Source organism: Arachis hypogaea, chromosome 12 (genome assembly GCF_003086295.3).
Source record: "Arachis hypogaea cultivar Tifrunner chromosome 12, arahy.Tifrunner.gnm2.J5K5, whole genome shotgun sequence".
NCBI lineage: Eukaryota > Viridiplantae > Streptophyta > Magnoliopsida > Fabales > Fabaceae > Arachis > Arachis hypogaea.
Genome location: NC_092047.1, coordinates 111,372,425 through 111,660,782, shown reverse-complemented (window position 1 = coordinate 111,660,782; position 288,358 = coordinate 111,372,425). Strand labels below are relative to the sequence as shown.

Below are 288,358 nucleotides of genomic sequence, written 5' to 3'. Positions count from 1 at the left end.
TAATTTTTTAAAATATTATTTATATTAATTAATTATTTTTTATAAAAAATTAAAGATTAAATAATTAATTTGTAAAAATGGTATATATTATTTTATATCTTTTATAAAATTAATATATACCTTCTACTAATAATTAAGTCTTAAATATTGACTAAAAATTAATTTTTAAATTAAAAAAATTTAATTGTTGAACATAAATAAAAATAGTAAAAATTTAAAAATAAATACAAATATAAAAAGTAAAAATTATAATTCTAACCCTCATTTCACTCTTCATTTTGTTGTTCGCCGCTCTCGTCTATTCTCACTGCCTCCACGGCTCTACCTCTCACACTCAAGGTCACCGTCTCATTGCAAAAGACAGAACCGTCATCGCTGCCTCACTGAGTTACCCTCTTTCTCTTATTTAAAATAAATTTATAACAAATATTATTTTTTGTTTTATTATCGCTCTAAAAATTAACATATTTTTATACTTAAACAAATTTTTAAAAAACTCTCACAAGAATAAAATATAGAGCTCTGATTTTTTCCCTCCCTCTACTAGACTATTAGTCCTAAACCCACCATAACCCAACACTCATCATTAAGCCTGTAAGACCCCCGATTGTTAGAAAATAAATAATAAACTATTTATGATTTATTATAGTTATTCATAGTTTTATTTTTAAAAAATTATTTACCAAAAAACAATTAAATCAAAGTCATGAGATTTTGAGTTTAAAATTAATTAGAATTCATATAATTTTCATAAATATTTGGATATCTTTTATTTAAAATTTTAGTAATTTAATTACTCCTAGTTTTATTAAAAATACCTACTCTATACCCTAATTTTATTAAAATTCCCAAATAGAAACCTAATTTACACACACTTTTCAAACCATAACCCTTACCTTTTTTTCCAACTGCCCCCACACACAACCCCTCACCAAATACATACACATGGAAAGAAAAGAAAAAGAGAGAGAGAAGGGGGCGGGGGGCTCAAGGGGGAAGAAGGAGATGGAAGGAGAGGGGGAAAAGGGGAGACGGTGCCGGTGGATGCACTACAAAAAAAAAGTGTTTAAAATGGCATTTATATTATGGGGGTTTTAAAAAACTGCCATAATATTAAGATATTATGGCATTTTATGATGCTGCCATAATTAAGTTTTAAAATTGCAGTTTTTTTTTGGGGATTTCGGCGGTTTTCAACCGCCATTATCCAAGCCATTACTTAAAAAATAAAAAGGCCCAAACCCAAGAAAAACCTTAACACTGATCTGGTGAAAGTGAAACCCTACAAAAGTGAAGCTGCTCCAGTGATCTTCTTAGCAGCGCTCTCCAGCGACTGAAACCCGAAACGACGATCTTCTCCAGTGCTGCTCTGGTGACGATCTTCTCCAGCGCTGCTCCAGTGACGATCTTCTCAGCGCCGTTCTCCGACGAATCGATACTTTCAGTTTTCACTTTCTTCTTGCTGTTCCTTGAGCTATCTTTTTAGTTCATTTTTTCTGTTTTTGACTTTTCTTTTTCTTCACTCTTGGTGAAATTGAAGTTTTGGTTGTTGATCTGTGATGAACAGAAATGGTGATTCTGGATCGAGGAGTTAGGGTTTTGATTGAGAACGATGGAGAGAGGGAAGATCGCGATAAGGAGGATCGATGATTCCACGAGCAGGCAAGTGACGTTCTAGAAGTGAAGGAATGGTTTGTTGAAGAAGACGAAGGAGCTTGCGATTTTGTGCGATGCTGAGGTTGGAGTTATGATCTTTTCCAGCACTAACTCTATGATTTCTCCGGTACCAGGTACTCGCGATCCTCGCTCTAATAAGCTCTTATATTAGATAGATCTTTTCTTTTTTGTGACTTCTCCGTCGATCTTTTCGTTTTTTTCTCGCTTTCTCTTTAACGTTGATTGCTCTATACGTTTGTTTCTCTTTCACAATGACTGCATTGCTGATTTGTTGCTTATGAGAATGGCAGTTTTGAATATGAAGATTGACATATATAATGCTAAGTCAACTAACTGTCTAACTGTAATTATTTAGATTTTCTTTATTTAAAAAATAAATGTATTCTCGTTGCTGTGTGAATGAATGCTTTTGTTGTGTTTGATAAAATGACAGGGTTCAATTATAGCTATTACTATGATTGTTATTATACTGAGCCAGAACCTTTTTTCAATTTATATCATAATTTCATGCTAGTTTGAGGGATTGTAGTTTACTCAGCTGCCAGCTCAGTCAGTTAGAATTAGAAGTAGTTAGAAGTTGTTTAGTTAGTTAGTTATACTAGATGAATAGTTAGACTTAGCTAAGTATGTTCCAGGAATAAGCTTGGTCTGCAAACCAGCTTCAGCCTCCTTTCTGTGTACACAAGAGTAGAGAATTTTAGTTCAGATTGTAATCATACTTTATCCTTCTCTGTTCCATATAATACTTATTCTATTATTTGTTTTTCATCATTGACAATATAGCTTGTTATATTACCGATACAGAGATGGCGAGAGTACGCATCAAGAGGACTATCGGGGTAAACATCATTTGGTTGCAACCAACGAAATAAAATTCTGCTTGGATGCTTCCCCAAAACAAAAGCTTATTTCTAAGGAGTTCAAGAGAGGTACATTTTCTCCTTGCAGATGGGATGCAAATCAGGTATGCTTTACTCCATATTTCACATACAAGATTTGCATGTGGCCCTTAATCTCTAGAAATAAGTATAGAAGCCTGCATTGGCCCAATTTGTATTTTGTTGATTGATATATATAGATTCTATTGAAAGTTGGATACCACCTTTATAAGTCTTTACAGTGCCTCTTTGTTATTCATAATCCAAATTGGTCGTTCATGCAGATGGTATTAGTCCTGGTGGGATTCGCTCTTGGATTAAGAGGTGAATTGCCAACCAACACTTTAGATGAATCTCAATAATCAATATATCATTCAAGCATTTAATAGAGTCTTAATTCCTTACTTTATATACGTGTTTAGGTGAACTGTATGTTGTTTTCTTTAATTTAAGTGAACAAAAGACAGTGATAAGTACAAAGACATCGTCTCTGGCTGAAGTATCTTTTTCTGATAAATTGAACCAATTCAGAACTTGATTTGCAGAGAGCAAAGCAAGGATTTACTAGAAGATTATGGGATTGATGAAGAGTGAGGGTCTGTTGGCCAGAATTGGTCTATCACGTAAGTTTTCCAATTTCCCACTAAGTTTATTGGGTTGTAACTATTAGAAGAAGACTTATTTTTATTGATTTTATCACATAACCACATCCTCCATTGCATATACACAACTACTTGTTTAAATTAAAGTAATTGAGCCTCGATCACTAATTTAATTTCTTATTTTGAGACACCGAGGATAGCAAAGATGTAAGTGAACTCTTGTTTCAATATACTAGTTGCTAATTTTTAGAAAGCATGTTAGTATGTTAGTGATAGTAATTTACTCTATACTAATGAAATTGCCAAAAATATTGTTTCTAGTTTATCAGTTGACTAACATTATTCCTGTTTCCTGGTGCAGACATCAGACTTGCAATTTGAGTTTCTCACTAGCTACCTCGCAGAGCTCAGTTTGTTGGATTATAATTGTGTAAAATTCTTGCCTTCTTTGGTGGCAGCATCTGTTGTATTTCTAGCAAGATTTATGCCAAGTCCAAAGACACATCCTTGGGTAATGTTTCATTCTTCTAAATCACAGATTCAATATCCAAGTTGGATTCAATTACTAAATTAAACGTTTTGTTTACAGAATGCAGCACTTTATCAACTCACTAGATATAAACCTGCCGAATTGAAGGAATGTGCTCAAAATATACATGATCTGTACCTCAGCAGGAGAGGTGGCTCTTTGCAAGCTGTGAGGGAGAAATACAAACAACATAAGGTAGTTGTTTTCCACTAATTAGGAACCTGAATTTATATCGCCACATGAATAGATCTGTTTGAATTGTACTTGACACTGTTAGTTTGTGAAAATATCCTTAGTTATTTATTTCTGGTAACTTCAATAGATGGTTATAGTACATTTTTTTTTATCTGTGTATGAGTTATGACCGTGATGCATCTCCATCAGGTTTATGATTATCTGATTGATACTGCTGCTCGTGATCAAACAAGAGAGCGCACCAATGAGTTCTTGGAAAGTGTTAAAAGCCATGACCTAGCAAAAGCTGAGATTCTCAACATAATAAACATCAGGCCCACCAACATAGTCGAAATTCCATCACTAGAAGAGTTAGAAGAGTTAGGAAGTAGGTCTTCTGGAGCGAGCAACAAAGAAGCATGATCTTGCATGATAAATATTTTATGTATTAAGGATATATATATAGATAGTAAGACGAATTATTGAAAAATGTTATCTTTGATACTTTGTTTTTGGATTATGACTCTTGATTTTCGGAGATTATGTATGAATTAAAAATCTTGTTATAATGTTTGATTTAAGGTTGTGCCTTTTGATTATTAATAGATTTTAAAGTTTGAATTCCAAAAATGTCACTTCAAATAGGTAGTTTCAATTTCATTTTAAAGAGTATAAAATTGCCATCAAACTTAGGTAAAAACAATGATTAAAAATCGCCATTTTAAACGAAAACGGTGCCATTATATTCTGGTAAAAATGACGGTTATAAACTGCCATTTTAAACGAAAAGGATGCCATTAAACCCAGGTAAAAACAGCGGTTAGAAACTGCCATTTTAAACTAGGAGGATGCCATTAAACACAGGTAAAAACGGTGGTTAGAAACCTCCATTTTAAACGAGAAGAATGCCATTAAATCCTGGTAAAAATGGCGGTTACAAACCGCCATTTTAAACAATAACAAAACCGCCGTTTTATTTTGTTAAAACGGCGGTTAAAACCGCCATTTTAACCATCAAAAAACTGCCGTATTATCCATTGGTTATTACGGCGGTTTTCAGAAAACCGCCGTAATAACCAGAATGGCGCCCAGAATACTGGCGTTTCTTGGAGGCGCCGTTTTTGGTAATAATGGCGGTTGTAACCGCCGTAATTTCCATAAAAAACCGCCATTTTAACCCTTTTTTTGTAGTGATATGTCAGTGCCACTATCGTGTCGCCATTGGGTGGGAGAGAGAGAGAGAGAGAGAGAAGCACTGCTGTAACAGGAGGGGAGCCTGGCTGCCCTCATCATTGCCAGCTCCGTCGATGTCATCATCATTAGAGCTGCGCGAAGCCGTCTTCACCATTGATGTTTCTCCTCGTTGTTTGTGGGTTGTCACCTCTTCTACTTCTGCTATCACACCGTCATCTGTCCCTCTGGATATCGCTGCTTTTAAATCATGCCCTATCACTTGTTCTCTGCCTCCTCGTTGTGGCCCAACCTCTAATTAGATAACTCAAGTGTCTCTTGTTCTATGATTTTAATTGATTTGATTTTTGTTTTGATTTGAATATTGATTTGATATATTGCTGCCTGTTTTGGTCTCTAGTTCTCTGGTTGAAAGTGAATGTTCTATTTTGATCACTGGTTCAATTCTCTTGATGGAAATTAATTTTCTATTTTGATTACTGCTTTGTTTTGGTCATTGATTCAAAATAGAAAAATATTAATTCTATTTTGGTTGAAGCTATTCAATGCAAATAAAATTAATTTTGTTGTTAACTTTTGAATGTCATAGACCAAAAAATTTTTTTGATTCACTAAGTATATAATTGTTACTTTTTTGATGAGCTTGTTAAGGTTACCATCTCTTTAAAACCAAAGTATTGCAATCAAATAGTCTCAAAATTAAAAGATTGATAGCAGAAAATATTTGTATATATCCTTTAATTTGTATGATATATACATAAAATGACTAATAATAAGATAAAGACTTATAATGCGCCGTAACTAAAAGAAATTGGAATCGAATATTTGAAGTTAATGGTTATGGTTCGAGGATATATGGTAGTGGGTAGTTGAATATTTAAAATATTAATTTTTGAATATTTGAAGGATTTAGTTATGTTTAAATCTTTTTTTGTTTTCTATGAAGGTTGAGGCGAATTTGCATAAGATTTTTTATGATTAATAGTGTTAGTTTTCCATAATTTATATTCACATGATAAAATGATTGTTCATAAGATTATTATTTTTTACTGTTTAGGCCATGACAAATCAAATGAACAGATAGGGTTGACTATAGAAAATCATCAGAAAGTTAATTTTCTTAAAAAACCAATAGTTATATCTACAGATGTTATTGTTCCCTGTGTGTTCTTATTTCGCTTGATATTTTTTTATGTTTGGACCAGCAATATGATGATTTGAATTGTAGATACATTAAGCAAGTTTGACAATGCTCTTATTTGAGCAAGTTTTGTCTTTATCTTATTATGCAGAAAGTTGAGACGGTGGTTAAAACAATTGTGTGATAAAAAATTCTCTAACTCATCAAGCTTGTATATTGCGAGTTGATTTGGAGAAAGTTCTTCAGGATAATGCTTCATTGTTTTTTAAAATTAGTAGGCATTTATTTTTTCCAATGCTCTTATTGACAAAGAATCCAAGTTGTACTGTTAATAATTTGTACACATTTGATATTGTAGGTAGAGAAGATAAGCTGAACTTGGATAACAAGGCGGTGGTGAACAATTTTTAAGTAGAACTTATCCAGCAGGTTGGTTATCTTTATAATACTATTTTAGTATTTGTCATTTGTTGTGCCATAAAATGATTGTTCTATTGAAAAAGTGAAAAAATGTTTGTATATATATATATATAATGTATATAGAGTGTGTACTTATTGAATTCCAAAAGTAATTACTAAAGGAAGTATCTTTTTTCCTTTTGGAAAAAGAAAATTAAAGTATTATAAATTCTTCTTTTATTATGCAGGTTGATGTAACTGTTTAATTTTAGTCTCTCTTATTTTATCTTTTTTTTTGTGTTTTTTAATGGAACTTGTTATTTAAGTTATATAATGATTGAGAAATAAGTGACGAAATGGTTGTTTTTTATGGAATCGTAGACGGTAAAAATATCAAAGTTTTAGGAAAGATTTTGTCAAAAATTTGAATAAAAGTGAATGGAAAAAATTATAATTAGTGTTATATCTTGTTTCTAATTTTTGTTTTGTTTTTTTTTTTATTTATAGGAGTGCTAAAATGGTGACAACATACTACCTAATAAATGACTCAAAAATATTTTAATTCATAGAGACACTAATCTATATATTAAACTTTTAACTTTTGGTTGAACTTGTGAAAAAAATATAACTCGTAGAATTAATCAATGTAGACACTAATGTTATTTTGTTTTAAAACAATTTTAACTAAATGAAGTATGTTCGAATTATTTATGTTATTATATATATTATATAAATATTGGCTTGTCCAGTAAATTAGTTAATATACCAATTAATTAAAAAATTTGTTACAAAATAAATATTGTCCTTTTGTAACTAAAAAAAAGTTTACAATTATTAATCAAAATGCATAAGACAAAACAATTAATGCAAATTAAAATAAAATCTGTTAGAATATATTATGATCAATTAGCATTTATTACAATTATTTAGCATATTTAAATATTTATTATAAGATATTTATAATATTCTATAATAAATATTCAGATATGCTAAATAATTCTTAAGAATGCTAATTAATCATAATATATTCTAACAAAATCAATTTATTTATTCCAATTAAATCAAATACTTAATATAACTTATAATATGGTGATAGTAAAAGATTGCGACAAAAGACAATCGCACTGAAACATTAGACGAAAAGAATAAGTTGGAGTAAGATAATATAATAGAATGAGTATATAAAAAAAATACTGTAAAAAATTATAAATTCTATCTTAAAATGATCAACTTTGATGAAAAACGAAGAATACATCCTTATTCTATGAAGTAGTCAAGGAAGAATAATAAATTAAAAAATAAGTTGACTCTCAGATCTAGACTCGCAAATCACAAAAAAACACTATATATAGCATTTATTAGAACAAAAATAATTATACAAATTAGTTATTATTAATTAAGTTAATTTTTTATTATTTACGTTATACATCATATATTTGCCGTAATTGAATAAGCCATTATCATATCATATACATTTTTATCATGATTAGAATCATAGATTTCTATTTTTATTTTTTAAGGTAGATATCAATATCAATTTGTCAAAAATTATGATTAATTTAAAATTATATTACAATAATTGAAAATTAAAATGACTGACAATTAAAATAATCATGTATTAAATGCTATTGATGTATAATTATAAAAAAATTATTAACAATTAAAATAATTATGTATTAAATGCTAATTTAACGTATAATAATTGATAATTAATATAATTATGTAGAATTTATTCTATAAAATAATCAAGAAAAAATAATAAATTAAAAAAATGAGTTGAATCTCAGATCTACACTCACGAACCACAAAAAACACTATATATAACATTTATTAGAACAAAAATAATTATATAAATTAATTATTATTAATTAAGTTAATTTTTTATTATTTACGTTATACATCATATATTTGTCGTAATTGAATAAGTCATTATCATATCATATACATTTTTATCATAATTAGAATTATAGATTTTTGTTTTTATTTTTTAAGGTAGATATCAATATCAACTTGTTGAAAATTACAATTAATTTAAAATTATATTACAATGATTGAAAATTAAATTGATTGACAATTAAAATAATTATGTATTAAATACCGTTGATGTATAATTATAAAAAAATTATTAATAATTAATATAATTATGTATTAAATATTAATTTAACGTATAATAATTGACAATTAATATAATTATGTAGAAAATAAAATATAGCAACTAATTTGTTAACTAATTAATTGAAGTTAGGTAGACAATGCTTGGCAAATATTTTAGCATTTAATTATTGATATCTGTTATTATTATTATTATTATTATTATTATTATTATTATTATTATTATTATTATTATTATTAATAATTGATATCAATATAAATGGGTCATTATTAACGCAACAATTTCTCATTAATAAAATAATTGCATGATGAATGAGAATTAAAATTATATCAATATAATTAAAATGATTAAAAATATTTTCGATTGATAATTAGTTTATAATGCATTAAATATTTATTTTATATAATTATAATAAAGATATTTTTCTAAATTAGTATAATCATACAGTATTTATTAAATACTAATTGTAATATAATTATAATATTATAATATAATTATAATAAAGATATTTTTCTAAAATAAATTTAGAAGAGAGAATAGTGCTTTCATTTTGGAGGAAAAATAAATTCATAAAGAATTGACACCTCACTCTCATTAATTGATAATGCATTAAATATTAATTTTATATAATTATAATAAAAATATTTTTCTAAATTAGTATATGTATTATTCATTAAATACTAATTGTAATATAATTATAATAATGATATTTTTCTAAAATAAATTTAGAAAAAAAATAGTGCTTTCATTTTAGAGAAAAAATAAATTTATGAAAAATTGACATCTCGCTTTCAGTAGTCGAAAAAAACTCCAATTTTAGTATACTAAATAAAAGTAGACTTCTTTTAAGAAAAAAAAAATGACTAGTCACATCCGAATTAATTATTTTCCCTACCAGTTGGCAGATGACACTATAAATAAGAATGAGTTTGGTTATTAATCTTTCAAGAAAACAAAAAAGAAAAAAAATTCATATAATGCCTTCCAATGCTTTTCTAAAAGCTCTCTTCTACATCCTTTTCGTGACAGTGCTCTTGGCTTCAGGTAATAGAAGATATTATAAAAATTATACCATACAATAATTTTTTTATATTAATATAATTTATTTTTCTTACAAAAGGCTCTCCGAGAAGGAAGCTAAATACCTTTTGTTAAAAATTTAATATTATTTATTCAAAAAAATTATATATTATTTATTTCCAAAATTTAAAAAATATTGTTACGGATGATAAATTGATAATAAGCCGCCGTTGAATTCTTGAATATTAATTTGTTACCAATATATTTTTTACTGAAAAAAAAAATGAAACAAACATGCACTATAAAAGCGAAAGTAAACTTCTTCTTGATATTAATTTAGTTTAACAAATTTACAAAAATTGAATTAAATTTTCTCAAGTAAAATAGATATTATTTTTGCACATACAAATCCTAATGACAAGAAGATATTATTATTGCAGAAGGAACAATGAACACAGTGGCAATACAAATACATACAGTGTGCTTTGTTGATGGAGTCAAGTATTGTCCAAATAATATAATCCGTTGCCGAGTTTTCTGTCACACTAAGGGTTTTGAATTGGGAGGCCATTGTACAACAAAAGGTTGTTGCTGTGATATGATCCCTCCTGCATCCAAGCCTCCACTTACATAGTTACATACACTATATTTATATGTTTTTTTTTTTTATTTTTTTTGATACATAAATATAAATAAAGAGGATGTACTCAAAGTCCAAAATAATAATTGCAGAAGATCTTAGTCTAGTGGGAACTATCTTTGTCTTATAATAAATGTATCCGAATTCAAAACTTGGTTTAGGTTGGGGCTGTATTATTATTATTATTATTATTATTATTATTATTATTATTATTATTATTATTATTATTATTATTATTATTATTATTATTATTATTTTTTTAATTGAGTTCTTATATTATTTTAAATTTTGTAATTAAGTCTTTTTTGTATCAAAAGTATTAAAATTAACAAAATATTCATCTCAAATAATATTTGTTCAAAGATTTAATTAAGTTCTTAATTATAGGTATTTTTTAATTTGTAGATAAATATTTTATTAATTTTAATATTTTTTGTACTGATAAGGACTTAATTATAAAATTAAAAGCAGTGTAAAGACCTAATAAAAAAAATATAAAAATTTAATTATAAATTTAGTAAAATTAATTCTGTTAGTTAGATAACTATTAGGAATCTAACCAACAACAAACTAACGAGCCTTTTTAAACTACACTCCATTCTAAAAAATTAATAATATATTGGATCTCAATTTTGGTATTATCGCACTCAAATTTTTAACATATATTCAGCCAAAAATACTACAAGTTAGTAGAGTCTTCTAATCATAAGTTAAACACCGTGTTTAAAAGAACTACTTGTTTCTTTTTGAAAATCTATCGCAATTGGTAAAAATTTAACACACTTCCTGAAAATCTGAAATAATATTGTCTAAATTTTGTCTGAAATAAAATGCGAGTTTATAATTTGGTCGAAATATATTTTTATTTTGTCGGAAAATCTATTTGAAATAGACTAGTTTTTTTTATAGTGACATCAATGTCCAACTTTTTGGCGAATAACTCCTCTCAACCTAACCCTTCGATTTTTCTAAGTTTATGCAAAACTATATACAGAAATCAAGTTATAATTTCTTTTAAAAAATGAAATATCCTTTTTGAAAGAAAAAAATAATTTACAGGATAAAAATACAGATATATACATTTCTAGATTAATAAAAAAGAAAAAAATAGGGGGAAAATTTAAAGTTGTTCAAATTAAAGCATACATGAGTATTAAATGTTCAGGTTACTTATTGGCTAGGATTACGAAAAGAATTTAATTTTGATGTTAGTATAAATACAAGTGTATAATTATATCCATCTTTTTAGATAATTATTTAAGCAGTTAAAATAAAAAATAATTATTTTTATTAATATAATATTATATAATTAGATGCATATATAAACTATTTTAAAGTGATAATGTATCAAAATTAAATTTGTATAAAAATGTGATCGTTATGAATTTGAAGAAATACATCTTTCAACAATAAATGCAGGATGATATAAGAGTTAATTAATTGACTCATTTATTATAAAAAATATTAGATGGTCTAGGAGTGTATATGGTTCTAGTAAAACTAAGTTTGTTTTAACTCATTTATTTTTTAGATTCTAATTCAATTCTAAATTCAAATAAGGTTTAATTATTCTGTTGGTCCCTATAGTTTCGTGAAATTTTCAATTAGGTCCCTATACTTTTTTTTCCTTTTAATTGGGTCATTGCACCTATTTTTTTTCAATTAAATCCCTACCGTGACCAAACAGTTAGATTTAACGGAATATTCCGTTCCTAAATTAAAGATTCTCTAACTTTTTATGAAATCCCTAATTCTCTTTCACTCATATTTTCTAAAATACAAATTTACCCTCCCACACTTAGAAGGAAACTGTTCATTCTCTTCTCCAAAACTTAGAGAAAAAACTCATTCACATTCGTTGGTTGCCCACTCCCTCAGCTGCACAAATCAACTCCACTAGAATATTGCTGGAGGGTTTCACGTCTCCGGTATCACTACCGTCGTCGTAGGCGTTGGTGCTGCCTTTAGGTAAGACAACGCTCAACCTTTCAGTCGTTGAAGGGTTTTTCTTTTTTTCTCCTGGAAAAATTTGTCACATTGTTTATTAGAGCTTCCTTTTGTTTCTGAAAATGTTTGAAGAGGGATTTATAGTTTTTTTTGTTATGCAGTTATGGGTGATTCGGATTTCACTATCGAAATCCACCATGGTGGCAAATTTGTTGACAGTGGACAACGATTAGAGTATTTAGGAGGAATGGTTGTGGAGGATTTACATTTTGAGATTGATGAATGGTCATTGCAAGAGATTGTCAGTCAGCTAAAGTAACTAGGGTATAAGGGTTTCGCCAGGGTATGGTACAAGGAACTTGGGATGGATTTGAAGTCAAGTCTTAGAAAGATGAAGTCCGATGGAGATGCAATGAGAATAGCTAGGTCACTGGTGTCAAGTTCCTGCAAACATTGCGAGGTATATGTTGTCGATGGAGCCAGAGAAAGTAACGGGATTGAAATCACTTCAAGTGATGCTGATTATGTGCCAGAGGAAGGTGAAGACAGTGGTTCTGGGTTGATAGAGGTTGAAGTGGATGCTGAGTCAGAGCCTTCTACTGAAGAAGAGGTATTTGATGATAGTGCTGATGATGGTGACCATGAGGATCACTTTGAGTTTGAGGTGGAGGATAATGATCCACAATCAAATACATTTGGGGGATTTACTGGCCCACTAAATAATGAGGGACTGCAGTAGCTGGAAGAGCTGAAGGTGATGAAGGTTTAAGGGAGGGTGATGAGCAAGTTGGGGACATATTTGATGGATATGAGACTGATGACATAGACAGTTATGAGGGAGACTCTGATGATATGATAAAAAAGAGGAGGTTTCCTAAATACAATGAGGCAGAGATGAACAGAGAGTATGAATTTCAGGTGGGTTTGGAATTTAAATCACTTAGTCAATTCAAAGAGGCTGTTAAGGAGCATGTCCTATTGAATGGTAGGGACATTAGGCTTCGAAAAAATGATAAGGTGAGGTGTAGAGTTGTTTGCAAAGGAAGAAAGGAAAAGTGCAAGTGGGTTTGTTTTGCGAGCAAGGTTGGGGGTTCTGACTGTTTCAGGATCAAGACTTTGAATGGAAAGCATACATGTGGAAGGAACTATAGCGGAAGACTTGCATCAAGTAGTTGGATCTCAAAGAAGATTGCCAACAACATCAGTAGAGGGGAGGAGATGAAGCTTACGACAGTTATTCAGACTATCCAAGACAAATACATGGCCAATATCAGTGTTGGTAAGGCTTACTGGGCAAGGAGGAAGGCAAGAGAAGAGGTACATGGGCGGGCAATCCAACAGTATGCTGAGCTAAGGGATTACTGTGCAGAGATACTTAGGGCAAATCCAGGATCTAGTCTGAGCATATTGGTTGATAGGCCTTCTCTTACGCACCAACCCCGATTTATGAGAATGTACATGTGCGTTGATACAGTCAAGAAAGGCTTTTTGGCGGGTTGTAGACCTATTATTGGCGTGGATGGTTGTCACTTGAAGGGCGACCATGGACAGCAGCTGTTACATGGGTATATTATCTACTGCACTGAAACTATAAATCAGGGGCTAATGCAAGTCTTTCAAGAGGCATTGCCAACACTGGAGCATAGGCTTTGTTTGAGGCATTTATATGCCAACTGTAAAAAAGCATAGGGGGGTGGTACTGTACTAAGGGACCTCATTCTATCTATTGCCAAAGCTACCTATGTGGAAGAATGGAAAAGAAGGATGAATCAACTAAAGGAGATCAACAGAGACTGTTATGAGAAGTTGTTTGCTTTGGATCCAAAAATGTGGACAAAGAGTCACTTCACATTTCTGGCCAAGAGTGACATGCTGATGAACAACATCTCGGAGGCATTCAATGGAAGAATCCTAGAGGCAAGAGACAAGCCAATTCTGACTATGTTTGAATGGATTAGGTGCTACTTGATGACAAGGTTTGCAGAGAAAAAGAGAAGGCAGATAGGTATGAGGGCTCTGTTTTGCCAAAACCCAAGAAACGGCTAGATATCATCGCGGTTAGAGCTATGGAATGGCAAGCTAAATGGGCAGGAGACCTGAAGTTTGAAGTCCACCATAAGAACAGGATGATCATGGAAAGGTTTGTGGTCGATTTGATGGCTGGAAAGTGTAGTTGTAGGTTCTGGGGCTTGTGTGCTATGCCCTGTCCACATGCTTGCTGTGCTATCTTTGAGAAGGGTGACAACTGTAAGGCCCACATCGGTTGGAGAGGGGAACGAAGCATGCCTTATAAGGGTGTGGATACCTCTCCCTAGCATGACGCGTTTTGATGAGTGAGTGTGGGGGGCTTCGGCTAGCATCCCTATCGTCAAAGGCAAAACCGTGAGGCCTTGTGTGCCAAAGCGGACAATATCGTGCTAGCGGGTGGTCTGGGCTGTTACAGATGGTATCAGAGCCAGAACCCGGATCGATGTGCCAGCGAGGGCGCTGGACTCCCTTAGGGGGGTGGATTGTAAGGCCCACATCGGTTGGAGAGGGGAACGAAGCATGCCTTATAAGGGTGTGGATACCTCTCCCTAGCATGACGCGTTTTGACGAGTGAGTGTGGGGGGCTTCGGCTAGCATCCCTATCGTCAAATGCAAAACCGTGAGGCCTTGTGTGCCAAAGCGGACAATATCGTGCTAGCGGGTGGTCTGGGCTGTTACAACAACCTAGAAGATTATTGTAGTAACTATTACAGCAAGGCAGCATACCTTGCTACATATGGGCAGTCAATATCACCAATCAATGGAAAAAATATGTGGCCAAAGATACAATGTGATACCATCATCCCTCCAATTTTAGAGTTAAACCAGGAAAGCCAAGGATGGTTAGGATAAGAGAACCCGATAAAAATAGAACACAAACCAAATATAGAAGAACTGGAACTTCTGTTACCTACAGTAATTGTGGCCAATACAGACACAATAGGAGACTCTGTCCAAACCCTATAGTGGCAGGTATTGGTTGCCAAGTTATTTTGTTCATATGTTGAGGAACTATTATCAACTGCTATTTCATTTTGTAGCTTCTGAAGGCACACAAGGATCTGATGCTGCAACTAGAACTGGAGGAGTTGATGCTGCTACTGCTAATGAACCTGGTGCTGCTGTTGAAGCAAATGGATCTGCAGCTGCTCCTACTGCTAGATCCAGGATGTCTAGAGGGAGAGGCAGAGAAAGAGCAGCAGTAGGGATGGGCAGAGGAAGGGATAGAGGGAGGGCTACATCCATGACTGCACCAGCATCAAAGCCTTCAAACACCCCTGCACCACCATCACAACCTCCACACACCCCTGTACTACCATCACAGCCTTTACAAACCCCTGCACCACCATCACAGCCTCCACACACACCCCTGCACCATCATCACAGCCGGCCACCTTACCTACACCAGCATCACTGCCCACCACCTTGTCTACACCAGCATCACTGCCCACTACACCAGCATCTCAACCTTTACCCAAGACCAAAATCTTTGGTGTAAGAAGAAGTGGAAGACTCAAGATTGGAGTTAGGAAGACAACAAATCAGCCACCTGAACATGTTGACCTCACACTTGATTGAGGCTGAAGAGAGTTTAGGGTTTTTTTTATATCTATTGTGTTATGTAGGATATTTAGTGCTCACCTGTGACTCTGCTTTCTTTATGGTTCGGACCACTGTTATTATGTGTTGTAGACCACTTTTGTTATGTGGGTGAAAAACTGTTATGAGTGGGTGTCACATTTATTTTGTAGCTATCTAGGTATCCTACATTATATAATGTAAAAAATAATAGTATCTATTATAATTCAATGCATCTTTTGTTTTACCTACTTTGTTCTCAGTATCATACTTCTATGCATATTAAATAGCAAAGGAACAACTTTCATATAGAGAAATTAAACAACATTTCATATATCTTCATTGCACTCAATATAAACAGTACACTATTGTCTTATATAGACTATTACATTATCATAACAGCCATGCTTTCTACATCTTTACATATAACACTGCAACAATCAAAACACCTAATATGAAAACCAGCATAATTAGCATCTTGTATTGCTTTTGCATACTATCTTCCATTTTAGCAAATTGCTCTTCCACTGAACTCAGCTCAGCACATAACCTTTCTACACAGGCATCTATTTCTCTAACTTCTGCAATTAATCTCTCTAGATCCACACTTAATCTGTCTATCTTCCTTTCTTGTGCCTCCAATTCTCTAACCCTTCCAAGTACTTGTTGTGAACTGTTTACTCCATCTTCTCCAGATAACTTTTCTTTCCCATCAACCCACTCAAAAAATTTGCATCTTCTATTAGGACAAGAAATGAATCTTCTGTTTGAATTTTTTGATGTACTTGAACTACAAAGAATCAGAATGTTTCCACAAAAGCAACGAACCCTCCTTTCCTTTTGCTTCAACCATCCACTCTTCTCATCTTCTTCATCATCAATCCACTCGAAGAACTTGCATTTTGGCATTCTCCCACAACCAACATACCTTCTTCCATGGCTTGCTACTGCCGAAGAAGACATCACAGCAACTGGCTCACCACAAAAACAAAGATGTCTCTTCTTGACGAGGGTTCTAAAACTACAGACTCCTGAAGATAACTGACTCTGATCCATGAGTATTGACATAGTGAGGGTAAGGGAGGCAAACGGAGGAAGAGAAGTTTGAGGAAGAGGCGAAGAAAGAAGAGAGTTAGAACTCAGAACCCTATTGAGTCTCGTTGATTTGTTAGGGGTAGACGAGGGTTATAATGGTCAAATTATCCATTCTTAACGTTTTTTGTAACGTTTATTGTCAATAGGGACCTAATTGAAAAAAAATAGGTGCAGAACCCAATTAAAAGGAAAAAAGTATATGGACCTAATTGAAAATTTCGCAAAACTATAGGGACCAATAGAGTAATTAAACCTTCAAATAAAAAAGAAAAAAATAAAAACAAAATTTTTAAGTTGTTCAAATTAAAGCATACATGAGTATTAAATGTTCAAGTTACTTATTGGCTAGGATTACGAAAAAATTTAATTTTGATGCTAGTATAAATATAGGTATATAATTACATCTGTTCTTTTAGATAATTATTTATGCAGTTAAAATAAAAAATAATTATTTTTATTAATATAATATTACGTAATTAGATGCATGTATAAAACTATTTTAAAATGATAATGTATCAAAATTTAATTCTTATGAAAATGTGATTGTTCTCGATTTGAAGAAATACATCTTTCAACAATAAATGCAGGATGATATAAGAGTTAATTAATTGACTCATTTATTATAAAAAAAAATATTAGGTGGTCTAGGGGTGTATATGGTCGGGTAAAATTAGGTTTGTCTTAACTCATTTATTTTTTAGATTCTAATTCGTCTCTAAATTCAAAGAAATCTAAATATTTTCGGGCCACAATTATATCGAGTCTAAATTGAGTGAAAATCGGACTTTTAAAGCTTTAACAATAATTAATAAAAAAATTTATTTATGATGTACTTATTTATAAAGAAACAACTTGTTATCGAAAAGTTGATTCCATATTTGAATTTGAATTTGTCCATAAATTCAAATTTGATGCTTTTTTGATCTATTTTCTAACTCAACAAGTATAATTAAAAATGAAATAATAAACTTATAATTAATATAACATAATATTAAAATTAATTTAAAATATATATACATTTTTTAGTTTTCTTAAGGTGCACATATGTTAGGTGAAGTTGGATTCGTCTTAATCCAAACTCGACTCTAAATAACGATAAAATTTATTTTTAAGATCCTTATCTAATCTTAGACTCAATAAAATCACATTAAATTAATCCTTAAAATATTTGAATTTGGATCGGATCTTTGGATGAACCCGCTATATACATTCCTAAAGTGGCCAACAAATTTTTAAATTAAGTCTGATCAAATTACACTTACCATATATATGTGTTCTTTATTTTTTATGAAATCTTTATTTACACTTTTTTTACGGTTTCCGATATTTTTTCCACCAATCTCCTTCTTTTGCCAAATCTTCCCTTTTTCATTTCTTTTCTTTTCATTATTATCTTTTTCTCTCTCCCTAAAAAAGAACAATAATAAAAAAAAGAAAAATAAAATTAATAATATAGCAATATTTAAATTTTTATCGTGAACAAAGTATTTAATTAAATAAAAGATAGATATGTAAACTAATATATTATATATATATATATATATATATATATATATTATGTCATAGATAAAAATTTTATGTGTTACAGTTAAAAAATTTTGATGTTATTTTTATTTTTGATAATTTTTAATTAGTTAAGTAATATTATTTAATTTATTTTAGTTAAATTAAATAATTAATATAATTAATTAGTTATAGTTAATATGGTCAATTGGAATATTAAATAATTTGATATTTATATCAATTAAATCAAATAACTGATTAATTATGACGCACTTAAAAATTATTAATCAAAATACATAAGACAAAATAATTAATGCAAATTAAAATAAAATCTGTTAGAATATATTATGATTAATTAGTATTCTCATTAGAATTATTTAGTATATCTGAATATTTATTATAAGATATTATGTCTTTATTTTTTAACAAAGATGTAATATTCAATAATAAATATTTAAATATACTAAATAATTCTAATAATTGATCATAATATATTCTAACAAAATCAATTCATTTATTCTAGTTAAATTAAATATTTAATATGATTTATTAGTTATAATTAATATAGTCAAATAAAATATTAAATAATTTTATATTTATCTCAATCAAATTAAATAAATAATTATTTAATTAACACATTTAAATTAATCAAATAAATAAATTAAAAAATATTTTTAAAAATATGTCACATCAGCTATGTTTTAAATAAATCTAATCTAATTTTAATAATATATAATAGATTAAAAAGAGAAATCCGTATATCTTGTCCAATGAAATTTATTTATTTTTTTAAATGTGAGAATTTTTTAACTTCAATTTAATTACCAAAGAGAAAGGTCAAAAGAATACTAAAAAAATAAATAAATAAACAAATTTGTTGAAAATTTAAGGGTAAATGTTTGAATTACTAGTTGGCTATTATGAAAACCATGACCCTCCGATTTTTAAAATACAATTCTTCGTTGTTTCTTTTACTTGTTTTTATTTCTTATAGTATTTTCTAACTCCACAAGTTAAAGGTTAATTTATCGTAAGTTTATGTCTTATTTAAAAATTTATTATTGACTAATAGATTGATATATATATAAAATAGAATTCAAACTTCTAATAATACTTACTTAAACAATAAATAAATTAACCATTTGACCAACCTAAATTAATTATTTCTTTTATCAACAATAGAAAATGTTGAAAAGCCTAATCCAGTAATAAGTTTCTAATTAAAAAAAAAAAGATCTAATTCGAATTTTTTTATATAAAAGTTTTGATATCATAAATTGAATTAGCTAGTTTTCCTAAAAATTTTAATTATTAGTTAGGTATAAATGATTACATATATATCACAATTAACTATTTAATAGTTGAATCTTTATGTTGGTCAATTTAGTTTCCAAAATATTATTTAATCATTTAATAAGTAAATTAGAGGGACCAATAATTGAAGACCATACCAAGGCCAAATCTTTTGTCATTACAATTATAATATTACATTAGATTAAATTAGTTTTACAAGACACTATAAATAATCTAAGTATTGTGGTTGATTATTCAAATACACACACATTGAAGAAAACAAGAGAACATACATATAGGAATGGGGCGGGTAGAGGCGGGTTTTTGCTCTACCCGACCCCATTCTGTCCTACAAAAAACTCGCATGAAATCCGTCCCGTTCTACTTGCGGGTAGTAAAATGTTAAACCCTAACTCGCTCCTGTGGGTACCCGCCCCGCTCCTACCCGCCCCTATAATTATTAAATCCAACAAATAAAATAAAATTTTAAAAATTATATAACTACCATTTACATACATAACATAAATTAAAGTAAAAATTTATATATGATATAATATTATTAATTATTTTACTAATTATTTTATATATATTACATATTATATATATATATATATATACCGGGGCGGGTAGGGGCGGGTTTAACCTAAACCCGTCCCGCCTAAGAACCCGCCCCGTTAAAACCCGCCCCGGTGCGGAGGCGAGTAATTACCCGCCCCGAGCGGGTAGAGGTGGGGTGGGTACCCGCGGGTTCGGGTAGTGTTGCCACCCCTACATACATAACGTGATTATTATAGATTGACTATCAACACATTTTCAAAGCTGTTCTTCTGCATTCTTTTCATGAATGTGCTTTTGACTTCAGGTAACTTCAAAATTGTTTCATAGCTTAAACAAATTATGTAAATTCTGGTTAAATTAGTAGATAATTAATTAATAAATTAGTTTTTAATAAAAAATAGAAATGCGAATATTATATCAAATTAGGAAAGAACTTATCGAAACGAGAATTTTGACTCTAATTTAAAAAAAAATCGGTCTAAAATTGGACCGAACGGACCGAACTGGTTGAATCAGACCCGAACCGGATTGTCGGTCCAACCGGACCAACACATTAAATGAGCCCGAAAGCACTTTCTTCCTCATTTTCACCTATGAACAGCGTGAAAACTCCAGGGAGAACGAAAGCTCCCGAAACCCTTACGGTAACTTTCTAACTCCCAAAACTTCTCCGTCCGAGCTCCGATCGCCGTACCGTTTACAGTCACGCGTCCACCACGTCGAGCTCTACGTTTCTACCAGAACAATTTCATAGGTAACTTGTTATTTTACCTCAGCCTCTTCTTTCCCCCAATTTTCGAAATTTGAGAAGGAATGTTAAATTTCTTTGATTTTTGATGTTTTAGGATCCAATTAGCTTGAGGAAAATGTTCACTCTTGCTTATGTGAAGCTTGGGTAAGGTGAGGATATGATAATTCTATTTTAATTTTATTAGATTTGAGCTTTGAGTATTAAATTGGATATATATGTGTTATAAATGTGTATTAGGTTGAAAATAAATAATTGGAGTTTGGAATTGTGAATATTGGAACTTGGAGAAAGCTGAGCTGAGAGTTTGTTGAGTTTTGAGAGGCTGCCTTGGTTTTAAATAATTTGCTTTGGTCGTTACGTGGAAATCGGTCAAAGTATGGTTTAGGTTTCTTGCATTTAATATATAATGTTCTATGAAAACTTAGGCTAGATGACCATAGGATAAGTTGGATTGCATGTGTATATTTAATACTTAGTATCCTGTTGATCAACATGGTTGGTTTTGTGCTTGTTGATTAATTGGTGATTTGGTGAATTATTGATTTGAGGTATAACTATTGTGGAGGTTGTTGTGATAATGAGGTATTTTGTGTTAAGAGCCTAGGATTTGTGAACTATGATTCTTAGTTGAATTTTGGTTATTAGATTTGAATATTGCATGAGTACAATTGTTGATCTGAGGTAGATTTATTGTGGTGATTGTTATGATGATGAGGAAGGGTATGTTGAATTGAAAAGAATGCAGGTTTGGACCCGAAAAGGGTGGCAAAGTCCGAGTTTTAGAGGAGATGCTGCCGAAATTTTATAAAAATTAGAGATTTTATTTAGATGATTATTTAAAAAGATTTAGATTTAAAGGTTATATGGTTTGATTTTGAGTTATCAAGAAGATGAGTATGTTTTAAGTTTGATTCATTTAGAAAAGAATGAATTATGTTTTGAATTGGAACTATTGATGAATGGAATGGGAGGTGTGATAATAAAGGATAATGATTGAGTATGATTGATGTATGATGATGAATGAGATGCGATTGAGAATGATGTGGATTTTGATGAATTATAATTGAATTATTTATATGGCTTATGAATTTGAATGATTTGAGATACGAGATTCCCTGGATAAAGTGCCGTGGCTTGCCACCACGTGTACCAGGTTGGAAACTCGATACTCTGTTGACCCTACGACGTAAGTGTGACCAGGCACTATATAAATTCCTGGGAATGTAACCCCATTGAGTAATATTGATTATTTGAGAAAAAGCTATGCATAGACTCTTGGAGATGCACGTCGGGGGACAGTCTAAGTATTTTCAGACTTGTCGGATTGGCTGGATAACCGACAGATGAGCCTCATCAGCCGTAGGACAGGCATGCATCATCTGCATATTACTTGAATTACTTGCTTGTGCATTAGTTGGGTGTGCGTAACCGTATTTGCCATGTTAAATGTGTAATTGTTACCTGCTGTATTTGTAACCTTCTTGTGCTTGCTTATATCTGTTTAACTGTCTGTGAAATACTGAAGAAAGTGGAGGTATGGAGGAATGACAATATGGGGTTTAGATTTAAGGTTAAGTTAAGTCAAGTTTAGGTACTCTTAGAGAACCACCTTTTATGGCTTCTGTTTAATACTTTAATCTCTGTAATCTGAGTGTCGGCGTTCTAGGATTGCCTCTGGCATTCCTAGGACCTTATATCTTATGTGTGTGGTACCTTTACCATACTGAGAACCTCCGGTTCTCATTCCATACTATGTTGTTGTTTTTCAGATGCAGGTCGAGAGGCATCTCGTTAGGCGTCTGGACTCTTAAAGCGAAGTGGTTACTGGGTTATTTTGCTGTACAGTGATGTATATATATACTTAGCTTTCTCTCCGCATAACTCATTCTTTTGATCCTTTTAGAGGTTTATGGAGAGACAGAGTTTTGTTTATGTACATTTGGGATTTGGATATGTATATATGTATATATATGTGTATATTCTCCGACCAGTCTTGACTACGCAGGCTGAGTCAGGGGCTCGTTATTTGTATCTTTGACTTTCCGTTCCTGTTTTGGGTTACCTTACACTTAACGGCTATAGTCTTTCTTAGCACGCAAGTTAACTCGTTTCTTAAGCGTTGCGCTTTTATTTCGCGATTTTTTTATTTTATTTCCTCTATTCTTCAAGGCTTCTCACATATTATAATTCTTCTGCTATTATATGTACACATTTTATTTTAGAGGTCGTAATACCACACCACCTCTGTTTTACGACTTAAGCGTAAAGTTTAGTGAGGTAGGGTGTTACAAATTACTCTTTCAACAAAACATGGTAACAAAAATGATCTCTTATTAATTTTATTTGCCTATTTCTTATGTGTAGATAGTATTATAAACTATTAAATAGTTTGACATATTTATTTAAATATATTCAACTGAACAATCTAACAATTTGCAATACTATCTTCACAAAAAACATCTTCGTAAAAATATCTATTATTTTTTTTTATCATTTTATAGTAATTAAAATTATAGACCTAAAAATAGTTTTTTTTCTCCAATAAATAAATAAGGGTTAAGTACTGAAATCGTCCCTAAGGTTGGGGGCGAAAATCAAATTCGTCCCCGACCTTTTTTTGTTATTAAAATCATCCATAACGTTACAAAACGTTATAAAATCATCCTTTTTTATCTCAATTTTATTTTTTGACCAAATTACCCTTAACTATTAATAAAAGAATAAAAAATAAAAACAAAAACAAAAACAAAAAACTCCTCCCCCACCCCCACCCCATCTCCGATGTTTCTTCCCAATGAGAAAACCTAGCTTCTTCCTCTTCTTGTTCAACTTCAACACCGCCACCCTCCTCCGCCTTCCCCTTGCGCTCTTTCTCCTCTACTCCTCCGCCACCAGCAACTCCATTCTTGACCCCTTAACGCCTCTCACTTCTTCCACCCCTTCCTCCGCCACACTCACTGGCCTTGGATCTTGATATCCCATTCCTTCTGCTCTTTGCAAACTTTCCCTTCCTTCCCCTCTCCCACCCAAAAAATCCCAAGTCTTCTTCTCTCCTTCAACAACAACAACAACTAAATCTAGCAACAACAATTCTTTTTCTCTTCTTCACCAGCAACGACAACAAATCCAGCAAATTGAACAATAACAAATTCAGCAAAATAAATCACTAACAAATTTAAATTTGACAACAGTTCAACAATCATCAATTGCACTTCAAATCCAAAATCAACAACCACAGAAATTAAAAAGAATTAAAAAATGATGTTCATGTTCTTAAACCTCAGCATGTCGAACACCGAAGCCGAGCACCGCAAAGGGGAGGAGGCTCCTGCCGGTGAGAACGAGGACACCGGAGCTCAGGTAGTTCCGATCGTCAGACTCGAAGAGGTCGCCGTCTCCAGTGGAGAATAGCATCTTCGTTTTCTTCGCTAATGAAAAAAGTTCAAGCAGAAGCAGAAGGAGAAGCAGAGGCAGTCAATCACAGAAGAAGAAGCAGCGCCGGCTTCCCTTCCCTCCCCCAAGATCCGCCGCAAAACTGCCACCGTTATCGAGTCCGAAATGGAGAGGAGAGAGCGTAAGTGAGAGGAGGAGCTGTTCACTATTGCGTCTGTTGCTGCAAGGGATTCGTCGTCGTCGTTGTTGGACCATCGCCAAACTGCTGCCGCCGTTGAGTGCGTCGTGGCCGTGGTGGTCGCTGGAGGAAGAGAGAGCCAGAGGAGAAAGAGAGCAAGCGAGATCTGAGGAGAGAGAGAGAACTCGGGAGCAGAGGAGAGAGAGGGGAAACCCGTGCTCAGCCACCGCCGCGCCTCTGCCACCGAAAAACGCCGCCGAGAGGGTGAGTGAGGAAGTGGGGTGAGGGAGTGAGGGAGGGGTGAGGGTTGAGGGGTGGGGGTGAAGGAGTGGGTCGAGGGGGTTACGGGAGGGTGAGTGAGGGAGGGGGTGAGAGAGTTACGGAGGGGTGAGGGTGGGTGGGGGGGGGGTTGTTTTAATTTTTTAATATTTTTTTTAATTATTTTTATTAATAGTGAAGGGTAATATGATAAAAAAATAAAATTGAAGTGAAAAAAAGACGATTTTATAACGTTTTGTAACGTTGAGGATGATTTTAATAACAAAAAAAGGTCAGAGACGATTTTGATTTTCATCCCATACCTTAGGAATGATTTCATACTTAACCCAATAAATAAATAGAGTACTCTAGCTAGTTACCAGATGGTATGCATGGTGATATATATAAGGACAGTATAGACATTAATTTATTTGTTTAAACTAAATAATTCTGTTTTTATTTCAAATTTTATTTCATAAACAAATAATTTATTAATATAGTATTCTTCAAATTTTAACTTGAAATAAAATTTACGTATATATTATATTATAATAATATAATATTATTTTTGTGGAGACTAACGCCGTATAATTTGTTCGTTCGTCGGTAAATAACTAACTAGAAGTTTTTTGTCGAAATGAGTTATACTTCGGTAGCAGGAGAGTAAGGTAGTGAGTATTTGTAAGAGATACTTCGACGCTCAAGTTAGTAAATAAATAATAAACTTTGTAAATTATAATATATCAAGATGATTTTTTTACTTTTTTTTATATCTATAATAAAAGTTAACGGTTGAATCTCTGAGTATTTTTACTTTAAATTGAGAGTAAAAACACATTTAAGCGTTTTAATATTTACTTTGATATTTTATAAAAATAACACCAACGTATAAAAGAAAATAATACGAACAATTTTATCAAATTAAATTTTTTTTATTGGAGTTACGTTTCTCCTCGCCCTCGGTCTCTCTATCTTTCCTTTCCTTCCTTCCTTATGATTCGGTGATAAAAGAAAAGGAATAAAAGATAATGATGATGATTAAGGATAAGGCATGTGAAGGTGTCAAGGTTATATGTATACCTATGTGTACTAAAGCCACGTTTCCATTTTTTTTCCTTTTGTTTCCTTAGCTTGATGGCTTCGGCCTTTCTTCCTTTGTTTCCAAGTGAATGATAATAAAATATAGTAATATAATATAATATAATAATGATAATAATAGAATGAAACTAAATAATAATAATAATAATAATAATAATAATAATAATAATAATAATATAATTTTTTTTATTTTTTATTTTTTAAATATCTCATTATTTAATTTTTAAAAAAATTCGGGATATTACACATAATACGGTTCTAAAGTAAATGTTTAAATTAGACTATAATATCATTGCACAACATAAATTAAAAATAATTTTACACTATAATATATCACACAAACAGGTAAATAACTTAAGTTTAAATACAAATTTTTTTATTTATGCATACATGATAACACCATGGTTTATAAATGCCTCATGGATAATGTTACGGCCTGGCCCAAACTCGCGCGGGTTGACCCGACCCGAGTTCTCGCCGGCCATATAATCCGCCTTCCGCCCGACCCGGACACGCGTCCCGTACGGCTTGCACACGGCCGAAGGACAGCGCTCTTGAGGGTATGGACCTGGCCATTGAAGGGGCCCACTACTGACATGTATATAAGGGGGAGACTGGCTCTCCCCCCAAGGTACGTCACACTCACACATCATTCCCTCTCCGCCTGCACATATTCTGACAAGGGCGTCGGAGTGTCTTTGCAGGTGGCACCCCCCTCCTCCATCAGAAGTGCTCGGGACCTTGCTCATCCGGAACCAAGAATCCACGACCAGACGAGCTCCTCCACCATCCGAGGCGTTGACCTCAGGATCCTAACCCAAACCGTCCGGTACCCGACCTACCGAACATTGGCGCCGTCTGTGGGGACGGACGTTCATGGATTTCGTATTGGTCCAGACTGGGACTGGTTCCGAGGTAGCGCCTCCCATACTCGGGGGAGGCGCCGTCGCGACGGAATCCCGGCAGCAACAACGGTCGCCCACGAGGGATGCGACGCAGACTCACGAGAGACGCCCCTTCGGGGGGACGGGTGACAACCACGCCAGGATAATGCAAGAACTACGCCACAGAATGCAAGACTTAGAGCGCAGACTAGCAGAAAGAGAGCGCGACCAACGCTCCCCAGAGCGGAGCCCCACCCGTTCCCGTTCAAGAAGCCGCTCGAGGCGCACGCCGAGCCCCCAATGCGAGTCGGAGAGCACTGAGGAACGGATACGCCCCAGAAGAAGAAGTCGCGACCCCATTATCTACGCCCGACACGAAAGGCGGCGCGCGTCGAACAGAGGCAACGAGGAACGTCACCGCGAGAACAATGAGTCGAGAAGAACTGCCCGAGGACCCGTCATAATAGGAGCGACCCCTTTCCACCGCTCTGTACTCGAGGTCCGATTACCAAAACATTTCGACAAACCGACAGACATGAAGTATGACGGAACACAAGACCCCCTGGAACACTTGACGGCCTTCGAGGCCAGGATGAACCTAGAAGGGGTGGGAGACGAGGTCAGATGTCGCGCTTTCCCGGTCACCTTAGCGGGCCCGGCAATACGGTGGTTTAACAACCTCCCGCAAGGCTCGGTGACCCAATTTACCGACATCAGCCGCGCCTTCTTGGCTCAGTTCACAACTAGGATTGTCAAAGCCAAACACCCAATCAATTTGCTGGGGGTGACACAGAGAACCGGAGAGCCGACCAGGAAGTACCTGGACCGTTTTAATGACGAGTGCTTGGAAATTGACGGTCTGACGGACTCAGTGGCAAGTTTGTGCTTAACGAACGGGCTGTCGAATGAGGATTTCAGGAAACACCTCACCACGAAGCCCGTCTGGACGATGCAAGAGATCCAGTGCGTGGCCAAAGAATACATTAATGACGAGGAAGTCAGCCGGGTCGTGGCTGCCAATAAACGGCAGCCCGCCTACAACCAATCCCGGCACTTCAAAGCCAGAGAAAGACCAAAGGAACACGCCAAGGACGGCGGTCCGAGCAAACCATCCAAACCGTTCCCCCGAGTTGGGAGGTTCACCAACTACACCCCCTTACGGCATCAATCACTGAAGTTTACCAACAGATAGCAGAAAAGGGGATACTGTCGAAGCCCCGACCACTGAAGGACAGGACGGGAGGAAACAAGAACCTCTACTGCGAGTACCACAAGGGTTACGGGCACAAGACCCAAGACTGCTTTGACCTAAAGCATGCCCTCGAGCAAGCTATCAGGGACGGAAAACTCGCCGACTTCTCCCACCTTATAAGGGAACCAAGGAGACGCAACCGGGACAACGACAACGAGGACAGATCCCGACCAACAAGACGACGACAGGAGCCAGAGGGTGACGACCACGGTCTCACGGTGGTAAACGTGGTGACGGCCAGGAATACCGCCCCGAGGTCGAAATCGGCGCAGAAGAAAGATGCCAAGGTCTTAGCGATCTCCACCCCACCTGGTAGAGGTCTTAAGGGTCTCCCACCTATCTCTTTCGGCCCGGAGGACCAATGGTTCGACGAAGCGCCGGAAAGTCCGCCCATGGTCATCACGGCTAGGGTCGGAACTGGCCTCGTCAAACGAATCCTGGTAGACACGGGGGCAGACTCAAACATCATGTTCCGAAACGTTTTCGATGCCCTGGGATTGAGAGATTCCGACCTGACGACCCACCAGCACGGTGTGGTAGGGTTAGGAGACCACTTCATAAAGCCAGACGGAATCATCACACTCCCGACCTCTGTGGGACAAGGGCAAAGACGAAGGACAATCATGGCAGACTTTGTAATATTACGAGATTCAACGGCCTATAACATCATCCTGGGGAGAAAGACCATTAACGACCTGGGGGCAGCTATCAGTACGAAACTACTGGTGATGAAGTTCATCGCCGATGACGGATCCGTGGGATCCCTCCGAGGCGACTTGGAAACGGCAGTCGCTTGCGACCACGCCAGCCTCTCTCTCAGGAAAAAATCAAAGGAGGCGTCAGGGGTTTTCCTGGCCGACCTGGACGCCAGGGTAGACGACAAACCCAGACCAGAGCCAGAAGGAGACTTGGAAAAGTTCAGAGTCGGCGAGGAGCACGATAAGTTCACATTCATAAACAGGAACCTCCCGCACGAAATAAAGGAGCCCTTGATGGAGATGATCAGGGCTAACGCCGACCTCTTTGCCTGGACGCCTGCCGACATGCCAGGGATAGACCCCCAGCTCATGTCGCATCACCTGGCCGTAAAGTCAGGAGCCAAACCAGTGGCACAGAGAAGGAGGAAAATGTCGCAGGAAAGGGCAGACGAAGTAGCCAAGCAAACGGCCAGCCTCTTAGAAGCGGGATTCATCCGGGAATTGGATTACTCGACTTGGTTGTCGAATGTGGTTCTGGTTAAAAAACACAACGGGAGGTGGAGAATGTGCGTAGACTATTCTGACCTCAACAAGGCTTGTCCCAAGGACTGCTACCCCTTACCTAATATTGATACGCTCGTCGACGCAGCGGCAGGGTACAGATATCTGAGTTTCATGGACGCCTATTCAGGATACAATCAGATACCGATGCACCGACCCGATGAGGAAAAAACGGCGTTCATAACGCCAGGGGGCATCTATTGCTACAAAGTAATGCCATTTGGCCTAAAAAACGCAGGAGCCACATACCAAAGGTTGATGAATAAGATATTCAGTGAACTCCTGGGCAAAACAGTGGAAGTCTATGTAGATGACATACTCGCAAAGACCGCCCGACCTGACGATCTCCTGAGTGACCTTAACGATGTTTTCTCGTCCCTACGACAACACGGCATGAGGCTTAATCCACTCAAATGCGCGTTCGCAATGGAGGCGGGAAAGTTCCTAGGCTTCATGATCACTCAAAGAGGAGTGGAAGCCAATCCCGAAAAATGCCAAGCCATCCTTCAAATGAAGAGTCCGGGTTGCATCAAAGACGTCCAGAGACTTGCTGGGAGATTGACAGCTTTGTCCCGTTTCCTCGGCGCATCGGCGGCAAGGGCCATACCTTTCTTCAACTTAATGAGAAAGGGAATGGCGTTCGAATGGACACCAGCGTGCGAAGAGGCGTTCAACCACTTCAAGCAAATCTTGGCGGCACCACCAGTCCTCGGAAAACCCAGAGCCGGAGAACCGCTCTACCTCTATCTATCAGTAACCGAGGAAGCGCTTGCCGCGGTCCTCGTTACAGAAGAAGCGAGGACACAACAGCCCGTCTACTTCGTGAGCAGGGCACTCCAGGGACCAGAGCTGAGGTACAGCAAACTGGAAAGACTAGCGCTGGCGCTCCTAGTATCCTCCCGAAGGTTAAGACAATACTTCCAGAGTCACCGTATAGTTGTGAGGACAGATCAGGCGATTCGGCAAATACTGCAAAAACCTGATTTGGCTGGAAGGATGATGACCTGGGCCATCGAGCTCTCGCAATATGACCTACAGTATCAGCCTCGACACGCGATCAAGGCCCAGGCAATGGCTGACTTCTTGGTGGAGGTAACGGGCGATCCTCCCGAAGAAACGGGCACACGGTGGAGGCTTCATGTGGACGGAGCCTCCAACCAAACGTCCGGAGGAGCAGGGGTCATCTTGGAAAGCCCAGCAGGGGTCATCTATGAGCAATCTACCAAGTTCGAGTTCCCAGTATCGAACAACCAAGCAGAATATGAGGCTCTCCTAGGCGGACTAATGCTGGCTCGGGAAGTCGGTGCGACGAGGGTCGAAGTATGCAGCGACTCCCAAGTCGTCACCTCGCAGGTAAACGGAAGCTACCAAGCCCGAGACCCCCTCCTCCAAAAGTACTTGGAAAAGGTTAAGCAAGTGACAAGCCAGTTCCAGGAGGTCATTATCCAGCACGTCCCAAGAGAAAAGAACACACGAGCAGACCTTTTGTCAAAGCTAGCGAGCACAAAGCCAGGATCGGGTAACCGGTCGCTCATCCAGGGCATGGTGAAGGAACCAACGGTTGCCCTCCACCTGACGGAGGCGAGCCCCTCATGGCTGGACCCCATTACCAACTTCCTGGAACTCGGCAAGTTACCTGAAGATGAGAAGGCGGCCAAAGCTTTAAGAAGGGAGGCGGCCAGATACGCAATCATACAGGGACAACTATTCAAAAAGGGACTCAGCCAGCCCCTATTGAAGTGTTTGCACCCCGATCAAACGGACTACGTGCTTAGAGAAGTCCACGAAGGGTGTTGCGGACATCACATCGGGGGCAAAGCCCTAGCAAGGAAGCTTATCCGTGCAGGATACTACTGGCCAACAATGATGAAGGACTCGAAGGAATTTGTCACAAAATGCACAAAGTGTCAACAAAACGCCAACTTCCACAAGGCACCAGCCTCCGAGCTAAGCTCGCTAACGACTACACGTCCTTTCTCACAATGGGGAGTCGATCTCCTGGGACCCTTCCCGGTCGGCCCAGGACAAGTCAAATACCTCATTGTAGCCATTGACTACTACATCAAATGGGTAGAGGCTGATCCACTAGCCACCATATCGTCCTCCAACTGCCGGAAGTTCATGTGGAGGCAGGTGATAACCCATTTCGGCATCCCAGAGGTCGTTATCTCGGACAATGGAACCCAGTTCACCGACAAGAAGTTCGTGGAATTCCTCTCTGGCCTGGGGATAAAGCAAAAGTTCTCCTCAGTAGAACATCCCCAAACAAACGGGCAGGTAGAGGCCGCAAACAAAGTCATCCTTCTTGGTCTAAAGAAGCGCCTAGACAACAAGAAGGGAAACTGGGCCGACGAACTCCCCTCCGTCTTATGGTCCTATCGGACAACCGAGCAAAGCGCCACGGGGGAAACCCCCTTTCGCCTAACCTATGGGGTCGACGCGGTAATACCAGTTGAAATCGGCGAACCAAGCCCCCGACTACTCCTCGCGGGCATGAGCGAAGCGGTGGAGAAAGACTTGATCGAAGAAACAAGGGAGATGGCTCACCTAACAGAAACGGCGCTGAAACAAAGAATAGCCCTGCGTTACAACGCAAAAGTCCTCAAACGAGACTTCGAAGAAGGGGACCTCGTCCTGCGACGCAACGACATCGGCGTCCCGACCCCAGGAGAAGGCAAGCTGGCGGTAAATTGGGAAGGCCCCTACAGGGTAAGGGAGGTACTCGGCAAGGGCGCTTACAAACTCGAAAAACTGGACGGCAAGGAAATACCCAGAACATGGAACGCAAGCAACCTAAAGAGGTTCTACTCCTGACCCGCCGGCTCAACGACCAGAGAGCCTAGCCAGAGAGTTAGTATTCGCCCCATCCACATGTTAATTCAACTTGTTTACTTACCTTGTCAAATACTTACCCAACTGTCGAGTAATTTTTACTTGTTCAAATTTTTTATTTTTCGTTAAAACTCTCTTACTTGATATCTGTCCCTCGTGACCAAATCTAAAACGGCACCCCGGGACCGATCACCCCGGGAGCCAGACGGCTCATAGGCCTCAACCAATTCGACGACTACGCGACCGAATCGGTCCGAACCGCTACCAAATATGAAAAGGGCAAGACGGGCACAAGACATAAGCCCGCCCAGAATAAACGGTAACACGAAAACGACAACACGACAAAATAATGAAACAAGCAAAAAATCATAGCAACCAAACGACGATAACTTACAAAGCGTCAAAATACGCAACGGACAAGTAAAATTGTTCAAGGCAAACAAAACGACAAAGCACCAACAAGTTGTTCAACAAATACATTACAAAATATCCTAAGTTACGAGACTTCACTTCCTCGGCATATCAACAATTTTCCCGTCTTGGATAGTTTTGAAAACACCAATTGACGACGTCTCGAAATCAGGAGCAGCAATCTTCAGCTGAGCTTTCAGGGCATCCTCGGTCATCAAGATGGCATTCTTCCCTTGTTCCTTGGCCACCTTAAGCTTCTTCTTAAGCTCAACGGCCTCTGCCTTGGCGGCCTTCGCCTCTGAGATAGCCTGCTCCCGTTCCCTCTCCAACGCTACAACCCGACCCTGAGCGGCGTTCAGTTGACCCTCCAATGTCATCTCGCGCTCAAGAAGCCGGGCCACGGTCTCGTCGGACGCCTTCAACCTCTCCGCAACAAACGAGGACTTCTCCTCAGCAGCATTAAGCTTCCCCCCCATCTCGGACAGCTGACCCTGGAGGAGTTCAACTTGAGCCTTAAAATCATTGTTCGCCTTAACAGAAGACTCAAGCTTCCTCCGAAGCGCCTCCATACCGGATAACTCAAACTCGGCCTTCCGAGCTATCACGGCCCCGCGAAGCAAGGTGCGATACATCCACCTCGCCTGCCCGGACAGCTCGGTTGCATGAAAGTGCTCTTCTGTCCCCGGTATCAGTTGGGAATCAATGAACTTAGAAGCATCAAAATTCCTCTCCATTACGGTAAGGACCCCTTCCGGGCTAGAAGACATCTTTCGCTTCCTAGGAGTGTGGATAAGCTCCACGTCGCTATCTGGCTGAGGGGTGTGAGTCGCCTGCCCGTCAGCAGGTCCCTCCTCATGAAAAGGGGAAGCCTGACCCCCCAAGCCCTGCTTTCCCGACGCTTCGGTATCATGAGCAGGGGAAGCTTGGCCCGTCTTTTCCCCTGATGGGCCCTCCGACTTGCCGGCATCCTTCTCTCCGGCATTCTCATCATCACTAGCGTCAAAAAAGGTCTTCATCAGGTTCTCAAGACCAGTCACGGTAGCAGACATTTCCACTGCAATAAACAACAAGAACGTTAGCCGTCAAACCGACAAACATAAGAAGCAAGAAACATATACAAACGAGGAAAAGAACTCACGAATATAGCTCCGGCCGGCCTCCCGTTCACCCATGAGAAGGTGGGGGTTCACGGGATTCTTTTCAAAGATAGCAAGAAGAACGTCCGCTATCTGTTTATCTACAGCCGACAACCTCTTGTACGACACTTTCACAAAAGGATTCGACCCCGCGCCAAAGCTCCAGTAAGTCTGGATAAGGCGCTCTCCCTCTAACGACAACCAGAAGGGATGGCGACCCTTGACAGGGCGAACCTTGAAATACTTATCTTTGAAACCATGGTAGGAATCCTCAGAAAGGCTAAAAATCTTCCTACCCTGGGCAGCACGGAAAGAAAGAAACCCTTTTCTTGCTTTCCCCTGCTTGGAGGGGTTGGTAAGGTTGAAATAAAAGAGAAAAACGTCCACCGACGCCGGTAGCTCCAAGTACTCGCAGACCATCTCGAAGCAGCGGATCGAAGCCCAGCTGTTCGGATGAAGTTGAGACGGACAGACGGATATCCGGTTCAGCAGCGCCATTTGAAAATCGGAGAACGGTATCCGAACACCGACTTGTGTGAACATGGACTTGTAAAACCAAATCCAATCGGGGACGCGAGGAGAATGAAAGTTGAGCTCATAAATACGCTCACAAGGAAGCGGGACAATGGCCTCGTAGTTGGCCTCCTCGTCAGTACCCCCACACAGGTAACCGGCTTGCCGGAACTCCGTTAATTCCTCCAAGTCCATCTGGTTGGGTGAACTCCTTATATCGTCTGTCACCCAAGCATACGGGTCGTAAGCCGCAGCGGATCCGGAAGACCGGGAGACAACACGAGGCATACCTACAGCGGGGTACCACTCCGTTAGTCTATGAGGTCGGGAACCCGGAAAAACTCAGAAACTATGCCTTTTCAACTCAATCATGACCAGATACGGCTAAAAACTGCGCCTACCTCACAAACCACCCAAAAAAGCCTATCCTGGAATGGTACCCCTCTCCTAACCCACCTATCCCAACACTGGAAAAATCTCTTAACAAAAATAAAACCAGCCATGCAGTAGATGCAAACAACAAATCACACAATAACAGAGCATAACACAGACACCAGAAGGGAGAAATCAGAAGATTACCTGGAACGATGAAAGAAATCTGGGCTGGAAGTTGAAGCAGGAAGGAGTTCGCGCAGGAAGCTTTGGATGTTAGGGAGAGAAGAAGTTGGAAATGATAAGAGTGGGGAGTAGATAGGGAGAAAACTGTTTAAAAACCACCCCCAAAAGCGCGAAAGGAAGCAAGGGCAAAATAGTCTTTGCGCGCGGGTTTTTTCAAATCATTATGAGCATTAAATGCCCAGCGCGGAGAACGAAACGGCAAACAGATGCCACAGCAGATCAAGAGACGCGCGCAAGAGACGCGTCCCTCCCACGATCAGCCGACCCGACGACAACGCACGAGTGTGAACATCACGCGCCACCAATGGCCCCCACGGCCATCGCTGACGCGTCGGGGGCACTGTTACGGCCTGGCCCAAACTCGCGCGGGTCGACCCGACCCGAGTTCTCGCCGGCCATATAATCCGCCTTCCGCCCGACCCGGACACGCGTCCCGTACGGCTTGCACACGGCCGAAGGACAGCGCTCTTGAGGGTATGGGCCTGGCCATTGAAGGGGCCCACTACTGACATGTATATAAGGGGGAGACTGGCTCTCCCCCCAAGGTACGTCACACTCACACATCATTCCCTCTCCGCCTGCACATATTCTGACAAGGGCGTCGGAGTGTCTTTGCAGGTGGCACCCCCCTCCTCCATCAGAAGTGCTCGGGACCTCGCTCATCCGGAACCAAGAATCCACGACCAGACGAGCTCCTCCACCATCCGAGGCGTTGACCTCAGGATCCTAACCCAAACCGTCCGGTACCCGACCTACCGAACAGATAACATATCATATATTGCTCTGAATGATGAGCACGGAAATTGGAGAGTGTGTGGTAGTTTGTGTCCACGATAGTTGCCTTCTTGCGACGACGCCTCATAGGAAGTAAAAGAATTGTTATAAAAGCTACCCAATGAAAGAGTAATTGGTCTAGCATATATGGTCTTTTATAGTGGTAAAATAAAAATAGAAGGAATAAAAATTTGTATTTTTATATTAAAAATAGAATTTGATATTTATCCTAATAAAATTAAATAACTAATTAGTTATAATTCATGTATTTAAATAAATAAAATAAAAATATTTTCAAGAATTAATCAAATCAATTAGTTAGTAAAAACAATTAGTATAATTAATTTTATTTTATTTATTGAATTCTGTAAGGTCCCACATCGGTTGGGGAGGGGAACGAAGCATGCCTTATAAGGGTTTGGATACCTCTCCCTAGCATGACGCGTTTTGACGAGTGAGTGTGGAGGATTTTATATGCCAAAGCGGACAATATCGTGCTAGCGGGTGGTCTGGGTTATAACAAATTCAAAAAAATAAATTAAAAAATAATTAATTGAATTAATAATAATACACGGGTAATTGAAATGGTTTATATACGAGTTTTTTAAGTTATTATTATTATTTTTTTACCAAAGATAGGAAACAAACGCTCTAAAATATTATTATTATTATTATTATTATTATTATTGGATAATGAATAAGAATTAGAATTATATCATTGATTTGATATAATTATAATGAAGATATGTTTTTAAATCAGTATAATTATGTATTATTTATTAAATATTAATTATAATATAATTATAATAAAGATATTTTTTATAAAATAATTTAGAATAGAAAAAAATGCATTCACTTTGGAAAAAAAACATAATTACGAGAAATTGACACCTCACTTTTATTAGTGGGGAAAAATTTAATTTTAGTATATTAAGTAGATGTGTGATGTTCAAAATATCGAATTTTATTATTGTCCATAAAACATAATCATTTTTCTTCCCATACGATAACATGCTCAAATGCTTTAAGAAACCGAAATAAAATATTGCATTGGCTAATTTTATTCAAACTACCCCTTTTTTTTATCTAAAATTATGGAAGGGTTGTTGCAAGAAGATGTGATGAAAAGGGTAAAATTTAATTTGGAAGAGGCGGCCGATTCACCAATCCACAACCATAGTGGCATAGTGCCAATTATGTGGGAGAATTGGTCATATATGTTATCTGAAATTTCTATTTTCGATATGACTTCCAATTTCAAAATTCTTCCATGATTCGGGTGTCTCTCTCCATCATGTTCCCTTCGAGTTTAGGGTCATATTTTGTATAACTTATGACAAAATATACTCATAATTTTTTAAATGAAAACATGCATAATGATTTTTGTCAAAAAAAAATTTAACAAAGTTAGTTAACTATTTTTAATATTGGTGAAATCAGTGAGTAATAATGTTACTTGTCTTCAAAACATAACAATTATCCATTAATAGTAATATATATTTGCGATTAAATTAAAATATTTATACTAGAATTCTATTTTTTTAAATTTTTTTTAAATAATATTAGTAGTTGAATTTATAGACATTTTTTCATGATTTATAAGTAAAATTTTTAAATTCTTTTACTTTTATGTTAAAAACGATTTGAATAAGTATAATCTATTATAAAACAAAATTTATTTTTGAATTATTTTTTTTAAAATAAAATATATTTTTTATTTTTAATATTTTTAAATTTTTTTAAAAATATCTCTAATATTTAATTTATCTTAATTTTATCCTTAATGTTTGAGATAAGTTTTACTTTCACCTTTAGTGTTAATTTATTAACAATTAACTGTTAGTCAACATTTTATTTTTCAATATTGACCCTAAATCTACTCTCTTCTTTTTTCTCCCCCAACCCTCCCCTACCCTGTGTGTCTCAAGTCTCTCCCATAACCAGAAGCGGCAGAGCAAGACCACCATTGTCATCTCCTCATTTACCCGCCATGGCCGCCTTTGTTGCCTCCACATGCCATTGCCACACCTCCGTCGTCTCCCCTCTAGGTCCTCTTCTGGATCTGCCTTTAAGCCGCCACCTCCACCGCCACTTGTGTGTCCCTTCCCGAATTTTCCTTGCAGCGCCGCCTTCACCTTTGCGTCGTCGGTTCGCCTTCTAGATTTGTCTCGTCGCACCGCCTCATCCTGTGTCATCAGTTCACCTTTCAGATCTACCTTGCCGTACCGCTTCTGCCTTTGCGTCGCCTTCCAGTTCTGCCTCGTCGTTCTGCCTTTGCTTCTGAGTCGCCGGTTCGCCTCTGTGTTCGTCTCCCCTTCCTCTTTCGCTCTGTGCGCCTCGACCATTCCTTCCTCCTCCTCCACCATGGCATCATAACCATCAACATTGTCACCTTTAAGCTGACGATTTTGCCTCCTCCTCCATCGTTTTTGTTTCTTTGTCTGCGTTTTTTCTCTTTTCTTAAAAAAATATAAAAGCTTAAAATTGAATGTTTGTGCTTTATTATTGTTGAACAATAAAATGTTGGTGACAGAGGAAGCTAAGGTTGTGGGGCTACAGTGGTATGTTAGAAGGTGTTGGTTGGTGGTGTTCGCAGCATTGATGTGAGGAAAGGTTTGTTTTAGGGACTGACAATGATGATGATGTGGTGGGGAGCAGTGTAATACCGCGTTGGAGTTGGGAGGGGCTCCAATGTGGTGAGGTTTTGTGGAATTTTTATAGCGGTGTAGAAAAAGTGAGGGTGATGGTGAAGGTGATGGCCAGTTGTGGTTTCTGAGATGGTTGAGAGAGAGGGAAGAGTAGTGCATAATGGTGGTGGGGAAAGGGGTTGAAAGAAGGGTAAAATTGAAAAAAAAAAGTGTTGACTATGTTAACGGTAAAAAATTTGACGTTGAAAATAGGATTGAAATTTATCAAAAACATTAGTGTTGACTATATGTTGACGGTAAAAAATTTGACGTTGAAAATAGGATTGTAATTGATCAAGATGAGGAGTGTTAGGGGCAAACAGATTTTGTAAGTTGTAGTCATCATAGCCTTTAATAGTATATTTAATGGTGTAAAATTTTATCTAATGGTGGAGAATCACTCATTTTCCTTTTGCTGGTGGCCAAATTTTAATAAATTTGTTGACCCCTTAGACTTTCCCTATCAAAAATATTAGGGACAAAATTGAAACAGACATTAAATTAGGATATTTTTGAAACTTGTCGAAAACATTAAGAAGTAAGAATGAAAAGTATATTTTATCTTTTTTTTTATTATCATAGCAAAAAAAATTATTATGAAGAATTATCTTTGTTAAAATTTATCTGTAACTATTTTATATTCTATTATCATATTCATTTTTAAAATAAAAGTAATATAACTAACGTTATTACTTGTTGAAATTTACTAACATATTTTTCTATTCTTGAGTTGAAGTAGCTGTATTGATATCTAGAAACGGTTTCATATTTTTGTTAGTTTAAACACTTACTAAAGATAAGATAAATGTAGATTACCAAAAATAATGAGGAGAGAGACGAGTCCCCAAGAAGGAAAGATCCTGATGGATCTCGCTTCATGGTATTGCATGAGGAAACTTCGAAGGAAGCCCAGAGAAGCGTAAATCATGGCGAAAATGGACTAAAGGAACTAGAAGCTGATGGGCCGCAACACTCCCAAGCCCAAACTGATGTGGCCAAAACACCGGTCCAAAAAAGAGTGCTGAGAAATGGGGCTGGGAAAAACCCACAAAGCCACAAGAAAGCCACACCCCTCTCCAAAGGTCTATCCGATTCGGGTGGAAAATTAAATCACGCAAGAAAAAAGGAAAGTAACCCGGTAACTGACTCTCCCGACCCTAAAGGGCTGGAACCACAACCAAAAGCTACCAAAGGGAAAGAATCTGACCCTGGCCTCGAAAGCATGGAGCTGGTGGTTAGAGATTATATGAAGAAGATGGAGCAAGAGAAATGGGAAGCCTTCAATTCCTCAAAGAGTGCCCGTATGAGTCTGGACCATCACGTCGTCCGAGAAAATGTGCTGTACAAATCTGAGACTAACCACTACTTAGCCGGTGATCGCTCTGAGAGTGGTGAGCCCAGAAGGAATCATGTGAAGCAACCAGATGTGTTGATGATAGAAGCGGGTAGTAGAGCAAGTAAGGAGGAATCGTGCTCCAAGGGCCGTAGTGGTCCGGAATCAAGGGCGTCTGCCCGTAAGTAAGTCTGGGTTGTGATGGCCCCTTCCCCTTTACATCTCTGATTATGAATATCATCAGCTGGAATTGTAGGGGTGCTGGTAGTAAAGCCTTCCCGTCAATCATTCGGGACCTGCGGCAGGAATATGATGCAAATTTCTTCATTTTGTTGGAAACACATGTTAGTGGACCACGAGGTAAACAAATTCGAGATAAGATGGGGTTTGACAAATCCTTTGTTGTGGATGCTATGGGTCACTCTGGAGGTATATGGTGTCTTTGGGATTCTGCTGTTTGGAACGTTGATGTGGTGGATCAGGATAGGCAATACATCCACCTTAAAGTCTCTGGTAAGAACTTAAACCCCTGGCTCCTCACTGCTGTGTATGGTAGCCCACAAAGGGTGACCAGAAAAGCCCTGTGGAATTCTATTGAAACATATGCCAGGAATGTGAATCTACCTTGGTGCCTATTGGGGGATTTTAATGCTATGTTACATAACTATGAAAAACGTGGTGGGGCGACCAACAATAATCAAAGTGCTTGTAGGGAGTTTCAAGAATGTGTTTCAAATTGTGGCCTAGTCGATTTGGGCTACTCAGGTTGGCCTTTCACTTGGAAGAGAGGTAACCTTGCGGAGAGATTGGACAGGGGGCTGAGTAACCTGGAGTGGCAACTTTCCTTCCCTGAGGCGTATGTTAAACACCTTCCTATGCTCAAATCAGATCATTCACCTATTTGTTTACAACTTTCCAATGCTACTACACAGAATAAAGGGAGAAGGCCTTTTCGATTTCTTGCTGCCTGGATTACTCATCCAGACTTTGGAAACTTTGTTGAAGCCAATTGGAATGTCAAGAACTCTTGGGGCCAGGGAATCGCTGAGTTCAAGAACCAAATTAAGGAGTGGAATAGCTCAGTCTTTGGTGATATCTTCAAACGGAAAAACAGAATCCTCCGCAGGCTCCAAGGTATTGCCAATAGGTTAGGATATTCTCAAAACTACTACTTAGAGAAATTACAAAAAGAGTTGTGGTTGGAATACGAAAACATTCTCATCCAGGAGGAAATCTTATGGTTCCAAAAAGCTAGAACCAAATGGATCGAGTTTGGGGATCGGAATACCAAATTCTTCCATGGCTCCACAATGATTAGAAGACGAAAAAATAAGATTACCTCATTGCAAAATAACAACGGGGACTGGATAACAGATAGGACTGCTCTGGAGGATATGGCAACCACCTTCTTCTGCAATCTTTACTCCGATGATTCTACCTTCACTCCTTTCATTCTGAAGAATAACTTTCCTGCTCTAAATAGCTCTGACTATAATCTTCTGGCCCAAAATGTGACCAACGAGGAAGTAAGAGATGCTGTTTTTGGTATGGGAAGTTGGAAGGCTCCTGGCAGAGACAGGCTTCAAGCTATCTTTTATCAAAGTCAGTGGAACAAAGTCGGCAATGATGTGTGTGATTTGACCAAGAGCTTTTTCGAAGAACCGAGCAAGATCAAAGAGATAAATGAGACATTAATCACTCTGATCCCGAAAGTGGAACCTGTATCAAATTTAAAACAACTGAGACCCATAAGCCTCTGCAATGTTTCCTACAAGGTGATTACTAAAATTCTCGCAAACAGATTAAGGAAAGTGATGGACAAGTTAGTGATGCCTAACCAGTGCAGCTTTGTCCCCGGTAGACAAAGCTCTGACAACATCATCATTACCCAAGAGGTCATCCATTCTATGAGGCAAAAGAAAGGAAAAAAATGATGGATGGCTATCAAGATTGACTTGGAGAAGGCGTATGACAGACTAAAGTGGTGCTTTGTTGAGGAGACCCTGGCAGATATTGGGCTTCCCCAGAATCTTGTGAACCTTATTCTCTCCTGTATCTCAACTCCCAAGATGAGGATCCTGTGGAATGGGGAGGAATTGGAAGAATTCACACCTTCCAGAGGTATTAGACAGGGGGACCCCATCTCCCCTTACATTTTTGTGTTGTGCATTGAGAGGCTTTCCCAACTCATTAACGCTGCAGTGGATCATGGTTTTTGGAAACCAATTCGACTCAAGAAGGACGGTCCCCCAATTTCACACCTATGCTTTGCAGACGACATTATTCTGTTTGCAGAAGCTAATATTGATCAAGCAAATGTCATCAATAAGTGTCTTGAGGCTTTCTGTGGTAGCTCGGGTCAAAGCATTAGTAGAGAGAAAACTAGGGTCTTCTTCTCCAAAAATGTGGGACATACAGTGAGAGCAGAACTGAGTAATGTTTTGCAATTTGCCAGAACGGATGACTTGGGCAAATACCTAGGCGTTCCTATCCTGCATTCAAAAGTCTCCAAACACACCTTTGAAGGCATCATCAACAAGCTTCAAGCAAGGCTCAATGCTTGGAAAGCTTCCTCCCTCTCCCTTGCGGGAAGAGTAACCCTGGTGAAATCTGTCCTCTCCTCTATGCCTTTATATAATATGCAATCTGCTGTTTTACCGTCCTATACTTGTAATATGATTGACCGTATTTGCAGGAACTTCCTCTGGGGGAATACAGAGCAAACAAAGAAAATCCATCTCATTAGTTGGAAGAATGTTTGTGAACCAAAAAGTGGTGGGGGACTGGGTATTAGACATGCAAGCCAAGTGAATCAAGCTTTCATGATGAAGGCCGGATGGGGTCTGATTGCACAAAAGGAGGCTCTTTGGGCTAGAGTTCTAAGATCAAAGTATGGAAGTGGTTCAGATATCATACCAAAAGTGGAAAGGAGGCGAAACAGTTCCAACCTTTGGAAGGGCATCTGCTCCTCCTGGGAAAATGTTCAAGCAAATTGCATTTGGAGAGTGGGAGATGGTTCCCTTATTCGCTTCTGGGATCACTACTGGATCCCGGATGTAGGAAACCTAAGTGCGACTGTAAACCAGGTTAGTAACATTACTAACTCTTCCGATATGCTAACAGATTTCCTTGATGTTTCAGGGCAGTGGGATATCAGAAAGCTCCAAGAAGTTTTACCGGAGGACGTTGTCAAAAGGATCGCAACCATCTCCCCACCATCCCCTTGGAAGGAAGCTGATCACATAGCGTGGGGGCTATCCTCAGATGGTCAATTCAGCATCAAAACAGCTTATCAGAATCTTAGGGACACTCAAGCTACTCCCAACAAGATATTTCAGTTAGTTTGGACTTGGAAGGGCCCTGAGCGTGTGAGAACTTTTCTCTGGCTTGTAATACACAATGCAATCCTCACCAATGTAGAAAGAAGCCGCAGGCATTTAACCACGGACAATGCTTGCCCCAGATGCAGACAGCATGAAGAATCAATTCTCCATCTCCTTAGGGACTGCTCCTATGCTAGAAGAGTGTGGCAACGACTTATACCGGCAAATGGCATCCACTCTTTCTTCAACACCAGCCTCCATGATTGGCTTATTCTGAACCTGACTGCGAATAGCTATTGGTCTTGCCTCTTTGGAGTTGCAATCTCATCTTTATGGTTTTTCAGGAACAAACTAGTCTTCAAGGGAGAGATTGTCGATGCTGCTAGTGGTAGTTACCAAATCCAAGCGCGAACCAAAGAATTTTTGAAGGTGGCGACTAGCAACCTGAAACCAAAAAATAATCAAGATACCAGCGGGAGTATTATTAGATGGGTGAGACCGAATGGAGAGTATATCAAATTAAATGTGGACGGGTCCTGGTTTGCTCATAGAAGTAATGCTGCTTGTGGAGGAGTTTTCAGAGACTCTGCTGGAAGATATCTAATAGGCTTCGCAGGAAATCTAGGAAATTGCTCGATTATGCACGCGGAGCTATGGGCGATTGTTCATGGGCTGACCATTGCCATCACTCATGGATACCAAAACCTGATGGTTGAATCCGACTCAGTTGCTGCTATCAATTTCATCAAGAACGGAAGCTCCTCGGGCCACCATTGTGCTCCTCTGATCCAGGACGTCCGAGTTCTAACTGAACGCCTTAAAAAAGTCTCTTGGATACATGTCTTTCGTGAAGCAAACACGGTGGCTGATCAATTAGCTAAGAAGGGGCATGATCTCCCCCTTGGTCTGCACATCTTTGACAGCTCCCCTCCGGATATCAGTTATGCTTTGCTATGCGACTGCATAGGAACCGTTAGGCTTAGGGGATCTTAAGTCTTTTCTTTTGTTTCTGTTTGTTCTCTTTCCTTTGCTGGGGTTTAATCCCCCCCATACCACCAAAAAAAAGATAAGATAAATGTACAATATCTTATAATAATGATGACTCGAACTTATTAGTCCAAAATAATTTATAATATTTTTTTCTATTGCAAGATGGATGATAAATATTTTACTAAGAGAAGATATGATACAATTTATACATAGGTTTTATGTATAAGCACCATTGTATATAATTAGTTAATTATTCATGATCCCTACAAAAAGGGAGAGGCAAGCCAAAAAGAAGAAAAAAACGCAAAACAACTATATCGATGTTATTTCATCACTCAATCTTCTAAATTAGAAATGAAATTAAGCACATAAGGAATATAATTTAAATATTGAAAAAATTCAACATCTAAGAGTTATGATAAATTAACTTGTATTGCATAAAAATGATAAAATTATAATAAAAAATTATAAATACATAAATAAGAATAAAATAAAAAAATAGAAAATATAGATTACAATACCAAATAATAATGTTTTATAGTTTATAAAAAATATCAAAGAGTAAAAATAATACATTATAAGAGGAAAAAAATATTACAGAGTACAAAAATAATTGGTATAAAAAAATTTCTCTTCTAATATATATGACTTTTTACCGTAAATAAATTATGAAATACTAAAATAGATAAAATAAAAAAAATAAATTGTATTTTTTTGATAAATTAAAGAAATATTCACGACCATATAATTTATGGTGCATGTATAACTATTAGATAATAAATGGCAAAAAACTATTAATAGAAATATTAAATTTGATATTAAAATAAGAAAAAAAATAATGATTAATAATATAAAATTTAAAATAAAAATATTTAATATGAAGGAAGGAAATGAAGAAAAAATTTTGGTAAATTAAGACCAACATTAATATGACAATAAATTGATAACATATATTTGAATTAATTAAATTAAATAATTAATATAATAAATTAATTGTAATTATTTGGCTCAATAAAATATATTAAATAAATAAAAAATATTTTATAAATATGCCATGTAAAAGTTATAATACTTTTAAAAATTATAATTACAATATATAACTATAAGGTGAAAAATTAATACAAATTAAAACAAAAATTAATTTATTTATTCGAGTCAAATCAAATAATTAATATAATTTATTACTCATAGTTAACGTGACAAAAAATTATTAAATTTATATTAATCAAATTAAATAAATGTAAACCCCGTTAAATTAGTAGATAATTAGTCAATAAATTAGTTTTTAATAAAGAAAATAAAAAATGCGAATATAATATTAAATTAGGATAGAGCTCATCGAAACGAGAATTTTGACACCAATTTCAAAGAAATTGGCCTAAGATTAGACCGAACGGATCGAACCGATTGAACCGGACCTAAACCAAACCTGTGGGCCCAACCGGACCAACCCATTAAATGAGCTTAAAGCCCATTTCTTTCTTCAAACACAACAGAAGCAGCAACGCAACAGGGGAAGGAGAAGAGAAGCGTACTGAAACCTTTACGGTAACTCCGAACGCCGTAACTCCTCCGTCCGAGTTCCGATCGCCACACCATTTACGGCCACGTGATCACCGCGTCGAGCTCTACACTTCTACTAGAACAATTTCATTGGTAAGTCATTAATCTCTCCCAGTCACTCCTTTTCCCCAATTTTTCGAAAATTAGAAGAGATGTTGAATTTCTTTGATTTTTGATGTTTTAGGATCCAATTAGCTTGAGAAAAACGTTCACTCTTGCTTATGTGAAGCTCGGGTAAGGTGAGGATACCATAATTCTATTTTAATTTCACTAAATTTGAGCTTTGAGTATTAAATTGGGTATATATGTGTTATGAATGTGTATTAGGTTGTGAATAAATAATTGGAGCTTGAAATTGTGAATACCAGAACTTAGAGGAAGCTATTTAGTTGAGGTTTTGGGGCTGTGATTGGTTTTGATAAATTGCCTTGGTCACTACGTGGAAATCGGCCAAGATATGGTTTAGGTTTCTTGTATTTAATATGTAAGATTATGTGAAAACTTAGGCTTGATCATAGGATAAACTGGAATGCAGATGTATATCTAATGTTTATAATTTGATTGATGAATATGTTTGATTTGGTTTGGTGATTTGCTTATGAGGTGGAGTTTGTTACTAAATGAATTTTTGAAGTAATATACGGTTGAATTATTAATTATATGATTATAAGTAAATTGTAGGAAAGGATGATGGATTTGTTGGAATATGAAATTGTGTAATATTATTGATTGGTGATTAATGAAGTGATATAGAGCTTGTTGAGTATTGTTGTTGGCATTTGGAGTTGGTGTTGATAGGTTTGAAAATGAATGGAATGGAAGAAAAATGAGGTTTTGAAGAATTTGCTAAAGTTGATTTTTGGTCAAACTTCAGCGGTTTATAACTTGACTTCCGGAACCCCAAATTGATTTCAACTTAAATTAAATGAAAATTGGGTTCCTGAAGTTTATGCCATTCAAAAAATGGAAGAAAAATTATTTAAAATGACTGAGTTATGCCCATCGAAAATTTTGGTGTAGGATATGTTAATGTGCAGGTGGTATTCATCTGATTCTACAGCGCTCTGGTTGATCCCCTTTGTTTTTTTTGAAGAACGTACATCCACGTGTACACGTGACCCACGTGTACGCGTGGCATGGAATTTGGTGAAGCGTACGCGATTGGTCCCATACGCACGCGTAAGGGGTTTGCAATCATGTCCACGCGTACGCATGACAAAGGAATGCGCGCGCGAACTGCAGTTTCATATTTCCACACGTACGCGTGGCCCCTATTCCAGCAAACATGATTTTTGAGTTTTAAAACCTTATTTCAAATTTCTAAACCTCTATTTTTATTCCTTTAGTCATAAATAATGGTGTTAAGCCTGACAGTCAGACGAAACTAGGAAATGGGGATAACTTGGAGGTGGAGCAAAGCCAAAAAGAAAATGATGAATTGATTATGAAATGCTACGGATGATTATGATTGATACTTGGCTTGATAATTAAATGAATGATCATGTATGATACTTGGCTTGAATGATTAAATGATATGAGATACGAGATTCCCTTGATAAAGTGCCGTGGCTTGCCACCATGTGTATCAGGTTGAAAACTCGATACTCTGTTGACCCTACGACGTAAGGGTGACCGAAAACTTATAAATTTCCGGGAATGTTAATCCCATTGAGCAATGTTGATTATTTGAGAAAAAGCTATGCATAGACTCTTGGGGATGTACGTCGGGGGACAGTCTAAGGTTTTCGGACTAGTCGGGTTGGCTGGATAACCGACAGATGAGTCTCATCAGCCATAGGACAGGCATGCATCATATGCTTACTACTTGAATTACTTGTTTGTGCATTAACTGGGTGTGCCTAAGTGTACTTGCCATGTTAAATGTATATCTGTTACCTGCAGTATTTGTAACCTTCTTATGATTGTCTTTGTCTGTTTATTTGTCTGTGAAATGCTGACGGAGATGGAGGTATGGATGAATGGCAGTATGAGACTTAGATTTAAGGTTAAGTTAAGTTAGGCTTAGATACTCTTAGAAAACCACCTTTTATGGCTTCTGTTTTATACTCTAAGCTTTGAATGTTGGCGTTCTAGAATTGCCTCTGACATTCCCAAGACCTTATATCTTATGTGTGTGGCACATTTACCATATTGAGAACTTCCGGTTCTCATTCCATACTATGTTGTTGTTTTTTAGATGTAGGTCGAGAGGCGTCTCTTTAGGCGTCTGGGCTCCTGAAGCGAAGTGATTACTGGGTTATTTTGTTATACAGTGATGTATATATATGTACTTAGCTCTCTCTCCGCATAACTTGTTCTTTTGATCCTCTTAGAGCTTTATGGAGAGACAGGATTTTGTTTATGTACATTTGGGTTTTGAATATGTAAATATAAGTGTGTAAATATTTTCCGGCCAGCCTAGACTTCGCGGGCTAGGTTAATTAGAAGCTTGTTATTTTGTATCTTTGACTCTCTATTCCTACTTTTATTATCTTATGTTGATAGTTATAGTTTTCTTCATACGTAAGTCATTCCGTTTGCAGAGCGTTGCGTTTTTTATTTCGCAATTTTGTTTTACCCATTTTTCAAGACTCCTAGTTTATTATATTCTTTTTTTTTTATCAAAGATAGGAGACTCGAACCCGCAACCTCTTAATTGAGTATGGGGAGACTATGCCATTTGAGCTATTACTCATTGGCCTAGTTTATTATATTCTTTCTACTATTATATGTACACATTTTATTTTAGAAGTCGTAGCACCTCGCCACCACTGTTTTACATCCTAGGTGTAAAGCTCTATGTGGTAGAGTGTTACAATAAATATTTCATTGTAACACTTTATAAATTAGGAATCAAAATATATAAGTAAAAAATAATATAAATAAAAAAATTAATTCATTTATTCCAGTCAAATTAAATAAATTATTAATATAATTGAATGATTATAATTAATGTAGTCAAATAAATAATTAGTTAATTAACATGTTTAAATGAATTAAATAAATAAATAAAAACACTTTCAAATCATATCAAATCAACTATACTATTAATGGAAGAAATTTAATTTTAATAATATATAGTACATTAAAAGGAGAAATCCGTATATCTCATCCAATAAAATTTTTTTTTTTTCAAATGTGAGAATTATTTAACTTCAATTTACTTACTAAAGATAAAAGTCACGAAAACAATTACTAAAAAGAAAATAAATAAATAAATTTGTTGAAAATTTAACGGTAAATGTTTGAATTACTTGTTGGCTCTTATGAAAATCTTCACCCTCCTTTCGATTTTTTTTTTATAAATGTAGTAAAAAAAATTTAATATAAGAAAAAACAAATTGCAACTCTTTGAAATTCTTTAATATAAGGAGAAAAATCGTAACGAATCACACCCTTATTTAGTCAATTTTTCAAAGGAAAAAAAATCGTGAAAAATCACACCGTATTTAATGCCAAAAGACTTTTTTTAAAGAAAGATTTTATTTTTTTATCAATTACTTTTCTACTGCGTAAAAGGGACCAATAATGTGAAGACCATATCAAGGCCAAATTTTTTTATCATTATTATAATTGTAATATTATTAGATTAAACTAAATTAGTTTCACATACAAGACACTATAAATAATCCTAGTATTGTGGTTGATTATTCAAACACACACGTTGAAGAAAGCAAGAGAATATACATAACGTGATTATTATAGAATGGCTATCAACACATTCTCAAAGCTGTTCTTCTGCATTCTTTTCGTGAATGTGCTTTTGATGACTTCAGGTAACTATAAAATTGTTTCATAGCTTAATCAAATTACTCTTTATTTGAACAAAAGACATTACAAAAATGCTTTTATTAATTTTATTTAATGGTTACTTCCATAAAAGTATGTCTATATAAAAATAGTATTACGAAACGTTACATAATTTGACATATTTAATTTAATATATTCTTTTGAATAATTTAACTATTTATGATATTATCTTTACATACATGAAGACGTCTTCGTGAAAGTAACCACCATTTTTTTTTTATCATTTTTAAGTAACTAAAATTATATCTTCGAAAATAGTTTTTTTTTTCTGCAATAAATAAATAATAGAGTATTCTAGCTAGTTATTTGATGGTATGATAAGTTGATGAGGATTGTATAGGCATTAATTTATTTTTCTAAACTAAATAATCATGCTTTTGTTTCAAATTTTTGTTTTATAAAAAAACAAATTTTTATTACAATAATACAATCGAGTGTTCTTGGTTTTCAACTTTATTTTGTAAGAAATAATTATTCCTAATTTTATACACTATTTCATACTTGAATTGTTTGTTAAGAATCTATTTAAAACCTTTTTTTTTTAAATCTAAATAAATCAGTACTTAAGAAAAAAAAAAAAATTTGACTTTTCAATTATATAAAAGTATCATGAACAAACTGCATACAAATAAAACAAGTTAAGCAACGTAAATATATAAAAAAAAAAATTATATATGTTATTTTTTAGTCCAAAAAGAGTTATTAGTTTGCAAGCAAATAAATAAATAAATAAATAAAAATCCCAACCAACCGAAGTTCTGAATTTGCACACACAAATTCTAATGACATTGTGTTTAATTATTATCATTGCAGAAGCAAGAAGTGGCAATAAACAAGTGTGGTGCGAAATTAACAAAAATTGTAATCAAGCAGCATGTGCTAATTACTGTGCTACTCAGAATTTCCAACAAGGCCAGTGTGCTACCTCTTCACCCCAGCTGCCCAATAAGCCTCAGTGTTGCTGCACTTATTACCCTCCTTTCAATAATTAAGTTAAAGGATAATAATACGTTAATAAAATTATTATTATTGCTTTTATTTTATTCATGTTGATGTGTTTGTTCAAATATACAAACACACCCTTAATTGTTTTATCCTTGCTAAATTAGCAAGTAATGGAATGAATGAAATAAATTTCATCAAGTTTTAATAATTTATTGATATAGTATTGTTCAAATTTTTAATTTTAGATATAATTTTCGGAAATATTATCTAATAATAATGTTTTGTTCAAGATTTTCAGATCAGAATTCTCTTTTTTACGGAAAAAGTATGAAAAAGTCATATTTATGTATATGCATCTTCACCCTTCATTAACGTATCACTTTAAAATAAAAAGTAAAGAATCAATATAAAAAAAATAAGAAAGCGGATCCTAATAAATAAAGATTATATATCAGGATTATATGTGATGTTCAGAATATCAAATTTTATTATTGTTCATAAAATATAATTATTTCGCTTCGTATATGATAACATGCTCGAATGTTTTAAGAAACCGGAATAAAATATTGCATATTTGCATTGGCTAATTTGTTCAAATTTACCTTTTTTTAGTTCAAATTAATACGTATTTTAAATGTTTGTAATAGAAAAAAATTAAATATTATTTAAAAATTATTAATTTATACTTTTTAAATATTTAATTTAATTTAATATATTTTTATTTTTATTTTTATTTATTTAATTATTTAATTAGACTTTATATTAATAAATTTGAAATTTTTATTATTTTAATTTAGTAAAAAAATTATAAATACTTCATAACCTATTGAGGAGAAGACGTGGAAAGGGTTAAGGATTTGGAAGAATTATAAATACTTCATATAAATATTTTAGTGCCAATTACGTGGAAGAATCGGTGATGTATGTTATCTGAAATTTCTATTTTCGACAAGACTTCCAATTTCAGAATTCTTCTAGTGGTTCTGGGTCTCTCCATCATAGGTTCCCTTCGAGTTTAGGGTCATGTTTAAGTTTGTATAACATATGACAAAATATACTCATAATTTTTTAAATGAAAACATGCATAATGATTTTTGTTATACAAATTTAACAAAGTTAATTAACTATTTTTAATATTGATGAAATAACTGAGTGATGATTATTTTACTTGTCTTCAAAGCATAACATATTACCCATTAACAGGAATATATAGTTTGTGATTAAATTAAAATATTTAGATTAGAATTTTATTTTTTTAAAGATTTTTTAAAAATAATATTAATAATTAAATTTATAAATATCTTTTTATGATTCATAAATAAAATTTTTAAATTTTTTTATTTTTATGTTAAAATTAATTTGAGAACAATATAATATGGGATAAAATTTATTCTTAAATTATCTTTTTTATTTACAAAAAAAAAATTTGTTAACATTTATCTAGAATTATTTTATATTATTCTACTATTATATTTATTTTTGAAATAAAAATTAAAACAGTTTCATATTTTTTATTAGTTTAAATACCTATTAAAACTGCTAAAAATAAGATGAATACATAATATCTTAATCATAATGATAATAGGTATATTGATTCAATGTAATTTATAATATTTTTTTCTATTGCAAGATATATAATAAATATTTTAATAAAAAAAGATAGGATATAATTTATACTTATGCTTTATATATAAGTACCATCGTATAAAATTAGTTAATTATTCATGATTCCTATAAGGAGACAGGCTACAAAGACGAAGAAGAAGCCACACAATGATCTTAATCGAAGTTATTTTATCACTTAATCCTGCAAATTAAAAATACAATTAAGCACGTAAGAAATATAATTTAAACATTGAGAAGACTCAACATGTAGAGAGTTATGATAAATTAATTTGTATTGGATAAAATGATAAAATTATAATAAAAAAATATAAATACTTAAATAAATAGAAATAAAATAAAAGAAATAGAAAAGATATATTACAATAATGAATAATAATATTTTATAGTTTATAAAAAATATCAAAAAGTAAAAATAATACATCATAGGAAAAAAAAAGTATTATCAAGTAGAAGAGTAATTAGTAAAAAAATAAAACTCTCTTCTAGCATATATGACTTTTTACAGTGAATAAATTATGAAATACAAAAATAAAAAATAAAAAAATAAAAAATAAAATTGTATCTTTTTTAATAAATTAAAAAATATTCACAATTATATAATTGATAGTGCCCATATAACTATTAGATAATAAATTACAAACAATTATTAATAAAAATATTAAACTTGATATTAAAACAAAAAAGAAATATAAACAATGGCTAAAAATATAAAAATTTAAAATCAAAATATTTAAGATGAAAGAAAGAAATGAAAAAGAATTTTTGGTAAATAACGACTCAAACATTAATGTGACAATCAATTAAATTAAATAATATATATTTGAATTAATTAAATTAAATAATTAATATAATAAATTAATTATAATTGTTTAGTTTAATAAAGTAAGTTAAATAAATGAAAATATTTTATAAATATACTATGTAAAAGTTATAACATTTTTAAAAGTTATGATTAAAATATATAAGACAAAAAAATTAATGCAAATTAAAATAAAAATTAATTTATTTATTACATAATTTAATATTTAGGGCAAATCACTTATTTAAGCTAGGGGATCAAAAAATTATACAAATAAGCCAAATTAAAAATTTTTTTATGAATCAACTAGTTCATATTTTTATATAGTTCGAATCAGCCTAATTCGAATTACGTACACATGCACACACCCACTAATTCGAATCAACCTGATTCGAATTACACACACTAATTCGAATTAGGGTGATTTGAATTACACACTAATTCGAATCAGGGTGATTTGAATTACACACAGCACGTGCACATAGTAATTCGAATTAGACAGATTCGAATTACTCAATTTAAAATTTTTTTTAAAAAATTAAAAATATACATTTCTCGAGTAATAACTTAAAAAATTTATTAAAAATTTATTTAAAAAAAATTAATAATTTAAAAATTAAAAAATATATATTTTATTTCATACATTAAAAAAAAGCTAACAAAATATTTAATTATGAGACTTCTTTAAAATATTAATGAACTATCAATTCGAATTCCATACAATACAATACTTTGTTGCCCATTTTTAATAGCTCATAAATATTTTTTAATAATTTTTTTTAATAAATTTATTTCAATTATATGGTGAGATATTACATGATTCGAATTACGCATGGAGAAGTTCGAATCACTCTGATTCGAATTATATGGTGAGCAATTCGAATTCTATACAATACTCTTCTGTTCATTCTTGATAGCTCACGAATATTTTTTAATAAATTTATTTAAATTTATTTAATATTTTTCTATACAATACATCTTTTAAGCCATTTTTAAAATTATTTTGTATGAAATAACATATATTTTTAATTATTTTGTATGGAATAAAATATATTTTTATTATTTTGTATGGAATAAAATATTTTCTTTAATTTCTAAATTATTATTGACTATATAGAGTATTTTATTTAAAATTTGAGTACATGTATGTATTTACCTAAGTCATTAGAATATTACAAATTTTTATAGTACTCCTAACATTTTTTAAGCCATTTTTTTAAAATTATTTTGCATAGCATAAAATATTTTTTGTAGTGTAATTGAAATAAATTTATTAAAACAATTTATTAAAAAATATTCATGAGCTATTAAAAATGGGCAACAGAGTATTGTATTGTATGGAATTCGAATTGATAGCTTCTTAATATTTTAAAGAAGTCTCGTAATTAAATATTTTGTTAGCTTTTTTTTAATGTATGAAATAAAATATATATTTTTTTATTTTTAAATTATTAATTTTTTAATAAATTTTTTTAAGTTATTACTAGAGAAATATATATATTTTTAAATTTTTTTAAAAATTTTTTTAAATTGAGTAATTCGAATCTGCCCAATTCGAATTACTATATGCACGTGTCTGTGTGTAATTCGAATCACTCTGATTCGAATTAATGGGTGTGTGCGTGTGTACGTAATTCGAATCGAATCAGTATGATTTGAATTACATGTAGATAAAGTTCGAATTAAGCTAATTTGAACTATATATAAAATGGTTTATTCATGAAAAAATTTTTAATTTGACTTATTCGTGTAATTTTTTGATCCCTTGGTTCATTTTAGTGATTTACCCTAATATTTATATCAATCAAATTAGATAAATATTTAATTATAATACTTAAAATCATTAATCAAAAGATAAACAAAATAAATATAAATTAAAAAAATTAATTCATTTATTTTAGTCAAATCAAATATATAATTAATGTAATTGATTGGTTATATTTAATGTGGTCAAACAAAATATTAAATAATTTATTATTTATTTTAATCAAATCAAATAAATGATTAGTTAATTAACATATTTAAATAAATCAAATAAATAATTCAAAAAACACCTTCAAAAGTCAAAACATATCAAATTAGCTATATTATTAATTGAAGAAATTCAATTTTAATAATATATAATACATAAAAACGAGAAATCCGTATATCTCATCCAATAAAATTTATTTATTTATTTCAAATGTGAGAACTATTTAACTTCAATTTACTTATTAAAGAAAAAGTCACCAAAACTATTACTAAAAAGAAAATAAATAAATTTGTTGAAAATTTAAGGGTGAATGTTTGAATTACTTGTTGGCTCTTATGAAAATCTTGACCCTTTCGATTTTTTTTTTTATAAATGTAGTAAAAAAAACTTTTAATATAAGAAAAAACAAATTGCAACTTGTTGAAATTCTTTTGAGAAAAATAGTGACGAATCAATATTTTAGAGGAAAAAAATCGTGAAAAATTACAACGTAGTATTTAATGCCAAAAGACTTTTTTAAAAGAAAGATTTTTATTTTTTTATCGATTACTCTTTCACTTCGTAAACATTAAATTAAAGGGACGACCAATAATGTGAAGACCATATCAAGGCCAGTTTTTTTAATCATTATTATAATTGTAATTATAATATTGCATTAGATTAAATTAAATTAGTTTCACATACAAGACACTATAAATAATCTAAGTATTGTGGTTGATTATTCAAAGACATACGTTGAAGAAAGCAAGAGAATATACATAACGTGATTATTATAGAATGGCTATCAACACATTTTCAAAGTTGTTCTTCTGCATTCTTTTCGTGAATGTGCTTTTGATGACTTCAGGTAACTATAAAATTGTTTCCTAGCTTAATCAAATTACTCTTTGAACAAAAGATAGTTACAAAAATGATCTTTTATTAATTTCATTTGGTGACTACTCCTATAAAAATATGTTTATGCAAAAATATATAATATTATAAATCATTAGTTAATTTGACATATTTAATTTAATATGTTCTATCGAATAATTTAACGATTTATGATACCATTTTCATATAAAGATGGCTTCGTGACTAAAGCAGCTACCATCTTTTTTTTTTTTTTTTTTTTATCATTTTGAAGTAACTAAAATTGTTTCCCCAAAAATAGTTTTTCTCCTCCAATAAATAAATAGAGTACTCTTCTAGTTAGTTCTCGGTTGGTACGATAAGTTGATAAGGATAGTATAGGCATTAATTTATTTGTTTAAACTAAATAATTCTGCTTTTGTTTCAAATTTTATTTCATAAAAAATATTTTTGAAAAAAAAGGAATTTTTATTACAATAATACAATCGAGTGTGCTTGGTTTTCAACTTTATTTTGGAAGAAATAATTATTCATAATTTTATATAAATTTAATTTTATACACTAATTCATAATTGAATTATTTTTTAAGAATCTATTTAATATCTTTTTTTAATAAAGATATAAAATGAATCAGTATTTAAGAAAAAAAAATATTTAACTTTTCCATTTATATGAAAATATCATGAACAAACTGCATCCAAATTAAAACAAGTTAAGCAATATATAAATATATAAAAATTATATATATATTATTTTTAGCCAAAAAAAAGTTAGTAGTTTACAAATAAATAAATGAATAAATTACCATTTGTATCCATGAAAGATACAAACGCTGACAAATATATCGATATAAGAATAAAATGACAATTATATCTACGGAAGATAGTTTCTATGTGCCAAGAATACCCTAACGGACTAATTGTGTAACCAACGTCTGGGTACTATTGGCATACGGAAGCCATCTTTCGTAATTATAATTATCGTTTTATTTTTATATAGATACATTTATCAGCATCTGTATTTTTTATGGGTACAAATGGTAATTTATTCTAAATAAATAAATAAAAATCCCATCCAACCGCAAATTCTAATGACATTGTGTTTAATTGTTATCATTGCAGAAGCAATTAGAAGTGGCACAACGGCACGGCCTGATCAAATAGTGATTTGCACGTTTCAAGCAAAATGTGATGAACAAACATGCACTAATGACTGTGTTAGTAAGAATTTCCAACGTGGCCAGTGTGATAACTCTTCAGCCAAGCCTCAGTGTTGCTGCATTAATTCCCGTCTCAATTAAGTCAAAGGTTAATAATATGTTAACAACATTATGGCTGCTTTTATTTTCTTAATATTGTGTTTGTTCAAATATATATATATTTCGAACAAACGTCATTAATGTTATATCCATGCTACATATAATAAGCAAGTAGTGGAATGAAATAAACTTTGTTCAAGTTTTAATAATTTATTGATATAGTATTATTCAACCATATAGTGCCAATTATGTGGAGAATTGGTCACGTATATTATATATCCAGAATTGCTTTTTCTATTATGACTTCCAATTTTAGAATCATTCCGGTGGTCGGGTATCTCTCCATCATACAGGTTCCTTTGAGTTTAGGGTCATGTTTTGTATAACCTATGACAAAATAGACTCATTATTAAATATAAATTAAATATACCTATGGATTGTTTAAAAAAAAATTGGACACAGTTAATAAATTTCTTACATGTATCTTTTTACAAAATGAATTCAAATAAATTATATATCTGAGTAATAAATCAATCTTAGTAAATAATGTTTGTCTTAATAAAAATAAAATTAATATAGGGCAAAATGAAACAAATTATGGAGTCAAGTATATAACAATACAAAAAAATGTTGGTTATTATGGTAGTTTTTTGAGGTATTTATGGCAGTTTTAATTGTCATTATTTTCGAAAACGGAGTTTTTAGAAGCATTATTCTAATTATTACGATGATTTTAAAAAAATCGTCACAATTTTTAGAATTAAAATAGAAATTTTTAATAAGTTAAAATGTCGGTTTCAATTGTCATTATATAAATAATTTAATATTTATATCAATCAAATTAAATAAATATTTAATTATAATATTTTAAAAATTATTAATCAAAATATATAAGATAAAAAAATAAATGTAAATTAAAAAATTAATTCATTTATTCTAGTCAAATCAAATATATAATTAATGTAATTAATTGATTATAGTTAATGTAGTCAAACAAAATATTAAATAATTTATTATTTATCTTAATCAAATCAAATAAATGATTAGTTAATTAACATATTTAAATATATCAAATAAATAATTTAAAAAACACCTTTTTTTTTTAATAAAGATATGGAGACTTGAACCCGCAACCTCTTATGTTAATATGGCGAGATTATGTCATTTGACCTATAAGTCATTAGCTAAAAAATACCTTCAAAACATATCAAATCAGCTATACTATTAATGGAAGAAATTTAATTTTAATAATATATAATGCATTAAAAGGAGAAATCCGTATATCTCATCCAATAAAATTTATTTATTTTTTTTCAAATATGAGAACTATTTAACTTCAATTTACTTACTAAAAAAAAGTCACCAAAACAATTACTAATAAATAAATAAATAAATTTGTTGAAAATTTAAGGGTAAATGTTTGAATTACTTGTTGGCTCTTATGAAAATCTTGACCCTTTCGATTTTTTTTTTTTTTTTATAAATTTAGTAAAAAAACTTTAATATAAGAAAAAACAAATTGCAACTTGTTGAAATTCTTTTAAGGAGAAAAATAGTGACGAATCACAGTCACACCCTTAATTAGTCAATACAAGTGTAATAATCCGTGTCATGTACGTGATAAAACTAAAATTATAATTTTAAATTATTCTATTAAAATTAATTTGAATTGTAATAATTTAATTAATAAATAAATAATATGATGTGCATTGTTCGTATTTTTTTAAATATAATATTAAATGTATTAATTCGAATGTAGCTATTAAGTGTATAAAAATTATGTTTGAATTATGAATTCTCTAAATGAAATTATCCCGTTTAAAATATTTAAATTATGATTTCAATCATAAATTACAATTATGATTTAAAAAATTTTTTGATATAATATTACATTTTTTTTTCATTTTTACTATTAATATGTTGATATTACAAGTCTAAATTACAGTATTTTACTTAATCTTGACTGAAAAAAAAATAGTTACGTATTTCTATCATTTAATTTATTTAATACACAATGTGCTAACACTAACGATATTTTAAAAAAATATATATATTGATAAAAATAGATATAATATAATTACAAATATAACATAAATAAATAAAATATATAAATAAATGCGAAACTAATATGTTTACCAATGTCTTTGTTAAATTTTATAAATTAGAAAATAAATTATGTATTCAGTTGCTTGGTGATCACATAGATGATCAAGTAATTGGATTGTAAATTGATCTCATAGTGTACATCTTATTTTTTTTCATTTTTGAATGAAAGCGAGAATTAAGGGAGTAAGTAGTAATATATAAAGAAAAAAAAATTTGCACCACAACACATCATTATAACCTAAATAAATATTCATATTAAAATTTTACATACTGTAAATCATGAAGATCAATTACAATGTACTGGTCACTTCTCTCTATTTTTGACCATGATATGAGTTTTTCTTTTCTAATCAAGAATCTAATAACATCTAATTGAACAAAAAAATTGAATTAAAAGTACCAAATTAAGGACAAATGAGTGAATAATATAAGAAATTATAACTTCGAACGTGTATAAAATAAAAAGAATTTAGTGATTTATTTTATATTAAATGATAAAACTAACAATAATATATTAATAAAAGGATATACCTTTAAAAAAAGTCACAATACAATTTCAAATATTTTCATAAATAAACTGTTAAAATTTTTGTTATCGATAAAATGATGCTATTATACAATTTTTTGGCAAAACTTAAAATCAAAAGGAAAATAATTTTATGTGGGTTAATATAAATTAATTACGTACCAAATAAGTAGAATCATTCATTTGTTTGTTTCAATATATCAGCATGAGCAAGCAAATTAAAATGATTATCCAGAATTTTACGATCATCGACCAAATGTACTATACCTGACTCCATCTTAAAAGATATTTTGCACGTATGTACAGTTAGAAGATATATTCCGCTTGATTTCTCGATCTCAAAATTTGAGAAACCATAGACTTTTCTTTCTACCAATTCATTCTCAAATATTTTTGTCAAATAATTCTTGATTGAACAATGAATTTTATCGTATTGCAAAACAAATTAAATATAAAAGCTATTAGCATTTACAAAGCTATTAAAAAGAATTGTCTTTGACTTGATTGAACAATGAATTTTATTGTATTGTAAAATAAATTAAATATAAAAGTTATTAGCATTTACAAAGCTATTAAAAAAAATTGTCTTTGACTTGTGAAATTGTGTACTTATAAAATTAACTTAAAATATGAACTACAAATATTTATAAGAATTTAATTTTGATACACTGACAGTGTAAAGTAGTTTTACACGTGTATCCAATTACGTAATGACACATCAATAAAAATAAATACATTTTACATGACCGCGTGAATGGTCATCCAAAAGAACGGATGTGATTGCACGACTATGTAAAACGCTTTACACTGTCAGTGCATCAAAATTAAACTCTATTTATAAATTGAACTTAGCATTACTTGAAAAAATTTAGTAAATGAATCAATTAATCTTATCATCTATTAGAACTATTTCTATGTAAACCGTCTTACTCTTATCAAACTTGAATGGAACTTTTTATAACCTTATAATTCTTGTCTTTATTTTTTATACTTTCTCTTCGTATAATCTATTATAGGTGATACTATTAATAGAATTGTAATCAATAGTCATTAGGTATGAAAAAAAAATAGAATAAAGACTATGTGAAAATTATAACTTTTTTAAATAATAAACATGAAAGAAAATTTACTGCTTATTATATATACTAATAATATGTCAATAATTTTAAAAATTTACTAATAATACTAATAGTTTAAAGATAATTTTACTATAGCTATAATAAATTTAGTTATTACTCTAAATAAATAAAATAAATAATATATTTAAAAACTAAAGAAAAAAAATTAGCGGTAATCATGTTTAGAATGTTTCCATGTTTTTTTTTCATTTTTTTTGCTTGCTATTCTTTCACTGCAATGTTGGATCAAAGAAACTCTAAATTTAAAATATAATAATAAATATGTCATGTAATGAAAAAATAAGAAACTAAATATATATATATATATATATATATATATATATATATATATATATATATATTATTGCTATATAGAGAGTCAATGCACAAAGATGTTATCGTAATAAAATATCACACTATAAATAATTATATTTGTCAAGTAAATTTATTTATACTCTATATCTATTGTATTATTTTATGTAAAATTAAAATCTACTCTTCTATATATATATATATATATTTGCTTCTTACATTGTTTAAAATTAAATTAGAATTATGTCTAAAGGCTTAACATGGTAAACAGAAAATAATTAATATCTAATATTTTAATAATTAAAAACCTAAAATAAGTTAATAGATAATAATAATTAATACCTAAAATATCATATATATATATATATATATATATATATATATATATATATATATATATATATAATATTGTCCAAAATTAAATTAAAATTATGTTCAAAGTTTTAATACCGTAATTGAGGTATAATTAATACCTAAATTATTGAAAAGGAATTTTTAATAAATGTGAGGAATAAAAATAAAAAAAATTAATAAATAATATTAATGTTTAAATGAAAGAGTTGATAAAGAATAATAATTATAAGTAAAAATAGTATTTTTATTTTGGAAAAAAAAACACATGAAAAATTGTTTAATAATCCGTGTCATGTACATGATAATAAATTGTTCAATAATTCGTACTATGCACGTGATAAGTTTGAAATTATAATTTTAAATTATTTTATTAAAATTAATTTAAATTGTAGTAATTGCGTTTATTTTTTCTTAATCTAGGGTTATGTGTATCAACTCTAATATAGTTATTAATCGTTTTTGTTAATCAACTTTTTTTCTCTAACTTTATGATTTAAAATAATAATTATAATATTAATAATTAAAAAAATTATTATATTATAATTATTTACGTTTTATTCCCAAAATTAAAAACATACTATTTTTTTATTTAATGGTTTTTATTTATACTACCAGTATATATTAATCGATTAGTCAATGATTTTTTTATTCGTAGGATATATTTATTTATTTTGTTTAAATAATTTTAAATATTTTCTTATTTAAGTACACATATATTAAGTTACATATATTAATTATTTTTTATTTTTTTAGCCTACAATAATTATGCTGATTTTGTTATTCCATTAATACCATCATATACGTAATAATATTCATAAATCATACTAATTTTCGTGTATATATATATATATATATATATATATATATATATATATATATATATATATATATATATATTTTGATTGTATGTAAATATATTTAAATTGTATATATTAATTATTTTTTATCATAATTAATTTTTTTAAGTCTATAATCATTCAATAATTTTTTATTCTTTATTATTAATGTCATCGTATGTGTAATTTTTATAAATTATAATAATTTCTTTATTTATCTATACATATATATTAATTTTGTTAAATAATTTTAAATATTTGTTTATATATATATATTAATTGTACATAAAAAAATTTAAGTCATATATGCAAATTATTTTTTTGTTATGATTATTTTTTTATATATATATGATTATTTTTTATTCTACAATCGAGTAATAATTTTTTTTATATCCATGTATATTCCCCAATCCCTTTTCATATGTATGATTAACAATTTTTTTTAAATGGTAATATTTTAATTTTTTTCTTTCACATATTTTTATATATTAGCAAGAAAGCAAAATCACGTATTGTGACTCTTTTTCTTTTTTCACGCCTTAATCTTAATTAATCAATCTTGTGTCCAAAACAGATGTTAGTTAATCTTAATTAAACTTTTAATCATTCTAATTTATTGATGAATTACATTTCTCTTAATAATTGCATTACTAATCTGAAATACGTACAAAAAAAAGGTGATACATATATCAAAAAAGAAAAAAACTTAAAAAAAAATCATATTAAAAAGTTTAAAAATAACATATCCATAAAGAATAGTCATAATATATAAATTGAGACAACAATTTAAATTTCTCTAAAACTAATTTAATCAACTACCAATATTAGAACTAAATTATTTAAATAATATTTAATCTATTTTAATCCTTAGATACGTATAGATCAGAGTCATTCTCGTAACAACCAACCGAAATAATATCATAAGATTAAATACTTAGAATCAGTACAAATTCAGACTATCTTCTTATTAAAATTGTCAAATTAAATTGACTTTTATTCTCTTCAATGGCATTGCATTAATGCACCAAAAGACCGGTAGTTTTTGAAAAAAATACAATATGTTATAAAATTATTTTTAATACAAAAAGCTTAAGAGAAAAAAATTTAAATATAGTGCCAATCTTTGAATTGCATCTTCAAGGTTGGCACGAATTTTTCAAAATTGAACCTAAATTGAGGAAATTCGATCTCATTATATGCTCCACTTCGAATATTTTTGGACAAACATAGAGGGGATGTGACTTGAACTTGACCTACAAAGCTCTTTAGAAACAATTGCCCAATCAAAAAAGAATAACACATTAAAAAAATGCTTTAATTCTTAGATTTAGACTCACTAACCACAAAGAAACACTATATATAGCCTTTAGTAGTACAAAAATAATTATAGAAATTAATTATTGCAATATCAATTTACCACTATGAACGTTAGTATCATATTTATAGCAATTAGAATTATAAATTTATGTTTAACTTTTTATATAATTATAATTAAGATATTTTTAAGTCAGTATAATTATGCATTATTCATTAAATGTTAATTATAATATAATTCTAGTAAAGATATTTTTTAAAATAAATTTATAAGAGAGAATAGTGCCTTTATTTTGAAAAGAAAATAAATTCATGAAAAATTGACACCTTACTTTCATTAGTTGGGGAAAAATTCAATTTTAGTATATTAAGTAGATTATTTTATATAATTATAATAAAGATATTTTTCTAAATTGGTATAATCATGCATTATTTATTAAATGCTAATTGTAATATAATTATAATAAAGATATTTTTCTAAAAATAATTTTAGAAGAGAGAAGAGTGCTTTCATTACATGAGAATAGTACTTTTTAAAAATAAAGATATTTTTTTAAATTGGTATAATCATGCATTATTCATTAAATGCTAATTGTAATATAATTATAATAAAGATATTTTTCTAAAAATAATTTTAGAAGAGAGAATAGTGCTTTTATTACATGAGAATAGTACTTTCTAAAAATAAAGATATGTTCCTAAATTAGTATAATTATGTATTATTTATTAAATATTAATTATAATATAATTATAATAAATATATTTTTTATAAAATAATTTAGAATAGAGAATAGGAAAGTTCATTTTAGAGGGAAAACGGAATTATGAGAGATCGACATGTCACCTTCATTAATTGCGAGAAAATCTAATTTTAATATATTAAGTAGATTTTAAAAAAAATTGTGAAAAATTACACCGTATTTAATGCCAAAGCACTTTTTTTAAAAGAACGATTTTATTTATTTTTTATCAATTTCTCTTCCACTTCGTAATCATTAAATTAAAGGGACCAATAATAATATGAAGATCATATCCCCAAATTTTTTTATCATTTTATCATTATTATAAGAGAAAATTTCAATTTTTTTTAGAGATACTAAAATAATACTCTTCTCTCTTCTATTTATAAAATGTACATTTTTTTTTATAATTTTTAAAAAAATTTTTCTTTAATCCATTTTAAATTTTTTGTGTTAACTAATATGAATTTTATCCATTTTCAAGAAAAATAAATTATTTTTTACAAAAATATCCTTTATAAAAAATTTTATTTTTTATCATTAAATTTTGCTTATCAAAATATCCTTCAATAAATTATTTTTTTATTGATTAAATTATATTTTTATCAAAATATTTTTTAAAAAATAAATAATTAAATTATTTTTTTCTAAGATAACCTTCAATAATTTTTAATTATTAAATTGTGATTTTACCAAAATTTTTGTTAACAATTATTTTTATATTTTACTATTAATTTTTCGATATCAATATATATTATTTTAACATTAAATAAAAAAATTAGTAAGATTATTTTTCGATATCAGTATATATTAATTTTTATACATATTAACAGTGGTAAGATTTTTTTTTATTTAAAATAGATAAAGTTAACATTAGTTAACACAAAAAATTTAAAATAGATTAAAGAGAAATTTTTTAAAAATTATAAAAAAAAAAATGTACATTTTACAAATAAAAGAGAAGAGACTGTCATTTTCGTATTTTTGGAGAAAAGGATCGAAATTCTCTCTTATTATAATTATTATAATTATAATATTACATTAGATTAAATTAAATTAGTTTCACATACAAGACACTATAAATAATCTAAGTATTGTGGTTGATTATTCAAAGACACACGTTGAAGAAAGCAAGAGAATATACATAACGTGATTATTATAGAATGGCTATCAACACATTTTCAAAGTTTTTCTTCTGCATTCTTTTCGTGAATATGCTTTTGATGACTTCAGGTAACTATAAAATTGTTTCATAGCTTAATCAAGTTACTCTTTGAACAAAAGATAGTTACAAAAATTATCTTTTATTAATTTTATTTGGTGCCTACTCTTATAAAAGTATGCCTATATAAAAATAGTATTATGAATTATTAAATAATCTAACAATTCATGATATCATTTTCACATGAAAATATCTTGGATTCGTGTAAACAACCACCATTTTTTTAATCATTTTAATTAAAGTAACTAAAATTACATTCCCAAAATTAGTTTTTCTCCTCTAATAAATAAATAAATAGAAATCCCATCGAACCGCAGCTCTAAATTCCACACACAAATTCTAATGACATTATGTTTAATTGTTATCACTGCAGAAGCAATTAGAAGTGGCACAACGGCAGGGCCTGATCAAATATCGATTTGCATGTTTCGACTAAAATGTGATAAACAAAGGTGCAATAATGACTGTGTTCGTAAGAATTTCCAACGTGGCGTGTGTGATGACACAGAAATCGCTCAGTGTTGCTGCATTAAAGGATTTTAAATATGTTAATAACATTATGGCTGCTTTTATTTTCTTAATATTGTGTTTGTTCAAATAAGCAAGTAGTGGAATGAAATAAATTAAACTTTGTTCAAGTTTTAATTTTAAATAGAATGTACATAAATATTATCTTAGAGTGATGCTATAATAATAATATTTGTTCAGAATTTTCGGATCAGAATTTTTTCTTTTACAAAAAGAGTATGAGAGTCATATTCACGTATACATATCTTCATCCTTCGTTAATTTATCACTTTAAAATGAGAAGGAAAAAATTAATATAAAAATAAAGGAAGAAGATCCTAAACGAGGACTATAGACTATAGAGCTTTTCAGCTCATCCTTAAATGCTCTTTGTTAAGTATGGAGTGCTACACACTTTGTTAATTTGTTAAATTTGAACTCTTTATTTATTATATTTTATTTGAATGGTCTGAATTTAAAAAAATAACCTGTTAATCAGGTTAACTATTTTTTTTTATAAATTTTAAATTTTTTTATAAGTTTCAGATATTGGGCTAAAATCCAAAATAAAAAAATAGTATATAAATATTAAAAGCAACATATTTATACAACAAAAAAGTTACTGGACTTTAGAATTAAAATAAATAATACATGAAAAATAAGTTAAAAATTCATGTACTAAATTCAGAAAAAAAAGATATATTAGAATTTAAAAAAAAAATAAAAATATATATTATGTATATAATATTAAAATTTAAATAAATTTTATTTTGTGTAAAACAAAATTATAATATTAAATATAAATACAATAATAAAAAATATTGTGTTATATAAATTTAATTAATACATATACATATAATTTTATTTTGTGTGAAATAAAATTATAACATTAAATATGAAGTGAATGATAAAAGATTTTGTATTATATAAATTTAATTTAAAAAATATATATACAATGTAAGAAGCAAACAAAAATATAATAATTTTATTTTGTGTGAAACAAAAATTCATATAAAAAATATTTATATAATTTTTTTATTAACAATTTTTTTATTGAAATATGTTACTTTACTATATTTAAAATATATTATTTGAAATAATTATATTATTTTAGTTAATATATATTATTTAAAAGAATATTTAAAATTTATTATTTTGTATTAAAAATATTATTAAAAATATATTATTAGTTTTTCTTAAAATAACATTTTTTTTTGGTTCAAATACTATGAAAAAATTTTACGAGACTATTCAATAAATATTATATAAGTTAATAAAAGAAAGAAATACTCTTTTTTTTTTATACCAAAAATAGGAAGACTTAAATCCACAATCTCTTAGATGAGTATGAAAAGAGTATGTCATTTGAATTATACTTCGTTGGTAAAAAAAGAAATACTCTTAATTATATATTAAATAGAATAATTATTTATTAGGCTCATTCTTATACAAATAAAAATTTCTCTTAGTTTTATATCTGTAATATTTTATACCAATTAGTTTAAAGTTTAATTATTTTTGAATAAATTAATAAAAAAGTAATACAAATAATTGTTTAAATATAATTGTATTTTAATTTTTCATTCTATTACGTTCACGTTCACGTTGAGGATAATTTGAAATAAAAGATAATGTATTTTGTGCTTTGACTGCATCGTCATCTGAGAATTTGGAGACCGGGGGTTCTTCTGGGTTCTTCTATAGAATCGGTTTTGTGTTTGGAGTTAGCCAACCAGCAGCGGCGACAGATAGGCTTCTTCCTCTTCTATAGCAGCGATTTTTTGGGTTTTGAAAGTTATTCATGGCAGAAGTAGAAGGGAGTGGTTCAAGAGCGTCAAAATCTGTGACTAGACAGAACGATAGTGGAAGCACCGCCAGCAAACGAAATAATGAAGATGCTTGAAGGCATCGCATCGACAATAACATTATTTCGATCAAGTTTTCCTAAGTACTTTTGTGGTGTAAAGTGGTCCTGTGTTAAAAGAGGGAATTAGTTTTTTTTGTTAGTGTCAATTTGTTTATTCAGCCCATAAAAAAAATAATAAATAAATTTAATTTACCAAATAACTTTTGATAATAGATTAATTTTTAAAGAGTATTGTACTCTCTATTTTACCTGAAATGCACTAATTTTTGCCGAATTTTTCTATTGACTTCCAATTTTAGAATTCATCCGCCGGTGTGGTCGGGTATCAGAGTTTTGTATAACCTATGACAAAGTGTACTCATTATTAAATATCACCTATGAATTGTTTAAAAAAAATTTGCATACTTAGTTAATAAATTTTTTACAGGTATCTTTTTACAAAATAAATTCAAATAAATTATATCTCTGAGTAATAAATCAATCTTAGTAAATAATGTTTGTCTTAATAAAAATAAAATTAATATGGGGCAAAATGAAACAAATTATGGAGTCAAGTATATAACAATACAAAAAAATTTTGATTATTATGGTAGCTTTTTGAGGCATTTATGGGGTTTAAATCGTCATTATTTTTTAAAAACGGAGTTTTTAAAAACGCTATTCTAATTATTACGATGATTTTTAAAAAATCGCCACAATTTTTAAAATTAAAACGGCCATTATATTTAGATAAAATAGCATTTATTTAGTTAGTTAAAAGAACGGTTAATACTGTCGTGTTTTTTATGGAAATAAAATGACATTTTTTATTATTTAAAAAGACGGTTATCAATTGTCATTTTTTTTATAAGAGTGATATTTTTATTATTTATAAATGACAATTTAAAACCGTCATTTTTCTTAATTAAAAGAACGTCTTTTATTGTTTTTTTTTTTTTAGTTAAAATGATGACGTTTTTAGTTGTTTAAAAATAGCAGCGACAAACTTCCGTTTTTTTAAGTTAGAGTAATATTTTTTATCGTTTAAAAGGGTATTTTAATTTTTATCCGTCATTTTAACGTCGTTAAAATGATAATTTTTGCTCATTTAAAATGACAATTAAAATTATCATTTTGACCACATTAAATCATAACTCATAAATAGGGGTGGCAATATATACCCTACCTTCGGGTACCCAATCCGACCCCACCCGGTCGGGTAGGGTTGCCAATCCGATCCGCAGCGGGTAGGGTAGGGTGCGGGTAGGGTTTTCGTGCGGGTCGGGTAGGGTGCGGGTTGAGCCAACCCTACCCGACCAACCCGCACCCTATATATGTATATGTTATATACTTATATAAAAATATATTTTAAGTAGATGTTGAACTAAAGACTTCTCACTAAATACAAAATATCCTTAGTCATTAAAAGAAGATCATTAATTGATAATTTAATAAACTTTTTTTACATAAAAGTCAGTTCTATTTTAAATTGTCATCAAGTTATATAATAACGTTGCATTTTTTTGTAACCCGCGGGTAGGGTCGGGTACCTGCGGGTTAAGAGCGGGTAGGGTTAGGGTTGAGATATTCTCAACCCGCGAGTAGGATAGGGTTGAGTTTATATAAAAATCTCAACCCGCGGATAGGGTTAGGGTTGACTCCAAACCCTACCCTACCCTACCCATTGCCACCCCCTACTCATAAACAAAACATCAAAGATAATATATAATTTTTTAATATTAGAAATAAAAAATTATAATCCCTATACAAAATATCAAATATAACGTGATTGTTTAATTATAAATATCTTAATATATAGTTAAGTTCTTAATACATAAAATTTTAACATATATAAAAAGATCACAATATTTTTTGTTGCTTGCTTCAGCAAATCTACTTCTTAATTCTTTTGGTGACTGATTTTTACTTTTTTAATCTAATTCTTACAAAAAAAAAATATAATTTAAAAATATAATAAAAAGTTAAAAAATAACAAAAATATAGATACATATCCAGAATCAAGTGGAAAATAAATATTTTTATCATTTTCTATTCCAATTTTACTACTAATTAACGAATTTAGATTATCCCTGGCCTGCATGCACTCTGCTACTCATTAGAGGTGGAAATGCATGCGCCCATGCATGATGCTTATGAAGAGTGCATGTAGTCAAATATTTAAATGGGAACAACTCTTCATTACAATAAAAATGAAAATATTGTTGATCAAATTGCTGTGCATTGACTTTAAAAAAGAATGAAATCATTCGATCGGACTTACATATGCAGACTTGACCCTTTTACTAACGGCCATAAACCTACCATGCACCTTCAATTAGGTCAGTTGGAATAAATAATTTAATTAAATTTTTTTAAAAAAAAATATATTAAATAATAAATATTTATATTAAAAATAGTTTATAGATAAATTATTTTATGTTTAGTTTTTTAGTTCTAAAAATATTTATTTTAAAAGAATTATGATAAAAAAAATTTATTATGAAAGAAGTCATTTTTTTTAATTTTTCTATGAACATTTAAATAACTTATTAAAAAATTATAATTTAATTTTAAAAATTACACCAAATATTAATACTACTATTTTTAAAAATTCAAAAAAAATAACTTTTAAAACTTTTCAAATGGACTCTGCTATCAATACTATCTCATTTTAGCCACGTAACTAACCAACCTCTTCCATTTATACATTTTATTTTTCCTTCACAAAACCAAATTTTTTCCCCTTTTTTTTATGCATGCAGTTCACAAAAAATTGTAAAAATAAATCAATGTGTAAATTTTAACCCTTTTTTTACCTTGACACCAAAGAAGAGTTCGATCTAATACTTTATTTCTATCCTAGTTGATCCCGATTCGACATTAGAGAGCAAGGAGGGATTCGAAACCCCAACACCGTGGTTCGTAGCTACGTGTTCTAATCCTCTGAGCTACAGGCCCCATCCCGTCTCCACTGAATGACTAAAAAAAAGATTCGCAGGTTAGGTCAAATTGAAAAGTTTGTTATTTTTATTTTTTATAAAAGCAAGCTAAACAACATTTCAATCTTTTTCTTTATCGCCACCACCCAAGAGATTCTTTCCAGATGTCCTCAGCGCCGAGGAACCTGTACTAGGGTGTATGTACGACTCGTTCAGATCATAGACTAAGACAAAAAAGGAAAAAAGATTTTCCAGTATCGATATTATTTCTTTTTCTGCTTTTGTGTTAAGCTTTTTATTTTTCTTAATAGATGATTGGCTACAAAAAGATTTTTTTTTAGTGAACGTGTCATAGTGAATTCCTCTTATTTTTTGTGAATTTGTTTTGTTATCAAGCATTTTTTTGAATTTGATTTCAAAAATCTTCTAATCTAACTAAAACTGAAAAAAGGATATATTAAAATATGAGAATAAATCTTACCAGTATTTTGCATTTCATATTACCAAAAAAATTAAAATTAAAAATTCATAGCAACTAAAATTAGAATAATGATATCCGTTGGTATTTAAGATATTGCAGATTGATGAATTAATGGAGAGAGGGATTTTTATTTGTACAAATAGTACTTCGAATTTAAAACGAGCATAAAAAAATTAACGATACTTCTTTATTTTTTGAGTTGTTCTACCGGATCGGTCGTTCAAGACCTTTGGTCTCTACCACAGACCCAAGAAATAATCCAAAATGTAAAATGAAAAGAAATAAAGTAATAAAGATTGTGTTTTTATATGTGAAGCTTATTATTAAGGAACACCACAGCTAATTGTAGGAGACTAGTGCTTTAATCCAAGTATTTAGTTTTTACGCTTAGATAATAATTGTGTAATGTATCAAAGTAAAATTAAAAAAAAAAAAACTTTTAATAGAAAGAAGGGTAAGAAATAAAGAAAGAACAAACAAAAAATTTCTCATCAAAAATTTTTTTTAAAAGAATATTTATTTTCAAAAACCTAAATTATCTTGTTTATATTTTTGGGTTTGATATTTTTTAGGTTAACGTTGAAAATAATATTTTTTCAAAAATCATGATAAATTAATTTAATCCTTTAAATAATATATAAATATAAAATTATGTTTATTTTTCTATTATCCCTTCTAATGTCATGAATTTATATAATTAACACCTATCCAACGCATTAAAAAAATAAGAAACTTAAAATACACCGTTTCACTTTTCTCTGATAATAACGAATTAAAAATACCTTAAAAACCAGCACCAAATAAATAACAACAAAAATTACAAAGAGTTCATATCCATGTATTTGCACACTCTCAAGTTTCAATCAAATTGAAAAGTTAAACATTTAAATTAATTATCATTTTCAAATATCAGAATATCAAAAAGTAGTGAACTGACCTTTCGATTTAGAACGAAAGGAAGACATTGAAAAGTTTGGCGAAGAAGATACAGAAAATGGCAAGGAAGAGATCGACATTAGAAGAGACATTGCCAAAGAAGATCGTCATTGGAAGAGATCACTGCTAGAGAAGATGTCGCCAAAAAAGTCATCGTTGGAGGAGATCGTAGTGGCAGCATAGTGTTTCAACCTTACTCTCAGATAGACAGTGCAGCGTTTCTGAAATTAGAGTTGAGTCATAATTATCAATTTAAATATAGATGATAATGGCATTAAAACCCATCACAATTATCAAAACCAGCCACAAAATACAATAAATAATTATGACAGCAATAAAAAATGTCGTAATATCTAAATATTATGGGGATTCTACAAAATTGTTATAATATAAATGTCATTTTAAACCATTTTTATGTAGTATGTATAATTTTTTATATATTTTGTAATAAGAATAAAGTGACAAATTAAATAAACTTTTGAGAATCTATATTTTGGATAAATTATTCTATAAATAAATATTAATAAAATTTTTAAGATAATAAACATAAACAAAATAATTTAAATTAAAATATGTTTTTATTAATATTTTTTTAAAGACTAACCTATTTAAAGTGTAAATTTTCAGAATTTTATTTGTTATTTTATCCTTTATAATAATAAATTCTAAAATATCAATAGAGGCATAATCCCCCCACCGTATACAAGTAAATCCGTCTCTAACTCTATTGATCTCTACCACACATATACAGTATTGCACCATTTGAATATCCGACCCAGCCATATAAGCTTTATATTATCATTCATGGTACTTAAGTTAACTCAAAATGAACTGCAATAAGCCTTTTTATAATTTCCAAACTCTTCAGTCTGCGCAACGCCACAACTCCCTTACTCATATGGTAATATATATATGGTTAACAAAACTTCCATGTATATATGTTGTCAAGTCTGTAAACTCCGGTTAAATTAGTAGATAATTAGTTAATAAATTAGTTTTTAATAAGGAGAATTAGAAATGTGAATATTATATTAAATTAGGGTAGAGCTCATCGAAACGAGAATTTTGACACTAATTTCGAAGAAAACGGTCCAAAATTGGACTGAAAGAACCGAACCGATTAAACAGGACCCAAACTGGACTGTCGGTCCAACCGGACCAGCCCTTTTAAGTGAACCCAAGCACTTCGTCCCTTTCATTCCAACAGAAACGAAGCTTTCAGCTTCCAGGGGAGGGAAGAACGAAAACTTCACCGAAACCCTAACGTTACTTTCCAAATCCCATAACTTCTCCGTCCGAGCTCCAATTGCCGCACCGTTTGCGGTCACGCGTACACCGCGTCGAGCTCTACATTTCTACCGGAACAATTTCACTGGTAACTTGTTTAATCACTCTCAGCCCTTTTTTCTCCCAATTTTTGAATTTTTTTAATGGGAAGGTTGAATTTCTTTGATTTCTGATGTTTTAGGATCCAATTAGCTTGAGAAAAATGTTTACTCTTACTTATGTGAAGCTTGGGTAAGGTGAGGATATGATAATTCTATTTTATTTTTATTGAATTTGAGCTTTGAGTATTAAATTGGATATATATGTGTTATGAATGTGTATTAGGTTGTGAATAAATAATTGGAGCTTGAAATTGTGAATACTGGAACTTGGAAGAAGCGGATTAGTTGAGTTTTGAGGGGCTACCTTGGTTTGAATAAATAGCTTTGGTCGTTACGTGGAAATCGGCCAAGGTATGGTTTAGGTTTCTTGCATTTAATATATAATGTTCTGTGAAAATTTAGGCTAGATGACCATAGGATAAGTTGGAATGCAGGTGTATGTTTAATGTTTAGTAATTTGTCGATGAATATATTTGGTTGAAGTTTATTGGATAATTAGTTATTAATTTTGGATGGTGAATGTTGTTATGTTAATTTGGAGAGAATTATGGTTGAATATTAGTGTTGATGAACATGGTTGGTTTGGTGCTTGTTGATTAACTAATGATTTGGTGAATTATTGATTTGAGGTATAACTATTGTGGAGGTTGTTGTGATAATGAGGTATTTTGTGTTAGAAGCCTAGAATTAGTGAATTATGATCCTTAGTTGAATTTTGGTTATTGGATTTGAATATTGTATGAGTATAATTTGTTGTTCTAAGGTAGATTTATTGTGGTGACTGTTATGATGATGAGAAAGGGTAGGTTGAGTTGAAAAGAAAGCATGTTTGGATCCGAAAAGGGTGGTAAAGTCCAAGTTTTAGAGAAGATGCTGCCGAAATTTTATAAAAATTAGAGATTTTATTTATATGATTATTTAAAAAGATTTAGATTCAAAGGTTATATGGTTTGATTTAGAGTTATTAAGAAAATGAACATGTTTTAAGTTTGATTCATTTAGAAAAGAATGAATTATGTTTTGAATTGGAACTATTGATGGACGGAATGGGAGGTATGATAATGAAGGATAAGGATTGAATATGATTGACGTATAATGATGAATGAGATGCGATTGAGAATGATGTGGATGTTGATGAATTATAATTGAATTATTTATATGGCTTATGAATTTAAATAATCTGAGATACGAGATTCCCTGGATCAAGTGCCGTGGCTTGCCACCACGTGTACCAGGTTGAAAACTCGATACTCTGTTGACCCTACGACGTAAGTGTGACCGGGCACTATATAAATTCGCGGGAATGTTACCCCCATTGAGCAATATTGATTATTTGAGAAAACGTTATGCATAGACTCTTAGGGATGCACGTTGGGGGACAGTCTAAGGACAATTCAGACTTGTCGAGTTGGATGGATAACCGACAGATGAGTCTCATCAGCCATAGGACAGGCATGCATCATATGCATATTACTTGAATTACTTTCTTATGCTTTAATTGGGTGTGCCTATCTGTATTTGCCATGCTAAATGTGTATTTGTTACATGCAGTAGTTGTAACCTTCTTGTGTTTGCCTTTATCTGTCTATTTGTCTATGAAAATGCATGATGGTGTTGGAGGTATGGAGGAATAGCAGTATAGGACTTAGATTTAAGGTTAAGTTAAGTTAGGTTTAAATATTCTTAGAAAATCACCTTTTATGACTTCTGTTTAATACTTTAAGCTCTATAATCTGAGTTTCGGCATTCTAGGATTGCCTCTGGCATTCCCAGGACCTTATATATTATGTGTGTGGCACATTTACCATACTGAGAACCTCCGGTTCTCATTCCATACTATGTTATTGTTTTTCAGATGTAGGTCGAGAGGCATCTCGTTAGGCGTCTGGACTCTTGAAGCGGAGTGGTTACAGGGTTATTTTGTTATGCTATGATGTATATATATATGTACTTAGTTTTCTCTCCGCATAACTTGTTCTTTTGATCCTCTTAGAGGTTTATGGAGAGGTAGGATTGTGTATATGTATTTTTGGGTTTTAGATATGTATGTATATATATGTAAATATTCTCCAGCCAGTCTTGACTTCGCAGGCTGAGTTAGGAGCTTGTTATTTTATATCTTTGGCACTCTATTCCTACTTCTGTCGTCTTATGTTTAGTAGTTATGGTTTTCTTAGCACGCAAATCAACTCGTTCCTTGAGCATTGCGCTTTTATTTTGCGATTTTTATTCCCTCTATTCTTCAAGGCTCCTAGCATATTATAATTCTTCTGCTATTATATGTACTCATTTTATTTTAGAGGTCGTAATACCATATTACCTCTGTTTTATGACTTAAGCATAAAGCTTTGTGTGGTAGGGTGTTACATTATGGTATTAGAGCAGTTCGTTCCTATAGAGCCTGAAAGACGGACTGATTGTACTTCTGTGTATTCTCTGTATATGTGTTTATGTGCTATTAGGATATCTGATTGATATATATGGCATAAACGTTTGTGAGCATGCATTTGGAACTTAAAGCATTAGACCTGCGATATTGAGACTGATCAACTTAATATCACTTGTTTGGTGTGTATAGGGACCAGATGTCGACTCGCGGACACGGTCGCGGGCGAGGTAGAGGTAGGACAGGCACCGTTACTCCTGCTCCCATAGGGACTAATCCAGTAGAATTTATGGCTACCCTGGGAAATATGGCTGCAGCTATGCAGGCAACAGCCGAGGCATTGGGTAATCAAATAAATCAGGGTAATCATGGGAACAATAATGATGAGGATGGTCCAATGACACTTGCTATATTTCTGAATGTTCACCCTTCGACCTTTAGGGGAACCTCAAATCCCACTAATGCAGATAATTGGATTCAGGCTATTGAAAGGGCGTTACAGGCACAACAGGTTCCTGAAGAGCAATGAGTTGAATTTGGGACTTATCAGTTGCAAGGTGAAGCTCAGTATTGGTGGCAGGGAACACGACGTATCCTGCAGCCTGATGGTGCTGCAATTCCTTGGGAGGTTTTCCGGACAGAGTTCTATAAGAAGTACTTTCCTAATTCAGCCAGAAATGCCAAGGAACTTCAATTAATGCAGTTAAAGCAGGGACAGATGACTGTTGCTGAGTATACTAGCAAATTTGAGGAGTTATGTCGCTTTTTTTGTATCTGTCAAGGTGTGCCTGAAGATTTTACTGAATGGAAATGTATTAAGTATGAAGGAGGTCTCCGGAGCGATATTCTGAGCTTCATTGCCCCAATGGAGATCAGGGTGTTTTCTGAATTGGTGAATTAGAGTAGGGTGGCTGAGGATTGTGTGAGGAAGGCGGCAACAGAGAAAGGGAGTTTGAGGGTGCCTTTTCAGAGGCCTTCAAGGAGGAATTTTGCTCCGAGAGGTAGAAATTTCAAGCGTGGAGGTTTTGTTCCGCAGCAGACTCAGGGTCAAGGTAATTACAGAAGGCCGAATACTAATGCTAGTCAAGGAAAAAGGTTTGGGAAGCAGCCACAGCAAGATCTGAATTGTCAGAAGTGCGGAAAGTATCATCCTGGAGTTCCGTGCAGACTAGGACTTGGAGTATGCTATTCCTGTGGATAGCCCGGGCATATAGCCAGTAATTGCCCAGAGAAGAAGAAGTATGAGACTGGTAGGGTGTAGCAGCCGAGGAGAGTATACACCACTTCTATCATAGGTGCTGAGGGATCTGAGACACTGATTAGAGGTAATTGTGAAATGGCTGGTAAAATCTTAAATGCTTTATTTGATTCAGGAGCAAGTCATTCATTTATTGCATTTGAAAAGGCCCATGAATTAGGATTGAGAATGGTGGTTTTAGGTTACGATCTGAAAGTATATAATGCTACTCATGAAACTATGGTGACTAGGATAGGATGTCCACAAGTTCCCTTTCGAGTACAACAGCGTGAATTTGTGCATGATTTGATTTATTTACCTATGACTGGTCTTGATCTCATTTTGGGATTGGATTGGTTATCCAAGAATCATGTTTTGCTTGATTGTTCTGAGAAGTCAGTACAGTTTATGCCGGAAGGGTCAGAAGCACCGGTTGTGGTGAATAGTTACTATTTGAATTCTATGATAGTAAACTGTTCTGGAACTGAATGTCAGGGTATTATTTTATTAACTGCGGGAGTATCAGGTGATGATCAGAGTTTAGAGCAGATTCCGGTTGTATGTGAATTTTCAGATATGTTTCCGGATGATATTAATGAATTTCCACTTAACCGGGAAGTGGAATTCGTAATTGAGTTGGTGCCTAGAGCCGGTCCAATTTCGATTACTCTTTACAGGATGTCACCTTTAGAAATGAATGAACTGAAAGCTCAGCTGGAAGATCTGTTGGGTAAGCATTTTATCTGACCAAGTGTTTCTCCGTGGGGAGCGTCAGTGTTACTGGTAAAAAAGAAGGATGTGAGTATGCGGTTGTGTGTCGATTATCGATAATTGAATAAGATCACTGTGAAGAATAAATATTCGTTGCCTATAATTGATGATCTAATGGATCAATTACAGGGTGCCAGTGTGTTTTCTAAGATTGATTTGCAATCCGGGTATCATCAGATAAGGGTTAGAGACGAGGATATTCCAAAAACTGTTTTCAGGACGCGTTATGGTCATTATGAGTATACAGTGATGTCTTTCGGGTTAACTAATGCCCCGGAAGTATTTATGGATTATATGAACAAGATTTTTCGACCGTATCTGGACAAGTTTGTTATTGTCTTCATTGATGATATTCTTGTTTATTCTAAGTCTGAAGAGGAACATGCTGATCACTTGCAAACTGTGCTGCAAATTCTGAGAGACAGGAAGTTATATGCTAAGTTATCTAAATGTGAGTTCTGGAAGAGTGAAGTGAAGTTTCTCGGCTACGTGGTGAGTAAGCAGGGTATAGCTGTAGATCATGCTAAGGTGGAAGCAGTGATGAATTGGGAGCGACCAACTTCAGTGACAGAGATAAGGAGTTTCCTAGGTTTGGCGGGGTATTATCGCAGATTCATTAAGGGATTTTCACAGGTCGCCTGACCTTTAACTAAATTGACTAGGAAGGATACACCTTTTGTCTGGACTCCGGAATGTGAAGAGAGTTTCCAAGCATTGAAGCACAGGTTGACTACTGCACCTGTATTGGTATTACCTGAACTAAGTGAACCGTTTAAAGTGTACTGTGATGCATCTCTGAAAGGGTTGGGGTACGTTCTGATGCAGTACCAGAATGTTGTAGCATACGCCTCACGGCAATTAAGACCGCATGAAATGAACTATCCAACACATAATTTGGAACTTGCTGCTGTTGTGTTTGCTTTAAAGATTTGGAGGCACTACCTCTATGGTGTTAAGTTTCATGTTTTCTCAGACCATAAGAGATTGAAGTATCTTTTTGAGCAGAAAGAGTTGAATATGCATCAGAGGAGGTGGATGGAGCTTCTGAAAGATTATGATTTTGAATTGAATTATCATCCAGGAAAAGCAAACGTTGTGGTGGATGCCTTAAGTCGGAAATCTTTATATGCAGCTTGGATGACGCTACGGGAAGAAGAATTACTAAAGGCATTTCAAGGTTTGAATTTGGGAATTAAAGAAGAATCTAGAATCCTGTGTTTGAGTCAGTTGCAGATTTCAAGTGATTTTAAATCAGAACTTCTAAAGGCTCATCGAGACAGTGAAGCGTTACGTAAGGTATTACCAGCAGTCGAACAGGGGAAACAGTGGAGAGTGTCAGAAGGACAGGATGGTTTGTGGAGGTTCAAGAACCAGATTATTGTGCCAGATATCGGAGACCTGCGACAGAGTATTTTGAAGGAAGCTCATAAGAGTGGATTCTCAATTCACCCGGGGAGTACTAAAATGTATCAGGATCTGAAAGCGATGTTCTGGTGGCCAGGTATAAAGAATGATGTGGCATTGTATGTATCTAAATGTTTAACATGTTAGAAGGTTAAGATTGAGCATCAGAGACCATCAGGGACCCTTCAGCCTTTAGAGATTCCACAATAGAAATGGGAGAGTATTGCAATAGACTTTGTGATAGGTTTGCCTAGGACCCGGTTTGGTTGTGACGCTATTTGGGTAGTTGTGGATTGACTGACAAAATCAGCTCACTTTCTTCCTATCCGAATAAGTTGTACAATGGAAGAATTAGCTCGAATGTATATTAAAGAGATTGTAAGGTTGCATGGCGTGCCTTCTACCATTATATCTGATAGGGATCCTCGCTTCACATCAAGATTCTGGGGAGTTTTTTACGTGCATTTGGGACTCAGTTAAGCTTGAGTATTGCGTATCACCCTCAGACAGATGGTCAGTCAGAGAGAACTATTCAGACCTTGGAAGATATGCTAAGGTTTTGGACCAGCCGACGAGTTGGAATCAGTATATGCCATTAGTAGAGTTTGCTTATAATAATAGCTATCATGCGAGCATCGGAATGGCTCCATATGAGACTCTGTATGGCAGAAAATGTCAATCTCCGTTGTGTTGGTATGAAACTGGAGAAAGGAGTTTATTAGGGCCTGAGGTGATAGCTGAAACTACTGAACAGATAAAGAAGATTCGTAGTCGAATGCTTATAGCCCAGAGCTGCCAGAAAAGTTATGCTGATCAGAGGCGAAAGCCTTTGGAATTTGAGGAAGGGGAGCATGTTTTTCTGAAAGTTACACTAACCACAGGAGTGGGAAGAGCTATTAAGACTAAGAAACTAAATTCCCGTTATATTGGACCGTTTGAGATCCTAAAGAAAATTGGGCCAGTGGCTTATAGAATTGTCTTACTGCCGTATCTTTCGAATTTGCACGATGTGTTTTATGTATCGCAGCTTCGGAAGTATACTCCTGACGCAAGTCATGTTCTAAAACCGAAACCAATTCAAGTAAGAGAAGATCTAACACTCCCAGTAATTCCGGTGAGAATTGATGACATCAGTGTTAAACGATTACGCGGGAAGGAAGTATCATTGGTAAAAGTAGCTTGGAGTCGAGATGGTATCGAGGAACATACCTGGGAGCTCGAATCAGATATGCGAAAGGACTATCCACATCTCTTTTCAGGTAACTAGTGATGTGTATTTTCGGAAAACGAAAAACGAATTCCAAACACACAAATCTAACCGGCAAGTGTACCGGGTCGTATCAAGTAATAATAACTCACGTGAGTGAGGTCGATCCCACAGGGATTGAAGGATTGAGCAATTTTAGTTTGGTGGCTGATTTAGTCAAGCGAATCAAGAGTTGATTTGAGTGGTTTGTGTTTGACAGAAGCTAAATTGCATGAAATTAAAAGGGAGAGGGACAATTGGCACGAATTTAAAGTGCAGAGAAATTAAAGAGGCTGAATCTTAAAATGCAAGTAATATAAATTGCAGAAACTTAGATTGCAAGAAATGTAAATTGCAGAATCTTAAAGTGCAAGAAATATAAATGGCTTGAATTGTAAAGGGAGTTGGGAATGAGATTTGCAGAAATCAAACAAGGAGAAGTAAATTGCATTAATCAGACAAGTAGAAGGTAACTCGAATTGAACCGGATCTAAAACGGAAATATAAATGAACTTGAAAAGCTTTAAACAGAGAATTTAAAATGCAAACTCCAGATCTCAGGACCCAAGAGACTAGATAACCGAGTCTAGATCTCAATGCCTTCCTAGATCCAAATGGAGAATTCAATTGTAAGAAATAGAGAAAAGTAAATAGCAGAATGAGTAAAAGAAGAGACAATGAACAGAAATTGAAATTCAATTATGCAGTAAAGAAAGCAGAGAGATCTCAAGATGAGATTGAAACAGAATTTCTTCAATTCTCCAACCCAAGATCCAAGACAAATGTAAAAAGTGCTCAAACAAGAACAAGGAAGAAGAGAGATCAATTCTCCTCCCTAATTCTCTTGAATTCTAAAAACAACAATGCAAAAATGTAAAGGTGCTCTCTACTGTAAGTGTTCTGAAAATTCTCCAAGGAAAAAGCTCTCCTTTAAAACTTAAATCCTAATCTATTTATACACTTTCTTCAAATGGTCTTCAAGCCTTAAATTGGGCCTTTGCTCTTGATGGAATTGGGTTGATAAGATCCTCTGTTGATTGCTCTTGGAGTTGGAGAGAAACCCATTGTGAACCGGGTCAAGAATCATAAAAGTTTGAGTAAAAGTTTGAGGTAAACTTTTACTTAAACTTTTTATACCAGCTAGCTTCACTTGCTGCTACCAACGTTTGGGCTAAAGTTTGAGGTCAAACTTTAGCTCAAACGTTGGTCCCCTTGTGTATATGTGTGGCGCCAACGTTTGCCAAAAAGATTGAGGCAAACGTTGGCGCAAGCTTTTCTCCTCCAGGGTGTGCAAGTGTGGCGCCAACGTTTGCCAAAAAGTTTGAGGCAAACATTGGCGCAAGCTTTTCTCCTCCAGGGTGTAGGTTTTGTGATGCCAACGTTTGCCAAAAAGTTTGAGGCAAACGTTGGCTCAAGCTTTTTTTTCCTCTGGGGTGTTTTCAATTCTTCCAAAAGTTTGAGCTAAAGTTTGAGGCAAACTTTGGCTCAAGCATTTTGTTCTCTCTTGCTCCTAGCCATTCCTTCTTTCTTCAACCTTCTTCAAAACTCTTTTCACCTATCATCAATCAATCAAAACAATCAAAGCTATGCCCCAAATCATGAGATTGTGTTTCTTTCATAATATATAACAATTATAGCATAAAATCTCATGAAAGTGCATGAATTCATCCATGGTTGATTGAATCAAAGGAAACATGGAAATCTACCCAATTGGCTTGCTTATGGCTTAAGAAAGTGCATAAAATCAATTGAAAACAAAAGAAAAAGACTAGTGAAACTAGGCTAAGATGACTTGTCATCAACTAGATTTGAATTTTGAGGACAAAATTCTTTATTAGGTGGGTAGGATGTAAATCCTGGTTAAATTAGTAGATAATTAGTCAATAAATTAGTTTTTAATAAGGAGGATTAGAAATGTGAATATTATATTAAATTAGGGTAGAGCTCATCGAAACAAGAATTTTGACACTAATTTCGAAGAAAACAGTCCAAAATTGGACCGAAAGGACCAAACCGGTTGAATTGGATCCAAACTGGGCTGTAGGTCCAACCGGACCAGCCCTTTTAAGTGAACCCAAGCCCTTCGTCCCCTTCATTCCAACAGAAAACGAAGCTTTCAGCTTCCAGGGAAGGGAAGAACGAAAACTTCACCGAAACCCTAACGTTACTTTCCAAATCCCATAACTTCTCCATTCGAGCTCCGATTGCCGCACCGTTTGCGGCCACGCGTCCACTGCAGCGAGCTCTACATTTCTATTGGAACAATTTCACTGGTAATTTGTTTAATCACTCTCAGCCCTCTTTTCCCCCAATTTTCAAATTTTTTTAATGGGAAGGTTGAATTTCTTTGATTTCTGATGTTTTAGGATCCAATTGACTTGAGGAAAACGTTCACTCTTGCTTATGTGAAGCTTGGGTAAGATGAGGATATGATAATTCTATTTTATTTTCATTGAATTTGAGCTTTGAGTATTAAATTTGATATATATGTGTTATGAATGTGTATTAGGTTGTGAATAAATAATTGGAGCTTGAAATTGTGAATACTGGAACTTGGAGGAAGAGAATTAGTTGAGTTTTGAGGGGCTGCCTTGGTTTTGAATAAATAGCTTTGGCCGTTACGTGGAAATCGGCCAAGGTATGGTTTAGGTTTCTTGCATTTAATATATAATGTTCTGTGAAAACTTAGGCTAGATGACCATAGGATAAGTTGGAATGCAGGTGTATGTTTAATGTTTAGTAATTTGTCGATGAATATATTTGGTTGAAGTTTATTGGATAGTTAGTTATTAATTTTGGATGGTGAATGTTGTTATGTTAATTTGGAGAGAATTATGGTTGAATGTTATTGTTGATGAACATGGTTGGTTTGGTGCTTGTTGATTAACTAATGATTTGGTGAATTATTGATTTGAGGTATAACTATTGTGGAGGTTGTTGTGATAATGAGGTATTTTGTGTTAGAAGCCTAGGATTAGTGAACTATGATCCTTAGTTGAATTTTGGTTGTTGGATTTGAATATTGTATGAGTATAATTGTTGATCTAAGGTAGATTTATTGTGGTGACTGTTATGATGATGAAAAAGGGTAGGTTGAATTGAAAAGAAAGCAGGTTTGGACCCAAAAAGGGTGGCAAAGTCCTAGTTTTAGAGGAGATGCTGCCGAAATTTTATAAAAATTAGAGATTTTATTTATATGATTATTTAAAAAGATTTAGATTCAAAGGTTATATGGTTTGATTTAGAGTTATTAAGAAAATGAACATGTTTTAAGTTTGATTCATTTAGAAAAGAATGAATTATGTTTTGAATTGGAACTATTGATGGATGGAATGGGAGGTGTGATAATGAAGGATAAGGATTGAATTTGATTGAATATAATGATGAATGAGATGCGATTGAGAATGATGTGGATGTTGATGAATTATAATTGAATTATTTATATGGCTTATGAATTTGAATAATCTGAGATACGAGATTCCCTAGATCAAGTGCCGTGGCTTGCCACCATGTGTACTATGTTGAAAACTCGATACTCTGTTGACCTTACGACGTAAGTGTGACCGGGCACTATATAAATTCTCGGGAATATTACCCCATTGAGCAATATTGATTATTTGTGAAAAAACTATGCATAGACTCTTGGGGATGCACGTTGGGGGACAGTCTAAGGACAATTCAGACTTGTTGGGTTGGCTGGATAATCGACAGATGAGCCTCATCAGCCATAGGACAGGCATGCATCATATGCATATTACTTGAATTACTTGCTTGTGCTTTAATTGGGTGTGCCTATCTGTATTTGCCATGCTAAATGTGTATTTGTTACCTGCAGTAGTTGTAACCTTCTTGTGTTTGCCTTTATCTGTCTATTTGTCTGTGAAAATGCATGATGGTGTTGGAGGTACGGAGGAATGGCAGTATAGGACTTAAATTTAAGGTTAAGTTAAGTTAGGTTTAAATATTCTTAGAAAACCACCTTTTATGGCTTCTGTTTAATACTTTAAGCTCTATAATCTGAGTGTCGGCGTTCTAGGATTGCCTCTGGTATTCCCATGACCTTATATATTATGTGTGTGGCACCTTTACCATCCTGAGAACCTCCGGTTCTCATTCCATACTATGTTGTTGTTTTTCATATGCAAGTCGAGAGGCATCTCGTTAGGCGTCTGGACTCTTGAAGCAGAGTGGTTATAGGGTTATTTTGTTATGCTATGATGAATATATATGTACTTGGTTTTCTCTCCGCATAACTTGTTCTTTTGATCCTCTTAGAGGTTTATGGAGAGGTAGGATTGTGTATATGTATTTTTGGATTTTGGATATGTATGTATATATATGTAAATATTCTCCGGCCAGTCTTGACTTTGCAGGCTGAGTTAGGAGCTTGTTATTTTGTATCTTTGGCACTCTATTCCTACTTATGTCGTCTTATGTTTAGTAGTTATGGTTTTCTTAGCACGCAAGTCAACTCGTTCCTTGAGCGTTGCGCTTTTATTTTGCGATTTTTATTCCCTCTATTCTTCAAGACTCCTAGCATATTATAATTCTTCTGCTATTATATGTACTCATTTTATTTTAGAGGTCGTAATACCACATCACCTCTGTTTTATGATTTAAGCATAAAGCTTTGTGTGGTAGGGTGTTACAAAGTCAACTGATCTAATAGTAGTCTGATAGATAATTTAATTAAAAAATATTTTTTTTCTAGAAGTAATATATTGTAATTAAAAGGATTAAAAGAAAAAAATGTATAAATCCAAATAAATGTTTAATATATTTGAATTTACTTTATATTGCCCACATGAAATAGCAACACCTATAACCCCATATTTATGATGGCAAGACCCAATTAATTTTATCATAATTAAAATATCATATAAGGTTAACTTATTTTTGCATGGCCGCCCCTATAAATAAACTGGACAATAAGGTTATTATTCATATTCTTTTAAGAAAATTAAAAAAAAAAATCTTTAAGTGATTTTGTTAGAATGGCTAATGTTGCTCCAAAACTTTTGTTGTGCATTCTTCTCATGACTTTGCTCTTCACTTCAGGTAACAAAATTTATCTTAAAGCTTAATTAATAAATTCTGGTTTCAAACATATGACAAATGTAATAAGTAAGAACCTTTTATGGGAGTTTTTTTTTTTTAAACACTAAGATTATATATCAAGAATCAAAACTCCAGAATTTTTGTATAGAAACTTTGAAATCATATTATGAAATTACTTATATATACTATCAGTTCAAAATATTAGGTGATATATATAACATCATCTATTGAATCCTTAGGCATTAATACATTATATTACAAATTAAATTCCGTTGCTTTATTTTGTTTCAAATTTCATTTTATAACTTAAAATGCGCTTGTTTCAACTTTTTTCTTAAAAAAAATATGAATATTTAATTTCATAACTCAAAAAGAAAAATTATAAAATAATAAAACATTTTTTTTTTTTGGTTTCCAAATAATAAAACATTTAACCTAACTTTTAACGTTTTCGAATTACATAAAAGAAAATTGAAGTTGTAAAATTATTTTTAAAAATTAGAAAAACAAATACATCCTAAAATGAGAGACTCATAGAATTCCCACTCAGAGATTTCAATTATTATTTTACAAAATTCATACTATATTATTGTGTTAGACTACTGTTAGTTTCATTTTACATCCAAACGCACATTTCGATACACAAGCAAATTTCTAATGGAATTGTTGTATTTATTATTATTGCAGACGCAAGAAGTGGCACAATGTATGGAACTAATGATGCACCAAAGTTTTGTTTGACAATCCGAAACTGTAAAGATCGAAATTGCGATACATATTGTATACTTAAGAAATACCAATATGGCCTTTGTACGAACTCAAGTAAATGTTGCTGCTATTAATGCTAGACGTCAACTTAAATGCTTTTCTCGTTGTGTTTGTTTACATCACAATTTTCTGTATTTCGTGGTTACTGACTAATGCTAAGTCGTCAAAATATTATAAACCATAAATAAAAATATAATTAATAATATTTATATTAATAAGTGAGTATAAATCATTTTTTTAACTTAATTGATATAATTAATTTTTTTTATAATTATCTTTTTTTATTTATTTACATCAAAAATTAATTCCAAATTTAATGTGAATTAAATCTAAAAAAATTTTCTTTCATTATTACTTTCATAATTTTATAATTTTTTCTCAAATAAAAATTTTAAATTTTGATATTTTTAATCCTAAAAATCCCAAATCGTCTCGACACATTTTATAAAAAATAAAGACATCTTAAATTTGATTAGTCTCTATTTATTTAAAATAAACAACTTTTAAAATTATTAGTTTTGACCAGCAAAATAAAATAATAAATAATAAATTAGCACCAATTCATTGATTATAGATATTATGTGTTTAAAATTATAGATGTTATAGTGTTATACATATAAAATTATGGATGTTAAATTAAAAAATTCTAACAACTTCTACTATTCAACTCGTATTTTATATATAGACTATTAAAAAATAAAAAATAAAAAATAAACAATGATTAAAAAAATAAATTTTTAAAAATAATTATTAACTCATCATATTAAAATCAATAAATAAGCATACATATGAATATTAAATAAAAAATATTAAAATAATTAAAATTATGATTTATTAGTGCAACAAACAACAACAACAACAAATTAAAGCCTTGTCCCACTAGGTGGAGTCGGCTACATGGATCAAATAACGCCATTGAGATCTATCATGTGTATCATGTCTACAAAGAGACCGTTTACATGTAGATCTCATTTGATCACCTCATGGATGATCTTTCTAGGTCTTCCTCTGCCTTTTGCCCCTTATCCATCTTCCATCTCATTCACCTTTCTAACTGGGTGCATGCTCTGTCGGTCTTCTTCTCACACGTCCAAACCACCTGAGACGCGATTCTACAATCTTTTCCACAGTAGGTACTACTCCAACTCTCTCACTTATATCCTCGTTCCTTATTCTATCCAACCGCGTATGACCACTCATCCATCTCAACATCTTCATCTCTGCTACACTTAACTTATGTTCGTACTCCCCTTTGGCCACCCAACACTTTGTACAATAAAGCATAGCCGGTCTAATAGCAGTACGATAGAATTTACCTTTAAGTTTTAAAGGCACTTTTTTGTCACATATAAAACTAGGCGCACTCCACCATTTTGACTAACCTGCTTGGATCTTATGATTTACATCTGGTTCAATCTCTCCATTATCCTGTAATGCACCCAAAACACTTAAAACTTTTAACTTTTCATAGGATTTTTTCTCCAATCATTACCTCTATATTAGAATTTTCCCTTCGGCGGCCGAACTTACAATCCATATATTCTGTCTTGCTATGACTTATGCGCATACCATACACTTCTAGAGCTTCTTTCCATAAATCTAACTTTTTATTTAGGTCTTCCCTTGACGCTCCCATAAGAACGATATCACTGGCAAAAAGCATGCACCATGGCACAGGCTCTTGGATATGCTCTGTGAGTACTTCCAAGACTAATGTAAAAAGATATGAATTTAAGAATGCTCTAATTAGATTCTTAATTATGGATAGTTTTAATTTACAAAAAAATATCATGTTAACTCTAACATTTTTTATACTGACAAAAACCTAATTACAAAATTAAAAATATTGTAGGGATCCAATTAAAAGAAAAAAAAGTATAGAAACTTAATTGTAAATTTGATTAAACTATAGAAACCAATAGGGTAATCTATTTTATCTATATAAAAATTGGATTTTTACACTTAACGATGAAGTTGACGTGACATACTTTTGAGAGTGTTTTATGATTTATTTCTTTTAACCGATTATATTTAATTCATTATAATAAGTTAATTATATCAACTAATTAATTTGGTTAGATATTTAAGTATCTCACAATTTATTATAATTTCTATCAATCAATTAATAGTAATTCAAACTTAGTGATTAATTTGTTAGAAAATTATTACTTATTAATTTATTTATAGGCAATATATATTAATTACAATCATAAATTAAGCTATTTTACATTAAATAATTTATATAATGGTGATCTCATTTATTATTATAAATGCTGAATTAATTAAATAAATCATTGTTATTTTTGATTTGGAATTAAATGTGAATAAAATTAGAGATACTATTTTATTTGAATTTTAGAGTTAGTTTAATGGGTGCCACACTCAAATATAAACAGTGATTTTAAAGTTTTGGTCCCCAACACGTCAAAGCCGCCTCCATGCCTTGTTTTGCTATCAGAAAAATTGCGATAGGTTCAATCCTATCAGAGATATAGAAGGCTTTAATTAAAAAAGATTAAAAAACTAAAACTCTCTCAATTATACTCACGAATTTAGATACGTTTTCACGCTCTCATAAGCTATCTTTCTTAATAATTTAATATGAATGGCCTAAGGGTTAAGAAATCCTGGAATATTCAACATATTTAACTATACCCTTTTTCTTCTTAAATAAATTTAAACTTTCACTATTTTTTTATGAAATAGTTCTTATATGCATCATGCGAGAATGAAAAAATGTGCACAAAATATATAATGTGATAGCAAATCACTATTCAAATAGTGCATAAAGGCCTGCAGTTATGCATGTATGCAAGAATGGTTATATCATAATACTCGGAGCTTAATAAAACAAGTTGCCATTACTTTTTATATATGGCCAAAATGGGATGAAAAATACCATTAAATACCAAAGTGGGATGAAATGTGTCTAGAATGAAGAACATATAAGATGAGGAGTGTACATCATACTACACAGAGTCTTATGCTTAAGTCATAAAACTGAGATAGTGAGGTATTACGACCTCTAAAAGTAAAATTATATATAATATAGATGAAAAAGGTTTTATCTAGGAGACTTTAAAGAAAAGTTATTGAACGAAATACAAGTAGAACAACGCAACACTCACGATCAGATTAAAGTAGAAAGGTGGATCAGATTGAACGAAAAAGATAACATAAATATATAATATCAGAGTTTCAAAAATGCAATTAACAAGCTCTAGGCTCGCTTATGAAGTAAAGACTGACCAGAGTATACATATACATATATACACACACCAAATTACCCCAAAACAGAAAACTGACAACCTGTTTCTTCGAGTCAACCTCTAAGAAAGACAAATATAAGGTGGAAAATCTATATACATATACATATACATATATAAATATAAATAAATACAACTCTGAATTCCAAGAGTTATTCGCTTCCTTAAAGTCTCCAGAATACACAGTGAGGTGCTTCTCAACCTGCATCTAAAAAACAACAACACATATGGAATGAGAACTGGAGGTTCTCAGCATGGTAGTGGTGTCACATACATAAAATATAAGGTCCCGGGAAAGCCAGAGGCAATCCTAGTAATCCGACACTTAGATTATAAAACTTAAAGAATGAAAACAGAAACCATAAACAGGGTTTTCTAAGGTCCTTAAACTTAACCAAATTCTCACTAAAACCCTCAACTATTGCCTTCCTCCACCATCCTCCAAAATACCGGTAGAACCACACAGACAAATCAAGCAAACAAAGTAGACACAAGTAGAATACAGATACAGCAAACAAAATATATAGCAGTTAAGCATGAAATAACAAGTAGGCAATCCCAAGAAAGCAAACCAAAGCAAACAGACAAATGCATATGATACATGTCTTTCCTACTGGCTGTGAGCTCACGTGTTGGTTAAATCGCCAAAGCTCGACACATCTGGTAGCTAATCCAGATATGGCCTCTAGGTTGCGCATCTCCAGGAGGCATAAAATCGGGGGATTGGTGCCCTACCACCTTCTCTTAGAGGCATACACCAGGAGAAATAAATTGGGGGATTAGTGCCCTACCACCTTCCCCTAGTGAGGCCGTGCCATACAGATCGAGAGATTAGTGCCCTACCACCTTGTAGATAGAGAGAGAAAGAGAGAGAGAGAGAGAGAGAGAGAATGTGAGGGAAACACATTGGGGGATTAGTGTCCTACCACCTTCCTCACATCCAACACATCAATACCGTCATTACATCCATTTATTGTCAAATTCATCATCATTATTCATTTACATTCACTCATTATCAATTTGTCATAATTCATAATGTCACCATCATCTCTGCACTCCTAAATCATGGTTCATACTTTCATCATCTCATCATTTTAAATACCCCTTTCTTTGATCACAAATTACCTTTTACAAACATTCTTTCATTTCCAAGTTAATTATATCCCTAGGTTTAGTACCTTCAATATGATTTAAAACTAGGTTTTATGGACTAAAAGAGTAAAAATAGAGGTTTATAGGTTCAAAATTACATTTTAAAACACAAAACTCACTTTGCTGATATCAGGAGTCACGCGTACGCACGTGGGCATATTTTTCTTGCTCGCATACATCTTGCTCCCATACGCGAGTTTCCCAACCCGGAAGGGTTGGTCGCGTCGCGTGCAGGTGGTTGCGTACGCAAGATATATAGAGTGGCACAAATATTGAATGCTACAGAAATTTAGTTTTGTACTTTAAACTTTCAACGTACATAACTTTTTCGTTTTAAAATATTTTTCATCTGTTCTTCAAACGGCATAAACTTCACGGATCCAATTTTTATATGAAATAATAATTTGAGGGTCCGGAAGCCGAGTTATGGCTCGCTGAAGTTCGGCCAAAAATTAGATTTTTACAAAATCTTCCAAACCTCTATTTTCACAAAACATAACTCATTAACCATATTCACACAGCCATATCCTGCACTAAAACATACTATATCACAACCACACATCCCCACACTCTTTCATATCCAATCATATCTCAATTTTGAATAGTTTCATTCACAACATTTTGCATTCATACTTAATATAATCATCAACATTCAATGTTATTACATATCACCATCAACATCATCAATACATAAGCATTCTCAACCCACCACAAATAATCATTACCCATATCAAATATTATCATCAAGCATTCAACATAAAATCCAACCACTCAACTCAACAACACTAACAACAGGTACTCATATGTTCACTATCAACAACCACCGACTTCAATCCAAGCTTAACCTATGGTCATCTAGCCTAAGTTTTCACAAAACATTATATATTAAATACGAGAAACCAAAACCATACCTTGGCTGATTCCTCGTTAAAGAACGGAACACCTCACAATACAACATTTTCCTAGCTTCCAAGACTCCAAAATCTCACCCAACAGCCCTATAGCCTCCAAAGCTCAACCCAAGCTCCACATGCTCAAACTTGACTCCACCAATAATAATTTTCAATCTATTATCATAATTACCACAATAATCAAAACAGAGCTCACTAATTCAATATATATACCAAGGAGTTAAGGGTGCTTACCTTGTCCATAACTCAAACGTGCTAACCCGACAAAATCCACAAGCTAATTCGAATCTAAACACCAAGATCATACAAAATTCAACATGCATTCACATTGAATTTTGAAATTGGAGAGAAGGAAACTGAAACTGAGAAGTGAGTTTCATACCTAATCAAAAACTTGACTTTGTAGAGCTCGTCGCGCTGGTCGCTTGGCTGCAAACAGTACAACAATTGGAGCTCCGGATCAAAATTTATTTGGATTTAAATCAAATTAAGGGTTTGTGTTTCTTTGGGAATGTTCTTCCCTTTGCATGTGTGTTTCAACGTGTGTATGTGTGTGTGTGAAATGGGAAGGAGAGAGCTGAAGCTCTCTTATTTCATTAAGTTGGATTGGGCCTTGGTCCTAATACGGGCCCAGTTCGGCCCGTTCGGCCCAATCTTGGGCCAAACTCTTTAAAATTAGTGTCAAAATTCATATTTTAATTAGTTCTACCTCAATAAACCATAAAATTCTTTCTTCTAATTTATTTGAGTAATAATAAATTTATTAGCTAATTATTCACTAATTTCGCGGGTTTTACATCCTACCCCCTAACAGAAATTTCCGTCCTCGAAAATTCTCTCTCAAATCTTCATATACGCTCTCTCATATTCAACCGACCTCTATTCATTTTGCCATTCTCTAATATTAATATAATATCCTATTCCCAATTCAAGCCTAAGCTAAACCCGTTCGTCTCACTCTTAGCTTCGTCTAACTCTCTTAACGAGTACAAACTTTCTTATCCTTCAAGGGTTCTCTCTAAATGAAAATAATCTTAATTCTTTCTCAGCTGTCTCAATCACTAAACAATTCCTCAATCTCTTATTCTGAGTCAATCTATAATAACCTAATCTACACATTCTCACTTTCCATTCCTCGATCCTATGTTAATCCTCAAATCATTCTCATATCCCAATACTTCTTCCTCCCATTACTACAACTCTAGAGTCACCAAAAATCATCGCGCTTTCGCAGCGTCACTCTGATTCTAAACCATTAAAGACTTAATCACTCGTTTACTCTGTCAGAATACTCCTTGAATCTCTTTATCTCTCTAAATAAACATCATCGACCTTTACCCCATCTGCATGAGTTCTAATCCTTGGCATTCTCCACCACCTAATCTATTACCGCCTCCCTCACAATTCCTAAGTTACCCGTTCCATCCTTTTCAACAGTAGCTCGCACAGAAGCAACCATAAAATCAGCCGTATCATCTCGCTCGCGTCCACGAGATGCCCCTTGGGTCTTGTCCACACCGAACAATTGATATTAAGGTGATCAATCTTAATATCTCAAATCTAGTGCTTCGAATATCCAAAAGTATGCTCATGAACATTTATGCTATATATGTCAAGTAGACATCCTAAATAGCATGTACACATACCTAGAATATGCTCAGAAGCATAGTTAGTCCATTCCCCAGGCTCTACGCGAACGAACTACTCTGACACCATAATGTAACACCTTACCACACAGAGTCTTATGCTTAAGTCATAAAACTGAGGTGGCGAGATATTACGACCTCTAAAAGTAAAATTATACATATAATATAAATGTAAAAAGTTTTACCTAGGATCCTTTGAAGAAAAGTTATTGAATAAAATACAAGTAGAATAATGCAACACTTACGATCGGATAAAAGTAGAAAGGTGGATCAGATTGAACGGAAAAGATAATATAAATATATAATATCAGAGTTCCAAAAATGTAATTAACAAGCTCTAGGCTCAGTCTGCGAAGTAAAGACCGACCAGAGTATACATATACATATATATACACACCAAATTAAACCCCAAAACAGAAAACCGACAAGCAACTTGTTTCTCCGAGTCAACCTCTAAGAGGGACAAATATAAAATACAAGGTGGAGAATCTATATACATATACATATATAAATATAAATAAATACAACTCTAAATCCCAAGAGTTTTTTGCTTCCTCAAAGTCTCCAGAATACACAGTGTGGTGCTTCTCAACCTGCATTTAAAAAACAACAACACGTATGGAATGAGAACCAGAGGTTCTCAGCAAGGTATTGGTGCCACATACATAAGATATAAGGTCCAGGAAAGTTAGAGGCAATCCTAAAACTCCGACACTTAGAATATAAAACTTAAAGAATGAAAACAAAAACCATAAATAGGGGTGGTTTTCTAAGGTCCTTAAACTTAACCAAATTCTCACTAAAACCCTCAACTATTCCCTTCCTCCACCATCCTCCAAAATACCGGTAGAACCACACAGACAAATTAAGCAGACAAAGTAGACACAAGTAGAATACAGATACAGCAAACAAAACATATAGCAGTTAAGCATGAAATAACAAGTAGGCAATCCCAAGAAAGCAAACCAAAGCAAATAGACAGATGCATATGATGCATGCCTTTCCTACTGACCGTGAGCTCACATGTTGGTTAAATTGCCAGAACCCGACACATCCGGTAGCTAACCCAGATATGGTCTCTAGGTTGCGCATATCCAGGAGGCATAAAATCGGAGGATTAGTGCCCTACCACCTTCTCTTGGAGGCATATACTAGGGGAAAATAAATCGGAAGATTAGTGCCCTACCACCTTCCCCTAGTGAGGTCGTGCCATACCGATCGAGGGATTTGTGCCCTACCACCTTACAGACAGACAAAGAGAGAGAGAGAGAGAGAGAGAGAGAGAGAGAGAGAATGTGAGGGAAACACATCGGGGGATTAGTGCCCAACCACCTTCCTCACACCCCATAAGACACATTCACAAGGAATGCGGGAGAATGAATCAAGGGATTAGCGCCCTGCCGCCTTCTCTTCATCCAACACATCAATACCATCATTACGTCCATTTATTCTCAAATTTATCATCATTATTCATTTACACTCACTCATTATCAATCATTAGTTATCAATTCGTCATAATTCATAATGTCACCAGCCATTATCTCAGCACTCCTAAATCATGGTTCATACTTTCATCATCTCATCATTTCAAATACCCCTTTCTTTTATCACAAATCACCTTTTACAAACCTTCCTTCATTTTCAAGTTACCTACGTCCCTAGGTTTAGTACCTTCAATATGATTTAAAACTAGGTTTTAGGGACTAAAAGAGTAAAAATAGAGGTTTAGAGGTTCAAAATTATATTTTAAAACACAAAACTCACTTTGCTGATTTCAGGAGTCACGCGTACGCACGTGGGCATGTTTTTCTTGCTCGCGTACGCGAGTTTCTTAAACATGAAAGGTTGGTCGCGTCACGTGCAGGTGGTCGCGTACGCAAGATATGCAGAGTGGCAAAAATATTGAATGCTGCAGAATTTTAGTTTTGTACTTTGAACTTTCGATGCATATAATTTTTTCGTTTTAAAATATTTTTCATCCGTTCTTCAAACGGCATAAATTTCACGGACCCAATTTTCATATGAAATAAGTTTGAAATAATTTGAGGATTCGGAAGCTGAGTTATGGCTCGTTGAAGTTCGGCCAAAAATCATATTTTTACAAAATCTTCCAATCCTCTATTTTCACAAAACATAACTCATTAACCATATTCACACAGCCATATCCTGCACTAAAACATACTATATCACAACCACACACCCCCGTACTCTTCCATATCCAATCATATCTCAATTTTGAATAGTTTCATTCACAACATTTTGCATTCATATTTAATACAATCATCAACATCAATGTTATTACATATCACCATCAATGTCATCAATACATAAGCATTCTCAACCCACCACAAATAATCATTACTTCTATCAAATATTATCATCAAGCATTCGATATACAATCCAACCACTCAACTCAACAACACTAAAGACAAGTACTCATATGTTCACTAATCAACAACCACCGACTTCAATCCAAGCTTACCCTATGGTCATCTAACCTAAGTTTTCACAAGACATTATATATTAAATACGAGAAACCAAAATTATACCTTGGCTGATTTCTTGTTAAAGTCCAAAACACCTCATAATATAACATTTTCCAAGCTTCCAAGACTCCGAAATCTCACCCAACAACCCTATAGCCTCCAAAGCTCAACCCAAGCTCCACATTCTCAAACTTGACTCCACCAATAATAATTTTCAATCTATTATCATAATTACCACTATAATCAAAACAGAGCTCACTAATTCAACATATATACGAAGGAGTTGAGGATGCTTACCTTGCCCATAACTCAAACGTGCTAACCCGACAAAACGCACAAGCTAATTCGAATCTAAACACTAAAATCATACAAAATTCAACATGCATTCAAATTGAATTTCGAAATTGGGGAGAAAGAAACTGAAACTGAGAAGTGAGTTTCATACCTAATCATAGTTGTAAGAACCGAACCGGTGATCAAACCGCTCAGACTACTGGTTCACTGATTTATTGGTTCAACCGATAAATCACTGGTTGAACTGGTAAAATCGGTCCTATGTAAATAAAAAAATATAAAATAGACAACTAATACAAAGATAGATATAAAATTAGTTAGTACTATTACACTAGTATCTTAATTTGATATAATAAGAATAACAATCCATAATATTAGTAAATTTCAATACTAGTATCAAATAAGATAACTTTAATCATAACATTAATATTGAAATAGATAAAGTAAATTAATAAATTTTTAGTAAAGTTTATATTTCTATTAATAATAGTACATAATTAAAAATATAATTAATTCAAAATATAGAGAATATAAAATTAAAATTAAATTAGATATTTATAACATTATTTAATTCAAGATTTACTATATAATTAATCTTTGTTGTTTAAAATCTTAAGAACCACAATAGCAAAGTGGCAAAAGGAAGCAGCATAACCAATAGGTCCCTTATACAAACTCTGGCGCTAACATTTTGGAATTCTCCAAACTAACACATACTAATAGGTTGAAAAATAGCGCGCTCGCAATTCTCCAAACTAACACATGCTAATAGGTTGACAAATAGCGCGTTGAGGACTCGCAGTGGATCACAGGTGAAGATGTGCTGCTATGGAGAACCATAGAGTGGCAACCCCTAAAACATGAAAATCATCAAGGAATTGAGTTCCTCAAATCCTAAACCCGCAAATGGCTCGTCAATTAGAGCTTCGAATCAAAAGTTATGATGATTTGAATGTTGACCAAGGGTTTGCTCTCTCCTTCCTCCATCCTTCAATGTTTCCCAACGTGTTTTGCTTATGGGAAGGGGAAGAAGAGTTGAGCTCTTTGTGTTTAATGAGTTTGGGTTGGGCCAAGGGCCCAATACGGGTCCAGTTTGTCCGATTCGGTCCAATCTTGAGCCAAATTCTTTAAAATTAGTGTCGAAATTCTTGTTTTAATTTTTTCTATTACATTAAACCATAAAATTTCATTTTATAAATTTCTAGAATAAATTCTAATTTATAGATTAATTATATATTAATTAACTAGAATTTTACATATATTTTCATTTAACAACACTTGTATAGTCAGCGAAACTACCATAGCATAGTCATATTAAAATCCACGTATATATATTCTTTTAGTCACCAAATACTATTAAAAAAAATCACTTTTAGCGACTCTTTATTTTACTTTTAGTTACAATAAAATATCAATTAATATATTTACTGACAATTAGATATTTGCCATCTTATGATTTTCGCTAAAAATATTTAGCGATAATTATATAATTACTGGTAATTAAAAACTTTTTAAGTATATATATATTTATCATTATAACATATATTAATAATAATAAATATATAATTATTACAAAAATATAAATTAAATAAAATATATAATATCTATTATATTATTTTCACTAAAATTTTTTTATTAAAAATATATTTTTTTGTAGTGAAAACATCCATGTATATATTTTTTATCAATTGATTTGATTGTTTAATAGATAATTTGATGCCACAAAATTATTGTATTCATTTGGTCAACAAAATATTCATATATATATGCTCAAATCATCAATTGAATTATTAAGCAGTTTCTAGAAGTAATCTATTTTAATTAAAAGGAATGAAACTAAATATTTAAATCAAAAGAAAAAGTATTTAAAAAATTGCAAAGATAAGGACCATTTATTAACCCTTTTTTATCATTGTGTAGGTAAACGGCCAATAATGTGAGATAGCTGCATTTATTTGTAACTAAATATTTACCATATCAAGACCCAAGTTGTTATTTGAATCATAATTAAAATATCATATTAGATATAAGTTTGATTTGGTAAAAATTTTTAAAAAAATGTTTATCTTTTTTAAAAGTATAAATACCTCGTTTTGTATTTAGTAAAAAAAAAAATCATATACTTTTGTTGGCATTTTTTAAAAATTAGAGGTGGTGCTTTTGAAAGCAATTAAGGGAAGAGCTTTATAAAATTGATTTATACTACTTATCAAAATTAAAAAGTCTAATATAACTTTAGCTTAGTTTGGTAAAGTTTTTTGAAAATATGCTTGTACTTTTTAGAAGTATAAGCTCCTCATTTTGTGTTTGGTAAATTATAAAGATTATGTGTTTGTGCTTGCAACTTTAATTTTAAAAGATTAGGGTACTTTTGAAAGTAACTAAAGTGAAGTTTTTTAAAGTTGGTTTGTCCTTTTCAGAATTTAAAAGTTTAATATAATCTCATATATTAACTAATTCTCAAATTTAATGCTTAAATTTATGTCTTTTATAGTATTTTTAATTTTAAAAATTATTTTACCAAACGTAATTGTTGTTGCTTGTGTTTATTAAAAGTCATTTTTAATTTGATACACTTTTTAAAAAGTAATAGTTTTACTAAACTAAGTTAAATACATTAATTAATATTTAAATTTAATTCCTATATTAATGTCTATTATAATATTTTAAATTTTAAAAGTTAATTTATTAAATGTATTTATTGTTACTTGTATTTATTAAAAACTATTTTTTTAATTTAATTTATCAAATACAAATGTTATAACTTTTAAAAAGTAAAAATTTTGCTACACTAAGTCTTAGTGTTTGTTTGGACGCCATTAAATCGATAAAAAATATATTTTTCAATGAAAAAATATCTTTTTCTATTTTTTAGTGTGTTTAACAAATTTTTAATAGTAAAAGTAAAAGTAAAAGTACTAAAAAAATAAAAAATATCTTTTTTGAGAAGTTACAATTTATATCTTTTTTAAAAGATCTTTTTCTTAAAAAAAGATATTTTTCACATAATAAATAAACAAAAAAATATTTTTATTTTATTTTATTCAAATATAATTGATAAATAAAAAAAATTTTATATGAGATATTTAAATATAAAATTATTTTTATTTTTGTAAAAGATATTTTAAAAAAATATTATTTAAAATATTTTTTTTTAAAAATGACACACAAACAAGCCCTTAATATATTTTGTAGGAGTCTATAAATAAACTGACTAATAGGGTTCACTATTCATATTCTTTCAAAGAAGCAAGAGAACACAAAGTGATTTTGGTAGAATGACTACTACTAATGCTGCTCCAAAGTTTCTTTTGTGCATTCTTCTCGTGGCTGCGCTTTTTACTTCAGGTAGCAAAATTTGTTTTAAAGCTTTTTTTGTTCAAATTTCATTTTATATAATAACGAGTGGGTTTATTTCAAAATTTTTCGTTAAAAATAATAAAAATATGTAAATTATCTATTTCAAACTATTTTTAAAATAAATTAAATAAAAATCAACTCTTAACCTTTTTACTTACATAAAAAAGAAGAATTTATTTTCTAAAAAAATAAAAAAATCCTAAAATGAGAGAAATAATGGATTTAATTTCTTATTCTGAAATATCAATTATTTATAAAAAAATAATATATATTACAAGAAAACCCACGCTTGGATGCACACATAAATTCTCTAATGGGCTATTGACATTGTTGTTAGAATATGTGATGAAATCATCTATCTTAAAAATTTAAATTATTAGATAAAGATGTATGAATAATTATATCTAATACACACACTCTTTCAAACAAGAATTTTTTATTGACTTAATATATAAATTTTGCGTGGATTTTTTTTATTACCTTAAGCAGAACTTTTTTTTTAACAATAATTGAACTTACATTTTTTATTATAAAAAAATTAATACTATACATCAAATTTATTTATTTAAAAAATTTAGAGAATTAATAAATACATAAATGATTATACTTAACTAAATGAATATAAAATATATTTAAATACTATATTAATATTGCAGGTGCAAAAAGTGACACAACGGATAGGACTGCAATAATGGATTGCGATGAGAATACAAAACACTGTGATATTCAAGATTGCAGCAATTTCTGTACCGTAACTAAACATTTTCAAGCTGGTCAGTGTAATCCTAAAAGAGGGTGTTGCTGCTATAGTAACAATAGGTTAACTTAAGTGCACTTTTCATCATGTTTGTTTGTTCATATGTATTTTGAACAAACACATGTTTTGTTTTTATGTATTCCGTGATAAAAATAAACAAGTGGATAATTAATGAAATAAAAAGTTACTACAAAATTAAATTTTTATTACTCTTCTAATCCAAAATAAATTTTCATTTTTTAAATTCAATTTTATCTAAAATAATTAGTTCACTTTTTTATTAGTGATTTTAGGGTGCGTTTAAAACAAGCACAATAATTTTTTGCGTATTAGATGCATCACTTTTTATGACACATTAGATTTTACTAATGAAAAATTAAAGAATATTATAAAAGAAGAGTATTGATAGACTTTATAAATATAGAATATATTAGTACATACACGAATAAATACATTTTAATATATAATATTTTAAAATAGAAAATATAATCTTTTTTTTAAAAAATAAATAAATATAAAGCATATAAATATATGTAAAAATATTTTTTATTTATTAAGATTAATTACAATTCAATATTATTTTTAACTACAAAATATAAAATAATTAAATTATTTTATATTACTTGAAGATAATAAATTATTGGCTAAAAAATTTAAAACACTGTAATAATTAATTTTGTTAAAAATATGTATATAGTATTTTAAAAATGACAAGTGTAACCTTTTGCTTTTAAATAAATAAACATTAAAACATAAAACATATATATACATACAAAGATATTTTTTATTTATTAAGAATGCATTAAATTATTTTTAATATTAAAAAGTTATATTACAAATGTAATTAAAAATTCATTTCATTCCATCATCGCTTATGTCATATAAATGTAATTATAAGCAAAAAAAGAGTATATATATATATATATATATATATATAATATTTAAAAATAATAAGTGTAATATTTTGTTTTAAATAAAATAAATACAAAAATATTTTTATTTATTAAGAGTAATTATTATGTAATATTATTTTTAATTACAAAATATAAATAATAATAAGTTATTTTATATTACTTGAAAACAATTATTTAGATTATTCGTTAAAAAAATTAAATACATTGTAATAGTTAATTTTGTTAAAAGCATATTATTGTATAATACAAATTTTTATCTAAATATTTGTAAACATGCATTTTACTCGAAAAATTACATATGATACTATTTCAACAGAATTAACTATTATATAATAATATAATATATTTTATAATGTGCACAAAATATTCTTTGATATTACTATATGTTTTAATATTATATATAATCTATGAATTATGGACATTTCATCAAGTTGTCATGTCTGTATATCAGATATATTTTGAACACAATATTTATAAATAATTGTTTGACACGCATATTTTTTATATCCAACTGTGTCTTAATAAAAGAAAATTATTTTCAGCCTTATTCTTAATATATATTTTTAAGATAAATTTAAAAATAGTATATATTATTATTTATTAAAAAAATTATTTTTAATATTTTATATAATTAAAAATTACATTAAATATAACCTTCTTATATTTGTTTTATATCATGACGAAGAAAATTCGGATTCATATTTTGAATATTAAAGTAATAATTATTTGATTTTACTAAATGATAGCATCTCATCACATTTAAAAATTAAAATTTGTAATAACAATATATCATTAATTTAAAACTTCAAAAAGTTTTATTTCATTAATTTTCCACTTATTAGTAATAACAAGGAAAACACAAAAGCTGGGTTTATTATTTGGTGAATACTATGGTGCTTTTGAGATTGTACTTAACTTATTAAAAAAGGTAAATAGATAATATTTAATAAATTTTAAATATTTTACTTTTTATTTTAAATATTTTATTTTTTACCTTTAAAAGTAAGTTAAACAATTTAGGCACCATAATAAAAGACACCATAAAACTCACCTTATTATTAATAGGGATATTATTATAATAATAAAAATCTTAAACACTAATCTCTAGTCATGACTGAAACAGCAACAATTGAAGCCCTCACAATGGCCATCGACGTAATTCCTTTCTACACAGTCTTCAAAGCAAGCGGCATTGTTATCTGGACATTTTCCTTTACTCTTGGCGCACACCTTCCTTTCGCCTTCAACCATTATTGTGCCACTTGTTGCTTCTGCAATAATTGGTAAAAATTAATTAAACCCAATGTCATTAGAATTTCTTTGTACATAGAAATAATTAAGGGGCTCTTTAACAATAAAAACAAATAACTTTATGAAAAATAATTTATTTTCTCATGTTGAAATTAAAGGATATTTATTTGATTAAGCTTTGAAATAAGTTTTATTACCTGAAGCCAATAGCACAGCTACAAAAAGAATGCACAAGAAGATTTTTGGAGCCATTCTACGAAAATCACCTTGTATTCTATTGTATTCTTCGAATAAAAGATTATGAATACAATGTCATCTATTTTTTAGATTATTTATAGTGTCACGGAAACTAATTCTTATTTGTTAGAATATATTAAAATTAATTAGTATTTATTATCACATAACTAATTTTACTATTAATTGCTATTAGTTATTAATTACACATTTATAATTAATTCTAAATATAACAAACATGATATTGTTAGAGAGTAAATTTATAATTATAGAATTACAGTTGTAATTAGTTATTTATGATAGAGTTTGTTAGAACTTAGAAGTAGGAACAAAAACAATTGTACATTGTACAAATAGGTGCTGTAGTTTGTAAATTCTTTTGTCATTCAATAAAATTACCATGACCAAATTCCTTCTTCTGTCGTTCATCTCTCTCTCAGTTTTATGAGGATACACGAAGAAACACCTCTCTAAGCTCACTTTTAACATTTATCATTAAGACTATTTGATATATGTAAATATTTGTTATAAGATATAACAATTTTATTATTTCAATTCTTTTACTATTTATAAATATCTTTTTATACATTGTACTATTTTACATAACTAGAATAGACATAAATTTTTTTCTATTTCTCTCTTATTTTTCTAACACTACTAACATAATATCTTTTGCTTTAATTAATGAGATAAGATTCTATTTAATTACTCAGTTAACTTTTATTCAATATTAGGTTTAATTTATTTTTTCATCATAATTAAAATATCATATTAGGTAAGTTTATTTTTACAGGAGTCTATAAATAACCTAACCAATATGAATGATAAGTCATACTTTTTCAAGAAAGCAAGAGAACACAAAGTAATTTTGGCAGAATGGCAACTAATGCTGCTCCAAAGCTTTTTTTGTGTATTCTTTTTGTGTCTTTTCTTTTCACTTCAGGTAGAAAATTGTGTCTTAAATTTTTAGTGATACTATATCATAAAATTATTTATGATAATAGTTTAAACATTTAAATACAAATACATAAATGATTATATATTTAACTTAATGAATATAAAATATATGGTTAAATACAATTTTGGTCTTTAAAGTATAGGTCGAAAATTTTTTTGGTCCTCAACCTTTTTTTGCATGTATACAAAATCGTTCTTAAGGTTTAACTTGATTTTAAAATCGTCCTTATCGTAGGGACTAAAATCGTATCGAGATAGTGGCAAAAGCAGAGGCAGAGGTGGATCGTGAACAACTTTTTCTTCTTTCCTTTCCCATTCTTCTTCTTCCCTTCTCCATTTGCAAGAGCAGAAATACTTTCTTTTTCTTATATTTTTATTTTATAATTTTTTTGTTATAGATAATTTGGTCTAAATTTTTAAGATTTAAGTAAGAAAGACAATTTTAAAACTTGATTTTAAAACCTTAGGAACAATTTTGTATGCAAAAAAAGATTCGAGACGAAAAAAATTTCGGCATATACCTTAACGACCAAAATCGTACTTATTAACTCTAAAATATATTTAAGTATTATACTTATCTATCAGTTGTGTTGAACCGTTGATTATTGCAGACGCAAGAAGTGGCACAGTGCATAGGACTTCAATAATGTCTTGTGACGACAAAAAAGAACAAAATTGTAACAATAATGAATGCAAGAAAGTGTGTGTCGAAATTAAACACTTCCAAGTTGGTCACTGTACTCCCACAAGAGGTTGTTGCTGCTACAGTGATAATAGGTTAATTTGAGTGCTCTTCTCATTATGTTTGTTCACATGCATATGTATTTTGAACAAACATATTTTTTATGTATTTCGTCATAAAAATAAATTTGTGGAGAATTATTGAATAAAAAGTTATTGAAGTCCTTTTTACTTTAATATGATATATATGCTTGTTTATTATAAAATTAATAATAAATAATAAATAGTTAGTTGCGGTTGTTGGGGTATGACTTATGATTTATGAATTATGATGCACAGACACTGATACGGATACGGAAAACGATACGACACGAGACATATCGATATACAAATTTTAAAATTTTATAAGACACGGGGACACGCATACATATAAAATATAAAGTATTTTTTAGATAATTGTAATGATATTTTGATATTTTATTGATATTAAAACAAAGTTTAATTTTTTAATTATTTTAATATCTTATTTTAATTATATAAAGTATTTAAAATATTTTTTTGTTTTAATAAATAATAATATATACTATTTCTAAATTTATTTTAAGAATACATGTTAAGAATAAGATTGGACACGCTGATACGTGATTTATATTTAGGTGTGTCCAAACGTATTTGAATGATACTTTTTTATTTTTTATTAAGACATAGTTGGACGCAACAGATACATGTGTTGAACGAGTGTCTGTAAATGTTATGTCTAAAATATATTTGACATGTAGATACGACAATTTACAGAATGTCCGTGCTTCATAACTAATTGTGGTTGTTGGTACTATTGTGGTGGTATTGCACATAATTAATACGGTGATAACAGAGAATTATGAAAATTTGATATTTAAAAGAAAAGTAATGATAGTGGTGTCAGAGATAATGAAAATAAATATTAGAAATAATTTGGAACTTTTGATTAAATTTTTAAAAAAATTAACAAAAATTTTAGAATTAATTTTTTTATCATAAAAATTTATTTTATGGATATAAATTTAATTTTGATTTTATTTTTTTGTGAATAATTTTATTAATATTCTAAATATTTATGGATAGAAATAGTTATTTTTTTTAAAAATATATATATTCTTCTAGTCACCAAAACATCCATGTATATATATATTAAATTAATTTGATTTAATTATTTGATAGATAATTTAATTTCAAAAAGTTATGATATCATATAGTAGTTAACGTAGGGTTAGCCTGCAAAAAATTTAAAAATATAGTAAAAATAGCTATATATATTCTAAAAAAAATTTAGAAATTATATTTTAATGTAAATTTTTTGTAAAAGTTATTAGAAGAAAAGATATTTTTATCATTAAAATTTGATATTTTTATATCAAGTGAGCTTTTTAAAAGTATTTTTTTTATTATAAATGACCAAGTTCTTTTAAAAAATAAAAACTTTTAGATATCAAAATTTTATCTATTTTTTATGTGCATTTTTTAAATAATTAGTCAAATTTTTTCATATAAAAATTAGATCAAATAGATAAATCAATTTATCTAAATAAAATAACTATACTCTAATATTATCCATTTACTAAGTTTCTAAAATCTCTAGCATTTTACTATTATACAAATAAATTATAGAATCCAACAAACACAGTTTACAAACAAAAAGAAAACAATATAAACTATTTGAGTTTTTTTTTGTTAAGTGACTAATTACTCCGAAATCAAAATTTTTTAAAAATTATTTATTATTTTACTAAAAAAATGAAAAATAAAAATCATAGGATGTTTCCACAGTTTATGCACAATATTCCGCCTTTTCTTTTGATTTTTCTCTCTCTACTTTTATTATTGTTTTTCGTTTTACCTCCATTAATCCACAATTTATGTATAATACTCTACTTTTTCTTTTGATTTTTCTCTCTCTACTTTTATTACGCTTTTCATTTCAACCTCATTAATCCACTATTTATGCATAATATTATGTCTTTTCTTTTAATTTTTCTTTCTCTACTTTTATTATTGCTATTTATATCACCCCATATTAATCCATTGTTTATGCATAATACTTTGTCTTTTCTTTTGATTTTTCTCTCTCTACTTTTATTATTATTGCTTTTTGTTTTACTTCTATTAATCCACAATTTATATACAATACTCTGCCTTTTGTTATTTTTCTCTCTCTACTTTTATTATTACTTTTTATTTCAACCTCATTAATCCATTATGTATGTACAATATTCTGCCTTTTCTTTTAATTTTCTCTCTCTACTTTTATTACTACTCTTCATATCATCCCACGCATTAATTCTATAATAATCAAGATTATAGCAATTTCTGTATCGTAATTAAACACTTTTCAAGTTGGTCATAGTAAAAGAGGGAGTTGCTGCTTTAGTATACAATAGGTTAACTTAAGTGTTCTTCTCATCATATTTTTTTTTTTTTGGTGACTACTTCTCATCATATTTGTTTGTTCATATGTATTTTGAACAAATAGATGCTTTTGTTTTTATGTATTCCGTGATAAAAATAAACAAATAGAAAATTAATGAAATAAAAAGTTACTACAAAATTAAAACTTTATTACTCTTTCTAATCCAAAATAAATGTTCATTTTAAAATTTAATTTTGTCTAAAATAATTAATTTACTTTTTTATTAATAATTTTATTAAATAAAAAGGAAGAGAGTAATTGGCACGAAGAAGTATTAGAATAAAGCAAGTGAGATAAGATTCTATTTGGTTACTGAGGTAATTTTTATTCAATATTAGGTTTAATTTATTTTTGTCATCATAATTAAAATATCATATTAAGTTTAATTTATTTTTACAGGAGTCTATAAATAACGTAACCAATATGAATAATAAGTCATATTCTTTCAAAAAAGCGAGAGAACACAAAGTAATTTTAGCAGAATGGCTACTAATGTTGCTCATCTAAAGCTTTTATGCTGTATTCTTTTTGTGGCTTTTCTTTTCACTTCAGGTAGCAAAATTTGTCTTAAACTTTTTAATAATACTATATTATGAAATTATTTATCGTCAAAATTTAAACATTTAAATAGAAATACATAAATGATTATCTTTAACTTAATGAATATAAAATATATTTAAATATTATACTAATATATCAATTGTGTTGATTATTGCAGACGCAAGAAGTGGCACAATACATAGCCTTTCAATAATAACTTGCGACAGCAAAACAGAACAAAATTGTAACAGCTTTGAATGCAAGAAATCCTGTGTCGAAATTAAACACTATCTAGTTGGTCGGTGTATTCCCGCAAGAGGTTGTTGCTGCTATAATAATGATAGATTAACTTAAGTGCTCTTCTCATTATGTTTGTTCACATGTATTTTGAACAAACACATCTTTTTATGTATTCCGTGATAAAAATAAACAAGTGGAGAATTAATGAAATAAATGGTTATTGAAGTTTTTTTTTTTTTTTGCTTTAATATAATATATGTTTATTTATTATAAAATTAATAATTAGGGGGTGGATTTAGGCTTGGTGAGGAATAGGGACGGACCTAGAGGGGGGCGAGTAGTGGCCTCGGCCCTCCAAAAATTTTAGAAACTATATTTATATATGAGATATGTATTTAAAAAAATAAAAAATATTATATAATTTAGTATTTTTATATGTATTATTTTTCATTAAGTGATAGATTTATATCTTAATTATTTAATTCACTAATATTTTTCACTTAACTGATTTAATATCATACCCTTAAGTCTTTGTAACTTTCAAATTAGTTTTTATATAATAATTTTTATATTTATTTTAAAAAAATCATTTATTTATTTTATATTAACATATTTAAAATTCATATTATTATATTAATAATAACTTACGTAGTTATATTTTGGTAATCAATGTACTTTAGATATTTTTTTCTTATAAAAAATATTTATTTTTATTCTAAATTTACGTTGTTGAAAGAAAAATTTTTATAAAAATCTTATATCTTGAATTCAATAAAGGTATTGTGTCTTTCAAATAATTAATAATTTATCATTTATTTTCAAATTTTTTAACATTTTTTAAAATTTTTTAAAGAATTAATTTTAATTAATAAGATATGTGATAATTTTTAACTAAATACGCTATAAATTATTGGTACTTTATAATTTTCTAATGTACTATTGATATTGTTATATTTCTTTTATGTAACTATTATATTAAAAATAAAATTATGAAAAAAATTTATAATTATATATATATTGATAAATTTTTTGAAAAAATAACTCTAATAATTATATGTTAATTATTTTTATAGAATAAAAATAATTTATCTAAAATTCGACCCCTCCATATTAAACTTTCTAGATCCGTCCCTGATGTGGTGAGGAAGGGTATGAGCTAGGGCTTTGAGAGACATAGTTGTGGTTGTGGGTGGTATTAGAGTGTAGAGTAATATGAGGAAGGAGTGTTCAAGCTACAGGTCAACCGCAAATCAATCAAATCCATATGTTGATATGTTGTGATGGCAGTGTTGATGGTAGCGGAGGTGGCGTGGCGGTATTCGACAATTTTGTGGTTTGTATTCAATAATTAGTTATCATTAATATTTTTAATAGTGTGAGATTATATCTAATGATATAAGATTTTTTTTTTACTGATTAAGTATTGGCCAAATTTTAATAAAATAATTGGCCCGTAAAATAATTGAATTATGAAAAATTTGATATTTAAAAGAAAAGAAATAATAGTGATGTCAGATACTTAGAATAAATAGTAGGGATAATTTGAAATTTTTTAAAATGAAAACAAAAATTTTAGGATTGATATTTTTGTCATATAGAATTTATTTTTTATGAATATAATGAATTTAATTTTAATCTTTTATAAATAATTTTGTTAATATTTTGAATAATATTTATGAATAAAAATATTTATTTAAAAAAAAACATTCTTCTAGTCACCAAAACATCATGTATATATATTGACAAGTCAATTTGATTTAATTGTTTGATAGATGATTTAATTTCAGAAAGTTATGATATTGATCTAGTTAACATAGGGTTAGTTTACAAAAAAATAAAAAATATGACAAAAAATAGCTATATGTATTCTAAAAAAATTTTAGATGTTAGAGAATCATTAGTATCAATTTAGACCAATTAGTATCGTCTATATTTATATAATATATCTGTATATTAATTATAGGATTCTATGCCTTTATTATTCTGATTAATTTAGCACCTATAAATACCCCTTGTATATTGTACCTTTTATCAACTTGAATAATACACAAAACACTTTTCTCAGATCTCTCTCTTGTTTCTAACATGGTATCAGAGCAATAAAGGCATAGAATCCTATAATTAATATACAGATATACTATATAAATATAGACGATACTAATTGGTCTAAATTGATGCTAATGATTCTCTAACATGTTAGAGAATCATTAGTATCGTCTATATTTATATAGTATATCTGTATATTAATTATAGGATTCTATGCCTTTATTACTCTGATTCATTTAGCACCTATAAATACCCCTTGTATATTGTACCTTTTATCAACTTGAATAATTCACAAAACACTTTTCTCAGGATGTTGTGGGCAGTAGATGGGTATACAAGATCAAGACTCGCTCTGATGGCTCTATTGACCGTTATAAGGTCCGCTTGGTTGCTCAAGGTTGTACGCAAGAGTATGGTATTGATTATGAAGAGACTTTTGCTCCTGTCGCTCGTCTTACGTCTGTTAGAGCTCTTCTTGCCATTGCCGCAATTAAAAAATGGTCTCTCAGTCAGATGAATGTGAAGAATGCATTTCTTAATGGGGATTTAAAAAAGAAAGTCTATATGAAACCATCTCGGGAATATCCTTGTCCTTCTAATAAGGTTTGTCTCCTTCACAAGGCACTTTATGGACTTAAGCAAGCTCCTCGTGAATGGTTTGACAAGTTCAGCAGTACCATATGCAGTCTTGGTTTTACTTTTAGCCCTCATGAGAATGCCCTCTTCATTTGTAAAAGTGAACTTGGAGTTGTTCTTATACTTTTGTATGTTGATGACATGATCATTACTGGGGATAATGTTGATGGTATCTCTGATCTCAAGGCCTTACTTCACCTAACCTTTGAGATGGAAGATCTTGGTTCTCTCAGCTATTTTCTTAGTCTCGAGGTCATCTCCACCGATGATGGCATCTATCTCTCTCAGGCTAAGTATGCTTCAGATCTTCTTGCTCGCGCTGGGATTACAGATAGTCTCACTGAGTATACTCCTCTTGAGCCTAATGTTCGATTTACCCCTATGGATGCACTGTTTTGGATAATCCGACTCTATATCGACAGTTAGTTGGCGGTCTCGTCTACTTGACTGTCACCCGACCAGACATCGCCTATCCGGTTCATGTACTTAGCCAGTTCTTGTCAGCTCCTCGTACTACTCACTATGCGGCAGTTCTTCGCATTCTTCGCTACATCAAAGGCACTCTATTTCATGGCCTTTATTTTTCTGCCTATTCCTCTTTGTCTCTTCAGGCTTACTCCGATGCTAATTGGGCTGGTGATCCCACTGATCGTCGTTCTACTACTGGTTACTGTTTTTTTCTTGGCGACGCTCTCATTTCTTGGCGTGCTAAGAAGCAAACGTTCACTGCTCGCTCAAGCACAGAAACTGAGTATCGTGCCCTCGCTGACACCACTGCTGAAGTTATCTCGGTTCGTTGGCTTCTCGAGGATCTGGGTGCTCCTCAGTCGTCCCCTACTGATGTTTTTTTGTGATAACCGCAGTGCTATTCAGATCGCTCATAATGATGTATTTCATGAACGCACCAAACACATTGAGATTGATTGTCACTTTGTTCGGCAACGTATCCTTATTGATGCTGTTCGTCTCATTCCTGTTGGAACACTAGATCAGACTGCTGATATCTTCACGAAAGCTCATCACCCGACTCGTTTCCGGACTTTGTTATCCAAACTCAAGTTGGTATCCTTAACTCCCACTTGAGTTTGAGGGGGGATGTTAGAGAATCATTAGCATCAATTTAGACCAATTAGTATCGTCTATATTTATATAGTACATCTGTATATTAATTATAGGATTCTATGCCTTTATTATTCTTATTCATTTAGCACCTATAAATACCCCTTGTATATTGTACCTTTTATCAACTTGAATAATACACAAAACACTTTTCTCATATCTCTCTCTTGTTTCTAACATTAGAGATTATATTTTGATACAAATTTTTTGTAAGTATTATTAGAAAAAAATATTTTTATTTTTAAAATTTGATAATTTTATATCAAGTAAATTTTTAAAAAATATTTTTTATGAGGAATGATCAAATTTTTTTAAAAAATAAAAATTTTTAGATATCATTTTTTTTTCATTTTTTGTGTGCATTTTTAAGTAATTATTCAAATATTTAAACAAAATAAATCAAATAAATAAGTTAAATTTTCTAAATAAAATAATTATTCTCTAATATTATCCTTTTATAATTTTTTAAATGATTATATTTTCGATCATGTTTAATTTTGTGTAAATTACTAGAGACTCTAGCATTTCACTAATATACACATAATCTATAGAATCTAAACACAATTTACAAACAAATAAAAGACAACATAAATGATTGAAGGTTGTAGCAGTTTATACGGAAAAAAAAAAAAGAAAAATGAAAACAGTAGAATGTCTCCACTTTCTACAGTTTATGTATAATACTCTGTCTTTTCTTTTGATTTTTCTCTCTCTACTTTTACTACTACTTTTAGTTTCACCTCCATTAATCTACGGATATATCTAAAATAAACACAATAATTATATGTATATCAGATGTGCTATATTTATATATATTATTAGATTTTATTAAATAAAAATTAAAGACTAATATAAAAAAAGAGTGTTAATTGTAACACTTTCACTATCAGAATGTCACATTTCCGACTGCGCTACTTTGATAGCAAGAAGTATTACGACGACTTCATATACTTAGGCTCAGTTTGGATAAATAACTTAAATAAGTTCTTTTGGAAAAGGAGTTTAAAGTATAAGGACTTTTATTAATAGTAGCTTATAAATAAGTTATTTTGTGTTCGGATTTTTAACTATAGAAGTACTTATTTTAAAGTTGTAGCGTTTGGATAAATAACTCAAAAAATACAATTTGTTGGGGAAGAACATAAAAAAAAAAGAAAATTATAAAATTAATTATAAAAATAATAGCAAGTTGTATAAAAATTAAATCACATATAAAAAAAATAAAATTAAAATCACATATAAAAAAATAAAATTAAAACTAAGATTCCATAGCATACAAAATATTTAATACAATTTTAATAATAAAAATAGAATGATACTGGAAGGAATATATGCTGGTACAGATGGAACAGAAAATGGTGGTGAAGGGTCAATACTTCCAGCAGATAAATCATTACCTGAAAATGGTGGTAGAATGCCAACACTTTCAGTAGATGGAACATTGCGTGAGGATGATGGTGAAAGGCCAGTGCTTCTAGAAGATGGAACCTTGCATGAAAATGGTGGTGGAGGGCCAGTATTTCCAGCAGAAACAGGAAACATTTTTTCAGAGAATATCAATTTTTTTTCACAGAAGTGATAAAATGACTTATCAAAAAGGAGAAAGTCATCTATTTCTACTTCTTCCAAAAGTTATAAATTAACTTTTCGGGAAGTTAAAAGCTCTTTTTAAAAATAGTGCCAAACACACTTATCATAACTTTTCATAATTCAAAAGTCAAAAAAAGTAACTTTTGTGCGTTCCCAAACGGGCTCTTAATAATAAAATTGGAGCTTTTGACTCGAAATCGTATCGCTGTTCTTTTGAAAAGCGGAAAAAGAATACTTTTAAATAAAACAAAACAAGCATATACGTGTACAAAACTTCAAAAATTCTGAAACTTACATTGATGGACTCTAATAAATACAGAATATTCTAGTTCATAAATAAATATCTTTAAATATATAATATTTTAAATGATAACATAATATTTTATTTTTATATGAATAAATATAAAATATATAAATACAAAAAATATAAATATTTTTTATTCATTAAAATTAATTATTTTACAAAAAAAATTTTAGAATATTAAAATTTATATTAAAAAGATATTTTAAACTGCAATATAAAAATATAAATATATAAATTTTATTTTATATTATTTGACAAATAATTAGATTATTATATTTAAAATTTATTAACTAATTACTTTTGTTAAAAATATTATTATATAATATAAATTTTTATTAAAATATTTGTAAAAATATAATTTATTTAAAAATTATGTATAATACTTAAAAATATTAATTTTTTGTTTTTTAATATATTTTAAAAAAAACTGAATAAATAATATATATAATATATAATAATGACTGATGTAAATTCTTTTGTTTTTTAGACTCTCTAATATATATGTCATCTCATAATTTTTTCTTTTAGTCTTTTTTATTTTTATTTATTTTGTAATAATATTAAGTAGATAATAATTTAAAATTATTTTTTAAATTTAATATTTATAGTTATATATATAATATTTATAATTAAATATTTATTATATTTAATATCATCTAATTATTTCAATAATAATTAAAAAATATAAAATAAGATCATATTTGATTTTCTATTATTTCCAATTTTTTTATTTTTCTAAAAAAAAATTATTCTTTAACTTGACCAAATTTATATATATATATATATATATCTTTATCTGCATAAAGGAATTTCTTGAAAGCTCACTCCGAACTTGAATTGGATCTTTGACTGGTGTGCCTGAAAATGTGATGGATAAATGGGCTTTTGAAACTCGATTTGTCGCAACAAAACAAGAAGTATTGTTTCCGCTTTTTCAAGTAGGGATCATCTCTCAAGTGTTATGATCCTCTATTGCTGCTCGGTAGTGGCTTAAGGCTCAATGATTGATCTTCTGTCCACTCACATTCTTTTTATCGAATCCTTCTAGGACTACTCCTGCTTGCTCTTGGCCTTGGCTGCTTAGAGACATCCCTTTAGTTCGTCTTAGAGAATGGAATTTTGAATTCCATTTTCGTCTTATTGTGGGTCGGTCATCTGTTCAATCTGGAATTACATCTCTTGTTTGGTTTCTGGTACCGGTTTGAGTTCCTTTGTTCAAATCAATATCTATGTCAGACATCCCTTCCCGGTTGTCCTGTCCTGTTCAACCCGTAGTTCTTCTGTATGAGGCAAAGGCGAATCCCTTATACTGTATACGGTCGAGCTGGCTTTGCTGGTACATAAAGCATATCGGCATATTGCTTGTTCAGTGTGGTACACATATCTGTCAATGTCAATCAAATATCAATCAAGTAATAGAATTCATTTCCCCTCTCCTTTCGAGCTGAGGAAAACGTGAAGAATTTTTTATGAGCTTGTAAGGCTCGTCGTTGAAGTGGGGAGCTGGGCAGAAGGAAAAGAGGCTCCTAGCGTGAAGGTAGCTTGCTTTAGTTTTATCCCTTCGGGGGAAGTAGCAACAGCCTTTATCTAATCGACTATTTAACCATCTCACCTGAAAGTCACTCGCTACCTTAAGGCATGCTTTTACTCCAACAGCTAACTCGACGGGACTTTGCTTTGCCGGGGAAGAACTCCGAATGAATACCTTTCGCCTTTGATTGGATGCCCTGATCCAATGGCTTCATGCCCAAGGAGAGCACACTCTTTATGATTTCACTAGCTGTTGTAGAAGGCAAATCCGATCTATGCCCAAACCACCAGGACGAGAGAATCTGTATCTGATCCTTCCTGGGAGTGGGAGGAGACAGAGTCAAATCAATCGACAACAAAAGGAGTCACTCGTGGCACACTGACTCTATTCCAACTTCTCTGCATCAATGCACTCACTACCTTTTAGCCAAGGAAAGCAGTCTTTTCAAGAAGAAAGTCACAGTCACACCGCTACCACTATTCCAACAGCTATTGATTCTCATCCGAGGAGAACGGAACTACCTTTAGAGTAGAGCTAACTGCTGCAGTTACGCCTCCAACAGATGAAATCGCACCGTCGTCTTCCCGCATGGAATTCGTGAACAGGAAAAGAAAAGACCTCTAGCTCCTGGCCCGAAAAAAAGCATTTGAACAAGACCACGGACATCATCACTAAATCATATTGACTATCCAAAAGCATACCTTATCAAGTTAATCAAATAATCTCTGTCAACAATTGGTTCACATTCATTCCCTTATATATATATATATATATTCAAAAAATTATGTACAAATGTCTTTCACAAAATGTTTTTCATCATATATAATTTATTAAAAATATATTTTGTTAAATCTATGAGTAAAACATAATATATTACCTGACTTTAATATTATTATTATTATTATTATTTGATATATAAAAAAATTAATAGATAGTATACATATTAGAAAAATTATTACCTATTTTATTGTACGAAAGTGGAAGTTTTTTGTTCCAAAAAATATAAAATATATAAATACAAAAAATATAAATATTTTTTTTATTAGGATTAATTATTATACAAAATAAATAAAAAAATATATTAAAATAATATTTTAAATTATAATATAAAAATATAAATTAATTAAATTTTATTTTATATTATTTAACGAATAATTAAATTATTATATTCAAAAAATTTATTGACTAACGACTTTTATTAAATATATTATTATATAATATAATATTTTAATAAAATATTTGTAAAAATATAATTTATTTAAAAAATTATATATAATACATAAAAATATTAACTTTCTTTGTTTTCTTAATCTTTTTTTAGAAAAACTGAATAAATAATATAATTTATTTTTTTTAGACAAACTCATAATATATGGATATAATTACATACAATAACTGATTTACATTTTAATTTAGATAGTATATAGTATATATATTATTTTGAAAAAGGTACAGAAGGAAGTAGTATATTTATGTGATTACATTTTTACATCATTATAACTTTATATACAGTTTTTGATATTTTTAATTACGCAAGTTTCATTAGTTTAAATCGGATTAATATAAGTGAATATATAGTTGGTAGGCATGCATTCAAAAATATATTATTTATTCAGTTTTTTTAAAAAAAATATTAAAAAAATATAAAAAATATTAATATTTTTATGTATTATATATAATTTTTAAATAAATTATATTTTTATAAATATTTTTGATAAAAAAATTACATTACATAATAATATCTTTAACAAAAATAGTTAGTTAATAAATTTTGAATATAATAATTTAATGGACAATATACTGAAATAAATAAATTGAGTGAATTCTTTATCTATATACATGATTTGGAAACTGGTTACGTGCATGTGCAAATTGATTATTATATAATCTGTGGGAGCCAACCACGGTTTCAAGTTTATACATAAACCGTGGCTACGTGGCACGGGTTTACGTTGGAAGAAGATTGATCATAAATTGTGGCAAACTACCACGGTTTACTAAGGGAGACAAATATACATAAAATCTTGTAAGCAGCAACGGTTTATGAAGGACTTTCATTAGGCATAAACCTTTGTTAGCTGCAACGGTTTATGAGGAGAGAAACTCTATGTATATATGAGTGACATTCAAACTACTAAAGAGATCATTGCGTCACCATGGCAAAGTGAGAAAGAGAGTTTTCTTATCTTAGTGTATTGCTTTGGGAAAATTCAAAAAAGTAAGAATTTTGAAATATGTTAAACGGTTCCGCTATGTTACCAACAGGATATCTGCCAACTTCTGCCAACTCTTGTTTATAATTGTGTTTCATAGAAGTGTGTTTGTGGATGTGTCTAATAAAAATATTTTTTTATAGCTGTGTTTAATAGAAGTGTCTTTATAAATATATTTTCTGGATGTGTCTATTTAAAATATATTAATTATTAGACACATCCACGAACACACTTCCATGAAACACAATTATAATTAAGAGTTGGCAGATAATATGTTGGTATCCTATACTTTTCCTATGTTAAAATATGTTAAAATTTTAACATATTTCAAATTTTTTTTAAATTTTAAATAAATGTACTCTTATTATTTTAATTTTTTAATTTAAATAAATATATTTATATTATTTTAAATAAAATTTAAAATTAATATTAGTAAGTTTATTTAAAATTTAAAATTTTAATATTTAAAATAAACATATTCTTATTATTTTAAATTTTTTTAAATTTAAATGAACGTACTCATATTATTTTAAATAAGTATATTCTTTTAATTTGAAAATAATATGAATGTATTTAAATAAAAAAAATTAACAACTGGTATTTTTTAAAAATTGAATAAATATAATTAATCATATGGGTACAAAATAATACGAATACATATAATTTTATAAATCATTAATTTAAATTATATCTATTTAAAATTTAAATTACAAACTAATACAAATTTTATAATTTAAAAATCTAATTATTTAAATAAAATTAAATTGATTAAAATTTATAAAAATATACTAATACAATTTAAATCGTATTAAAATGTAAACAAGTTTGTTGAGTTAATAAACAAACTTTACGTATTATTTTGTATGTATTTGTATTATTTTGTACTCATATGATTAATTATATTTATTCGATTTTTAAAAAATACTAGTGATTAATTTTTTTTATTTAAATACATTCATATTATTTTCAAATTAAAAGAATACTTATTTAAAATAATATGAGTACGTTGATTTAAATTTAAAAAATTTTAAAATAATAAGAATATGTTTATTTAAAATATTAAAATTTAAAATTTTAAATAAACTTACTAATATTAGTTTTAAATTTTATTTAAAATAATACAAATATGTTTATTTAAATTAAAAATTAAAATAATAAAAGTACATTTATTTAAAATTTTAAAAAAAAATTTGAAATATCTTAAAATTTTAACATATTTCAAAATTTTTGCTTCTTTGGATTTTCCCAAAGACATTAAGACAAGAAAATTCTCTTCCTCATTTGCCATGGTGACAATGATCTCTTTAGTAGCTTGAATGTCACTCACATATACACAGAGTTTCTCTCCCCATAAACCGTTGCAGCTAACAAAGGTTTATGCCTAATGAAAGTCCTTCCTAAATCGTTGCTGCTTACAAGGTTTTATGTATATTTGTCTCCCTTAGTAAACCGTGGTAGTTTGCAACGGTTTATGATCAATCTTCTTACAACGTAAACCGTGCCAGGTAGCCACGGTTTATGTATAAACTTAAAACCGTGGTTGGCTCCCATAGATTACATAATAATCAATTTGCACATGCACGTAACCAGTTTCCAAATCATGTATATAGGTAAAGGATTCACTCAATTTATTTATTTCAGTACATTGTCCTAATTTAATTATTTGTCAAATAATATAAAATAAAATTTATGTATTTTATATTTTTATGTTGCAGTTTAAAATATATTTTAATATAATTTTTAATATTATAAAAATTTCTTGCATAATATCTAATTTTAATAAATAAAAAATACTTATATTTTTTGTATTTATATATTTTATATTTATATATTTAAAAATAAAAAATTATGTTATTATTTAAAATATAGTATATTAAAAGATATTTATTTATATACTAAGATATTTTGTATTTATTAGAGTTTAGCAATGTTTTTTTTTTTATATTAACTTTTAACTTTCATTTAATAAAATCTAATAATGTATATAAATATGACATATCCAATATAGACATAATTGTTGTGCTCATTTTAAACATTGCCAAGTAATTTTTTGATACACGGTAGATGTTTTTTTTTCCCCTCCTATTTAGTTAAATATAATTTTCAAATACCTCATAAGTAAATGATGGTATTAAATCGTGAGAATTACGATTCTCTCTCATTTCAAATTTGATTTAATTAATTACTATGTTGGTCGGATAATTTTTTCAAAATATCAATTAGGTTTTTATATATATATATTTAATTGAATTTTTAAACTGCTTTTAATTTTGTAATTAAATTTTTTCTAGTGTAAAAAATATTAGTTAACTAAATATTTTTTTATAAATTAAAAGTATTTATAATTAAGAACCCAATTAGATCTTTGATCACATTTTTTTTACATGAAACGGATCTAATTACGAAATTGAAAAAGTGTAAGAATCTAATAAAAAATTAAAATATAGAAACATAATTAAAAATTTGGTAAAACAATAAAAACTAATACATTTTTAAATTTTCTTTAAAATATTAATATAACCTTCTTATATTCATTATTTTAGATCATGATAAAGAGAATCCTGATCCATATTTTGAATATTAAAATAATAATTATTTGATTTTACTAAGTGATAGCATCTCATCACATTTAAAAATAAAAATTTGTAATAACAATATATCATTAATTTAAAACTTCAACGTTTTATTTCATTAATTTTCCACTTATTAGTAGTAACAAGGAAAACACAAAAGCTGGGTTTATTATTAATAGGGATCGGATATTATTATAATAATGAAAATCTTAAACACTAATCTCTAGTCATGACTGAAACAGCAACAATTGAAGCCCTCACAATGGCCATCGACGTAATTCCTTTCTACACAGTCTTCAAAGCAAGCGGCATTGTTATCTGGACATTTTCCTTTACTCTTGGCGCACACCTTCCTTTCGCCTTCAACCATTATTGTGCCACTTGTTGCTTCTGCAATAATTGGTAAAAATTAATTAAACCCAATGTCATTAGAATTTTCGTGTACATCGAAATAATTAAGGGGCTCTTTAACAAAAAAAAAAAAACAAATAACTTTATGAAAAATAATTTATTTTCTCATGTTGAAAGGATATTTATTTGATTAAGCTTTGAAATGAGTTTTATTACCTGAAGCCAATAGCACTGCTACGAAAAGAATGCACAAGAAGATTTTTTGAGCCATTCTACGAAAATCACCTTGTATTCTTTTGTATTCTTTGAATAAAAGATTACGAATACAATGTCATTTATTTTTACATTATTTATAGTGTCACGGAAAACTACTTTTTATTTATTAGAATATATTAAAATTAATTAATATTTATTATCATATAACTAATTCTACTATTAATTACTATTAGTTATTAATTGCACATTTATAGTTAATTCTAATTGTAACAAATTTGATATTGTTAGAGAATAGATTTATAATTATAGGATTACAGTTGTAATTGGTTATTTTTCATAGAATTTGTTAGAAGTTGGAATAAAAACAATTATATATTGTACAAATAGATAATGTAGCTTGTAAATTTTTTGAGGTACATTCATTCAATAAAAATCACTTTTACAAAATTTCTTTTTCTTCTGTGATTCATCTCTCTCTCAGCTCTATGAGAATACACGAATAAATACCTTTTTAAACTCACTTTCAACATTTATCATTCAGACTATTTGATCTATATAAATATTTGTTATAAGATATAACAATTTTATTATTTTAATTTTTTTATTATTTATAAATACCTTTTATATATTATACTATTTTACACAATTAGAACAGACATAAATTTTTTTTTTATTACTGTCTCTTATTTTTCTAACACTACTAATATAATATCTTTTGCTCTAATTAATGAGATACGACTCTATTTAGTTACTCAATTAACTTTTATTTAATATTAGGTTTAATTTATTTTTGTTATCATAATTAAAATATCATATTAGGTTAGTTTATTTTTACAGGAGCCTATAAATAACCTAACCAATATGAATGATAAGTCATACTTTTTCAAGAAAGCAAAAGAACACAAAGTAATTTTGGCAGAATGGCAACTAATGCTGCTCCAAAGCTTTTTTTGTGTATTCTTTTTGTGACTTTTCTTTTCACTTCAGGTAGAAAATTGTGTCTTAAATTTTTAGTGATACTATATCATAAAATTATTTATGATAATAGTTTAAACATTTAAATACAAATACATAAATGATTATATATTTAACTTAATGAATATAAAATATAGGATTAAGTACGATTTTGGTCTTTAAGTTATAGGTCGAAAATTTTTTTCGTTTCCAACTTTTTTTTGCATACAAAATCGTCCCTAAAGTTTAATTTAATTTTAAAATCGTCCTTATCTTAGGGACTAAAATCGTATAAAAGTAGTGGCGAAAGCAGAGGCAGAGGTGGATCATAGACAACTTCTTCTTCTTTTCTTTCTTATTCTTCTTCTTCCCTTCCTCCTTTGCAAGAGCAGAAATACTTTCTTTCTCTTATTTTTTTATTTTATAATTTTTTTGTTATGAGTAATTTGGTCAAAAATTTTAAAATTTACGTAAAAAAAAGACAATTTTAAAACTTAATTTTAAATCTTAGGGACAATTTTGTATGCAAAAAAAAAATTGTAGACAAAAAAATTTTCAATCTATATTTTAACGACCAAAATCATACTTAACCCTAAAATATATTTAAATATTATACTTATCTATCAATTGTGTTGATTATTGCAGAGGCAAGAAGTGGCACCGTGCATAGGACTTCACTAATGTCTTGCGAAGACAAAAAAGATCAAAATTGTAACAATAATGAATGCAAGAAAGTGTGTGTCGAAATTAAACACTTCCAAGTTGGTCACTGTACTCCCACAAGAGGTTGTTGCTGCTACAATAATAATAGGTTAATTTGAGTGCTCTTCTCATTATGTTTGTTCACATGCATATGTATTTTGAACAAACATATCTTTTTATGTATTCCGTGATAAAAATAAGTTTGTGGAGAATTATTGAAATAAAAAGTTATTAAAGTCTTTTTTACTTTAATATGATGTATGCTTGTTTATTATAAAATTAATAATAAATATTAAATAGTTAGTTGTGATTGTGGAGGGTATGACTTATTAATTATTATGAGCGAGGCTTTCAAGAGGTAGTTAATGTGATGATCACAAAGAATTATGAAAATTTGATATTTAAAAGAAAAGAAATGATAATGGTGTCAGATAACGAGAATAAATATTATTAGGAATAATTTGGAACTTTTGATTAAATTTTTTTAAAAATTAACAAAAATTTTATTAATATTTTTATCAAAATTTTTTTTTTTATGAATATAAATTCAATTTTAATTTTTTGTAAATAATTTTATTTATATTCTAAATATTTATGAATAGAAATAGTTATTTTTTTTAAGAAAATATATACATTCTTCTAGTCACCAAAACATCCATGTATATATATGACAAGTCAATTTGATTTAATTATTTGATAGATAATTTAATTTCGGAAAGTTATGACCTTATGATATTCATGTAGTCAACGCAGGGTTAGCTATATATATTCCCAAAAAATTTTAAAAATTATATTTTAATGTAATTTTTTTTAAAAGCTATTAGAAGAAAAGATATTTTTATCATTAAAATTTAATATTTTTTATATTAAGTAAATTTTTAAAAGTATTTTTTTATTATGAATGACTAAGTTCTTTTAAAAAATAAAAACTTTTTAGATGTTAACATTTTCTCTATTTTAATTTTTATGTACACTTTTTAAAGAGTTAGTCAAATTTCTTCACATAAAAATTAGATCAAATAGAGGCGAAAGCTAGTGCACTCTGGGCAAAGTAGGGAGTGCAGCACTCTTTAAAAGTTAACCTGCTATCAAAAGTAATTAGGTAAATTAAATTTATTTATTATTATTTTTTTTGTCATGGACTGAACAAACAAACCGGCACTAACAAAAAAAACTAATTCGCTCGTTTAACACAGGACTATCTTTACACCAGAAGAGTACTCAGAAAAATTTGATCGATTTCCTCCGTTATTCTATTATTGTTGATGTGATGTCTTCAAGCATTTTCACGGTTTTGTTTGCTAGCAGGTGCTTCCACTATTGTTCTATCTAGCCACATATTTTGACGCTCTTGAATCCACCCCATTCCACATCTACCATAAATGGACCTTCAAAACCCGAAAAATTGCTGCCATAGAAAAGGAAGACGCTATCTGTCGCCGCTGCTGGTTGGCTAACTCCAAACGTAAAACTGATTCTGTAGAAGAATCGGTCTCCATGAAGGCACCATAATTCTCAGATGACAACGCAATCAAAGCACAAAATACATGACAGTTACAACAAGTCCATTATCTTTTATTTCAAATTATCCTCAACGTGTACGTAATAGAATGAAAAATTAAAATACAATTATATTTAAACAATTATTGGTATTATTTTTATTAATTTATTCAAAAAATAATTAAATTTTGAAGCTAATTGGTATAAAATATTACATATATAAAACTAAGAAAAATTTTTATTTGTATAAGAATGAGCCTAATAAATAATTATTTTATTTAATATATAATTAAGAGTATTTCTTTCTTTGCCAACGAGTTATAGTTCAAATGACATAGTCTCTATATTCACCTAAGAGTTGGTAAAAAAAAGAATACTTTTTTTATTAACTTTTTTAAATATTAATTATTTTTTTTACATACAATATAGAAATAAATGAATATAATATTTATTGAGTAGACGCAGTTACGTAAAAAAAATTTATTATCATAGTATTTGAACCAAAGAAAAAAAATATTATTTTAAGAAAAACTAATAATATATTTTTAATAATATTCTTAATATAAAATAATAAATTTTAAATATTTTTTAAATAATATATATCAACTAAAATAATATAATTATCCCAAATAATATATTATAAATATAGTAAAATGACATATTTCAATAAAAAAATTGTTAATAAAAACTTATATGAATTTTTGTTTCGCACAAAATAAAATTATTATATGTTTGTTTGTTTTTTACGTTGTATATATATATTTTTAATTAAATTAGTATAATACAAAATCTTTTATCATTCTGTTCATATTTAATGTTTTAATTTTGTTTTTCACAAAATAAAATTATATATATATAACACAAAATTTTTTATCATTGTGTTTATATATATATATATATATATAACACAAAATTTTTTAGCATTGTGTTTATATTTAATATTATAATTTTATTTCACACAAAACAAAATTTATTTAAATTTTAATATTATATACATAATATATATTTAATATTATTTTTTTTAAAATTCTAATATATTTTTTTTTTAGATTTAGTACATGAATTTTTAACTTATTTTTTATGTATTATTTATTTTAATTCTAAAGTCCAATAATTTTTTTTACAGACATGTTTTTAATATTTATATACTATTTTTTTATTTTGAAGGTTACCTTTTTAAATCCAGACCATTCAAATAAAATATAATAAATGAAGAGTTCAGATTTACGAATTCACAAGGTGTGCAGCACTCCATAGTTAGCAAGGAGCGTTTAAGGATGAGCCTCAAATAGATAAATTAATTTATCTAAATAAAATAACTATATTCCAATATTACCTATTTATAACTTTTCTAAAATATTTATATTTCGGTCATGTTTAATTCTATTTTAAGTTTTTAGAGTCTCTAGCATTTTACTAATATACACATAAATTATATATAGAATCCAAACACAGTAGTTTTTTTTTTTAAAATAACATAAACTATTTGAGGTTTTTTTAGTGGCTAATTAGTTCGAAATAAAAAATTTTCAAGATTTAACTATCATTTTACTTAAAAAAAGAAAAATGAAAATCATGGGATGTTTAATTTCCACAGTTTATGACTTTATGTACAATACTCCGTCTTTTCTTTTGATTTTTTTCTCTCTCTACTTTTATTTCTGTTTTTCGTTTCACCTCCACTAATAATCCACAATTTCTGTATAATACTCTACCTTTTCTTTTGATTTTTCTCTCTCTACTTTTATTATCGGTTTTCATTTCAACCTCATTAATTCATTATTTATGCATAATATTTTGTCTTTTCTTTTAATTTTTCTTTCTCTACTTTTATTACTGTTCTTTATATCACCCCCACATTAATCCATTGTCGTTTATGCACAGTACTCTGTCTTCTCTCTCTACTTTTATTACTGCTTTTTGTTTCACCTCCACTAATCCACGATTTATGTACAATACTCTGCCCTTTCTTTTGATTTTCTCTCTCTACTTTTATTATTGCTTTTTATTTCAACCTTATTAATCCACTATGTATGCCCAATATTCTGCCTTTTCTTTTAATTATTTTATCTCTCTACTTTTATTACTGCTCTTTATATCACCCCACATTAACTTTCTAAAATTTACATCTTTTAAATTTTAAATTTTTATTTTGAAAGACAAAGTGTAATTTTTTATTTTTAAATAATTTTTTTATATATTTTCTTAATTCTACCTATAAAATAAATAATAAAAAATTATTTTTTTTCTAAAATAAAATTCAAAATTTAAAAGATCCAAATTCAATTCTATAATAATCAAAATTGCAGCAATTTCTGTATCGTAACTTAAGTGTTCTTCTCATCATGTTTATTTGTTCATAAGTATTTTGAACAAATACATGTTTTTGTTTTTATGTATTCTATGATAAAAATAAACAAATGGAGAATTAACGAAATAAAAAGTTACTACAAAATTAAAACTTTATTACTCTTTCTAATCCAAAATAAATGTTCAGTTTTTAAATTCAATTTTGTCTAAAATAATTAATTCACTTTTTTATTAATGATTTTATTAAATAAATAAAAAAAGAAAATAATTGGTACGAATTGAAGAAGTATTGGAATAAAGTAAGTGAGATACTATTCTATTTGGTTACTGAGTTAATTTTTATTTAATATTAGTGTATGTTCTTATATTCTGTATGGAATAATACATAAAATTATATAAAAAAATTTATTAAAAAATTAAATAAAAAATATATAATAATTATTATTATAAATATATATTTTATAAAGTTATAATGTTAAAGAAGACACACAAAGTAATAATGCTGCTTCTAATAATGATATTGAGATTGAAATTTAGAATAATGTTAATCTATTTCATATTAAATTTATAATGATCAAACATTAATTTTTTTAATTTCATATTATTTAACATGATATAAATTTATATTTGTATTTTAATTTATGTATAAATTTTAATTTTTTATCTTAATTTATGTATGAATATATAAATTTTAAAGTGTTATTTAATTGTTATAGAACCGCTAGGAGCCTTGCAGCCATTCATGACTAAGATTATCATGGCATTGCAATGTTACATTTTAAGTTTATATAGTATTTTTTTTAATAAATAAGTTATGAATATTTATCTTTATTTTAAGTTGTTATGTGGGAGTATATTGTGTTTTATTATCTTGTGTTATTTTTTTAAAACAAATTCAATATTTACAGAGATCCGCTTCTTTCAAGTCTCATAAAAATAGATAAATGGTTTCTGTGATGGATATAAAATGTTGGTGGATACAAATACAATGACTACGAGCCTTCTACCAATCAGTGTGCAACATGTGGACATGAGCTATCGGTTTGATTATGGAGGAAATTTGGGCATTGTGGGTAAGTCGTTAATTAGGGACAGTAAATTTCATTGAGTAAGATTAGAATTAAAATTAGGAGGTGGTGGGGAAAAAAATAAAAAGAACAGTAGGTTGTTTATTTGGTTCAATATGAGTTAAAAATAAAAATGACATTACTCTAATTTTAAAAGTGATTTTTATTTTTATGTTAACCACTATTGTACACATTGTACACCAATTACATTGGTTTCCCGGCCCATGCTTTTCTGTAGCGTGAATTTATTTTAATTTGAATCTAATTCGATCTTTTTTTTTTTTTTATTTTATATCCCTAATTCTGTATGTGTAGAGCGTGTTTTTCATTTTCTGCTTCATCTGTTTATTTTTTTTTTTTTCTCCATCTTCTATAGAGCCAAGATATGATTCTAATTAAACAATATTTTTCAATTAAATCAATTTGAAACTACTAAAACCATCCTTAAAAGAAGTGAACAATATTTTCAATGTATCTCTTAGCGTTGCAACATTATGAGGAAAACAAAAAATAAATAACAGAACACTTCACCGATTAAAACCATCCTTGTATGAAGAACTAACGATAGCTCATGTTCACAAACAAATTAATGCAGAATCCAAAAATTAAAATAAATAAAATAAAATAAAACGAGTCCAATTTAAAAGCTAAGTTCACAGATTGAAGTAAACTAACCCAACGCAATATGTAGCATAAGTAGATGCAAAAATATTCCAATAGGAACAAATGAAGAAAAAACATACGAATAAATCGTTAACAAAATAGTGTCTGAGTGATTGGCATCTAGAATTTTATGAAGCAGCTCAAAAGATCAACTAGTAAAAAGTTATTACGTGAACTAAAGAGATGCAACAAAAAGAAAAAAATAGATGAAGAAATGATGAAAAACACGTTATGCAAATTTGGAATTAAGGTTATAAAAAAATCATAATGTTTGGAAAAATTAATCAAAACAATCAAAAGTTACTTTATTTAATATTCACTAATTATCGCTAAAAAAAGGTATAATTTTACATATAATAAATATGTAATTACAAATGTTATGTAATAAAATTATAGATATTAATTATATTATATAAGATAACTTTTTAAATATTATCTCTCTAACATTATCGTTAAAAATTATATTTTGTAACTATATATAATTTATGGTAAAATTAATAATAAAATATTATAATTTTTTATTTTAATTAATATTTTTTATTTTATATAGTATCAATTTTGTAATATTTAAAGATAATATTTATTAATTTGTAATATAAAATTTATAAAATTGTATACACTAATTATATATTAGATTGACTCAATTATCTAATCTGATTTATTTTGAATTTTTAGAATCTAATTTGTGCCTTTAAAATAGTCCCGATAAAATATTAGAATTAGATGCAAATCTAATTAAATTTTGGTATGACCCAACTCATATACGTTTCGTTCTATCTGTCATACAGGTTCATTTGTATTTTGTATAATTATTTTAAAATACAATACTTATATTGTTTTTGGTTCTTTAAATCTCAACAAAATCCTAATATTGAATTTTACACAGAAATAAAAATACCTTTATATTAATTATTCTACTTTTACTTTTACTTTTAGGTTTTTTTTTTATAGAAAGAAGAAAACTAATTTTTCAAAAACGTTCAAGGCACAAATAGAAAATAATATTATTAGGGGAAAAAATCCGATAATTTATCATTTCTCATTTTCGGTGTGTTTTAAATTCAAATTTAGATGAATATAAAAAGAAAAAAATATCGAAGTCATCAAAACATCTTCCTCTCTCTCTCTCTCTCTCTCTATATATATATATATATATATATGTCAATTGATTTAATTGTTTCATAGATAATTTAATTCCAGAAAATTATTATATTCATAATTCATCTGATCAACAAAAATTAAACTATCAAAATGGTATTTAAAAATTTACATTACTAACAAAAATAACACTAAACATTACGAACGATAAATATATTTCCAGAAGGTTTATAAATATGACAAAAATGGTAAAATATTAACATATATGCTAAAAAAAACTTCAGAGGTCAGATTTTAATACGATTTTTTTTAAATATTGTTAGAAAAATAATATTTTTTATTGTCAATGGCCAAGTCTTTTAGAAAAATAAAAAAATGGTAGAGATCAAAGTTTGTTACATTTTTATAGACACCTTTTGAATAGTTATTCAAATATTTTCATAAAAAGTTAGATATAGATGGATAAACTGCTTGTTAAATGTAAATATTTTTTTAGCACTTATAAAAATCTAATATTTATTGATTATTTTCATCATGTCTTCAAATTATTCGAAAATTTATTTACCTTTCATATCTTTAAGTATTATATTTATCAGCGATATAAACTTTTAAATACTATTTTAATAATTTATTTGATCAACAAAATATCATATATGTATATAATGTCAAATCAATTGATTTAATAAACTGTTTCTAGAAGTAATATATTTTAATTAAAAGGATTGAAAACTAAAATTTATATAAAAAAATCTTTAATATTTGTTTCGAGGATAAGTTTATATTAGGTAAGTAATTTGTCAACAATAATGTGAGGTAGCAGCATTTATAACCCCAGATTCACCTTAGCAAGACCCTATCTATTATTGTCATCATAATTAAATATTTTTTGATTTTTCACACTCCATTTTAGGGTGTCGTTCGCCAATGGATTATTGTATGCACAAGGTGGGATTCGAACCCCAATACTTATTTAAAGAGACTAATGAGTTAATTACTAAACCAACCCAAACTTAATTTTATCATAATTAAATATCATATTAGGTTTAATTTATTTTGCAGGAGCCTATAAATAAATTAATAGAGTTGATTATTCATATTCAATTATTCATTCAAAGAAAGTAAGAGAACACAAAGTGAGTTTAGCAGAATGGCTACTAATATTACTCTAAAGCTTTTTTTGTGCACTCTTTTGGTGGCTTTGCTTTCCACTTCAGGTAGTAAATTTTTCTTAAAGCTTTTTTTTTTTGTTTCAAATTACATTTTATAACAAAACCATGCTGGTTTCAACTTTTCTCTTCAAGAAAATCAATAAAAATATCTAAATTATCTATTCCAAATTATTTTTAGAATAACTTCAACAAAAATAAACTCTTAACCTTTTTACATACATAAAAGAAAAATTTAAGTTCTAAAAAAAATCAGTACATCCTAAAATGAGAGAAAGAGTAGATTTCTTATTCTGAATTATTTATTAAAAAAAACCATACAAATATATTATTTTGTTCATATCACATTTGGATGTTACACGAAAATTCTAGTGGGCTATAGATATTATTATTGTTAGAATATGTAATAAAATTACTTATGCTAAAAATTTAATTTATTAGATAAGACTATATGAATAGTTATACTTAACATGCTCTTCAAACAAAATTTTTTTATTTATTTAATACATAAATTTTGCATAGCTATTTTTTTAAATTACCTTAAACAAAAAACTTTTTTTTTAAACAAGAACTTAACTCTAGATTTTTTCGGTAAAAGAATTTAATTCTATATCATAACTTTCTCATTTCAAACATTTAGACAATTAAATATCAATATATGACTTATTATACTTAACTGAATGAATATAAAATATATTTAAATAATAAATACTATATTAATCTATCAAATATGTTGATTATTGCAGACGCAACAAGTGGCACAATGGATAGGATTGAAAATGTGGGTTTTTGTGATTACAAAGGACAATGTAACAGTTCATCATGCAGTCTTTTGTGTACTAAACATTATCACTACCAAATCGGTCAATGTATTGCCACAGTAGGTTGCTGCTGCTATAATAATAATAATAGGTTAACTTAGGAGCTTTTCTCATTATGTTTGTAGCAAGTGGAGAATCAATGAAATAAAAAGTTATTGAAGTTTATTTTTTGCTTCAATATGATATATGCTTAATTATTATAAAATTAAAATTTTATTACCCTATCTGATCCAAAATAAATTTTTCATTTTTTAAATTTAATATTGTCTAGAATCATTATTCACTTTTTTTTAGTGACTTCATATAAATGAAAAGAGAGAGTAATTGGAATGAAGAAGTATTGGAATAAAGTAAATGAGATAAGATTCTATATGATTATTGAAATAATTTTTAGGAAAAGTCTAGGGCCAGCAACTTTATTAAATTCTGGCCAGCATGTAACTAGTAAAGAAAAGTGAGTCATTGGATGAAATTTCACACCAATCTCACACCATTAAAATCATCATTAATGGCTATTTAATGACTACAAATCACAAAAGTTACTGACCCCTAACATTTCTCTAATTTTTATTCGCTAATTCGTTTAATTATTCAGTTTTATAACTGTAAGTTACGTTAATCTTTTAATTACCAATTTTTGTTAACTGTATGTTTTGTCTCTCCCAAGTCCCACGAAAAATCGAAAATAGATGTCATGTTCTTCAATTTTAAAATAAAAGTATTTTCAACTTTTGTCATCGATAATGTGATGTAAATGGATAAAAGTTAATGCATCATAAAAATATCGATGATTTAGCTGCCAATTTTAATATTTTATTTTTAATTATTTTTTTAACAATATCAACAGTAAGTTGTCAAAAAATATCAACAGCAGAAATAACTGTCGGTTTTTAATGTCGAAAAAAACATTTTCTTGTAGTGTCAGGTTTCTTCCATCCCATCTATTTAAACATTTTTTGAGATTAACTCTTGATTGTTGCTATTTTAAAGTAATAAATAACTGTAATACACAATCAATACAATTATAGACAATAAATTATAAAAAAAATATTAATAGAAATATTAGATTTTATATTAAAATAAAAATATATAAATAATGAATAAAAATCTGAAATTAAAATTAAAATATTTAAGATCATAGAAAGAAATAAATAAAAACTTTTTATAAATAACGGCTCAAATATTAACGTGACAATAAATTGAATCAATTAACATATATATTTAAATTAATTAAATTAAATGTTGATATAATAAACTAATTATAATTGTTTGATTCAATACAATAAGTTAAATAAATAAAAAAATATATTATAAATACGAAAATGTTTGGTAATAAAAAAAATAAGCCAAAAATAGCTATAATTTGTCTTATTTAGTATTTATTAATTGTTGCGACAATTAATGAATGTTAAATAAGACAAGTTTTGACTGTATTTTTTGTCTCCCTAGCATTACCCTTATAAATATGTCATGTAAAAGTATAATATTTTTAAAAATCATTAATCAAATACATAAAATCAAAAATTAATATAAATTAAAACAAAATTAATTTATTTATTTTAATCAAATAAAATAATTAATATAATTGATTAGTTATAGTTAATATAATAAAATAAAATAATAAATAATTTAATATTTATTTTAATCAAATCAAATAAACAATTAATTATAACACTTTTAAAAATTATTAACCAACAAATATATATGACAGAAAATTAATACAATTTAAAATAAAATCAATTTATTTATTTCAATCATATTAAATAATTAACATAATTAATTAATTATAATCAAACAAAATATTAAAAATTTAATATTTATCTCAATGATATTCAAAAACTTTCTTATTTAAGGGTCGTTCTTATTAAAGCAAAAAATAATATCCTAATAGTGTTAAAAAGATAAGAGAGAGCAATAAAAAAAGAATTTGTGTTTATTTTGATTGTATAAAATAGTAAAATATAAAAAAATATTTATAAGTGTTAAAAAAATCAAAATAATAAAAACGTAATATCTTATAATAAATATTTAGATATGTCAAATAATTTTAATATATTCTAACAAGTAGAAATTAGTTTTCCATGACACTATAAATAATCTAAAATATAGAAGGGATGACATTCGTATTCTTTTATTCGAAGAAAACAAAAGAATATAAGGTGATTTTCATAGAATGGCTCCAAAAATCTTCTTGTGCATTTTTTTCGTAGCTGTGCTATTGGCTTCAGGTAATAAAACCCATTTCAAAGCTTAATCAAATAAATACTCTTTCAACATGAGAAAATAATTTTTTTCATAAAGTTATTTAATTTTTTGTTAAAGATCCCCTTGATTTCTATGTACACGGAAATTCTAATGGCATTGGGTTTAATTAATTTTTACCAATTATTATTGCAGAAGCAACAAGTGGCACAATGGGTGAAGTGGCTGAAATGAAGGTCTGCAGCAAGAGTCATGGAAAGTGTCCAGATAATAGATTTTGCTCTGCTTACTGTATAGAAAGGAATTACCAAAGAGGCCACTGTGAAGGCTTAGCTTGTTGCTGTTTCATTCACGACTAGAGTTTAGAGTTTAAGATTTTTGTTATTATAATAATATCCCTATTAATAATAAACACAGCTTTTGTGTTTTCCTTGTTACTACTAATTAACAAGTGGAAAAATGATGAAATAAAACTTTTTGAAGTAGTTTTAAATTAATGATATATGGTTATTACAAATTTTAATTTATAAATATGATGAGATGCGATTACTTAGTAAAATCAAATAATTATTATTTTAATATTCAAAATATCGATGAGGATTCTCTTCATCATGATCTAAAATGAATATGAGAAGCTGGTTATATTAATATTTTAAAGAGAATTTGAAGGTTTAATTATTTTGTTAGTTCTTATAATTTTACCAAATTTATAATTAGATTTTTATATTTTTTTTTAATTGGATCTCTACATATACTGCTTTCAATTTTATAATTAGGTTTGTTTCATATAAAAAATATTAAAATTAACATAATATTTCTTCTAAAAAATATATAATCAAAGATTTAATTAGGTTCTTAATTATAGATATATTTAATTTACAAAAAATATTCAGTTAATTCTAATATCTTTTATATTAAAAAAAATCTAATTACAAAATTTAAAGCACTGTAGCGATTCAATTAAAAATATATATATAAAGATCTAATTAAAAATTTGATAAAATTGTAGAAATTAACAGAATAATTAAACCAAATTAAAAAGAGAGAGGATCCTAATTCTCATAATATAATACTTTCATTTACTTATGAGATATTTGAGAATTATGTTTAACTAAATAAGAGGGGGGAAAACATCTACTATGTATCAAAAAATTACTTGATGATGTTATACTTAATATCCTTATATTTTATTTGTAAAAGATAAAAGGTCAGAATAAATATCATAAATCAAGAAAGTAGATGTGGTACTAGGTAAAACAATCATGTTACTTGTAAAACTTTAAGGAAACACATCGATCTTTAATTTACTGTTATATTTATGTGCTTGGTAAAGCTGAAATATGTAATAAATATTTTCTCTCAACTTTCTTTGATATCAAACACATGATCAACATTTTATAGATTAAGGTATAAAAATGCTGTGTATGTACACAAAACAAAAAAAAATCACAAATTAGTTACTATATATTTATATATAAAATTATAGATATATGTGTTGTTTGTACCATTTTCAATGTATATTTTATATTTTAATATATATTTTATATCCGTCATTAATTTAGTACCAATTTTTTGTGTAAACATAATAGTCAGTAGTCAATAAAGCATTTATTTGTTTTTTCAGTTGACCAAAAACTATTGATTTGTTAAGATGAAAAAATGCATTTAAATGTTGTTCATATATAAGGAAAGTAATTTAATTGGTTTTGACTAAATATATAAGGAAAGTAATTTTTTGTGTGACTATTTCATTTTATAAGTTTAAAATAAAACTATAAAACTTTGATATCTTTTAGAATATTCTAAAAGATAAAGTTAAATTTTAGAAAAAATGACAAATTGATTCCTAACTTTTTGATTTGCGGACATTCAAATTCCTGAAGATTTAAAAATGCATTTAAGTTTTTGACCTCTTCAAAATTTGGACATATCGATCCCTAAATTTAATTTGTCCAATTTTTAAAAACTCTCTCACGTGTGCATCTGTATCAACCAGGTCAATGGAGTCACATTTGATTTTTTCATTAAGTCTGACAGACCCAAGTGAACATAAGGGATCAATATGTATAGGTTTTGAAAAGATCAGGGACTTAAATATATTTTTAAATTTTCGAAGATTTAAATATATGCAGATGAAAAGGTCAATGACTTATTTATCATTTTTTTTCTAAATTTTAAGAAACAGGTTAAATTGTTAAATGGGATAAAGAAATTATGTGAGTAAGTTTATAAGTATTGAAATTAAAATTAATAAGCCCGTCTAGCTCAGTCGGTAGAGCGCAAGGCTCTTAACCTTGTGGTCGTGGGTTCGAGCCCCACGGTGGGCGATGATTATTTTTTTAACACACCATTTTTGCTGTATCAGAAGTTATGGTTAGTTGAAAACCTAAAACTTTAGATTGTTACTACTGATCCCAATATTCCATTTCCAACCATCATCATTAGATGAGGTGTAAAATACATATTACAACTTTGATATACTAAGATGTAAGGATACTTAAATAATTTAATTTAACTGTGTTTTGAACTTAAAAATATTCCAATCACATTAACCATACAATGATGCCTCCTCAAAATATGCTGATGCTCCTAGCTTCACCAAAATAATTCACATTTGGCTCATCAGCAACCAAACCCAACTAACTTTCTTTTTGATCTATTCCACAACAAAATTCCTAGCAACTACATCAAGATACAAGTCTGAGAAGCAATTCTCTGTTGAGGAATTATCAATGTGATTTAGATATTCCCTTAGACTTTTTCTTAGAACTTGTCTTCCGAGGGCGTTCTTGTGTCTCCCGAAGCACTTCGCTTAGCATTTGTAACCATAAATCTTCAAAGTGGCTGTGAAAACTCTGCTGAAACCAATCCAAGATTTCTGAAAATAATTCCTTTGGATTCTCCTTCCACACAGTTCGCAACGTAGCAGCACTATCGATTCGCCTGCTCCTTAATTTGCTTAAAAGATTCCCCACCCTCTTTTGACCCAATGCTTCATTCTTCAAAATACTTTCAGGAGAGGCTGACATATATCTGCGGACAGATTTTAAACAAGGACAAACCTGGCCATCAAGCAAAGCATAGGCGAACACTTTTACCTGATGATCATAATTTTTATCTTTGTCGATGGGCAAAGGATGCATTGGAAGCTCCCAGTCGAAACGTCCAAAGGTTGGGATGACCCACTGCTTTACTTGGTCAGTCTGCGCGTCGTAGAAAGGTTTGGGATCCATAACGGATCTAGATAAGTCGCAGTTCGATTTGGCGTGCTCAACAAGCCAAGCTGGCTCCACACTTGTTACTCCATGCATGTATGCTCTGATGGAACTTGTCACCCCATCTTTGTCTGGCCGTTTTGTCTCTAATAATTCATTGTAAACCAAAAACTCGGGGGCTACGATGGATACCGATGACAACCTATGAAGGAAAACAGTGTCTTTAACAATGCATGATTGATACCGAACAGCACTTGATCTTTTCTCTCCATTGGAGACTCGGAACGCTGCTGTAATTCGTCTGGCAACTCTGTCTGCCCAGCCAGCACATATTGCCTGACAAACAAGCCTTTCCTCAACCACGGAAAGAGGATATTTTTCAGAAGAAACCCGCCAAGCATGTTCTATGTCCTGTAGAGTTCCGTGAATCCAAGAGTACTCTTCAAAACCAGCTTTGGAACTCTGATAGAAGACCAGTTTAAGTAGCTGTTGCCTAAGCTTTGACATTTCCTCCATCGTTTTGAAGTGCAATGCATTACCATCACAGAATTCCAGCTTCTTCTGTGACTGCTCGAAACACTGCAACGCATAGGCTGTGGTCAGGGCATCACTCGTGACAACTCGAAATTTTTCACGTGCTTGTTTAGCAGTTTCTTTTAGTTTCTTTCGCCTAGACTTTTCTTTTCTATCGGTGTCTTTTTCACTATCCCCCATGCCAGATTTCTCACACATCTCTGAGTCTCTTCCACTTTCATTTCCTTCATATTGCATAATAAAAGGATTTGACAAACTCAATGCGGCAGCAGCTGCAACAGCATATGCTAAAAGCAAACTTGGATTACATTTATGCCCATGACTTATACTCTTGATAACAGTGAGCAACATTCGGGAGTGCCGAGGACTCAAGGGATAAAGAGCCATGGCTTTTCCCAAAAGTGTAAGTTCATCATTCTTATCCACTGCTTCCAGAGCTTTCAAGCAATTCTCAGCTTCAAGAAGGGAATCCTTCTTAAGAGAAGTAGGAAATGGGAACTTTTTAACCTGGATGAGAAGTAATACTATTAATTATAGAATGATCTCAAACTTACAAATGAAAAGAAAATAATTCCAGTTAGACAAGGAATTGAGTAAATTTGAATATAGGAAGAAGCAAATTATGTCTTGGGGCCTAATATTAATAATCTAAATGAATAAATTCTAGTCAATGCTATGTATGGAATAACCATTTTTTTCATTTAGCCAAAATTAATTAGTCACCATCATACTACCTTCCCCACTTTGCTAATGATACCCCCCAATATAAACAAGCAGGTGGAGAGAAAACTCGGACGAAAAAAAAAAAAAGAAAAATATTAAACTTACATCCTTAAAATGTATCGATTTTAAGAGGAGGACAACACCATGAACAGGAACTTTCTCAACTTCAGCTGGAGAGTACTCAGGACATTCGTTACTAAAGGCCGCTGATGAATACAGACGATAACAATGTCCAGGTCCAGTTCTTCCAGCTCTGCCAGCACGTTGAGCGGCTGATGCCTTACTAATCCACTGTATGTCATATGTCTCCATGCCATTGGAGGGGTTGTAATTTTTCACTTTTTCTCTTCCAGTATCAACCACATACTTTATCCCTGGAATAGTTAAAGATGTTTCAGCAACATTTGTGGCAACAACAACAAGGCGCTCTCCGTCCTTGACTTCTTCAAATACACGAAGTTGGGCTGCTGCTGGCAGCATGGCATAAAGAGGAAGAACAAAGAGTGCACCTGGAGAAGAACTAGAATTTTCTCTAGCTCTGCTCTCCCTGAAAACTTTTGGTTGGTCTGAACCACCTTCTGTATTCACAGAAGTCTGCTCCTTATTCAAGGTGCTTGATGGGGCTTTCCCAGACAATTTTTCAAAAGCAGCCTTCAGAGAAGCAAGGCCTCCTTCCTGCCTTAAGACGTTTACAATATTACTGTCGTTCTCTGATTGCTCAACATTATCATCACCATTAAATTCCAATTCACTCTCAGTTTCCGAATCATAAGAAAAGTCAGAATCATTTTCATCTACATCAATCTCTTCTTCATCATAGCCGCTAAACCTATCAGTTGGCTGGATAGCTGAATTTCCAGGAATGTCAAATGCTTCATTGATCTCATTAATATTTACTCCCTCAACAGGATTTGTGTCGGGGACTGCAGTCCCATTACTTTCTGCAGAACCCTTAACCTTTTTCATGACAAACTCCTTTGATGCTTTGCGTAGCTTCCTACACAAGTCTTCTACTTCCCTTTGCCCAGTAACAAAAACAAGTATGCCCCCAGGAGGCAACCTCTTATGAATTGCCAAGACCTTCGTGTACGCTGCCCCAATATAATCTGTTATTTCAGTTTTCTTTGCAAAGTACATTGTTACTGGAAATTGCCTTGTAGGAACCTCTATCACAGGTGGAGGAGAAGGAAATAACCTTTCAGAAGTGAAGTCTTGTACTCGCAATGTAGCACTCATCAGCACAAGTTTTAGTGGAAAAACGAGATCTTCAGGACTTAAACTTTGCCCTGATTGTATCTTCTTTTGCTGATCATTATAAACCTGTCAAAATAGAAAGATAAAATCATGGGAGGTTCGAATGCCAGTGGTAATTGGCAAGATTATGAAAGAGGATCTAATATAAACTTAAATTACATCTGTGAAATTATTAATAGAATAAATAACTCTCACCAATTGGCGAACTTTTATAACACGTGAGAGCATCCCGATCAGAATATCCGTGTTCAAGCTCCTCTCATGAGCCTCATCAAGAATTAATACTGAATACCGCCTCAATAAAAAATCATTCTGCACCAGAAGGTATCCAACATTATTTATCAAAACAAGTGCGTTTTGATTTAGTCATTCAATTGCTTGATGATATGTTAAGAAAAAGAGAGTTAAATCAGGCATTGTAGCCTTGCACAGCAGGCAATTGCCATCATAACAATAATTAAAAGTTGCAACAATGATAGCAAGAATGTCTGCAGCCACTAACAATAACAACCAAGCAATGAAAATATGAAAGAGGAAAATTTACATTCACTTTTCAGTTTCCAATCAAAAGTGCTATGGAATATGTAGAACCCATAAATGCACTCACATGCATCCATAAACAATAAGTTCCAAAGCATTTAAACGAAAAATAGAAGTTCTCAAGGAGAATGGTTTCCTCAATGATAGATTAAAATATGCCCACAATCAAATGTAAAGTGAACCTAAAGACCCTATCATGCATTGAGCTTTTGAGTGATCGGTACTATAAACAAAAGGTTCTGAGTTTCTTGATTTATCAGCACTTAAAAGTGAACCAATTTTTTCTGTGAAGATATCACTTATATTACACAGATAAGTTTTCAAAATGAATAACTAGAAAAGCAATGAGGTGAATAACAACCTGAACTTCTCTTAGCAAAATTCCATCAGTCATAAACTTGATAGAACAACTATCTCCAATCATCTTGTCATATCTAACTTGAAAGCCAACCTCCTTTCCCAAATGAAGACCAAGTTCATATGCCACACGCCTTGCAGTGGAAAGAACAGCCACCCGACGTGGTTGAGTAACACCGATAATACCACTGTGAATATGGGACTTACTTGAACCATAGCCATCTTCATAAAGAAACTGATAATTTTTTGGGAAACACAATAATCAAAGTGTCAATATAAAATGACAGTAAAACATCACCGTTAATCAAGCATAAGACATACTCACCTGAGGAACTTGAGTTGTTTTACCACATCCAGTTTCTCCGCATATGATAACACTGGAATGGTAATTTATAGCTTCCATTATCTCTTGCTCCATCATGACTATAGGCAGATCCTTCCTTTTTTCTTCAACCTCAGCTGGTCTGTAAACATGCACAACAGTAGGGGTAGTTGAAGGTCTCTGTGCAAAAGGATCTGCAGGGTTGCTTAATTCGTTGATTGTGTTACCGTTTTCGTCTGTCTTATCCTGTTCCATGTTAAAAGGTGCCCAAAAGCATTAAAGTATAAACAAAAAGGTCACCTCATGAATGATAGAAACACTGGAAGAATGATAACGATGAATAATATTTTGTATATTGATATAGGGAAAAACTGAGCAGGATCAACACCTTTGACTTGGTGCTTGCTATTCCATTGGTAGAAAAAGATGCAAGACAAGCACTTCTAATTTCATCAAGTTGCTTCTCAATAGGAATTTTAGTTACAGGTTTATTAATAGATTCATTGGCAGGAATTGTTGCTTGAGAGGATTCCAAAGCAAGAGATGTTGTACTTGATACTTCTCTTTCTGTTCTTGTTAATTGAAATTCAACAATTCCATTCTCCTCAACTTCCTGCACCAGATGAATCCCTTCTGTCTCAGGTTCAATTCCATGAGGAAAATCCAGTTTCTTAGGTTCACCATTATCATGTAGAACCTCCAACCCTTGTTTCAGTAAGTGTACAGCCCTCGTACGTTTCTCCTGCACAGTCTCAGCCTGCACAATATGCATATGTCGTATGAGCAAACAGTCAGTCAAGATTTGTCACTAAACTATCACTGTTTCATTAAATACGAACCCGCCCAATTTTCCATGAAGGTTTCAAAAGAGAATATGCAGACTCCGGAAGTGAGTTCTCTCTGCAAAGACAGAAAATTCCAAATTTTTATCAATAAATGAGTGCTAACAGACAGAACAACAAAAATTCATTGCATACTTTAATGTCTCAATGCTTCTTTCCATGAGAAGTTGTTTCTCCTTGTCACCCTGCATAAAGCAAAGGAAACAATTAAAAAAATAGTAACACTGAAAACAGTCGGGTAGACAATATTTTTTTGAAAAACAACATCCTCCTTTTTGTTCATCTCTCAAGTCTCAAGCATTAACCTCCAATTTCTTCAGCTTCTTCTTCTGAGGTTTGCTCAGCTTCTGTTTCTTATTTGACCCAACTTTTCCGCACTCCTAACACCAAAAAACAGAACTACAATCAGTATCACAAGCAACTTTACAAACATAACCACGCAAATTGAACATACAAAAAGAAGAAAATTGTGGAACTTCCTGTACCTGATTATTTCCTTTCCTTTTCTTCTTAGCTGGCAAGATCAGTGCATTACTATCTCCTCCATTTCCCAAACTACTCATTAAACAAACAAAAATAACGAAGGGTGACTCAGATGACTAATCAAACATAAATCATGCACCAAAACAAAAATGATTTTTTAAGCTATTTACAGATGAGTTTGATTTACCTTTGAGCATCAATCTCGACATGGCTCCCAAAACTTTCCCAAGTTTCCATCTTTTCTGTAATTAAGAGAAAAAAAAAGAAGAGAGTTGATCAAATTTGACCTTCAATTAGACTAAGAGAAAGAAGGGAGTGCATGGCCAGAAAAGCATATTGATTGTTCTAAAAGGTAGCTTTCATGGCTAAGGGGGGAGGGGGGGGGGGGGTTATTTTCATGTATGCTATCTTTTTCACTGGTTAACACCCTCAACTTGATGAATCTCTTTAATCATTATACTTCCTTATGTTTGAAATCCACCACTTTTGGTTAAAAATTCAAAGGGACTGATTTCTGCGAACTCTCCTATAAAAAATTGAACTTTGTAGTCCACTCTATTCACTTCCCCACACAGCTCCCTTTTTATTTCCTAGAATCATGCTATCAAGAAACATATGAAGTATCAGGAATTGGGAGTTGCTTCCAAATCGCTATGCACTCAATCCACACTAAATTAAATAGCTAGTTAATAGTTACGCTGATGCTTCAACAATTCAGATTCTAATGGTGCATTTATTGAGCAGAAAAAAAAAAGAAAGAAAAAAACAAGGGAGCAGAAGCATTGTACAGTACCTTAGCAGCGAGAAAACAGAGGCGGTGAACCGGAGAGGCAGACGCGGCGGTGGCTAGGGCAGAAGCAGAACAGAACGAATGGCGGCAAAGTGAGAAGCAGAACTCACCTTGCAGCGGGACAGCGGAGCCGGCAATCAGAGAGGCGGACGCGGCGGTGGGCGGTGGCGAGTGCGGAAGCAGAAGAGTGGGATTGCAAAGGAAAGAAAAATATAAGGGTTGTAAAATGGGCCCCACACTAGTGCTAATGCCGTTATTTATTTTGAGAGTTTAGCTAGGAGAGCCTAGGACCATCAACTAAGATTTTTTTTTTACGCTTTTTTATTTGTTAGTATCACTATTTATTTATTTAGTGTATCTGAGTATATTAAGTTTTAAAAGAATATCATATAATTTATTATTTCTTTTAAATTATAATATTTGCTATTTTATCTATTTTTGTTTTAATTATAAAATTTTTCATCAAAATATTTTTATTTTAAAACTAATTTTAGTATTTTTAATATTTTATTATCTATTATATTTAGTTTTTTTCTGGAATATATTGTACTTAAAATTGTATATAAAATAAATCTTACTCTTATGAACTGTTTTGGTTTTTTATTTTTAATATTGGGTCGAAATTAGTGTAATCCACCAAAATAGCCACGACACCGTTGTGAGAATTTTTGATAGCTGCGTAAAAACATTACCGTCATTTTGTCATCCACGTCTATAACAATGTATATATAATCTATAATCTATAACAATATGGTAATATATGGGTTTGGTGTCCAAAATTTTTTTTAGTATTACCCTTTTTAATCAACTTCTTCATTTAATGTCCGTTATCGCTGAAAAACTCCCATTACTCCACTTACCCATTTTTCTCTTCTCATTTCATCTCTTTTTTTTTTTGGTGACTCATCTCATCTCTTATTAAGATTATTGAATATATTAATAGACTTTAAAAATACATTAGACTCATGCCAATAATAGATTTGTTTTTAAATATTCAGATTCATAATAATAATAAAATTGGTCCAAATTTAAGTAATAGATAGAACGTTAATAATATTAGTGGATATAAATTATCATTTTTTAAAAGCTTTAATTCATACTTAGTAAACTTTTAATTATTTCTAATATACTATGTTACATATATCTATAATACAGTGAATTATGGTTATTAATTGTTCACTTAAAAAATTTACACTATTAATTTAATATTTGAATTTTTTTTATTATGATACTATTTTAATGTACTCTAAATTTTTATTATGTATTTATAATTTTGATAAAAATCATTCTTAAAAGAAATATTAATCTTATTTTTTAATTTTTTTGTCCAGATAATGTTAAATCATTTATATTAAAAGATTTACAAAATTCAAAAAATATTATTTATATGTTAAAAATCTGTTTTTAAATATTCAAGTATTAGAATTGGTCCAAATAATATTCTGAATGATAATAACATTGGTTAGTTGTGTATATATATTCCATTAGTTTGTTAATTTTATCTTTTGAATTATTTTTTATTATGGTACTATTTTAACGTATTCTAATTTTTTATTGTGTATTTATAATTTTAAAAATAATCATTAGAAGAAATATTAATTTTATCTCTTAAATTTTTTAGCTTTGACAATATTAAATAATTTATATTAAAATATTTAGATAATTCCAAAACTATATTAATACTATAACAAAATAACAATATACAAAAAAAATATGGGAGTTTGATGTTCAATTTTTTTTATTCAATGAGTTCTGCTTGACAGTTGTTGTATAAAATATTTATTTAAAAATATTGGTAATTTTTTATTTAAATTATATGGTAAATAATAATGTTTTATGTAATTTTATTTTATTTAATATCAAATAAATTTAGATTTAAATTTTTTTTATTCTTTTCGAATTGAAATAATCTCATTACATGATTGACAACTTTGATTTCTATTATAATAACTATTTTTTCTATTATTTTCTATTTATTATTTTTTATTTTGTTATAATAACTATTTTTTTATCTATACCAATATATAATGGGATAGAAAAGTTTGGTATCCAATTCCTTCTCCCTATTTTACTCTTATTTCTTTTTTATTTTGTTACACACTGAATTTAATATAACAAACTGTTACCATGTCCTCAATTTTTTATTTTTTTATAAAAAAAAAATTTATCTCACGACAGAGTATTAAACTGATTCATTTTCAACCCACGACATATTTTAAAATTGATTTACTTCCAATAAAAAACTGCTCCCACTACTTACTCAATTTAAAAACTGAAACCCCAATAGAATTAAATACTTTTTCACTTTTAATTTTGGTCACGCAAACCTTTTTCTTCTCTGCTTGCTATCTTTCTGACAAATAGAAATGAAAACTTCACAAAATCAACAATCACGCAACGTCAACCCACTTGAACAGAATATGCTAGGCGAAGAAGATAACATGATCGAAGAACAAAGACAACAACACCTAGCTAGAAGACGTGCAACTTATCGGGAGATGATTCGACAAGGAAAACAAGTTGCCATATCAACTGACTCCAATTCCAACTCCAATGCGTAGAGGTAGTTGTAGCCCGATTGACTACAATTAGACAAATAATCAGAGCTACCACCCATCATCAATTTGATACAGGTAACACGATAACTAATTTTCTTTGTTATGAAGTTAATTAGTTTTTAATAATTATATTTTACTTTTGAAAATGACAATGGAACAGGCACAAATAACAGAAATCTATAACAATATGAATATATAATGTGGATACGGAATTTTCGTATCCAAATTTACTTCCTAATGTTACCCTTAATGATAGAGATTCTTCCGCACATGCGTCAGTTACTTTAAATAAAAGAACTTTCACAGTTAACAGCAACACACATGTTCTTCTATCTTATTTTCATTATGTATTTCACTAATAATTGTACTAATAGTTGTAGGAACCCTAACCTCTTCTTCAATTCTTTATTCCAATAATTTATCCATTTAATTAATTTTATCCGTCTTCAATTTTTCTTACTTCTCTTTCCAAGTCTGAATGTGCTTCTCTGTATGTAACAATTATTTGGATGAGTTTTTGTAATTTTCTGAACTAGATAATGACTATGCCAAATGTTGATTTTCGACGCCATGTATGAAAGGAGGAAAAAAATAATTAGGGGTGATAAATAATTTTTTATGGATCTTATCGTTTTATTTTGGGTATATTCTTTATGCGAGTTCTTTATACCAAGTTTGATCTCATTATTCAAATTTTAGTGCTTCTCCTCTCACCATTAAGTGCACTCTTCTATATTATTACTGTTGTCATTATTCTCCTTCCTTGAATATCCTGATTGTATCGCCTTCATCTTTTCCTCGCTTTCATTTACTACAATAGCAAATTTTATACCATTTGCATAACTTTCACCTTCATCTTTCTTTCTCTTCAGTTTACTTACCAAACTGTATTCATTCTGATATATTTTTAATCTGTCTTTCACATACAAAATTTTCTCTCATCAATTTAATTTAAAAAAATGATTTTTTCATTTGATATTTATTTTTTAATTTTTTTACATGTATATACCTATCAATAATGAACTGAAGAACTTTCATAAATTATTTTGTTAACTCATTCTTATATATTTTTATTCTGTCTTTCACATACAAAGTGATGAATAAAAATGAGAGCTGCCATAATGGTATTATGGTAATTGATTGGTTGTGGTTATTAGAAGAAGAAAACAAGAAAAAATAAAACAAGACAACATAATAGTGACGGTGAGACGATAATAGTTATCCATGTAAAAAGAATGATAAGAAAAAATGATAGTGTATAATATGATGAGATGATATAATCAAAATAAAAATTAATAATTTTAAAATAATAATAAAATTAAAAATAATTAAAGATGTTTAATATAAGATTAAAAAAATATTTTTTTATCTATTCGAATTATACATAAAGATAAAGAGTATTTTGAATATAAATTTTTAAATTTGCTTCAAATTAAATAAGATTGAGAAAATAAATAAATTTAATATATAAATAACTAATTTGTACATGTTAGTAAATCTTTATCTTAATTTTAGTATACATAATAATAATATATTTTTTTACCTTTTTAATTTAAATTTAATTATTTTATATTTTTTACATATCTTAAATAATTTAAAATATTTTATTTTTTATAATTAATTTTTATTTATTGATATCAAATTTATAATTTTAAAAAATAAAAAAATAAAAATATTTTTTTAACTCAATAAAAGAGCGGCTGAACAGGCACTTTCAGCCGTTTTTCTATTGTTTTTAAAAAATTAATTTTATTTTTTGTTAATATATCATTCACTCTTCAAATTTATTAGATAAGTATTTTTTATTTTAATATTGATGTGATTATATTTATATCATATTTTATTAAAATTAAAATTACTATAAACCAAAATATAATTCAAAAAATAATGATAATAACATTATTATGATTCAAAAAGAGTATATATAAACCAAAATACATGTTAGTTATTTACAAAAGATAATTTTTACTTAAATGTCAGATAAAAGTACTATTATTTTAATATTAAATTGAAAAAAAAAATATTTTTTTATCTATTAGAATTATGGATGGAGATAAAAAATGTTTTGGATATAAATTTTTAAATTTACTTCTAATTAAATAGGATTGAAAAAATAAATAAATTTAATAATATTTATAAATAACTAATCTTTAAATAATATCAATAAGTTTTTATATTAATTTTATTACACATAATAACAAATTAATGTTTTTTAATCTTATTTTTTAATTTAAATTTATTTTTTTAATATTTTACATGTTAAATAATTTAAGATATTTTATTTTTTTATAATTTTAAAATAAAAATATAAAATTAATTTCTTAAACTAGGAAAGCGGCTCAACAGGCACGATAGTGCCTGGTGAACCGCTAGTTTTAATAACATGCCTTCAAGCAAAACGTCCGTTTTATTTTATTTTATTAAAAAATGGGTTATGATAAATAACTAATGATTTTTTTGAACAACATGAACAACTACCAATAAAATAAAAACACATTACACTTCCAAATTATCTACCTAAATCTTAATATTAGAATAACTATCTGCACACCTAGTGAAATAAACATCCGATATATCAATTGTTCACCAATGTTGTTAGTTACTTATACTTTTCCTTAAAAAAATTTCACTCACCCAGACGTTTTGTTCCTTTCAAGAAACTGAAACAAACCCATAGCAGGGGAAAACACAATATCACTAAAATATCATTGAATATCATACACAAGTTTATAATATAAAAAAAATTGAGCCGAACTTAACATATCCAAGGATTCAGTTTAAGGAGAAAGTCCTAGTTCAATTGTCATGTTTGTCTCAATAAAGGCGCTTCTTGTAGTAGAAAACAAATTACAAGGTGAGATTCCCATGAATTTTCTAACATGAGTAGCTTAGCATTTGTTAATCTTTTAGTGAACAAGTTATCTGGATATATTGCGCATATAGTTTTGAATCTGTACAATATTTATACGTGTAAAAAAAATTCTCTCTCAGATCATATATTATAGTACACATTATTTTCAAGTTCAAACTTAGTATTTTTAGATTGAAGAGACAATCTTTTTCGGAAACATTCTCAGTTGGATGGATAATTTGTCAAGATTACAGATTCTTTGGTTAGGAAGGTAATGGGTTTTATGGTAAAATTTCTAATCAGTTACGTTGTGTAAACCAAATCATATCACTATGATATATCTCTCAAACAACATGATATACAGTACAATACAAACTTGTTTCTCAAATTTGTGATTGGAATGGAAAGATATGATGATAATAATATGGATGTATTTAGAATTTCGATCTTTGGAAGAGAAAAATGAGAATGAAAAACTATGACATGGTGTAAAGTGATGAACACTCTTAAACAAAATATAAAATACAGTGAAAATATAGGAGATTAATTTTTAATTGGTCAATATTAATTAATATTTTTTATTTTAAAATTTTTTATATTTTGGAGAATTTAGAATTTAAAATGTATTCTTTAAAATTTTACGTTAAAAATTTATGATTTAAAATCTAAAATTTAATATAAATAAAATAATTCTAAAAGATTGATTGATGTTAGCATTGATGTGCATTGACAAAATTATAATGGGATCTTTAAAGAAAAAAAAAAGTAACTACTAATATAACACTAATAACCTCAAAAGCACATATGTAAAAACTATGGTCTTGAGATAAAAATAATGTCATAACAAATTAAGATTTAAATGAAAAAAGAACATTAGCTTTATTTGAAAAAAAAATGAATTATCATTGATGGATCCAACCTGTTGCAATTCCTCAAGAAGACTTAGTGATGTCTCAAGCCGTTCGAAGTGAAAGTAACACTTGGATATCACAGTGACCACCTCCACAATTTTACATATGAGTAACTATCTGATGTGGAAATTAAATGTTGAAATTGTATGTGCTATTTACTATGTCAAAATTATTTTCCATAAGATACTAACTCTGTTCACAAAGCTGAATTGTTTCATCATATTTTTGCAGCTGCAAGATGTCAAGATTTATTAAACATATAAAAAGTGAAGCTTAAATCTATCTACTTAATATACTAAAATTGAGTTTTTCTCCAACTAATGAAAGTGAGGTGTCACTTTTTCGTGAACCCATTTTCCTTCCAAAATGAATGCATTTAATGAATAATGTATAATTATACTAATTTAGAAAAATATCTTTATTTTAATTATATAAAATCAATATTTAATGCATTATTAAACTACTTATCAATTATTAATCAGAAATATTTTTAATTATTTTAATGAATAATGCATAATTATACTAATTTAAAAAAATATCTTTATTATAATTATATAAAATCAATATTTAATGCATCACTAAACTAATTATCAATCAAAAATATTTTAAATATTTTAATTATATTATTTTAATTATATTCATATCCTTCTAATTCTTATTCATTATCCAATGATTTTATTAGTGGCAAGTTGTTAACCCATTTATCTATAACAATATATAATCTATAACAATATATAATGCCAATACTGAATTTTTGGTGTCCAATTTTATGTTCCAATATTGTCCTTAATGATAGAAGTTCTCCATACATGCATGCGTCAGTTACTTGAAATAAAAAAACTTCCACGTTAACAATAACACATTCTTCTATCTCATTTTGATTCTGTGTTTTCACGTAGAAATCCGTAACCTCTTCTTCAATTCTTCATTTCAATAATTTATCCTTTTCAATTTTTCTTAATTCTCTTCTCCATTCTAAATGTGCTTCTCTGTATATTTATCTCATTTTTATTCTGTGTTTTCACGTAGAAACGCGTAACCTCTTCTTCAATTCTTCATTTCAATAATTTATCCTTTTCAATTTTTCTTAATTCTCTTTTCCATTCTGAACGTGCTTCTCTGTATATAACAATTATTTGGATGAGTTTTTGTGGATTTCTGAACTAAATAACAACGATGCCAAATGTTGATTTTCGATGCCATATATGAAAGGAGGAAAATAATAATGAGCAGTGATAAATAATTTTTTTATAGATCTTATTATTTTGTTTTGGGTATATTCAGTACTTTATACCAAGAGTTTGATCTCATTCTTCTGTTATTAATTTTTTTATCTCATTATTGGATTTGTAGTACTTTTTCTCTCACCACTAGATGAACTTTTCTGTATTTTTATTATTGTCATCCTTCTTCTTCTTTCAACATCGTGATTGTATGGCCTCCATTCACTATAATTACAAATTATTACATTTTAGTTAAATCTCATTTTTTTAAATTGTTTTATATTGAATGATATTTTTTTATTTTTTTAAATTATTGATTATGTAAAGTATTGTAATTAAAATTTGAGTACATAAATATTTATTTTTAAATTAAATTAAATAAATTATATAACAAAAAATTTAATGATTTTGTATTCTACAATATTGTTTGGTATATAATTCTGATTATTTGATGAGTTTAAATTTGATAGCGTTGCGTAATTAGATGCACGTGAAACTATTTTACACTAATAGAACATGAAAATTTAATTTTTATTTGATTAACATAGAAAAGACGCACAAACAAATTGTACCTACCAATAATTTGTTAAAATATTGATATGTTTATTTCCTAAACAATTAATGATGTAGAGTACTGATATTCAAGTACATGCAAATTCGTTCATAATTAAATTAAAATAAATAACTTATATTGCAAAAAAATTATTAATTTAATATTATTCATTTGATATATAGTACTAATTATTTGATTAGCACATAAAAGACGCAAAAAAATCTGTACCTATCAATGGTAAAGTAAAAAAATTTTCATGGATATTTTGCTAATCTTTTTTTGAATTTTTAATCAATTCTATGTTGGTTAATATTATTTTTTTTAACTGAATATTAGATAACATATAACATTAAAGATGTGGTAGGATAAAAATATTTATTAATTAATTTTTTTAAATAACTTGATAACACAATAAACATCTAAATTTTCTATTATATATTCTTTAACGTTTCAACATTCACGATATTATACAGCCTAATTTAGATAGCTAAAATACAGTAAAATAAGTAACAAGAAGATATAAAATTCTACTTTTTGTTATGTGGTATAATGATGATATAATAATATAATAAACTGTAATATTTTGGTACAAAAGAACATATCAAGAGCCTTCGATCTTTTTATTTTAATTTTGTTAAAAATACTAATATCATTTACTTTTAATTTATAACTTTCAAGATAAATATAAAGATGTGACCTTTTATACTTTAGATGATTTAAAAAATTTATTATAGAAGAAGTTAAGAATATGAGTGAGTGAGAGACAGAGAAAATTTTTTAACATATTAAATTTGAGTTATATCAAGTGATGATTAAAAAACAAATTAAAACTCTAAATTCAAAAAAAATGTCTCTCTTTTTACAGTGTTTCACTTTAAGTAATTATTTTTTTATAGATAATATTTAAGTAACAAACAAAATAATAAAAAGGTTCGTATTAGATTATAAAAACTAATGTCATCTTTATAGTAGGATTGTATTATTTCAAAATATGCAAAATAAAATAATAAAATATAATTTAATTAATTTACCCAATAAAATAAATGTACAACTTATATAAAAGTAGTCAAATATAAAAAACAATGTATGGGGAGACTATACCATTTGAACTATAACTCATTGACAACTTAAATTTATAATTATTAGTTAAAAACTTACAATAATGTACTATTTTTATTAAATTAGTTAAATAATATATTTTAATATTATTTTTATGGATTATTGACATCAAATTTTGATAATTTGAGCAAAAAGTTTGAATGCTTTATGTGTACATCTTTTTTAATAGAATAATAAGACAACTTAAAATGCACATAAAAAAAAAACTATTATTTTATACATCTAGATATTCAAAAGACACAAAAACTAATTCTTTTAACAACACTTCAACGACTCATAAAAGTTAACACAATAAATGATTATAGATTAAAGCGATAGACAAGATTGAAAGTTGCGATAATGGTACTTGATGATCATTAATTACGATCGGGTAAAGAGAAGGTGGGAGGAGAAGAAGAAAATGAGAAGGAAAACAAGGCAATAATAGTGTGTGATATAAAATAATAGTAAGAAAATAATAATGTGTGATACAATAAGAAGATATAATAAAAGTATAAATTAATAATTTAAAAAATAAAATTTTTTTTATCTATTAAAATTATGAATAAGAAATTAAAAAAATACTTTGAATATAAATTTTTATATTTGCTTCAAATTAAACAATGTTAAAAAAATAAATAAATTTTTTAATATCTTATTTAATTTAAATTTTTAAATTTTAACGTCCTAAAAGTTAAATAACGTATAAACTTTTTATATTTATTTTTAAATATTTTTTATTTTTAATTTTAAATTATTTTATCAAATCTATAATTAATTGAATTCACTCCTATAGTAAGGAATCAATTTAATTGAATAATCTTGAAGCGTTTATATAGTTATTTTTATGATCAATAAATCTGACAATTTTTCAAGACTCAAAAAGTTATTGATAAAGAGATGTATGATAGATTACAAAAATTTTTCTCAGATACATAATTTTTATATTCTTCTATTTTGTTTATTAATTATTCTTATAATTTGATATTTAAAAATGAGAAAAATAAGCATTTTTATTTCTTCTGTTTTTTCATTATTATTTATAGAAAAATGAAGGCCTCTTTAGATTTAGATCCATATTTTGGCCTATCACTTAAAAAAGATGAAAACAAATATAAATATCTATGAAATTTAAATAAAAATGATCTTTTATAAATAATTAATATGTATTTTGATTTATATATAATCTTTTTGAATCAGGATAATATTATTATCATTATTTGTTGAACTATATTTTTTCTGATAATATATATATATATATATACTTCTTTATTGTGTGTTTTTATCATTTAACATTTTAAAGATTTTTTATAATAATTTTAGTTTTAATAAAATATAATATAAATAAAGCCATGTTAATATTAAAATAATAAAAAATACTTATTTAATAAATTTTAAAAATGAATAATATATTAACAAAAAATAAAAATAATTTCTTAAAAAACAATAGAAAAGCGGCTGAACAGGCACGATAGTTCCTGTTGAGCCGCTAGTATTGATAATAATAATAATAATAATTTTATTAGGGTAAATATCAAATTTTATTCCTAATATAAAAATATAAAATTTAATTCCTTCCATTTTTATTTTACCATTATAAAAAATCATGTATGCTAGAAGAAAATATCATTCGTTTACCAATTACTCTTTCATTTGATAGCTTTTACAAGAATTTTTTTCTTCCTATGAGGCGTCGTTGCAAGAAGACAACTATCGTGGACACAAACTACCACACTCTCCAACTTTCGTGCTCATCATTCGGAGCTATATAAGATATGTTATCTATGAAGTATTTATAGACCATGATGTTATTATGTATGCATAAATAAAAAATGTTTCATATTTAAATTTAAGTCATTTACCTGTTTGTGGTATATTGTAGTGTGAAATTACTTTCAATATGTGTTGTGTAATGACATTATGTTCTAATTTAAGCTTTTACTTTAGAACTGTATTATGATTTTATCTCATCATTTTTTCTTAGATACCAAGTTGACGTATTTTTATTTATTATTATTATTATTATTGAAATGGATGTGATATGAAATGTACAAAAAAAAACTTTCACATTCAATTTATTTTATTGTAGTCTTCTATCTATTCTATATATTTTTATTTTCTTTTTAAATGTTATATAATTTATTATAATTTATACCAATCTATTTTCCCAACTAATGAAAGTGATGTGTCACTTTCTAGTGAACCCATTTTCCTTCTAAAATGATTACACTATTTCTTTCTTTTAAATTTATTTTTAAAAATTATTTTTAATTGATATAATTATATTATAATTATAAATAATTATACTAATTTAAGATAATTTTTTTATTATAATTATACTAATCTCTTTTAAATTTATTTCAGAAAATTATCTTAATTATAATTATATAACAATATTATACTTAGAATTTAATGAATAATTCATATATTATACTAATTTAAAAAATATCTCTATTATAATTATATAAAATCAATAATTAATGCATTATTAATCTAATTATCAATAAAAAATATTTTTAATTATTTTAATTATATTGATTTTAATTATATTGATATAATTCTATTTTTTATTCATTATCCTAAAATTTTATTAGTGACAAGTTATTATCTTAATGGTGACCTATATAATAATAATAATAACAACAAAAAGATAAAAAATTATATTTTAGAGAAATATAAATTGATTATTAATAATTGGTTATTAATAATGATAATTATATGATTAATTTTTAGTAATCATTAAATATATTTAATATAAATATCCAAGTTTAATTAGTTAACAAATGAAAAAAAATATTATTGCACGATTGTAGAAGCAACAATATATATATATATATATATATAAAAATAACTAATTTAATATTAATAATAATTCAATATATATATATATATATATAACCAATTTAATATCTATCTATCTACTTAATATATTAAAACTGAATTTTTTTTCAACTAATGAAAGTGAAGTGTCACTTTCTCGTGAACCCATTTTTCCTCTAAAATGAATGCATTTAATGAATAAATGCATAATTATACTAATTTAGGAAAATATTTTTATTATAATTATATAAAATCAATATTTAATGCATTATTAAACTACTTATCAATTATTAATCAAAAATAGTTTTAATTATTTTAATGAATAATGCATAATTATTCTAATTTAGGAAAATATATTTGTTATAATTATATAAAATCAATATTTAATGCATTATTAAACTAATTATCAATCGAAAATATTTTTAAACATTTTAATTATATTCATTTTAATTATATTGATATCCTTATAATTCTTATTCATTATCCAATGATTTTATTAGTGGCAAGTTGTTAACCTATTTATATTGATATATCAACTAATTGATTTGATTAGGTATTTAAATATCACACGATTTATTATAATTTATATCAATCAAATAATTGTAATTTATTATATCAATTATTTTAATTTATTAATTTATAAGGTACATAATAACACAGATGATTTGTTACTTATACTGATTAAAAACAATAAATACATGTTAATTTAGTTAAAAAAATCATTATTTTCTATGTTTTTCTATTTATTTTTTTTAATTCATTAAATCCAATCAATTATAATAAATTAATTATATCAACTAATTAATTCAATCAATTATTTTTTAATTTATTTTTTGAATTCAATAAATCAAATAAAATTAATTATACCAATTATTTGTATTGACTAATTGATTTGATTAATTCTTAAAAATATTTTTATTTAATTTATTTTATTTATTTAAATATAACTAATTAGTTATTTAATTTTATTAGGATAAATATCAAATTCTATTTCTAATATAAAAATACAAAATTTTATTCCTTCTATTTTTATTTTACCACTATAAAAGACCATATATACTAGAAGAAAATATTATTCATTTACCAATTATTCTTTCATTGGGTAGCTTTTACAACAATTCTTTTTCTTCCTATGAGGCGTCGTCACGAGAAGGCAACTATCATAGACACAAATCAGCACACACTCTTCAGCGATTTTCGGGCTGTTTTTGACCCAGTTCGCGGCCCAGAAAACACAGATTAGAGGCTATAAAGTGGGGGATTGCATCCATTCATAGAGAGGCTTTCACATTCACAATTTTAGGAGTAGATGTAGTTTTTAGAGAGAGAGGTTCTCTCCTCTCTCTTAGGATTAGGATTTAGGACTTCTCTTAATTTTAGGAGTGACTCTCAATCCCAAGTTCTTTATTTTTATTTATTTTCCCAATTTAGTTTATGAACTGTTCCAGAATGTAACACCCTACCACACTAAGCTTTACGCTTAAGTCGTAAAACGAAGGTGGTGTGGTATTACGACCTCTAAAATAAAATGAGTACATATAATAGCAGAAGAATTATAATATGCTAGGAGCCTTGAAGGAAAGGGAAAAATAAAAAAAAATTGCACAATAAAGGTGCAACGCTCAAGGAACGAGTTAATATTGGTGATAAGAAAACCATAACTATCAAACATAAGATAATAGAAGTAGGAGTAGAATACCAAAGATACAAAATAACAAGCTCCTAACTCAGCCTGCGAAGTCAAGACTGGCCGGAGAATATTTACACATATATACATACATATCCAAAACCCAAAAGTACATATACACAATCCTGCCTCTCCATAAACCTCTAAGAGGATCAAAAAGAATAAGTCATGCGGAGAGAAAGCTAAGTACATATATATACATCATAGCATAACAAAATATCCCAGTAACCACTCCGCTTCAAGAGTCCAGATGCCTAACGGGATGCCTCTCGACCTGCATCTGAAAAACAACAACATAGTATAGAATGAGAACCGGAGGTTCTCAGTATGGTAAAGGTACCACACACATAATATATAAGGTCCTGGGAATGCCAGAGGCAATCCTAGAACGCCGACACTCAGATTATAGAGCTTAAAGTATTAAACAGAAGCCATAAAAGGTGGTTTTCTAAAAAAATATTTAATCCTAACTTAACTTAACCTTAAATCTAAGTCCTATACTGCCATTCCTCCATACCTCCAACTCCATCATGCATTTTCACAGACAAATAGACAGATAAAAGCAAACACAAGAAGGTTACAACTACTGCAGGTAACAAATACACATTTATCATGGCAAATACAGATAGGCACTCCCAATTAGAGCACAAGCAAGTAATTCAAGTAATATGCATATGATGCATGCCTGTCCCATGGATGATGAGGCTCATCTGTCGGTTATCCAGCCAACCCGACAAGTCTGAATTGTACTTAGACTGTCCCCGACGTGCATCCCCAAGAGTCTATGCATAGTTTTTTCTCAAATAGTCAATAATACTCAATGGGGGTAACATTCCCGGGAATTTATATAGTGCCCGGTCACACACTTACGTCGTAGGATCAACAGAGTATCGAGTTTTCAACCTGGTACACGTGGTGGCAAGCCACGACACTTAATCCAGGGAATCTCGTATCTCAGATTATTCAAATTCATAAGCCATATAAATAATTCAATTATAATTCATCAACATCAACATCATTCTCAATCGCATTTCATTCATCATCATACATCAATCATATTCAATCCTTATCCTTCATTATCACACCTCCCATTCTGTCCATCAATAGTTCCAATTCAAAACATAACTCATTCTTTTCTAAATGAATCAAACTTAAAACATGCTCATTTTCTTAATAACTCTAAATCAAACCATATAACCTTTGAATTTAAATCTTTTTAAATAATCATATAAACAAAATCTCTAATCTCTAATTTTTATAAAATTTTGGTAGCATCTCCTCTAAAACTCGAACTTTGCCACCCTGTTCGGGTCCAAACCTGTATTCTTTTCAATTCAACATTCCCTTCCTCATTATCATAAAAATCTCCACAAAAAATCTACCTCAGATCAACAATTAAACTCATACAATATTCAAATCCAACAACTAAAATTCAACTAAGAGTCAGTTCACAAATCCTAGGCTTTTAACACAAAATACCTCAAATCAATAATTCACCGAATCATTAATTAATCAACAAGCACCAAACCAACCATGTTCATCAACAATAACATTCAACTATAATTCTCTCCAAATTAACATAGCAACATTCACCATCCAAAATTAATAACTAATTATCCAATAAACTTCAACCAATTATATTCATTGACAAATTACTAAATATTAAACATACACCTGCATTCCAACTTATCCTATGGTCATCTAGCCTAAGTTTTCACAGAACATTATATATTAAATGCAAGAAACCTAAACCATACCTTAGCCGATTCCCAAGTATTATTCCAAGAAAATTTTCCTAAAAGAACACAGCCCTCAAAACCTCAACTAATCCGCTTCCTCCAAGTTCCAGTATTCACAATTTCAAGCTCCAATTATTTATTTTCAACCTAATACACATTCATAACACATATATACCCAATTTAATACTCAAAGCTCAAATTTAATGAAATTAAAATAAAATTATCGTATCCTCACCTTACCCAAGCTTCACATAAGCAAGAGTGAATGTTTTTCTCAAGCTAATTGGATCCTAAAACATCAAAAATCAAAGAAACTCAACCTTCCCATTCAAAAATCCGAAAATTGGGGGAAAAGAGGGCTGAGAGTAATTAAACAAGTTACCAGTAAAATTGTTCCGGTAGAAATATAGAGCTCGACGCGGTGGACGCGTGGCCGCAAACGGTGCGGCAATCGGAGCTCGGACGGAGAAGTTACGGGGGTTGGAAGGTTACCGTAAGGGTTCGGGAGTATTTTCTTCTCCCTGTGGCTTTTCACGCTGCAGCTGGTGAAATGAAGAAGAAGGGGCTTTCGGGCTCATTTAAAGTGTGGGTCTGGTTGGATCGACAGTTCGGTTCGGCCCCGGTTCAACCGGTTCGGTTCGTTCGGTCCAATTTTGGACCGTTTTTTTCGAAATTGGTGTCAAAATTCTCGTTTCGATGAGCTCTATCCTAATTTAATATAATATTCACATTTCTAATCCTTCTTATTAAAAATTAATTTATTAACTAATTATCTACTAATTTAACCGGGATTTACATCCTACCCACCTAATAAAGAATTTTGCCCTCAAAATTCAAATATAGTTACCTGAAATGAGATGTGGATAGTCCTTTCGCATATCTGATTCGAGTTCCCAGGTATGTTCCTCGATACCAGCTCGACTCCAAGCTACTTTTACCAATGATACTTCCCTTCCTCGTAATCGTTTAACACTGGTGTCATCAATCCTCACCGGAATTACTGGGAGTGTTAGATCTCTCACTTGGATTGGTTCTGGTTCTAGAACATGACTTGCATCAGGGGTATACTTTCGAAGCCGTGATACATGAAATACATCGTGCAAATTCGAAAGGTACGGCGGTAAGGCAATTCTATAAGCCACTGGTCCAATTCTCTTCAAAATCTCAAACGGTCCAATATAACGGGGATTCAGTTTCTTGGTCTTAATAGCTCTTCCCACGCCAGTGGTTGGTGTAACTTTCAGAAAAACATGTTCTCCTTCTTCGAATTCTAAAGGCTTTTGCCTCTGATCAGCATAGCTCTTCTGGCGGCTTTGGGCTATAAGCATTCGACTATGAATCTTCTTTATCTGCTCAGTCGTTTCAGCTATCATTTCAGGCCCTAATAAACTCCTTTCTCCAGTTTCATACCAACATAGTGGAGACTGACATTTTCTGCCATACAGAGCCTCATATGGAGCCATTCCGATGCTCGCATGATAGCTATTATTATAAGCAAATTCAATTAATGGCATATACCGATCCCAGCTCGCAGGCTGGTCCAAAACACAAGCCCTTAGCATATCCTCCAAGGTCTGAATAGTTCTTTTTGACTGACCATCTGTCTGAGGGTGATACGCAGTACTCAAGCTTAACTGAGTCCCAAATGCACGCTGAAAAGCTCCCCAGAATCTTGATGTAAAACGAGGATCTCTGTCAGATATGACAGTAGAAGGCACACCATGCAACCTGACAATCTCTTTGATATACATTCGAGCCAATTCCTCCATTGTGCAACTTATTCGGATAGGAAGAAAATGAGCTGATTTTGTTAGTCAATCCACAACCACCCAAATAGCGTCACAACCAGATCGGGTTCTAGGCAAACCTATCACAAAATCCATTGCGATACTCTCCCATTTCCATTGTGGAATCTCCAAAAGCTGAAGGGTCCCTGATGGTCTCTGATGCTCAATCTTAACCTTCTGACACGTTAAACATTTAGATACATGCAATGCCACATCATTCTTCATACCTGGCCACCAGAACATCGCTTTCAGATCCTGATACATTTTAGTGCTCGCTGGGTGAATTGAAAACCCGCTCTTATGAGCTTCCTTCAAGATACTTTGTCGCAGGTCTCCAACATCAGGCACAATAATCCGGTTCTTGAATCTCCATAAACCATCCTGACCTTCTGACACTCTCCACTATTTTCCCTGTTCAACTGCTGGTAATATCTTATGTAATGCTTCACTATCTCGATGAGCCTTCAGAAGTTCTGATTTAAAATCACTTGAAATCTGCAATTGACTCAAACACAGGATTCCAGATTCTTCTCTAATTCCCAAATTCAAACCTTGAAATGCCTTTAGTAATTCTTCTTCCCGTAGCATCATCCAAGCTGCATAGAAAGATTTTCGACTCAAGGCGTCCGCCACAACGTTCGCTTTTCCTGGATGATAATTCAATTCAAAATCATAACCTTTCAGAAGCTCCATCCATCTCCTCTGACGCATATTCAATTCTTTCTGCTAAAAAAGATACTTCAAACTCTTATGGTCTGAGAAAACATGAAACTTAACACTATAGAGATAGTGCCTCCAAATCTTTAAAGCAAACACAACAGCAGCAAGTTCCAAATCATGTGTCGGATAGTTCATTTCATGCGGCCTTAATTGCCGTGAGGCGTATGCTACAACATTCTGGTGCTGCATCAGAACGCACCCCAAACCTTTTAGAGATGCATCACAATACACTTCAAACGGTTCACTTGGTTCAGGTAATACCAATACAGGTGCAGTAGTCAACTTGTGCTTCAATGCCTGGAAACTCTCTTCACATTCCGGAGTCCAGATAAAAGGCGTATCCTTCCTAGTCAATTTAGTTAAAGGTAAGGCGAGCTGTGAAAATCCCTTAATAAATCTGCGATAATACCCCGCCAAACCTAAGAAACTCCTGATCTCTGTCACTGAAGTTGGTCGCTCCCAATTCATCACTGCTTCCACCTTAGCAGGATCCACAGCTATTCCCTGCTTACTCACCACGTGGCTGAGAAACTTCACTTCACTCTTCCAGAACTCACATTTAGATAACTTAGCATATAACTTCCTGTCTCTCAGAATTTGCAGCACAGTTCGCAAGTGTTCAGCATGTTCCTCTTCAGACTTAGAATAAACAAGAATGTCATCAATGAAGACAATAACAAACTTGTCCAGATACGGTCGGAAAATCCTGTTCATATAATCCATAAATACTGCCGGGGCATTAGTTAACCCAAAAGACATCACTGTATACTCATAATGATCATAACGTGTCCTGAAAGCAGTTTTCGGAATATCCTCGTCTCTAACCCTTATCTGATGATACCCAGATCGTAGGTCAATCTTAGAAAACACACCGACACCCTGTAACTGATCCATTAGATCATCGATTCTAGGCAACGGATATTTATTCTTCACAGTGATCTTATTCAATTGCCGATAATCGACACACAGCCGCATACTCCCATCCTTCTTCTTCACCAGTAACACTGGCGCTCCCCACGGAGAAACACTTGGTCGGATAAAATGCTTACCCAACAGATCTTCCAGCTGAGCCTTCAGTTCAGTCATTTCTAAAGGTGACATCCTATAAGGAGTAATTGAAATTGGACCGGATCCAGGTACCAACTCAATTGCAAATTCAACCTCTCGGTTAGGTGGGAATTCATTAATATCATCTGGAAACACATCTGGAAATTCACATACAACCGAAATCTTCTCTAAACTCTGATCATCACCTGATACTCCCGCAGTTAATAACATAATACCCTGACATTCAGTTCCAGAACAGTTTACTATCATAGAATTCAAATAGTAACTATTCACCACAACTGGTGCTTCTGACCCTTCCGGCATAAACTGTACTGACTTTTCAGAACAATCAAGTAAAACATGATTCTTGGATAACCAATCCAATCCCAAAATGAGATCAAGACCAGTCATAGGCAAACAAATCAAATTATGCACAAATTCACGATGTTGTACTCGAAAGGGAACTTGTGGACATCCTATCCTGGTCACCATAGCTTCATGAGTAGCATTATATACTTTCAAATCATAACCTAAAACCACCATTCTCAATCCTAATTCATGGGCCTTTTCAAATGCAATAAATGAATGACTTGCTCCTGAATCAAATAAAGCATTTAAAATTTTACCAGCCATTTCACAATTACCTCTAATCAGTGTCTCAGATCCCTCAGCACCTATGGTAGAAGTGGTGTATACTCTCCCTGGCTGCTGCACCCTACCAGTCTCATACTTCTTCTTCTCCGGGCATTTGGTGGCCATATTCCCGGGCTGTCCACAAGAATAGCATACTCCAAGTCCGAATCTGCACGGAACTCCAGGGTGATACCTTCCGCACTTCTGACAATTCAGATCTTGCTGTGGCTACTTCCCAAACCTTTTTCCTTGACTAGCATTGGTATTCGGCCTTATGTAATTACCTTGACCCTGAGTCTGCTGCGGAACAAAACCTCCACGCTTGAAATTCCTACCTCTCGGAGAAAAATTCCTCCCTGAAGGCCTCTGAAAAGGCACCCTCAAACTCCCTTTCTCTGCTGCCGCCTTCCTCACACAATCCTCAGCCACCCTACTCTTATTTACCAATTCAGAAAATACCCTGATCTCCATTGGGGCAACGAAGCTCAGAATATCGCTTCGAAGACCTCCCTCATATTTAATACACTTCCATTCAGTAAAATCTTCAGGCGCACCTTGATAGATACGAGAAAAGCGACATAACTCCTCAAATTTGCTGGTATACTCAGCAACAGTCATATGTCCCTGCTTTAACTGCATTAATTCAAGTTCCTTGGCATTTCTAGCTGAATTAGGAAAGTACTTCTTATAGAACTCTGTCCGGAAAACCTCCCAAGGAATCGTAGCACCATCAGGCTGCAGGATACATCGTGTTCCCTGCCACCAATACTGAGCTTCACCTTGCAACTGATAAGTTCCAAATTCAACCCATTGCTCTTCAGGAACTTGTTGTGCCTGTAATGCCCTTTCCATAGCCTGAATCCAATTATCTGTATCAGTGGGATTTGAGGTTCCTCTGAAGGTCGGAGGGTGAACTTTCAGAAATGTAGCAAGTGTCATAAGACCATCCTCATCATTATTATTCCCATGATTACCCTGATTTATCTGATTACCCAATGCCTCAGCTGTTGCCTGCATAGCTGCAGCCATATTTTCCAGGGCAGCCATAAAGTCTACTGGATCAGTCCCTATGGGGACAGGAGTAACGGTGCTTGTCCTACCTCTACCTCGCCCGCGACCGCGTCCGCGAGTCGACATCTGGTCCCTATACACACCAAACAAGTGATATTAAGTTGATCAGTCTCAATATCGCAGGTCTAATGCTTTAAGTTCCAAATGCATGCTCACAAACGTTTATGCCATATATATCAATCATATATCCTAATAGCACATAAACACATATACAGAGAATGCACAGAAGCACAATCAGTCCGTCTTTCAGGCTCTATAGGAACGAACTGCTCTGATACCATAATGTAACACCCTACCACACTAAGCTTTACGCTTAAGTCGTAAAACGAAGGTGGTGTGGTATTACGACCTCTAAAATAAAATGAGTACATATAATATCAGAAGAATTATAATATGCTAGGAGCCTTGAAGGAAAGGGGAAAATAAAAAAAATCGCACAATAAAGGCGCAACGCTCAAGGAACGAGTTAACTCACGTGATAAGAAAACCATAACTATCAAACATAAGATAATAGAAGTAGGAGTAGAATACCAAAGATACAAAATAACAAGCTCCTAACTCAGCCTGCGAAGTCAAGACTGGCCGGAGAATATTTACACATATATACATACATATCCAAAACCCAAAAGTACATATACACAATCCTGCCTCTCCATAAACCTCTAAGAGGATCAAAAAGAATAAGTCATGCGGAGAGAAAGCTAAGTACATATATATACATCATAGCATAACAAAATATCCCAGTAACCACTCCGCTTCAAGAGTCCAGACGCCTAACGGGATGCCTCTCGACCTGCATCTGAAAAACAACAACATAGTATAGAATGAGAACCGGAGGTTCTCAGTATGGTAAAGGTGCCGCACACATAATATATAAGGTCCTGGGAATGCCAGAGGCAATCCTAGAACGCCGACACTCAGATTATAGAGCTTAAAGTATTAAACAGAAGCCATAAAAGGTGGTTTCCTAAAAAAATATTTAATCCTAACTTAACTTAACCTTAAATCTAAGTCCTATACTGCCATTCCTCCATACCTCCAACTCCATCATGCATTTTCACAGACAAATAGACAGATAAAAGCAAACACAAGAAGGTTACAACTACTGCAGGTAACAAATACACATTTATCATGGCAAATACAGATAGGCACTCCCAATTAGAGCACAAGCAAGTAATTCAAGTAATATGCATATGATGCATGCCTGTCCTATGGATGATGAGACTCATCTGTCGGTTATCCAGCTAACCCGACAAGTCTGAATTGTACTTAGACTGTCCCCCGACGTGCATCCCCAAGAGTCTATGCATAGTTTTTTCTCAAATAGTCAATAATACTCAATGGGGGTAATATTCCCGGGAATTTATATAGTGCCCGGTCACACACTTACGTCGTAGGATCAACAGAGTATCGAGTTTTTAACCTGGTACACGTGGTGGCAACCCACGGCACTTAATCCAGGGAATCTCGTATCTCAGATTATTCAAATTCATAAGCCATATAAATAATTCAATTATAATTCATCAACATCAACATCATTCTCAATCGCATTTCATTCATCATCATACATCAATCATATTCAATCCTTATCCTTCATTATCACACCTCCCATTCCGTCCATCAATAATTCCAATTCAAAACATAACTCATTCTTTTCTAAATGAATCAAACTTAAAACATGCTCATTTTCTTAATAACTCTAAATCAAACCATATAACCTTTGAATCTAAATCTTTTTAAATAATCATATAAACAAAATCTCTAATCTCTAATTTTTATAAAATTTTGGTAGCATCTCCTCTAAAACTCGGACTTTGCCACCCTGTTCGGGTCCAAACCTGCATTCTTTTCAATTCAACATTCTCTTCCTCATTATCATAAAAATCTCCACAAAAAATCTACCTCAGATCAACAATTAAACTCATACAATATTCAAATCCAACAACCAAAATTCAACTAAGAGTCATAGTTCACAAATCCTAGACTTTTAACACAAAATACCTCAAATCAATAATTCACCGAATCATTAATTAATCAACAAGCACCAAACCAACCATGTTCATCAACAATAACATTCAACTATAATTCTCTCCAAATTAACATAACAACATTCACCATCCAAAATTAATAACTAATTACCCAATAAACTTCAACCAATTATATTCATTAACAAATTACTAAATATTAAACATACACCTGCATTCCAACTTATCCTATGGTCATCTAGCCTAAGTTTTCACAGAACATTATATATTAAATGCAAGAAACCTAAACCATACCTTAGCCGATTCCCAAGTATTATTCCAAGAAAATTTTCCTAAAAGAACACAGCCCTCAAAACCTCAACTAATCCGCTTCCTCCAAGTTCCAGTATTCACAATTTCAAGCTCCAATTATTTATTTTCAACCTAATACACATTCATAACACATATATACCCAATTTAATACTCAAAGCTCAAATTTAATGAAATTAAAATAAAATTATCGTATCCTCACCTTACCCAAGCTTCACATAAGCAAGAGTGAACGTTTTTCTCAAGCTAATTGGATCCTAAAACATCAAAAATCAAAGAAACTCAACCTTCCCATTCAAAAATCCGAAAATTGGGGGAAAAGAGGGCTGAGAGTGATTAAACAAGTTACCAGTGAAATTGTTCCGGTAGAAATGTAGAGCTCGACGCGGTGGACGCGTGGCCGCAAACGGTGCGGCAATCGGAGCTCGGACGGAGAAGTTACGGGGGTTGGAAGGTTACCGTAAGGGTTCGGGAGTATTTTCTTCTCCCTGTGGCTTTTCACGCTGCAGCTGGTGAAATGAAGAAGAAGAGGCTTTCGGGCTCATTTAAAGTGTGGGTCCGGTTGGACCGACAGCCCGATTCGGCCCCGGTTCAACCGGTTCGGCCCGTTCGGTCCAATTTTGGACCATTTTTTCGAAATTGGTGTCAAAATTCTCGTTTCGATGAGCTCTATCCTAATTTAATATAATATTCACATTTCTAATCCTCCTTATTAAAAACTAATTTATTAACTAATTATCTACTAATTTAACCGGGGTTTACACTCTTCAACTCACGTGTTTATCATTCAGAGCAATATATGATATGTTATCCATTAAGCATTTATAGACCATGGTGTTATCATTATGCATAAATAAAAAAAATCCGTAATTAAGCTTAAGTCATTTACCTATTTGTGTGGTATATTGTAGTGTGAAATTACTTTCAATTTGTGTTGTGCAATGATATTATGGTTTAATTTAAGCTTTTATTTTAGAATTGTGTTATAATTTTATCTCATCATTTTCTCTTAGATATTAAGTTGTTGTATTTTTATTTATTATTATTGAAGCGGATGTGATATAAAATTTGTAAAAAAAAAAAACTCACATTCAATTTATTTTATTGTAGTCTTCTATTTATTTTTATTTTTTTATTCATTTTATTTTCTTTTTAAATATCATATAATTTATTATAATTTATACCAATTAATTAATTATAATTCATAATATCAGTTAGTTTAATTCATTAATTTATTATATACATGATAAAATAGATCATTTGTTACTTATACATTTATTTTTTTTTAAATCTAAATCTGAATAATTATATTTTCAGTTTTTGTTATGAATAAAATATTATTAGTAATGAATAATAATTAACGACTGATACTTTTAATCAAAGTGTTTGGATGATTTTTATATTTATTAATATTAATTATTGATTATTTTTTCATACATAAATTATATTATAATTTTATGTTAGTTCATAATTGATTAATGATTAATGTTCATGAAGCTATGTTACTCTAAATTTTATATTTTATAAATATTTTATTTAAATATAATTTTTTTACTCTAAATGAATATTTTATCAAATACTAATTAAAGTCATTCTTCCCTTTATTTTTACTAATCTATAATCTATTATCTAACTATTATATAAAATTAAAATCGTATTAATAAATTTAATATTAAAATTAATTTGGCTTTTTATTATTTAGAGTATTTTTCAGTCAATAATTTTATACTCTTTACTTTTTTTTTCAGTTTCATTTTGAATTTTAATTAGTACTCAAAGGTAGTGAAATTCTATTGATACTAAAATAAAGTTACAAAAGGGTCCATAGGGTGAATAAATAAAATAATGTGATACCCACGTTACAACATCCAAATAAAACAACTTAGGATCTAAAATGTTTATCTTTCTCTTTCTCGCCGTCTATTATATTATCTATTCTATCTATTCTATTATATGAAAATCGAATTTTTACCTTTAGTGATAGAATCAACGTAGTGTGCTTCTGCTTTATTTTGTTTAACTCATTAAAGACAATTCATTATGATGAATTAATCATATCAACTAATTGATTTGAATAGATATTTAAGTATCACATAATTTAAAATTATGTATATTAATTATTTGTTTTAATTTTATGATATATAAATTTAAGGAATAAATTAAAATAAGATAATTTATTACTTATTTAAATTGAATACAACAAATATAAATTAATTTAGTTAAAAATTTACTATTTTCTAATCTTCTATACATAAAAATGACAAAATAAAATTATAAAAATAATTTTTTTATCACTTTTGCTATTTTAATTTTATTTTCTTTGCTTTTTTATGTATAATTTTATTTTATATTAACTTTGTGTATTTAATAATAAAATATACTCATATTAATTCTATCATATAATATATTTTTCTCCTATATTAATCGAAAAATTTTAATAGTTATCAACTACATCTAATAAAATGACTGAGAAGTGAGAACTACAAGAAGTTAAACCCAAGTTTAAAATGCTGAAACAAAGAAAAGACAACAGTGGATATATGATTAGAGAAAAATGTATAATAATGATAAAATATACTAAAACTGAATTTTTTTCCAACTAATAAAAGTGAGGTGTTAATTCCTCATGAATTCATTTTTTCTCTAAAATAAAATCACTATTTTTTTCTAAATTTATTTTAGAAAAATATATTTATTATAATTATATTACAATTAACATTTAACGAATAATGCATGATTATACTAATTTAGAGAAATATTTTTATTATAATTATATAAAATCAATATTTAATACATTATCAACTAATAAAAGTGAGGTGTCAATTCCTCATGAATTCATTTTTCCTCCAAAATGAAAGCACTATTCTCTCTTCTAAATTTATTTTAGAAAAATATCTTTATTAATAATTATATTAAAATATTACAATTAGCATTTAATAAATAATGCATAATTATAATAATTTAGAAAAATAAAATAAAGTCCAATAATTTATCTTCCGACTGCACATGTTTGTAAAATAACCTTTAAGAAGGAGTCATGTATAGTAAATACGGTCGATGATTGTAAAATTGTATACTAACATTGATATAATATTATTTCATGTATATATTTTGCAGGCATCAAAGAAAAGTGTTGAGTTGTTTTTTAGTAGATTTAAATTATTTATTATTTATTAGAGAATTTTGTACATTAGAATTCTCTAATAATTTATTATTTATTTTGAGCTAATTTTGATATGTTCTTACTTGACAGTAAAACAACATATAAAAATTTGTTGGTGGGTCTAAGTATTATTAAGTTATTTATGGTCACATTGTGTATATATGTTTGATTTATTGAAGAAAATAGATTACTAAAACCAATTAATAACTATTTTAGAGTTAATATATTTAACACTAGCTTAAGAAAAAACAAATAATACATAACATGTTATATTTTTATTAATTAAATTATTATAATTTAAATTAATCTTAACAAAATAATTTAAAATTATAATTTCAATCTTATTACGTGCATGGCACGGGTTAATACACTTGTTCTATTATATAAAAATCAAATTTCTGCACTTAATGATGGAGCTGACGTGGCATGTTCTGGAGAGTGTTTCCTGATTTAATTATTTTAACTCATTTAATTCAATTTATTACAATGACTTAATTATATCAACTAGTTGATTTGATTAGATATTTAAATATTAATATAATTTATATTACTTAATTAATTATACTACATTAATTGTAATTCGTTATATTAGTGAATTGGTTTTTTCATTTATGAAGTCTAAAATAAAATAAAAAAATTTATTGTTTATTCTAATTAAATTCATTAAATTTAATTATATATTATATATGAATTAACGTTAATTTATAAATTATTTTACATTATAATATTCAATCAAATAAATTATAAATTACTTTAAATTATATACGAATGGAAAAATGGATTTAAATGTGGTTTATATAGTATAGATAGTATTAAATTAAAAACAATGCATTTTTAAGTGTTTTGGTATGACTTAATTATATCAGCTAATTGATTTGATTAGATATTTAAATATGAATGTAATTTATTATAGTATATAATACATTATTAATTTTACTACATTAATTGTAATCCCTTATATTAGTTAATTGGTTTATTCATTTATAAAGTATGAAATAAAATAAATAATTTATTGTTTATTCTAATTGAATTCATTAAATTTAATTATATTATATATAAATTAAAGATAATTTATAAATCACCTTATTTCCTTAGTCTTTTATATTCATGAATGGTTAAATTTTAAGTTTTATATTTCCGTAAGTAAAAGTAATATAAAGCAAAACTTTCTTTATTCTAAAACGGAATTATTATATGTATTATTAACTAATATCATCGTTAGATTTGATTTATTAAAAATATAAAATAATTTTATATAACAAATTATTAATTAAGCTCATTCTAAAACGTAAGCAAAATAAATTAATTTTTTAAACGGCCCAATGTGGATCTATAATTTATACAACAATCAAACAAAGCAAAGACTTTGTGAATGGTGATAAAAAGGGAATAAAAAAGTAGGGTCCACATCATGTCGACTTGCTTGCCTCCATTGTATCTTAATAAAATATGGACCTACGGAGACTAATCCCGATTACAAGTTGGACAGATAGAAAACCTATCCGGATCTCATACAATTAATTTCAACCCGCACCCAAAGTCCTCTTTTAGTCTTTTTGGGTCTTCTCTCTCCCAGCAAGCAAGCAAGCATATACGCCAGCAATGGAGAATGGCGGCTTGGCACTGGTAACTTCAGAACAGCGAAGACGAGAAGACTGGTTGCTCATACGACAACGGGATGATGACGGGGTTGTGCCGGCGAGGAGGTCGACGACGATCGGAGATGCTAGGGTGACCAGAGAGGTTAGATAGTGGATTGGCAATAAGAGACTTTCACGGATGTTGTGTCGTTCAGATCGCCGTCTCATTAGAATGCTCTCTATCTGTAACTGATGGAGGTGAGCTGCTGCAAGGAAGGCATGAATTCAAATCTTATTTTCATACCTTTTTTTTTACTCAGTACATTTTGATTTGTCATTATTTATGATTTAGAATAAGTGTTTTATTTTCAACTCAAATCTTTTTTCGTTTTTTAAATCATCAAGACAGATTTTTTCTTCTTTTGAATTATGGAGGATATGTGATTTTTGATGCACTCCAATTTTAAAATGATTTACTCAAAAATATACCTCTTCTTAGTTGCTATAAAATTCTAAAAGGTGTGGTCCTACAATCTTACCATACGTACTTGCTAGAATTTACGTTTGTTTTTATTTTTTTTACTAGAGAAAAAATGGTTAGGCAATATGATTTGTTGGAGATGATTGCACCGCCAAAAGAATATTGGAAGATTCATGTCAAAGTAACCAGACTTTGGTCTTTACCGAGATTCAAAGACTCCAAATCCATTAGCTCCATTGAAATGGTGTTAATGAATGAGCAGGTACTTCTAATTTTATTCATACACATAATTATTTCTTTGTTTTCATACACTTAGTCCCACATTTGTATGATCCTCACCCTCATAATTGTCATAATTTCAACCTCAACAGTTTTTGCTTTTCTTGGGACTATTCATTTAAAAATAGAATAAAAACAAAATCCAGTTCTGTATTTTCCTGCAAAAAAATATAAGCTTTTCATCATAAAAAAAAGATTCTGCAGTCAAAAACAAATTTAATATATAGCTCATATTGTATTTGGCCAATAAAAAGAGGGGTTTGGACATTTTTAGCAAGATTTTCATACGCAGTTATATAAAATTATAAATTTTAACTTGCAAAGACATGCACTAATGCCAAGATACATAATCACTAAATAATGCAGATTGGATATAAGAGTTTATGCCGACCAAAAACAACAAAGTTTGAGTCACTCTTGCTTTCACATCCTACAAAAAGCATAATGTATATCTTTGATAAAAAATAATACGCACATCACAACAAAATTGAGAATCAGATTATTTCTTCTTTGTTTATTATTCTCATCTTAAAGACTTAAATTTCCTAATTCCATATGGGTGACAACTAACAAGAGAGGTTTGTATTAGAAAAGTTTGTGCCAAGCATCTCCAGGTAGTGTTGACTATTGGAAACCAAGCAGTATAGCCTCCACTGATTTAACATTCAAAATTCTAGACTAAATCAATCACATTAAACAAAGATGTATATGGAGAGAAAAAAAGAGAGAAACATAATAAGAGCATGACTAACACATATGCATGTTTGTCATTAATCATAACCCTTTTTCTAAATAAGACTTAATTCTCATGCATGATTGTCATCATAATAATTGAAATCGCATAGCCTAATCCATTTAGCAACTTAAAAGTGGGGTTTTAACCAAGATTTTTGCAGCAAATACCGAAGAATATTACCAACGACTTCTCTTGAATACTCAAAGAGGATGTATGAATTTTTGAGATATAAGAACAGTAGGAGGAACAATTTATGCTACGTATAGAGATACATGCTTCACCCTTAGACTCTTGCAAGATGACAGAGAATTCATGGATGCAATTAAGGAAGCAAGCTCATGGGTCTCAGGATCATATGTTAGGAGGTTATTTGTCATTCTATTAACATCCAACAATATCTCAAGACCAGAACATGTCTGAAATAGATGTTAGCATGAACTCTCAGATGATATTTTGTATCAACAGAGAACCATGATGAACATGAGGGGTGAGTTTTTATTAATTGCAATTATAAAAGTTCTTCATTATTGATCATTTTTAGTTTGATTAAATTTTTATAGTATCGTATAATATGTAGAGTTAACTATGTCAGATGATGAGATTAAGCAGTTATGCTTAATGGATATAGACAAGATCTTACATTCCTATGATAAAACCTTGAAAGACTATCCTCCTATGCCTTTAGCAACTGAAGTTTGTAGTTCTTTGTTAACCGAAAGGGTTATCAGGGAAGAGCTAAACTTTAATAGGGATTATTTAAAGAAAAACGCCTCAGACATGTTAGCCATCGCAACACCTGAGTAGAAATATGCATTCGATAAAATTGTTACAGCTATATATTGTGATGAAAGGGCTTTTTCTTTGTATATGATCATGAGAGTACTGGGAAAACATTTCTCTAGAACCTTATGTCTGTTGAGATTCGCTCAAGGGGTGATATTGTGTTAAACATTGCTTCAAGTGGTATTGCATCTTTACTTCTTCCCAATGGAAGAACGATACACTCAAGGTTCAAAATACCATTGAATATAACTGAGGATTCTGTATGTAACATCAAACCTGGTTCCCCTCAAACAATTCTGATGTTGAAAGCCAAACTTATAATTTGGGATGAGACTCCAATGGTTAGTAGGTATTGCTATGAAGCGCTTGCTAAATACTTGGGTGATATCATGAGATTTTCTCTAACATATAACAAAGATTTGCTCTTTAGAGGAAAAGTGGTTGTACTAGGTGGAGACTTTAAACAATTTCTTCCTGTCATTCTACGAGGATCGAGACAAGATATCTTAACCGTGAATTCGTCTTACCTTTAAAAGTTTTGTCAGGTGCTCAAACTAACAAAAAACATGAGACTCTCTGTAGGGACGACTGCTTCAGATCAAGATGAGACAGAGCAATTTGGTGAGTGGTTATTGAAAGTTGGTGATGGTCTAATAGGTAACAATATGGATGGTGAATCTGAGATATGTCTTCCAGAAGATATTATTATTCCTTCTTCGGACCAGATATTTGATGAGTTGGTTCATTTTTCTTATCCAAATATTTTGGATAACATGTCCTGAAAGAATTTTTTCAAAGCAATAACTATACTGGCTCCCACGCTGGACATTGTTAAAGCTGTCAACAACCATCTGATGGCTATCATTCCTGGAAGAAAAAAATTATATCTCAGTTCAGATTCGATTTGTATGGATGAAGGGAATATGGAGAGCCAACTAGATCTCTATAGTCCTGAACTGAATAGCATAAATTGCTCTGGTTTGTCTCCACATAAATTAATACTTAAGGTTGGTTTTCTTGTGATGTTACTGAGGAATATTGACTAATCCAGTGGTCTTTGTAATGGTACAAAGCTACAAGTTAGGAAGTTTGGAAATCATGTCATAGAATGTGAAGTCTTAATGGGTAACAATGTTGCTCATATTGCTTTGATTCTAAGAATGAATATGGTACTAACAAATGAAACCATCCCAGTTAGATTCCAACGAAAACAGTTTCCAACCATGACAATTAATAAATCTCAAGGAAAAACTTTATCTCATGTTAGATTGTACTTGCCCAAACCAGTTTTTACACACGACCAACTATATATAGCACTTTCAAGAATTAAGAGTAAGAGAAGTTTAAAAATTTTACTTATAAATCACGTAGGAATGTCTGCAAATTCAACTATTAATATTGTTTATAGAGAAGTCTTTAAAAAAATAGAATTCTAAAGTAAATATTTTAATTTTATTTTAAATTCTGTATCAATGTATAATTATTTTACTTTAAAAAAGTATAAAATGATTATTACTCACTTTTTTAAGTTAAACTTTGATTTTGATCATAATTTTATAAATTTTTTAAAATAATAATTATTGTGTTTTTTTTTTAATATCTAATCATATAATTTTTATTTTATTTTTATAAATTTTTCCGTACTCAGCACGGTTCATACACAGTTGTAACTAAAATAAGTAACCAATTGTTAAGAAAAACTTACTGTCAAGGTTTAATGCCACACAAGCACATAAGAGGCCAAAAAGCAAAATTCTCTAAATGCACTTGTGTCGAAAATCAAATCATGATGCGATATATATAGTAAAAAAGAAGAGAATATTAATTTGCGGAAAATAACATCACTTATCAACAAGAGGTATATGCATAACAACTATCCAGAGCTTATTGATTCTTTACAAAATTAGCTCAAACCTGCTAATAATGGGTTTAAGTACATTGTACTACTCATCAATACAATTATTAAGGAGCTTATGTATCAGGGCAGATGATGAATTGTATTCTTTACATATAACACCAGTATGTAACTAATTTGAATTTATTAATATCGTCATCAAATATATATATATACCAAGTGGTGGGAGGTAAAGTTTGTATAAGGTAAAAAAATAAATAAGATAAAACTTGGGTGCCTTTGACATGAGGACATACACTAGCTAGGTCACTAGCTATCTATAAGTTTAGGGATACAAAAGTATAGCCAAACTGTTTTAACCTCCTGCCAGCAATCTTCATAGATAATTACTTATTTACTTATATCCCGAGACCATTCAGTGTAGGAATATCCTCTAACAATAGCTTCAGTTTCTGTAACATTTCACCACAATTAGAAAAATGAAAATTAACCAACAAGAGAACCCAAGGAGACACCAAATAAATATGAAAGATAAATGTTTTGTAAACAACTATTTTTTATGACTGCACCCAAAAAGAACTGTAAAATGTTAAGTTTGTAATACAATGTAACCACAAAAATGAAAAATCGTTATATAAAACGCAAAAAACACATCTTGTTTTTGGATTTATGTCACTATTACATAAAAGTAAAACTGGTTATTTACATAGGAGTTTCGAATATGAAATATCCTCCTTCTATTTAGCGGCTTAAGTAAGCCATTAACGTTAGCAAGTGAAGGTCAATTCTATAAAAGTTGCTAGAAAGAGGAAATCAAAGTCATAAACGTTAAAAAGATACCCCCTCCATTTTAAAAATTGATTAATTTTTCAATAAATCACCATGTAAAATTTGTGGGTTAGTTTGAAAGGCCATATACAATTGTATGTTCCACTCTTTACTTGTGTACAGATTTTATTTGTATTACTCTATTTCAAAAATATAGTACCTAAGAGTGATATTATAATCAAGTTATTGACCGTTGTCTATATAAATAAATTAATGTTAGAATAATTTGTATTTTCAAATAAAAGGAATATATAAATTAAGCCATATTTATATTATTATGTTCTAATTTACTAAATAGTTTGAAGATAAAAATATAATGTACACCTCAAAAAGTAACCTCTACATTTTTATTCTTTTTAACATTTAGATGTAGATGTAGGATTTATTTGAAAAGAAATATATATTAGTAAGAGAAGTGTGTAGAGAAAAAAAAAAATCCTTGAGAAGGAAAGAATTTCTACAAAATTCACACAATAGTCTTTCACTTCATTTTATTGATAACACATACACATTAAATGATACCCTTTAAAGATTGGACTTATTTGGGGAGCTTCTAAAAAAATATCATTTTTTAAGTTATCTTTTTTTAAAAGATTTTATAGAAAAGTAAAATAATTTTATGTTTGGATAACTCATGTAAAAAATTTTTTTATTTATCAATTATATTTGGATATAACCATATAAAAGTACTTTTTTGTTTATTTATTACGTGAAAAATATTTTTTTTTAAAAAAAAGATCTTTTAAAAAAAGAATATAAATGGTAGCTTTTCAAAAAAAATATTTTTTATTTTTTTAATATTTTTATTTTTATTATTAAAAATTTACCAAACATACTAAAAAATAAAAAAAGATTTTTTTTATGAACTTAATGACACCCAACCAAGCATAAGTGATTAAAGCTCTTGAGCAATTACACTATGTGGGAGAATTTGCAGAAAGTGATTAAGAAGGGTTATTATTACCGTAAGATATTGTGGAGGATCATCCATGCAAGAAGTACCTAAGATTATTTCTCTTTTGAGTTTTGTTGTCAACTTGTGGCAAACTCGTAGCTGAAAATTAACAGAATAGTTTCATTAGCTGATATTGCAAAATTGCAAAATCCCATAGATATTTACAGAAGTACCCGATCGTATTCTACCTCAGATCGAGTAGCTCCACCAATCATAAACACAAAGATTCGCTTTCCCATCTTCTTGAAATCAGCACCGCCGGTGTTCTTCAAAGTGGAGTCACTATAAAAGAAACAGGAAAGCTATAAGTTGAGGGTTGATACAAATTCATATCAAAGTACAATTCATTTTCTTTAAATAAACAAATTTGTGTTAAGGGTATGCTAGGAGGTGAAAAGAGGGAAATGAAAGGCTTCACGAGTAAAATGCAGTTTACTTTAATATTTTAAATCATTTTCTTTCCCTTTTTTTTTTTCTCGTATCTTAGCTAACAAAAATATCTTGCTCTCATTCTATGCAATGAGATTAATATTTCTCTATATTTAATTTAACTTTTTATGTTGATTAAATAATAGATTAAGAAAAAATAAACAATACTTAAACATCAATTTTAAGATAATAATTACAATTTCACTCAAATATATAGCTGTTATTACAAAATATCTTGTGAATTTTCTGTCCACTTTCATGTCACTCATTACAAACTACAAATTGTTTCTATATGATGCTAACATATTTGTTTGTCAAGAGGATCGGAACGATTCAATTATTTCTTTTTATAAAAGGAAAAATATATTACTCGAATTTTGTTCCTTGCGCTACAATGATGATCTAAATCTAGTTTATTTGAAAAAGAAAAGCGTATATAATTTGCTCAATACAATTGCTTTCTCTTTTACTTTTTGTTTCTATATTTTCTGCTATGATACACGTTAAATGGGTTTGATATTATTTTTAGGAGGAGAATTGATGCTTTTCATAAGTATAAACTAAGATATTTGTTCTGCTTGGCAAACTTAAAACCTAACGAACCCAGATGTTAGCAAATATTTTTTTTGGGAAAAAATTTGTTGGAAACGTAAGTGGCTTGCCTTTTGCCATTTTTTTCAAACAATGTTGGCCACCAAATAAAGGAAAATTCAAAGAAAGTTAGGCATCGTACTTAGAAGAAATTTGGCACTTTAAGTTGGTGATAGCTGGCGTTATAGTACTTGTTTTGAAGCCTATAAAAAGAGGCCTTTGGTGCATGAGTTAAGGGCATCAAAACAGTATCAATAATAAAAGCTTTTTGTGGTTTTAGTGTGATATTTTATAGTAAGTGTAATATTGTAAAGAGTGTGAAATATAAAATCATATTATTGTGAGGAATAAATACTGAATTATAGGTAGACTCTCTAGTACTCATTAGTACTTATAACAAGTGGTACCAGAGTCACTTAGTCTTAAGATAAAGTTCCATCTTAGTATGCTCTACGGTTATAGCACTGTCTTATTTTTTACGTCAGAAAAAGAGTTGTTCTTTGTTATTAGAGAATTATTTTTGGTTTCATATCCAAGATGTTGGTACCAAAATTTGAAAGAGAGAAATTTGACCGTTCAAATGATTTAAGCTTATGAAAGTTGAAGATGGAGTCTCTACTTGGCCATTACGGTATAGTAAATGCACTACAAGGTGAAAGTAAATTGCCAGCGTTGTTTTCTGAAAAAAAGAAAGAAAGAGGCAATGGCTAAAGCAGAGAGTATTATACGACTAAGTTTTGCAGACAATGTCTTGTAAGAGGTTATGAAAGAAACAACTGTTGATTCCTTATGGAAGGCTTTAGAGAATAAATATTCTATAAAGACCTCATCCAACAAGTTGTATCAACAGAAACAGTTGTACACCTTCAAGTATACTGGAAACAAGATGATCCCAGAGCATATAGATGACTCCAACAAAATGATATCCAATGTTGGAACATCCGGAGTAACAGTAGAAGATGTTTATCAAGCTATAATCCTATTGACGTCACTACCTTCCTCGTGCGATAATTTCTGTGATATCATGCTAGATGATAGATTCGAAATCACAGTGCAAAATGTCAAAGATGCACTGATGACAAAAAAACATCAGAAATTAATATCTGGATCCACGGTTAAATCACCCGCAGATGGATTATTTGTGACAAGAGGATGTAGTAAAGAAAGAGGATCTACAAGCTCGAGTAAGAGAGGATCAAAGTCTAGGAAGCACAAGTATGTTAAGTGCTTCCATTACCAGTAGCCAAAATACATTAGAAGAAATTGTCCATAAAGGACGAAGAAATTAGGAAATTCTGCCAACTTAATAATTGAGAGTTTTGATGACAGTGACACTGGTTTCTCTCTAACCATATTTACTGGCAACTACAGAGACGAGTAGATTATGGATTCTGGAACATCTTTTCACATGACACCTAGCAAAGATCTTTTTACTTCCTACAAAAATAGGAAAGAATGGGAGATAACAGACTAATTCTAGTTATAGATGAAGGAGAGGTACGAATCGGATCAGAAGATGGTAAAAGAACTAGATAGAAATCTGATTTCCTTGAGTGTCTTTGTCAAAAAAAATTACAAATTCACTTATGAAGGTGATTTTTTGAAGGTATTGAACGGCTCAATGGCGGTGATCAAAGAAAAGCTTCATGGTGGGATCTATCTTTTGCAAAAGAGCACAGTTAGTGAAAATGTTGTTGTCGTATCCTTAGAGAAAGGTGATAATGATGCTACACGACTGTGGCATATGAGACTTGGTCATATGAGTGAGAAAGAAATGTCTATACTTGTTAGCAAAGACTTGCTGAAAGGATTAGAAGAGTTGTAAACTTGGTTTTTGTGAAAACTATGTCTTTGAAAAATAGAAACGAGTAAAGTTCAACTCTGGTAAACATAATAACAAAGGGATATTGGAGTGTGTCCACTCAAACGTTTGGGGTCCTGCCCCAATCAACTCACTAGGTGGAGCTCATTATTTTCTCACATTGATCGATGATTATTCCAGAAAGGTCTAGGTTTTTTTCTTGAAGAAAAAAGATAAAGTGTTTGGCAAATTCAAGCAATGGAAGGCCATGGTTGAGAAGCAAACTGGACGGCTAGTTAAGAGATTAAGAACCGACAATGGTAGAGGATTTTGCAGTCAAGAATTTGCAGAGTTCTCCAGAAATACTAATATAGTGACGCACCATACTGTACATCACAGCAGAATGGAGTTGCAGAGCGTATGAGTAGAACACTTCTAGAACGTGCACGATGCATCAAAAAGAGGGATTGAATCTCTTCACAAAGATCAGATGTGGAAGTTGGTGGAACTTCCAAAGGGAAAAAAAGGGGATTAGATGCAAATGGGTCTTCAAAAGAAAGAAAGGTATTCCAGGTATTAAACCTCCCAGGTCCAAGGCAAGACTAGTAGCAAAATGCTATATTCAGAAGGAGGGTATCCACTTCAATTAAATATTCTCTCATGTTGCTAAAAATAGCTCTGTTCGAGGCATATTAGCTACTGTAAGTACGTTTGACTTATAGTTTGAACGGTTTGATGTAAAACGACTTTCTTACATGGTAAGTTAGAGGTAACAATCTACATGAGTCCGCTAGAAGGATTTATAGATCTTGAGAAAAAAGATAATGTTTTCTTGGTGAAGAAGTCATTGTACAATTTGAAGCAATCCCCTAAACAATGGAACAAGAGGTTTGATGCTTTTATGATTAGTATTGGTTATAACAGAAATCAATATGATAATTGCATCTACTCTAAGGAACTTCTAGATAGTTCACGAATTTATCTGTTGTTGTGTTTTGATGATATGCTAATTGCAGTAAATGATAAAGCTGAAATTAGTATGTGGAAAGCTCAGTTGGAAAAGGAATTCAAGATGAAGGATTGGTACAGTAAAAAAAAATTCTGCGAATGGAGATTCATAGGGAGAGGCATTGTGGTAGGTTGTGTTTAACACAACATAGTTACATTACAAAAGTACTACAACGCTTCAATATGGATCAAGTTAAACCAATTGGAACTCCGTTAGCTACCCATTTTAAGTTATCCTCAAAAGAATGTCTGAAAACAAGGAGGAAGTGAAGCTTATGTCTCGTATATCATACTCTAGTATTATTAGCAATCTCATGTATGTCATGGTATGCATTAGACCAGATATTTCACAAATAGTAAACGTAATCAGCAGATTTATGAGCAATCCTATAAAAGATACACTGGGAAGCTATGAAATGGATTATGAGATACTTGAGAGGCTCGACGAATGTATGTTTGGTGTTTGATGGTCAGAAGAACCGTGAAATTGTTGGCTATATTGATTCTAATTATGCAGGCGATTCAGATAAAAAGGAGGTCATTAACATCTTATATCTTTGCAGTCCTTGGATGTATAACTGAAGTTGGAAGGCGATGTTGCAGTCTACAGTTATATTATCTACAACTGAAGCTGAGTATATGGCATTGACTGAGGCTGTAAAAAAGGTATTTGGTTGTCTGGTCTTTTGGATAGTTTTGGATTGAATCAAGTAGTAGTACCAATTGTATATTGCAATAGTCAAAATGCTATTCACTTTGCTAAGAATTCAGTTTATCATGAAAGGACTAAGAATATTGACGTCTGGCTTCATTTTATCAGAGAAAGTATAAATACTGACGTTGTTATTATTCAAAAAATAACTACAGCTGAGAACTTAACAGACATGATGACTAAAAGTTTGTCTATTGACAAATTTAAACATTGTTTAAACTTAGTCAATGTTTGTAGAAGTTGAAAACTGTTGCAAAATGTAAGTCAAGGTGGAGATTGTTGGAAACGTAAGTGGATTGCCTTTTGTCACTTTCTTCATACAATGTTAGACACCGTATTTAGAAAAAAATTGGCACTTCTGTTAGTGATAGCTGGCACTTTAGTACTTGTTTTGGAGACTATAAAAGGCGGCCTTTGGTGCATGAGTTAAGGGCACCAAGACACAAGCAATAAAAAATTAAAGCTTCTTGTGGTTTTCTTTGTGTGATTTTTTATAGTAAGTAAAATATTGTAATGAGTGTATAATATAAAATAAAAATATTGTGAAGAATAAATATTGGATCTTAGTTAAATTTTTTAGTATTCCAGAAAAGTGTCTACTATGATCACACTATATTGTAACTATGATTAAATATAGTAAATATTTTTTAAATTTGGCCCGTGATTTTTCACTCGATAATTTTGGAGTTTTCCATGTTAAATTAAGAGTGTTATTTTGTTGCTGACATAGTACTATTTTATTGTTCACTGTACGAGTGCTATTTACTATATAGTCCTATCTACCTATACGGTTACCCTGTACAAAGTTACCGCACTTATAATTTTAGTTGTATTTACTCGTGATACTCTATATCAAACCCTTTCACTCACACTCATAGTATGTAATATGCTAGAGGTGTGCCTAACTCTGATTATCCATAACAAAAATAAGCTATCCTTACTAAACACAAGGGAAGAATTTCATGTCACCTTGAATATCCATCGTCTGATCCTCGACGTGCCCAGTTTGCGGTCCTCCTTGATTTGGGTCCGCCAGTAGTTGCAGCTGCCGCGGTGCGTTGGTTGGTTCCAACAGGAGCCTGTTTGGGAACAGGGGCTGGTTCATTTTTGCATGAATAATCACTCTTTGATAACTGCCCCTTATTGAGATCTTCAATGATCTCCTGCCAAACGCAGTACAATCTATACTTCAATTTTACATTGATCATATAACGTAAAGAACATTTGAATGAAGATGGCATTGAAGTATTTATTAGGAAAATATAAAGATTTCATGGCTCACATTAATTGGTCATTCGAGGATAAATGCCACCATTATGATAAGGAAGTTTACATTCGGTGATAACATAAATGCATGCATAAAACGTAGCTTAGGAAGCCTCATCTACGATTACATTTTCATATGCCACAGAATCTTTGTGCTTTCATTGGTATAAATGGCACTATATATATGAGAAGAGAATACAAATATGAGAAAACTAGTTTTGTCCAGATTTCAAGTGTGATACTCATTATGGTGCGCAACAGATAATTAACCAATACATTTGGTAATAAGAGTGTAAGACAGAGATGAAAATTAATTATGTCAACATCTATGTAACATAATTATGAAATTTAACTAAATTAACATGCAAAGTACTTGGAGTAACGGTGTTTTATAGTTTTATCATCATGATAGGAAAATTAATTTGGCAAAAGTTATTTAATTATTATTAGAATCGAATGATTTTAATTTAATTCTAAAAATCAATCTTTTATCTACACTTAAAATGTGAAATTTGGTTAACATGATATACAGGAGTGGGCTAATGACAAGAATAAAATAACAAAAGACTTAGATATCATACAAAAATTGAAGGATGTTATTTAACCGTAAGAATTATTATCCAAGATTTACCTAAAGTTATCAACATGTAATCTCTAGTGACGGAGTTTTCTAGTAAATAATCATAAATGGAAAACAATCAGGGAGAGCTCTCATGATATTTAGTCATACCTCTATCATGGGAAAAAATCGAACTAGTTGCCATGTTTCTTCTTCCTCGTCAGAACGATCTTTTCGTGCTGCTTGTTTTGTCTATGCAATACAAAAAGTTTACACATTGATCGTGAAGAGATTTTATTACAACATGGAATGCAAGGGAGCATTCTCTAATGAAAATATTAGTTTCATCCAGAAACATTTTAAAGCCGAATAATTGTCTCTTCACAAGCATAAAATGACTACTCCATTCATCCGAAAATAATAACTCAGATGTATATAATTTTTTCATTAATCAATGCGAGAGTTATTCTTCAACCTAGGGAGTAAACAAAATTACCTTTTGATTACTGAATTTGAGTGAGAAACCACTGCTGCTGGTAGTCGACTTCTTGTTTGCTGATCCCGCAAGTAATTGCACATTACTAATCACTTTCATGTCATCAGGTGATAATTTTGCCAACTGATTACAAACACAAATCAACCATTTAATGACATTTGATAGCCTGAACTTCTATATATAAGTTATATACAGTTATACACTTTTGTCAAAAAAAATTCTGTAGGGCATGTATATGGTAACTTCTTCCGTTTGACTTACAAAAATTACAGGTTGATAAATTCACACTGCCTGGAAAACCAGAACGGTCCACAAAAATAAAACATATCAGACTTCAAAATCTGATTTAATTTATTCACTTGGTATTTTTCATCTTGGTCTTGACAAATTTCATTTATATACCAAGAAAACTAATGATGTGACATCCAGAGGTAACCTATTCTTTTTGGTGTCTTAGACAACTTAGCTGGGTTTATGTAAGAGCAAGTCATAGATAAGTGTGTGAAAGTGAAATGATTTCCTGAGTTCTAAAAATGTGACATGAACATGTAGCAGGTCAAAGCTAGGCTCCCGCACATGAAAGTTCAATTCCATGATGAATTTTATCCACTAAACTTCAGACGGACATTTATCTGATCATAGTACTGAACGTCTTGTATTATAACCTTCGGAGGTATGCATAGAAAGAAGGATTTTCATGCTTATTATTAGGAAGTTATATCCATAACTTCCGTATAAGTAAGATTGGAGTTGAAGAATAATGAAAGAAGCATATTTTCACAGGACCTGCATTAGTTTTGTGGCTTTATCACCCTCGAACTTATCAGGATAGACAATTGCATAAATCATCAACAAGCGCAATTTATATTCCGGGCTTAGATCCTGCATGTGGTGCAAAATGTAAATAAAAGAAACTAAGGAAGTGTACATTATTGTATGTTAAGCAACAAATGATGTTGAGCCTTCAGTAAAAGACCTGCTTTTTTAGAAGATAGTTGATAACTTCCTTTGCTCCAGCATCCCCAAATACAAGATCTTGCTCTAATTGTCCTAGATCTCGAAGCTCATTTTCTCTTATAATTGTATTGATCTTTCCAGCTATCTGCATTGAATTTATCAAGAACAATTGTCCGTGTAAAGAAATATTTCTCTTATAAAAGTTCAATTCCCATTTATTAATAGCATAAAACTCAATGCATCAAAATTAAACCCAGCTAATTAGTAACCTTTATCATCATCTTGGAATAATCATGTAATCTTTTGCTTATGTCGTCTAACACTACGCTCAGCATGGATTTTCATAGAGGGTGTCCTTTGAGTCCTCTAAACACTACTGTTATAATTAAAGCTATACCCAAATATTGTTTCTAAGCAGTTCTCATAAAATTAAATAAAAATAGAAAGTTAAAATAGAAGATGGTAAAAAAATAACCTCCACATGGAGCGAAATCTTTTCCATTTGCTCAGTGTACTGAGGCAAGGCTTGAACCATTTTTTGCAAGTCACGTGTAGATAATTCATTACCATCTCTGCAGAGAATGAAATTTATACTTACTTAAGTATGTGGCACTAGCTTCATGTTTAAAAGAAATAGTCAAATAATTAAGTGAAAATGATAGAAGGAGAAAACTAATGAAAGCTTATAAGAGAAGGTTTGATATGTAACTTTATTGATGCCTCTAAAAAGACTATAATGTAATTCCGAGGCCTGCAATCCCCCTTTTTCCGAGCAAAAAATAGTTTACCCATGTACCTCTAACCAGAGGAATACCGATTCAATTCATTTGAACTATAATTCGTCAGAAGCTGGTTATCTTGAATTGTGACTTGAGAGAACTAAATTAAGGTTTTGCATGTCTTTAATATCCCAATATCACTGAAACTCCAGACCCGTATAAATTTCCAGTGCTTAAGTCTAAATCTGCATTATCTAATTAGTAATAATAGGAATAATTACTTTATGTATATATATTAGGCTGATCCACACATTCATCACCATTGGATTGGGTGTTTCAGCAGTTAAACCCAATGATAATTAATTATGAGTTCATGACTTATCCAATTTAAAATAAAAACACGTTTAACATTTCTCTAATTAATTCTTGTACTGTCGAAGGATTAACCATTAAAGGCGGATTCAGTAATATTTGTAATTACCTATGCTAACTTTCGTCATATAATCCTATCAATTGATAACTTTCACACAGAAGATAACGTTTAATGAAGTTGAGCTGGAAGACAGAATCAAATGAATGATGGCAATAAGGACCTTAGTTTGACCTTGTATTTTATGAATTGGCCAAAATTTACTATAAAGTATAAATGAAGGAGAAAGGTGTGAGTGCAAACCTTCCATGGAGTTGGGCAGCTTTGTTCTTTTGCACGAAGTTGGTAAACTTGTCATGCAATCTTTCACTAGCCTGAAATTTTAGTTTGTAAAAGAGTATTGGTACTTCACGTATTAACTATATTTGCGTGTAAGCTGATAACAGTGAACAAAAAAACATACATCTGCTATATGTGTATTGCGAAGTTCAGCCCAGACTGAATCATTTTCATCTAAAATGAACTCTTTTGTCTCAGGTGGGCCTCCTGATTTGCTGGGAATCTAAAACAAAATATAAATAGTAAAATGGACGCCAATAAGATACATATATGTCAATATTTAGAAATTATAATATGTGAATTCAATTAAAATTAATATTATATATAAAGTTTAGTAAAATAAATAACATAAACAATAAACTTTTCATTAGAAGAAAGACATATTAACCTCACTATTTTAATATAAACATAACTTATTATAAATACAACTAAATGTATTTAATTATTGGTTGATTGTATTATATCAATTAATTTATTTAAGTCTGAACTTTGGAAATTAGTATAAAAAGTAATAAAATATAATTAAGAGTATAACAAAATATTGCTATCAAATGTCCAACAGCAAAATGTAAAAACTTGTGTAAGGGAGGAAGCGGAGAGGAAAATTATACCTCTTGAACATATTTATTTCCATCCAAAGTCAACAAATCATGGCACATAGCATCATACGTCCATTCATGAATGACAGGAGCAATCTGTGAATGTTTTTCCGAAACATACATTTGTCAAACAGTGAGAAGCGTTCACAGCAAAGTTTTTAGAATTTTGTAGCACTTTTTTTTTTACATTTCTCACATGTATATTTTTCCCTTTTTAGTATTAAAAGTTAAGCTGCTCATAATATGTAATCTTGCTCATATTTTTAACCTGGTCTATGGACCTATCAACAATGATAAGGTCGCAGGTTTCGCTTTGTGGAAAGTTGGGAATAGTTGTTTTATATTTAGTAATCAAGTCCCAAACAGCATCTGCTAGCTTGGTAGGTACTAAATCACGATCTGTTGGTGTATAATCATCAGTTGCCTTTACAGAGCGATACCTCACATGTGGAAACTCCTAACATGATGGGAAACATTAGGATAGTATAATTAGATCAACCGTAATATGCTTGAACTGAAACTACGAGAACAGGTAAAATTGAAGAAGCTGAAAATAACAAAAGACAAGTAATTAATCCATTATAACCTCGATCTAAGTTCGTCACAAATACAGAATGGGACATGCGAAAGTAATACCTTCATTGAAGCGAAAACTGTAGCTAGTCGAGTTGCCATACTGTTCAAGCATGCATTGAATTTGCGAGTATTCTCCATCTTGCCATAAAGTTCTTGCAATGCTGTCTCATGATCGGTGATAAACGCCTGCGCGATATAGATCTCCGTTGATAAATAATTCCTTTATTGCATACTCAGAACATATTGTCAAAATGTCAAGAAAAATTTCTGTTTAAAAATAAATTAATATAATAACTAGTGTCAATCACACTAGTAGTACCAGTATATAATAACGTAATTACTATATAAATTATCAGAAAAATACTCTACTGCAGTGGTTTGCATCCTATTATTCTTTGTGTCTGATCTCTCTTTTCCTCAATGAAAAACTCTAAGTCTTAACATTTATAGGACATAAGGACATCAAAAAAACCATATAGTTAATTATTTTGGGTTATCTTTTGGACATACTGTACAAGAAATTTTGGAGAATCAAAGCAGGCTTAGAGTATAGTATATATTCTCCTAAATATAAATTTATTTTCCATGTATCAAGGACATAAATATCTTGTTAGGTAATATTATAAAAGCTCAATTCAATCGGAACAGAGCTATATAGTACATCATGTAATTCAAGCAATATGCATGCTCCCATGCACTGAACTGAAGCATGAACAGTTCTATCATTCCATACCTGACTATCAATAGGAAAATATTCCAAATTCATCTGAAAAATAAAACGATAAAAGAAAAGAACAGTTTTAGTAATTTGATGAAGAATATACCTTGATAGCTTAAAACAAGGGAAATAAAATCCTTACCTCTCTCAAGGCACCTATGCGGGGTAAAACACTTGTATCACACTTGATATGGTTTACAAGTTCCTTAGGGATTGGGTGACTGAAAAATACATACGCTCTGGAAAAGAAAATGGATTGGAAAAAGAAGAAGAAAAATTAAGAAAATAAAGGGAAAAATTAAAACAATTAGTTTGATTCTGATTAAGCTCATAAGTACAATATTTAAAAATTGGAAAAAGTAGAATTCTCCTCATACTTTCTGTATAGGGGCTCCCTTCCAGACATGTCAGACAAGAACATGACCACACTGCGTGCTAGCAAAAGAGATGTTTAATATGGATAAAAAATATGCATGTGAAAATGAAAGATATAACAGAAAAAAATATTGTTAAATATTTAAAATATAGAAAAAGTTACCAGCACTTTGCAAGTTTCAAATACTGATACTATAGCAGATAATTATATATGTTCAAAATTGTAAATGAAAGATCTAGTTTAATAGAAATTATAAATTTATATTTATTAGTCTATTTCTATGTTGTGCTTGTTTTCAGAGTATGTTTGGATGTTGTTTACTGAGGAGAAGAATGGCCAGCAGAGAAATCATAAAAAACTAATATACTATATATAGTTGAAATTGGTGATAAGATAGACACGAATACAAACTCCAATACACATTTACAAGTGGGGAATTTGCAAAATGAATACCAGAAAATGTAACATTATGTTATAATCGAAAACTAGTCCTTCAAGAATTAAAAAATAATTTCATTTTATTATATGATTCTTATAATACTACCTTTTGGCAACTCAAGAAAAAAAAAATCTAACTAAGACTAAATTACTTCTCTTTTGTAGGCTGGATGAAATAAACAGCATCCATAGATGGTAATGGCTGCCTTCTCCGAAAAAGGTCTTCCACCACTGCAATGAGATGTCGATAGTTTATATAATACCATATTTTGACAGTAACCAGAAAGCAAAATGTTGCACTATATTCTATATATAGTTGACTCAATGAATATTTGAAGAAAACTTCAAGGAAAATGAAAAGCAGAAAGCTAAGAAATTGAACAACTAAAGTTCAAATGAGCTTAACAAACATGGCTTAATGCTTGAAAAATATTAACGCAGATGATCTCAGCGTGCAGACTAGAATTAAGTGTATCATGTTTGATTTCTTGAAATTCTTGAAATTAAAGTGGCATTTGGTATCAATGGCATGTTTTTGCTTGTGCCATCGATCCGAGTAACTGAGTACTAAATAAGAAAAGCAAGAAAAAAGTACACTCAAAAAAGGCTATATATTATAAGGGTTCTTACAAGAAACGTCTTGGTCTGTGATATCCGCCATTTTGCATGAATGTGACATTACTTTAACTGTGACCTTGTCCATTATGAGCACCTGCCAGAATTAGAAAAAAAAAAACAAATGGTTAAAATCTGCTATCAACTTGAATTTAGATCAGAATTGAAGATATGCAAATATAAAATGTTAAGACACACCTTCCATGCTTTCGAATCCCCTGACTTTGCTGATCTAAGCATTTCATACAATAACCCTATGAGCATCCAGAACAACCATGAATAAGTTACGGAAGTAAAGCTAATTCATGGACATCTTGAATATACCCTTTTACATAGATTTAAATGATTTGATTAAATATTTAAAAGAATCTCCTATTAATTATTAGATTTTCCTATAGGTCACATATATGGAATACTATGTTCTGTCTTCTTCATCGGTGAACAAATTCCTTCCACAGCCAAGTTATAAGAAGATATTTCGCATGCATAATACTGTGTATTCTATTTTGAGCTTAGCATGAAAAATATGATTTCAGATGTAAATCATCTAATATTCCTTCCCAGGAATTTTTCTACACTTAAATCCTGCAAACATTTCAACAGGAAAAGCATATACCTGTTCATTTTCTAGAAAAAATTGAAAAATGAAGCATCCAGAAATTCAATAAATTCGCTCGGAGGAAAAAGAAAACTATCCGAATTCGAATTCTAGATCAAATGCATAGGAAATGAATAAATCTAGAATTCTAAGTGAGGATGCTCCGATACTGAGCTCTGCCTGGAGAAAGATTTGTCATATAAAGAGAAACTGGTCATCGAAGCTTCACAGCTAGCTAGCAAGGCAGAACCATAATGCATCTACGATATATTTTCTGAGCTAACATTTCTCGAAAAACAAACATAAACAAAAGAGGACAAGGAAAAATAAACTAAGTGAGAGACAGAAGGAAATGGATCTCACGATCGTGGCTGATTTGCTTGAACGGTTTGTACTCGGGCGTGTTGCTGTTAGATGTCTCCGAATCCGAAAGCGACATTGTTGTTTGCAGAAGCTGGTTGCGATTATCAGCTCCGGATGCAGATTCGAGAATCGACAATGGCGAAGAGAGATAGAGAGAGAAAGAGAAAGAGAGGAGAGAGAAAGTCGTTGGAACCGTTGAGGGAGAAAGAACGAGAGCGCTGAGAAAGTCCTTATAAGTGTGTGAGAGTTGGGGGGTGTGAACGTGTGATTTGGAACTCGAGTTTCGGTTACGTTTTTGCGCGCGTTGAGTCGAGCCAAATCCACTTTTATACTTGGTTTCATAATCATTGGTAATGGCTGTAATGGCTGTAATGCCCATTCTCCAATCTATTATATGATTTTTTTTTTCCTTTTTTTTTTCAATAAACTCAATGGATTTAATTTTGACACATTAATTTTTTTATATTATCATTTTTATGTTTTTGATAATTCTTTAAGTAGTTCATTAGATTCACTGATTATATTAGTGAGAATTTTTTTTTTTTTGTGCTTATGATAATTTATTATTAAATATCTATGTAAAACTTTTTTTGCTCTGAATATATTTTATGATTTTAGCTACTGTTTTCTTTTGTTTTGGTATTATGAGTTTAACTTTTTTATTTAACCAGGATATTTTCCTTCGAACATATATACTTACTAATTACTACTAACTTTTTTGGTTGATAGGTAGATACCTCAATGATTGGAATAACAAGCCCAAATTCTTATACTAAAACAAAGATTAAATTCTATACACACTTAATTAAATTAAAATATTATTGACGTGACATAGATGCATACACTTTTTAAGAAGTGCAATAGTTATTTAAAAAAATAAATAATGATCGTTTCTGAGAAAAATTGTCAATTATACTAAAATTAATTTAATTAGATTAATATTTAGGGAAAACTATTTTAGAATGTAAAAGAAATTAATTAAATTAAGGACAATAGTGTAAAAGGATTCGTAATTGAGTGTTTAGATAAGTAAAATAAATATTACTATATTAGGATCATATTACTCAGTTTTTTAATTCAAATTGATTAAATTTGTTAATTTATTTTCTAGTCTCTTGTGGACGTTGTGGTCAAGAATCTCTCTTAAATTCTTATAGCTTTATTAATCTCCTAGCTATAACTTACGCGAATAAAACATTATGTTTTTATGAAACTGTTAGTCGAAAAATATTTTCCATTAAGGTGAGTTAGTTTGAAGTAGTGAAGAGGTCGATTGAGGTGATTGACGGTTATCGAAAAGATGCACGTGCGGGCATCGGATGAAAGTACTCGACACGGATTCGATTTTAAGCACTCTATCAAATTGAACGAGAGAAATACACTCAAGTACACTCACATTTTCAGCGAATTCTTGAGTTTGCATTCGAGTTTAATTTCTATAGGGTCCTTCCATTGTCTTTAAATTCCATTTACATTTTCTATAAACTTTACTTTTCTTGTCAAATTTATGTTTCAAGCAACAATTTAAATTTCAAATGCAATTTATATTCTAGTATCTTTAATTTTCATGTCAAAAGCCCTTTGACCTAGTCGAAGGTATCTTTACCGCTTTCTTTTAATTTCAACGCAATCTTTTCCATTTCAGTCAATTCAATTTTTGAATTGCTTGTTTTTAACTTCTTTTCCCTTTTTACAAATTTTTATTTATTTGTTATTTTAATATTCATCTAATCGAAGAAGTTTTAATGCATTTATAGAAAACTGATACCTGCAAAAGAAGAGATCATTAGAATCAAACCATTATCGATTTGCTAAAAATTGACAAAACAAAAACTTACATAACAACTACATAAATTGCATATTTTTTTAAGTGTATTATAAATCAACATATAATTTAAATGGTAATACTAAAAGAGCCACGGGCTCTTTTTCCCTCATTTCCTCAATTACGCAGCTGAGCTCCAGGGAGAGGAAAGGAACGCCGAACCTTTACGGCAAAGTTCCAAATCCCGTAACTCCTCTACGTTTCTACTGGAACAATTTCATAGGTAACTCATTATTTTATACTCAGCCTTCATTTTCCCCAATTTTCGAGTTTTGAGAAGGGGTGTTGAATTTCTTTGATTTTTGATGTTTTAGGATCCAATTAGCTTGAGGAAAACGTTCATTCTTGCTTATGTGAAACTTGGGTAAGGTGAGGATACGATAATTTTATTTTAATTTCATTAAATTTGAGCTTTGAGTATTAAATTGGGTATATATGTGTTATGAATGTGTATTAGGTTGAAAATAAATAATTGGAGCTTGAAATTGTGAATACTGGAACTTGGAGGAAGCGGATTAGTTGAAGTTTTGAGGGCTGTGTTCTTTTAGGAAAATTTTCTTGGAATAATACTTGGGAATCGGCTAAGGTATGGTTTAGGTTTCTTGCATTTAATATATAATGTTCTGTGAAAACTTATGCTAGATGACCATAGGATAAGTTGGAATGCAGGTGTATATTTAATATTTAGTAATTTGTCGATAAATATAATTGGTTGAAGTTTATTGGATAATTAGTTATTAATTTTGGATGTTGAATGTTATTGTTGATGAACATGGTTGGTTTGGTGCTTGTTGATTAATTAATGATTCGATGAATTATTGATTTGAGGTATTTTGTGTTAAAAGCCTAGGATTTGTGAACTATGACTCTTAGTTGAATTTTGGTTGTTGGATTTGAATATTGTATGAGTTTAATTGTTGATCTGAGGTAGATTTTTTGTGGAGATTGTTATGATAATGAGGAAGGAAATGTTGAATTGAAAAGAATGCAGGTCTGGACTCGAATAGGGTGGCAAAGTCCGAGTTTTAGAGGAGATGCTGCCGAAATTTTATAAAAATTAGAGATTAGAGATTTTGTTTATATGATTATTTAAAAAGATTTAGATTCAAAGGTTATATGGTTTGATTTAGAGTTATTAAGAAAATGAGCATGCTTTAAGTTTGATTCATTTAGAAAAGAATGAATTATATTTTGAATTGGAACTATTGATGGACGGAATGGGAGGTGTGATAATGAAGGATAAGGATTGAATATGATTGATATATGATGATGAATGAAATGCGATTGAGAATGATGTTGATGTTGATGAATTATAATTGAATTATTTATATGGCTTATGAATTTGAATAATCTGAGATATGAGATTCCCTGGATTAAGTGCCGTGGCTTGCCACCACGTGTACCAGGTTGAAAACTCGATACTCTGTTGATCCTACGACGTAAGTGTGTGACCGGGCACTATATAAATTCCCGGGAATGTTACCCCCATTGAGTATTATTGATTATTTGAGAGAAAAACTATGCATAGACTCTTGGGGATGCACGTCGGGGGACAGTCTAAGTACAATTTAGACTTGTCGGGTTGGCTGGATAACCGACAGATGATCCTCATCAGCCATAGGACAGGCATGTATCATATGCATATTACTTGAATTACTTGCTTGTGCTCTAATTGGGTGTGCCTAACTGTATTTGCCATGCTAAATGTGTATTTGTTACCTGCAATAGTTGTAATTTTCTTGTGTTTGCCTTTATCTGTCTATCTGTCTGTGAAATGCATGATGGAGTTGGAGGTATGGAGGAATGGCAAAAATGGGATTTAGATTTAAGGTTAAGTTAAGTTAGGTCTAAATATCCTTAGTAAACCACCTTTTATGACTTCTGTTTAATACTTTAAGCTCTATAATTTGAGTGTCGGCGTTCTAGGATTGCCTCTGGCATTCCCAGGACCTTATATATTATGTGTGTGGCACCTTTACCATACTGAGAACCTCCGGTTCTCATTCCATACTATGTTGTTGTTTTTCAGATGCAGGTCGAGAGGCATCTCGTTAGGCGTCTGGACTCTTGAAGCGGAGTGGTTACTGGGATATTTTGTTATGCTATGATGTATATATATGTACTTAGCTTTCTCTCCGCATGACTAATTCTTTTTGATCCTCTTAGAGGTTTATGGAGAGGCAGGATTGTGTATATGTACTTTTGGGTTTTGGATATGTATGTATATATGTGTAAATATTCTCCGGCCAGTCTTGACTTCGCAGGCTGAGTCAGGAGCTTGTTATTTTGTATCTTTGGCACTCTATTCCTACTTCTGTTATCTTATGTTTGATAGTTATGGTTTTCTTAGCACGCAAGTTAACTCGTTCCTTGAACGTTGCGCTTTTATCTCGCGATTTTTATTTCTCCTATTCTTCAAGGCTCCTAGCATATTATAATTCTTCTGCTATTATATGTACTCATTCTATTTTAGAGGTCGTAATACCACACCACTTCTGTTTTACAGTTTAAGCGTAAAGCTTAGTGTGATAGGGTGTTACAAAAAGCATTGTGTTGCATTTGATTAAGAAAATGCTAATAATATGTTTAAACGATATTTTTTAAAGGTGGTTGTAGATAAAAAAATGTTGTAGTGTTATTGTCATAGAATAAGAAGACATTAGAGACAATTTATTTAATTTCTTCCTAGTATTGGAATTTAGTTTCACTTATTTTTCTTCAATCAACTAATAATCATCTTACAAAACACACCCTTAATTATTATTTTTTTAATTAATTCCGTAGTACTTAAGAGTTAAGATAACCCTTTTCCTTGCAGCACTGAATGGCTTCCTCAAATGTTTCCTCTGTCCCATACTTGAACTCAAATCCAGCGTCAATTAATTTCTGTGAGTTCAAATGTGGTACATTCTCACCCTTAATTTCCTTTATCGACCTAGAGAGATTGCAAAATGAAACTCTTAGGCATTAACTCATATAAACAATATAAAAAAAATATCAATATATTTTTTTTTAAGGACAATAAATACTTACTCTGGTGAAGGTATTTTAAATTCAGGGTGCTTTGAACGAATAATTTCAGCTATCTCTTCTAGAGTTACACTGCATGGTGAGCAATTGTATCTCCCTTTTGGATTTTGATGTTGAAGCAGAAAAATGTGTGCCCTTGCCAAGTCATCTACATGTGCTATTGGGAAACGAAGAAGAGTACCAAGTTGATCCAGGTTATCACGGCCTACACAATTAGCATCAATTTCCCTTTATCTATTAAGAACCTTACTAGATAAGTACACATATTTTTTTCATCATTTGAGAAAATCAACTTCAAAAAGATACAGAATGGGTAAAATTTAGATGAATTCGACATCAGTCAACCTATTAAGATTAGAACATATTAAGAACACTCGTAAAGTATATATAGATAGAGACCTGCTACACATACAAGCCTTTTTGGCTTACAAGCTATACAAGTTGCTTCAAGTTCAAGAAAAAAACACGCGCCCCTTCCACAACAGGTTCACTCTTCCTCTTCTTCCTCAATCAAAACGTAAACCATCAAGATTCAACGGACATTCGAAACAAACTATTACGATTCTGCAGAAACGTTCCAACTTCTCGCGAAGAGTAGAAGAAATCAAGAAGAAAAGATACAAATCTCCATCAAAATCACCAGAAAAAAGGAAGAAACATTATTCAAGGTACTGTTTTACTGTTCTTCTAGGTTTTTCTTCTAGATTGTCTCTGTCATGTGCCTCATCTTTAACCAGCAAAACATTAAAAGATTTCAGGAAGAAATATACTGCCTCCCCCTGTTTTGGGTGTATTTCTTAAATCCTTTGGGTGCATTTCTGTAATCCTTTGGGTGTATTTCTATAACCGTTTGGGTGTATTTCTATATCCTTTCTGTAACCGTTTGAGTGTATTTCTGTAATTGTTTGGATGTATTTATGTAATTGTTTGGGTGTATTTCTGAAGTTCCATTATCTTCAAAACGATTTCAAAGCTTGATTTCAGAAACCATGAAAATCGAAAAAAAGGAAGCAAAGAGACACAAAGGAGATCCAACAAATTTGGCAAAAAACTCGAAAAAAGAAACGAAATCTTTTGAAAAATGGAAGTTATATATTTGTGCATTAATTGATTTAAATTGATTTAAAATTCTATTAAAAAGGCACGTAACATAAGCAGCGTTTAATGGGTGAGTTTCGTTCAGACTTGTAAAGCTTGTAAATGCAAAACACTTGTATGTAGAGATTAATCCATATAGATAACGAGTTATAGGGAGAGAAAAATGCACACTGAGGTTAACATACTCTCTAGAAATTAGAAAACTTACCAAATAAAAGAGCCAGAGAGATGTGAACAGAATCAGGGAGTTTAGAACAAATGAAGGGTCCAAGAACCAAAGGAGGGATCAAAGACACAACTTCTAACCCATGTTGTTCTCCAAATTCAAGTGCTGCCTTCTCTGCCAGTGTCTTTGAAACACTGTTAAACCATAGAAATGGCTTTGTGTCACGAAGAAAATCAACATCACTCCAATAACTCTCATCCATTATTTCATGCTCCCTTGTGCGGTTATTATGGATCACAGCAGAGCCACTTGAGGTGTAAACAACTCTTTTAACAGTCTTAGAATTCAAACATGATTTTAGGATTCCCAAGACACCATCAACATTTGTTTTGATTATTGATTCTTGGGTTTGGTTTGATTGGGAAGAATAATTATTATCAATTGTTGGGCTAGAGGTTGCTGTGTGGAACACCCCAATGCATCCTTCAATTGCTGCATTGAAACTCTCTGGATTGTTGAGGTCAGCATTGAAAATTTGTAGCCTTTGAGGTGCACCAGGTAGATTTGTGAGGAAGGTAACATCTTTCTTGCTATTAGCTATAATTATTGACACAAAATAGAACAAAATTAAGTATATGTTGTGCTACAGAAATTGTTGCAAGAAAGTGAGAAATCTAACAAGTAATAATAGCCAAAGTGTGCTATGCAAAGTTAGAACAAAATAAAGAATACAAGCTAAGCTCCCTAACCAAACTAATCTATACACTACTAATGCACAATACTCATTTAAAAAAATGCTAAAATAAAAAAATCTCTCAAATTATTTTTTTGCTAAAAATAATATTATTAATTTATCAAATAAATTAGCCAGTGAGGTATAGTTCAAATGGCATAGTCTTCTTATATTCACTTAGAGGTTACAGGTTCGAATTTCACTCTTAACTTTAAAAAAAATTAAATGACAAAAATACTTTTAAAATATTTAAAAACATGCTAAAAATATCAAATATAAAGAAGAGATTAAGAATATTTTTGTCAACGAGTAAATAGTTCGAAGATATTTTGTGTGTTTTACTCTTTGAAAGGGTATCTCAAAACCATATTTCACCATTGAAACAGAGGGGTAACCCTAGTCACCTAACTAAATGGAAAATTTATATGAATTTCATTTGGGTATAGACACACTGTAAATAAAAATGATTGAGACAATCAGGGGGGAAAAATACTAGTGAATCCCATATTTTTTGTGGTGAAAATTGTAGATACCTAAATGAGATTTAAATAGCATTTTTTCATAAAAAATAGCATACTATTCTAAATTTAAAAAAATGAAAATAAAAAATCCTACCTGGACTTGATCTAATGGTAGTATTAACAGAGTAACCTTCATGAAGGAGTCTCTTGATGATAACTGAAGCAATGAATCCCGTACCTCCTGTAACACATACCCTTCCCTTCCTACCTTCCATTGATACAAAGAACTCCTTTCTTCTATTCTATATACTACGATATGCTTCTAAATATGATAGTTTCAATTCGCTTGATGATGGACTCTGAAATCAGAAACCTGCTTCTTCTTGTATATATTACATACAAAATTGAATTCTTAAAATTTACTTATTCAACTTTTCTATAAACTAGTATTTGTTTCTTATTTTTATTAACCAAATGGTAGTAATGTTTGTGGGTTAGGTGGAAAAGCTCTCGGCTAATTATATATGTTATCATCAAGTTTGCATCTCTAAACAAATACAAATAGACTTAGACTTAGTCTTTTAGGTTTGAATGTGAATTCTTTGTATAGAATTCTTTTTCTTAATCTTATGTTAAGATTTATTTATTTTAATAACAAAAATTAAAATTTGAACTTTTAGATCATATAATTTAATAATACTCCAGTATTATAAAATTATTTATTCAAAAATTTTGAAGTGATATGTAGATATATATAAATAGTTATAATTTATTTCTAACACATATATACTTGTTCGTAAAAAAAAAATAATTTAAAAACTTCAATAATTTTATTTAATTTTTTATGTACGATCTTAAAAGTTGTTGTCCGTATCGAAGGTATTAAAAGCGGTAGAATTCATAATAATAACCCAAAAATAAATATTAAATATTGTTCTTGTTATGATGCGTATGAATATATGATTAAAAAAATACTTATTTACAGACAAGTGATATAATCTAATTATGATGACGAAATTAACCTAATATCAAACTAAATATACATAAAATTACTTCTAGATGTACCTAAATACTATATTATTATTGTTATTATTATTATTATTATTATTATTATTATTATTATTAGTAGGATTAATTACGAATTTATTTTTAAGGTTTTTTTTTTATTTAAGTTCGTTTCTAAGGTTTAATTTTATTTTAAAATTATCCTTTTTCTAATTTTTAAACAAAAATACCTTTTGCATAGAAGCATGCTTTCTCTCATTTTTTCATAAATCCACCATTTTTACACCTTCAACTTTCAGAAATTTAAAATTTAAATAATTTTAAACAAGAACTGAACATATATACAATTAACAAGAAGATCAGAAGAATAAGAAGAATTAACAACAACAAAAATAACAAAATACTGACAGAGGTTGAAGAAGAATAATTAGCAACAAAAAAAATTATAGAAATTGAAAAAGAAGAATCAGCAACAACAAAAACAAGTATTGGCATGAGTATCGTCGAATTTAGTGTCGAACTGTACCGACGTATTTACTATCGGGTTTTCTGACGAAAAGGAGGAGAAATTCGTCGTTATAAAAGATTACCATCGAAAAAGGTTTTCCGCCTTTAAAGCTTATGGTAATTATTGGCGCGAAAATAGAACTCATCGACACCAATGTTACTGTCGGTATATACTGCCAGTATAACGGTTTAATGAAACGCGTCGTTTTGGTAATTTATTCTCGGAAAAATCTGCCAATAAAATTGGGATAAAATTCAAATGCGAATCTCTTCCCCCTCACTTGTATGAATGCTGTCTCTCTCTTCTCGTCTTCTCTCTCCCTCGCCATCGAATTATCACCGTCGCCACTGCCGGAAGCTCGTCGTCCTCGTTGCCACCGCCTGGAGCACCCGCTAGTGTCGCCGCTATACGTCGTCGTCGATTCTGCTGCTGTTACTGTTTTTGCCGCATCCTCTGCGTGGTTGGTGTTCACGTCTTCGTCACTGCCACCTCTATCACCACCATGTTAAAGAGACCTTGTAACCACTATCAGATTTATTATTGTTGGAATGGTTATTTTATTTTTGATATTAATTTGTGAGTTTAGCATTTTGTTAGGATTTTTGTTAAATCAATGGTGAAATATATTTAATGAAGTGTGTGATTAGGAGTTGTTATGTTAATTTAATGGATGTAAAAATTAAATAATGTTAGAGTAGATTAAGCAATGTGAGATTAAGAGTTCTTCAGTTGTTGGAAGATTTTAGTTGAGTTTAGTGAATGAGTTTCTTTCAATTGTATTAAACTTATGTCCCTTATTTTTGTCATGCCTCTTGTTAGTTCAGTAAAATTAGAATTAGATTCTAATTAATTAAAATAATGAGTTTTACTTATTATTTTAAGTTAGTTTTTGAATGAGTTTCAGCTTGCGAATTTAATACGTTATCCTTTTTATTAGGACGGTGCTATTTTCTCTGAGATAAGTTGGAGTTTGCTCTTCCTTTATTGTTTGTGCAGTAATATTCTAGGTTGGTTTTCTATCTCTGAATATAATGAGTTGTTTAAATTTTATGTTGGACGTACTTTTTCTAAGATATAGTTTTAGGACAGAAGTAGGAGAAGGTTGCGTAGTGATGCCTTCTCGAAACCCTTGCTTGTTGAAAAATGTGGAGTTATAAGAGGTTGTGCATAGGATTTGATGTTTTATTGAATAAGTGTATGTTATAATTTATACATGCATCTGTTTTCTCTGTGAAAACTGTTATACTTATTTAATAAATATATCTGAATTAAGGAGAAGTTCTGCAGAATTATCGTTTAAATTGTTTAAAATATATTTAATTTGTCAGAAAATGATAATTATATTTTGCAGGAGATTCTAATTATAGGATACACTCTGCCAAATTTTCTAAAAATTTTAATAAGTAGTGTTGTTGGTTGAATTTTAGGGTGTGTGTTGCAATATGATCCCAAGTCATCGTCTACGAATGTATGATAGGGGGTAACGGTGGAAGGAGTTTAAAACCTAAATTCTTTGAGGGTGTTGACGTATTTGTAGCGCATGTCGTTAGCATGGAATCGTTTAGGTCTGAAGGGGTATTTAGGTATCCATATCATAAGAGTCGCCTGACTAAGTGGTTAGGACTTGTGGACATAATGTTTTACCTCTATCGTAATGGGTTCAAAGATGGATATTGGATATGGACAAAATACAAAAAAGTGGACAAGTAGGAAATTAACCAGTCTGTCTCGAATTTGAATAGGTCCGATAGTCGATCGACAAAGGTTCAGGTGGTGAGAGAACTAAACATGAAAGAAATAAATTTGGAGGTTAACTAAGAGAGATAAATGAGATGGTGTTTGATGCAACAGGTGTTACAGAATTGGAAGAGATTGAACAAGAGCCTAACCCAGAGACAAAGAGATTTTATCATCTATTAAAATCTGCTGCAAAACCTTTGTTCGATGGGTGCATTCATTCGAGGTTGTCTGCAAGTGTTAGAATGATGAGTATTAAGTCGGAGTCAAATCATATCCACGAGTCTTTTGATAAGTGGACCACCCTGTCAGGACCAATGGCATCTCCAAAAACCACTACGAAGCAAAGAAGTTAGTTTCAAAATTAGGTCTAAATTCGGTGAAAATTGATTGTTGTTTAAATTGTTGTATGATGTATTATAAAAGGGATACAGACCTAACTGGATGTAGATTTTGTAGATCACCAAGGTTCCAAGTCGAGAGAGAATAGAGTGGTAAATGCTAGTTAAAGAGAGTTCCAATGAAATGGATGCACTACTTGCCCTTAATCCCTAGGCTGAAACGATTGTATGCGTCGATGAGTTCAGCCCCTCACATGACCTGACATAGTAATAACAAGAGAGATGATGGAATCATGACGCATCTATCACACGGAGAAGTTTGGAAGCATTTTGATTGGATTCATCCTACATTTGCGAGCGAGCCTAGAAACATTAGACTAGCATTGTGCTCTGATGGGTCCGCACCGAATTTCAATTTTGGTAATGCACTCTTGCTGGCCTGTGGTAGTGACACCTTATAACCTGAGTCCAGAAATTTGCATAAAGGAACCATACATGTTCCTAACTTGCATCATACCTGGTCCCAGCAATCCAAAGGCCAAAATAGATGTCTTCATGCAGCCCTTGGTGGATGAGTTAAAGGAATTATGGATCCATGGTGTAAAAACTTATAATATTGCAACCAAGACAAACTTCCAACTATATGCTACGTTGATATGGACCATTAACAACTTTCCTGCATGTGAGATGTTGTCAGGTTGGTCCATTCAAGGCAGAATGACATGTCCTATTTGTATGGAGGATACAAAAATATTTTGGTTGACGAATAGCAATAAGAATTCGTGGTTTGATTGTCATCGAAGATTCCTCAATATGGATCACCCTTTTCGGCACAACAAGGACTTGTTCAAAAAGAATAAAACTGAATAAGAAAAGGCACCTGTGAAGTTGGGTGATAGGCAAGTTTTGCATCATGTTAGTAGAATCCCAAGGATCGTCGATAACGGGGCAGGTTTGAGACCTCCGAGATATGGCAGGGAGCATAATTGGACTAAACAGAGTATATTTTGGAGTTGTCTTATTAGAAAGACAACTTGGTTCGACATTGTCTTGATGTGACGCACATTAAAAAAAACGTGTTTGATAATATCATGCACACAGTAATGGACGATGAGCAAACAAAGGATAACGATAAGACTAGGTTAAACTTGATGGACATTTGCAGGCGGCCAGATCTAAACTTAAAAAGACTTGAGAACGGGCAATGGGCTAAACCAAAGTCGGTATTCTCTCTAAGGAAGGACTAGAGATAAAATGTTAGTAAGTGGATAAGAGGATTCAGGTTTTCTAATGGTTACGCCTCTAACTTGAACAGGTGTGCAAACGTCTCACAGGGTAAACTTGCTGGGTTGAAGAATCATGATTGTCACGTCTTCATGGAGTCTTTGCTTCCTATCACGTTCAGAGAACTTCCAACCAACATTTGGAAACCCCTCACAAAAATAAGTGAGTTCTTTAGGGAGTTATGTTACAAAACTTAGCATTAATGATCTCACAGTTATGGACAAAAATATTTCCATCATACTTTATAAGTTAGAGAGGATATTCCCTCATTCACCTACCGTACAAAGTAATACTATGTGGGAAAATCTCCAATTTAGATGGATGTGCCCATTTGAGAGAATGATTGGTTTCATTCAAGTGCACTGCAAAGAACAGAGCTCGGATTGAAGGCAGCATCTGCGAAGCATTCCTAACTAAGGAAACATCTGCATTTTACTCATTTTATTTTCAGCCTCATATTGAATCACGTAGAATAAGGGTTAGAAAGAACGATGAGAGGGGAGAATCCTCGTCATGTGGAACAACATGCCCAATCTTTGCTTTGAAAGGAGTTGCAATGGGTGGGCAATGACTACTGGTTAGAGTAAAAGAAAATTGATGCTGCACATCTGCATGTGTTGTTTAACTGTGACCAAATTTCAGCTACCTCATATGAGGTTTTTAAGTATCCCTAAATATTGCAATTAGTAAGATATTAACTTCTTAATCTAATCAAAAATTTTTTAGCCTATTCTATCATATAGATTATTCCAAGAGATAAATCCTGATACCTCGTTGAACAATTTTTAACATTGATTCAGAGAATACATCAGTGTACATCTAACTGACACAACAGATTGAGAACTAGTTGCACTTAGTTAGGGCCCAATGAATAAGGGCACTAGCTATCCGATATACAATGTTAATGGATATTGGTTCCATTCTTTACAGTGGTTGATTAGAAAGAAAACAAATAATACCAAAATTTGGGTTTGTGGGGATTTAGGTAGTGGTCATTCTGATTAGTTTGGTGTATTGCATAACATAATCCAATTAGAGTATTTCTGTCGCACTACGTACAAGGTGTGCGTGTTTAAATGTGAATAGTACGATCCAAGTTCGCGACAAGGAATACGAAAGTGCAAGGACTACGATATCACTGAAGTTAATGTAACCAGGAAATATAGGCACTACGATCATTTTTTTATACCTCCAAATGCACGACAAATATATACTATTTGCCTTATCCGCGTTCATGCAAGTCTAGTTGGGTAGTTGTGGTTAAGACTGAATCAGAGGCTGCATTAAGTTTGATAATGAGACAAATGGTCAAGAACCTTACCAGATTGATAACCCAACTCCTTCAAAATTCAAAAATGGTGGTTGATACTGGTGATCTGATCACTCTTAGGTCGGCTGTTATAGATGATGACATCATTGACCTTGGAATAGATGACGACGCACTACCACCAGAGGACGACGATCTTCAACAAGAAGATGGGGTCGATGGTGACGAAGAAGAGGAAGACGAGTTCGATGATTAGAAAACTACCTCGGAAGAGGAGGATAGTGAACCAGACGAAGAAGATGATGAATCTGAATAGGGTTAATGTAAATATAGTTCTATCATATGTATTTCTTTATCAAAATTTGTGAAGAATGTAATATAATAAGTATTGTTTTAGATATTTCAACTACCATCATTCCATATTTTTAATTTGTATATTTGATATTTCACATCAGATTTAAAGCACTATTTCAATTATTAATTATCAGGGTACATTATAGATGGACAGAAAAAGATTATTAAAAAAAATAAAAAAACTACCGTTGGTACCAGCCAATTTTCCAAAAAAAAAGTTAAACAAATATTTATGTCGATATTACCGTCGGATTAATCTACCGGCAAGATGGCGCGAAGCCATATGTGATGGTGCCAATGTTACCGGCGAAAAATTTTTGCCGGTAACATTCAACAGATTTTGTTTTCTTGATAACTATATTCTATCGCTAAATCCGATACAAATTACTGTCAGACGCATGAATCCGACAGTAATTTTGTTACCGGCAATCTATTCCGTCGGATAAATACCGACGCAAATTCGACGGTAATTCCGATGGTACTCGACGTTTTTCCTGTAGTAAAGTAACAACAGAAATCATTACAAGAGACTTAGAGCACAGCGATGAAAGGCTGAAAAACAGAGCCTGAGGAGCACGAAGGGGGGCGACCACCGCCGTGAGCACTGCTGGCGGCAACGCGATGAGAAGAGGACAATGAAGACAAGGCGATGAGCACGACGGAAGAAGACCACAATAGACGATCAGCTGAAGAAGAAGGGAACAGTGGATGCCGCCGTTGTACCCTCGTCCTTAGCTTCTTCCTCTTTTAGCTTCCCTAGCCTCGTCCTTTGATTCTTCATTGATTTATAACCCTTCTCTTTCTCAACCTCTCTCCTCGCTTCTTCTTTCAACAATGACGGCGACAATAACACATTGGCTCGCTTACATCGCTTTCTGTTTTCTCATTCTTTATTTTCTCTTCTGTATCCTTTCCTGCTTCTCTCTCTTTCTGTTCTATCTTTTTTTTGAAGTTTTGTGTGTGAGAGAAGAAAATGGGTTAGAGAAGAAAAGAGTATTTTTATATAAAAAAAATGATATTAAAATTAAATTAAATTTTAAAGATGAATTTAAATAAAAAAATTTTAAAAACAAATTTAATATTCAAATTAAATTAAATTATATAAATCATAATCATACTTAACCGTATAAGATAATGATTCGATCAATTAATTAAACCATATTGAGTACGAATTATAATTCTAAAATAATTTTGTGAGAATTTAAAAGACAAATAACATTTCTCATTTATATTATATACATAATACGCAACGTTTAGCTACTAAACTACGGTTTTTTTTATGTGCAATATAAAAATACATATTTGTATATCTATAAATATCTATAAAAAACATAAAATGTATATCTAGAAAAAACATTTTTTTTTGTGACTTTTTAGGGCTTAATCATTTTGAATGCTTAATTGTTTTTATAATTTTTTCGAAGGGAGCTTGGTAGTCTTAAAATCTTAATAAGGAACAAAAAAGGGTTCTTTCCAAACACTAAAGACGGTTGATGTGCTGCAAATGATGACACTGCACCTATAATCTTCAAAAGCTAGGTGTCATGTACGTGGCATTACTACACGCTATATAGCAGATATATTACTAGAAGCAATTCTTTGATACAAACATTTACATAATTAACACTGATTCATTCCCCTACAAAGTACAAACTAAGAAAGAAAGCAAATGCAGTTGCAAAAGCATGTACAAGAAAAAAAAAGAATCGATAATGTCGATCAACGGCCAAAATTCTTTTTTTTTTTCCTTCTCATTTTTTCTCATGATACCGTTATTTGTGAAGCGAACTTCAAATGAATTTGTTAAATTGTGTAATTTACATTTTCAGAATGCAGAATAGGACAAGGAGAGAAGAGGAGAGTTTCTGATCACATGAAGAGTGTATTTTTTTCTCTTAAATCTAGGTACATCATTTTTTAATCCAATCCTTTTTCATCACTACGTTCTTTCTTCATTTGGAATATGAAACTCCCCATTCTTCAAATTCAACTACTTTCATATATATTTGATCTTTTTTTTTTTTGATATAGATTGGAATGCTCTCTGTAACATCCTAACTTTTTGAATCAAGTCATTTTTTTAATAACTAATTAATTAATTAAAATGATAATGATTTAAGATTTGAATTTAAAATTTAAACATATAAAAGCACTAGTGGTAGTAAATCTCTAACCGACAGTAAACAACCTTTTTAAAACATAGTCATAACTAATTCTACATTTATTAGATTTAAATGATATTTTGTTATATGAAAAGATAAGAATACTAGCTCTATTTCTTAAGTTCAGTATAAAATCAAATTCAAATTAAATTGGGTAGATAAATCGGTTACGAGTTCAGAGTAGAAAATCGCGCTCTTATCAGCCAGCCTGATATACTAACAGTATTTCGGAAATATCTCAAACTGTGGTTATCCGATTGACTTCGTTTAAAATTCGTTTTAAAGCTAATTCAATTCTCTATAAATTTGTCTCTAATAGCTAATTCTAAATTCCAAACGTAGAAAAAGTTATAGGGCTCACAAAGTGACGATTCAGATTGAAGATTTCACCTAAATGCCTCCTAACATAATCTGCACATACTTGAGAGCTATTTGATCATTCATTTCTCATTCTATTCCCTTTTTCTATACAAAAAATTCTAGTATACACAAAGTCTAGCCATGAAACAAGTCTCTCTTCACTAACAAACCGCATCTATTTGCATCATCGGAATACCTAGCGGAACTTCACTCGAGGTAGGGGGTTTTGTGCTAATTTTTATATGTCATATCTTAAATGTTTTTGAACATATATGTTAGCATTGCACGTCATGATATAATGTCTCTTTTCTTCATACGCATTATGCATTATAATAACAATCTTATGTGCATTAAAGAATTGAGAGAATGATCCTTCGGTAAGGGAAGGTAACCCCAAAGACAAGATAATCGAGATGATCCTTCAGTAAGGGAAGGTGATCGGCAAACTTTTGAGAACCTTCGATAAGGGAAGGAAACTCCCATCAATTTTATATAATAAGATATCTTTGTTGATATAACTCTCTTCTTGTGTATGTCTAAATAACCTTGATTGTAAATTGAACTGAGGGAATGATCCTTTGGTAAGGGAAGGTGACCCCCAAAGACAAGATATCGATATGATCCTTCGGTAAGGGAAGGTGATCGCCAAAACGTTTGGGATAAGAACCTTCGGTAAGGGAAGGGGACTCCCACCTTTTATACCGGTTTGAGCTCAATAGCTTTCATAAAAGCTACGAGAAAAAGTAATGAAAAGTGTGATCATGATTGTTCTTCTTTTATCTTTTTTTATTTATGATTATGTTTATTATTGCATTCAAAGATCCTTCTTTTTTTCAAAGTTCCTTTTTGTATGATGTATAATATTGTTTAAAGATCTTTATTTTATTCAGATCTATTCTGTTTGACTTATCTATGGCAATGTTACTATTCTTCTCTTATTTATTATTTATTTTGTCTTGCTTTATGGCCTATGAGAATATCATACCAAGGTTCATGAGTTTACATTTATATGTTTTAAACACTATAGGCATTTTGTATGCATCACACATGTCATAGCATAAGTAAATGAGAAGCATCTAAAAGTCACACCACTCCGACTAACAAGGACTTTTGAAAATAATAATTGAATAACATTGCATTATCACTGTTTTTATATTAAAACTCGGAGTGGCTGGGGATGGATACGACGACACCATATAGATAAACTACTGAGAAACTTTTGTTTCTCACCCCTCTCTCCATACCATCTTCAGGAATGATGCAGTACGAAGTAATACAGTTGAGGTGAAAAGACAAGTGCACTAGTGGGAGCAAGCTATCGAGGACGTAGATACAAAACATTAAACGTTTACCTTAAGAAGGAAGAATATGCGATTGTTTTGGCCATAGTTAAACAAATTAAGAGAATTAGGATTTCCTATGTGTCTTGTTTTATCCTTATTGACTGATTGCAATTGTAACTATTATGTTTCCTTTTTTATTTGGTATGAGTAAAGCTTGTCATTGTTGTGCCTTCATGGTTTAGCACACCGGTTTTTCATGTTAGTATTTTCAAATCCACTTATATTTTTCAACTAGTAACTATTCTAATAAAAACTAATTATTCAATATTTTTATCTATAAATTATTTTATATAAATATTTCACATTTATTTTAAAAGAAAAATTTCGCAAAGTCTTTGAATATCAGCTATTAAATATAATTCAAATAAAGCTTAATTCAGTTTAAAAGTATTAGGGTGTTACACTCTCAAAGAGATTGGAAGTTGGAGAACCAAAGAAAAGTTCGAAAATACATCCTCACCAAGCAGCCTCCCTGATTTCTAAAAGGTAATAGTTTGCTGTCCTGGTTGTTTATAAGTTTTGAAGTTGTATTTTCTAAATTAGGGTTTAGGGTTTTTAGGGTTTAAATATATATTTAACTATGATAGTAATGTTATTGATGATTGATTAATCTAATGGTAGTATGGCTTCTTTCGAAGACAATTGAATTTTTTTTATAATTCATTAGTTTTTTTTTCATTTATTTAAAGATATAGATGAATTTGATAAATTGGTAACTTGGTCTTTCGGAATGCAGAATGCGACACAGAGAGAAGAGAAGGAGAGTTTCCCCGTTCGCATGAAGAGTTTTTTTCCCCTAAATCCAGATACGACCAATTTTTAATCCAATCTTTTTCATCACTACGTTCTTTCTTCATTTGGAATCCTTTTGTTTTTATCTTTTTCTTTTTTTGATATAGATTAGTACGTTGTCAAAGAGATTGGAAGTTGAAGGACCAAAGAAGAGTTTGAAAATACATTCTCGCTCGCCAAGCAGCCTCCTTGATTTTTAAATAATGTAATATATAAAAATAGTTTGTTGTCCTTGTTACGTATAGTTTTTGAAGTTATATTTTCCAAATTTCCCTTCATGGAAAGAATTAGAATATGAAGCGATAATAATTTTGGGATTATTGGGTTTGATATTATCTACATGGATGATTACGGACGATATAGTAGTGCATGTAGAATTAAACAAATTGTAAACGCACTTTCATTTTTTCCTTTCCTTGTTCTGATAACGGAATACGGAGAGAAGAGAGTTTTCTTTGCTTTAAAGAAAAGTATTGATCTCCATTATTTAGGGTGTAGTTTTATATTCAACACTGAAAAAGTATGTAACCGTCAAATGGAAGAACTAGGAAATGGGAATTCTTGAGTAATAGTGAAGAATGTACAATAATAGTGGCAAAGATGATAATGAAGAATGTGCTGAATGAGAGTTTTTGGAGTGATGTGGATTACCTTAGCTTCAAAGATTGATGGTTGGTACTATTCTGTTTCTAAGACGCTCGCAGAAAAAGAGCAGTGCTTGAATTTGGGAAAGAGAAGGGATTGTGTCATGGCCGAAAATGAACCATCACCGGCGCTCAAGGAAATAGTTCCATAACAAGCCTATCAGACTCAAATATAATTTAAATAAGAAAATTACAAATATTTTAAAATAAATTTTCAGTTTTTAAAATGAATAATTACATATTTTTAATAAAAAGTAAAATAAGTAAATATGAATGGATCCTGCCTGTGACATATGGAGCATATGACGTTTAAGAACTCAACAAAAATGAAGACCAATTGCAGATCATTACTCTTGAATAGAAGGCTCACACATTCAAGTATTTGTTCCTGAAAAATATTTTTAGAAAATGGAATGAGTTTTGCAACTCAGTGACTAGACAATACATCTATAATCCACATGAGACCATATAAACATTATCATAAAAATAATTTTAGTTAAAAAATAATAATTTATATGAATATGTGAATCAATAAGGGAGTTCTCATACAGAAATCAAATCAAAATAACTAATAATAAAATTCTAATTAAAATAGATATTAAAAAGTTCAATTAGTATTTCAAATACATGTTCATCAATAATTCTCAACAAAATAATAAAATTCTTGTCTAACAATAATTGTCATAACAAAATAGTAATTAATATTTATCAAAAAGATGTCATAGATTGACCAAATACAAGCTAAAACTAATTAATATTTTGCAATTTCGGATTGATGGCTAAACTTCAATGGCAAGGTGATTTCCATCAATATAAGAGACATTAGTGGAAGAATGGTAATAGAGGTATCTGCAGGTCGCTTCTGTTAATACAACATAGTAACATCAGGAAGGATCAAAGTAGACAAAGGAACAAGCTGAAACTGACCACACCAATGCTTCAAATTGCAGTTGTGGTTATTGTGCAATGTGGCACCTGCATGATGCAGTCCACAATTTAAAACCTTGAATCAAATCACAATCCAGTAAATACAGGTTTTGGCATAGAAGAGGTAAAAGATAATAGAGAGCAGTATAATTAACTAACAACAATGGAGGATACAAACATTTATTCCACTCGAAGCATGGAAAATGTAACTACTGCATAGATAATAGATATAATTTTCTTTTATCAAAATGAAATCTGAAACTTGCTATATATGCAAGGTTGCTCAATATAAAATATATAAAAAAAATATTAAAAAAATGCTTTTATATTTTAAAAGAAATATTAATAATTCTTTTATTATTCTAAAAGAAATATTAATAATTACTTTCTCCATATATTGAAATTTTAAATAGCATCAATGTGATTCTTTTATGTATGTTATAAACACACTCCAATAAAAACAAGATTAGCATTTCAAATTTAATATTAATATCTGTATTCATAAGATCGTTTCTTTGAGAATTCATGCATCTATCATTTAAGCTTAAGTTCTAATTATTTTACATTACAAAATTTGTGTATAGTTTGTATTTGTTTAAAAAGCTAACGACCTGAGTAACATTTACATACATATACAAGTCAGTCATCAGCAAGATTTTCTTGATTAATTAAAAAAAAAAAAAACTTGAAGTGTTACTTAAATCAAAATTTGTGGTTCAAATTTACTCAATCTCAAATGAATTGAATAGCCGATTATCAATGTTTTTATATTAAAGTAGTTTCACAGTTAAATTGGAAAGAAAAAATGTCATTGTTACACCTTAGCTGTTATGGTCCTACATTTAATATGAAAATTTGATCGGCTAAGTTTATCCAAAACATACAATATTAAAAAAAATAAATAATAGAAGAAAATCAAGAAGTGAAAGAATGTACAAAAATCCAAGTAGGTGTATTGATATAAGCAAAAGGAATATAACAAGAAGGTTTGACATGTGTGGTAAAATCTTTTGGCAGCTTGTTAATGAAGAAACTGCTGCAAAAGAAAAAAGAAATTAAAAAAAGAGGGAATATTAATTTAGGATTGTTGAAAAGAGTTTCAAGAAGATAAGAGAGGCTCATAAAAAATCTGAAACAAAATAATACAACACAACATGCTTCCCATCTCAGAATTATGTTTATTGTTTACTTGTGCACCATCTGTCCTTTCCTCAAATTATCTGAAAATCTCACTATTTTCAGCTCTTTTTAATTTTAATTTTAATTTTTTAATTAAACAATCAGTATTTTGTTACATAAAAAAGTGCAAAAGAATAACATAAACATATAAAAGTAAATAAGTATAAGATAGAAATATCTTACGAGGTCATGCTGCAACAATTTGTTATATATGCACAATTTGCACTTAGTGTTCACCAAAGATCCGTAAATATTTTTTTATTAATCTCCTTCAAAAAAAAAAAAAAAACAGAGATTAGTGTAACAGAAATAAATAAAAATACACACAATAAAATGACCATAACGACTTTTATATATATTCTCTCTTTGATGGTTGAGGAAATTATTAGAAGCATATATGTGTCAAACACTTTATGCTCGCCAGAGAGTTTAATTTCATGTCACATGGATGGGATTTGAAGATAGCATTCATTCATTCATATCTTTTCAAAATTATATTAAACCTTAGCTTGTTAATAAACATTAGAGTAATTTCAAAATTATATCCCATGTCTGTATCATGGCTGAGAGAAAAAGAAGACAGCGACCACTATTTCTGACTTGAAAAAGGTACCTACCTAATTATCCCATCACTTACTCAATTTCAACCTACCTATTCCTATAATTCATTTTATTACTCCTCCTCTTCGCCTAAATCAAATAAGATATATATATATATATATATATATATATATATATATATATATATATATATATATATATATATATATATCACTGTTAATTGTTTTACCGAAATTGGAAACAAAGAGAACCAAACTGCACTAAAAATTTTAATCAATATAGCTGCTTGTTCATTTGGAAGCAAGATCATAAAATATACTTGATCCTGTTATCTTAAGCTCTCAGCATTGAACGAATCTAAATCTTTTACTATACTATACGAGATCTTAGTTGTTTTATATAATCATTGATTACTTTCCCTTTACCGATTACATTCTCACCTTGTAGTGATGTGTTTCTCGGGAATGATCGATGATTTTTAGTTATTTTGTAAGCCTCCGAGAGAATTGCCACTGTAGCTTGTGCAGCAGAATATGCAACCTCTGATCCAACCAAAGCTGACAGAAAAGCAGCCTGCAAATTTGAATAAGACACGTTAGACAGTTAAATAGAGATTCTAAAGAAATTATTTTGTGAAGCACATAGGCAATTCAATACTGGCAGAAAATTAGTAAATGTTATTTAAGTTAATCATCATCCCCCTCCTTCACAAGCTCCCTCCCCTGGCCATAACCCTCCATATACTCCAATAGTCCACCAGGAACACCAAGATCATCACCTTCTCCATATGTACCAACACCAATTTCTCAACCACCTTATCATACTCCAACTCCACCACAGGCTCCTTCCCCTGCTCATAACAACCATGACCTAATCCTCCATATGTTCCATCACCAATTTCTCAAGCTCCTTCGCCTGCTACCCACAACAACCATCACCCAAACCCTCCAAAAATACCATCACCACTTTCCCACCCTCCCTATAGTGCTGCTGCTCCAACACCAACATCATCACAACCACCATACAATACTTCCCCTGTTTAATATAAGAAACTACTCATTTGTACTTAGAGAAAAACAAAAGATAAAAGAAAGAGTAACCAATGACTGAGACAATATAACAAACAGAAAGAGCGCAAAGCTGAATAACAAGCTTAGTGATAAATATAACAAACATAAGGCATAAAGAACAAATATAAAGTGAAATAATTCTCAAAAATTCAAATTCAAAGTAACAACAGGAATGCTATTTGCGTGACCTAAACTTGTCAATGGGAAGGATATGTAAGCAGGTGCTAAAATAGAGCAGAAAAAAGAACGGTAGAATCATCAATACCTACAGAAGAATGCCAAAAACGAGAATCTCACCAAAAACACGAGCAGTGATAATCGAACAGTGACTGGTGGTGATGAACGCGAGCAGAGAGGATCGAAGCTCGACGAAAAGAGAAGTAGAGGATCGAAGCTCAACAAGCAGATGATCGAATCTCAACGAGTAGAGAATCGAAACTCAACGAGGAGAGGAGCAGAGGATCGAAGCATATTGACGAGCAGAGAAGATCGAAGCACATGATCACGAGAAGAAAAAATCGAAGCTCATTAGCAAGCAGAGATTGAGATCGAATCTCAATAAAGAAACGCGCGTCATCATCGAATGGATTGAAGAACAACAGAGGAACGAAACATTTGGAATGGATTGAGGATTTTGTGATTTTGTTAGGGTTGTGGTTTTAGGAACGAAACATTTTGGAATGGATTGGGGTTTTCTTCTCCCTCTTTTTCTCTTTCTCTGCACAATATAGTTTATTTTTGTTTTTTAAAAAATATTAAAAAATTTTAAGCAACACTTGAAATGTGAAGTCTAAAATAAATCTAAAGGCAACTTTTAAAAAAAGTAATATATTATTTTTATAATAGTTGTTTTTGTATATTTAATATAGCAACATTTGATAAGTGTAATATATAAATATTATAAATGTTGTTTGTTTAATTTATTAAAGCAACGTTTTTTATATGTTTTTTAAATTGATCAAAAATAACACTTATTAACAAGGTGTTGTATTAGCTTTATTTTTTTGCAATAAATTTTAAGTGATGCTTTTAACCACTTTAGACAACACTTTTTAAGAGTTATTTATCGCACATGTTGCAATAGCTCAAAAATATTGTAGTGACTTCATCAAAAATATATATGGTCTCATGTATAGTTTCGAAAGTATAAACTTCATAAAAATGAATTATTCAATTTTAATAAATCAATTATTCTAATCAATTTTAAATCGTTCTAGACAAATATAGTGATTATAATTCAAAGATCATAATAGATATATGTCAAAATAATTATAGATGCATAATCAAACAATTATAAATGTAAAGCCTACTCACAACAAGGTCCTAAGGGACCAAAGAGGCCGAACTCGGGTGCCAAATTAAAAGTGTACAAAAGAGCGCGGAACTTGAACTGGGACAGTGCAGCAACTTCAATTCTTACGATAGCAACAATGGCCATGACACCAGCCAAAGGCAGTATATTCAAATTGAATGAAAGACAAATACAAATATAGTTCTGAAAATCCAAAACAGAATAGAGGCAAAAAATAAATCAGAATAAGAGCAAGACAGAGAAACGAAATGGCGGCAGCGATAAGGTGAAATTGGAACAGATCAAGGGAAGAAACTAGACCAGAACAGTGGCAAGACAGTGTTGCCGGCAAGTTTGGAAGTTGTAGCATTTTTTCCGGCAACAGTAAAAGCTACACTGGAGAAGCAAAACAGCAGTGGCATTAGATCCTCTCCTCCAGCAGTGGCATCAGTAACTCCGACGAAAACAGGGAGGCCAGGGGTCAGCCACGGTGGAGCAAGTTAGGGGATGAAGTAGCTCCGAGTGCACCAACGACGGCAACAGCAGAAGCCTCCATTGTCACCTCCTCTCGCGATTGCCACCTTCCTTCCCTCCATCTTGTAGCTCTCTCACCCTCTCTTCGTTCTCTACGCTTTCCGCTGCAACGACAAGGTCTCCCTCCAACGGCGATTTCTTCGGCGGCGACGACAGCAAGGCGGCACGACAGCGAGCTGAATACGGCTGGGCGAGACGGGTGTGGTGTCGGCGCGACGGCAAGTTGGACTACGGTGAGGTGCGACGCCAGTGCAGTAGCCCTCTCCCTCCTCTTCTTCTTTCTCTCCTCCTCTCCTTCACTCTCTCGATCTCCATCTTCCTTTTTTTTCTTTTCTCAGCTCGTGGGTGTGTGCTGTGAGGAAGAGGGTGTGAGGGGAGTGTGTGTGCGGCAGTGAGAGGTGAGTGAGTGTGTTAGAAGAGGGTTAGAGTTTGGTTTGGAAAAAGAAAGGGAATAAGGGTATTGTAGGGATTTTACATTTTACCCTCCTTATAAAAATTTTCGCCCTCGAAAATTGATATAATCTGCAAAACTTTACATGGTTTTAGCACTTTACTGAACATGAGAAATGTGTATAACGAGGTGCAAAAGTTACAAGATAGGATCCTGATAAAACGATGTCGTTGGCATATCCCTACTCTCGTTCTCTTGACAACTCAGATATTCATAGCCTTCTTCACGTCGTTCATCAATCTTTTCTAAATACAATCTTGGTTCTGTAGTACATATCCATGGTAGCAACCAGTCTTATGTCAAGTGTTTGAATTACAACTTTTCGAACTTCAGCATCGATTAACTGTGTCCTAAAGAACTAACGTATCGCTTGCTACATCTGGGAATTGCACGTGACATTGAAACAATCACGAGTTTGCTTAAAAGGATTCAAAACTTAGGCAGAAAAGAGCAAACATCACAGATGGTGTTTGCAAGAATTTCGGGGAGATGCGTAGGATCGCAACTAAACAAGGATATACAAAAACAGTGAAGCATGCCAAAAAGAGAATCAATCGCATCTTAGCAAGGAAATCTGAATCAAAAAACTTTAATATAACAATAAAAGAAAAGATGGTGTATAAAGTCAAAACAAGTTTATGTTGGATCAAAGAAGTACGAAGTTCACAAGAGATGACCACTAAAATCAACGGTAATATTCACAAAGATTTAAGAGAATGATTAGGAACACAATCAAATAGGACATCCATCAACAATGGGTAAAACTAAGAGAGAATCATTAAAAGCATAAATGCTATCACGTCAAACAAATTCAAGTTGAAGCAAAAATGCAAGGTTTATAAATTGAAGATTAATAAGGGTTAGGGTAAAGGTTTTTTTTTTCCTTTTTTTTCCCTCAAGAACTATAGAGGATACCTCGATGCACAATTATGCAAGGATATGCATAAACAAAAAGATAATATCAATAACAGAGAAAGCAAAGCAAAACATAAATTAAAATTCGATATCACATCTCGGGATAAACAACTTAACAGTCATAAAAATAAAACAGCAACTATCATAAAATCAGTATGCTTCCCTTTTTTCTTTTTTTTTTGAAACCTTAAACTAAGTGCCTTTGAGATTATTATCATTACCTTGGACATTAAATAATTATGCCAATAAAATTTGATATCTCCTAACTCTAAATAATAGATAGGTTATTTAAAACATGACAATTGTTGTCCCTTATGCCAAAATTCACACATACATTCAACTCATTTTTGTCATTGTTGAAAAATAAAGTTAAATAATTTCCTATAATCATACAGCTAGACTTGGTATGAAGTTACATATAAATTCACATATAAAATAATGACAATAATAAAACTAAAATTTAAAATACTAACAATTAACACACTATGATCAATTATAATAACTATTTTTCCTTTTTTTTTAATAAATAGAAAATACACATGCAAATATCACCATAGTTACAGAAAAAGGTTGACTATCTTTTATGTGAAAAGGAGAACAACAACTATAAACTATAAGTTGTCAATTATGAACCCGTCATTTTATATAGACAAATATCTACATCTGTTATGCAGCAGTTTTCAACTGATATTAATGATTCTTAAAAAGTTAATATGCATAAGAATAAAAATAATGAAAATCGGAGCATATAATCATCAATGGTTGGAGGAAGATGTGGAACCCTTGTAAAAGAAATTTCTCAAAAGAAAAAAAAGAAGGAAAAAAAACTTGAAGTAATGGTGATGTTTTATGTATACAATACACTCTGATAGAAGCCAAAATGCCAAATGTTGAAATACTTTGACAACTTCACAAACAGTCAAGAAATATAATAATTAAATACTTAAATAAGTGTAGAGCAAGAGAACTGAATTTCCATAATTGACATAGAGGTTAATTATTAAGATTCAAGAGAAGGAAATATTCAAATAAATACTCAATAATACTAATAATAAAATTAGCAATAACTTTGTTACAAGAGAATAGACATTTCAAAGTATTAATCTTTCAATAAAAAAAAATTAACTTATTGAAAAATTTACTAAAATAGTCTTCAAATATTATGATTATTCTAATAAAATCTCAAATTATTTTAATATTGATTCCCACTTATAAATTTAAAAGCAACAAAATTCACAAAAATTCTATATTGTCACATTAAAATAAATAATATATTTTTCATCCTAGTGAAAATTTAATTAAAGTATCATTGCATAGCTCAAGTACATAATTTTACTTACACTATTTTATTCCACGAACCCAACCAAATGTAAATCATGAAACATCAGATAATTTAAAAAAATTCGTATAAGTAATTTATTTTGCTTTAAGAAATTAGATATCTAGTCTTTTTATCAGAAATCGTCAACAATTCTTTCCAATCTCTAAGATCTACAATCCAAATATCATAAAGGCACTACAAATCAAGAAAACCAATCTCCCTAAATCTCTAAGAATAAGAACAATAGTTGAGAATAAGAAAATTTTCAGAAAAGCAAGGGTTAAGAAAATTCTCAGGTTTCAGATCATAGTCAAAAGCAAAATTCATCTTATAATCACCAACCAAAAGGCAAGCGTTCACAATCTTTCTCTCAACTTATCAAGCAGGAAATAGTTCCGTGACAAAAAGTCATGTTTAGCAACAAGAACCATAACAGAAACAGATCATCAAATTAGAAAAACACAACTAAACTTCTACATTGAAAAAGACTTTCGATCCAACTAATTGATCACCCAAATAATTCACTACCCTTAAGCAAAGAAAATCAACAATCGAACAAATAACAATAACACTCTATTCATATGTTTCATCACATAGTCCTTCTTGAGCAACTAAATAACAGTTTTCAAAATCATTGATTTGGAAAAAAAGAATCAAAAGCTAATCAAAATTATGTTAGCTTCAAAGATCATCAACATAATAAAAAAAAATACCAATATCACTTATCAATCCAGAACAAAGCATTTCGATCAAAAACTCAGCAATTTCATGCAATCCACAAATCCAAATACAATTCTATAAGGAAATCAGATGGTAATTAACAGCAAACATAAATCAAATCTTTTAAGTAACTCAGAAACTATTGACATTAGGAATCATAGAGAACAACCCAAAGACGAAGAAGATTAAAGCACACATTCACAAAATCGGAGAACATTAGAACTAGCTACGAGAGAAATCACGAACCGGAACCAAAACTGAGACCATTCCAAAAACACATTCGAGAAAATCTACCAAAGGATATGGCAAGAATGGGTGCAAAAGGACATGAGTAGTAAGAAGAGGCAAAGGAAGCATGATCTCAATAATCAGAAGACAACAATGACATAGAGGACAAAGAGAACATTCTTATAGGCCTTTGATAGTGCCACAATTTGTATAAATAGGCGCGCTTCTATTTATATAATTGTGATCCTACCATAGGACACTTGCTCCATATTACACAGATGAAACCTAAGCTCTGATACCACTTTGTCAGGGTCGAAAATGAACCATGACCAGCGCTCAAGGAAACAGTTCCATAGCAAGGCTATCAGACTCAAATATAATTTAAATAAGAAAATTACAAATATTTTAAAATAAATTTCAAGTTTCTAAAATGAATAATAAAATATTTTTAAATAAAGGTAAAATAAGTAAATATGGATGGATCCTGCCTGTGACATATGGAGCATATGACGTCTAAGAACTCAACAAAAATGAAGTACCAATTGCAGATCATTACTCTTGAATAGAAGGCTCACACATTCAAGTATTTGTTCCTGAAAAATATTTTTAGAAAATAGAATGAGTTTTACAACTCAATGACTAGACAATACATCTATAATCCACATGAGACCATATAAATATTATCATAAAAATAATTTTAGTTAGAAAATAATAATTTATATGAATATGTGAATCAATAAGGGAGTTCTCATACAGAAATCAAATCAAATAATCCACACTTGGGCGGCTCCACCTCTAAGGGTAGCCCTTTCCTCTCGTGTGTCCTAACAGAATAACAGATCTAACGTGTGGCCTACACGTTAGGCTAGCAACACCCCTGCTAGCTGGAGTCTGAGTTAGATGCATCTAAGTTAACGTCATAACCGCCGTTAACTACGGTTTTCTAATACGAGCCTCTCAAACCAATTCAAAACATATAATTTCAAATACAACAAATTTTTGATCTTTCAAATATATAAGGTATCGAATCAAATCAAATCATATTATACTTTCTCATCATAATCCTTTCCAATCATACTTTTTCAATCAAAACACATTTCAAATATATTTCACAATCTTTAAACTAAGTAAATACCAACAAATACTTTAATGCTTCAAAAACAGATATTCAAGTAAACTCAAACATTTTAGAATAATGCAAAATTTATCAAAAATATATATGGTCTCAAAAACAGATATTCAGATAAGATCAAACAATTTAAAATAATGAAAAACTTCATTAAAAGTATATATAGTCTCATGTATAGTTTCGAAAGTATAAACTTCATAAAAATAAATTATTCAATTTTAATAAATCAATTATTCTAATCAATTTTAAACCGTTTTAGACAAACACAGTGAGTATAATTCAAATATGTCAAAATAATTATAGATGCATAATCAAACAATTATAAATGTATAGTAAAGCCTACTCACAACATGGTCCTAAGGGACCGAAGAGGCCGAACTCGGGTGCCAAATTAAAAGGGTACAAAAGAGCGCGGAACTTGAACTGGGACAGTGCAGCAACTTCAATTCTTACGATAGCAACAATGGCCACGACACCAGCCAAAGGCAGTATATTCAAATTGAATGAAAGACAAATACAAATATAGTTCTGAAAATCCAAAACAGAATAGAGGCAAAAAAAATAAATCAGAATAAGAGCAAGACAGAGAAACGAAATGGCGGCAGCGATAAGGTAAAATTGGAACAGATCAAGGGAAGAAACTAGACCAGAACAGTGGCAAGACAGTGTTACCGGCAAGTTTGGAAGTTGTAGCATGTTTTCCGGCAACAGTAAAATCTACACTGGAGAAGCAAAACAGCAGTGGCATTAGATCCTCTCCTCCAACAGTGGCATCAGTAACTCCAACGAAAACAGGGAGGGCAAGGTGGAGCAAGTTAGGGGATGAAGTAGCTCCAAGTGCACCAGCGACGGCAACAGCAGAAGCCTCCATCGTCACCTCCTCTCACGACTGCCACCTTCCTTCCCTCCATCTTGTAGCTCTCTCACCCTCTCTTCGTTCTCTACGCTTTCCGCTGCAACGACAAGGTCTCCCTCCAACGGCAATTTCTTCGGCGGCGACGACAGCAAGGCGGCACGACAGCGAGCTGAATGCGGCTGGGCGAGACGGGTGTGGTGGCGGCGCGACGGCAAGTTGGACTACGGTGAGGCGCGACGCCAGTGCAGTAGCCCTCTCCCTCCTCTTCTTCTTTCTCTCCTCCTCTCCTTCACTCTCTCTATCTCCATCTTCCTTTTTTTTTCTTTTCTCAGCTCGTGGGTGTGTGCTGTGAGGAAGAGGGTGTGAGGGGAGTATGTGTACGGCAGTGAGAGGTGAGTGAGTGTGTTAGAAGAGGGTTAGGGTTTGGTTTGAAAAAAGAAAAGGAATAAGGGTGTTGTAGAGATTTTACAGATTGGATGTTGTGACTTTTGTTCCAACGTTTGTTCTTGGACCTTTTATTTGTCCTAAGCTTCCTGGTTCTGTTCATGCTTCATTGTCCTTGGCATTTGGTAAGCAATGCAATTTTTTCACAATCTTCATCATATGGACTTCATCCATTTTAAAACTAATATTATTTGTACTACTTTGTGGAAATACTAATATTATTTAATTTGTACCACTTTGTGGAAATGTTATAAAACTATATCATTTAGAAAAACAAGATCTACCCTTGACTAATATTCAAGAGACTTTAAAGATGACGAGAATAATAATAGATGTTTATTTTGGTATTCATTTTAGCCATACATTAGGTCAACAATCATTCCTATCATTATTGGATTTTGTATAATCTCACTCCTCCAATTGAGAGCTATACTTAATTTAATAATGCAACGATTATTATATGAATACCAAAGGTTAATAGTAAAAAATACATATATATTTGGTATTGGTAATAAAATTTGATTATAAAAAAAAAAAAAGAGTGATTATTCTGTTATATTGTGCAGGTGACAAAGGTCCATTTGGTTCGTTCCTTCAGTCTCCTATGGTGCATGTGGTGACGTGGCTAGAGCCCATATATTTCTACTTGAACATCCTAATCCAAAAGGGAGGTATAATTGTTCATCATCTTTGGTTACTGTTGAAACAATATCTCAAGTTTCTTCTAAATACCCGGAATTTCAGCTGTCAACACTAGAGTCAGTTTTGTTACACTTCTCTATGTTCTTTTGGTTTACACATGAAATAGACATGCATAAATATAACTTAATTAGTTATATGTTCTTGCATTGCAGCAAGTTAATTGAAGCAAATTAAAGGTGCCAAGTTACGAAATTTATCATCAAGGAAACTCCCAGATTCTGGATTTGTATTCAAGCTAAGTATGGACTTGACGAAATGGTTGATGATGCAATTCGACCTTGGAAAGAAAAGGGTTAGATGTGAGGTTGTTTATTTATGTATGTATCCGTTTTAGGGTTTGAACCATGAACAAAAAAATAAAATGGATCCCGCTAGGGAGACAATGGACTATTTGTACAATGTGTACAATGGGTTATTGAGTTACAAAATAAATATTTCTCGTACTATCTAGAATAACCATCTGAGTACTAGTGATAATAAACATCTTCCCAAAATCTTAACGGATCTAGCGCTCTAATACCATGTCATGATACCACTCATCCCAAAAGTTTCAGCTGATGAGAAAAGGTAACACTAATAATTATATCTCTAATACTCTCGAAACCTCCACTGTACACGTTATATAAATATTCCATTAGCTCCTCGTACTTTTCCAAATAAAATCTATGATTAACATTTTGCTTATTTGAATACTTCAATATTCAGACTTTTATGTAGTGCTCAGCGCATTTTTAAAAATAGGTGAGTTCTATGGTACCTTTGTTATGGTGCCTAAATTACCTAACTTCCCTTTTAAAGTAAAAAATAAAATGTTTAAAATAAAAAGTAAATCATGTAAAATTTATTAAATATTATTTATTTACCTTTTTTAGTAATTTAGGTATAAAGTAATAGGCACCATAGCATTCACCATTTTTTTATTTGAAAAGTTCTGCACAGTGTCAGTATTAAAAGAATAAAACTAAAAATTTATCTTTCTTTTTTTCTTTATAAAGTTACTCCACACACACACACGAGGAAAAAATATAAATATAGTTTTATTGTATTTTTTCTTGCTGTATACTCTAAAATTCAAAAGTGCTGTACATTTTAAGGTGAAAAAAAAGGTCAAGTGATATTTCTCAAAAGTAAAAAGAAAGAAATATATTATCCACCAAAATTTTTTAGAAAAATAAAAAATGAAATATGTTGGATTAGTCAAACTCTTCTAGAGTACACATTTTTGACTAGCTACACATTCAACCTTTAACTTGGACCACAAATTAAGATATTCCTATCCATCCTAATGTATATATAATTTAACATATAATAAATACATAAATATATAAAATATAAAATGTATAATATATATATAAAAAATTAATTTAAATATATATGTATTTTTTTTTGTTTTATAATGTATGATTTTTATATTGTTAGTTTAATTTATGTTTGAATGTGATTATAGTTACATAAATTATAAGATTTAATTTTATTTATTAAAATTTAATGGTTATAAAGACAAGACGGCAGATCAAGATTTAATTTTGTACTGTCCGCGAGTAAGTGGGACGAGCCGGACATCCCAACCCATGACAATACGCAAGTCGCTAATTTAAAATTGATTGACAAAAACAATTAGAAACAAAAAACTGATACATATATAGCCTAATCACACATACACCTTATTGACAACTTTTGATGTTTGAAAAGAAGAGACTTTCTAAGCTAATCCTACGGCACAGCCAAGGGGGTGTCCGATGAATAAGTAGGAATACACTAATTGACGGCACTAATATTAATTAAAAAATGTGACTTCAATAGTAATAATTAGATATATTTTAAGCAAATCGAAAAAAAAAGTAGATATAGTTTAAATCTAATAATGTATAGACAGGTATATTATATGAAAATGAATTGGCATAAGATAATTAGATAGTGACAAATATGTTTTGCATAAGATAATTATCTCTCGCTGGGGTTGGTGGAAGAGGTATAGCAACTAACACCCAGGAAGTAAGCAATTTTATGGTCAAGTTAGTGTAGGTCTCAATTTTAAGTATCATCACAGAATTTTATGAGTCTAGCTACATATCATTATCTATACATAATTTAGTAAACCAAATGCATAAAAAAAAAAAAAAAATCTAGTTGTTTAGTCAAAATTTCTAGTATATTAAATCAAATAAAATCAAATCAATTTTAATGTTACGTTCAACAAGAAGCTAAAACACTTAGTCAACATATGACCGAAGTTAATTAAGTAAGAATCAATACAAATACACTTAAACTTTTCTCATTCAGAGTCCATCAAGACATCAAAGTAATCAGAATAAGAAGCATAGCATAGTGAAGAAGGTAACATTAAATGGCAGAGGGTAAAGGAAGAGTGTGTGTCACTGGAGGAACAGGGTTCATTGCTTCAATTATCATCAGAAATCTCCTTCAGGAAGGTTACTATGTTAACACTACTGTTAGATCTGGTCCAGGTTAGTTTTTCAAATTTTTTTAATTTCTTTAAATATATTGTTATAAAATTCTTAAAAGCTAAACAGTGTTATTGTATTTTGGCACCATAGCTAATAGCAAGAAAGATGTAAGCTTCCTCACAAATCTTCCCGGAGCATCCGAAAGGCTCCAAATCTTCAACGCTGATCTCAGCAACCCAGAGAGTTTCGGCGAATCGATTGTAGGCTGCGTCGGCGTGATCCACACCGCAAGCCCGGTCGATTTCCAAGTAAACGAGCCACCGGAAACCGTTATCAAGAGAAGCGTTGATGGTGCAATTGGAATCCTAAAAGCATGCTTGGATTCAAAGACGGTGAAGAGAGTGGTTTACACTTCAAGTGGCTCCGCTGTCATGCACAACAGATCAGGTATTGTAACAAACTCTAACGATCAGACTAACAGAAACGGTTACTTTCTTAACTGACTAACTAACTAACTAACTGTCATAATTAATAATACAACCAATATTTAGATTATTTATTAATAAAATAATGGTATCAAAATTATTAACCATAAATTTCATAATAACAGGGGCACAGGACATGGATGAGAGTTATTGGAGTGATGTGGATTTTCTCAATGAGACGAAGCAGTTTTCTTGGTCTTATGCGATTTCTAAGACTTTGGCTGAGAAGGCTGTACTTGAATTTGGAGAGAAGAATGGATTGGAAGTTGTGTCTTTGATTCCTCCTTTTGTTCTTGGACCATTCATCTGTGCTAAACTTCCTATTTCAGTTCATACCTCTCTGTCTCTGTTATTTAGTAAGTTAATTAATTTTGCATGATTTAATTATGTAGTCTTTTTTATTGTTGGGTGAAAACTCAAGTACAGTCAACTTCACGTGAAGTTGATAGCTGAGAGCGGTTAGATGATTTGACTAATTTGACTAAATTTTCATTTAACGGCTCTCAACTATCAATTTCACGTGAAGTTGACTGCACATGAATTTCCACCTTATTGTTAGTAAAAAATAGAAAAATACACAGATCTTAATATAAATTAATAAGATAATATAATACTATCATAATATAACATTAATCCTTTCTTTTTAAAATAGGTGGTTTTTTTTTTTTTTGAGCATTATCCATCATGAGCAGTGCTAAGTAATTAAGTGGTTAGGTATAAGGGCTTTTCATGAATTCATTCTATTTGTTGTTTAGCATACCAATATAAAATAAAATTTGTACAGATATGATAACGAAAATTCTTATTTGTTTGATGGTATAAATTATTAATTTCTTGTTCCATTATATCTGTCTATTATTTATTATTTCCCTTTTTCTTTTCTCCATAAAATACAAAAAAATAATGTGTCAGTCTTCTTTCATATACCTACGTTTCTTTTACCATTTATGTTTGATTAAATCATGAATTACATGTCATTATCGGATTCATAATTAATATCAAATTTAAAATGCATTGGTTTTTCAACTTACAGCACTAGAACTTATATCCACCATAAAATATAATAATAAAAGAAGTGGTAATTAAAGTGCCTCCACTATAATCTCCTATGATTAGTAAACTATAAAATTCTTAATCAAAATCTTGATGGTGCAGATGACAGTGATAATTTTGGTGCTCTTCTTCGTTTCCCTATAGCACATGTAGATGATTTGGCAAGAGCACACATTTTTCTGTTTGAGCATCCAAATCCAAAAGGGAGATACAATTGCTCACCAAGCAGTGTTACTCTTCAAGAGATAGCCGAATTTATTCGTTCAAAGCACCCTGAATATAAACTACCTTCTCCAGAGTAAGTGTTCTTCATTGTTCTTAATGGCATGCTTTTAATTTGGATTTCATTATAAAAACTAATATTAATGAGTTTTATTTGTACACTCTAGGTCAATAAAGGAAATTAAGGGTGAGAATATACCACATATGAACTCAAAGAAATTAATTGATGCTGGATTTAAGTTCAAGTATGGGACAGAGGAAACGTTTGAGGAAGCCATTCAATGCTGCAAGGAAAAGGGTTATCTTAAATAAAGTTTACCACGGAACTAATTAGTGGAAAGGCAATAAAATGTTTGAGAAGATTGCTTTTGGTTTACTAAAGAAAAACAATTAGATGGTGCATGACATGTAGGTCAATCTATGAATGATGTTTTTCTTTGAATGTTATCGAAATAAGTTAATATAATGAAAAGTCCATTTTGTTTCTTTTCCTTTTTTTTTTTTTTTGGGTACGGTTAAGTTGCCCTTTTTATATATAGAAGGTTATAAGTTATGATAAATTGCATGAAGAAAAATTAAAGCAAGCAAATATATGATATATTGAATGGTCCAAAGTGTTCAACTATTAGGTAGCGTTTGGTAGAGAGACAGAGACGGAAAGATTGAGACTGAGAGACAGAGACTAAGAGACAGAAATTGAAATAAATCTCAGTATTCTATTTGATGCAAAATGGGAGACAAAAATTAAAACAAGAATGAAACTCTAATTTAATTTGCACAAAGAGTAAAATTGGAATTAATTAATTAAAATGAAGGTATTTTAGGTATAAAATGTTATTAAAGTTTCAGTCTCCATCTCTAAAAATTTTAGTCTCCTGTATCCTTACTTTTTGGAGGTACTGAAATACTGAAATTTTGGAGATAGAGACAAAAATTTTAATACCAGTCTCTAAACCAACAAACATGATACTGAATCTCAGTATCTCAATCTCTGTCTCAATACCTCAAAACAAACGCTACTTAAGGTTTTGCTAATATAGTACATGATATTCTATGTTTTATTATTACTTATTAATTATTAATAGTATATCTGATAGGAAAAAAAAATAACATCTAGTACGTTAGCGAAAACTTTTTTATGATAACAATAAATATACCTATAGGTCTCTTGATAAATATAGGTCTAGAAAATTAAATTACACAGGAAAATTACTTTTACAAAGTAGTTTATCCTCATTTATATAGATTATGAAAATTATTTAAAAGCATTTCATGAAATTACTTATTGTCAACATTTTTGTAATATATATCGTTTATTATATAATAATTACCCCAACCAAATATTCATTAAGTGGTTCATATATAATCTCATCTCCTATACTTATATATATATGAATCACGGACATTCACACAAAACAAAACACGAAACACATGGATTAACTAATTTTAAATTTATGTTTGAGAGGGGACACCATACATATACAAAATATAAAAAAATTAAATAAATTACAATAATATCTAAAGATTTTATTGGCATTAAATTATAAATTAATTTTTAAAATATTTTTTATATATTTCTTTTAATTATATAGAGCATTTTAGATAAGTTTTATATTACTAGTTAATGATATATATACTATTTTAATTTTTTTGTCAATTTCAAACATATTAGTCAAAAATAAAGTTGGGCATTCCAATGTCTTTAAATTAAGTGTGTTCAAAAAATAATTTTATATTTTATTAACATACAATTATACATAAAAGATATACTTATTAAATAAATATCGAACAAGTATTATGTCATAAATATATTCCATATAAATGTTTTTTAAAAGAGTTCAACTATCTTAGCTCTAAGAATATATGTAAAATTATAAACTGAATTTTTTTATTAAATATATAAAAAATTTAAATTTTTTATTACATTTATTTTATATTTATTAAAAAATTAAAAACATTTTTTAATAATAATTTTATCATGTACATACACTTAAAGCACCTATTAACTAAACCCTTCGTAAAATTATATAACACAGAAGCTTCTCATACAACTCTAAAAGGATTAAATACGTACATCAGCTCCAATCCAAAAATTACAGGCTGTTGTCCTCGATTTAAAATCAGAACCACCCTTATTTTATTGTTAACCCATCACACCTTAACTTACCATTTGTTATCACTAATCAATAATATAACATATTTCAAAAGATGACTATTTCAGTGCTTGATTGATATAGTATTTGATGTGCTTAATTTTACATCTTCATCATAACTAGGTTGCTATATAAATGCCTTAGTGTAATGCCTTAGTGTATAGCTTTTAAGAATTTTATAACAATATATTTAAAGAAATTAAAAAAAAATTGAAAAGCTAACCTGGACCAGATCTAACAGTAGTGTTAACATAGTAACCTTCCTGAAGGAGATTTCTGATGATAATTGAAGCAATGAACCCTGTTCCTCCAGTGACACACACACTCTTCCTTTACCCTCTGCCATTTAGTGTTACCTTCTTCACTATGCTATGCTTCTTATTCTGATTACTTTGATCTCTTGATGGACTCTGAATGAGAAAAGTTTACGTGTATATGTATTCATTCAGTGATTCTTACTTAGTTAACTTCGGTCATATGTTGACAAAGTGTTTTAAGATTAAAATTGATTTTATTTTATTTGATTTAATATACTAGAAATTTTGACTAAACAACTAGATTTTTATTTTTTTTTATGAATTTGATTTACTAAATTATGTACAGATAATGACGTTGCTAGAGTCACAAAATTCTGTGATGATTGATACTTAAAATTGAGACCTACACTAACTTGACCATAAAATTGCTTACTTCCTGCTGCGTGTTAGTTGCTATATATAACTCTTCACCAACCCCAGCGAGAGATAATTATCTTATGCAAAACATATTATCTTATTATGCCATTCATTTTCATATAATATACCTGTCTATACATTATTAAATTTAAACTATATCTACTTTTTTTTTTTTTTCGATTTGCTTAAAATATATCTAATTATTACTATTGGAGTCACATTTTTAATTAATATTAGTGCTGTCAATTATTGTATGCCGCACGATTAGCTTAGAAAGTCTTTTTTGTTTGTTATTACTTTTCTTTTTCAAAAATCAAAAGTTGCAATAATGGTGTATATAAAGAGGTTTTTTTTAGGCTATATATATTTATGAGGTTTTTTTTTCATCAATCAATTTTAAATCAGCGACTTGTCAATTGCCTTGGTTAGTAGGAGCCTACCACGCTGGGGCTTATCTGTATATTCGCAGTAATTATCCACGTCCGATCTAAATTTTGCGAATATTATCCGATTCGTATAGTCATCGGATTTCGGATCGGATCCGATCCGATCCGATTCGTACTATGGTAGGATCGGATTATGGATTTGACAGTGATATCCGCGAATCCAATCCGTAAATTCGCATATCCGCACATCACATATAAATATCATAGTTTAAGAAAATAATCCTTAATGTGATATAAATTTTAGTGTGTTGTTTTATGAATTTTATGATATCTTGTTTTTTATTTTTTATGTTGTACTTCAACTTAGAATAATTAAACTTAAATCTTGTGTTATTATTTTTTTGTTATTCAAGAGAACTTTTATTGATAATATTTTACAATTAAATATGCTTAAACAGGTGAAAAATAAATTTTTTTTTTGTAAAAACAGCCAAATGAAATTTGAAAACTTTTTTTTTTGAATTATGCGGATATACTCAATATCCGATCCACATACTTCCGGATATCGTATTCGATCCGATCCGTGTGCAGCCCTATAGGACGCAGGGGCTAGCGATCCCCAATTAATATTCTTTAGTTTGAAATGCTTAGTTGTTAATTATTTATAGATTTAATTACTCTATTGGTCCCTATAGTTTCGCGAAATTTTTAATTAGGTCTCTATACTTTTTTTCTTTTAATTGAGTCCTTGCACCAATTTTTTTTAATTGGTCCCTACACTTTTTTTTCCTTTTATTTAGGTCTCTATACTAATTCTTTTTTTTTTTTAGTTGGATCCCTATAAAATTAAGCCAATTACTATTAAAAGAGATTTAATTGAAAAAAATTAGTATAGGGACCCAATTAAAAAGAAAAAAAGTATAGAGACCTAATTGAAAATTTCATGAAACTATAGAGACCAATAGAGTAATTAAACTTTATTTATAAGTAAAATGGACCTAATATTCTTGTTATGAACAAATGTTGTGTGTTTTTTATACCCCTTGATGCTTACTTTAATTTGTGGTCCGAATTAAAGATTGGATGTGTACCTAGTCAAAATTGTTCCCATTATTCCATTATATTATTTGGAATATTTAAGCCAATACTCTAGAAGAGTTTGACTAATCCAACATATTTCTTTCTAAAATATGTATTTTACTCACAAAAGTTAAGGTATGATTAATGTATGTGTGGAGTAAACTTATAAAGAAAAAAAAGGAAAGATTAATCTTTAGTTTTATTCTTTTAATAGTGTGTGTAGAATTCATGAATGAGTTCTATTATGAATTATGTGTTTACACTATCAAAGCCTTTGCCAGTATACATAGCCATGTAGAGCAACCAAGAAAATAAAAAAGAGATGGTTACTAAACTTAACCATCCTAACAAATTTATGCTGCACCTAATAACAGATTATAACAGATTTAGTATTAGTTTGGATTAGTTTTTCTAATGAAAAAAAATACTCTTTAAAAAAAGTATTTTTATTTAAAAAAATAAATTATTTTTTAAAATTAACAATATCTTATTTAAAAAAAAACAAAAACAAAAGATATTTTTAATATTTAAATACTTTTTTAAAAATCAATCTAAACTGAGTCTTAATCTATTTCTATTATTTCTGTAAGCTTAAACTCCTTAACACAAATAAAAGTCTGAATCCGGTAAAATTAAAGGGTTGAAATAAGCAAAATGTTAATTAATCATAAGAGTAGTCAATTATAAGATTTTTTTTTTCAAAGTTCAAACCTAGAACCGACACATAACTAAACAACCTCACATGTAACCCTTTTCTTTGCAACATCTAATTGCATCATCAACCATTTCCTCAAGTCCATACTTGAATTCAAATCCAGCATCTTTGAGCTTCTTTGATGATAAATTTTGTAACTTGGCACCTTCAGTTTGCTTCAACTTGCTACATTGGAAGAACATAAACATACAAATTTAATTTATTTCAATGAAACCGAAGGAAAATCATTAACTAATTAAGTTATATATATGCATGTCTATTTCTTTTCTTGTTTAAAAAGAACATGATAGAGAAGTGTAACAATACTCACTCTAGTGTTGACAGCTGAAATTCGGGGTATTTAGAAGAAACAACTTGAGACATTGTTTCAACAGTAACCAAAGATGATGAGCAATTATACCTCCCTTTTGGATTAGGATGTTCAAGTAGAAATATATGGGCTCTAGCCACGTCATCCACATGCACCATTGGTGCCTGAAGGAGCGAACCAAATGGACCTCTGTCACCTGCACAATAATTAAATTTATCATAACAGAATCATCCATTTTTTTATGTATAATCAAATTTTATTAGAACACTAAATATATATGTATTTTTATACTATTGAGTAACTTTCGGTATTCATATTCTATTGCTGTGTAATGAGAGGAAAGATTGTTGACCTAATGTATGGTCAAAATGAGTTTATTATTTTTATGGAGATTCTCTCGTGCTTCACTGCTTTGTAAATTTGTGTTGAAATTCTCTAAAAAAAACTAATTTACTGGAGTATTTTTTTGAGATAGGATCTACCTCTTTATATTTGAGTTAGGCAAGTGGTAATAGGCAAGATAATTTTTTTTTTTTAAGAAAAATTGTCCTAATAACAAACTTGATGGATTAATATTAAGAAAAATACTATATATTCAAGTCTTTTTGTTAACTAAGTTTAATAATAATGTTTGGGTGAGTGGGTCAGTAAGAGTAATGAAAATAATTTTTGTTCATATTAAATCAATTTAGTTAGAATTGATTAATAAAAAGACTTGAATATTAAACCAACTTAGTTAGACTTGGTTAACAAAAATATTTGAATGTGTAGCATATAGTGCAATTTTTCTTGTCAATCTTTAAAGTCTCTTGAATATTAGTTAAGAGTAGATCTTTTTTTTTTTTCAATGATATAGTTTTATAACACTTCCACAGTGTGTTACAAATAATATAATATTAGTATTTCCTCCATTTTAGATAGTAGTTTTAATATTTTAGGTATATTTATAAATTAATGTATCTAAATATATATCTACAATATGCTCTAGATATTATATATGAATACTAAAAAAAAAAAAAGATTGGATCCTTACCAAATGCCAAGGACAATGAAGCATGAACTGAACTAGGAAGCTTAGGACAAATAAAAGGTCCAAGAACAAACGTTGGAACCAAAGTCACAACATCCAATCCACTCTCCTCCCCAAATTCAAGCACTGCTTTTTCTGTGAGTGTCTTAGAAACAGAATAGAACCAACCATCAATCTTTGAAGCTCTAAGGTAATCCACATCACTCCAAAAACTCTCATCCAACACAACTTCTTCATGATCATCTTTGCCACTGTTATGGTACAAAACAGCAGAGGAACTTGAAGTGTAGATTACTCTCTTCACAGTTTTGGAATTGAGACATGCCTTGAGAATTCCTAGTGCTCCATCAGTGGTTCTTTTTATCATAACTTCTTCAGGTTCTTTTAATTCAAATTCCACTGGACTTGCAACATGGAAAACTCCAATGCATCCTTCAATGGCTGCACTGAAACTTTCTGGATTGCTGAGATCAGCACTCAGAATTTGAAGATTCTGTGATGCTCCAGGTAAATTAGTAAGAAAGCTAATGTCTCTCTTGTGTTCTGCTTTATTGTTTAAAAGATAAGCAAAGTTAATATTTTAGTTTAAAGTGAGTTAAATTTAATTGCAAATAATGGTCCTTGCTAAATACCTCTAATTATAACAAGAATTCTGATAAAGGTCTATTTAGCTTTAATTTTCATTGTCAATTTTAGTAATTTCTATTTTTAAGATTTTATAAAAGAAAACATAGAAAATAAAATTAAAAACAAAATTTTATTGCTTTTTACTTTTTAATTTATAAAATCTTCAAAAGACAAATTTTTTTGGTAATGAACATAGACTTCTGATTCAAAATTTTTTGTAAAATTAAGTTCACAAAAACAAGTAAATATTCTTAAAATCCTTGAAGGCTTCAAATTCAGATATCAGATCCTATGTAGTTTGTAGTAATTAAGAGTTTAATACCACTAATTAGATCATCAGCAAAACACAACAAATATTGAAAGAAGATAGCATAGAGGAAATTTTGTTCTACTTTGAACCTGGGTTGGATCTGACAGTGGTATTAACAGAGTAACCATGTTGAAGGAGGTTCTTGATGATCCATGAACCTATAAACCCTGTGCCTCCAGTCACACACACTCTTCCTTTACTTTCTTCCATGTTCTCTATCTCACACTTTTTCTCTTGCATATGCACATGGCTTAAACTTCAATGGATATGAAGGGGAAAAAAAAGGTAGTTGAGTACATAGGAATTAAATTCTGGTTGTTTGTATTTTTCTCTCTCATTTTCCATGTTAATTGGTGTTTTTTGGAAAAGCTGGTTGTTTGTACTTGGTGAGAGTGGATACTTTCGTGTAAAGAAAAAATTGGATGGTGTCAATTGTTTAATCTAATCTTTTATTTCTCTCTCATATTTATTTTTAGTTTCACTTATAAAATTAATGGTAAGAGATCACACTTTATTCCCTCAAGTGTCAACAAAAATTGAGAGGATTCATTTCCATACTTTGTGCAAATAATTGATGTTACAATAAGGAGATCGAAGGAACTAACAAACTATTTACTTATTTAGTGTCTAACTTATGAATTTCTAAAAGAAAATTTATAATTAATGCATTGGTAAAGTAATTTACTATGCAACTAATGTTTGGAAAAGCTTTTATGAAAAGATTTTTTTTTAAATATTTTTTTAAAAGATATTTAGAAAAAGTAAAAGTAAAAAATATTTTTTATTTAATAATTATATTACAATAAATATTTTTTTATTTATTTATAGTATTAAAAATTATTTCTTTTAAGTAAATAAATCTTAAAAAAGAGATAAATTATAATTTTTAACTTTTTTAGCATTTTTATTTTTATTATTAAAATTTTATTAAACATACTAAAAAATAAAAAATAAAATATTTTTTAATAATTTAATAACACTCAAACAAACTCGATATATAATATTGATGTAGGAATAACTTCTTAACTTAAAAGTCATATTTGGCTCGGGGCACATTGTAGTTGGGTTTATTGACACAAAGTTAAACCTTTTTCAGAAATGTATTTTTCAACAAAATTATTGATAAGTTAAAATAAATTATACTTTAAAATATATTTGTTTAGATTCTTTAATGAATTATTAAATAATCTATTTTGATGGTGTTATTTTAATAAAGAGACACAATGAAACAAAGCTATTTTGTAGATTATTTCACCATGGTGGTGTAGGTGGGTGATCGTGGTGCTTATGGCGGAGACAATGAATATGAAGAGGGTGGTTTACAGATGTTAGAGGCATATATAGAACTCAAAAAAGATAAAAGTACAAGTATATGATTATAACAACATATCCAAAAGATGAGAAGAATGTACACTACCATTAAGCTAATATTGAAAATGGAAAACACATGAATGATTGATAGGGCAAAATATTTAATAATAGTGTATGTTTAGTTAGAAAATAAAATTTCTCAAAGATTAGTTTTTATAGATGATTTTAGTCAAACAACTCATCTATAAAAGATTCATCCAATAGTTACCCAAAACCATCCACGTATAAAAAGTAAAAAACTGAAAATGCATCACAACAACAATATTCCAAGTTTCCAACCATATAACAATGGTAGCTACATTATTACAATAGGTTGAAACCAAAATAAAAATTCAAACCAAATAGTCATGCAAGCACACACACACTGACACCCATAGTTTAATAGTGATATTACATAAAATGTTTGCCAGATTGAATAAAGTAGCACACAAGGCAACAATTTTATTTGGAAACTGGACCTTTGAGATGGCGATATTTATTAATCTTCCACATCTTAAGGCCCTTTATTATAAATAGCAGAAAAATTGAACAAGAACTCCCCAGTTTTCTCTCTGCTGCATTCCACGCTCAACTAGACCTCTGTTAAACATGAAACAAAATAGGTCAATAATAAAAAAGATGAATTCCTAAACTAGTAAGAATTTTATCAGATCCATTATGTACCACTTTATCTGTGGTTGTAGTCCCTTGAAAGATTCTTGATAACTGTATGAAAAGAAACAGATGGTCACTTTGCATAATCGATTGTGGAAGTAAAGTAAGAATTGATTTTGAGGTACAACAATCAAACAAAATAAGATTAGCAAGAAAGCATTTACTCAAGCAATCATATCACGCCATTTACATTTTGTGCTGCTAATTCAATCAACTTGTGTTAATAGTTTAAAGTTAATCCCCAATGACTGGAAGTTCAAATTCACATGAATAAAACTTGAAGCATAGAAATAGAAAATCAAATTGAATACATAAGAAAGAAAAAAACAAGTGACATCTTTTAATGCCACTCAAATTAAAAAATATGAACTAATAGTTGCATACCTGATCCTGTGATAAATCAAGAGAAGGACATCTTTCAATGCCACCGCTCAAATTTGTCTTCAGCTTTATGTAGTTTGGAATTGTCTTTAGTTTTGAGCAGTTTATAATTGACAAAGAAGAAAGCGAAGGCATGATGACCTTTGCGCAATCGCCATCATCACCTATTCCAATCCAGTTTTCCCAGTTATTCAGCTTTTCAAAGCAAAGTTCTTGCAATTTTGGAAATGCCTCGGATGATGAGGAACTGGAGCTTTCAGCACCAGCAGCAGCATTGTTCAACTGAATTCCAAGAAATCCAGAACCAACCATGTTCACTTTGGACATATTCTTTATGGTAAGCGATTGAAGTGCTAACAGTTTTCCAAGAGGAGGCAGATCACTGCAGTTACTACAATCAGCTAGCATCACATGTGTCAGATTCTGCAATGCTGTCATCCAATTGGGGAATGATTCGCCTTGGTAGTAAAATATCCCAAGGCCTTGCAATCCAGGAGGCGCTTCCAAAGCTTCAAGCACAGCTTCATCTTTTTGCTCCGGTCCAACAAAAGAAAACCAGAGTTCCAAGCCAAGCAAATCTTTCTTGTTCTTCAGACTTGCTTTTTTAGCACCAGAGACATCAGCTTCAGCACCCAACCCATCTATGGTAATATGCCCTCTAATCTTGTTTAGATTCTCCAAATCTCCAAGATTGCAAGCTTTGCTATTATTAGCACTAGAATTGCCAAAGAAACGATTCAATCTTCTGAGCATGGTTAAAGTCGCAATCCCCTTGGGTAAGTAGCTAAGACTTGTTGTCCAAAGAATCTCAAGATATAGTAGGTTCACTAATTTCCCAATGTCTTTAGGTAACTTTTGAAGACTATCACATCCATTAAGATTTAGAGTTTGCAAGTGAAGCAAACTACATATTGCTTTAGGCAATTTCTTTAAATCATGATTGAAGGATAAGTCAAGGTACCTTAGATGAAGCAACTGAGCTATGTTTGGGGGAAGCTCTTTTATGGAACATGAGCTCAAGTGTAGCGCCCTGAGCCTTTTGGTACGGCGTAGTAGATTAGCAGTGTTTATTGGATCTGGAAAGGAATACTGATCGGACAAAATCATCAAAGTGTGGAGTTTCTCTGCCCTTGGAATGGACTCTGGCAAAGAAGCTTGAACTCCAACATTTAAGGTATAATGCCGCGTGATGAGACCCTCCTCGGTAGGCTCCTTCTCATAATAACCAAGGAACCTGCTTTGGTATTCGCCTCCTACATGGGATTTGAGAAAGTCTCCCATCCGGCCCTCCAATCTGAACTTGAAGTTACCATTATCATCTATTTTTGATTCTTTAAAGATGTAACGATCTAACAATTCTTTTATGCATCTCCAAGCTTGTTTCTCCATATCATCTTCATCTTGATCTGAAGAAGAAATGAATCCTTGTGCCATCCAAAGTTTAATGAGAGTGTCTGCATCTATTGAGTAATTCTTTGGAAAGATACAACAATACAATAAGCATTGTCTTAAGATAGGGGAGATACTAAAAAATCTAGAATTCCATGGATAATACGACAGCCTGTGTATTAGATCGCCCATATCAACACTTTTCAGTGCTTCTGGTTCTGGCCATTCTTCCACGGGTCCACTGCTGCGCATGACTGCACCAAGAGACTTGGCGATGTATGGTGACCCATTACACATATTTATAATGTTGCTCCTAAATTCATTCGGGATTTTAGCTTCTGAAGTAACCCATGCATAATCCTTGAAAATTAACCAGCAAGCTTCTTCAGAAAGACCACCTAGTTCGATGATGTCTGTTGACAAGGAGCCGGCGTTGTGCGCGACTTCCTGGTTCCTTGTGGTTATCAAGATCCTACTTCCTGGATCACAAAACTTGAAGAGCTTCTTTAGATGTAACCAATGCTGAGGGTTTTCCTGACTGACGTCGTCCAGCACAACAAGGCATCTTTTCTTCTCAACGATTTGGCGAAATCTCAGTTGTAATACTTCAGTCTCAACGTTATACACCACGTCATTAGTGAAAATCTCAATGAAGACTTTGAGAAATTTTATCAGATTAAAATCCTCGGATTCAGATATCCATGCACGGATTTCGAAATGATCCCGCACTAATGGAAGTTGAAAAGCATAATTGGCCACTGCAGTCTTTCCTATTCCAGGAGCGCCTACAATGGAAATGACTCGAATATCCTCAGAGGAGTTGTTGTTTCTGAATGGGTCGAACAGCTTGATCAACAGAAATTCTTTTTCATAATCCCGGTCATAAAGTGCATGTGAACGTGGTTGAAATCCGATTTCCATGACAGCGAGCTTTATGAAGCGGTCCCAGTCTATAGATAATCCAGGTTGGAAGAGGTCCAGGTGTCTAGATACGACTTCAAGTTCCTCGATCATGCGTTCCAACCTCCGACGACTTGGCGGGACTGGATTACAAAAACAAAGCCCCTCAACTCGTGCCACCTTCACTTCTTCCAATAGGTCCATCACGTCATAGCATTTGTCCTTAACTTCTTCAATCATCGACCTCGAATCTTCATTGTCCAGTTTCACCTCTGCATCTTCAGCGACACCCAGCAAAATATTGCACAGAGTTAACAACCTTCCTTCATCCACCTTCTTGCCATGTGTACTTTTCGATAACTCAGATTTTAGGCGGATCAATGTAGAGTGCATGGTCTGCTATATCACTGGAGTGAACAAAAAAGAATGTATGCAGTGACGGACCGAGAAAATTTATGTTGGGGGCAAAAATAATACACATTATTATCAAAAGATATATTAATTTAAATTTAAAATATAAAAATGCATATTCATTATTCGAATACAAAAAAAATCAAAAATTACATTAGCCGCTAACTTTTTTCGCTTCAATTCTAAGAACTTCTTTTTATTAGAAGAGAAGACTAATAGAGTGACTTTAGATTCTAGTGGTAGCTTTCTTTTAAAATATTTTTTCATTATTATTTCTAAAAATAAAAAATATATATTTTAAGTTAGTAAATTGATCAATTTATATGCAACATAATTACGTATAATAGAATAGAACGAAAGATAAACAAATAAATAATAAGGATCACTAAATTGAGAATAAAATAAAATATATAAATTTATGAAGAGAATAAAAAATAGATTAATACCTAAATTATAATTATTTGAATTAAAATTTGCAATTGAAAATATCAAAAAGAGAAACAATGAAATTGAAAGATACATAGAGTCATAGAGAGCTATATAAAACAAAATAGAGAATTTAAAATTTACCTTTTGATGAAGCGAAGATGACCACTAGATAAAGAATAGAAAAAGAAGATTGAAAATATGAAACTAAAAAAAGGGTTTAAGAGAATAAATGAGTGACGGCTGAAATTTGAAAATAGAAGAAGACTAAATTTAATTAGGTTAATTATAGTCAAAATAATAGAAAGATAAAATGGGTTTAGGACTTTTAATAATTGGACTTAGTTTATTTATAGTGGGGTCATTTAAAATTTAAAATGGGGCATATATATATATATATACAAGTGCCCCCCATCATGATGCTTGGGTCCGTGCCTGAATGCATGTCCTCTGCTTCCGAATTCTGATTAGAGAAATTATTAGTTGTGAGTAGATTCTTATTCAAATCGCTCCTATTACAGCCAAGTATAAATTCCCTTACTTCTTTTGTCCTTTTACCCCTATTCACGCCATTCCAAAGTATAAATCCCTTTAGCTCTTTTTCCCCACCTCAAGTAATTCTACAAGGGTAATTCAATTTCACGACACTAAAAGATTTTTTACACTTAACTAGGCACATTGTGAAGAAGAATGTCTTTAGTGCACTGAAAAAAGTACTGTACCTACACCAGTACCATAGCTCGAGCAGGGAAGATCATGCAGATATTCTCAGCACATGTAAGAAATCTATGGAACGAATGGGAGATCCGTGTGCTGGTTTTACTGAGCCTAACATTCCAAGTTATCCTCATCATATTCGGTTCTAAGAGGAAACATGCCAGAAGCAGCTTCATCAGCATAATTGTCTGGTTAATATACCTCTCAGCAGATTGGATCGCTACAGTTTCCCTTGGAACTCTTGCCAACAACCTTGGGGACGAGAATGGAGGAAAAGAAGAGGACAGGAACAAAATGCTGCAGTCTCTGTTGGCACCCTTTTTGCTCTTGCATCTCGGTGGCCCTGACACAATAACTGCTTATGCCTTAGAAGACAACACCTTATGGCTAAGGCACTTGCTTGGCCTCCTTGTCCAAGCTTCGGTAGCATTTTACATCTTCCTATTATCTTGGACCACTGGCGCTTTATCTATCATTACCGTGCCGGTGATTGTCTCTGGGATTGAAAAGTATGCTGAGCGCACTTGGGTTCTGAGATCAACTAGCTCTGACCAATTTGAAGATTCTCTAATCTTAGCTCCAACTCCGCAGCCCCTGGATTTGAAGCATGTTCCAGATGATTCTGAGCTTCAATTCCTTCATCAAGGGTATTCCTTGTTTCCGATGCTCAAGCGACTCTATGCAAGTCTAAGTCTTCGGTTCGCATAAGGACAACGAAACTACTCATTGATGGTAAAGAAGAACGAAAAGGATGAAATTATCGATGTCCAACAACAGAGTTATCGTGCTTTTAAGTTGGTTGAGGTCCAACTATCATTTCTTTATGATGTTTTGTATACCAAGGCTCCTGTAATTTATTCTCTACCTGGCCTCGTCTTTCGATCCATCAGCATCTTCTCTATTGTGTCTGCTTTGGTAGCATTTGTTGTCTTTGTTGACACTAATCACTTGTCAAAGGTTGATGTTTGCATAACATATGCCTTATTTGTTGGTGCCGTTTCACTTGAGCTTTATGCATTTATTTCGCTCATTCTTTCGGACTGGACTATGCGATGGCTAACCAAGAAGAAAAGCTCACTGCAGAGCTTCATAATCTGTTGGGCTTCGCATCAAGGTCGAAAGAGGTGGTCAGGTTGCATGTCTCAACACAACTTACTGAGCTTTTGCATGAAGAAGAGGGTAGCAAACTTTATTGGAATTGACTTGATTTTCAGAATCTACCTTGGGATTGAATTGTACTGGCAAAGGCAATGGAAGCAAGTAGATAACAATTTGAAGAAGCTAATCTTTCAAGAAATCGAAGAAAGACACAAGGAATACGATGAGAGTAGATTCGACTATAACCATCTCAAGGAATTGCTCTCATATAGGGGTAATCATGCTCTCACCTTTGATCAGATTGGTTGGAGTGTAGAGGTTGAATTTGGTCACAGCCTCCTCATTTGGCACATAGCAACTGATATATGCTATGATGCTGCTTCAGAAGATGATAAGAACAACAACTACAATTGCAAAGAGAGCAAGAGTTTATCGGATTACATGCTGTATGTTCTACTAATGCGTCCATTCTTGCTGCCTAAATGGATAGACAGGATCACCCATGTTCGAGATTCGTTTAGGGAAGCCATAAGGATATTGCAGCGAAAGCAGTTTCCGGTAAAAGATTATGCAGATGCTTCCAGAATGCTGATCCAAATGTATAGACAGAGTTATCAGCCGCTCGAAAATCAAAGAAGGGACAAGAGTGGCAAGTATGTGCTGATTGAGGGCTGCCGTCTTGCTTCGCAGTTACAGGATCTTGGATGTTCATGGGAAATGATTTGTAAAGTGTGGATAGAGATGTTGACTTATGCTGCAAGTAATTGCGAATGGGGGGTGCACGCGCAGCAGCTTCGGAGGGGAGGAGAATTGCTCACACATGTTTGTCTTCTCATGGCGGATCTTGGCTTAAACCAACAATTTGATATTGGAAGGCAGGGACTTCATAAAGAAAGCCAAAATGATGGATGGGGATGGGTCAAATGTAAAATTGTTGATCCTTATGGATACTAGTTTTATTGTGATGCCAATTTCTCTCTAGGATAGAATTCAATCTGTTCATTTCAATTTGAACCAATGCTGAGTGTTCTCTTGTTGTCACTGAAAAGTAATTATTACCAATAATAAAGCAAGCGTGATTTACAAAATCGAGAAACTGTTGAACAAATTGTCGGTTTTAATATTCATTTTATTACTCCTTTGCAGTTCATGTTTCTGGATTTAATTAATTTTTAAAATTTTGATTAATCTAAAATGATCTTTCAAATTTTTTTGCATAAGAACAATAATTTAAAAAGTCATATTAACCCAATGCATTTTTTTTCTCAGGTTCAGGTTATACTTTAGGTTGACATGAAAAATCACAGCCTAGATGAACTATTTTCTTTTAGTAATTTCATTAAAAAAAATGAAATTCTAAAAAAAATAAAAAGTAAAAAATAAGAAAGAGAACAAGGAAAATCAACACCACATACATCATTCAGCATTCTTCTTTTAGTTCAGTAAATCATCAACTCGAGTCTTGTCACAATTGCACATAAATTTACTACATTGTTTTTCGGTGACAGAATCTGAGAACAAATTCAAATTTAAAAAAACAGAACATCATAACATCATATAAAGTTTAATTTGTTACATCACTTATAAGAACTGAGAAATCTAGTTTTTAGGCAACCCCATCCATCATCTTGGCTTTCTACGCTGCTTTCCTTGCGGCCAATGTCAAATTGTTTGCTCAAACCAAGTTCCGCCATGAGAAGACAAACATGAGTCAGAAATTCTCCTCCTCTTCGGAGTTGCTGAGCATGCGCCCCCCCAGTCACACTGACTTGCAGCATAAGTAAGCATCTCTAACCACACATCACAAATTATGTCACATGGACTGTATATATTTTGAAGCTGTAAAGCAAGGCGGCACCCTTCATGTAGCAAAGACTTGCCAGCCTTTTCCCTTCGGAGTTGTTCGAGTGGCCGGTGACTCTGCGTGTTCATTTGAATCAGCAATTTCGAAGCGCTTGCAGCATCTTTCACCGATAGCTGCTCGCGCTGCAATATCCTTATGGCTTCCCTGAAAGTGTTCCGAATGTGTGTAATCCTGTTGATCCATTTAGGCAGCATGAAGGGACGCATGAGTAAAAGATACAACATATAATTGGAAATCCTCTTACTCGCTTCCCATTTTTTCATTTGATATTCTGCTGCTTTTCTAGAATGATAGCATATGTCGGTTGCAATATGCCAGATGAGTATGCTATGACCGAATTCAACCTCAACGCCCCACCGTATCTCTCCGTGAAACCTCAAAGCATGGTCACCTTTATAAGAAAGCAATTCCTTGAGAAAATTGTAGTCAAATTTCTTTTGACCGTACTCCCTTTGATTTCTTTTGAGCTGTATAAAGATAAACTGTTTGAGATCAGTATCTACATCTTCCCATGTCCTTTGCCAGTATAATTCCATCAGAAAATAGCTTCTGAAAAGAAAATTATTTCCAAGACATCTTGTTACCCTCTTCTTTATGCAAAAATTCAACAAGTTGTGTTGAGCTAATTCTCCTGACCACCTTTTCTGACAAAGAAACAAAGCCCGGCGTATGAAATTCTGCAGTGAACTTTGCTTGTTGACTAGCCAATTCAAAGTCCAATCAGAGAAAACAAGGGACACAAGTGCATAAAGCTCAAGTAAAATAGCCCCAATAAATAAACAATATGTTATAGAAATGTCAACCCCTGAGTACTCATGCGCATGAACATTGAGGAAGACAGCACATGAAGCTAGAGCAGAAACTGTGGATAGAACACTAATGAATCGCAAAATGAGCCCCGGTAGAGTGTAAATTGTAGTTGCTTTTGTGTAAAGCAAGTCATACAAAAAACCCGGACCTCAACCAATTTAAAAGCATAATTACTCTGTTTCTCCTCATCCTCCTCGTCCTCCACATGTTCCTTTTTCACCATCATTTTGTAGAAAATCGTGCTGTGGCAAAGCCTCCTCCTTATCGTCATCGTAGCCTGTGTCTTGAAGATCAGACCTCTTTTCAAGATTCAATTGCCAAGGCAGAGAAACTACACCCTCTAATGATTTTTCTGAGTCTTCCGACACAGCTCCAACAAATCTTACCAGCCTTCTATGTCGTATGAAGAGGATCAGGACGTTGGATTTGAGCTCTTGCGCAATAAAAGAGCTTCCATTGAAAGCAGATGAATTGCTACATCTAAGGTACCTTAACCTGTCTTTCAATCATGAGCTAAAGAAGTTGCCTTCTGCAATAACTAATTTGCTTAATTGGCAAACTTCAAATCTTAACGGATGTGATACTCTTCAGAAACTGCTAAAAAGTGTAGGAAAATTAATTTGCTTAATTTTGCACTGCGGTGAAAGAAGCTGTTTCTTTAGTTCTACAACATCCACCTATTATTATGAGATGCCATTGGACGATGTTCAGAATATGGGATAAGAAAAATCATGATCTAGATGAACTATTTTCTTTTACTCATTTCATTAAAAAAGAATCTATAAATAGTTCGGCATTCTTCTTTTAATGCAAATTGCATAACTAACTAAACATTGGTTGCTCAAAGACAGAATATAAAAACAGGTTACTAAAAAACAGAACATCAGAGTTTGTTACATCACTTAGAAGTAAGAACCGAGAAATTTACTTCTTACGCATCCCCATCCATCATTTTGGCTTTCAACGGTAACTCCCTTCCGCCCAATATCGAATTGTTCATTTAAACCAAGGTCCGCCATGAGAAGACAAACATGAGTGAGAAACTCTCCTCCTCTTCGAAGTTGCTGAGCGTGCGCCGTCCAGTCACATTGACTTGCAGCATAAGCAAGCATCTCTATCCACACCTCACAAATCATCTCCCAGGAACATCCAAGATCTTCTATCTGTGAAGCAAGTCGACATCCTTCGTGTAACAAAGACTTGCCCCTCTTTTCCTTACTAAGTTGTTCAAGCGGCTGGTGACTCTGTGTGTGCATCTGAATCAGCACTCTTGAAGCGCTTGCAGCATCTTTCACGGATGGATGCTTCCGCTGCAATATCCTTATGGCTTCCCGGAAGGTATTTCGAACATGTGTAATCCTATCAATCCATTTAGGCAGCATCACTGGACGCATGAGTAGAAGATACAACATATAATTGGATATCTTTTTACTCGCTTCGGCTTCGCGCTTGTGGTCCTTGTACTTGTCTGGCATAGAATGATAGCATATGTTAGTTGCAATATGCCAAATAAGTACACTGTGGTCAAATTCAACCTCAACGCTCCAGCCAATGTCTTTGCATTTGTTCTTAAGCAAAGCATTGTCACCTTTACAAGAAAGCAATTTTTTGAGAAAGTTGTAATCAAATCCCTCTCTGTCGTATTCCTTTTGCTTTTCTACGAGATTTTGAAAGATCAACTGTTTAAGATCAGCATCTGCATCTTTCCATGCCCTTTGCCGGTACAATTCCAGCACAAAATAGCTTCTGAAAAGAAAATCACTTCCAATGCAACTTATCACCCTCTTCTTCATGCAAAAGTTCAACAAGTTGTGTTGAGCTAACTTCCCTGACCACCTTTTCTGAAAATGATACAAAACCCAGCTTATGAAATTCTGCAGTGAACTCTGTTTCTTGATTAGCCAACGCAATGTCCAGTCAGAGAAAACAAGCGACACAAGTGCATAAAGCTCAAGTGAAATGGCACCGATAAATAAACAATATGTTATATAGATGTCAACGCTTGAGTAGTTGCGAGAGTCAACGAGGACAACACATGAAGCTAGTGCAGACACTATGGAGAGAACACTAATGAATCGAAGAATGAGTCCAGGCAGAGAATAAATTGAAGTTGCTTTTGTATAAAGCAAGTCATACAAAAATCCCAATTGAACTTCAACCAATTTAAAAGCATAATTACTGTGTTGTTGGCCGTCCTTGTTGTCCTCCTTTTCTTCCTTTCCCATCACCGATCTGAAAGCTCGTTGACCCTCTGAGTATGTAAGGCTTAGATTCGCGTATAGACGCTTGAGAACAGGAAGCAAGTAGTATCCTTTGTCAACATACTCAATCTCAAGATCGCCATAAGAAATGTTCAGTTTGGGGGCTTGAATGGCCGGAGCGGAAAGCAGAGAATCTTCAAGTTGGTCCGGGCTAGCTGACCTCAGAACCCAAGTGCGCTCTGCATACTTTATGATCCCGGAAACAAACACCGGTATGGCTATAAAAGTCAAAGCGCTGCTGCTCCAAGATCTTAAGTAGATGTAAAAGGCGACGGAAACTTGGACAAGTAGACCGAGCAAATGCCTTAGCCATAAGGTGTTGTCTTCTAAGGCATAAGCAGTGATTGTGTCAGGGCCGCCGAGATGCAAGAGGAGGAAAGGAGCCCAAAGGGCCTGCAACGCGTGATTCCTATCTTGTTTGCCTGCGTCTCCCTGGTCGTTGGCAAGCGTGCCCAGCGAGACTGTGGCTAACCAATCTGCTGAAAGATATGTTACCCAAACGACGAAGCTGATGAAGCCGCCACTGGCATGCTTCCTCCAAGAGCCACATATGATGAGGATAACTTGCCATGTCAGGCTTATCAAAACCAGTGTCCGGAGCTCCCATTCGTTCCACACATGTCGCACGTGTGCTGGGAAGATCTCCATGTTACTCTTCTTAATTAAAATACACTTTAAGTGAGAACATGAACCTCTCCAAGCTCATCTGTGACGGTCTTTATGGTGCAGCACTGCTGAAAAGACTCATTTGGTTTGGTAAAGTTTATCAAACCTGGCTTTTAAAACGGTGGCTTTCTAAAAACTTACATGCTAAATCAAACTAAAAATAGGTAAGTACAAGGGTCATCCTTAAACACTTAAACACTCTTTGCTAATTCATCAAATTTTAATTCTTCATTTATTATATTTTATATAAATCATTTGAATTTAAAACCTATTAATCAGTTTAATTATTTTTTAGTAAATTTTAGATTTTTTTATTTCAGATATTAGATATTGAGCTGAAGTACAAAACAAAAAATATATGAATATTAAAAGCATAGCGTCTGTGTAAAAAAATAAAGCAGCTGGACTTTGAAATTAAAGTAAATAATAAATAAAAAATGAATTGAAAATTTATGTACTAAATTCAGAACAATCATATTCATGTAATTGTCAGAATCTCATCTCAAGCTTTATCAAACTTATTTGAAAAATCTTGCCACCAAAGTTGCGTCATGTAGACAGGAAGGGAGAAGAAGCGATGGCAAAGCTTGATGGTTAGGTGCACAAACTCTTCATTGTAGAATCTATACCCAACTTGCAACTTCACACTCTCGTTTGTATTGTAGTCATCAGGGCCCAAGGGACCAAAAGAAATCAGATCAACCTTCATGGCATCAAGGTTCAATAAAGAATAATGACTTGGAATTTGCGAACGACTAGGAAGAGGAGGCGGTGGCAGCAGGATAAACTATGATTATGGATGTAGAAAAATTGGGTTTTTAGAACAAACACTATTTCCTTGTCACTATCACTAACAAAACCAGTTTGAACCTATTTCTTGTTCGTCTTTGACTCTTTCAAAAACCAAACACTCACTGGTACATAAGATGCAACCCTCGAACCACCAATATCGGTTCTTCGATTACGCCTTGATCTCGTCCCAGAATCCAATTCACATGAACAAGAAGATAAAGAAGTACCGTCAATGTCTACAAACTCAATATAATGCTCCATCACTTGTTGGCCTTTTGCGCTACAATCTTTCCATGACAATCAATCATAGCACGAATATGCTCGTCATCTTTTAGTCAAAAATAGAAATCAATACCTAACTTTTCTTATGTGCCTCATTCATGAATCATGATTAACCCATATTCACTAGAATAAAACTTTTAAGCTAAATCAATGATTGCAACCGCCAAGTATGCATTATAATTGGATCATTGCATTCAAAAGATGCACCGTCATCGTTATATCTAATTGTTACATACATACAGACAACAACAACAACAACAATAACAACAACAATTACTTACGTTTAATAGTCATTTTGTGAGAAATGTGAGAATGAGATGTGGTGACATTTGTTGCAAATGGCTTATCGTACTTGTAGGCAACATTCTATTTCCATTTACGCAAGTACTGCATGCAAAAATCGAATAACTAAACTGACACATTTTCGCAGTCCAGGAAGTCGAAAATGTCCCTTCATTTTTGCAGTCGATGTTGGCAAAAAATGTTGTATCATTTTTCATTGGCAGGGTTGGTGAACATGCTTTCCATTTTCACAATTTGAAGCAGCGAAAACATTAAAATATTTTTACCTCATTTTTGTTGTCAGCAGCATCAAGAAATGTTGAAATATTTGTTTTCATAGTTTCAACCTACAAAAAGGCCACTAAATATGTAATTTGGTAAATGCCTGCGCTGCTTTGTCAAGGGTCAACAAGCCACCGGAGAAATTTTGCCATAAATGGCTAACAATGGAGGCATACAAGGAAACCTACAATCATCATATCAACCCAATTCTCAGCCAACGATTGTGGAAGAAAGCTGATGAATATAACAGACCTCATGCACCTAAAATTAAGAGAAAACTAGGAAAGTTCCAAATGAAGAGAAGAATAGATGCAAATGAAAAAGGTGGAGGATCTAAAAAATCCAAAGCTGCCCCTAGAGTTGATGCCATATGTGGAGACAACATACATAAGAAAAGACAACGTAGGTCATTCACATGTAGCTTTTGTGATGATAAAGGACACACAAGGCGAGGTTGCAAGCATAAAAGGGTGGCTAATACTGCTAGAGGTGTTCAAGACCCGGCCCGAACCGAAATCCGACCCAGATTCGAGGCATATTTTGCCGAGTTTGGGTTTGCAATAGCTATCTGATGAGAGAGGTACTGTCGATCTAGAATTTCTCAAAATAAGATCACTTCGTTGCAAGTATAGATAAATCAACAACTAACTCTCAACATCAAAGTTTAGTATTTTCAATTCAAAACATATAAATCGAGAGTCTTTCAACCTCGGGTCATTCTCCCTAGGACGGAATTGAGAGTGTTTCTCTTTCGATTGTTAAGGGGACAAAAGGGGGTTTTGCAATCAAAGAACTAAAGATTAAAGGAACTAATAAATCAAAGAACTAATGAATGATCAACATTGGCATCAATGCAAATAAAAAGGAAACAAGATCAAAACTAGTGAAAATGCTAAGATATGCATAAAAGAGCTTTGACTTGGGAACGAGGATTCAAGAAATCCTATCATTGCCATAACCACAACTATGATAATTATGATGAGTCAATCTCACTTAGTTAACCCCAAACATCGAGGAGTAAGTCAAGCAAGCATAATTGACCTTAATCCATAAGTCCTAGCTAACTTACCAAACTAGTTGATAAAAAGCTAGCGTCAATGGAAACAAGTCAACTAACTACCCAAGAATTACCACTAAATGTCGGACATTATGACTCTAGTATCCTAGGAACTCAAACCACAAGCCAAGGTGGGAAAATCTACTCAAAATCTAGAGTTGCCATTTTCACAAACACCTTGTGTGCATAAAAGTAAAACATGAAAAATTGCAAGGAAAAATAACAAACTATAACCAACTATCAACAATACCAAACATAAATAAACAATTAAATATAAAGGAAGCATGAAACATAAAATTCATTGATCAAAACTTCAAGAAACACAAAATTACAAATATGAACAAAGTAACTTGAACCATGGGAAAATGAAAATAAAGACAATTTAATTAAAGATGAATTAAAGAGTACTTATAATTAAAGATGATCAAAATCCAAAATTTAGCTTGCTATAAAATGCTACAATGGAGATGAAGATGAAATCCTAAGAGAGCAATGCTACACTACTCCTATTCCTACTCCTAATTACTCTCTAAGACTATGAAAAATAAAATCTAAATCCTAATGTAAGCTAATGTCTTGATATGTGTTGATATCCCCTTCATATAGCACTTCAATTCAGCATCCAAGCCTTCCAAAATGGCCCAAAAGGCCTCAGAATTCGCAAAGCACGTGTTTTATTAATGAAATCACGTGTTGGGTCCTGTGCGGACGCACAGATGTGTGCGTCCGCACACTTGGCTGAAAGTTGACCTGTGCGTGCGCACGCACACTTCGCTGTGTGTGATTTTCCTTGTTTTCTTCATGTTTTCTCCCTTGTTCATGTTTTCTTCCACTTTTGGCTATCCATTCTTGCCTCCAAGGCCTGATATCACTCAACGAACATGTCATGGCATCAAATAGAATAAAAGTGGAATTAAATTGCTCATTTCAAGCACAAAATTGCATGTTTTCACATTTAGGATCAAATGGGAGACAAAACACAAAAGTATGCTATTTTTGTGCTTAAGTGTGAGTTCATGTGCTAGAATCCATCCAAATTGAGTAAAAATATATCAAAAAATATGGACTCATCACTATCCTGTATTATTTTCGAGTAGAGTTCGGGTCACCGGCTCGACCGGAATTTATTCTTTTACAATAAAAATATATATTTTAGAGTAAAATTAGTAATGTCATATTATACTTCAATTAATATTTTTTATGTCATACACTACTCTTTTTATTTTAAAATAATTTATTTTGATATAAATATGATATAACATTTGTTAAATTTAATTTTTAAAAATAAAATTTTATTAGTTTAACATGTAAAATTTACAAATTTGTATATACTAATTTTACATCGGGTCTACCCGGTTTAACCTGGTTTGTTTCATGTCACTTTTGGATCGGGTCAAAATAGACCCGGTGGCCTTTTAGGGCCGGGTCCAAGTCTACTTAAGCACGGCCCAACCTAGCCCATGAACATCCCTAGTTGCTGCCGCTACTACTGCTAAGACCAAGCAAGGCAATGAAGGTGCCCCTGATAATGCTCCAGCTGATAATGCTGACTAGTAAAGCTCCACCTATTGATAATGCTGATAATGTTCCACCTATTAATAATGCTGATAATGTTGATAATGCTCCACCTATTGCTGCATCAGCTCCTGAGGTCCAATATGTGGAGATTGATCTATCACAGTCTACTAGCTCTAAGCCAGATGATTTATAGCAAATGAGTAAATATTTGGGTTGATGATATTATTGTAAGTGCTCATTCACTTATAAAGACCTTTATTGTCTTGTAGGTTACTGCACCATCAAGGCCACGAAAGTTACCTCCAAGAAGAAGATCTTTTCCACTACCAACCTCTGTCCCATTGAATTCAATGCAGAATGCTAGTTCAGGAACAACAATTAGGCTTGTCAATTTTATAAAGTTTGTTCCTACTCCAGGCTTCAAGGTTTTAAAATAAGAATTAAAGACTTTGAATCAATGTATATAGGATTTTATTTTTTGTGAAAAAAAAATAGGCATTGTTTGATTTAAGATGTGCAATTTGAAAATTTGTTATTTTGGTATAGCCATATAAATGTGTGAAAACAATAGATCATTGCTCTCTTTTTACATTATGTTTGGTAATTTGAACCTTCGTAATTATATAAATATGACTCCTTACGGTTATTTATTGTTTTCAACTTTACACTAAGGTCCAGTTTGGGTAAACAACTTAATTAAGTTATTTTTGAAGAAATAGCTTAAACAATAAATGTTTATATTAAAAGTAGCTTATAAATAAGTTATTTTGTGTTTGGTTTTTTAGTTCTAAAAGTACTTATTTTAAGAGAAAAGTGATAAAAAGCTTTTTATTATGAGAGAAGTCTTTTTTTAAACTTCTCCTTAAGCACCAAAATAGCTTTTTAGAAAGTTACAATTTTACTTTGAAAATTGTACCAGGCATTAATACCACATATTTTCATAAGTTAAAAGTTAAAAAAATCACTTATGAACCTATCCAAACGGACCCTAATTGCTTAAATCCTAAACATTCATGAATCTGACACTATTATAGGACATACACTTTGCATACATTTCATATACTCTTGTACAGAATATTGTAATAACTTTAGATTTTTTCATTCACAAATATCATTTATTACATATATAATCACATAGTACATTCAAATTTCACATAACATTACTATAAAGAACACTATCATTACAAGCAGAACCAACACTAATAAATGAAGAATCATTTTTTGACTTCTAACATCATTTTCCAACTTTTCTATTCTCCAGGCAAAGTTCAGCGCCAGTTCATCAGTTTGACAAACAGGCTATGATTTTTCAACTGCTTCATCTTGTCTAGTGTCTACCCATACAAATAACCCACACCACCTCTTTTCATTGGTCTGAAATAAACAAACAAAAAATTATAAATGCTACAGAAATAAAAAAGAACTAACACTCTAACAAATTAACTCACATTATAGTTGGGACAACTAAAAAATAATTTATTTGGATTCGAATCCGTCCCAAACCATCGCCAAAACTAGACAACAGCCATAACCATACCATTCTGGCACCTGCGATGTCCTCCCATGGTTAACTGTCCTCGACCAATACCCATTAGAAGGGGACCGAATCGAACTGCTCGCAACACTGCTCCCACCTCCCATTATAGTTTCTGAACCTCAAGTAATTGTAGATGATCATACCTGATGCATAGCATCATTACCTTAATTTTCTTAGTTAATTATTATGAGAAATGAATAATTCTTTATTTATATTGCTTGATATTGAAGAATTTATAAATCTATTAAGAACACTACTTTGAGTACTTTGGCCTTATGTTTTGCAAGGAAGTGAGACACTAATTCAGCACAAAGAGAACAAGCAAGGAAAGTGTGGCATAGCGTGTGAAGCAAGTTATAAAATTCCTAAAATACCCTTATTTCTCTTTCTTCCAAACCAAAACCCTAACCCTAATTTTGACACAACACACTCCCTCACACACACTCACCAAAACCCTAGCCGCCCTTACCCCTTACCCAACAGTAGAACAAAAGAACAGAAAGGGAAAAGAGAATAGGGGAGAACCAAAGAGGGAAGAGAATAGGAAGGAAGGGAGGTGGCGCCGGTGGGCGTCACTGCCACCGTCGCCGCCGTCGTGTCGTTGCGAGGAAGGCCAGAATCGAGGGAGAGAGAGCCGCGCGAGGCGAAGGAGGCGTCACCATCCTATGGAGCCCGCGTCGCCGTTGTCACCATCGAGGTCTTCATCGTTGCCATCCATGGAGGTTCACGAACAGAGGGAAGACGCACCGTTCTACCCAAAGCTGCTGTGGGAAAGGTCATCGCCGACAAGCCCAGCCACCATCGTCGCCGTTCATGCCTCTGTTTCACGCCGCCAGATCTGTCGCCGTCGTCAGGAGAGAAACAGAATGTGCGTGGGGAGAGAAGGGATCACAGGGAGGTTCCGCCGCCGTTGGAACTCCGCTGCTGCTGCTACCATGACCACCGTGCCTCTGCCACCAAGAAACGCCTAGCCGCCGCCGTTGAAGCCAGCCTCGCCGTCATTGTCGAGTTGCAGATTTGGAGCTTCAAAGAGAGAGGAGTTCCTGCTGAGAGAGAAACGCCAAGGAGGAGGGACCGTCCGCTGCTGCGCTGTTCCTGTCGCCGTTCGGATGTACCTGAACCAAGCAATTGTCCTTGCCGCCGGAGTTGTTGGTGCTGCTAGAGCTGAACCATTCCTGTCATTATCCCGGTCCAGTCTTTTTCCTTGATTCTGCTCTAGCTTTCATGTCCTATTATGCCACCATTTAATCTGTCTTGTCCTTGTTTTAATTTGATTTTAGTTTTGCCTGTTTCAGATTCCCATAACTATCGCCAGCTCCATCTTGTCGCTACTCTGGTCCAAATTTTGTGCTCATTCATTTTATTCTACTTCAATCCTTCTCACCTTGAATTTGGCACTCCGGGTTCGGTATTTTCGGTCCCTTGGTACCACATTGTGAGTAGGTTTTACATTTATAATTGTTTGGCTTTACGTCTATAATTATTTTGATATATGGTGCTTTGAACTTAGTTATACTTACAAAGATTATTATCAAAATATTTTAAATTGGTTTTACTAATTGATTTATTAGAACTAAATATTTATCTTTGTTAAGTTCATTTTAATATGCACATGAGACTATATATTTTTATGAGACTATATGTATGTTTGAAGAAGTTTTATATTATTTTAATGCATTTGATTTTACTCAAATATGTATTCTTGAAGCATTAAAATTTTGTTGGTACTCACTTATTTTGGAATTGTGAAATATGTTTGAAATGCCTTAAGATTGAGAAAATATGATTGAATATGATTTGGATGAGAAAGTATTATCTGATTTGATTTGATTCGATACCTTATATATTTGAAAGATCAAAGATTTGTTGTATTTGAAATTATATATTTTGAATTGGTTTTGGGAGGCTCGTATTAGAAAACCGTAGTTAACGGCGGTTATGACGTTAACCTAGATGCATCTGGCTCAGACCTTAGCTAGCAGGGGGTGTAGGCCACACATTGGATCTGTTATTCCGTACAGACATACTAGAGAAAAGGGCTACCCATGGAGGTGGAGCCGCCCAAGTGTGGACTTTTGATTTGATTTCTGTATGAGAACTCCCTTATTGATTCACTTATTATTATCAACTATCATTTTCTAATTAAAAATTACTTTGATGATAATGTTTGTATAGTCTCATGTCGACTATAGATGTATTGTCTAGTCACTGAGTTTTAAAACTCACCCCGTTTTTCTAAAATATTTTTCAGGAACAAATATTTGACTATGTCAGACTTTCTATTCAAGAGTAACAGTTTGCAATGAGTACCTATTCTTTGTTGAATTTCTAGAAGTATATGCTCCATATGTCACAGACAGGATCCAACCATTCTTAGTTATTTTTAAAAATTTTTGTTAAAAATATATAACTATTTATTTTAGAACTAGTGAAATATTTGTAACTTGCTTATTCAACTTATATTTGAGTATGTTAGGTCTGCTACAGGATTATTTTTCTGAGCGCTGATCATGACTCATTTTGGATCGTGACACAAGTGGGAAGCAAGTGTGTGTGGTGTGGCATGCAAAGAAAGTGTTGTTGGCGTGTCCAAAACTACACACCTTCGAGCCTTTTTATCCACCAACCTTGGCATGTCATGGGCGTGCCTGGGAAGTGGCACGCTGGGCCAACTTCCTAGAAGGTGTCCAAAGACTTCTCAAACTGGCGTGTGGCTGGCGTGTCAAGAGGCACATGCCTTCGAGCCCACAATCATCCCCAACCTAGTGTATGACTGGCGTGTCTGGGAAGTGGCATGCTGGGCTAACTTCCCAGAGAACAAATTTGCTTCATCATTGGCGTGTAATTGGTATATGGCTGGCATGCCTCTAACCACACGCCCTCAAGCCACAATCCTCTTCATCATTGGTGTGCAAATGGCGTGTGTCTAGCGTGCCCAGAACCACACACCCTCAAATCCACAATCCTCCTCAATCTTGGTGTGTCACTGGCGTGTGGCTGGCGTGGCCAGAACCACATGCCTTCGAGCCTCAATCTACCTCAATGTGGCATGGGAGATGGCGTGTCTGGGAAGTGGTACGCTGGGCCAACTTCCCAGAAGGCAACCTGCTTCATTATAGCATGCACTATGGCTTGTGGAGTAACGTGGCTACAATCACACGCCTTCGTGCCATAATCTTCTCTAGTTGGGCGTGCGAATGGGCGTGTGGCTATGGAAGTGGCACACTGGGCCATCAGTACAGAGGACATTCAATTATTCTTCACCATGGGCGTGCCACCAAAGTGGCATTTGCATGGCACGCCACTCAACATCATCCCAGTTGACAAAGATGGACCCATGATTCTTGAAGTCAAAGACCCAATTGCAAACAAGAGCGTGATTAGTGATCTAGAAATGTAATTTTGATATAATTTGATTTGAATTTGAGTTTGCATTTGAGTGTTTGGGTAGTATATAAACTCCCAGGAAACACTTGTAATGGGGACTTCTTTTCACTTCTTCCATTTTTCTTTTTCATTCTTCTTCTGTAATCTATGAGTAGCTAACTTCGCTTTCATTCGGGAAAGGAGCTCTATTATATTCAATGGATCAAATGTGATTTATTCTTCATCTTCAATTCATCTTTTAATTGCTTCTTTAGAAAGAACCTTCATTCTTCATTTCAAATATTCAAATATCTTGGAAAAGAACTTGAATCTAACTTGAATTCTATGAGAACTTGGAAAAGGAATCATAGGATCTTAGCTTGAAGATCTTTCTCCCAATTCTTATGAATTCTAGATTTGGATTTGATATGTGACATTTAATCAACCAAAATCTAGATTCATGAAATTGTGTGGTTCTAAATAAGAGAATATGCTTCATATCTTCTTATGAGTAATTAGATCAAGGAATTGGCAATTGATCAAGTTAAGAGAGACTGAATTACCAAGGAATTGAAATTCAATCACTTATGATTTGTCAAGGAATTCGCTTCATGCGTTTCTTAATCTAACTAACTTTTCAATCAACACGCGAATATATAACTGCCTTTTTTGAAAGGATTTTGTTTCTACTTTCAAATTTTCTCAACGTTTTCGATCTACGTTCTCTTTCATCTCTGCATTTCTCTTCGTTCGTTCTCTACGTTTTTGAAATCAAGCTCTAAAATCAGTTTTGAACAGTTATCTCATTGTTAAAGATAATGAATCATTCAAGTTCAGATTGTCAATTGAACCAGAACAAAATTGATTATTATTTTGAATCCAATCAAGTGGCTGGGGTGTGGTTCGATTCTAGTTAATGTTTTCGTTAGTAGTTTATGATTCTATAGGTGAATAATGTTGTTTTTGTTTATGAAAATTGTTGTTCATCGTTGATGGTTTGAATTGAATATAATGTAAAAGTTCTGTATTAAAGAAAATATTTTTCTGTATTTGCAGCAAATTTCGGTATAACATGAAGATATTTGAGTGTATTGTTTAAGAATTTTCGGTGTATATGTGCTGATAAGTTCTGAATAATTCAAAACTCTTATTTTTCCTCCTCCTCATCTTCTGCTGCTTCTTCTTCTTCTTTTTCATCATCATCATCTTTTTTTTTTCTAATTCATATTTTTTTCTTGTTTTATCTTCTCAAATTTCTTCTTGTTTTACTCTCTTAACAAGAATAAAAACAAAAAAAAAATCAAACAAAGAAGAAGAAGAAACGCATAATGGTACAAATTTACTTAGAAGAAGATGAACTTACATTCATTCAACTAAAAGAAAGAAAGAAATAAGAAAAAAAATGCAATATTAGAGGAAACTTTTTTCTGTATTTGTAGCAAATTTAGATGTAATACGAAGATATTTGAATGTATTGTTTAAGAACTTTCGATGTATGTATACTGATAAGTTCTACATAATTCAAAACTCTTTCTCTTTCTCCTCCTCATCTTCTGCTACTTCTTTTTTTTCATCATCATCACTTTTTTTCCTTCTTGTTTTCTTATTCATCTTTTTATTTTTGTTTTACCTTCTCAAATTTCTTCTTGTTTTATTCTCTTAATAAGAATAAAAACAAAAAAAAATCAAATAAAGAAGAAGAAAAAATACATAATGCTGCAAAATTACTTAGAAGATGATGAACTCACATTCATTCAACTAAAAGTAAGAAAGAAATAAAGAAAAAAAGAAGAAAAAAATACAGCATTAGAGGAAATATTTTTCTGTATTTGCAGTAAATTTGAGTATAACACGAAGATATTTGAGTGTATTGTTTAAAATTTTCGATGTATGTGTGTTGATAAGTTTTGCATAATTCAAAACTCTTCCTCTTCCTCCTCTTCATCTTCTTATTTCACTTTTCGCGACGATTTTCAGAGATTTTGATCCATATTTAAATTTTGAGCATTGTGGTTTTGATTGAGAGAAAAGAATCGTTTGCGTTATTTAAGAGTTAGGAAGCACATGTTTACACGCAATCTAAACTGAAGGTCATTTTTGTTAGATTTGGACCAACTTGTATAAATTTATATACCAAAAAATTTGTATGTGTAATAGATCTCTATTTAATAATAAAGATTTAATGTCATTAATATATTTTTGTTTAATTATTCTCTTCAACTGAGGGACCCGCACTTTTATCGCTGCAAGTGCAATCCTGCAACTGCTGCCATGCCAATAATAACACGCGACATGTCAATACGTGTGGTCCATATGACCATATATACCATAGACTTTTCCAATAGAATATGCCGCTCCTTTTTTAAATGTTAGCTGCACAAAATTACCAAGGTGTCGGTTTAGGTTACCTATCCGCTTAAGACAGTAACATTAACATATGTCTACTGTGTATTTATTAAAAGGTAAAAATTCAAGTTTAAATATATAATTATGAAAGTCATAGTTAAAAATAATTAAATAATTTGATTAAACTATTATTTAATTATTTTTAATTATTAATTTATAAAAATAAAAAATATTATTTATATATTAAAATTAACTTTAAAAATTAATTATTAATATATTTATATTTATATATAAATATATAAATTGTTTAAATTATTTATAATATATATTTATAATATTTTTATTAATAAATTATAACTTAAATAGTATCGTTTTCTTACTTATTTAAAAGATTACGAGTTCGAATTTTCGTATCTTGTAGTAAAAAAAATATATTTATAATATTTTTATTCCTAATATGTTTTTAAATTATCATTATCAATAATGTTCTAATTCTAACCCGTCTCTTTACTCTTTAGTCTTTGCTCTTCTAGTCTTCTTGTACCACTGTCCTCTTCCTCCATCACCGATACCTTTACCGCCGCCACGCCCTCCTCTATCATCCTCTCCTTCTCTCACTCTTCCAGTAGAACATGCCACCGGAAACATGCACATCCTGCAAGGTCAAAGATTCCATCATCTCGACGCTTTCGTGTGCCATTTGATCCAAAAGACTCAGAGACTTAGCTAGGAGTTTCGGGTCTGTGTTGTGCTATGGCGAACAACGGGGATACAGTGATCATGGCGGGGGCAAAGCTTTTGGAGAACATGGTGGTGGTGGATAGGAGAACGTGGTCGATCCTGGATTTCATAGAGGATGCAGAGACACGACACTTGGATAATCCAGCTGTGAAGAAGTGGTTTCAAGGAATGAAAGATCTATGCTACGACATGTTGGATGTATCCGAAGAACTACAAATTCAGCAAGCAAAGAAAGTTCGGTTTCTAGGCCTCCACCTTACACGCCGCAAGATGAAAAACATCATTCATGAATTTGATGCTTTAATTCAACAATTTGGCCAGTTGAGGCTTCGTCGAAGCTCAGAGTTACTCGTACCGACCACGAGTCTAGTACGTACTATTCCATCCCCAACTTTTGATAGCGAAACTACTAGAACTTTAATTTCTAAATTAATCAACGTGGAAGATGACGAAGGAGATGGTATTCAATGCATATCCATTGTTGGAATGGGAGGAATAGGAAAAACTACTTTGGCTAAATTTGTGTTCAACGAAGTGAGAACTCGCTATCGTGTCGCGGTATGGATATCTGTCGATCAACAATTCAATGTGAAACGAATTGCTGCGGATATTATACATTTTTTTGGTAATGAAGTGCTCATCGATGAAATGGAAGTATTAGAACTTGAAATTCGTCGAATCACTACCCAATTGAGATGCCTTTTTGTTCTGGACGACGTCTGGAGTGTCGATCGAAACGAATGGTTGCACCTAAAGAGATTGTTCAGTCACTGTGCCAAAGGAAGTAGAATATTGATAACCACACGGTCGAAGAAAGTGGCAGAAGCAGCAGAATCCGCACCAACCAACATCGTGTCTTTGAGTCCTCTCTCAGATGAAGATTCTTTGTCACTTTTCAAACATTTTGCACAAGGTGGCGAAGACATTGGAAACGAGAATGAGGAGATGGAACTTGGTGCCTATACAATGGAATGGATGCCGATCTATTCTATAATGCCTCCTGCTCTGAGACAATGCTTGTTGTATTGTTCCATCTTCCCTAAGAATCACTCCATAGATGTGGACAAACTTATCAAACTCTGGATGGCGCAGGGTCATATTTCATCTGATGAAGAAGACAAAATGGAAAAAGAAGGCAGGGAATATGTTCAACAATTGCGACATCATTCTGTGTTCAGTGAGTTTGAACAGGATGACGATGGCAGCTTCAAGTGCAAATTGGACGGTGGAGTCAGTGACTTTGTCCAAACTCTTGCAGAGAGTGAATGCCACATAATGTTTCTTGAGGGTGGAGTGGAGAAGGAAGTTCCCACAGAAAAACGTGTTGAAACGGAGCCCCGTCTTCGACGTCATTGTACCCTGAGTCTTGTAGATCAAACTTTACCGGAGTCAATTGCCAATGCAGAGAAACTACGCACTCTTATCATTTTGTCTGATTCTTCCAACATAGATCCATCCAATCTTTCCAGCCTACTTTTCCGTATGAAGAGGCTCAGAGCGTTAGATATGAGATCTTGTTCAATAAAAGAACTTCCATTGAAGGCAGCTGCATTGCTTCATCTAAGGTACCTTAATTTATCTTTCAATCATGAGTTGAAGAAGCTGCCTCAATCAATATGTAATTTGCTTAATTTGCAAACTTTGAATCTCAATGGATGTGATAGTCTTCGAAAACTACCAAAAAGTATAGGAAAATTAATCAAGTTGAGACATCTTGAGATTCTCTGGACAACAAGCCTTAGCTACCTACCAAAAGGGATTGCAAGCTTAACCTTGCTGAGAACCTTAAATCGGTTCTTCGGGACCAGCGGCAGTGCTAGCAGCAAAGAATGCAGCCTTGGAGATTTGGAAAATCTAAACAATATCCAAGGGTGTATTACCATAGATGGATTGAGTGGTGAAAGTGAAATTTCTGAAGCTACAAGAGCAGGTCTAAAGAACAAGAAAGATTTGCTTGGCTTGGAATTGTGGTTTTCTAACGCAGGATCGAAGGACAAGGATCAAATCCTACTGGATAATTTAGAAGCACCTCCTCAACTGCAATTCCTTGGAGTATTTTACTACGGAGGTAGATCATTCCCCAACTGGATGATTGAATTGAATGAACTAAAACATCTAGTGCTTATTAACTGTAGTGAATGCAATGTTTTGCCCCCTCTTGGGAAACTGCCATGCCTTGAATCACTCGAGATCAAGAATATGCCGAATGTGAAGATGGTAGGTTTTGAATTTCTGGGAATAGGACTAAATCATGAGGATGCTGGCAATGAAGGTTCCTCGTCTATGATTGCATTTCCCAGATTGCAAAAGCTTCACTTCGTAAAGTTGGGTTACTGGGAAGAGTGGAATGGAATCAATGGTAATGGTGGAGATGATGAGAAGGTTATGCCTCTATTGTCTTCTTTGTCAGTTCTAAACTGTAAAGAGTTAAGAGCACTTCCTGACTACATAAAGAAGAAGGAAAATCTGAAACCTGTTATTAGAGAATGTCCTTTGCTACCAGGAAACACAGAGAAGCAAGAATAGATGAAGAATATGGATCTCAAGAAACAAAGCAGATTAATGTAAGCTATTCTTCAACTGTCCTATAGTAAACATTGTTAGAGCTAATATTTTTTGTTACGTAGCTATATTTCTTTGTCAAATATCTGGACTCTGCATACCATGCAACTGTGATTTCATAGCTTCAGTTATGATTATTTTACAACTCAAGGTTATGGGCGGCAGTTTAATGTGCACTAGTTAATGATAGGCCATAAATTTCAGCATTCAGTTTATAATGTTTTTGAAGCAATCTTCTGTTTTATGTGTTTCAGTCAACGGTAGATAGAATCAGCACTAATATTGTAATATTATTGAAGTTACTTGTTCAATATATATATATATATACACGTACTTTTATTGTAGGGCATGTTTTTAGGAGTTTAATTTTGATAGTCGTCCAATAATATATCCGTTCTTTTGAATGAACATTCATGTAGTTAATGTCAAAACTAGTTACTTTTAGTGATTTGGTTCATTTTGTTTAGTTTTTCAGTTTTTGTTAGAAAAGTGGTTCTTAATACGTGCTTTCATATCTGTAGTTTGTGTCGTATATGAGTTATTAATTTTGTATATATTATCTCCTACTAGTTTAAGAGATCATCTTTATGACTTTATTGCTGAATATTTTTTTTTTTTGTTTTCGTCTCACCTGTGGATGAAGGTCCATTTTAATGTTCCACTACTGTGCAGTCTCCAAATATTGCAGAGCTGTGTGTGGTAAACATTTCTGCTCTGTATCCAAAGGGTACTTAAGAAGTTGAAGATGGCAGGTCTCTGGTGCCAAAAGTCGAATTTCTCAAATAAATTGTCTCCTTTAGTTTTTAATTTCAGTTTAGCAAATATTTGAGTTCAGATTTTATGGTGTAATAATAAGTTATGGCTCCTCAGAACTTGTACAAATGTACAATACATGATTTGGAATACGATTTTGTGGCCTTTTCTGTTTAAGTGAAATTGGTGTATTGTGTAATAAAATTTTACATTAGTAATAAGTAATCATACAGTAAAATAAAATTCTTATCCTACGTGCACATAAAGTATTATGTATTAAATATATTAGTTGAAAATTGTCTTTGAAAATATGTTATTTTAAAATTTTAAAATTTAATTTATCCAAATAATTGTGGTAAAATTTAAAAATTTTATTTTTATTCTAGAAGTAACAATAAATATGTATAAAAAATATATTTAAAATTATTTTTTAAAATATTATAAATTATTTTTATTATCTTTTGAGAGTGTTTAAGGAAAGAATTTAATTTTTCTGTTCTATAAATATAAAAGAAGATTGCAATTATAATCCATTGTAGTAAAAAATGTATAAATTTAATTGAATAATAATAAAAATCTTAAATTTTTATTCATTTCATTCCATAGATAATTGTTATTGAAATAGAACTTTCTAATGGATTCTGTATAGTTTGTTTTTTCACGTAAAACGTGGATGCTTGTAGTGATTATGTTCACCTTAAAAACTATTACATCTTGTAGTAGTTTATATTTTATATAGATATAAAAAAATTACAAACACTTATGTTGTCTTCAAAAGTTCTAATATGATAAATTTAGATGTTAATTATTTTATTTAAATAACTTGTCATATATATATAATTTATTTTTATCCATAATCTAATTATATAATTCCTTTTATAAGAGTAAATAGTCAAAATCGTCTCTAAAAAATACTCCGATCTCCATTTTAGTTCTCGAAAGATAAAGTTAATCGAAATCGTCCCTGAAAGATATACGATTAGTCACGTTAGTCCTTCCGTTAGTTGGATGATGACGTGTCACGTTAAGTGCCACGTGGCATATGATGACATGGGGAGCTAATGCCACGTATCACAAGATGATTGGTTGACGTGTCAGCTCAGTGACATCTGGTATGCCACGTGGCACTTGACATGTAAAAAAGTTATTTATAATCAAAATAGTTTTTGAAAGTTTAGACGTAGGTCATTTTCATCCCTGAAACTTTAAAAATTAATCAAATTAGTTCTTATATAATTTTTTTTATTTTTTCTTGATAATATTAAATTTAAAATATTTTTTGATACTACTAATTTTAATAGAAATATAATTGACAATCAAAAAATTAGTAATTGTATCTTTTCTTCTTAAAAATTTTTTCAATAAAATTATCTCTCTCCTTTAATTCTTGTCAAAATCTCTCCTATTCTTTTCTATTCTAAAATATTTTTCTTACACTATTACATTTTGCTGGAAAATATATATATATATATATATATACTCAAAATTGAAATGTAGGTATTTGTTAACTTAAACAAAGTTATATGCTCAAAATCAAAATTTATGTATGTTAACCAAAACAAAGTTAATAAAAATTTATACATCTTTTTTTTTTCATTACGGTATTACTTTTATTTAGGTTAACATACATAAATTTTGATTTTGAGCATATCAAATTATTGTTGATTATATATTTAAAAATTTAATATTTAAAATTTTACTAAATAATATAGTAATTATTTTAAATTTTAAATCTTTTAAATTTTTTAAAATTATAATTTTTATTATTGTTTATAGAGATAAGTACGATTTTGGTCCCTCACGTTGAGGGTTAGAATCGAAATCGTCCCTCGTGTATATTTTGATTTAAAATCATCCTTAAAGTCGTATTTAAATTTAAAATCGTCCTTTACAGTGTAAACTTTTTCTAAATGACGACAGTACCCTTCTGAACTTGAAGTGTTACGCACGAAACACTTCACCCCTTCATATGCTTCCAAACCCTCAACGTAAACACCAAAACTAATCAGAACGTTTCACTTCACCAATGTAGTTGCACCGTGCCCTAAGTAAGAATCTGAAACGACAGAAGGTGTTCTTGGACTGAAGATCGAAGCCGAGTCTGGTTCACTGGAAGGCAGGGTCGTGCACAGGCATTCAGGTATGTTTCACTGTTTACTGAGATTAGGGATAAACATCACTGTGCGGTTTATTTTTTAATTTTTTCTTCTATTTCTGTGATATGGCACTGTAGGTTGTTGGAGAAGACAATGGTGTACTTTAAACTGAAAGTCTACCATGGGGGGTTGTTTACCTATCGGAATGGGCCGTTACAGTATGTGGGGGGAGAAACAACAGTGATAGAAGAGATTGATGGTGATCGGTGGTCCGTATTTGAAGCCTATGCAGAGTTAAGGCAGTTTGGTTATGTGCAGGAGAATATCCCTTTGTTGTGGTTCAAGGATCCTACACACGAAGACTTGGAGAAAAATTTGAAGTTGTTTAAATCTGATGCAGATTCCATTGCTATGTGCAAAATAGCTGAGTTAAGAGATTATGTTGAGTTGTATGTAGTGCACAAGGTTGAGGAGGAAGACGTGTTTCCTGCTTCTGGCTACATTGATGTTGGGGGGGATCATAGGATGGATGATGAGGGACAACAGCTGGTTGTGTATGGAGGAGAACATGCTGGTTTAAAACATGCTGAAGCAGCTGCTGATATCTCTGGGGCAGAGAATAGTGAGAGTGGTGATGATGTTAATCTGGAAGCTGATGTTAATCTGGAAGCTGATATGAGTAACTATAGTGATAGTGACAGCGTTGATTCAGAGTATAAACCATCTGAGGAAGAGGAGGAGACTGAAGATGATTCGAACTTTAGCAACAGTGAAGATGAGCTTGATCCTGATGTTAGTGGATTTCAAGATGTTAATGTGGTGAATAAAAAAAGTAGGGCAGTGAAAAAGAAGGGTGTCGCAACTAATAACTTTGGAGACGAGGATGTAGCAAGGAGTGATGAATTAGAGAATGACCACGAGGTTGGAGGTGATGTCTCAGATTCAGAGAACCAGGGACAGAGTTATCCAGTTCACAAGCATAAAAAAGATATGAGCCAATACAAGTGGGAAGTGGGCACAGTGTATGCATCCAGAGAAGAGTTCAAGGACACTGTGACTGCATATGCTGTGCAGACAGCTAGGGCGATCACATTTAGGAAATGTGATCTGCAGAGAGTTAGGGCAGTTTGTACTGGCGAGTGTCCGTTTTGGGTATATGCTGCAAAAATGAAAAAAGAGGATACTTGGCAGCTTCGCAGCATGAATTTGAGTCACACTTGTACACAGGCACACAGGGTGGGGATTTTGCACTCAAGATGGCTTGGCAAGGCATTCAAGAAGAAGGTCATTTCAAATTCGAAGGTGAAGATTAGAGAGTTAGTGTCAAAGGCTTAAAAGAAGTGGAACTTGATTGTCACCAAGTCAATGGCAACGAGGACCAAGCAGATTGCACTAGATGAAATCCAGGGAACCTTCCGAGAGCAGTATAAGAGGATATATGACTATGCACATGAGGTGATGCGGGCAAATCCAGGGTCCTCCGTTCGCATACAGGTGCAGAGGTTTCCTGAACAAGATAATGCAGCAGAATCCTCATCCATGACCAGCTACTGTATCTTTCAGAGAATCTATATATGCTTGGAAGCATGCAAGCAGAACTTCAGCCATTGTAGGAGCTTCATTGGTTTGGACGGCTGTTTTTTGAAGACACCCCAGGGGGGACAATTGCTCACTGCCATTGGTTGGGATCCAAACGACCAAATGCTGCTCCTTGCATATGCGGTTGTAGAGGTCGAGACGAAGGACTCATGGACTTGGTTCCTACATCATCTTGCATCTGACATTGGTATTGAGAAAATGGGAAGAACTACTTTCATGTCTGACCAGCAGAAAGTAAGCAACTGTTACCACATTGACTTATGTACATTGAAGTTGTGTATTACTGCATCTAAATATTTTACTAACTGTATGCTCCTCCATATTCTGCTTGCAGGGTTTGTTGCCAGCATATGATGAAGTTATACCAGGTGTGGAGAATCGATTCTGTGTGAGGCACCTGTACAGCAATTTCAGAAAAAAGTTCCCAGGGTTACAATTGAAGCAACTAATGTGGAGGTGTGCTAAGGCAACCCACTGGAGGGACTGGGAGAGGAACATGGCTGAACTGAAAGCTGTTAATCAGGAAGCATATAGGTACCTAAATGCTATCCCTCCTAGGTATTGGTCTAGATCTAGGTTTACCTATAATTCTAAAGTAGATACACTGGTAAACAATATGTCTGAAAGCTTTAATGCTGCCATAGTTGATGCTAGAGAGAAACCTATACTTACAATGTTAGAGGAGATCAGGGTTAAACTAATGACTAGGTGGGCAGAGAATAGGGATCTGGCTCAGAACTATGCAGGGACAATCTTACCTAGGATTAGAATCAAGTTGGAGAGGAGCTCTAAATCTGCTGGAGAATAGCGGCCATATTGGTCTGCAGCTCAAAAATATGAGGTTGTGAGTGGGTTAGATAAGTTTGCTGTTGACTTAGGATCCTTTGAGTGCTCATGTAGAAGGTGGCAGTTGAGTGGTATACCCTATGTCCATGCGATTAGCTGCATCAAGTTCAAGGGATTTGGCTTGGAACCTTATGTGGCCGACTGCTACAAGAGAGAAACATACCTGAAGTGCTACGAAGCAGTAATACACCCATTGAACGGACCCGATCTATGGGAGATTACCCCACATCCTGATGTGATGCCTCCCCCATACAGAAGGACTAGTCACAGGCCAGTAAAAAAAAAGGAAACAATCTGCTGGAGATGAAGAACAGAGCAGCCGCACTCACATGTCCAGGAAGGGGGAGAAACAAAGGTGCTCTATATGTGGTGTTGTTGGACATAATAAGAGCCGATGCCCTAAACCTATTGAGAATGAGGTATGTTGATTAATGTTTTACATTGCTTGTCTCAGATTTTTCATTAAGCCTTATGTTCATCTATATTAACTGCAACTGTTTCATAGGCCCAAAATTCCAAGAATCTAAGCAAAGGCAAGCAATCCAGGGGAAGCAACAAGTCAAACCGTCTTGCTGTTAAGGGAGGAAAGAAAACTGCATCTACACAGCCCACTCCTAAGCTCACTGTCAAGAGAAAAGTTGCCTTAGCAACACAGCCACCAACTTCAGCCCAGTCCAACACTATAACACAGCCAAAAAGGCCTAGAGGCAGGCCCAAGGAGACCATCAAGCCCACATCTTCAGCCTAACATGATCCACCATCCAAGAGGATTTCAAGCCCAAAAACCTCAGCACCTTCTGCATCCTCATCACAGCCAACCACCACAACTCTTCCAGCATCTCAGCCATCCATTGCCACAGCTTCAAGCCAACCCACTGGGCACATCTCTGTCAGCCTTACTGGAGGACCTCATGTTTCTCCCAGGAAACTGAAGTTAATGGCAAAGTTGCCTCCAAAAAAATGGGGATTGCTTTAGGGAAATGACAACACTTAGCATCAATGTGTCATAGTTATATACCATGGATGTTGGTTTATTTTGTTTTAAGTTTGTGTTAAGGTTTTGGTTAAACAGTGTGAACTTGTTGGTTACTTTTTGTTGCTTATGTTCTGCTTGTTAAGGTTCTGGTCAAACTCTTGTACTGAATTATTGGCTTCTTCCCAGCCAATCCTTTTGATGGTTACTTTATTTTGAGTTAAGTTTCTTTTAAGGTTCTGCTAATGTCAAACACTTATCATGTATTCAGACATTTACCATTTTAATGACACTGTTATGTTATTGATCAGTAATTGAACTCATGTTTGTGCCAAAAAAAAAGTTTCAATCTCATTTCATTATCCAACCATGCTTACAAAACAATCATATATACATGTTGAAATAGATTCAACATAACACAATCAGGAATCCTCCTAATAGATAAACTCTAACCCAATTCACCAACAATAACAACAGCGGAATACACGTACACATGTTTCATACCAGGTTTAATGGAATTACACACTGTTGTGTTGCTTTAGACCAACTCTGCAACAACAAACAAAGAAACCCAACCCACCCAAAAAATCCTAACACTGCAACGACCTTCAGCTTCCACTCTGCCGCTTTGGTTCTTGATTTCATCATCGAAAGCTTCTTCCTTATTCTAGCAACTTCTGAATGTTCCACCTCTGTCTCTGGATCTGCCCAACGAAAGAAATTGCAGCCTTGTTGCACCTGCACATACCCACCAAGATCATCCACCATTCCATCACCCAATAGACCCAATTTAGAGGAAAAGTAACAAAACAAACCTCGAAGTAGACACAACCCCAAAATCTGCAACCTGGGTTCTCCTTGGTCCCTGAGATTCGCAACACTGGCTTCTCACCATAGGAACAAAGTAGCAGCCTACCATGTGACGAAGCCCTGCTACGAGACGAGGTTGAGCTTTGTGCAGCCATGGCGTTCTCCCTCCAGCAGGTCCTCCACGGTGATCTCTGCTCTGCAACAGTGGCTTCCATGATACTTTACCCTTTCTTCCTTTCAATTCAATGTAAATGCCTTGCGTCGTTATCAGGCAGTTATGACCACCGAAAACAATTATATATATATATATATATATATATATATATATAATTGTTTTCGGTGGTCATAACTGCCTGATAACGACGCAAGGCATTTACATCCGAAAATGTTATAAAGGACGATTTTAAATTTAAATACGACTTTAAGGATGATTTTAAATCAAAATATACACGAGGGACGATTTCGATTCTGACCCTCAACGTGAGGGACCAAAATCGTACTTATCCCTTTAATTTATATAGTAAAACTCAATAATTAAAAAACTTATTTATGGAATCACTTTTTAAATCTTAATATTCTAATATAATTTTTTAAATATTTCATTTAAAACAAAAGGAATTTTATTTTAATACGAAGCATATCTATTTATATAATGTACTAGTGCGGAGTAGCCTGTGTTATGCATAGGTATAATGTTTCCTATTTCATTTTATCTCATTGATTTGTGAAATTAAAAGAAAAAGAGTAAAGTATCGGTTTTGTCCCCAACGTTCGGGATAAGTCCTATTTGTATTCCTAATGTTTAAATCGTCTTATTTGTATCCCTAACATTTATAAAAAGTGATTCAATGTTATCCTACTATCAATTATACTAACAAATCAGATTATATTTTTTAATTATTCTCACTTGGATGTATTCATTTTCAATTAGGTCTCACTTAGATGTGTTCGATTTTAATATTATACTCACTATTTGTGTTTAGATTCAATTATGTCCCTAGAAAAGTGAATTATGTAAATGTTGTAGGAATTAGTTTCAACATTTGATGAGTTATTTTTCGAAGTAGATCATCGATTCTATCCCAGATATTTGTATTCTAACTTCAAGAAGAGATTTTTAAAACTCAAACTAAAGCGCTCATGATGTGTAATTGACGGCAGGATAACATTGAATCTCTTTTATAAACGTTAGGGATATAAATATGACGATTTAAACGTTAGGGACACAAATAAGATTTACCCCAAATTTTGGGGACAAAAACAATACTTACTCAAAGAAAAATTATATAATCTATCTCAAACATATGAAACACACAAAAATTTATTATGATCTTTGCACATATTACGTTTAAAAAGCAATTCGTTTATAATAATAATAATAATAATAATAATAATAATAATAATAATAATAATAATTAAGCAACGAATTTTTAATATTTTATAAAATTTAAAATTGAAGCAAAATTTGTGGATCTTTTTGAATTTTGACTCTAAGCATTACTATCATTGCATAATAATGGTCTATGTTATTAAAATACTGATGTTTCAATTTTTTTAATGGAATATCTTATATGTGACCCAAGAAATCAAATAGAGGGGGAAAACCCGCCGAAAATTTGCACGAGACATTGAGACAAAATGAAAAGAAATCTTAAAAAAGGGCCGTGTTCCAAAATATATATAAAAATGATGATCTTCGGGAAAATGACAAAATGAAATGAAGTCTAAAAAAAGACTATGTTCATTCTAAAATATGTATAAAAAATAATGACTTTCATAAAAAGGACAAAAATGAAACGAAATCTTAAAAAAAGACTGTTCCAAATTATACATAAAAAATAATGACCTTCTTGAAAAGGATAAAATACTTAAATGAAATGAAATCTTAAAAAAAGACCGTGTTTCAAAGTATATATATTGAAAAGGATGACCACCTTTCACAAAATGAAATGAAGTCTAAAGAAAGACCAAGTTCAAAAATATATATAAAAAATGATGACCCTATTTTCAAAGTGTATATATATATATATAAAATATAAAAAAAAAATACATTTTCTCAAAATAAATATAAACAATGGCAAATGATAATTAATAAAAAAAAAATATGAAGCGTAACGTTTTCTAGAAAATTAACCAATGAATTAGTAAGTTTTGAATTTTTATTTAGAAAAAAAATATAAATTGGATTTTAAAAATTTTATATCGAATACTTTTTATTCCTAACAAAATTTTAAATCTTGCCTACTTTTTAAGTGGGTTGTTGAAGAAGAAAAAGAAATGCCACTTTCATTTAAAAACATTACTGCAACTTTCTGTCCAGCAAACTTGCCGGCAAGTGGGTTGTTAAAGATGAGTAAAATATTTTAAACGACCGGAGCACTTAATTGTAAATACTTTTTTATTTATTTCTCTTTATCTTATCATAATTGTAAAGATCAAGGGGAAAAAAAGAAATATATTGAAATCTGTGTTTGCATTTGATTCTGGAGAATATTCTAACATTTTTAGAAAAAAAAAATATAAGATACCAATATATTATTTGTTAACTTATTGTTAATAATAATTAATTATTATATTTTAAATACATATATAAAGAGACACATTCAAAAAATATATTTATTGTTGTGATATGACTTATTACATCTTATGTGGATGCCCATTTTTCATAAGATAGAGTTTTTCAAGGATGAATGAATTTAATGTAGTTTAAAAAAGGGAAGCCTTGCACATGTATAAATAGGAGCATAGGCTGAGGCCTTTGAACACACACAAAAGCAATAAACAATTTTCTCTCTCTTTATGTTGCAATACTTCTTTCTCTCTCTTTATATTATTTTATATTTGTTACCTCTTTTTATTTATCTATTTAGTTATTTTATAACATGTTATCAGCACGAAACTCTAACGAAATTTTAGGAAGACTCCAGGTAACAAATTTTTATTATGTCGAAACTCTTTCATCTTGAATATAATACTTTTGATATATTTGGAAACAATTATTTACTATGGATACTAGATGCTAAAATCCATCTTGATTCAATGGATCTTGAAGATACCATTAAGGTTGAAAATAATACATCCCAGAAGGATAAAGCCAAAGTCATATTTTTCCTTCATCGTCATCTTGAAGTATGATTGAAAAATGAATATCCCACATTAAAAGATCCTGCAGATCTGTAGAAAGACCTTGAAGAAAAGTACAATCATGTGATACTTCCTCAAACCCAATATGTTAGAGAAAATTTTCTCGACATTCCATGTCTCGAATGTGCTCCTGCAGCAGCAGTATCGAGAAAAAGAAATTAAAAATATTCTGAGTTAATTTCTTGCCTTCTTGTTGCTAATCGCAACAATGAGTTACTTTTGAGAAATCATGAAGCGCGCCCAGTTGGCGCCGCCCTATTTCCTGAAGCAAATGCGACAAATTATAACCCCAGAAGAGACAAATGGCAAGATTTTGATAACAAGAAAAATTATGGAAGGAAAAGAAATTATGTTCACAAGAAATGATCTCACCAGAAGTGGGATAAAGAAAGGAACAATGGGCAAAATAGATTAATTGAGGATAAATGCTTCCGTTGTAGTGGAAAGGGCCATTGGTCACGTACCTGTCGTACCCCAAGGCACCTAATTGATCTATAAAGAAAGGAAACAAATTTTGTTTCAAATGATGAAAATTCCACCACTCATTATGATGTATCTAATTTCTTTAAGGATTCTAAAGGAAATATTGGCTATTTGATCAATGATGGAATAGTTTGATATATGTATGTGTTTGTTAAGTATTCATGTAAATAATTTTACTGTGTATGTACTTCTACTCATTTTATTATTATTATCATTTGTGTTTGAAGAGAAATGGCAAGGACATATTCTGAAGATATTTGCCTTGCGGATAGTGCAAGTTCGCACACTATTCTTAAAAGTGATATATATTTTACCCATCTTGTGCCAAAAGAAGAGTATGTTAATACTATTATTGGCTCGGGCAATGTGATAGAAGGCTCCGGAAGAGCTATAATTTTGTTTCCCGGAGGAACAAAATTTATAATAAATAATGCACTATTATCTACGAAGTCTCTAAGAAACTTGTTGAGTTTCAAAGATATTCGCCGAAATGGATATCATATTGAGACAATGAATGAGGAAAATCATGAGTATTTATGTATTACAACTCATGATTTAAATAAAAAGATTATATTAGAAAAGTTACCCTCACTTTCATCTGGATTGTATTATACCAAGATTAGTGCAATTGAATCACATGCCATTGTAAACCAGAAGTTTACTAGTCCAAATGAATTCATAACTTGGCACGACCGATTGGGTCATCCGGGAACAACCATGATGAGAAGAATTATTGAAAACTCTCATGGACATTTACTAAAGAACCAGAAGATTCTTAAATCTAGTGAATTTTGTTGTGCTGCATGTTCTCAAGGGAAGTTAATTTTAAGGCCATCACCAGTAAAGATTGGATTTGAGTCCCCTGAATTCCTAGAAAGGATTCAAGGTGATATATGTGGACCTATTCATCCACCATGTGGATCTTTTAGATATTTTATGATCCTAATAGATGCATCTTCAAGATGGTCACATGTGTGCTTATTATCTTCTCGCAACCTGGCGTTTGCGAGATTACTGGCTCAAATTATTCGATTAAAAGAACAATTTCCAGAAAATCCAATCAAAGCAATTCGTCTTGATAATGCTGGTGAATTTACTTCCCAAGCATTTGATGCTTATTGTATGGCTAATGGAATAAGTGTTGAACATCCAGTAGCTTATGTTCACACACAAAATGGGTTAGCAGAATCACTTATTAAACGCCTCCAATTGATTGCTAGACCCTTGCTTATGAGAACAAATCTCCCAACCTCGGTTTGGGGGCATGCTATTTTACATGCCGCAGCACTTATTCGTTTGAGGCCAACGAGTTACCATCGGTTCTCTCCTATGCAATTAGCTTTTGGCCAGCAGCCAAATGTCTCCCATTTAAGAATATTTGGGTGTGCGATATATGTTCCCATTGCACCACCTAATCGTACCAAAATGGGACCCCAAAGAAAATTGGGGATATATGTTGGATATGATTCTCCCTCTATAGTGAGGTATCTTGAGATACAAATGGGAGATGTATTTAAAGCCCGGTTTGCGGATTGTCATTTTGATGAATCAAAATTTCCAACATTAGGGGGAGAGAATAAGCTTCCTGAAAATGAACTTAATTGGAATGCATCATCGTTGATGCATTTAGATCCTCGATCAGGGCAATGTGAACTAGAAGTTCAAAAGATTATACATTTGCAAAGAATAGCAAATGACTTGCCTGATGCATTTTCCGATACAAAGAGGATAACTAAATCTTATATACCAGCCGAAAATGCCCCAATTCGAATTGATGTCCCAGTAGGACAAGTAGCCACTGAAGCAAATTCACGCCAGAAGCGTGGCAGGGCGGAAAATGCCCCAATTCGAATTGATGTCCCAGTAGGACCAATAGCCACTGAAGCAAATACACGCCAGAAGCGTGGCAGGCCTGTCGGTTCCAAAGATAAAAATCCTCGAAAGAGAAAAGAGGTAAATATTCCTGTTGAAAAAGACATAGTAAAGACACCTGCAGTTGTCCAAAATTCTGATATAACGCCAGAAGACGTTCAGGTACCTGAAAATTGTGAAAATGACGAGATCTCGATAAATTATGTCTTTACAGGAGAGAAATGGGACCGAAATAAGACAATTGTCAATGAAATATTTGCATATAATGTGGCATTGAATATCATGCATGAAAGTAAGGATCTTGAGCCAAGATCAGTCGAAGAATGTCGACAAAGGAATGATTGGCTAAAATTGAAAGAAGCCATGAAAGCTGAGTTAGACTCACTTGCAAAACGTGAAGTCTTTGGACCTGTAGTCCGTACACCAGAAGATGTAAAACCTGTTGGATACCGATGGGTATTTGTGAGAAAACGAAATGAGAAAAATGAAGTTGTGCGCTATAAAGCCCGACTTGTGGCACAAGGTTTTTCACAAAGGCCCGGTATAGATTATGAAGAAACCTATTCCCATGTAGTGGATGCGATAACATTGCGTTATTTGGTCAGTTTATCTGCATATCATAAACTGCATATGCATTTGATGGATGTGGTAACAGCCTATTTATACGGCTCATTAGATCGTGATATCTATATGAAAATCCCTGAAGGACTAAAGAGATCTAAACCATCCAATGAATATTCACAGGGGTTATACTCAGTTAAATTGCAAATATCTTTATACGGTCTAAAGCAATCTGAACGAATATGGTATAATCGTCTTACTGAGTATCTGGCCAAAAATGGATTCAAAAATGATGATATTTGTCCATGTGTTTTCATAAAGAAATCCGCATCTGGATTCATTATAATTGCTGTGTACGTTGATGATTTAAATATCATTGGAACTCTTGAAGAGATTCCAACAATTATAAAAATTCTAAAGGAAGAGTTTGAGATGAAAGATCTTGGAAGGACTAAATTTTGTCTCGGCCTGCAGATCGAGCATACAAAAAATGGGATCTTTATTCATCAAGCGACATACACAGAGAAGATCTTGAAAAGATTTTATATGGATAAGTCACATCCATTAAGTACCCCAATGATTGTAAGATCTTTAGATGTGGAAAAGGATCAATTCCGTCCTAAAGAAGAGAATGAAGATATCCTTGGTCCTGAAGTACCATATCTTAGTACCATTGGAGCGCTAATGTATCTTGCCAATAATACGCGACCTGACATATCATTCGCGGTGAATTTACTAGCAAGATATAGTTCCTCTCCAACCAGAAGACATTGGAGTGGAATCAAACAGATCTTTCGATATCTTCATGGAACGGTTGATATGGGATTGTTTTATCCCTATGGATCCAAGTCACAATTAGTTGGCTATGCAGATGCTGGATATTTGTCTGATCCACATAAAGGGAGATCTCAAACAGGATACCTATTCACGTATGGTGGTACAGCTATATCATGGAGGTCCACGAAACAAACGATAGCAACAACCTCCTCTAATCATGCTGAAATACTAGCGATACATGAAGTTAGTCGCAAATGTTTTTAGCTGAGGAGTGTGATCCAATATATTCTGTCATCATGTGGACTGATTGATCAGAAGATAGCTCCAACTGTCCTGTTTGAAGATAATACAGCATGTATTGCTCAACTTAAAGGCGGATATATCAAAAGTGATAGAACAAAGCATATTTCTCCCAAATTCTTCTTCACTCATGATCTTCAAAATCAAGGAACAATTGATATCCAACAGATCCGCTCAAGTGATAATCTGGCAGATTTATTCACAAAGTCACTCCCAAAATCTTCTTTTGAAAGATTGGTACATCAGATTGGGATGCGCCGATTTCGAGATATAAAATAATGTCGGCAAGAGGGGGAGACTGTACTCTTTTTTCCTTGGTCAGGTTTTTTCCCATTGGGTTTTTCTTGACAAAGTTTTTAATGAGGCAATCCCCATCACAAAGGATATTGTACTCTTTTTCCTTCACTAAAGTTTTTTTCCCATTGGGTTTTCTTTAGTAAGGTTTTAACGAGGCAATAATCCTAAATGGTCATCCAAGGGGGAGTGTTGTGATAAGAATGGCTTATCACATCTTATGTGGATACCCATTTTTCATAAGATAGAGTTTCCCAAGGATGAATGAATTTAATGTAGTTTAAAAAAAGGAAGCCTTGCACATGTATAAATAAGAGCATAGGCTGAGGCCTTTGAACACACACAAAAGCAATAAACAATTCTCTCTCTCTTTATGTTGCAATACTTCTTTCTCTCTCTTTATATTATTTTATATTTGTTACCTCTTTTTATTTATCTATTTAGTTATTTTATAACATTTATAAAGATATTTTAAGACATTTTTGTTGAACATAATTATAAAAAAGATATTTTTATTAAACACATCTATAAAAACACTTCTATTAAATATAATTATAAATAAGAGTTAACAGAAATTAATAGAAATATTGTTGTTAACGTAACGAAATTGTTTTAGAAATAGTAAAAAGTAACATCATTTTCATATTTGATGTGTTAAACTTAAATGCGAAGTATTTATCAAAAACCTGTATTTTGGCGGTATAAGATTTTCACACCTTAGCCAATTTTGATCAAAGATAAATTTGTGATATTTGAATCACAAAATTTTAATAGTTAGATGACTTGGATGGCATAATTTTTGTCTGTTTATTTTATTATAAGGGATAATTTACTTTTATCTACTATCTATTATATATAATGGGAATTCAAGTTTATTGTACAAATTTTTATTCTTAAAATATCTTCTATCATGTATATCTATATAAAAGGTACCTTCTGAACTGCCTAAGATTCAAATTCAAGATTTCTTTGTTAAAACATAAGTTCATGTTAGTACTTATTAATTTAATACACTAGTTAATATATGAAAAATGCAAGAAAAATTAGTAACATATTTGGTTATTAATCCTGGTCTACCAAACCTACTAGCTTCAAATTATAGCTCATAGGCCCATATTACTAACTCAACTCATTCCAAGAAACACGCTTACCAAAAATCCGTACAGCCCACCAGTTTAGTTTCTTTCTCTTCCCATTAAAATACAATTTATATTTCGCTTTGCATACAGGAATCCATTATTAACAGCAACCTATTAGTTAGCGGCAAATTCTTAAAGAGAGTTCTGATTTGTGACGGATAAATTCTTGATCTATCAAATTGAGAGATATCGTGAAAAAAATACTATTTATATCTCACAAAGACTTTCCTCGTTAAATAGTAGTCGTATGGCATGATTAAAGGTATCTTTGGATGTAGAGTACATCTTCATAATAGTCTTTGAGATTTACGATATTATCCAATTTGATCCTCAAAATTTCAATTTCATTATAGTGATCTCCCAGATTAAACTCCGGACACCATAATAGTCCCTGAACTCATCTCTAATAATGATTCAGTGATTTAGTGCTGATGTGGCTATTATGTGTCACATTGGACCCACTTTGACCCCACACCCCTCCCCTCCTTCCCCTCCCTCTCCATCACACTCTTCTCCTCCACCACCCTCTTCTCCTTCCTTTTGCCCACCGCCACAAGCATGTTCTCATCGAGCCTTTCTTTAACTCTGCTGACTCCATCGTCAAGGCCTCTACCACCGCCTTCAGCTTTGTCGTCCCAACCGATACTACCGACAACAACATCTCTTCCGACAAATTTCTCAACAACGATGCCGTTGGCTCATCCCCAACCCAAACTACGGCTCAAAGCTCATGGACGCCCTAAGAAACTCAACAAGAGAAAGAAGAAGAATGGTAGCCACAGTAATACTTTACCACTACTCGTGTCTGGACGGTGCTTTTGCTGCTCTGGCGGCACACCTCTATTTTAAGGCAATTTCTCTCCATTTACTATTCTTCATCAACATCGTCTACCGCACTCTCAACCGCCACGATCTTTCTTTATCTCGCTCAAATCTCCCATCTCTACCTTCTCGATTTCATTGGCCCTTTTCATTTTATTCGTGATATCTTTGCAAAGCTCAAAGGTATTAACTATTCTCTTTTTCCATTTCGTCCTTTGCTACATCTTTCTACTTAAACAAAAATACATACTAAAGAGTGTCTTGAATAATATGGTTGTGATTTTAATTTGACATGAGTGTATCGAATTGTATGTAGAGTGATCATTTTGGACCATCACAAAACTGCACTTGAGAGGCTAAGGAGTGAAAATTAGGGGCTGAGAATGTTAATAAAGTGATCGATATGGAGAAGAGTAGGACAACTATTGCCTTGGATTATTTCAAAGAGAAGCTTATGAATCATGATGTTGTTAACCACCAGTCTGTGCTCAATGAATTTAAGCCTGTTTGTCAACTCTCTCAGTACATTGAAGATGGGAGGGTGCGGCGGAGAGGGAAGGGAAGGAGAGGAGGGTGACAAAGGAGTAAGGTGTGAGATCAAAGAGGGACTAAAGTGGGTCCAGCGTAACACATGATAGCCACATCAGCACTGAATCTTGAGTCATCACCGAAAATGAGTTCAGAGACTACTATGATGTCTACAGCTCAATCTATAAGACCCTATAGTAAAATTGGAACCTTAAAAACCAAATTAAATAATTCTGCAAATCTCAAAAACTATTACGAAAATTTACATGGAAGCAACATGGAAGAGTGTTGGAGTAGTAAATAAAAGAGATAATATCAGATATCTCCTTCTTTACTTTACATTTGCGTTTGGCCTCGGTGTTATCTTCAAGACTGTGTCGATCGTAATAATAATCATATTAGATGTATATCTCCACCAGTATAAAATAGATACTAAAAATAAGTTAAACAATACATATATTTGTACATAAATATATGGTGGTTGATTTTAGTAGTTAACTTTGATGTACAAATAATATTTTTATGATAATAAATATAAATTAGAAGACCCCAGATTTTTGAAAATTAAATAATTAGCTATTTATGAGTTATTATATTTATTGAATTTTGTTTTTAAGAAAATTATTTCTAACAAAAATAATTAAATAAAATTTTATGATTATTAAAATTTAATTCAATTATGACTTATTCTATTAGTTTAAAATATTTATTAAAAATTATTTTAATAGACAAAATATTTAAATTAACTTTTATAATTGTTATTATTATTATTATTATTATTATTATTATTTTATTAAAGTTTAAGAAAAAAAAAAGAATGGCCGAAGCCATTAAGAGAACAAAGAAAGAAATAGAATGTGATTTACTATGCTTATTATACTTACTATGCTTATTATATATATATATAAAACCAATGAGGTATGTCCTTTTTGATGACACCTAACCCTTTTCTTAATAAAAGCTTCAGCACTAATCCATTCTTTCTTTTAAATCATGAACAAGTCAATTAAGAAACAAAAAGAAAAGAAACGTGGCTTGTATATATATAACACTTTGACACCTAATGAGGTTTAGTATCACAAAATTCTCATTCAATACCCTTAACCTTTAATTACATTCATTTCTTTCATATCACCAAATGAACGAGAAAAAAAAAGAGAGAGAAACACCGTGAGAGAGAGAAGAGAACGGAAACCATGGAACCGTGAGTTTCCAACTTCGATTACTTACGATCCGCAACTCCAATAAAAAATCTAATTCGATAAAAGTGTTTGTATCCTTCTCTACTACACGTTGACGTTATTTTTGTCCGGTAGAAGTTGACGGTGACGTAGCTCTTCTTCCCTTTGAGTTCGGCCAACTGGAGTTCTAGGAGACACAGATGATTTCTGACGCTTTCCTTTTCAACAGTTCGGTCAAAAGTTTCTCCAGAATTTTTGTGGATTTTGATTTCATACAGAGGTGGGAAATTTTATTTTGAAATTAACTGTTTTAAATTATGAATGCCACGAAAATCTAGTGGACATTTGCAAATAATTTATGATTGCTTGGAATGACTGAATGATGAGTTTGAATTGAGACTGTGATTGATATTAGTTTTCTAATTTTGATGAAGTTGTTAAAATTCTGATTTTGTGTGATTGTGATAAATTGGTTGAGTTGTGACTGTGAAAGGTGATTAAATTAGTGTTACTTATTAAATTGTAATATGATGAGTTAATTATAGAAGAAATTGTCGTACTGATAATTGTTGAATGGAGTTGGATTTGAGTTTGGTTTGGAAGTTATGAATCTGAGGGAGCTCGCATGGGTGGTGAAATTCAATTTTTAAGAGGAGATTCTGCCTAATTTTATGTAAAAGTAACAAAAAAAGTGAAATAAAATCTGATTTATAAATTTATTTTGAAATATGATTTTATAGTTGTTACGGTGGGTAACCGGAGATTAATGGGCTGGATGGCGTTGGTTGGCCCAAACGTATGAAGGAGGTGGCTTTCGAGTGGATCTGCTACTCGGTGTTCCTCCGTCCGATGTGTACGTGTGAGAGAATGGGGGGTGGTACCTGCAAGGACACTCCGATGCTAAGTTAGCAAGAGTGTGAGCAGGTTTAGAGAGTATTGGAACTTAGAGATACCTGAATGGTGTCAGTGTATTTATAGTGGTGAACCAATAACCACCGCTGAAGTAGTGCCACCTTTTTAGGTGGATAACCGTTCCCATATCTTAGGGAGGTTAAGATATGGCTCTATGAAGTGGTTAGAGAGTTTCTAGGGGCAGTTACTCATTCGAATGAGTGTTATCTGCCAGCTAACCCTCGTATCCGACTTCTTTGGAGCAGGTCGTGTTCAGTACCGACTTCTTGGGATGAAGGCTGGTACTGGGGGAGAGCCAACCCTTTGGGTTGGGCTTCTTTGCTTGGATCCTGGGCCTTTATTATTGGGTCAGGGTATGAACAGTGCCCCTACTCGAGCCCAATTTCTTTTTAAGATTTGGGTTCGAGTATTCTACTCGGGGTCGTAGCCGATTTGTAAGAGGTCCGACGTGATGATTTGAAACCGACGTGACTTTTCGTGACCTTTTGGTTCTGACAGTTACGTCTAATCAAGCGTCGTGTCCGTTAGGGGTGTGCATAGGGATTCAATAGCCTTGGTAACGGTGCATCTTCATTAATGACTGCCCCTATTTTACCATTATGCCCCTAACGTTCTTATAAATACTTTCCCTCTCTTTCATTGTTTCGTTTCTGCGATCTTTCAAATTTCCCTTGCATTCGTTCGTACTGCATTCTTGTGCTTTCGAAGGCTTTTTCTTCCAACCCTCATTTCCAGATAAAGGTTAGTTCTTTAATATGCCTTTGTAGATAAATTTGATTTGCAGACTTTAGTTTCGCATCCCCCTTCCTTTAGAGACCGTGTTGGTGATTTTTCTTTTCCCCTTGTAGGTTTTGTCACCCATTTTTTAGAAAAAGAAATGGCTTCTGTAGATGCTCTCTCTCACTGGGTCGATGTCACAGTCTTGGGGGAGGAACCCTCAGTCGATTCTGAGTTTATCACCCATCTTCGTACTCGCCACAGAATTTGTTCTTCTGAGGAAGACGAGCCGAAGTATGAGTTAGTGGCCCCGGGTCCAGAAGACCGGGTTTGCTTTGGGAGGGCTAATGAGGCGGCCTCCCATTTTTTCTTTATGTATGAGTGTATGATCACCCGTTTGGGTATTTTTCTTCCTTTTTCAGACTTTGAGGTGTCTGTTTTACGTCATTGCCGAGTCGCTCCTACCCAGCTTCACCCCAACTCTTGGGGCTTTTTGAAAATTTATCAATTCATCAGCCAAGCTTTAGAGTTCCCGATTTCTTTAAAGATTTTTTTCCATCTTTTTCATATGACGAAACCCTTTAGTGGGCTAAACAATAAACAACAGTGGGTATCGTTCCGAGCCATACAAGGTAGGAGGATTTTCACCCTTTTTGATGAATCCTTCCACGACTTCAAAAACTATTTTTTCAAAGTGCAAGCTGTAGAGGGTCACCACTCCTTTTTCCTGGATGATAATTCTTCCCCCCGCTTTCCTTTATACTGGTTGGAGGCCTCCCCTTGTGAAAAATATGGTCTTGACGACCTGGATGATGTGGAGGCAGCCATTGTGGGGTTCCTCCGAGAAGTTTGGGGGAGGTCTCCATACTTGGACACGAAAAAGTTTCTCCAGGGGTCTCCGAGTTTTATCCAGGCGCAAATAGGTAGCTTTCATTTGGTTTTCCGACTTGTCTGATTAATTCTTCCGACTTGTCTAATCTATCAATTGTTGCTTTTTTTCAGAAATGGCAAAAACAAATGCCCAGGAGTCTTACCAAAGAGTTCAGGAGGCCAAGGCGAGGTCTCGTGCCAGGTCTGGTGGCGCTAGGGCGGTTGTCTCTCCTCCTCCTCCTTCTCGGAACGTCGGGACTCCCTCCCAACCTATTGTGATTTTCTCTTCTGCTTCCTCTCTGCCACCCCCCTCCGTCTGACCTACTCCTGAACCAGAGAAGAGGAAGCGTAAGACCTTAGAGTCTGGCGCTTCTGGTGAGGCGGGCGCTCTTGCGTTCGTCCGAAAGAACATTTATCCCCATGCTCGTATGAGCATGGATGATGTTTCTGTTCGGCACTACCTCACTGCTGTGGTTGAGGAGAGTCTCAAGACGGCGGGAGTTTATGGTAAACTCTTAGATATATTTGAGAAGACTCCTCTCAGCTCTTTAGGGACGACCTCGAGGGTCGAGGAGCTGGAAGGCAGGCTTCGCATATATCAAGAGCACGAGAGGGAGTTGAAGGGGAAAGTCGCCAAGCTGAAGGAGGAGAGGGACAGCCTCCGGGAGAAGGAGAATAAGTTGCAAGCCCAATGCAACATGGAGGTGGATTTGAGGAAGGCAGCGCAAGCCAGCTACAACAGTTTATTTGCTGATCTTGTGTCTGTAAAGAATGACTTGCTGAATGCCTGGAAGGCCTATACCGAGTTGGAGGACTCTATTGCGGATGGTGCTGATGAGGCTTGGAGGGTTTTTAAGGAGCAGGTCGGAGTCATTGCTCCTGACTTGGACCTTTCTCCTTTGGACCCTGATAAGATTGTTATTGATGGTGCCATCGTGGATCCTCCTGTCCCCGTGGTGGAGTCCGAGTCCGATTTGAAGACTCGGGGGCAGAGGATCATAGAGTCCCCTCCTCGCTCTAAGGACGCTCCGAGCTCTTCTACCGCTCCTCCGACTTTCTCTCCAACTCCTGGTCCTGGTGGTGGTGATCCTTCTACTCCTCTTGCAAAGAAGTAATTTGTTGGCTATTGGGGGTCCGGCTTGTGGGCCCCCCCTTTTTTAAACTCTTTATATTTATTTGTTGATGTTTGAACAATTTTTGGCCTTTTAAGGCCGTAAACAAAATAGTTTTATCATACCCTTTTTTGATAAGGGTTTAATTTTAACGATTAAATAAATACCCTTTTTGGATAAGGGTTTTGAGTTACCTTGTGCGCGCATGCTTTTCTATTCGTAGTTCTTTTGACTTTCGATCTTTTCTGGAAAAAAACATTTTCTTTGGGCTTGTCTGCTTTTCTGAATCTTTTTGATCTTCAGGGCAGCCTTATAATCTTTTCTTAGTTTTTTCCTATCTCTTTTTGTTATTCCTAGTACTCAATTTTGTTTCATTGAGCTTTTCGTGACTTAGGCTACTTTTGCGATTCATTTTAGTTTTACTCGGTTTCGCATTCCGACTTATGAGTCGGACTGCTCCCGAGTTTATCATGATCGACTTCCATAGCCTCTTTACGCCGACTTGTACCTCGTCGTTTTATCCTGACGACCATCTAGGTCGGTTGATGGGATTTTCACGTTTTGTCGAGTTTAAATCGGCGCGTTTCGTAGAAAGAGAATAAAAAAGGGAATTTAAAAGAGATATTAAAATGAAAGAGATCTTTATTAATTGAGGAGGTACCTTATTGCTACTAAGGGCTTTTGACAATCTATTTTCCCTTAGCCCCTACTGTGATGGCTCGTTAAAAACCCTTTTCAGAAAAAACCCTTTGATTTTGGGAAAAAATCATGAAATTGGGAAAAGAGTACATCAGGGAGTAGGGTTCGCTTTTAGCTGTAGTACCTTTTCATATTACAAGCATGCCATGATCTTGGTAACTCGTTGCCGTCGAAGTCGGTTATCCTATAATAGCCTTTTCCTAAGACCTCGTTGATCTTGTATGGTCCTTTCCAATTAGCAGCGAGCTTTCCTTCCCCCGATTTGTTGACTCCAATGTCGTTTCTGATTAGGACCAAGTCATCTGGGGTGAAACTCCTTCGAATGACTTTTTTGTTGTATCTTGCAGTCATCCTTTGCTTCAACGCTACTTCTCTTATCTGGGCTTCTTCTCGGACTTCGGGGAGCAAGTCGAGCTCCTCTTTGTGCCCCTGTATATTCCCGATCTCGTCGTGGAAAATCACTCTTGGGCTTTGCTCATTGACCTCTATTGGGATCATGGCTTCTACGCCATAAACTAGTCGGAAGGGTGTTTCTCCAGTGGCGGATTGAGGGGTTGTTCTGTAAGCCCATAGTACTTGTGGGAGCTCTTCAGCCCAAGCTCCTTTCGCATCTTGTAATCTTTTCTTCAGCCCTGCCAGTATGACTTTGTTGGCTGCTTCGGCTTGCCCATTGGCTTGTGGGTGTTCTACCGAGGTGAACTGGTGTTTGATGTTCATACCGGCTGCTAGGCTTCTAAAGGTGGAGTCGGTAAACTGGGTTCCATTATCTGTGGTAATGGAATAAGGTATCCCATACCTTGTGATGATATTTTTGTAGAGGAACCTCCGACTTCTTTGTGCAGTGATGGTGGCCAGTGGTTCTGCTTCTATCCACTTTGTGAAATAATCTATTCCCACTATTAGGTACTTGACTTGTCCTGGCGCCTGGGGAAAAGGACCTAACAGATCCATTCCCCATTTTGCAAAGGGCCATGGAGAAGTGATACTAATGAGCTCCTCTGGGGGGGCCACATGGAAATTTGCATGCATTTGACATGGTTGGCACTTTTTCACAAAGTCTGTGGCATCTTTCTGCAAGGTTGGCCAGTAGAATCCAGCTCGGATCACCTTTCTGGCTAATGACCTGGCTCCGAGATGGTTCCTGCAGATTCCACTATGTACTTCCTCTAATACCTCGGTGGTTCTTGAGGTCGGTACACATTTTAACAATGGTGTTGATATCCCCCTTCTATAGAGAATATTTTTCACCAAGGTATAGTGTTGTGCTTCCCTTCGGATTTTCTTGGCCTCCCTTTCCTCTTTGGGGAGGATGTCGAATTTCAGGTATTCGACTAAGGGGTTCATCCATCCGAGGTTTAATCCGACCACTTCGAAGACTTCTTGTTTGTCTTCTATTTTTACCACTGAAGGTTCCTGGAGAGTCTCTTGAATCAGGCTTCTGTTGTTTCCTCCTGGCTTGGTACTTGCTAACTTGGATAGGGCGTCTGCTCTGCTGTTTAGATCCCGAGTTATGTGTTTCACCTCGGTTTCTGTAAAGCGCCCAAGGTGCTCCAAAGTTTTTTTCCAAGTACCTCTTCATGTTTGGGTCCTTTGCCTGATATTCTCCACTTATTTGGGAGGTCACCACTTGGGAGTCGCTGTATATCATCACCTTTGTAGCACCGACTTCTTCTGCCAGCTTTAGTCCTGCGATCAAGGCTTCATACTCTGCCTGATTATTTGAAGCTGGGAATTCGAACTTGAGGGAAACCTCTATCTGGGTTCCCCTTTCATCTACCAATATTATGCCTGCACCACTTCCTGTTTTGTTGGAGGATCCATCTACATAGAGTTCCCATGTAGTTGGTTTATCCTCTTGATCTCCTGCGTATTCTGCAATGAAGTCGGTGAGGCACTGGGCTTTAATCGCCGTCCGAGTTTCATACTTCAAGTCGAACTCGGAGAGTTCTATTGCCCATTGAACCATTCTTCCTGTAACATCCGTCTTTTGGAGGATTTGCTTCATGGGTTGGTTCGTGCGGACTCTTATTGTGTGAGCTTGAAAGTAAGGCCGTAGTCTTCGTGAGGCTACCACTAAGGAGTAGGCAAATTTCTCTAGTTTGTGGTACCTTAGCTCAGGGCCCTGTAGAACTTTACTGATGAAATAGATTGGGTGTTGACCGTCCTCGTCTTCTCTTATCAAGGCTGCTGAGACAGCCTTGTCTGCCACGGATAGGTATAAGACGAGGTCTTTTCCGACTACAGGTCAGGTCAAAATAGGAGGTTGGCTCAAAAACTTTTTGAACTCCTGGAACGCCTCCTCGCATTCGGGAGTCCATTCAAACTGGCGTCCCTTTCTCAAGAGAGAGAACAGTGGAAGGGATCTTAGTGCTGATCCTGCCAAAAACCTGGAGAGAGCTGCAAGTCGGCCGTTAAGTTGTTGGACTTCTCTTAAACAAGTCGGACTTCTCATTTCTAGGATAGCTCTGCACTTATCGGGATTGGCTTCGATCCCTCTTTGCGTTAGCATGAATCCCAGAAATTTTCCTGCCTCCACCGCGAAGGCGCACTTTGCAGGATTTAGTCTCATCCCGTGCGACCTTATGGTGTCAAAGACTTGTGAAAGGTCAGGCAAGAGGTCGACTTCTTTCTTGGTCTTTACCAGCATATCATCGACATATACTTCCATTAAGCTCCCTAGGTGGGAGGCAAACACCTTATTCATCAACCTCTGGTAGGTGGCTCCTGCATTTTTTAATCCGAATGGCATGACCACGTAGCAAAAGTTGGCTCTGGGTGTGATGAATGATGTCTTCTCTTGGTCTGGCTCATACATCGGGATTTGGTTGTACCCCGAGTAGGCATCCATGAACGACAAGTATTGATACCCCGAGCTAGAGTCTACTAGGGCATCAATGCTTGGTAGTGGATAAGGGTCCTTGGGACATGCCTTATTTAAGTCGGTATAGTCGACGCACATCCTCCATTTGCCATTTTATTTTTTGACTAGCACTACATTGGCTAGCCATGTTGGGTATTTGACTTCTCTGATGAAGCCAGCTTCCAGGAGTGCCTGTACTTGCTCTTCCACTACTAGGGCTCGCTCTGGGCCGAGCTTGCGTCTTCTTTGTTGCACAGGTCGGGACCCCGAGTAGACCGAGAATTTGTGGGACACATAACTCGGGATCTATCCCAGGCATGTCGGAGGCCTTCTAGGCGAAGAGATCAGAATTATCTCTTAGGAGCTTAGTCAACCCTTGTCTTAGGGTTTCCCCTAGGTTGGCTCCTATGTGGGTGGTTTTTCCTTTCTCTTCGCCGACCTGAATCTCCTCGGTTTTTCCCCCGGGCTGTGGTCGCAGCTCTTCTTTAATCCTTGCTCCACCGAGCTCTATTGTGTGGATTTCTTTGTTCTTTCCTCTCAGGTTTAGGCTTTCATTGTAGCATTTCCTTGCCAACTTCTGGTCTCCCCTCACCGTTGCTATCCCCGCTGAGGTCGGGAATTTCATGCAGAGGTGGGGCGTCGATACCACCGCTCCGAGTCGATTAAGGGTAGCTCTGCCAATTAAAGCATTATAGGCTGACCCCACGTCAATGACTATGAAGTCTATACTCAGAGTCTTTGATTTTTTCCCCTTTCCAAAGGTGGTGTGGAGGGGCAAAAATCCTACTGGCTTTATGGGCGTGTCGCCTAATCCGTACAAGGTGTCGGGGTAGGCTCTTAACTCTTTCTCATCTAATCCCAGTTTGTCAAAAGCGGGCTTAAAGAGGATGTCCGCTGAACTTCCTTGGTCTACTAGTGTTTTGTGGAGATGGGCATTTGCCAGGATTATGGTGATTACCACTGGGTCATCGTGCCCCGGGATTATTCCTTGCCCATCCTCCTTTGTGAATGAAATGGTAGGGAGGTCGGATGACTGCTCTCCGACCTGGTAAACTCTCTTGAGATGTCTTTTTCGAGAAGATTTTGTGAGTCCCCCTCCCGCAAACCCTCCTGAGATCATATGGATATGTCTCTCCGGAGTTTGTGGTGGTGTGTCTCTTCTATCCATATAATCTCGCTTTCTTTTTCCATGAATGTCCGACCTTTCTATGAGATATCTGTCAAGCCGACCTTCTCTGGCCAGCTTTTCTATTACATTTTTAAGGTCGTAACAGTCGTTTGTGGAGTGCCCATATATCTTATGGTACTCACAGTAATCACCGCGGCTCCCCCTCTTTTATTTTTAATGGGCCTGGGGGGAGGCAGCCTTTCAGTATTGCAAATTTCTCTGTATACATCCACTACAGGAACTTTTAGAGGAGTATAAGAGTGATATTTTCTTGGCCTATCGAGGCCGGGTTCTTCCTTCTTCTTGGCTTCCCTCTCCCTCTCTTTTGTTGAGGGAGGGTGACCAGGTCGCCCACTCAGGTCTCTTAGCTTAGCATTTTCCTCCATATTGATGTACTTTTCAGCTCTCTGCTGTACATCACTTAAGGAGGTGGGGTGTCTTTTGGATATGGACTGTGAGAAGGGACCTTCTCTAAACCCATTGACTAGCCCCATGATGACTGCTTCGGTGGACAGGTCTTGAATCTCCAAACATGCTTTGTTGAACCTTTCCATATAGGCTCGTAAGGACTCCCCGACCTCCTGTTTTATTCCCAGGAGACTCGGTGCATGTTTTACTTTATCTTTCTGGATAGAGAACCTCATCAAGAATTTCCTTGAGAGGTCTTCAAAACTGGTAATCGACCTCGGAGGGAGGCTGTCGAACCACTTCATCGCTGCTTTTGACAAAGTTGTCGGAAAAGCTTTGCATCGCGTGGCATCGGAAGCGTCAACCAAATACATCCGACTTTTAAAGTTTCTCAGATGATGCTTTGGATCAGTGGTTCCGTCGTAGAGGTCCATATCGGGGCTTCTAAAGTTTCTCGGAACTTTTGCCCTCATTATGTCCTCACTAAAAGGATCTTCCCCCCTAAGGGCGAATCTTCTCTACCGTTGTGGGAGTTTTGACCTTTGAGGGAGGATTCTAACTTTAAGAGTTTTCTTTCTAACTCTTTTCGTCGCTCCATCTCCTCTTTTAGGTTCTTTTCGGTTTCCTTTTGTCGCTCCCGTTCCTGTTCTAGCTGCTCGAGGCGACTGTGGACTAATCCCATGAGCTCAATTGCGTGGGATGGTCCTTCTTTTTCTGATTCGCGCCCCTCCAAAGAATTTACCTTCGGGTTTTTGATTCCGGAGGTGCCTTCCCTGTGTTGATCATTGGCTTCCTGGTGAAGGGTCTGGTCTGCCTCATTATTTCCAGTGTTCAGATTCTCTTGTTCAGAATCTGTCTCCACATGACCCTCTTCAGGGGATCTATCCGCCATTACTGGTTGATCTCTCGGGTCCCCGGCAACGGCGCCAATGTTACGGTGGGTAACCGGAGATTAATGGGCTGGATGGCGTTGGTTGGCCCAAACGTATGAAGGAGGTGGCTTTCGAGTGGATCTGCTACTCGGTGTTCCTCCGTCCGACGTGTACGTGTGAGAGAATGGGGGGTGGTACCTGCAAGGACACTCCGATGCCTAAGTTAGCAAGAGTGTGAGCAGGTTTAGAGAGTATTGGAACTTAGAGATACCTGAATGGTGTCAGTGTATTTATAGTGGTGAACCAATAACCACCGCTGAAGTAGTGCCACCTTTTTAGGTGGATAACCATTCCCATATCTTAGGGAGGTTAAGATATGGCTCTATGAAGTGATTAGAGAGTTTCTAGGGGCAGTTACTCATTCGAATGAGTGTTATCTGCCAGCTAACCCTCGTATCCGACTTCTTTGGAGCAGGTCGTGTTCAGTACCGACTTCTTGGGATGAAGGCTGGTACTGGGGGAGAGCCAACCCTTTGGGTTGGGCTTCTTTGCTTGGATCCTGGGCCTTTATTATTGGGCCAAGGTATGAACAATAGTAGAAAATATTTTATTTACATATTTACTTATATTGAGAAACGGGTTTTGTATTGAAAGTTTGAGTTATTAGAAATGATTGAAAAGAGGTTGAAAATGGTTCAGTTGGGACCCGAAAAGGGTGGCTAAGTCCGAGTTTTAGGGGAAGTGCTGCCGAAATTTTATAAAATCTGAGGTTTTATTTGAAAAGTTATTTTAAAAGATTTGGATTTAGAAAATTAAATTATTTGAGATTTATTTAGTTGAGAAAAGGTGTACTCTATTTTTTTTTTAAAACTCGATTTATTAAGAAAAACGTAATGTTTTTAAATCCAATTTTGTAAGGAGACATTTTGTTTAATGTATTGTTTTGAGCTCTTTTTTTTTTAAGAAAATGAATCTCTGCCACAGGAGAGTAGAGAACAAGGATTTAAAGGTTATATTAACTTAAAGAGATTGTCTGCCACAGGAGAGCAGATGTGATATTGTTTGGGCCTTAGTGCCAAATGTAAAGTGGGGACGCCCACACACTGAGAACTGTTTTCCAGATGTACGCTTATTGATTTGGAA

The 288,358-nt window shown here is 31.8% G+C and overlaps 10 protein-coding genes, 13 long non-coding RNA genes and 1 other non-coding gene across 28 annotated transcripts; 16 read left to right on the top strand and 8 right to left on the bottom strand.

Moving 5' to 3' along the window:
* Positions 1-1,259: 1,259 nt before the first annotated feature.
* Positions 1,260-4,429, top strand: LOC112728288 (uncharacterized). 2 transcript variants are annotated; one of them, XM_072209738.1, is made up of 7 exons: positions 1,260-1,790; positions 2,482-2,641; positions 2,840-2,879; positions 3,101-3,178; positions 3,519-3,668; positions 3,747-3,881; positions 4,071-4,429. In XM_072209738.1, exons 5-7 carry the CDS (start codon positions 3,642-3,644, stop codon positions 4,281-4,283), a joined length of 375 nt encoding a protein of 124 aa, XP_072065839.1. In that variant the 5' UTR covers positions 1,260-1,790; positions 2,482-2,641; positions 2,840-2,879; positions 3,101-3,178; positions 3,519-3,641; the 3' UTR covers positions 4,284-4,429. The 2 variants fall into 2 exon arrangements, with proteins under 2 accessions (XP_072065839.1, XP_072065840.1); XM_072209739.1 differs by having other exon boundaries at positions 3,087-3,178.
* A 5,229-nt stretch (positions 4,430-9,658) lies between these two features.
* LOC112729431 (uncharacterized) lies at positions 9,659-10,576 on the top strand. The gene is made up of 2 exons (XR_003166534.3): positions 9,659-9,748; positions 10,165-10,576. It is a non-coding gene; the product is annotated as an uncharacterized lncRNA (long non-coding RNA).
* Positions 10,577-45,541: 34,965 nt separating this feature from the next.
* Positions 45,542-48,083, top strand: LOC112729430 (uncharacterized). Its single transcript, XR_003166533.3, has 3 exons — positions 45,542-45,712; positions 45,804-45,858; positions 47,817-48,083. It is a non-coding gene; the product is annotated as an uncharacterized lncRNA (long non-coding RNA).
* A 34,890-nt stretch (positions 48,084-82,973) lies between these two features.
* On the top strand, positions 82,974-192,953 carry LOC140177133 (uncharacterized). The gene is made up of 2 exons (XR_011868904.1): positions 82,974-83,188; positions 192,670-192,953. It is a non-coding gene; the product is annotated as an uncharacterized lncRNA (long non-coding RNA).
* On the top strand, positions 99,348-100,457 carry LOC112729429 (uncharacterized). Its single transcript, XR_003166532.3, has 2 exons — positions 99,348-99,479; positions 100,148-100,457. It is a non-coding gene; the product is annotated as an uncharacterized lncRNA (long non-coding RNA).
* On the bottom strand, positions 102,197-102,734 carry LOC112729428 (uncharacterized). The gene is made up of 2 exons (XR_003166531.2): positions 102,611-102,734; positions 102,197-102,433 (listed from the first exon to the last, which is right to left on the bottom strand). It is a non-coding gene; the product is annotated as an uncharacterized lncRNA (long non-coding RNA).
* Positions 103,489-104,509, top strand: LOC112729427 (uncharacterized). Its single transcript, XR_003166530.2, has 2 exons — positions 103,489-103,590; positions 104,216-104,509. It is a non-coding gene; the product is annotated as an uncharacterized lncRNA (long non-coding RNA).
* Positions 107,169-107,736, top strand: LOC112729426 (uncharacterized). Its single transcript, XR_003166529.3, has 2 exons — positions 107,169-107,283; positions 107,450-107,736. It is a non-coding gene; the product is annotated as an uncharacterized lncRNA (long non-coding RNA).
* LOC112729425 (uncharacterized) lies at positions 119,613-120,197 on the bottom strand. The gene is made up of 2 exons (XR_003166528.3): positions 120,091-120,197; positions 119,613-119,913 (listed from the first exon to the last, which is right to left on the bottom strand). It is a non-coding gene; the product is annotated as an uncharacterized lncRNA (long non-coding RNA).
* LOC112729424 (uncharacterized) lies at positions 120,966-121,998 on the top strand. Its single transcript, XR_003166527.3, has 2 exons — positions 120,966-121,077; positions 121,690-121,998. It is a non-coding gene; the product is annotated as an uncharacterized lncRNA (long non-coding RNA).
* LOC140177374 (uncharacterized) lies at positions 129,493-130,536 on the top strand. The gene is made up of 2 exons (XR_011869220.1): positions 129,493-129,598; positions 130,297-130,536. It is a non-coding gene; the product is annotated as an uncharacterized lncRNA (long non-coding RNA).
* Positions 132,502-133,070, top strand: LOC112729423 (uncharacterized). Its single transcript, XR_003166526.2, has 2 exons — positions 132,502-132,599; positions 132,769-133,070. It is a non-coding gene; the product is annotated as an uncharacterized lncRNA (long non-coding RNA).
* Positions 134,828-134,900, top strand: TRNAK-CUU (transfer RNA lysine (anticodon CUU)). The gene has a single exon. It is a non-coding gene; the product is annotated as a tRNA-Lys (tRNA).
* Positions 134,967-141,972, bottom strand: LOC112728287 (ATP-dependent RNA helicase DEAH13). The gene is made up of 12 exons (XM_025778357.3): positions 141,637-141,972; positions 141,031-141,085; positions 140,846-140,915; positions 140,666-140,740; positions 140,496-140,545; positions 140,358-140,418; positions 139,907-140,275; positions 139,522-139,764; positions 139,201-139,431; positions 138,495-138,611; positions 137,151-138,365; positions 134,967-136,829 (listed from the first exon to the last, which is right to left on the bottom strand). The coding sequence occupies exons 2-12, from the start codon at positions 141,078-141,080 to the stop codon at positions 135,303-135,305; spliced, it is 4,008 nt and encodes a 1,335-aa protein (XP_025634142.1). The 5' UTR covers positions 141,081-141,085; positions 141,637-141,972; the 3' UTR covers positions 134,967-135,302.
* Positions 173,494-189,100, bottom strand: LOC112728285 (protein transport Sec1a). Its single transcript, XM_025778356.3, has 21 exons — positions 188,816-189,100; positions 188,053-188,108; positions 187,870-187,951; positions 187,392-187,470; positions 186,803-186,853; positions 186,568-186,664; positions 186,441-186,473; positions 185,768-185,893; positions 185,400-185,588; positions 185,144-185,227; positions 184,657-184,755; positions 184,497-184,567; positions 183,580-183,676; positions 183,124-183,249; positions 182,934-183,029; positions 182,148-182,270; positions 181,823-181,903; positions 180,796-180,989; positions 175,474-175,567; positions 175,295-175,384; positions 173,494-173,954 (listed from the first exon to the last, which is right to left on the bottom strand). Exons 1-21 carry the CDS (start codon positions 188,889-188,891, stop codon positions 173,901-173,903), a joined length of 1,998 nt encoding a protein of 665 aa, XP_025634141.1. The 5' UTR covers positions 188,892-189,100; the 3' UTR covers positions 173,494-173,900.
* Positions 192,954-193,257: 304 nt separating the features above from the next.
* On the bottom strand, positions 193,258-196,623 carry LOC112728281 (vestitone reductase). Its single transcript, XM_025778354.3, has 4 exons — positions 196,283-196,623; positions 194,977-195,531; positions 193,674-193,875; positions 193,258-193,575 (listed from the first exon to the last, which is right to left on the bottom strand). The coding sequence occupies exons 1-4, from the start codon at positions 196,401-196,403 to the stop codon at positions 193,428-193,430; spliced, it is 1,026 nt and encodes a 341-aa protein (XP_025634139.1). The 5' UTR covers positions 196,404-196,623; the 3' UTR covers positions 193,258-193,427.
* Positions 196,624-208,490: 11,867 nt separating this feature from the next.
* On the bottom strand, positions 208,491-212,492 carry LOC112728284 (uncharacterized). Of its 2 annotated transcripts, none has more exons than XR_003166208.3 (4): positions 211,928-212,492; positions 211,033-211,165; positions 210,215-210,300; positions 208,491-208,900 (listed from the first exon to the last, which is right to left on the bottom strand). It is a non-coding gene; the product is annotated as an uncharacterized lncRNA (long non-coding RNA). The 2 variants fall into 2 exon arrangements; XR_003166207.3 differs by having other exon boundaries at positions 211,960-212,471.
* A 7,411-nt stretch (positions 212,493-219,903) lies between these two features.
* LOC140177373 (uncharacterized) lies at positions 219,904-220,865 on the top strand. The gene is made up of 3 exons (XR_011869219.1): positions 219,904-220,024; positions 220,118-220,309; positions 220,406-220,865. It is a non-coding gene; the product is annotated as an uncharacterized lncRNA (long non-coding RNA).
* Positions 220,866-221,928: 1,063 nt separating this feature from the next.
* Positions 221,929-224,907, top strand: LOC112728283 (vestitone reductase). The gene is made up of 5 exons (XM_025778355.2): positions 221,929-222,721; positions 222,812-223,108; positions 223,272-223,502; positions 224,302-224,497; positions 224,589-224,907. Exons 1-5 carry the CDS (start codon positions 222,601-222,603, stop codon positions 224,731-224,733), a joined length of 990 nt encoding a protein of 329 aa, XP_025634140.1. The 5' UTR covers positions 221,929-222,600; the 3' UTR covers positions 224,734-224,907.
* A 4,364-nt stretch (positions 224,908-229,271) lies between these two features.
* LOC112728280 (vestitone reductase) lies at positions 229,272-232,190 on the bottom strand. Of its 2 annotated transcripts, none has more exons than XM_025778353.3 (4): positions 231,796-232,190; positions 230,773-231,312; positions 229,740-229,935; positions 229,272-229,594 (listed from the first exon to the last, which is right to left on the bottom strand). In XM_025778353.3, exons 1-4 carry the CDS (start codon positions 231,944-231,946, stop codon positions 229,453-229,455), a joined length of 1,029 nt encoding a protein of 342 aa, XP_025634138.1. In that variant the 5' UTR covers positions 231,947-232,190; the 3' UTR covers positions 229,272-229,452. The 2 variants fall into 2 exon arrangements, with proteins under 2 accessions (XP_025634138.1, XP_025634137.1); XM_025778352.3 differs by having other exon boundaries at positions 230,773-231,315; positions 231,796-232,163.
* A 1,093-nt stretch (positions 232,191-233,283) lies between these two features.
* LOC112728279 (putative disease resistance protein RGA1) lies at positions 233,284-236,829 on the bottom strand. Its single transcript, XM_025778351.3, has 3 exons — positions 234,116-236,829; positions 233,741-233,782; positions 233,284-233,656 (listed from the first exon to the last, which is right to left on the bottom strand). The coding sequence occupies exons 1-3, from the start codon at positions 236,792-236,794 to the stop codon at positions 233,645-233,647; spliced, it is 2,733 nt and encodes a 910-aa protein (XP_025634136.1). The 5' UTR covers positions 236,795-236,829; the 3' UTR covers positions 233,284-233,644.
* A 1,855-nt stretch (positions 236,830-238,684) lies between these two features.
* Positions 238,685-240,007, top strand: LOC112730559 (uncharacterized). The gene has a single exon (XM_025780634.1). The coding sequence runs from the start codon at positions 238,685-238,687 to the stop codon at positions 240,005-240,007; it is 1,323 nt and encodes a 440-aa protein (XP_025636419.1).
* A 16,574-nt stretch (positions 240,008-256,581) lies between these two features.
* Positions 256,582-260,355, top strand: LOC112728278 (putative disease resistance RPP13-like protein 1). 2 transcript variants are annotated; one of them, XM_029290848.2, is made up of 2 exons: positions 256,582-259,421; positions 260,092-260,355. In XM_029290848.2, the coding sequence occupies exon 1, from the start codon at positions 256,870-256,872 to the stop codon at positions 259,381-259,383; it is 2,514 nt and encodes an 837-aa protein (XP_029146681.1). In that variant the 5' UTR covers positions 256,582-256,869; the 3' UTR covers positions 259,384-259,421; positions 260,092-260,355. The 2 variants fall into 2 exon arrangements, with proteins under 2 accessions (XP_029146681.1, XP_025634134.1); XM_025778349.3 differs by having other exon boundaries at positions 260,063-260,355.
* A 3,278-nt stretch (positions 260,356-263,633) lies between these two features.
* Positions 263,634-264,675, top strand: LOC140176871 (uncharacterized). The gene is made up of 2 exons (XM_072208428.1): positions 263,634-264,101; positions 264,202-264,675. Exons 1-2 carry the CDS (start codon positions 263,634-263,636, stop codon positions 264,673-264,675), a joined length of 942 nt encoding a protein of 313 aa, XP_072064529.1.
* The last annotated feature ends 23,683 nt before the right edge of the window (positions 264,676-288,358 follow it).

Bases quoted from the DNA above. Each gene is read 5' to 3' on its own strand.
- LOC112728288 (XM_072209738.1), top strand. From the start codon at position 3,642: ATGCCAAGTCCAAAGACACATCCTTGG. The intron at 3,669-3,746 runs GTAATGTTTCAT...TTTTGTTTACAG, and splicing joins GTCCAAAGACACATCCTTGG to AATGCAGCACTTTATCAACT. The intron at 3,882-4,070 runs GTAGTTGTTTTC...CATCTCCATCAG, and splicing joins AGAAATACAAACAACATAAG to GTTTATGATTATCTGATTGA.
- LOC112728287 (XM_025778357.3), bottom strand. From the start codon at position 141,080: ATGGAAACTTGGGAAAGTTTTGGGAGCCATGTCGAGATTGATGCTCAA. The intron at 140,276-140,357 runs GTTCGTATTTAA...CATATTGTGCAG, and splicing joins CTTCATGGAAAATTGGGCGG to GCTGAGACTGTGCAGGAGAA. The intron at 138,612-139,200 runs GTTGTTATTCAC...CTTCTGGTGCAG, and splicing joins TTTTGCTAAGAGAAGTTCAG to AATGATTTTTTATTGAGGCG.
- LOC112728285 (XM_025778356.3), bottom strand. From the start codon at position 188,891: ATGTCGCTTTCGGATTCGGAGACATCTAACAGCAACACGCCCGAGTAC. The intron at 185,894-186,440 runs GTATGGAATGAT...TATATCGCGCAG, and splicing joins ATTTTCCTATTGATAGTCAG to GCGTTTATCACCGATCATGA. The intron at 175,385-175,473 runs GTAGAATACGAT...GTTAATTTTCAG, and splicing joins GTGGAGCTACTCGATCTGAG to CTACGAGTTTGCCACAAGTT.
- LOC112728281 (XM_025778354.3), bottom strand. From the start codon at position 196,403: ATGGAAGGTAGGAAGGGAAGGGTATGTGTTACAGGAGGTACGGGATTC. The intron at 195,532-196,282 runs GTAGGATTTTTT...CAATAATTATAG, and splicing joins TACCATTAGATCAAGTCCAG to CTAATAGCAAGAAAGATGTT. The intron at 193,876-194,976 runs GTAAGTTTTCTA...CTAATTGTGTAG, and splicing joins CTCTCTGGCTCTTTTATTTG to GCCGTGATAACCTGGATCAA.
- LOC112728283 (XM_025778355.2), top strand. From the start codon at position 222,601: ATGGCAGAGGGTAAAGGAAGAGTGTGTGTCACTGGAGGAACAGGGTTC. The intron at 223,503-224,301 runs GTAAGTTAATTA...TTGATGGTGCAG, and splicing joins CTCTCTGTCTCTGTTATTTA to ATGACAGTGATAATTTTGGT. The intron at 224,498-224,588 runs GTAAGTGTTCTT...TGTACACTCTAG, and splicing joins TATAAACTACCTTCTCCAGA to GTCAATAAAGGAAATTAAGG.
- LOC112728280 (XM_025778352.3), bottom strand. From the start codon at position 231,946: ATGCAAGAGAAAAAGTGTGAGATAGAGAACATGGAAGAAAGTAAAGGA. The intron at 231,316-231,795 runs GTTCAAAGTAGA...TAAACAATAAAG, and splicing joins CACTGTCAGATCCAACCCAG to CAGAACACAAGAGAGACATT. The intron at 229,936-230,772 runs GTAAGGATCCAA...ATTATTGTGCAG, and splicing joins TTCATTGTCCTTGGCATTTG to GTGACAGAGGTCCATTTGGT.
- LOC112728279 (XM_025778351.3), bottom strand. From the start codon at position 236,794: ATGCACTCTACATTGATCCGCCTAAAATCTGAGTTATCGAAAAGTACA. The intron at 233,783-234,115 runs GTATGCAACTAT...CTTTTCATACAG, and splicing joins TTGATTTATCACAGGATCAG to TTATCAAGAATCTTTCAAGG.
- LOC112730559 (XM_025780634.1), top strand. From the start codon at position 238,685: ATGGTAAAGAAGAACGAAAAGGATGAAATTATCGATGTCCAACAACAG.
- LOC112728278 (XM_029290848.2), top strand. From the start codon at position 256,870: ATGGCGAACAACGGGGATACAGTGATCATGGCGGGGGCAAAGCTTTTG.
- LOC140176871 (XM_072208428.1), top strand. From the start codon at position 263,634: ATGGCAACGAGGACCAAGCAGATTGCACTAGATGAAATCCAGGGAACC. The intron at 264,102-264,201 runs GTAAGCAACTGT...TTCTGCTTGCAG, and splicing joins TCATGTCTGACCAGCAGAAA to GGTTTGTTGCCAGCATATGA.